This window comes from Acinonyx jubatus, chromosome D3 (genome assembly GCF_027475565.1).
Source record: "Acinonyx jubatus isolate Ajub_Pintada_27869175 chromosome D3, VMU_Ajub_asm_v1.0, whole genome shotgun sequence".
NCBI lineage: Eukaryota > Metazoa > Chordata > Mammalia > Carnivora > Felidae > Acinonyx > Acinonyx jubatus.
In genome coordinates this window covers 84485293-84702871 of record NC_069392.1, presented here as the reverse complement: position 1 = coordinate 84702871, position 217579 = coordinate 84485293, and the positions used below count along the sequence as shown (strand labels likewise).

At 39.1% G+C, this 217579-nt stretch overlaps 1 protein-coding gene and 1 pseudogene across 4 annotated transcripts; one reads left to right on the top strand and one right to left on the bottom strand.

The window, feature by feature from the left end:
* Positions 1-53349: 53349 nt before the first annotated feature.
* On the top strand, positions 53350-213850 carry RTTN (rotatin). Of its 4 annotated transcripts, XM_027069160.2 has the most exons (49): positions 53351-53636; positions 53991-54178; positions 55246-55423; positions 57057-57146; positions 59205-59295; positions 60444-60558; positions 61485-61635; positions 64637-64802; positions 67444-67625; positions 69846-69961; positions 80991-81161; positions 86282-86494; positions 87702-87814; positions 90036-90162; positions 98921-99046; positions 99596-99712; positions 100516-100655; positions 103580-103751; positions 105377-105476; positions 107988-108076; positions 108671-108788; positions 113648-113744; positions 114783-114851; positions 117472-117660; positions 118828-119067; positions 120261-120405; positions 129730-129884; positions 134258-134477; positions 141505-141633; positions 142100-142210; positions 143989-144147; positions 145671-145742; positions 156993-157182; positions 158632-158723; positions 167578-167671; positions 172177-172372; positions 174793-174883; positions 177380-177533; positions 179423-179560; positions 182699-182916; positions 191676-191781; positions 192788-192885; positions 194139-194216; positions 197889-198015; positions 200767-200969; positions 204156-204423; positions 211220-211323; positions 212451-212520; positions 213441-213850. In XM_027069160.2, the coding sequence occupies exons 1-49, from the start codon at positions 53606-53608 to the stop codon at positions 213524-213526; spliced, it is 6693 nt and encodes a 2230-aa protein (XP_026924961.1). In that variant the 5' UTR covers positions 53351-53605; the 3' UTR covers positions 213527-213850. The 4 variants fall into 4 exon arrangements, with proteins under 4 accessions (XP_053061977.1, XP_026924961.1, XP_053061975.1 ...); XM_053206000.1 differs by lacking the exon at positions 212451-212520; XM_053206002.1 differs by lacking the exons at positions 204156-204423; positions 211220-211323; positions 212451-212520; positions 213441-213850 and having other exon boundaries at positions 53350-53636; positions 200752-200879.
* Positions 137444-137992, bottom strand: LOC106982237 (60S ribosomal protein L27a-like; annotated as a pseudogene).
* Positions 213851-217579: the final 3729 nt, after the last annotated feature.

The following is a 217579-nucleotide window of genomic DNA, read 5'->3' as shown; positions in this document are numbered from 1 at the left end:
AGGGTAGGGAGTCAGTTTTGATATTAACTATGTCGGATAGCTGTGAGGATTACATGAAATAATGCACAAAATCCACTTAATTTGGTGCCTGGTCCAGAAGGATTATCATTACTAGGTAATGTATATTTTATGAGACCAGCATTGCACGAAGCGCTTTTAAATATATAATCTCCTCTAATTTTAACCATTATCCATAAGGTCAGTATTTTCATTTCCACATTACAGGTGAGAAAACCGAGACTTCTTGTATGTTAGTAGTAAATAACGTTCCCAAAGTCACACAGCTGCCATGGGGCAGAGCTAAAATTCAGACTTAGGTCTCTCTGACTCCAGAATGTGAGCTCTTAACCACTAGATTAAAATAATAGTGATAATCATATTAGTAATACAGCAACAACGTTAGGGTAGAGTTACTAGTGGCTAAATATTAAAATTAAGATCTATTAACATCTTCGTGCTTGGCTGAATTCCAAATGCTTCTTGGCTATAGACACGTGTTCTCATCCAGCCCTTCCTTTTATCAGCAACCTAATCTCCCTTTGGGGGAAATCTTATCCTGGCTTATCCCCAGCACAGCTGAGAAGCACACTCCGCACTGAGACTGCTGATTAGACTCTAACCCTGGAGGAAGCGATGCAAACGGGGAGGGTGCCTGGGAGGGGAAGGGGGTTGGACACACCCTAGTAGGGTACTGGACCAGATTGTCGCTAGTGCTAGCCCCTGACAGCCTTCTATTTTGCTCCAGACAACCAAATTCTGTTGTTTGCAACTAAAAACGCTGTGTCATTAGATAAAAATACTTGCTAAAAGATGGTGCCGGCCGAGGGTCCTATTGAAGCTGTCCCTTTAGGGGAGCATAGTTCCACCTTTCCTCCTAAAGTTGCAGCTTCTAGAGCCAGAAAGACCTTTATTGGTCATCAACAATACCCTCATTTTATGGAGGAGGAAACAGACTCAGAGGTCATATGACTCGTCCAAGATGACAAAGTTAAAAGCAGCTGAGTCATGACTTGAACTGCATGCCATCTCTTTAAAGTCTGGTTTGAATTTTAGTATTAAATAAACGTCTTCCCTCCTTCCAGAAAGGTGGCGGGGGGGGGGGATGGGAAGAGCCGAGACTTGAGAAAATTGGGTGGAAGCAGGATGGGGTACGCTGGCAGCTTTCCACCCTCCAGGCCCCTGGGGGAAGCTGCCCGAATTAGCAAAACTCCACACCCTCCACTTCCCTTTCCCCTTCCCATCCACTGCCCTCTGCTGCCTCCCACCTTCCTGTCTTTGAGGATCCTGAGCTATCCTCTACTCATACATGTTCCTTCTTTGGTACTTCTGCTGTGTTGAAGAGTGTCCCCCAAAGGTTCGTGTCCTTCCCAGAACCTCAGAATGTGACTTTGTTTGGATATTGTGTCTTTGCAGATGTAGTTAAATTGGTACGATGTACCTTAATCTGATGTCATTGATTTCTTTATGAGAGAAGAGACACGGGGCAGACACGCAGTGAAAGACCCCATAAAGACACACAGGGAGCAAGCACACTAGGAAGGCAGGGGTTGCAGGGATACATCCACAAGCCAAGGAACTGCAAGGATAGCAGGACAGACAGCCACCAGAAGCTAGGAAGAGGCCAGAAAGGATCCTCCCCTAGAGCCTTCAGAGGAAGCATGGCCTTCCCAACACCTTGATTTTGTCCTTCAAGGTCTCAGAATCGTGAGAGAATATATGTCTGTTGTGTTAAGCATCCAGTTTGTGGTATTTTGTGGTTGTAGCCACGGGGAATGAATAGGCCTACTTGCCACGTGATGTGTCCTCTGCTCTCTGGAACTCTCCTTCCAAGTCAAGCACCTGTGTGCAGATTCTCCCAGTTACTAGTGTGACCATAGGACACAGTTTGCCCAGACCAGTACCCAGCTTATGACTGTTCTGCCACAAATGTTTAGAGTGCCATTTGTCGTGTCAAAATCATTCCAACGCAGATAATAAGTTCTGTGTTCACCCTGCCTTCCTCCTGCTAGATAAAATAGTGACTCAGGCACCTGGCGTCAAAGCTCTTTGAGAGCTGAACCCAACCTGCTTCTCCAGCCCCACAGTCCACTTCCTCATATCACACCTCGATAGGCCACACTGGGTAACTGCTTCTCCAGGTAGGCCCCGCCCTATGCCTGAACTCATGCTTTTCTCTGTTCCTAGAATGTTCTTCCATTCCGCCTGCCCGTACTTTCTGATTCTTTGTTGAAAATCTTATCATCAGGCAAGGTTCAGATCTGCCCAGTCACAAGTGATGTCATCCTATTAAGAAACCCTACCTTGGGTTCAACCTCTTTCAGAGTCACCCTTCACACTTTCCCCTAAGTTGCAACAATTCTCTCTCCTCCTTTGAATGCAGATGCTTTGTCCTGTTCATATTTGCACTATGCTACTAATGCCTTGAATGAAGATTTTTCACACAGTAGGGATTTAAGAAATGTTGGATAAATGAATAGGAATATTCCATTTCTCTCTCCATCTATTTGAGAATGGCCCCATGATAAATGGACTTCCAAAACCCTGTTTAAGATCCACTTCTTTGAAGAGTGGCTGGTTTTTCCTTTGGGAAGTGACAAATACTTGCTTTCCTGAAAAATGTCTGTGCAATTTTAATGAGCAGCTAGATTCTGCTAGCCGGGAGCATGCTGAAGTCAAAGGAATGTTACCAGAACAATGAGCTTTGAGGATTTTTGAGACCTGGCAGAAGGTATGGGGACACCTGTTTACTCACAAAGGTGGCTCTCCAGCAAAACGTTGTTCCCATAGAATGAGTCCATGGTACATCCAGCTTAGCTTCACATTATTCTCTGTTTCAGGTCAAACATTCCTATCTGTAGACAGTTTGAAGAAATACCTCACTCTTTCGTACCTACTCCACTTCCAGGATCCAGGGCCCTTCTGACTGCTTAGGAAGCTTTCACGATGTAAAATAACCCTGTGGATTTAGTGCAAAAAAAAAAAAAAATCTAGCAAATACCCATTATTATGAGGAATCGATGGCATGTATTTGCCTCTCCTGGAAATTTAGGAGCTATGTTCTATTGTAGAGAATAACCCAGTATATAATCCTCACCCCCCATTAAGCCAACAATGGAAGAATGTGTTAGAATTCTTCCCTACAGTGGGCAGACAGCCAGAACTCCTATGGCCCAGTTCAAGGTAGTCTTGAACTGCCATTACGGCTTCCCCTCCCAGTGACATTGATAGCTGTGCAGAAACCCATCTCTTAGAGAATCCCTTTTCTATGGCAAGACAGAGTGAGTTGTTTGGTCACTGGATTCAAAAGCTAGGGCCAGCATTTACGGAAAAGTAAATTTATAACTATGTTTATGATTCTAATGCATTAGAAAGTCCTAACACATCATAAAAAAAAAAAAAGGAATACTGTACCTCCTAGGGCGTCAACTAATATTCTATATTAGAATTTTGTTCCTTTAGGTTTCGAGGTATTAAAATACAAATACCTTCTTAGAACCAATAGCACTTTTAGGGGTCATCAGTAATTTATTACCCTGTGACCCATATATTACTATCATATTATTTGATTCTTGCATCATTTTTAACTTTCTATATTTAGGTGTTCCCCAATTTACCTATGCAATTACATTGTAAGAGTTTATTTGTCATTTAGATTATATATTTAACTTACAATTCAATGTTTCTAAGGAAAGATGCAATGTTGTAAATGGTCATTAGATTCCCAGACTATCTCCTCTACCCAACCAAAACAGCTTGTAATGCAATTAAATTATACAACTAGAATGAATATTAAATCTTTCTAGCGATCCAATAGGCTAGATGTCAGGTGAAAGCTATTCTAGTGTATCAGTGGTAGGCTCCTTAGGAACGAATAGCACTTGGGAACCACAGGGTTGAGTGAACATATCGGGTCTTGGCTTCCAGGGGGAAGGACTTTGGAGGGCCCAGAGGGAATCCGAGCCTTGGTTAAGTGAATTGCCTAGACTCAGGGCTGGCTTCCAATCTAAGCAGGGAAACCAAAGCAGAGGTCAGAGAAAAGTCAAAGTTGAAAGGAAAATTTCCCTTTGGAGCTGCCAGTATAAATATTGTGTTAGGTACTGCTGTGGGTTGAATTGTATTCCCCAAAAGATATGCTGAAGTCCTAACCCCCATCCCTGTGAATGCGACTTTATTTGAAAATAGTCTCTGCCGATGTAATCCATTTAAAATGAGCTCATACTGGATAGAGTGGGCCCTATTCCACGGACAGATCCTTGTCTGAGAGAAATCTGGACAAAAACACATGGGGAGAATGCCAGGCAAAGATGAGGGCAGAGAGTGGAGTCCTGCAGTACAATCCAAGGAATGCCCACAATTCTTGATGACCACCAGAAGGTGTGAGAAGCAAGGACGGATTCTGCCCTGGAGCCTTTGGAGGTTGTGTGTCCCTGCCAACACCTTGACTTCAGACTTAAGACCTCCTGAGCTGTGAGAGAACAAATCCCTGCTGTTTTAAGTCACCCCGTTGGCGATACTTTGGTAGAGCAGCCCTAGGAATGATTACAGGAAATTTCCAGTGTTCTCTCATTCAAGAAGGCAGAGGCCGGATCATGTGACTGGTGAGATGCACGGATCCAGACTGCAGCTTCCGCTCGTTCAGGAGTCAACAAATATTTACTGAGCATCTATGTTCCAGGACATATGTTAGGTTCCAGGCTAGTTTTAGGTGCAGGGGATATTTTAGCAAATGTTAATTGAGCATCCACCATATTCTAGGCATAGTTCTTGGTGTGGTGGATAAGGAATGAGGAAGTTAAAGCACCCTTAAAGGGATTAATTTAGTGGGAATGGGGGAAGAGAGAGTAGGGAAGAATTGACACTAAATAAGCAAATGGACAGAAAAGTCTAGATTACAAATGTGCTGCAAAGGAAATAAACAGGATCATGAGACAGATAGTAACTGGGGGAGGGCTTGCCGCTCTTGTAGGAGTCAATCCAAGAGGGCCTCCTTGAGGAAGTCATCTTTGCTCTGAAACTTGAAAGATAAGGTTGAGAAAACAGTGTGAAGACCCAGGCAGGGAAGCCTTCTGGGACAATCTCTGAGGTGTGAGAGAATTTGGCTACTTGAGGAAGAAGGAAGACGGGTAGGGCTAGAGCATGGTGAAGAGTAATGGGTAGGCAGGAAATGAAGGTGGCATGGTTAGGGCGGGAGACATGGGTGGGGGGGTGGTCGCAAATCATGTCAGGCCTTCTAGGTAAGGAGTTTTAGTTTTATTCTAAGAGTGTTGGGTTTACACAGATCTTGGAGAACAGATTTCCACAGGACAGGGTTGGAAAGGAGAGTAGGAGCCCAGGAAAGGGGTGAGTTTGGACTGGGGTAGAGGTCATGAAAGTGAACTGAATGGATTTGGATGACCTCAGGAGTTTAACAGGTGAGTTAAGTAAGTTAAGATCAAGAGCAAGGAGTTTTTGGTGATTGTAAAAAACATCCGAAAGTTCCTTGAGACCCTCCTCCCCTTGAATTTGGGCTATTCTGGCTCCCTTTAAGCAAACAAGCAAAGCGAATTTATTTAATATTAATGCTCATGTACCATGGGGGTCTTCCTAAGGAAATGAAGACCCGAAGAATGGTTCAACCTGAGTGTTTCCATGTATGAAGGAGAGTGGAAAGTGGTGGCAAGATATGGTAAGACAAATAGGTTGACTGAAGAGTAGCAGGGTGTTCAGATTCCTCTTGGTGTCTCTTTATCTTTGGAGATGACAGTTGAGCTCCTTGCCTCGGGATATAGGGAGGACACCCCTGACCTGCCTGAGATGTTAAGTCAGAAAGTCTTTCCCCTGTTTTATGACCTGCTTCGGGCTGGCGAAGCTCAGAAACTCCTTCCTGCAGGTGCCATTTCTCAAATTCCTTCAGCTTCCAAATATTCAGTATGTTAAGGTGCCATATTTGGTGGGGGGGGGGGATGTCCTGAACCCCCTCAGTAAAAGCCTAACTCCTTACCAGACCTTTTCTTTCCTCACTGTTATTTTCCAAAGGATATGAATCCAAAGCATAGAAAGAGAACAACTTCTCTGACCTTTTAAATTATAATCCTGCAGATTAAACTGACAAAAGACAGAAAAACAGGTGAAAAGGCATATGAATTTTTTTTATTGACATTAATATTTTTATGGGCGTAGGGACTTCATGGAAAAGAAGTAAAAACCCAAAGAAGCAGAGTTGGGGGTTTGTGTATGCTATTAAGAAAAGGATGGGGCCCCTGGGTGGCTCAGTCGGTTAAGCGTCCGACTCTTCAGCTCGGGACATGCTCTTACAGTTAGTGGGAACCAGGCCTGCATCGTCCTCCACACTGACAGCACATAGCCTGCTTGGGATTCCCTCTCTCTCTCTCTCTCTCTCTCTGCCCTTCCCCCACTCGTGCTCTCTTTCTCTCAAAATAAACCTTAAAAAGCGGGGGGCAATAAATTGTAGAGAAGTATAGACAGAGAATGAGGGGACTGGGCTCCAGGACAGTAAATTAGGAGAAAAGGACTAGGAAATACATGGTAATCAAGAGTAAGGTTTCTTACACGGACTCATCTCATCTCATTTCCTCTTATCTCCCTGCCTCTCTGATCCTCCTGGGGAGAATAGGATCTCTATTCTCTACCAATAGGACTATACGTCACCTTTATGGGGGGAAATATATGCACTGCTTTTAGGCAGAAAGGAGGAGGGCAAAGAGGTCTTCCTGTGTCTGCCATTTCCAATTACCTTCAGCTCAAAAGCATCCATCAAGACGCCAAAGTGGCATAGTTTGGGGTGGCAAATACTGACCACCTTCAAAAGTTAGGAACTGCTGCATTGGCGACAATTACTTTAGGGTAGTTGTCTTCGAATTTACTATTCGGATACATTCTTGAGAAGGAAACTAGTCACGGGTTACAAAATACCTTACATGTGCTGAAAGATGTGCCTCAGAGAAAATACTTCAAGGGGCAGACACTGGAACTGTAGGTGTTATATCACTTAGCGAACGACCCAAGACAAGCATGCAGAATGTAAGTAGTGATGCATGAGGCTGCCAGTCAAGGGTTAGTATAGAATTTATACCAATCGTAATTTACACAGAAGTAATTTTCCTCTTTTCAATTAACAGCAGAATATTTGAAAACTGTGAGACCTGTGCTGGGAAAAATAGTGGTGATGCAAACATCTTGCTGCATACAGTAAGAACATCCCTTTGGCATGTATAAAACTTCCTATCTCGCGTCCCATCTTAGCAGTGGCTGGTCAAAGGACTTGAGGTCAGAAAGCACTCTCTCTAAAAGAAGAGTAAAAATGTTTGCAGTGAGTGCTTTCCCACCAGGATCCCTTTTAATGGCTCTTGGGTTCAGCATTTTGGTGGAGGTTGGGAACAACAGGTGCTAAGTCCCCTCACCTTATGGTAAGTGCTGATTGATGCTGGACTTGTAAAAGGAGAGGCTCCAAACCTGTTTTGCCTGAATTCGCTTGAATTCACCAACCACCCTAGCTCCCGGTACAAAAGAAGAGGCTGTGTGTCCCGCCCTTCACAGAGAGAGAAAAGGAGATGCTTCCTCCCCCCATTTTAAGCCAAATCATGGCAAGCTTCAAGAAACCCAGAGAGATCACCTATGGTCTTGGTGTTTGTGTTGTCAAGGGCCTGAGGTCAAGTTCACACAGGAAAATGATGAAGAATATGGACTGATTAGAGCTGCTATCACCCAGCAGCAGAACAAAGCCTCACAGCACCCCGGTGGGGGGAGGGGTGCAGGCCAAGGATAAGGGAGCCACCTGTGGGCTTTGTGGACCTGTGGGCCAGAGCTGGGACTCGGTAACAGACAAAGGACCCTGCCCCAGAGGGTGCTAATGAAAAAACATAATTCTTGTGGTAGACTGTTGTAGCAGGGGAGAGAGACCAGCTTCACTCTGAAAACGGTAAAGACAGCTGGTAAGAGGGTCAGTGGATGGAAAATCACTAAGTGGGGGGATTCTTGGTAAGCCATCACCGTCTTGTGAGGAGACCTAAGCAGCCCACAAAGAAGCCTGGGTGGGCGGGAACTGAGGCCTCCCACCAGCCACACGAACCACGTGTGAGTGAGCCATCTTGGAAACCCTAGCCCCAGATCAGCTTTTAAATGACCACAGACTAACCCATGTCTTGCCTTCAGAGTCAGAAGAGACCCCAAGCCAGACCCACCCAACTAAACTGTTTCTGAGTTCTTGGCCAAAGAAATGGAGATGATATGTGTTTGTTTTAAATCTGGGGTAATCTGTTCTGCAGTAGTAGGTAACTAATACGTCCCATTTTACAAATAAGGAAAATGAGGCACAGAGAGCTTAAAAACTTGCTGGTGTCATGCAGCTAAATGTGACAAAATCAGGATTTGAACTCACATCACCTGAGTTAGCACACCTCCTTCACCATTACCCGCTATGCGTCTACCACTTAAGGAGAGTGAGGTGTGATGTTCAGCATGGGGAAGGATGGGACTTCTAGGTGGCCGACAGGTACGTGAATACGCCCACGTATTTTTGTCCACATGTTTATTATTTTTTTAATGTTTGTTTACTGATTTCGAGAGACACAGAGAGAGAGAGCATATGTATATATGTGGGGGGGGGGGCAGAGAAGAGGGAGAGGGAGAACCCCAAGCAGGCTCTGTGCTGTCAGCGCAGAGCCTGATACCAGGCTCGAACTCACAAAGTCTTGAGATCATGACCTGAGCCAAAATCCAGGGTCAGAGGTTACCTGAGGTACCCAGGTACCCCGTCCATGTGTTTAGTATCTAATTTTTCAGAATTTTGAATAGACTCTTTTTTTAAGTTTATTTACTTTGAGAGAGACAGAGACAGCGCAAGTGGGGAGGGATAGAAAGAGAGCAGGGGAGAATCCTAAGCAGGCTTTGCACTGCCAGTGCAGAACCTGACATGGGGCTCAAACCCATGAAACCTGGAGATTGTGACCTGAGCCGAAACCAAGAGATGAACATTAAACTGACTGAGCAAACCAGGCGCCCCCAAAGTACTAGTTTAAAAAAATAATAGCATTTAACATACACTTGTGAAGTTTCAAAATATATAAACTGCTTAATCTTTTAACCTTACATCCTCATGAAAAGAAGCTGCATGTCCTAACCATATCCTTGGTGTGATCTGTCCTTCCGTTTTCCCTTTACCGTTGACATCAGAATAATCACCGTGCTATGTCCATGGTAACTGTATTCTGCAAAGAAGAAACTATGTAATTACATGGAAAAAGGGTGGGGAGAGCAAACCGTTCTCGATGCTATCTCATCCCTAAACTTTCGGTCAAGGGGAGTTGGGAAGGTAGAGTTAACTTTTAACTATAAATTAACGATCACACGATAAATGCTAAGTCAGCCACCTATGCACCTTTTGCCCTCTCCCTTTATTACCCCTTGGTTGTCACCATGAAAAAGTATGACTTCAAGTGAGACCCAGAAATAGAGTAGTCTGTATACCAGTTTAGGAAAAGCCCTTGGCAAAAGAACAATTCTCCGTTGTATAAGGAAGTAAATGAATGTCCATCAATAATCCCTATTTAAATATTACATTTCTGGGGCACCTGGGTGGCTCAGTCAGGTAAGCATCTGACTTCAGCTCACGTCATGATCTCAAGGTTTGAGGGTTCGAGCCCCGCATTAACTAATAATAACTAATCCCGCATTTCGGATTCTCTGTCTCCCTCTCTCTCTCTGCCCCTCCCCCCAAATAAATAAACTTTAATAAATAAATAAATATTACATTTTCATTGGCATATAGTGTATAGTTTATTACAATAGCAAACCAACATGTATTAAAAATAAGCAATTATTTATAATTAACTGCAATCCTTTGTCCTTTGAAACAGTTTTCTAAACAGATCCTCCCTTTAAAATGTTGCTGAGTGTGCGTGAACTCAGGAAAACTGACAACTCCAGGATTTACCTTGGAAAGAGAAAGCAACCAAAGACCTAGGGAGCTATTAAGGAAACATCAGTATGATTCAGATTTCCTTCTGTCATTGATTGTTTTCAGGTTCAGTTTTGTTTGAAAACTGCGGACAATAGCAATCCCAGCAGTCAGCCCTCCCTTCCGCAGTGCTCAGCGGGTCCCTGACAGGTTCTCGCCATAAATATAGTATCTCTCAGCTGAGTCGCTGCTGAAGTATTGAGTGGCTGCGGGATAAACATTTTATTCCCAACAAATGGCTGGGGGGTATTTAAGTCTTTATTTCCAGGTGGTACAGAGAAAGAGGCTTAACTTTCAGATAGGTTGAAGACAGGCCAGCCACACACACATTACAAAAAAGTTGAGGAAGCAGAAAAGGATAGATCTAAATAGAAGATTTTTCCTACCTTGGCCCACAGGTTGTACTAGAGCATGTCTGGGGAAAGGGCCACAATGTGCCTTAACAATTTACTTCTGCTCTGTCGAACTTCCCTTGTTCCGGAATCATTGTGAGCCCCTCAGTGAAGCTCTGCTACCCTTGGGTGGGAGAGGGCTGTCTCGATTTCTCCACAATGCATGCTAGGCTTGCTGGCCTGATGCTGGGGGGGTGGAGAGATTAGGAGCGCAGGGATCCAACAGTTGGTGAAATGTATACACACCAAGAGGAGTGGGGGTCACTGTGAGCATCAGCACTTGCTCTGCAAGTATCCTGGTGCCTGAGGGAGCGCGAGCCAAAACAGCAAGTAAAGCACACCGCGATAGGTAGAAAGACCCTTAGGAACATCTACCTTTTGGGTCACTTAGTAGTAAAACCTTGGATCGCGAGCATGATTTGTCTCGGAAACACGCTTGTAATCCAAAGCACTCGTATATCAAGGCAAATTTCAAGAACCCTGGGCTTAGTGATGATCACGTGCCATGGCTCGTTTATCGAGTAAAAAAAACTTACCAGAAATGTTTGCTCGTCTTGTGGAATCCTCACACAACTTACTTGCAATCCAAGGTTTTTCTGTATTTGCCGGAAATTTGTCACCCTTGGTAATATTTACGCAGTTCTGATTGACTGGTAACTTCTTCAGGAGGGTCAGCAAAAGTCATTTAAGGTATACACTGCTTATGAAAGAGGTCATTTTAGAGTGATGGCTTGTGCCACTTACTCTGTTTTCCATGGAAATTCCTCCTCCACCCTTCCGTGCTCCGTGCCGTGTCCCAAGAGGCTGCCCTCCGTGACGGCTTTGCTGCGGCTTCCTTGCCCCACTGGTGTCCTGGCAGGTCCCGCAAAGTGGGGACACCGCCCGTGAGTGGAGACGCAGAGCAGAGAGAATCCAGGGTGCTCCCTCTGCCGCAGTTTAGACAGAGCCTGCCTCTTCCCGGGGAACTAGGTTCCCTGAGATGCTTCTCAGCCTCTTCTGTCTCCCAGGGGGGCTTGTTACCCCCACTTGCCTCTTCAGGCGACTGTGGGGGGCATTGGCTCCCTGCCGTTGCTGGTTCCTGGGTGTCCTTATTCCTTGGTAGTCCTTAACTCTGTTCACCACTCTGTATACTGTCCCTTTCTTAAACTTTTTTTTTTTGGTTAAACCCTTTGGGTCTGCTTCTGTTTCTGCCAACACTGATTGAAGCAGCACGTCTTTTTTTTTTTTTTTTTTTTTTTTTTTTTTTTTTTTTGCGTACCACGCAAGTGGATGCAATTCAGGTTTGTAGCTTGGAGGAGTTTCATTGGAGCCCACACTTTAGAACCAGGCTGTCATTTCATTTTCTGGATAATCCCTAAGCATACTCCGGTGGCCTGGCAATATGCTAACTTGGCTAGGCAGGACAACATTTCTCAGAATTCCCGTCCCTGTTTATTTCTAGTCGGGGCAGGGGGGTGGGGCGCTGCAAAGACGTTGGAAAAGGGGAAGTGAAATTGCGGTTATAATGTTCTTATGCTCAGGAGAGCAGCGGAGAGGCACAGGTGTGTGGCAGCTCGTTCATTTTGTGTCATTTGCCTGCCGTTCACCTTGTTGGTCTGGACACTACCCAACATCCTCCTCTCTGACGTGTGGGCCAGGTGCGTGTGTAGCTCAGAGGTGAAAAGTGCCAGCTTCCCCTAAAGGACACTGACCAGGTTCCAGTCTGTCTTGTGGGCTCCAGCTCCTGTTTCTGAGTTCCAGCTTCCCTGACGTGTTTCATGGCCTTCCCTTCTCGCCTGTTGCCCTGCAGCCTGAAGACCAAACACCAGAGAGAAAGACTACAACCTTACAGAGCCCACCTAACCAAGTTCCCATGATGGCATATGGTCGAGCCTTATGATATATCCATACTGGTATAATACAGACTATACATAGTGGTGTTGTATATCTCTAGTAAAACCCTGACATATTTATACTCCCATAGTCTTCTCTTCCCTATTTAGCTTCCCTTTTATCTCCCCTACATGTTAAAACACTTTCTGTTACTTTCTTTTTTATTAATGCCATTTCAACTATAATTTCAGAGCCTCATTACCTTCTAAAATATCTTAGAAATAACACTGTGGAATGGTATTCCCTTTGAGACATAATTAACTAATTAATGTCAATCCGGATGCCTGCTTTGAGGCCATTCGCATCGTCACAGAGGCTAAGATTTGGAAATTGAAATGAAATTCAAGTTAGCTATTTTTGTTATTGCTCGAGCTGTTTTATGGTAGTTACTAGGTTTTCTGACAATACTTGAAAAATCATTAACTTATAAGTTGTAAATGACCTGTGCATTTTGCTTATCCATAGTAATGCCATTCTTCTCTCTCTCTCTCTCTCTCTCTCTCTCTCTCTCTCTTGTTCTCTTTGGTTTATGAATGTGTAAAATGGTCAGAAAATAGGTGTTATCTACCCTTCTATTAAACTATGAGTAAACAACCTGCTGTTATTCTAGTGTTTTATCAAGTGGAAGGTAAAGACCTTTTAATAGGCCAGTAAAACTCCCTCCACATGAGCTCATTTCTGATTGTGACTTTCATTGCAAATACAGACAAGTTTCAATATTCTCCTTATAGAATCCTTTTCACATATTTGAAACTCATTATTATGTCACACATGTCCTTTGTGTTGTGTTTGAAACAAAAAGTCCTAATTAGTCTCCTTTTTTTTTTTTTATGTTTTAGAAGTAGCTACATTCCTATTTTCTTTCGTATTTTGGAATTTATTCTGAAAAGTTACAACTCTACCGCAGAGGGTTTACTCATTGTCTGATACCCATCTCATATAGAAAATGTGGCATGACACTAAGTAATAACATTCAGAACAAATTATGTCAGAATTTTCTTTCCTAGGAATGCCTTTGCTTTATGCATCGTGTGAGATTGTGGATTGTACCTGAATATTTTTATATGAGAAAAGAGAAAAAGTTTATTTTCATAAAGATAAGTATGATAAACATAACCAACATATCTAAGAACCACAAGATGTTTCATTTATTTCAAAAAGGAATAGAACAAAAAGTAGAATCTTAATATATATGAGTTTGTGAAATTAACTGCATATAACACAATAAATATTTGAAAATCAGTTATACTTCAAAAGCCTTTTATACTCTCCAACCTGAAAAATATTATTTAACGTAGCCATTAAAATGTGACTTCCCTTAGTATGCAAACTCCCTCTTAAGAGATAAATAAGAACATTCATATTAATAAGATATGCATTATCTTATTTAATTAAATGTCATCCACAATGGAACTCATCAATCTAAAGACCATAATGGACTTGAGTAATGTTACACCATTACAGAAACTAAGCCAAGAATTTCTTCTAATTTTAAAAATCATTTTCTAAATCAAATACATAAATAGGCACAATGTTCATTTTAGCTAAAAGATGTTTATTTTAAAAGTAATTGGCACAGAACCAGGACAATGTTCTATCCTGCTAATTTTATAGTCCTGAAGAGCTCACTACAAGTAAATGAAAAGCATGGTCAGTAATTTCCTGAGCCAGAGCTAAATTTGTAATTAATAGAATTTGTTCCAATGGGGTGAGAGAAAGGGAGAGAAATAAATAAATTCATAAGAAAGTCATCTGAAATTAACATCTAACCTTCCACAGTAAAATGTATTTTTGTATAATTCACTAAGAAATTGATTTCATTTGCGTGATATATAGTCCATAATTCCCTAAAATACAGGCTAGCATAATAAACACAATACCAATACCTGTAGTAATTACCAAGATTTTTAAAAATCACTGAAAAAGAAGCAGATGATAATTTCTGTTTTCAATGTAGAAAGAAGGGGAGGAATAATTTGCCTTATGAATTCTATTCCTTGCTGAATGTGACAATTATTCGATATTTTGGGGGGGAAAGCAGTATTTCAATAGAAGATGAAAATTATCGAGTAATATTTAGATCCAGAATTCCTAGTGAAATTCAAATTTAATTAAAGGCAAAGTACTAATTATCTTTTCAGGAAGATAAAGTAATTAAATTATCCTTTTTTAAAATAGGATTTTTTTTTAGCCCATTTGAAATAAGTGGACTTCAATATTTTCTATTTTTTAACATTGAAATATTATTGTGATAATATTAAACATATTCATTTCCTTGTATTAGATGAGTAGCATTCTAGTCCGTATTAAAGTTATTTATATATTATTCACTTTCAATTCCTGATACCTTAAGCATGCATATTAGCTCTTTAACTGCCTTAATATCTTAAACAGAACAAACATTCCAGTAGTATCTCACTCTCTTGGTTTTCAGCAGCACTAACTCAAGAGAGAAACCTTAGGTGTTGCACTACTGACTGGTTTTCCTACTTGAATTCAAAGACAATGATGGTGTTGTTTTAGGTCTAGGAAAATTTATTGCCAGAAACATATCTTTAGTGTTGTAAGCCTATATAAAAATAGACACTGGACTTCTTCTCACTTGTATTTAATTTTATGAAGTAATGTGATGTCGATTCTACTGCATGAATTTTCACTCTAGAATATAACTGCTGCAATGCTAAAATTTTAATACACACCAATCTATTTTCAGGATTGTCTGCCAGAAAATTACTGATTGATCCCTTTGGTTGGATCCCCTGGTAACTGATTCCTCCTCTCTCTGTTTAGATAGATTTATAGACCTATCAAACATCACATAAAGCCCTAATGTGAGAATGTTATTTAATGAGGCTGCACAGCCAGTGTTACAAGCTAATGATGTTAAAATTTTAAAAGCAGGTTTGGAGAAAAGGACGAACTTCAACATTTTTTTTTCCTTTAGAATATTGCAAACCCTTGAAAAGAATGACTTGTTAAAAATATATATAAAAATTGAACTTACTACAGTGCATCAAAACTATAAATGAAAGGCTTTCTTTTAAAATCAACCACACTTACGGCTGTTCATTATATTTTCATGCCTCTACAAAATTAACTCATGGTCAGAAAGCATGATAGGAATTTGAAAAATTTTAAACAAGCAAGCATTACAACTTAATATTATATCTGAATTTCAAAATAATTCTCCCTAAATGTATTTCATGTTTACTTTTTAAAGAACATCTTCTTTTGTTACATTGATGAATGAGCTGCTTGATATTCTGTAGTTTATGAACTCCTTGGAAAGGAAACTAACATCATGAGGCTATGGCATGGTTTCACTAATGACAAGTGATGTCACACTAACCTTATTTCTTTCTTAGACAGTGTGACTAAAGGGGTAATTAAGGGCCACACTATAGACCCGGAGTATTTGGACTTCAGCAAAGCATTTGACAACGTCCTCATATGATATCTTTGAAGATTCGTTGGAGAAATGTTAGCTTGAGGCAAGGACAGTTTGATAGATGGAACTCTGGATGAATGATTATAATCAAGAAATGTCAAATCGTAATCAAGGACAAGCTTTGTCCTTGGCCCTTTGCTGATCAAATTTGTTAATGACTTGGATAAAAATATGGAGCCCTTTAGATTTATAGCTGGTATACAAAACTGAAAAGAAAATTTGGACAATTGGGTTGAATTTACTAAAATGGCATTAAACACAATAAGTTCTTGATACGAGGTTAAAAAAAAGCCAGACATGTGTGGTTGGAGGAAATTTATCTCAGCAATCTTGGTGAGAATATGAGTCAACAGTAAGATGTGACCTTAGCAAAGCTATGCTGACCTTCAGCTGCATGACTATCACCATAACGTCCAGAGTGAAGAAGGCAGTTGTCTCAATCCACTCAGTAAGACCCCACCTGGGAAACTACGTTTTCTGTGTGCAAATTGGAGCTTATTCCAAAGATAGTGACCAGAAGAGGGAAGGAATTCCCAAGCATGTGATATGAGAAATAGCTAAAGAAATGGGGATGTTTCATTGGGAGACAGGAAGACTGAGGAAATCTAAAATCATGGCTCTAAAACATTGGAAGGATAGACAGGAAAAGAAAGATTAGACTTGTGTGTAATGCAAAGAGGTATCACAGACCATTCTCTGTTTGGAAGAGAAAAGCTCTTTGCGTAGATTGTTAGGATTGTTAGCTTATAAATACAGAAAGATTGAAGGAATTTGAAAATCGCTGCATGGCAACTGCCATTGAAATCATTGACTCAGGCAGGGATGACCAATGGATGCTAAAACCAGGAAGAAAAGGATTGATGAGAATCTGGATGTTCATGTGGTGTCAAAGCATCAACCCCCAGATTGCATTTTGCTATAATGCTTGTTTTGAAGCCACAGTTGAGTTCCAATGTGATTGATACATTAGGGAACAGTTTGAGCATAACACAAATTGAGCATAACACTTGCTTATGCATGTTTTCATTTACCAGACTCACCCTCCTGACACCCACATGCAATCTGCATGTCTTTGTGGGGGAGGGGGGGAGAAAATGCCATATTTATATACTGTTTATGTATTTCTTAAGCATTTAGCATGTGTAAAACTGAATTGCAGCCATGTTTATTTGGTTTCTCCGTGTGTGTGTGCGTGTGTGTGTGTGTGTGTGTGTGTGTGTGTGTGTGTGACCGATGAAGTTTTGGTGATTTGTGCCTCTAACCCTATTTCCCCCATAAACCCTGTGGTTTTTATTTTGTGATTTTGCATAGCCTATGAATTTTAGGAGCACATTTCCTAAGTTATAAATGACTTACTGTATTTCCTAATCACAAAATTTAAAAGTACCCATAGTGGAATTGTCTGGCTATCTCTGCCTTATATGAAATGTCTCTGCCGTAGGTGGAATGCCTTAGAATAATCGAACATTATGTGCTTGTTAGTGGGATGCAACACGAAGTACACACATCACCTATAAAATAGCCAGAAATATGTAAATGGAATCTCATCAAGCCTTTCCACTTAAATGAAATGGAATCTATGTTTATATATGCACGTTCAAGTTTAGCACATAATTTTCTTTGTTTTTTTTAATGTTTTATTTATTTTTGAGAGAGAGAGCAGGGTAGGGGAAGAGAGAGAGGAGGACAGAGGATCCGAAGCAGGTCCTGTGCTGATAGCAGAGAGCCCGATGCAGGGCTCGAACTCACGAACTGTGAGATCATGACCTGAGCCAAAGTCAAGACACTTAACCAACTGAGCCACTCAGGTGCCCCAGCACATAATTTTCAATTAGCACATATATTACATTTGACTTGAAAACACAAAGTAAAATAAAACTAGCTATAAAAAACTTGTAGAAAATTGGGGAAATTTGAAAACACTGGGTATTAAGGAATTATTGTTAATTTTCCTAGGGATGATAATGCTATCATGATTGTACAGGAGAATTTCCTTTTATGGAGCTGCATGCTAAAATTGAAGAAAAATGCCATAATGTGTGCATGTGCTTGTTCATCATGCTAGTCTTTCAAATTTACATGTTAAAATGTTACCAGTAGTTGAAAAGATTAATCAAATAACATGGAAAGTGAATGAGAGAGTTGGAAAGGGGCTGTTATTGAGCATAGTATTTCAGATTAAATACAATTTTTGTGGTCTGCTCCTATTTGGAAGTTCCATGTAAATTTTGGTGTGTCACATACATCCCATTTTGTTTACCAGAAAAAAACATGAGACTAATTACTGTCAAGCCAATTGTAGTGCCTGGTATTAAAAAATATAGCCTCCTTCATTGAATAATGGACTTCAGGAAATTGTATGGGAAGGCAATGAAGTGAAGAAATGATTTATTTACATGCAACCAGCAATGATCGAAAAATGTGTAAAAGTGAGATGGATCTTCTGAGGAATACCAGTAGCACCGGTGTGAAAACAAAATGAGTAAATAGTTTTAGAAATTATTTCTTAAGTAAAACAGATACAAAATGTGTGCATACAGAATACAAAATATTCGTTCTCAGAGAAGAATTGAGAAGTCTCTGTGCCTCCTGGTCTTCTCTCCGGCAGGCCCATGCCTGAGGGCCTTCCCTTCAAATGAGATTCTGTCAGAGAAACTACTGTCACATAAGTTGATCTTAAGTGACAACAATTTCAAGTTTTTCATAAGACAGATTCTTTTTGAACCAGCAAACAAAGACAATGCCATTAGGGAAAAATATCCGTTATGTGGCATATATGGTATAAATCTGATCTTACTCTGCCTTTGGTTTTAGAACTAGACGTAATAAACTGTAGTCATCCCACAGTCACCCATGATTTCATTACAGTTCCTAAGGTCTCAGAGAGCTTTGCTTTTTTCTATACTTTGGCTTGTCTTCAAATTGTTAATCTTTTATGTTTCCTCTCTCTGTTGAGAAGAAAGTAGATTTTATTTACGTAAATCCATGACTTTAAAGGTGAGACGATCTCCCAAACTTGAAAACTGATGAACAAATACAGCAAAATTACAAGACAAATGGTTGCGTTCTAATTTTTCCTTAGAACGAAGCTTTCATATAATTCACTTGAGTCTCATCGAGCTACCAGCCAGAGCAAAATGAATTCACACAGAGAAGAGTGACGAAAGAGGTATGAGGTCAGCTCTAGGTTCTCAACAGTGCTGGTGGTGAATTCGAAGGAAGGTGTGGGAAGGGTGCCTGTGTTCAAAAGGAGAGACCCCAGCTAAGGACTGCTGGGTGCTGGCCGCATCTGGGGCCAGAGTGTTGGAGTGAAGGGGGAGGTGCTTAGGAGACAACATCAAAAAGCCACAGAAACAAGTGCAATTCACCAACGAGCGGGTGGATGATTCTTGCGCACATTGTTTATAGTCAAGATATAGCCATAATTTTTGAGTACCAAATGACTTACCTCTTGCTCCCTAACATCGATACATCCTGATACTCTGACATCTCAGTTATAAATGATAGCTGTCCGTATTTTACAGTTTCTTGATTTCATATTGGAAGCCATCCCTGGGCCATAGATGGCATTAGTCCTTTGTCTCCAGGGTCCCATTGTTGGAATTGTACAGGGGAAAATAAAGAGGTTTATTCCATTCCCCACCCCCACCCCTTCTCCCCATTGGTTATTGCGAAATTGATCGTCGCATACACTTACTGTATACTCTCTCTCCAAATTTCTAAAGCAAAAAAGGAAACTACTCCCCCTCTGCCTTTTTGTGGCTTTTCTTTTTCCTCAAGGGAGACTTTGAAATTTATTTAACTGGATTCCAGCTGGACAAAATTGCTGGTTAGGTAGAGAAGGAAGCATATAATACGATTATGTGTGCCCCACCACTTCCTCGAAATAGTCCTGTGTACCGAACTCCCTTAAGGAGATGTCTTGCTGTTGTATGATCCATAGAGCGTCTTACAATTATACAGGCATTTGTTCCTTTTCCTGTTTCCAATTTTACTGATTAACTTATCTCACAGTGCCATTAAAACCCATATATCATTTTTCACCATTAATCAGTTATTCATGAGTTTTATTCATCTCTGAAGTATGCTCATCAGGCAAAATAGCCTGAATTTGCATTTTAATTGACCAATGTACAGCGGTATCTGATGATACGAATGGTGATCTCTGTTTAAGTAGAAGCTTATGTTCAGTAAGATTAAAATGATCTTTATTTTATAGTTCTCAGATGTGATTTTCATAAATGCACTAGAGTCAAAAGTCAGCATTGCTTGGATGTTAACTGGTTTTACCAGCAGCCGTACCTCCAGGGTTGCCAGATAAAATATAGGAGGCACCATTCCATTTGAATTTCAGGAATACAAGAAATAGTTTTCTGTGTAAGTATGCATGCAATATCTCGGACACATTTATGCTAAAAATATTCATTGTTTATCTAAAATTCAAGTTTAACTGTGTGCTCTGCATTCTTATTTGCTAAATCTGGCAACCCTGAATACATACATATACGCAACTACATACAAAATGAATGCACCTAGACAATTCTCTGTTGTAAACAAAGGTTTCCTTTATTACCATGAGTATGTTTTTAAATATGTTTTTGATAATTATAAAAGTGATTATTCAAATTAATTGAGTTTTACCAAATTTCTTATTTCTTATTTATTTATCTATTTATTTAAGCTTATTTATTTTTAGAGAGAGAGTACAAGCCGGGAGGGGGTGGACAGAGAGAGAGGGAGACAGAGGATCGCAAATGGGCTCTGCGCACACAGCAGCAAGCCTGATGCAGGGCTTGAACTCACGAACTGTGAGATTGTGACCTGAGCCAAAGTCAGATGCTTAACCGACTGAGCCACCCAGGCGCCCCTCTTTTTTTTCTTTTAATGTTTATTTATTTTTGAGAGAGAGAGAGAGAGAGAGAGAGAGAGAGCACAAGCTGGGGAGGGACGGAGAGAGAGAGGGAGACACAGAATCCGAAGCAGGCTCCAGGCTCTGAGCTGTCAGCACAGCCCAACTTGGGGCCCGAACTCACAAACCCTGAGATCGTGACCTGAGCCGAAGTCGGACGCTCAACCGACTGAGCCCCCCAGGCGCCCCACCATGTTGTATTTCATAGCTGGTATCAAAAAGACAAAAATTAACGAGTATTGGTGAGGCTGTGGGGACAAGGGAAACTTGTGCGCGGTTGGTGGGAATGTAAATCAGTGCAGCCGCTCTGGAAAAAACATGGAGTTTCCTCCAAAAATTAAAAATAGAAATACTGTTTTGTCCAGCAATTCTACTGCTGGGTATTTAGCCAACAAAAGACTTTCACTTATTCTCCTCTTTCCTGTGCAAAGAAGACTGTGCCTTCTGTTTCCTACCAAGACTCTGCCTGATATGCTTTGGCCATCCGAGAAATCTGTGGTCCGGAACCCCTCTGGGTCAGTGTATTCAATGAATAAATCTCTAGTCTTTGCCATAGATTAAGGGAGGAAACAAATGTTAAAAAGAGAGTTGCAGAACAATGATGTGAATAATAAGATTAGAGTTCTCCAAAAATGAGTGTGCATACATTCTATTTCCACATACCTCCTACGTGCTTATATCGGCACCCATGATATCTGGAAAAATTGACATTGCTTGTTGACAGTGGTTATCTCTAGGAAATGGTTTGTGGTGAAAAGGAAAGAAACAGGGACTTAATTTTAATTCTTACAATTCTATACTTTTCTTGGCTTTATAATGATTTTCAAAAACAGCTCTCAAGGCAGTTTTTATGGCCAGCTAGACTTGGAACCACTAGCCACAATCTCGTTTCTGTATTCCCCTCTCATCAGAATATTGGAACATTCGCTCTGATACCAATTATAGCAAAGGCTGAATGGCCAGATAAAAAGAAGTCTGCATAAGTCTTCCTGGGTGACATTATGGTAAGGTGGGTGTTGCAAAACGAAATGGTAAACTAGGAATTCATGTGGGTTTTTTTTTCTTTTTTCTTTTTTTTAAAGTAGGCTCCATGCCCAATGTGGGCCTTGACCTCATAACCCTAAGATCAAGAGTCACGTGCTCTGCTGACTGAGCCAGCCAGGTACCCCGGTTTTTTCCTTTTCATTCAATGCATTTTTGGCATAAAAACATCTGAGTACTTGTTTTATAAAATACCCTGGACATCTAACAGATATTGATAATCCTAAGCTATGCAATACAGCTTTAAATTGAATAAATGATTCTGTTTTAAGGGTTGTCCTGTACTTAAAGGATACATATGGAAAACCATGGATATAAATTGGGGTTTTTGGTATCTGTATTTCTCTATCTATCCATCTATATCAAAATATTTGTAAAAGCAAAGAAAAAGAAAAACACTAATTATCTGACCACCTTAACACAATGACTAGTTTAAAAAATATATATATATATGCATATATATATATATTTTTTTTTAATGTTTATATTTGAGAGAGAGAGAGAGAGAGAGAGAGAGAGAGAGAGAGAGAGAGCACGCAAGCACGAACAGGGGAGAGGCAGAGAGAGAGGGAGACACAGAATCCGAAGCAGGCTCCAGTCTCGAAGCTGTCAGCACAGAGCCCGATGCGGGGCTCAAATTCACAAACTGTGAGATCATGACCTGAGCTAAAGTCAGACACTCAACCAACTGAGCCACCCAGGCACCCCAAAAATATTTTTTACATTAGAGTATTAAACAGATTTTCCATGTAAATAAAGTTTCTTAAGTTTTTGTCTGAATTTTATGATTCTGAAATCTAACAAATAAATTTCACTTTTCTACAGACTGCTTTTTTTCCTATAAACTGCAATACATTCAAAAAGTATTTTTCCATTAAATAAAAAAAATATAGTATTATGTTTCTGAGTGTCTGTTGTTACAGTTTCCACCCACTAAAAAAACATTCCATTGCTACTCAAAAAAATGTCACACTTTTTTCCCAAAACATTGTCAGAAATTCCTGTGATAGCCTTTTTTTTTTCTTAAATACTTTGCTAGGGTGAGAGGGAGTGAATATTATGCCATAGACCTTTGCCTTATGCACTGTTGTAATCCTATTTTGAGAAAAATAATTTTGAATAAATAAAGAAATAAGGCAAGTATTTCATTTGTAACCACAGTTAAATCACGGGTAGATCTTTTGTTTCTGGGTATGGGAAAGGTAAATAGCACAGTCCCTCTTACAGTTCTGAGCCAGTCCAGTTTTCCTGTGTGCCCAAGTTAGCAAACAATGTCATTTGTTGATATTCACTGTTAATTACTAGTGTTCACACAAATCCAAGCAATTGTACTATTTGGAATCCCATATTCCTTCAAGCCCAGCCAAGGTTTTGCCTTGCATTGTAATGCTCTACAAATTTATGTAAAGAAATGTATCATTGTTAAACAGAAAAAAAAAAAGCCCTTTTAAAAAGAACTACTTCAAAATTCTCAATAACACTATTTTTTGTTGGTTTCTGGCAACAATCTGAAGATCAGAGTAAGTAATGCATTGATTTGTGAGTTTCCCATTGTTTGTGAATGAAACCTACTCTGATGCTTCTGTTTTTGTAAGCCTGTAAGTTCACATGCACTGTGGGTTCTACCACACCGGAGCTAGTTTTTACTAACAAAGGCACACCTTTGGCAAGTATGCAGGATGCAAGGCCGGTCACTCTTCCCTTGTAATAAAATTTTACTCCCTGAGCATTGATGCTTCTGTTGTTTATATAATTAAATAAAGCTGCAATGGGTAAAAAATAATTTCTTGCTTATTCCAATGAAAGAGTAGTAGTTGAAACCGGCTCTAGATGTTCAAATAGGAATTGTACTGTACCTTCGTTCATTTACCGAACATGCCCTTCAAAGAGATTTTTACCCTAGATTCAATTTCACTTCCTAACAAGTCGGAGTTATTTAAGATGGCCACGTGAACTGGTTTACAAATGGAATCTGCTAACTACCCTCCCCAATTGTTCTTTTAACCCAGAGAGAGAAAGCAGGATGGGTGCTGTGCCCTTGGGGAGGTGACCCCAGGATTCAGGTGGTTCCTGAGCCAACACCACATCCTCTGCTTCAGGCCGGGAGCCAGCCCGCTCCTTCCCCTCTACCATTTTATTATTACATTAAATCCTCCCAATGGTCACTCCCACCCCCAACACACGTAAACATACAGCAGCAGAAGAAAGATAAAGTTATCCCCCGAATATATTTCTCTGTAATTGAGAAATATTCGTGAGACTTTACTGACTCTTGATGAATCTGGTGGGAGTTTCACCAGGATTTGCTTATTAATTAAACTGCTCCCTCATGTCAGGAAGTCATGCTCTTTATCATCCCGCGGGTGTGTTTTACCTTTTCTTTCAACTATTTCTTCCACTCACTTTTGATTGGCAATGGGAATGTGATTTGGTTTCCTCTGCCTATGCTTCCTTTCCATCCCCACTGGACTTAAATGGGATTGTGGTTGAAAGACATTACGTGTTTTTGCCCCTGTGACTTACTGCTCGCATGCTTTAGAGCGAGTATTTGACTGGGGGTTGACTTCCCTGCCTGCTTCTTTCTACACCAGGAGTCACCAACTCCAAAGCCCAAAGGGCCCAGGCAGAGAAGTGATTGAAATTGGCCTGGTGGGGAATCAGTGGCTATGCTGGGTCAGGCTCCTTGTTTACAACCAGCCAGTGGCTTTTCATCCCATTTAAATTTAATTCAAATTCCTTTACTTACCCTAGTCAGTCTGGTTGTCAGATCTGAGCAGAAATCAAATCCAGATAAAGGAAGCAAACAGTTTCAGACACTCAGTGAAGGGATCAGCCTGTCACCCAGATGCCAGATCCACTCAGGATTTGAGTCTGAAGCAAGGCAAAGACAGATAGTTGCAAATGACAAAACTGCAGTAATTTAGCAGCGGCTCTGATGTCCTTTATCCAAGGTAACATAATGCATGGGTTGGGGGAGCACAGTGCCTCAGTAGCAGCGGAATGTCATTCTGGAGCCATTTGTCACAAGAATGAGTTTTATAGAGCATTAGAAGAGGCAACGCAGAGGGGCACCTGGGTGGCTCAGTCAAGCGTCCGACTCTGGGTTTCAGCTCAGGTCGTGGTCTTGCAGTGGTTCGTGAGTTGGAGCCCCACATGGGGCTCTGCACAGAAGCAGGGCATATTTGAGGATGACAGGATGTCCTCATAAGGCCAGCAGGTCATGTTTTCTAGGGTAAGTTGGCTAAAGCTGAGTGGGTGGATTGTGATCGGGCTGTGTTAGATTTCCTTGATAGGTTTCCCATAAATGCAGGCTGACTTAAGTTTACGTGTGAGTCCGTGGATCCCAGTATAGAAATCAGCTTTATCAGTAGGAGCAGTATGGAAAACAGAAGTCGGCAGACAGTGGGAGGAGGCCGTCCCCCACTCAGTGTACTGACATATGCAGTATCTCGTGTCCCTTCTCGAGAAGGAGTGGTGTTGTCAGAGCACTCCAGGTACCCAGGTTGCCTATAAGGGACTGGCGAGTTTGGAGGAGGCAGGGGACTGGCAGACAGGAGGAGGAAAAATCTATTTCTACTTCTACTTATCTTCTTGGTGAAGGCTCTTGGTTTATGTCAGTATACACTGGATTGAGGAGAAAAAGATCACCACCCTTAATATTAGTTTGATGTCCTGTAAGAGCTAGGACCAGGACAAGGTGATAAGTTAGTATTATTTTTTTAAGTTTGTTTATTTTTATTTTTGAGACCGAGACAGCAAGGGTGCACACGTGCACGTGCACGTACTGGGGAGGGGCAGAGAGAGAGGGAGAGAAAGAATTCCACGCAGGCTCAGTGCTGTGGCACAGAGCCTGATGTAAGGCTTGATCCCATGAACTGTAAGATCATGAACAGAGCCGAAATCAAGAGTCAGAAGCTTAAGCGACTGAGCCACCCCGGTGCCCCGGTCATGATTTATTATTAAGTTAAACTCTGAGCATTCTGGTATTCAACTCCAAAAACCAATCAATTAACTAATTGATTGTTGGTTATATCAAGTGTCAGCTGTAATCGTGTTGTCTGAAAGTAACAGAACACTCAGCTCAAAAGTTAAGGGGAAACTTCCAGCAAGCAGTCTGGAGGAAGGGTGGTTCCCTGGGTCATTAAGTCAGAGACTCAGGACATCATGGAGGAAAAAGATTTCCTCCTTCTGCTCTGCCTTCCTCACAGCATTGAGCCATTTCCTGCCTTTCCTCATGGTCACAAGGTGGCTGCAGCAGCTGCAAACATGTGCTCACACAAAATATCCAGAGGCTGGATGGACAGTGAAGAGCACATTCCTTCTGGTATCCTACTTTAGAGTGAGTCCCCTGTAGATCGCCCTCTCGCCTCATTGGCTGGAGTTGCATCCAACATGACCAACCCCTGGTGGAGTGACCAGTGGAGGCTCAGCCAACCCACGACTGGCTTGTCTCCCTGATAACTGAATGCAACCCAAGGAAGGGTAGCAGATGTAGATGGGGAAAGGTGTCTCCCACAGCATTTGCCACCATGGTTTATGCAATTCTACCATTTGGCAAAAGAAAATATCTTTTTTTTTTTTTTTTAAACAGAGATCAGTCCCCATGGATATTCATTAAAATATGTATGGGACACTTATCAGCTAGGCACTTTGGCACGTAGGTCCCGGAGTGGAAAAAATAAGGACAGGCCATTAAATACAGTGATTAAGTATTATTGGACACCATAAATATCCGTGGCACCTTCACATAATGAACTTATTTTATTTTTACCACGTGTCACCGAATTTAGCTTGCTTCAGAAAAGAAGGCAAATGCTTTCCAAGTGAACGATGTCTTTTCTGCAGTAAAATAAAATACCACAGCACAATAGAATTCCCTTCCCAAACTGATAAATACTTCAAGTGGAAAATCTACTTCAATGAAACAAGTGCGGTCATTGAAACTTTGTGAAGATCATTATCTTACTTCAAATACTCAATAGCCATTGAACTCAATACTGTTTTTGAGAGACAACTTTTCAATTAAAAACAATACTTGTTCACTACCTTATTACCCTCTGTGAAGAAATCTGAATGAACCATGAATAGCTTTTCTGAAATGCTGTTAGCTTTTCTGAAAACAGCCACGGAATTTTAGTGACTGTGACTGGGTAATACCGGGGTTTGGTTCTTTAACGTAAGGGACAGCGAGGAAACTAGAGACAAGAGCACAGGGGGACCTGTACAGTAGTCACTACACGTTTCACTCAGAGCTTTGCAAGTCTTATTTTTTTCTTCACTGTTTTCTCTGATTATTTTTTAAACCTAAAAGTAGACTACTTGCAGAGAAAGTAATAAATTAACCACATTGTTAAAAGCAATGCGATTCCGGGGCGCCTGGGTGGCTCAGTTGGTTAAGCCTCCGACTCTTGATCTCAGCTCAGGTCACCATCTCACGGTCCATGGGTTTGAGCCCCACATTGGGTTCTGCACTTACAGCATGGAGCCTACTTGGAATACGCTTTCCCTCTCTCTGCCCTTGCCCCACTTGTGCTCTTGCTCTCACTCTCTCTCTCAAAATAAATAAATAAACTTTAAAAAAATAAAAGCAATGCAGTTCCCATAAATTTATTTTTGTACAATCTTTGTGAAATTTTGAAACATATGGGATAGTTACTACTTGCCTTTATTTGGTTAATAGAGCATGAATTGACCTAGAGTTATCTTCAGTTCAGACAGATACATCATATTTTGCTTTTTTTCACTGGGATCAAGTCTCAAAATTGGAAAGCTGTGTACTTCATAAGCAAATTGTCAACAAAGCAATCTTGACTTATTCCCTAAACATTGGTCTATTTTAAACACATTACTTTGTCTCTCTAGAAGGTATATTGGTAAATAACAAAGCAGAGTATTTACCACATCTTTTCTCATGCGTCACCACTTTTGATTTCCATAATACTGAAAAATCAGAGTGTTCATATCCTTTCCACTCTACAGACGGGTATGGAGGTCCCGAGACGTTGAGTGTCCCAACCATGGAAATGGAGGTCCCGAGATGTTGAGTGTCCCGACCCAGAGATGGCAGAGCTAGATCTTGAATGCAGATCTTTTGACTTTAGTAATCTGTTCTTTTTGAAAAAGTGGATGTGCCTCTGACCAGAAGGCATGTTGACAGAAACCGCAAAAGCAAATACCTGCCTTTCTTTCCTAAATCTGTCAATGATTGCCAGGGAAGAGAACTTTTGGAACAATCCTCCCTACTATTGATAGGAAGATTCTGATCCTTACTTTCTCTGGTAGAGGCATAAAAACTGCCTCAGAGTCTCAAAAAATACCATGGTGGGGGCTTATCCTTAGATTACATAAAATCGAGGACAGATAGTGTTACCAGATACTGGCATGTTTTGATTCCTTTTCCATCTTGGCAATTGCGTTTCATCTGAGACCTGGTATTGACTTTAACTAGACGAATAATGAAAAGCATGCTACTTACGGTGTGGGATTAGAACATTCTCCAGTGTGAAGACAATGAGTCGTTACTTATGAGATATTAATTCTGTTATTTTATGAGATTATGTTAATATTATGTTATTTATGAGAGAGAGCAGTGCTAAATAAGTGAGCACACATTTTCTTTTCCAGTATGCTGTGGAAAGGTGACTCCCATGAGCAGTATCCGTGGACCAATGTTTTGGAATGACCCGTCAGGATGAGGGGTGTGTGGCCTGGTTTCAGCCATAACTCTGCGACCCTGAGGAGTTGCTTCCTGCTGGATCTCAGGTACTCCCTGTAAAATAGAGAAAGCATTGAATCAGGTAGCTTACAAAGGTCTTCTCATTTTACCATTTTAGGCGCTTCCGTTGTCTCAGGAGTCTACGGCAGTCTGCATGGAGCCCCCTTGTGCTTTTTGCTCCCTGCCCCCTCCCCCACGGTTGTTCATAATTTTGCAGCCCACCACTGATTAAAAGAGATAGACTGATTTTTGTACTAACTCCCTTGTTGTTTGGAGGGTTCATCTGTCGGGAGGGTGCTGGGGAAAAGAGAGGCAGTTGAGCATGGTGCCCTTGTCTTAGAGTTCCAGCAGGAAAAAATGAGCAAATGACCAAAAGAGTTGGAGAGCAACAGTGCCTAAGAGACTTCTCTCTCTAGCCTTGGTTGTCTTGCTAAACTTGTAGTAAATCCCCCAAAAACAACTTTTCTCTTGTCATTGTGACATACTTTCATTCACCTACTCGTTTGTTTATTTATCCATTCAACACATCCTACTATGTGTCAGGTACGGTGGCTCACACCAGAGATGTATCAAAAGCTTCTCTGGCATCTAGACCTTCTGGCTCTCTGAATGAGCTTGTGAGCTAACAGTAACCAGCACCTACTGAAACCTTTGCAGAGATCAGGTTGATAGCTGAAGAGGGAATTGGGCCTAGGAATGTTAGCTTTAGAATTAAAAAAAAATTTTTTTAATGTTTACTTATTTTTGAGAGAGAGAGAGAGTGAACAGAGGAGGAACAGAGAGAGAGAGAGGGAGACATAGTATCTGAAGCAGGCTCCAGGCTCCGAGCTCTGAGCTATCAGTATAGACCTTAATGCCCGGCTTGAACTCATGAACGGTGAGATCATGACCTGCGCTGAAGTTGGATGCTTAACCGACTGAGCCACCCGGGTGGCCCTAGCTTTGGAATTTGAACAGCACAGAGGGAACATCGATGGAAAGATCTCTAGCACGTGGCTGGATTGCACACCGTTAGGTGGTTACAGGTACAAATGAATGGAGATCCTGCTGCTGAAGATGCCAGATATGAAGTCAAGAGTTATTTTGGTGTCTCAGGTTTGGCTCAACATCCGGCTTTGAACCAAGAGGTTCTTTTGCTCCTGGAGTTTGAAGGTTTTTTTCAGTTTTAGCTTTGTGTAATGGCCCCTTGAAACTGTGGGAAAATAATTGTTCTAAGGAAAACCAGCTCTTAGGTGCTTCTATGGGAAGAATGACACTGTCATTTATTGGTTGTGTGATCCAAGACAAATGTCATTAGCTTTTTAAAATTTATTTTTACTTTTTTATTTTAGAGAGAGAGAACAAGTCGGGGAGAGGGGCAGAGGGAGAGAGAGAGAGGATCTTAAGCTGAATGTGGAGCCCAACACAGGGCTCGATCCCACCACCCTGGGATCATGACCTGAGCCGAAATCAAGAGTTTGATGCTCAACCGACTGAGTCGCTCACGTGCCCCTCCATTAGCTTTTTAACTCATTCTCCTCATGTGTGAACAACCTCCCCATAAAACTGTGGAGATTAATTGAAGGATTAAGTCAGGGACCTGTCACATTTGGCCACTTTAAGTCATAATTATTACTAAAAAAAAAAAAAAGCATTTTCAAAATGGAGAGTTTTTCTGTGAATTTAATAAGCTTCTTGAAATCCATAAGCTTCTTGAAATCCTAATGCCTCACTACTGAACTGAATGTGTTTTATCTACTCGCAGTGCTGCTATGGTATAGCAACCTGCATATTAATCAGTTACCTAAAAATTGCAAGGTGTTTCTGATCGTAAAAGAAGTAATAATCTTTAAGATATCTAAAATAAACCTTCCCACCTATTGGCACAATCACTGTATATGTTTATGTCTTTAAACTAAAACTTAATTAGCAATAACAAGTTCCTGAAAGTTTACAGCAACCACAATAACCAAAAACTAATTAAAATGAATAGATACAAACCAAGGAGAAGTCTTTTCTCTCTTTTTGTGCCTCAGTTATATCATCAAGTAGATTATCTGTTGAATATGTTCTGGTGGACTCGATCCAGGATACAACCTGACCAAGAAATTCTTGTTTCAGTTTTCTTAGCTGGAAAAATGTTTTAACCTTTTATGTAACCCTGGGCGTATTCTGTAAACAGTGGTTGAACATGTTATTTAAATAGGTAACATATCGTAGACGCTTGCTCATTAAGGTGGGATGGCAGGGACTAAACCAGATGTTACCATTGTGACAAAATTTGTGAATAGTTATATCTCAACTCAGGCCAGTCACTGTGTTCCAAAATTACATCAGAAAGATTAATGCACATGAACAGACAGAAATAAAATTCCAGACTTACTGAATTTAAATTTCATTGGGGTGGGGGCGGTAACTAGTTTTTGTATTTCTTGAAAAAAAAATGTTTTGAAGGAATGGGACAATATATAATACCAAATGGTTAAAATCTGGATATGTGTCTTTCAAAAAATATTTTGATAAATGAAACTACTTTTGTCACTATTAAAACTACATTCTTCACGAACGCAGTCCCTTTTGCCATGGTGAGCAATTCTTGCATATTCTTCTATGATCGCAGGGGTTTTTAAATTATTATTTTAGATAACAGATATACAAAATTAAAGGGAAATATCAGTATTAGTAATATTACTTTGAAAACATTTTATAGTAAGTAGAGTGTGCAGTTAACAGTTCTTTGTGACCAATCCTAATGTTTAGTTTTACTCTAAATTCAGTAATAAGATGATGTAAACCTGCTTAAAATTAAAACAGGGAAGGTGTTACCTCAATGAGTCCTGGGTTTTTCCCCAACTCTATGGTCTCATTTACATAGTGTGATCTATGCTTGTCTATGTCTGTGCAGTGTATAATAAGTCATATAGAATATATTAACATTGCATATTTCTGACTAATTATTAAAACTTCAATATAGTCTTGAATTTCTACTGATATTCAAAAACTACTGAAAATGTAAGTCTGGCGTTAATGATATTGGCATAATTCCCTTGATAGTTAAACTGAGTTTTGTTCTTCAGAAATAACGACACATAGCCAGTTTCATAATAAGCCTTCAGGGGCAACTGGGTGGCTTCAGTCAGTCAGGTCCAACTCTTTTTTTTTTTTTTAATTTTTTTTTTTTATTTGACGTTTATTTATTTTTGAGACAGAGAGAGACAGAGCATGAACGGGGGAGGGTCAGAGAGAGAGGGAGACACAGAATCTGAAACAGGCTCCAGGCTCTGAGCTGTCAGCACAGAGCCCGATGCGGGGCTCGAACTCACAGACTGTGAGATCATGACCTGAGCCGAAGTTGGTCGCCCAACCGACTGAGCCACCCAGGCGCCCCGAGTCAGGTCCAACTCTTGATTTCAGCTCAGGTCATGTTTTCACAGTTTGTGAGTTCAAGCCCCGCATCAGGCTCTGTACTGACAGGGTGGAGCCTGCTTCAGATTCTCTCTCCCTCTCTCTCTGCCCCTCCTCCACTAGCACTCTATCTCCCTCAAAATAAATTAATTAATTAAGATTAAAAAAAAATACTGTACCCTGAATGGAGCTCATTTTTGCTTTTTTTAAAGAAGGTTCTTTCAAGGCCCCTGGGTGGCTCAGTTGGTTAAGCATTCGACTTTGGCTCAGGTTATGATCTTGTGGTCCATGGGTTCGAGCCCTGAGTCGGGCTCTTTTCTGACAGCTCAGAGTCTGGAGCCTGTTTCAGATGCTGTGTCTCCTTCTCTTTCTGCACTTCCCCCACTCACACACACACACTCTCTCTCTAAAAAATAAACATTAAAATTTTTAAAAATTAATAAAATTCTTCCAATTTTTTTTTTTGAAGTGTAGTTGACATACGATATTATATTCCTTTCAGGTTACAACTTAGTGATTTGACATGTACGTACATTACAAAGTGATCACTGCAATAAATCTAGTTACCACCCTGAAAGAGGGTTCCTGGACTCAAGTCCAATGTTGTGCATGTGTTCCCCACCCACCCCCACCCCCAACACCAAGCAATTCTTGGACACCAGCAGTGTGTCCAAGAATTCAACTCGATTCAACTCAATTCTGACACTATCCACTTGGAGATGGCATAAGATTCCACAGGTTTGGGGTTCAGTTGTACAAGACTCCCCCCCCCCGCAGCCCCCCTGTCTGGATGCCAGCCACAGACCCCAGGCCGTTACCTGTGCTTCTGACCAGCCAGCTACAGATTCGAGGCTCCAACAACCTCCTCCTTAGGTTCTTGTAATCTACTAGAGCAGCTCACAGAACTCAGGGGAACATTGTGTTTACCAGTGTATTAAAGACACGAATCAACAGTCAGATGAAGAGATACACGGGTCAGGCACAGGAATGGGTGTGGGGTTTCCATCCTCTCTCCAGGTACACCCCTCTCCCCGTATCTCCACGTGGTCGCCAACCCGGACGCTCTCCAAACCCAGTCCTCTTGGCTTTTTTATGGAGCCTTTATCTCATAGCCACGATTGTTATTGGTTATTGGCTGATTCAGTCTCCAGCGCTTTCCCCTCATCAGAGGTCAGGGGAAGGGACTAGAGGTTCTAACACTCTAATCCCAGAGTTGGTCCTCCTGGCAACTAACCTCCACGCTTGGGTACAATCCAAAAGTTACCTTCCTTAATAATAAGGTCCCCATTTCACCTCTATGGCTCTGGGGCATTTTCAGTAACTGTGAATGAAGATCAACTATATCTGAGAAACCTATTTTGGTCATTTGACTAAATATATATTTCCTATGAATCATATCACACCATCTGTTACCGTACGAAGTTATAATATTATTGACTATATTCTCTATGCTGTACTTTTCATCCCCATGAATTCTTTATAAGTGGAAGTTTGCACCTCTTAATTCTTTTCAGCTATTTCACCCATTACCCCCCCCCCACCCTCTGGCAACCACCAGTTTGTTCTCTGTATGTATGAATCTGTTTCTGTCTTGTTTTGCTTGTTCATTTGTTTTGTTTTTTAGATTCCACATACAAGTGAAATCGAATGGTATTTGTCTTTCTCTGACCTAATTCACTTAGCGTAATATCTCTAGGTGAATGGAGCTTATTTTGAATCATTAAGTATTTCAGTAGAAAGAGTTTTATAGCTATATTTATACCCAATGGGATAGAGATAAAAATTCATATGGCAATTGAAAGTGACCCTTTATAAATTTGTAGAAAATGGGGACACTTACTAGAGGTTTAACACTCAGAAGTATCTTATCATTATATCCTAGCAAAAAACTCTGAATAAGCCTTTTTGAAAGTCTGAAAGAAACGTGGGTTAAAAATAAAACATTCAGGAGGATAAAGTATTGACCATTAACTGATAATTCAGGATAGTTTCCCCCACTCAAAGAGGATATATATGTTACTCCTTTTGGGATCGACTCTTAGACTTTCCCTGCAATAGAATACCAGTTTAAAACCCATAGAAATAAAAATTGGCCCCTGTGCCTTCAGTCCATACGTAGCTCTGATGCCAGTGAGGAATTACTATTCTTCAGTAATAACGACACATAACAAATTATCTAACTACATTGGACGGGGTTGTTGTGCCATCACTAAGTCTTTGGCCTTCAACTCCACACCAGCCTCTCTACCAGGCTATGTGTTGGGAGGTTGGGTCTCTGCAAACCACGTATCTGCTCTGTCAATTGATTCCCTGTGGGTTCTGCCCATAGGGACGGCCAGAGGAAGGCTGCAGGGGTAGGGATGAGGGCTTTTCCTTCCTGGGGGCTTCTTGTCTTCCCCTGAGCTGTGAGCAAACCCCCAGCGATATTTTTTCACTCCAACAACAGCGGCTGATTCCTAGGGCAGGAAGTGAATCCAGTTTGCAATTTTTCTAACCTTTGAAGAACCAGAATCAAAGTACCACCTCGGGACACTTGCTTCCTGAAGTTTTATTATCTCCATGGTGGTTTAGTGTTCCCTGTTTTAGCTTTTCAGATCTTCAAAACATAGTCAACGATTTTTTATATCTAGTGATTGACCCTTTATGTTAAATTGTCTATGTAAAAATAACTTGTGATTTCTGCCTCTCGATGGATACAGTTGTATTAGGAGGCCAAGGATGAAAACAACTTGACTGTAACTGTCAACCAATAGGGCTAGTACTTTACAAAGGGTCACATTGGCTTGGAAGGTCAAATGGCTAAAGTTTATAATATTTTATGAAGATGTAATATATAATGAAATATATGATATGAAAGTACCCTGAAAATGGACTAAATCCAGTAGTTTGTCTCTATCCTTATAATGTGAGTTTGCTGGGGTACCTGGGTGGCTCAGTCAGTTAAGTGTCCGACTCTTGGTTTGGCTCAAGTCAGGATCTCATGGGACGTGAGTTCAAGCCCCACATCGGGCTCTTCGCTGGCAGCAAGGGGCTTCCTTGGGATTCTCTCTCTCTCTCTCTCTCTCTCTCTCCCTCTCTCTCTGCCCCTCCCCCACTCATGCTTCTCTGTCTCTCTAAAATAAATAAATGAACAAAAAATTCTTTTAAAAACGTGAGTTTGCTATATTATTTATGACTATTTGATTCTGACAGAAGACGAGAGAGACACAAAGTATATCAGTTAGGGTTTTCTGCAGAAACAGAGCAGGTAGGAATTGGTTCATGTGGTTTGGAGGCCAAGAAGTCTTACCAACTGCCATCTGTAAACTGGAGACCAGGGAAGCCACTGATAAAATTCAGCCCGAACTCGAAGGTCTGAGTGTAAGTCCCAGTCTGAGTCTGAAAGCCCGACAACCAGAGGCACAGATGTTGATGTCGGAGGAAAAGATGGGTATATCCCAGCGGAGCACAGTGAGTAAATTCACTCTTCCTCTACCTTTTCTATGCTAATCAATTTCTATTCTGGCCCTCAAGGAATTGGACGACACCACCTCATTGGTTAACGGTGGATCTGTTTTGCTGAGTCTACTGATTCCAATGCTAATGTTTTCCAAACACAGCCTTGCAGACACATCCAGATGTACTGTTTTCCCAGCTATCAGGGCGTCCTTTAACCCAGTTAAGTTGACACATAAAATTAACCATCACAGATGGGATGGATGAAACTCATATGTGTTAAGTGTACGTAAGCATACATAAGCTAATAGCATACCCGTTATAGGTAAAACTCATGAGATGTGCTAAAGATAGAAAATGAGCAAAGAAGTTGCTTGAAAAACATGAGCAGAATTCATAAGCTATGTTAAATGTGGATAATACACTAGCAACTTTCAAGACATATTACACATATGATAAATAGGATGAAACGAGCAAAAGTGTTTACAGAAGAAAAATATGAGATGGGCCAAGTCATGAGGTACAGATCATGTCACTTCTAGGTTGACAGCTAATCGTCCCTAAATTGGCTACTCATTTGGACCCATCCTGGCCCCATTGTGCTTGGGTTAAGCAACACGGACAAAACCATGGTTGTTCAGCAGGCCCGCTGGCGATTCACAGCTGAGGCCCTAAGTACTTGCCCCTGGGTTCTAATGGAGGCAGTGCCTGTAACCCACCCCAGGCACTTCCTGCTTAACCTCAACTCTGGTCCTTGTGACTGGAAGAGAGGGGTTGGAGAGAGGAAGGGAGGGAGAGAGAGAGAGACATGAGAATCCCAAGATTCAGGGAGGGTCATCTTTTACCGTGCTTGTTCTCTATGCTATATTGCACTATTCTATCTCCCCCCACACAGTGTCTCACTGTGTGTTTTGAATAAATTAATAAACCACTGACTTATGTGTCTGTGAGCCTCTCTTCAGTGAACTTTCGGATGAACCTTGTTCATTTCCATGGAAAGGGCAGGTGGAATTTTGTGAGGGATTGCGTTGCATGTATAGATCAATTTGGGAGTATTGTCATCTTACGGATATTGAGTTTTCCAATCTGTGACACAGGATGTCTTTCCATTTATTTAGGCCTTAAAAAAAGATTTTTCCAATCGTGTTTTGTAATTTTCAGTGTACAAGTGTTGCATTTATTTTGTGAAGTTGATTCCTAAGCACTTTTTGGTGCTATTGTAAATAATAAACAATTAGCGGAATGTTGTGCAACTATTAAAATGCAATTTAGGAAGTACGGTATGTATAATAACAGACACTATTGTTGGAAGTAAGATCTAATAATCATTGGAAGATGATTTCCATTTAAGGAACAAGATAAGAACACCAAATCGTATGTATTATAACTGTACTGTTACTATGTACCCAAAATAAGCAAATAAACCTGTACACAGAAGTCCTAAAGTAAAATATAATTTTTCTTTTTCCACCTCTTTGTAATTTCAAACACGTCTTTAATGACAATGATTACTTCTATCGTGAAAACTCTATATAATTTTATTTTTTAATTAAAAAAAATTTTAGAGAGAGTGAGTACAAGCAAGGGAGAGGGGAGAAGGAAAAGAGAGAGAGAGAGATTGAGAATCTTAAGTAAGCTTCACGCTCAGTGCAGAACCCAGTGCAGGGCTTGATCCCAGGACCCGGAGCCGAAATCAAGAGTCAGACACTCAAACAACTGAGCCATCCAGGTGCCCCCTGAATATGTAATTAAAAAATCCAATAACCTTGAATTATTTGGGTGGTTAAAATAGCCAGACTGGATTATTTACGATACATCTTCTTTGAGAGTTTATTGTATGTTTATTCTTACAATGCTAAAAATAAAATTGTTATAGTTGATGTCAAATTGACACCAGTTGATCACATAAGACTTTTTGGAGTTTCTCATGCTAAGCAGCTCATGTAACATTCATTATTCTACCGACCAGATCTTTTTTTACCATATAGATTTTTAATTTCTTTTTACTTCCCCATTCACATGTATTGATGCTATACATTATTGTAGATAATCCTTAGTGCAAGAGTCAGTATATGATTAAAAATTATAATAGCAGAAAACTGTACATTTGACATTACAGGAAAACAATTTTTATTTTTTATTGTGTAAATAATTCAAATTCTGGCCCAGCATACAAGCCACTGTCAGAACACTCTAATTCTTTTCTTTTTAACGTTTATTTATTTTTTGAGAGAGAGCATGAGACAGAGCTCGAGAGGGGAAGGGCAGAGAGAGAGGGAGACACAGAATCTGAAGCAGGCTCCAGGCTGTGAGCTGTCAGCACAGAGCCCGATGCAGGGCTCGAACCCATGAATCGTGAGATCATGACCTGAGCTGAAGTTGGACACCGACTGAGCCACCCAGGTGCCCCATGAACACTCTAATTCTTATGCCTCAAACTTTCTGAGAGTTCATTTCATGGATACAAGAAAAAACAAACCAGTGTCTCTTATATTTGCTGTCCACATTGTCTGAAAGAGGCAGATTAAACAAAATTTTTTTTAATGTTTATTTATCTTTGAGAGATAGAGCAGGGGAGGGGCAGAGAGAAAGGAGGACAGAAGATCCAAGGTGAGCTCCATGCTGACAGAAGAGAGCCCGATGTGGGGCTCAAACTCGTGAACCATGAGATCCTGACCTAAGTTGAAGTCAGAAGCTCAACCGACTGAGCCACTCAGGTGCCCCTGAAAGAGACCGCTTTATCTTCATGTATAGAAAAATGAGTTATTGCTGGAATCCTCCACATTCGTAAAGCATGTCTCTCCCCATCACTAAATGGATCTTCTGAGCAGGTACTGCAGAGAGTCTGAGGATCCGGGAGCACCTTTTGAGCTGCTCCCCTCCTCCTCCCAGGAGTCCTGTTTCCCCCTGGCTAATTGGAATAGGTTCTGCCTGACTACTGCTTCATGCTGGGAAGACTATGCCCCACAGTTTAATTAGCTGATAATTCTAATCTACTAATTTAACTAACACTTCTTTTGAGCATTGTGTCCACCTGGCACAACATTTCTGAGACTTAATACAAGGGCGCACGGTTCCGGGCAGTTTGCCTCCGTTTACTGAACCACTATGGCACCTTCATTATTTGATTTAACTCTTCTATTCTCTGGCATTGTGAGGTTTTCAGCCAAACCCACTGATGTGTGCTCATGAGCACCAGTTGTCTACAAATCACCTGCTTTTCTGAGGAAGGATCTTATTACTAAAACACAGCTAGTTCCCGCCAAGAAGAGGGCTTAGATTTCTTTGGCCGGCTTGATGCTTTATCAGACTGCCTGTTTGCTCTCTGTAGTCATTGTGCTAAGCCCAAATTTCTTCCTTCTCTTTTTGTTCTGGGAAGGTCCTGCTGCGAATGACTCTCCAGCCTCCCCGGGGACACTGGACCTTGCTGTGCCCCGCCCTGCAGCTAGATCCTTCTGTGATATGAGTACAATGGTTCTACTTCCTGTCACCATCTCAGGGGCGTCATTTAAACCCAAGGACATCCAAAAAGTTACAGCCTGCACCTGCCCCCCGCCCTCCATGGCTGTCAGAAGATACTGTACCCTTCCTCTGCTTCTATTCTGGTCGCCCTTGTCCCTCCCTTGGTAAAAGACTCCCACTGGAATCAGTAAAGGCAGGACCGGCAAAGCCAAGGGCGCTACAAGCCATCCCTTTGTTCTGAGGACAGCTAGTTCCAAGAAGCGCTCTCTTAAAAATGGAAACACCCTCAAGGGGAAGTCACCTGAAACGCAAAATACCTCTGTGAAAAGGAGAAGCAGATTCTACTGTAACTAACTCTGTGACCTAGGGCTTGAAGCCATCTTTCTACAAGTCTCAGCTTCCTCATCCAAGAAAGGGGAGCTTGGACTGGACCTATTTCTTCAGTTTCTGCAGGTTGAGAGATTGCTTTGTGAATCTGATGAAAGTCACAGACTTTCTCCCTACAATGGTGCACGTGTGCAAATTAAAAACTATATATAGGACTCTGAGAGGCTCAGTTGTTAATCATTTGACTTTGGCTCAGGTCATGATCTCATGGTTCGTGAGTTCAAGACCCCCATCAGGTGAGCTCAAGCCCCTCTTCAGGTGAACATGAGACACATTTTGGGTGAGCCCTGCTTCTCTCTCTGTCTCTCCCCCCACCCTGTCCCTAGTGGGATTCTCTCTCTCTCTCTCTGCCCCTCGCTCATCTGCGCCCTCTCTCTCTCTCTTTCTCAAAAAACTAAAACAAAAATAGATATATAAAATTACAAACAAATTAGGATTGACTCACAGTCTGTAGGCCCACAGCTACTGGGTTAAAATAAGAAATAAACAAGCAAACAAACTAAACCATGAACACCGACTCTAAATTCATTTTGAATTAAAATTTTTTTTAATTTATTGTTGAGAGAGAAAGAGAGAGAGACCGAGAGCGAGTGGGAGATGGGCAAAGAGAGAAGGAGATCCAGAATTCGAAGCAGGCTCCAGGCTCTGAGCCTGCTCTGTCAACACAGAGCTCAATGTGGGGATCAGACTCACAAACCGTGAGATCATGAACTGAGCTGAAGTCAGATGCTTAACTGACTGAGCCACCCAGGCGCCCCCTCTAAGTTCACTTTGAAGTCTTACATTCTGTGATTCCAACCTCCCCATCCAGGTTCCTGACATGACTTGGATGTCCCCTGCACTGATAGGTCCCTCATGCCTCATTTCTGGGTGATGTTGTCACCTGTTTGTTTTATTTGCTAACTGTAGAAGATCACCTTTGGACGAAATCACAAAACTGTGATGAGACACTACAGGACCCTATCATCAGCCATTTCTTCTCACTTTTCAAATTTATCTGTCTTTTTAAAATTTTATTTTTAAAATGGTGGTAAAATATACATTAAAGTTGACCATTTTTAAAAATATGTTTATTATTTTAAGAGGTAAGGGGCAGAGAGAGAGAGAGAGAGAGAGAGAATCCCAAACAGACTCCATGCTCTATGCAGAGCTGACGTGGGGCTCAATCCCACGAACTGTGAGATCATGACTTGAGTGGAAATCAAGTTAGATGCTTAACCAACTGAGCCATCCAGGCGCCCTTTAAAGCTTACCATCTTACCCATTTTTAAATGTAGAGCTTACAGTGACATAGCACATTTACATTGTCGTGCAGGCGTCGTCACTACCCAGCTCCACAATGTTTTCATCTTCCTCAATTGGAACTCTGGACCCATTCGACGGTAATGTCCTCTTGCCCCCACCCCTGGCTACCACCATTCTACTTTCTGTCTTTGTAAATCTGACTGTCTCAGGTGGCTCACGTAAGTGGAATCATAGAGTGTTTGTCCTTGTGTCTGTTTTAGTTTCCTTATACTCTCCTCAGGTTTCAGCCATGGTGTGGCGTGTAGAATTTCATTCCCTTATCAAGGATAAATAATATTTCATTGCATCTATCAGCCACATTTTATCTAATTCATCTATCTGTTGATGGACACTTGGGTTGCTTCTGCATGTTGGGTTTTGAACAACGCTGCAAGGGACAAGTGTGTACAAATGTCTATTTGGGCTCCAGCTTTTTATCTGGGGTATGTGCCGAGAAGCAGGGTTGCTGGATCAAATGGTAATTCAATATTTAATTTTTTGAGGAAAGGCCATACATTTTTTCTACCATTTTATATTCATACCAACTGGCATAAGGGTTCCAATATATATATTTCTGTGCTTCCCCCCTTTCTTCTTCTCTTAAATATTTGCTTAGTCTGTAGTGCTGAAGAGCATAATTTTGTGGTAGGTTTTAGTAGAAAAAGTGGAATAATTGCTTAGCTTTCTGTTATTTATTACTATTATTAATATCACTGCATTCATGTTCTTGAAATTGGAATGAGTCTTAAAAATAAGCATCAAAAGAAACTTGCCCATTGCCAATTATAAAATAAGTCTCATCACCTATGTACCTACCAGTGCAGCCACACTTTGCAGATTCTGTGTATCTATTGGGTTAACTTAATTATTTCCATTGATACGTTTCATGGTGTTGCATGTTAATTGACATTTGGAACGATAATAAATAAATATCTTCCAAAACATTACACCATGACACAACATTGAGACCCAAAGGCAAAAATGTCACAGAAGATTGTTCTCTGACGCGATGCAATGAAAACCAGGAGAAACTGCTAAATCTGCCGAGTGTGAATAGACCCCCCCCCACCCCCAGCAAATTATAAGATTTGCAGACATAAATGACACTTAAAAAATGTAAAGCTCAAAATGTGGAGACAAATGTAAAGCAGAACATAATATAAGTTTCTGTCTTTGGATGCATTTATCAGAAAGCAGGTGGGAATGAAAACATCCCCTGTCCCTTAAGATGACACATGTGTTAGAATAGCTGCCTGGATTCCAACATGGAAGGCACGGGTTGAGGTCCTGCACATCTGGATTGCCTGTCGATACCTTGACCTTTAGTCAGAGCCAAAGAAATTTCTGTCTTTCTTAAGCCACAGCAAGTTTGGACCCTGTTACAGCATCCTAACCAACAGAGACCTACTTCACCCCGCATGAACAACCAGCTTCTCCGTGAACTGGAAACCTAAATTGGAAAGTTTAAGCCGTAACACTAACAAAGGAAAGAAAGGAAAATGTCTTTGGAACTTGAGGGAGAGAAAAGGTTTTAAACAAAATACCAAAGAGTACGATGCATGAGAGAAAAAAAAAAAATGAGAGAGATTTGACTCCACAAAAATTAAGGATTTTTGTTGAATGAAGGACAAAACACAGAAAAAGTGACAGATGAGAAGGTAAGAAGACTTGTTTAAGATGGAAAAGTAGACCACAGGTCAATGTCTACACTATACAAGGAACTCTAGTGAGTCAACAAGAAGGAGGCAACTGTATCCATTTTCTGTATGCTGCTGTATCAGATGACCACAAACTCCCTGGCTTAGAACGACAAAAAATTGTTATTTTACAGTTTTTCCAGATCCAAAGTGTGACAAGGCTATCCCTGGCTAAACTCAAGGTGTCTGCAGGGTTATGCCCTCTCTGCAGACTCTAGAGGAAAATCCCTTTCTTGCCTTTTCCAGCTTTTAGAGCTAACAGCATTCCCTGGTCATCGTCAAAGCCAGTGATAGCAAATGAATCTCATGCTGCCTGTGACCTCCTTTTTTGTCCCCCCCCCACCTTTAAAACCATTTATTTGTTTATTATTTATTTATTTAATGTTTATTTTTGAGAGAGACAGGGTGAACCAGGGAGGGGCAGAGAGAGAGGGGGACAGAGGATCCAAAGCGGGCTCCGTGCTGACAGCAGTAAACCCAATGAGGGGCTCGAACTCACAAACTACAAGATCATGATCTGAGCCGAAGTCAGAGACTCAATCCACTGAGCCACCCAAGCACCCCTTATAGTTACACTGGGCCCACTAAGAAAATCTAGGATAATTTCTCTATGTTAAACTCATCTGATTAACAACCTTAATTCCACCTGCAACTTTAATTCTCCTTTGCCATGTAAAGTAAGATACTCATAGGTTCCAGGGAGCAGGATGCGGACATCTTTGGGGGAACTATTATTCTGCTAACTAGGTACACATCAGAACAAAAGACAAAGGATTTGAATTTGCAGAGGGGGAAACACTTAGGATTAACAAACTATGGTCAGAAACTACCAGTACAATGATCTTAAGTGTCATCTGTTCATTCATTTTTTAATCGGAATATTTACTAAGCAGACAACATGGGCACAACTCCTGTGGAAAAGCACAGATGGAGAGGTCTTCAAGTGGTCAGCCAAAGGTCCCTGTGAGACCCGGTCTTCCCTAGACCTTCTGAAGTGTCCTAAAATACTGTCAGTAAGAAGTGTATTCATTGTAGAGACCTGCTATACGAGAAGACGTTCTTTAGAATTCCAAGACTTTTGTCTTCATTTCAGAGTCAACATGACACAGTGTTTAATCTATCTGATTGCTGTGCAAGGTTACCTTCACAAATTAAGAGAGGGCTCAGAGTATTTTTTAAAGAAATTACCAGTGTTAGCCCTAGACTGCCTTTTTGCCTTAACTGATATCCCACTTTCCCTTAGAGATACTTAACTTTAAAATTGAGTCAGCACTGAAAAAAAAAATCCACACTATCAAAATGCACTCTGTAGAAGTGACTAGAATCAGTATTTTATTTACAGATCCAAGATGCATTCAACATGGCTGTCTCACCAGCCAAGGCAGGGCTGAAAGTCAGGGTCATTTTTGGAACTTCAATTAAATAGATTACATTCAGCAGGGGCACAAATGGAGGCCATTATCATTAAAGTTGAGTTGAGAGAGAGGTTGCAAACTTGGGCACCGCGTGAAGATCACAGGAAAATGTGTGTTTGTGCTAGATCTGTAAAGAGTTGGCTTTTATTTCTTTTCCCTGGAAGTTACACTTGCCAGGAATCATGTATCTGACTATAATAATGAGGTTATATGACTTTACATATTGAAAAGATACCTAAACATAATAACAATATTACTTTGAACTTGCGCTGGACTCTTCATCCAAGAACTTCTCCATCATTAGCTAATCGAATCTCATGGTGTGGAAATGAAAATATCTACTTACCTCACTTTACCAAAGGGAGTGTTTCTGAGAGGTTAAGTGACAGTGAACATTTAAATGGAAGGTAGTAGGGAAATGGGGACAGAAATGTCTTGCTGAATAATGTAGATATCTGGGAATGAAACTCAAAGGTTCACATAAGGGCCATTCATCTAATGGAACACTTTAATTTTTGTTTTAATGTTTATTTTTGAGAGAGACAGAGCATGAGCAGGGGAGGTGCAGAGAAAGAGGGAGACACAGAATCGGAAGCAGGCTCCAGGCTCTGAGCTGTCAGCACAGAGTCCAATGCGGGGCTCGAACTCACGAACTGTGAGATCATGACCTGAGCCGAAGTCAGACGCTCAACCAACTGAACCACCCAGGTGCCCCTAATCGATCACTTTAGAAGGCTACATCTCAATGTCACCAGATATATAGAAAATGCTGCTTTCATAAGTTCTCAGAAAAGGACACTCTTCTAATTCTCCTTACCAAACTATGTTGATGTCTTCACACATTAAGTTCTTTATAAAATAAATTTTTGTTTTCAACTTAATGTCTTCTTATTGCTTATATTTTTGTAACATCTTATTGAAACATAATTCACATGCCATGTAATTTAGCAATTTAAGGTGTACATTTCAATGGTTTTTATTTATTCACAGTTACTTGGAACTGTCACCACAGGTAATTTCAGAACATTTTCATTGTCATCATCTCCAAAAGAAACCCCCACTCCTTAGCTGTGGCTACTCTTTTCCCCCAATGACTACTGAATCTAAGTAAACACTACATCATTTTGCTTCTGTAGATGTGCCTTCTCAGGATATTTCACGTAAGCGAGATCATATAATATGTGGTCTTTTGTGTTGTCTTCTTTCACTGGGCATAATGTTTCCAAGTTTCATCCATGTTATCGGGTGTATCAGTATTTCATTCCCCCCACCTTTTTTTTTTTTTTTTTTTTTTTTAGCTATATAATGTTTCATTTTACGGATATGATTTATCCATTCCATCTACCCATGTTTTATCCACTCATGAATTACAGACATTTTGGTTGCTTCTATCTTTCAGCTCTTGTGAATAAGGCTGTTATGAACATTCATGTACAAGTTTTTGTGAGTACGTGCTTTCATGTTGGGGGCAAGTACCTAGAAGTAGAATTGCTGTTTACCTTTTTGAGGGGCTGTTGACTATTTTCCAAGGTTGCTGCAGCATTATACATTTCTACAGCAGTATAGAGGGGTTCTGGTTTCTCCACATCCTCGCCAAAACTTGTTATTTGCTGACTTTTCCCTAAAATTTCAATTAATTTAGAAAAATTTTTTAATGTGTATTTATTTTTGAGAGAGATAAGGAAAGAGCGCGAGAAGGGAAGGGCCAGAGAGAGAGAGAGGGAGACACAGAATCTGAAGCAGACTCCAGGCTCTGAGCTGTCAGCACAGAGCCCGTTGTGGTGCTCTAACTCATGGACTGTGAGATCATGACCTGAGCTGAAGTTGGACGCCCAACTGACTGAACCACCCAGGCGCCCCTCAATTAATTTTTTTAATTGAGGGGAAATTCACATAACATAAAATTAACATTTTAATTAAACTATACAGTTCAGTAGCATTGAGAATGTTCACAATATTGTGCAACCATCACCCTCATCTAGGTCCAAAACATTGTCATCATCCCCAAAAGAGGACTTTGTACCCATTTATCAGTCACTGCCCGCTCCCCCCTCCCACCATCCTCAGAGGGGATGAATTGTTTCCCAGCCAAATCCACATACTGAAGCTCTCTCAATATGACTATATTTGGAGAGAATACCTTTAAGGAAGTAATTAAGGTTAAATGAGGTCATAGGGTGGAACCCTAATCCCGTAGGACTACTGTCCTTATAAGAAGAGTAAGAGTCACTGGAGAGGCTCTCCCCCCAGGCACATAAAGAGGAAAATCTGTGAGGGGACACAGCTAGAGGGCAGCCATCTCCAAGCCAGAATGAGAGGTCTCACCAGAAACTAAATTTTCTGGTGCTTTGACCTTGAACTCCTTTATTTATTTCATCAGAGTTCAGGATTTATTTATTCCCTCCCAGTTCATCCAGAACTGTGAGGAAATACAGCTCGTTGTCCAAGCCACCCAGCCTGTGGTGTTTTGTTATGGCAGCCTGAGCAAACTCATACCCAGATAAATGGAATCATATCATAGGTGACCTTTTGTGACGCGGTTCTTTCACCTGATACAATGTTTTCTAAGGTTATCCATGGTGCAGCGTGTATAACTACTTCATTTCGTCTTATGGCTAAATAGTATCCAATTGTATTTTTGCATACCCATTTCCTCCATAGTAGGACATTTGAGTTATTTCCACCTTGGCTATTGCAAATAGGTCTGTTATGAACACTCGTGTGCAAGTATTTGCTTGAATACTTGTTTTCAGTTCTTTTGGGTATGTATCTAGGAGGAGAATTTCTGGGTGGTATGTTGATTCTATGTTTAACTTTTTGAGGGACTGCCAGACTGTTTTCCACAGTGGCCGCATCATTTTAGATTCTCAACAGCGGCATGTGAGGCTTCCAATTTCTCCATTTCTTTGCCAACAGTGCCATTTCTCCTCTTTTTGATTTTAGCCATCCTAGAGAGTGTGATGGGGTATCTCATTTTGTTTTTGTTTTTTTTTTTTTTGATTTGCATTTCCTTGACAACTAATGATGTTCACGATCTTTTCATGTCCTGAATTTTTGCTCGTGTTTTTGCTGTCACGTCTGAGAAACCATTACCTAAATCACACCATGAAGATGTATGCCTATGTTTTGTGTTCCTTTTTTTTTTTTTTTTTTTTTTTTCCCCGGAGAATTTTATAGTTTCAGGGCTTGTATTTAGGACGTTGATCCACTTAGAGTTCATTTTGTAGACGGTATGAGGTATGGATCTAAATTCATTCTTTTGCATGTGGATATCCAGTTGTCCCATTTGTGGAAAAACACTAGTCTTTCCTCATCGAATTATCTTGCCACACTGATGGAGAGTCAACTGACCAAAATGTGAGTGATTATTTCTGGGTTGTCAATTGTATTGAGCTTTGTAGTAAGTTTTGAAACTGGGAAGCAGAAGTCCTTCAATTTTGTTTTGGCTAGTCTGTTTCCCTTAATTTCCATATGGATATAAGCCAATAATGTCCATATTCTTTCCATGTGGGTAACCATATCACTTTCTACGAGAATGGTGGCTGCATATTTGACAGAAATTGCTTTAAATCTGTAGTTCAGTTTGGGGGAGTATTGCCATTTTAACAATATAAAATCTTCCAATCATTGACACAGGATGTCTTTCTATTTATTTAGGTCTTTTATTTTTTATTTATTTATTTTTTAAAAGTTTATTTATTTATTTTGAGAGAGAGTGCACGAGCAAAGGAGAGGAGGGGGTGGGGGCGTGGGGGGATATCCCAAGTAGGCTCTGCACTGTCACCACAGAGCCTGATGTGGGGCTGGAACTCACAAACTGTGAGATCATGACCTGAATCGAAATCAAGAGTTGGATGCTCAACTGACCCAGCCACCCAGGTGCCCCATCTATTTATTCAGGTCTTTTAAAATGCTTTTCAATGATACTTTGTAATTTTCCATGTGGATGTCTTATATTTGTTTTAAATTTATTCCTAAGCATTTTATTCTGTTTATTGTTATTGTAATCATTTTCCTAACTTAGTTTTTGGATTTTTTGTTGCTTGCATACACAAATAGAACTTTATTTTGTACACTGATTTTGTATTCTGTAACCTTGTTAAGTCTTTCCTTTGCTCTAATAGTTTCTTTGTGGATTCCTTAGAATTTTCTACATGTAAGGTCATGTCACCTGCAAATAGAAATAGATTTACTCTTCCTTTCTAATCTGGATGTCTTTTATTTCTTTTTCTTGCCAATTACGCTGAATAAAACTTCCAGTATAATGTTGAACAGAAATGGTGATAGACATCCTTGTCTGCTTCTCCACATCTCTAATTAAGACCCCTATTTATAAACATGTGCAAAGAAAGCAGAGTTCAAATCCATGTGCTTTGCTATTTGAAGTGGAACATGAATATACCTTGCTTCAATTCTCCCAGTGTAAAACGGCATAAAATATTTATTACCTTTCTGTTTTGGTATTGGGAAAACGAATTAGAATTTGATGATCCCCTTAAAAATTAAATATTATGTAAATTCATAGGACAAAGTTATGGAGCATCATTAGGAAAATTCACAAGTAGGGGATGAAACTTTTAGCCACGCGTCTCTTTCCTTCTTAAAGATCAGAATTATTAATAAATCATTAATAAAGGATCTTCATTCTTAAGTAAGGCAGACTGGGCTCCAGGTGACTTTCTGGAAGACCCACAGAATGTTTGCCTGCCCTGGGCACCATGAATAACTTCCCTACATCTATTGGTCAGAATCCTTTTGTTTACGAATCCTATTGCTTGCTTTTTTTTTTTTTAAATATGTTCTCGTGATAAATAAATTAATAACCCAATTAATGTAAAAGGAGCTTGTGAAAGTATTTCTCTTTTGGGCCAATAGTTTCTTCCCTCTGCAAAATGAGGAAAATTCCCTTTGTTCTGGAAATTGTGCCTGGCAATGGCTGCACAAGTAGCTGTAAGGCCCTGAGCCCCTCTGTCTGTAAGGCCTCCTATAATGGGCGGCAAGCCTGCTTCTGAGGCCGGGCGCCGACGAAGGGAGCGACCCCGTGGTTACGCTTGCAGCCATAGTGAGATGCCATGCAACGTTGCATTCGATCCCTAGAAAGACAATTATTTCGGTCCATTCAGGCTACTATAACAAAATACCATAGCTTGAATAGGGATGGCTTATAAGCAACAAAAATTTACTTCTCACAGTTTTAGAGGCTGGAAAGCCCAAGATCAAAGTGCTAACAAGTCTGTGTTTGATGGGGACCCAGCTTTCTGGTTCAAAGACAAATCTTTTTTCTGCATCTTCACATGGCAGAGAGGGGAAGGACCTATCTGGAATATCTTATAATTTTTAAAATTCTATTTATTTATTTTGAGAGAGAGAGAGAGAGTGAGTGTAAATGGGGGAGGGGCAGAGAGAGAGAGGAGGGGAAGAGAATGCCAAGCAGGCTCCATGCTGTCAGCACAGAGCTGATACAGGGCTTGATCCCACAAACTGTGAGATCATGATCTGAGCCAAAATTAAGTGTTGGATGATCAACCGACTGAGCCACCCAGGCGCCCCAATGGGTGCTATTTTTAACCCCAATTTCTACTTGTAGAAGCTGAGGTTTAGGGGTTACAGAGGCATCAGGTTTTTCCCCCCTACCAAAGATTCTTTCTGCCCATTTTCTGTTAATCCCACCTATTTCCTTGGTGGAAATCTGCCCAACTCCTTTTAACTCTGTTCCAATTATAATACCCTGCCCTGCAGCTCAGAGTGTGAATAAATAACCTACGAACGGGCAATCTCATAATGTCGATTCTGATGGGGTTCTCACCATGGATTTTACATCCAGATGTTGGCAGAAAAGCTTTCCCTTTCTTCTAGGGTCGCTATATGGGAAGATGGAAGTCTGGACCATGTTCCCCTCTTTCTCTACATTTTGCCAGTTATACAAAAGAATGAGACAAACACACTCAGAGAAGCAAAGCTAAGATATTGAGAAAAAGAATATTAGTGTCTTTTGAGTCTCTAAGGCCAGATCCTTTTCTAGAGTGAGGTAATAAATAACTGATTTTTGCGTACTTCTTTGAGTAAAAGTTTTGTCATTTGCAATCAGGAAAGTTAATTAGCTCACCCATAATTATGCAACTAAGAAGGTTGCAAAGCTGGTTTTAAACCTATGTCTGGGGGCACCTGGGTGGTTCAGTTGGTTAAGCGTCTGACTCTGTTTCAGCTCAGGTTATGATCTCACTATTCTTGAGTTCAAACCCTGCGTCAGGCTCTGTGCTGACAGTGTGGAACCTACTTGGGATTCCCTGTCTCCCTCTCTCTCTCTCTGTTTCCCTACCTTGTGCATGTGCATTCTCTTTCTCTCTCTCTCTCTCTCTCAAAATAAAATAAATAAACATCAAACCTATGTTTGGTTCCAAGGTTTGTGCTCTACATAATACTTTGTTTTAATACCCTGTTTAGCTTATATGAATATGAGGCAGATATTTTAATTTAAATGTTTATTTTTGAGAGAGAGCATGAGTAGGGGAGGGACAGAGGCGGGGTGGGGGACAGAGGATCTGAAGCGGGCCCGTGCTGACAGCAGCAAACCTGATGAGGGGCTTGAACTCATGCACCTTGAGATCATGACCTGAACTGAAGTCAGATGCTCAGCAGACTGAGGCACCCAAGCACCCCCAGATGTTTTAATGTAGTCAGGTAAGAGAAATAAAGGGTAGGAAATGCATATGATCGCAACTGACAGACCCACTGTACATAACCCAAGTATTAGAATTCATGTTCACATTGTGAGGAAAAACAAAAGTGCACAACTTTTCCAAGAAAAAAAAAAAAAAAAGCATTTCTTTTTCTCCTAGCACAAATCACCACAAATAGTATCATGAGCTCTTAGGAGAGTAACTGAATATTTCCTGTGACCTAGGGCATAAATATCTTCACCAAAGCCAAATGATTGGGTAAAGCAGACTGAGGCCATGCCTGCTAGTGATGTATAGGTATGGGTAAAAGGTTGAAGAATGGCTGAGAGTTAAGTGGACCCATGCGCTTCTGGGTCCATGTTTTTTTTTCCATTGTGTTGCATAGCTTGTGATGATAAGCAGATTCCAACATACAAGGTCTCTACTCTTCATCCCTTTCCTGATCCATATATACATTGCCAGCTGGATGACTACCATTTATCATCCGGTAAAATGCCACACGTTTTTATTGTAAGTTAGGATTTAAATAAATGTAACAAACACGGTTGTTAGCACAAGTAGAGAATTACAAATAGCCATACATATAGTTCTCCATACATCCACACAGGCATATATGGTTCATTTTTTCAAGTACTCAGGCATCGTATAGAAAATTTACATCGATGTTCAAAATTATAAAAGCCCAAGTTGCTGATTGAGATAGAGTAATAGTAAAAATTAAACTAAAGTGTATGCACTTTAGTGTATGCAGGAGAGACCTGATTAAAACCTCCTTCTAAATAGATCTTGGGTGAGATTGAAAGTATGAAAATAGCAGTTTCAGAATGGTCAGGAATAACCATAGTTAGAACATTATAAATCTAAATTCATGATATATGATTAAAACTTTTCTTAGATGTAGATTCATGGAATTATCTGCAGCTAAATAAGAATGAAAACAAAGCAATGAAACCTTTGGTTCAAGAAGTTAGAAAAGGAGCCAGAAAACAAACCTAAGAAAGGAGTGACAAAAGCAAGTGATAATAAATAAAAGTACAGTAAATACCTTAGAATCTGGGTATTCTCTTTAACAGAATTAATACATTGAAGATTGATTCTTCGAGGAAAAATTGGCAAACCAGTACTTAGTCTAATAGAAAAATGACACCTAATTGCTTTGAATGTAATAAGCAGGACTTAATGACTTTTGTCTAATTATAAAAACAATATACACTCAACAGTAACAATAAAAATTAGAAAATAAAAGCAACATAAACAAAACCACTTTTGATGGATGGTAACTAGGCATACTGTGGTTGATCATCTTGCAGTGTATACAAATATCAAATCATGTTGTACACCTGAAACTGATATAATGTTATGTGTTCATTATATCTCATTTAAAAAGAGACCATTTTATAGTTTGATCCCCCCTTTTAACTTGAAACATGCTTTTTTTACATTATAGTTTACCCCTGAACAACACGGGCCTTTGGGGCAGTGACTCCTGTTCAGTCAAAAATCCACATATAATTTTTGATTCCGCAAAACTTAACTACCGAGTGTCTAGTGTAGACATGAAGCCTTCCCCATAATAGTTGATTAGCACATATTTTGTAGGTTATACTTAGCATACACTGTATTCTTACAACATAGCAAGCCACAGAAAAGAAAATGTTAAGAAAATCGCGAGGAAGAGAAAATACATCTAGAGTACCGTATTGTATTTATTGAAAAAAATCTGTGGGTAAGTGGACCTGTGCAATTCCAACCCATGTTGATCAAGAGTCAACTGTAATTTATTTTTCTCCCACAGTATTATCACTGACCCTTCCCCACTGACATCCTCCGTTTCTCATCATCTAAGACTTTTCATCTTAGAAATATCTTTCTAAAGTTATTTCCATTATTCTTCTGTACTGTCATATGTATTTTGACTTTGATACTTCAAATCCACAAATCTAAGCTTTCATGCTTGGATAACTACAGAAACTTCTCAGCTGGTATAATTGTTTCCACTTTTTGGTCCCTTTGGCACAGTACCCATCAAAAGCTCTTACCCTAGGGTTGAAGAATGTAGCCACTGTCACCAATCTCAGCCAGGGAGGCTCAGGTATGGGCTAGTGGGGCATCAGTTAAATATCCACACCTCTTTTTCCTCCCACTCTCCAATTTCCTATCGCCGTCTCCCATTCCCGACAGCCACCTGGAAGCCAGAGGGACAAATGGAGAACTAGCATGCTAGTCACCTCCCCGTCCACCTCCCAGAGGTAATTTGGCCGCCTAGAATTTCTCTCTTTCCCTGACCTTGACGGACTCATTCTGAATCCTTGCCTTTGCTTGAACTGTTCTCTCTGGCAGGAATTCCCTTACCCCATTTCTTTGCCTGGCAGACAAATTCCTACTTATTCTTCCAGATCTGGGTCTAACATCACCACTCTCTAACCTACCTACACACCTTGCAGGGGCAGCAAGGTCCTAAGAATGTCACAAGGAAAATTTAGGTCAGGCTCTCAATCTGCCACTTAAGTAGTTGATGTGACTGTGGATGAAGAACTCCTATGAATTTAAGTTCATTTTTTTGCAAAATAGTAATGGGTATATGTACCTTGACATCCCTCTCCTAGGGAAATTGAAAACATTGGTGAGAGAAATGTTCTCTAAAATGCAAATCTCTTTACAAATTTAATCTTGTTGCCGCTCTTACCATTGCTTAGATTTTTTTTTTTTTTTCTTTTCCTATTTGTTCAGACCAATCACAGTGCCATGCCAGCTTTGGTGACATTCAAATATTAATTCACACCCTTACCCCGCCCCCTCCCCATTTTTTTTTTTTTCTTTCTACAGTCCTCTTTTTTCCCTCTTCTGTTCAGTTATGTTCTCCCTGTCCCTCCTCAGGTGTTTATACAGAACTTAGGTGTCCAAGGACACTGCTTGCCTTTGCAGGTACATTTTACAGTTAAAGAGGATACCTGAATTTAGTTACCAACGGCGGGGCGGGGGGTGGGGGGGGGCGTTGGTGGAAGTGCGGGAATCCAAACTCTGTATTGTAAATTGTAAGGCTCCGGGAGCCAAGAATTCAGGTTGGCAGAGCCAGGGCTAGTTTGCAGGGCCTGGTTGGGCTTTGCCAGACCCGTGCCTCCCGCGCCGGAGCCCGCGCTGGGACGCCGGAACCCTCGGCGGGTGGGTGCAGCGGCGGGTCCGGAATTCCGGGAGGGGAGCACAAAGGAGCGAAGACCACAACTCCCGACGTGCACGGCGGCCAAGGCGGGTTCTACTCCCTGCTTGTCTCCTCATTCTTTCCGGTTCTTACGACAGAGACTGCTGTTTAGGAGCCGCGTAGTAGTAATTACAGAGAGACTTTAAGCTTCTGTGGAGGCGCGGGGCCCAGCAGCAGCTCCCTGGATGCTTCCTATTTGTCCCGTGGTTGTCTCCGACCTTGCGGAACCCGCAGCCCGACCGGCCGGGTTTCCATGGGGACACTGATTGTACACGGACGTTGTGGCGCGGCAGTTTAATTCTCCGGCGGCGGCTGATTGAGCGGGACGAGATGGTCTTGACGGGGCTCATCAGGAAACTCGGTAACAGTCTGAGTTGCCCCTCGCCCGCGTCGCCGTCCTGTCGTGGCCACTTGCTAAGGCTGGTTGTGTGACGTTTTGGAGGCCGGGCCACCCTGAGACGGCTCCCTTTCGTCCTGGCCTCGCCAGGGGAGCCCCCGGGGATCCATCTCGGACTGAGTAAACCCAGCGATTCGCGTCCCGAGGGCACCCGAGGCCCGCCTGTTAAAAACAAACCAAAAACAAAAACAAAAAAACTGGTTTATTTCCTTCTTGACCCTGCCCCCGCCCCCAGCATCAACTAAGTTTTAGGGTGAATTCGGGGTGGGGGGGCGTCTCTTCGGAGCTGGGAAATAGCTTTGTGCTGTCCTTCGACAGGTCATCAGCTGGCCGAGATCAGGGAACGCGCTCTCAAGAATATCCTCTGCAAGGTTGAGCACAACTTACTCTGCTGTGAAGATCTAGTTCAGGAGAGGCTGCTTCTTCAACGTTTGCTGGAATGGTTCAATTTCCCGTCTGTTCCAATGAAAGAAGAGGTTCTCAGCCTGTTGAGCAGATTGGTTAAGGTAGGATCATTTTGAAATAAAATCAGACGAGTGAGTGTTGCTGAATTTGTAGCATTTTTGTTTTTACTTTTTATTTTTGGAACAACCAGAGATGGTCGTCTGGGTGTATCACGCTCAGCGTGCTTTTATGTGTAATGTTGAGTCTCACATTGTATCTGTTGTGCTCCGGAATAATAGAACTTCTGGGTTCTGGTGTGTTCTGAATTTTGGAATCATCTTTGGAAGTTGCCATTTGTTATTCTGGTTTTCCCTGTGTTCTGTTATTTACATGTTAAAGATTAGATGTGTCTGAAAGAGAATATGTTTAAAGTTAATGTTACCATGGTTAATGAATACCTCAAGTATCTGAAATTGCGTTTTCCATATCTGATTTTCAGATTTTATGTTCCTCAGCCTGTCTTTTTTTGAAAACTATTTTTTATTAAATTTTTTTTTAGTGTTTACTTATTTTTGAGACAAAGGGACAGCGCAGGTTGGGGAGGGGCAGACGGAGAGGGAGACACAGAATGCGAAGCAGGCTCCAGGCTGTGAGCTGTCAGCACAGAGCCCGACTGGGGCTCAGACTCACAGACCATGAGATCATGACTCGAGCCGAAGGCCGAAGTCGGACACTTAACTGACTGAACCACCCAGGTGCCCCTCAGCCTGTCTTGAGAGCAGTTGTCAGGGTCAGATGTCAAAGGGCAAGTCTAACCTTTTGAAACTGTAAGTCAGTGTGCAGTCATAGGACATTATTACTTTGGCATCTTTTGATGGTTGGAGGTAGGAGAGGATGGGGTGGGAGTCAGTTGAGAGAGGTAATCCATTTAATAAATAAAAGTAGGAGTTGGCAGTGTGCATTTCTAGTGTCAGTGTCTGGGCTTTTCTTTTGTAAGTGTCATCGCATGGTTTACGTATGTCTCTATAAATCTGTGTCCTACTCATGGAAGTTCTTTACTTTTGGGTACATCAATGCAAGGTTTATTTTTTGCAAAAGGAACATCTAGCATACTAAAAATAATTTCCTGGTTTAGTTGCTGTCAGGTAAAGTGTAGAAGTTTTGACATATGTGATTCTTCTTATTTCAGTATCCCCCAGCAGTCAAGCATTTGGTTGACCTTGGTGCAGTTGAATTCTTATCTAAACTTCGTTCTAATGTGGAGCCGAATCTACAGGGTGAAATTGATGGCATTCTGGACGGACTTTTTATTCTTCCTTCAGATGATCCTGCCCTATACTCTGCATCTTACCAAACCAAACAAACTGGTAACTCTTTGGAATCAATCTGGATGCATTCTGCTAAAATAGAAATATATTGGTTCTTGTGGTTAATTCTAAGGAAAGGGATCTTAGGTTAAAAAAAAACAACCCTTCCCTCCTCAACTTATTTTTATTGCATTAATTTACATGAGTTTGACCTTTTCCCCTCCTCTGCTGTTATTCAGAGGAGAATGCATTTGTATTTATTGCTTATTTTGGTCAAGGGGCCTAAAACTTGCCAGTGATTTTTTTTTTTTTTTTTTTTTTTTTTTTGTGGGACAGATTATTTCTTCAACAATAACAACGTTTTTGCTGAACCCTCATTACCATGTGCCAGACATTGTTCTGAATGTTTTATACTTGCATTCTTGGACTGTGTTCCTCACATAGGGGTAGGATGATATATGTCCTAGCTCATGGTTTTGTTATGGGGTCTCCAGTTAAAATGAGCTATACATAGTACACTGTTAAAATCAGAGTCAGACAGACATGAATGTAAATCCCACTTCTTCCAGTAGTTTTGTGACCTTGGCTATAATACTTAATCCCTCTAGGTTTTAGTTTTCTCATCCAAAAACTGGGACAATAAGAAAGAATACCGTATCGAATTGTCATGAAGATTAAATGAGACAGTGCTGTAAAGTGCTCGGCATAGGGCCTGACATGTACTAAGCACAGAATTGTTGGTTGCTCTTGTGATTTAATTCCCAGTAGAGTGCCTTGTACCTGGAAAGCAGTTAAATTGATTTGAAGGAAAAAAAAATGCTCCTGAGATTTATGTGATTGAGTAGTAAAAGTATTTAAAAATGTGTTTTTGCTTGCTTAATCTGTTAGATCATATTTTTCTCTGTATCTGTGCTGTGTCACTACTGCTGAGATCGTCAGTGTTGCTGTTAACGAGAAAATAATAGCCTCTGTTTACTGGGTTCTTGTGTGGTTGCGATTTTTAACAGTGAAAATTTCTGCCTAAGCCAAAACCAATAAAGTAGAATCTTAAACCATGTATTTTCAACCTAGTTCCCCGCAGGGGAGATCAGATGTATGGTCTAGGGCTAATTTTTTGTTATCTGTATTAAGATTAGGAAATACTGGCATGAAAACTTCAAGCACAATTACAAAATTAGTTTTAGTCTTTTCCTTATTCCCATTCTCATTACAACTGTATTGCTGCATGTGCAATCACATGTGACAGAGGATTGATCATCAAAGATGTTGAATGAGTGCTTGACTCCTTTATTTTTGATGACTTTTTCTTTAAAGATATTAATGAAAGTTGAAGTGGTCAGGAACTACATAATTGGAGGAAGAGCGAGGAGGGGGATGGACTAAGAAGCAGAGATGAGCCCTTGAATAAATACTTTGTAACAGATTCTTTATGTACATTGTGCATGTTTTCATCTAAGGAGTAGTATTTGCTGAACCACAAAAGAGGGGAACACCCCTCAATTCAAAACTGACTCAACATTGACATTTTTTTCCTCTATAGGAAGACTATTCAGAGGATAAAAAACCCTGTTATTTTTCCAGTTTTTAAAATGATTAAAAAACTTAAGAGAAAACACTAATATTTGAAAAGAGTAAGTTTCGCTTTTAGCAAATAAGGAATCAATAATACAGTAATATATATTTTTTTTATCAGAATTGCCACAACAACCTGAAATCTTAATAGGATATTTTCCTCAAGACAAAAGTAATTTCCAGCAGACGGAAGTGTCTCCACGACCAATGGGTGTGTATATGTAGAGGGATAGATCCTGTTGACCTGGTAAATCAGAAATTAATGTACTTTTCCTAATGTTGTGGTCAAGCTTGAATGTTTCAGTTTCCTCAAATTAGGATGTAGTGTCTAGGTGGTGAAATTTTACATTATTCTAACTGCATTTGAGCAGCTGTATTTAGGTGGGTGGTGATGGTGGCAGAAATACTCAGTGCTTACTGAACACAAATTCTTTGTTGGGAACTGTGCCGCGCGCTGTGTATGCGTCCTGTTTATTCTCCAGCTCACCAAGTGGTACTGTTCATCCAGTTACTCAAGCCAAAGACTCAGGATCATTTTGGTTTCTTCATTTGTCTTTATCCCAGCGACCAGCTGATAGAAGAACTCTGATTTAGAGTCTCTCTCTCCCTGGAATCTCATCCAGGTCTTTGGATGTCTGGCTGGGTCTCTGCTCACGTGTCGCCTTCTCAGAGAGGCCTTCCTGAGGACCCAAGTGATCACTTTCTACCTATGTTTAGTTTTCTAACAAAGATCGTCTGAAATCACATACTAATTTACCTCTTCTTTGTCTTCCTTGTTATAAGCTTAATGATAGCTCTGAACATTGCTTATCCCCAGTGTGCAAAACAATGCAAAAGCATAGTAGGTGCTCAGTATATATTCTTTGAGTGAACGAATGAATCTTCAGCAGGTCCCGGGGAAATTCATATTGTTAATATCCCCATTTTAATGATGAAGGCACTGAGGCTTGGAAAGGATAAAACCTTTGTTCCAGTTGATGCACTTAGGGAATAATTAAGTGAGCACCTACCTGACATTTTATTGCCTGCATAGTTGAAAAGAAAACGTTGTGTCCAAGGGTGTATCTGTTCATGTCAAGTATTTCATTTAACTCAGTTTGGAAGCCGTCAGTTATTAAAAGCCTTTCATAGAAACTCTGGTTGAATAACAGCATAAGAAAGAACTGAAAACTTGTTTAGCTGTTAAAATACTTTACCTTTTCTTTCTGTGACAGTTTTGTTAGGCTTGTGAGGGAGCTTTGGTTTTGAGATGGTAGTTTCTTTGTGTTTGTGATTTAGAGGCTTCACTGAGTGACAGGGAGAGACATCTGAAGGGAGAGAGTGTATCCAGGGCTGAGAAGGTGGGACCTCCAGTGCAGCTGCTAAAAACGTTAGGGACCATTGAGATGGTAAAATGCTATGTGAGTTGCAGTTTGTGGGTTAATGATAGGGGCTTATTTTGGATCCATTTTTTTGTGTGCAGTAGAGGTCTGTCCTTCCCTCCACCCCCCTCTTACTTTTCTGTGAAAAAGTAAACCCTGCTTGTGTGTTGGCACTTTTGAAAGAAGCAACTGTGCTATATTTGGGAATTTAATAATACTGTTATCTAAATTCAGTGATTCCGTGCTCTTTTCAGAGCATTTGGCGGAAAGACTGTTTGCCACTTGGAAGGGTTTCTGTAGATACTGCATACTGTTTCTCAGCTTTGCCACCTTAATTTGTACAATATAAGATTTATTTAAAACATAATTTCAATGGGGTAGTTTAAAATTGTGTTGGTTTCTCAGATTTCTTTTAATCTGGTTTGAGTGCTGATATTTGATCTTCAACCTTACGGTCTTTAAGTCGTCTTCAAAGAGGCTTAAACATCTAACACCATGAAGGATATTTGAACATGCCTAATTTTTAAATATACTATATGATTATGTCTATTTCATTTTTAAGTTCTACAATTAAAGGCCTCCAAATGCCAGTTCCTTTCATGTTAAATTTATGCTCTGTGTTTTGGTTAGCCACAGGGTACAATAGAAAATGTAATTCAAGTTCTAAATGTCATTCAGTATTGGTTTGTATTTAATGCTCTTCTAATAACAGTTTTGTGTACGATATGAAAACAGCTCTGTTATTTATCCTGTTAGGGAACAAATTTGCAGCTGACCTTGTTTAGTATATTTTAGGTTACTGTAAGATGTAACTTTGAAGACTTGTTTTAAGGGTAAAGCCTTGCTCTTAACATTGGGAGTCTATCAACTTGTCTTTGATCCCTTAAATTTTGCTGTTCCATTAACAGTAAATCAGACTGTGAAGTGTTTGAAGTTTTCTACATTTCCCTGGCTCCCCCTGACTACAACAGATAGACATGTTCTCTCCTCTAATGAAAGGTACGGTGCCTGGCATTGTCAGGCATTTTGGTTCATTGATAGCCATTACATCTGGTTGTTATTATCATACATTTTCACCAGGAAAAAAGATACTAAGTGTCTGTGAAAGGCAGTACTGGGAGTATATGAATGATTTTCACTGTTTCAAAGAGCAATTTAGAAAATTCCTATTTGCTGTTATCAGGCTACACATCTAGTTGTTGTTTTTGTTTGTTTGTTTTTTTCGTGATTGGAGACATGTATACTTCTTGGTGACATATGAGTCATCTCTTATTGACCAGATTGATTGGCCAAAGCTTATGCCCTTGGTTAATAAAAATGGAAAAAATTAAGCATAAATGCAGTCTTTTTTAGTGGACAGTATATTCAGTGGGCAGTAGAAAGACCAATGTGCTAGAATTAGGATGAGATAAGCAGCTACAGGCTGTTAAATGCTTTTTGATGCTGGCACTCCCAAGGCATCAGTAAATTCTCTTGGAATAACATATTGAAGAGGTGGGGTACATGTAGGAAAGGGCAGGGGGTCTGAGTTGGGCCCCCAGGAAGAGACACAGTTTCTAGTACACCCCTTTGGGTGGTGGATGGTGGGCTGGAGCTGGGCTGAGAGGGGGCGTGTGGATTCTGCTATATCCTTAGGGGGTCACATATTGTCTGAGAAGGTGAGGGGTGTCCTCTGTTTGCGGTAGGAGGGGAATCCCAGCTTGACTCACTAGCTTGGGGAAGAGCAGTAATAAATCTAATTTCTAGAATTTAACTCTACATTTCCTGTTATTTTTTCTGTGTTACTTCCTGATTCGTTTAGCGAATTTCATTGCATTCTGTGCCCTTTGACTTCACTGATCTCATTTATAGCATTGTGATTGTCTTGGCATACTGTGGTGGATACTGTGTAGTGCCTGTTGTCGAGGAGGCTCTAGTGGGGGTTAGAAAGTCAACAGGCAATTGCTGTTGCACCGAATATAGGCATATGGAAGAAGGACCTATCCTAGAGTTCTTGATTACGGAGTAGATCTAGGAAGGCTGCCCAGGGAAGTGAAGTCTCAACTGAGACCTGAAGGACTGTTAGTAGAGTCATTACGCTACTGGGTTACTTGGAATCTGGTACAGATAAGCTCTTTTTAAAAGTAAATAATGCTATCTTTTTGTAGCTCTTTAAGAAGTAGTAACCACACGTTAATCTGGAATACCTGTGAACTATTGAAGGATGTTATCATGCAAGATTTTCCTGCTGAAATTTTTCTTCAAAGGCCAAAAATTGTTCAGGTACGAATCCTCTGTAATTGTTGTAGATTTTGAAATAGAGAACTTCTTTACAATGAAACAGATTTTGCAAAGTAGGAGTCCTTGGGAAGGAGTGTGCAGTATTATATTTACAAAATGAAGTGTTTGGTTACTGAAACCACTGTGCTCTTCTTTGGGTAGTGGTAGTTCTTTTGATCAGAGGTGGTCTCTTTTGACACACACAAGTAAGTCCAGTTTGACCACCTTGAATTTACCTTTTATGGGTTGCATAAGGGGAGAATAGACTTTGGAAATTGAAGTTGGTCAGCAGAACCATTCTTCATCTAAGAATAGCATTGTTTTTTGAATATGTAGGATGTCTAAGGCACAGGGCTGCATGCCGGGGAAATAGGGCAATGAGCAATTCAGATAGATTCTGTAGTTTATATGGTAGAGCTTGGGATGTGGGGTCTAGGGTTGTGGCCTATCTGCAGCAGCTAGTGATGCCTCAGCACCCTCGCTCCGTAATCACAGGGCTGAATGGAGGCCCCTGAATGGTAAGTATGAAGACACAGTGTGACAATGACAGTTGTCAGAAGGCAGCAGAGGAGAGGAAAGCTGTTAGCTGCCAAAACGTGGCAAGACGATTTAGCTGTTTGAGATGCTGAAGGCTTGCTGTTATTTTTAAAAACTACTTTGTAACTTACGTCCTGAGTGGGGAGTAATTCATGTTCTCCCAGAATAGGTACTCAACCTACACACTTTAGATGTAACAAACGCGCACTCTTTTTAAATTTTATTGTCTCGCTTTGTCCTATTGCTAAGTCATTTTTGCCTATTTCCGTTTCTTATGTCTTACAAATATTTTACAAGTTATTTTCTTTCCTTTGGTTGTTCATTTAACCTTACTTAAACTCCACACCCACTTTCATTGATCATTTTCATTCATTTCATTCATCATATTTCAGAGCCTTTTATCTCTGTTGAAACTGGCCTTTGGAGGAGACGGAAAGCATCGCCTGGCCTTACAGTCCGTGTCCTGTTTGCAGCAGCTGTGCGTGTATTTAAGAAACAGACTGAACTTTTACCGTGATCCAGGTTTTTTCTCTAGTAAACAAGGTATTTATGTTTATTTATTGATTAGTCACTGGTGGTATTTGCAGATTCTTCTGAGAAGTTTCTATTATTCTTACTGTGTAAATATTCACAGCATAAACTCCTCATTCCTAAATGCAATCAGATAATCACTTGAAAACCAATCGTGTGAGTGAGAGAACCACTCATGATCCTGTCCTTTTTTTTTTTTTTTTTTTTTTTTTGATAAGAACCATTTGCAAGATTTTTTTCTTTTCTCTTAGGCATATACTGATGTTGGGAGCCAGGGGTTAGAATTCTGAGTTCAACTATTTATGTGGGACCTTGGGCATTTTAGAAGTTACTTGTTGTATTAATAGATTGGTTTAAAAAAATAACAATTTATATTTTTTTAATAAATATATTTTTTTAACTTTTGGGTGTATTTTATGTTTATTTATTTATTTTTAAGTAACCTCTCCACCCAACATAGGGCTTGAACTCACAACCTCGAGATCAAAAGTTGCATCCTGTACCAACTGAGCCATCCAGGTGCTCCTGATTTGTATTTTATGAAAACTTTTTATGCGGCTTGTGATGTAGTTAGAGTATTTATAATATGACAGTAGTGCCAGACTTTTAAGGGAAAAAGCACCACCTAATGGCCAACTAGAGCACTCGGCTGGCTTTGTCAAAGCAGTATTTACAGCTTAGAAATTCTGTGCACTTATGCCATATGCATTGAAAGTTGAATACTAAATTACAATGATTTGTCATCATGCTTCACAGTTAATCCCAATTCTGTTCAGAGTTTCGCTGATCCTATGCTACTTGAATACTTATGCTATACATTAGCTTTACTATAGGTCTCAGAGGGTATAGGGTTCCTCATTAACATTCTTGAGATACAGCATTTTGCAAATGACTGATAGCAGAGAGCTTGTGGATACCCCATATTTCATCAGGATAAGAGTTATAATATTGATAAAAGTATTATCTTTGAAGATTTACTCATGTATTAAATTTTTATTTATCACCAACAATATGCTGACTGATATTCTAGTCTCTAGGGGGTATAACACTGAACAAAACAGATAAGGTCCCCACCCTTCTGAGCTCATCCTTGAGAAGGTTGGGGACAGGTAATAAACAAGCAAACAAGTTTGTTTCAGATCAGAAATGCTCAAAGGAAATAGGGTGATGTGACTGAAAATGACAGGGGAAATGAGGCTTACCTGGATAGGATGGGTGGGAAAGGCCCCTCAGAGGAGGTGACCTGAGGGGCGAGAAGGAACCATCCCCTTGAAGAGCTGCAGGAACTGTATTCCTGGTAGGTCAGAGGCCTTGGGAGGTGATATTATGGAGGAACAGAAAAAAGGCAGACATGTGACTGGAATGTAGTAAATGTGGAGTGGGGAGCAGAGAGGGAAATGAAGTGAGAACAGACGTAGCTAGGGGCTGACTGTATTGGGACTCGTAGATCTTGGTAAGGATTTCATATTTTCTTTGAAGTGCGGTGAGAAGCTCTCAGAGAGCTTTTTTTTTCTCCTTCTGAAAATGCCTTTATTTTTCTCAATTCCTTTAAAAAATTATGGTAAAATACGTAGCACAAGCCATTATAACCATTTTAAAATGTGCAATTTTGTTGGCATTATTACATTCACACCCATCACCATCTTATGCACCCATCACCATTTTCTGTTCTCAAATGTTTTTCATCACCCTAAATAGAAGATCTGTGACCATTTAGCCCGATTCCCGTGTCCCCTTCCCTCTGCAGCCCCTGGTAACCTCTCTACATTCTGTTTCTAAAGTTGTCTGTTCTTGGTATCTCATACAAGTGGAATCATACAATATTTGTCCTTTTGGGTCTGGTTTATTTCACTTAGCATGATGCTTCCAAGGTTCTTCTGTATTGTAGCTGTGTCAGAATTTCTTTCCTTTTTCTGTATACACCACATTTGTTTATACATTTATCTGTTGCTGGACCCGGGAGTTGTCCTCATGTTTTGGCTGTTGTGAATAATGTGTCCGTGAACATAGGCATATCTCTTTGAACCCCTGTTTTCAGTTCTGTCGGGTATATACCTAAGAGTGGAATTGCTGGGTCATATGTTAATTTCACCTTTAGCTCTCTGAGGAACCACCAAACTGTTTTCCCCAATAGCTGCCCCATTTTATATCCCCACCATAACCTGTGAGGCTGCCAGTTTCTCTATATGTTGCTAACACTCAGTTATTTTCCCTTTTTAAAATCCTAGTCTTCCTAGTAGATATGAACTGGTATTTCACTGTGGTTCTGGTAAAGACTCCTGACTAATGACTAGGGATTTTCCTAGTGACTTTTTATGCGCTTATTGGCCATTTGTATATCTTCTTTGGAGAAATGTCTTTTAAAGTTCTTTGTCCATTTTTAAATTGGGTGTTTTTTTTTTTTATTGTTGTTTTAGAAGCTCTGTATAATCCTGGTTACTAAATCCTTTTTAGATATATGATTTGCAAATATTTTTTCCCAGTCTGTAAGTTGTCAGTTTCTTTATAATGTCCTTTGATTTTGATGAAGTCCGATTTATCTGTATTTTCTTTGGTTGTACTTTGGTTTCAGATCTAAAGATCCGTTGCCAAATCTAAGATCATGAAGATTTACCTCTATATTTTCTGCTAAGAGCTTTATAATTTCAACTCTCATATTTAGGTTGTTGATCCATTTTGAGCTAATTTTTGCATGTGGTTTGAGGTAGGGTTTCTTGTGGAGTTATGAGCAGGGATGTGCCTAATCTGCTGTTTTGCCTTGGTGGTCCCAAATGTTCCAAGTCAGTAATGCCAGCTAGAAGGCTGCATGTAATCAGGCCAGTTAGAGGTACACCTAATGTTAGATGCAAATGCTAAGGGAATACTTGCAGAAAAGGTTGACCTTTACTTTTACCCCAAGAGAAGCATTTCTACTATTTTAACTTTGTTACTGTTTTTTGAAAGAATGATGTAAATTATTCATAATCATAATTTGTCTCTACTGAGGGATAATTTTTTTCTTTTTTCCTCTCAGATACAGTTTCCCAAAATTCTTCTTTGTCTTATTGTCATGAAGCTAGAGTTATTCATCATTCCCAGAATCCTTCTCCAGGAAGCAGTAGCCCCCGGCCTTCTGTGGTTGGACGCACAGGTCAGCGACCCAGGGGAGACGGTCAGGATTGGGACGCAGTGTCTTCCAGGTGACTGTTGAAAAGCCCAGTTAACTTGTGTGTGTGTATTTTACTTTGAGAGGGAGATTAACGTTTTTCTCTGTCTTCTCTCTTGGAAAATTACCACAGGTATTGGCCTTGTGTTAAACCAGTGGTTTTCATACTTTTTTGACCATGACCCGTAGTACGAAATAAAATTACATGCAACTCAATACTCAGTATACAGACGTATGCTCTATAAGTATGTGCATGTGTGTATGTTTCCCTGTGTGTGTGTCTGTGTGTGTGTCCCTGCCAAAACAAGATGTTCACAAAATAGTACTTTGATTCCATATGCTACATAGTGAGCTATATTTTCTCTTCCTTTCTATTTCATTAGAAAAAGAATGAGGATTCTGACCCATTTAATTGTTTTTATTAGCCGTAGATGAAATGTGATCTAGTTTAAAAGCATAGCTTTAAAGGATAGGTACATTTTGGTAAGATTTAATTTTTTTAAATGTTTTATTCATTTTGAGAGAGAGGGCACACGTGTGTGAGAGGGAGAGGGAGGAGGAGGCGGGAGAAGGAGAGAGGGAGAATGTAAAACAGGCTTCACGCTCAGAGCAGAGCCCATCGTGGGGCTCAATCCCTTGTGTCTGATCCAGACCTGAGCCAGAATCAAGAGTCGGACGCTTAACTGACTGAGCCACCCAGGTGCCTCTTTGGTAATATTTTAAACCCATATTTGTGACTCTAACCTTAAGTTTTAAAAGATATTTGAAAGTTTATTTACTTATTTTGAGAGCAAGAAGAGTGAGCAGGGGAGGGGCAGAGAGAGAGGGAGAGACAAAGAATATCCCAAGCAGGTTCCACACCATCAGCACGGAGCCTGACGTGGGGCTCGAACTCATGAACCACGAGATCATGAGCTGAGCTGGAACCAAGAGTTGGGCATTTAACCGTCTGAGCCACCCAGGTGCCCCTCTAATCATAATTTGGGTGTATCAGTATTTACTATTAAAGGGAATGATTGGAGACTATAAAGGAAAGTTCCTTTAAAGTGCACAATTTATGGTATTTTACTCATTTGTGTAAATACAGATTTCTACACATCAGCTTTGCTTAAAGGGGCTGGCGTGGTGTTTGTGTGTTAGCTCATTCTTATGCCACAAGCATCTTATAAACATGTTAGTCTCTTTGGTGTCGTTCTAATAAATGCTCAGTGAGATGAACGCTTGTCTGTTAGCGTCATTATTTTCTCACGATGCTGCTGCCACCAACTGACACTGACTGATGCTGGCTGCGTGCTTGGTGTTACGCCGAGTGCCGTACGTGCTTCATGGCCTTCCGTTGTCCTCCCGGTCCTATGATAGCATTGGTATCATCATCCTTGTACAGGAAAGCCTGGTTCGGAGGTGCAGGGAGCCTTACCCCAGCTCATACAGTTGGTGAGAGGGCAGGGGTGTAGACAGTATGATCTGAGAGCCTGTGCTCCTGACCCTTCCGTAGGAGCTGGTGTTGGTCAGGCACGGCTTTTCTCGTTACTCTTCCAGAGCCTGTCTGCCTCATTCTCTAAGCTGTATCTAGTGTGCTATATCTAATGCTTCTGAATTTTCGCTCCTGAGTGAACACCTTCCTCAAGGGGCCTTTGAGACTTAGAGAGAAGCCCACCCCATTTCGTATTTTGGGATGTTGAAATTGAACAAATGACAAAACATAGATTTTGGGAGTTTTACGTGCTCAACAGCATTAGTGTATCTGTGGTTCAGCTTCGATTGTGGATAACATTAAAAGTCAAAAATTTGAGGTCCGTGGTAATTGTGAGGTTCAGGCCTTTCTATAGCACTTTATCGGGGTGCCTGGGTGGCTCAGTCGGTTGGGCGGCCGACTTCAGCTCAGGTCATGATCTCGCGGTCCGTGAGTTCGAGCCCCGCATCGGGCTCTGTGCTGACAGCTCAGAGCCTGGAGCCTGTTTCAGATTCTGTGTCTCCCTCTCTCTGACCCTCCCCCGTTCATGCTTTGTCTCTCTCTGCTCAAAAATAAATAAACGTTAAAAAAAAAAAATTAAAAAAAAAATATAGCACTTTATCCCCACGCCATCACTTTACATCTAAGGTAGGAATTTTTAATGAAGAAAGCCAAGAAAGGTGGGATGTTCTGCTCTTTGGTACATTTTCAAAATCATTACGTGATGTTGAGTGCACTAAATGAAGTCATTCATTTCTCCTCATATTTTTCTGGCATTTTCTAGCATTCTCCGGTTGTGAACATTGGCTCACTTAGAACATTTGGTGAAAATCACAGAAAATCTAGGAAACTATGTAAATGATTCAGTTTTGCCTCTATAAGTTGATTACAGAAGAACTTTGCTCTGAATTGGCTTGCTCTTCTGTAGAAATGAACAGGTTCTTAGTGCTCATGTTGACTGCTACTACAGGAATTCTGAGACCATCCCTTTTGAAAAGCAATATATATAAATGCGGTTTTGGTTTCGTTTATGATTTGAGCCATCTTTATGGAGTTTAGTCTCATAAATTTGTCAAGGTTTCACAGATCTGAGCACAGTTGTTGCGTGAGGCAGTATGGTTATGTCCAGCGTGGGGCTTTTAATGTGCCAGACAGCAGATAGGCGCTACAGCTCTTTGTGGCCGTTTCCATACTCAAGGACTGTCGCTTGTTTACTTTCCAGTGGGAGCGGGAGTCATGCTCGTGTCAACTCCAGGGTATCTGTGCCTTCACCTGTGGACGTGGTGCACATAGACCTGCCGGAGCTGGAGACCGAAGATGCGCTGGAGCTGCAGTTCCTCCAGCTCAGTCTTCCCCAGTTCTGTGTCTCTGTTCTGGAATCAGCAGTTCCTCTCTTACGAACAGGTTAGTTGTTTTCAAAGTCACAGTTCTTTTTGTATGATTGGTGTTTGTTTTGTCCGTTTTCTGGGACTCTTAGTTTTCTTCCTTTCCTCTTCTGTGTTGGGACCTTTAGAACTTGTATTTACGAATCTTTTGGGACACAAATCCTTAAGAACTTAGTAAGGCCTTTATTGTCTTCTAAGTAAATGTGGATGCCCTTCCATTCGTGGCTTTTCATTGCCCAGGCTTCCACCTCCGTATGGCTGAACGTAAGCACTGAAAGGACAGTGTGGCTGGGTTCAGTTAGAGAAGGTGGGCGAGCATGAATAGATCAGGACAAAAAGATCTTCGGCTTTTGCCCTTTGGACACTTTTTGAGTTGCTCTCAGTTATTCAGTCTTCCCACTCAGTTCGTAGTAAGCCGTGAAACATGTGAAAAATAGAAATAAACCCCAGAGTAGATTCTTACCTTTGTAGTCATTTCTTTTTCTAAAGACCCCACACCCCAAAGCCCCCAAACATTCTGGAGTTGCTTTTTCTCTCAAATGTGCTGGGTAGATTTGCAAAGATGTACTGAAGTATGCATTGTAATGTAGTTGTAATTCTAGTAAAGGGTGATGAGAACGGTAACAGCGTGGCTGCTGTCCCATGGAGTCTGGTCCTGACAGTGGTTCCCGCGGGACTTCCTGCCTCGCTCAGCCATCACGTTCGGCCTCGCGTGCGTCACCGCACGTGCTCCTCTCACAGCCATTTTATCTTTCCATAAGTGCTAGTTACTACTTTGTCTCTATTTTACAAATGAGAAACCTGTGGTTTAGAGTGGTTTCGAAGCCGATCCAAAGGCAAGCAGCTAAAACAGAGGCTTGAACCCAACATCCACGCTCTTAAGACCTTAGCATATTGCGAGCAGTAGTGATTTTTTATTCTGTAACTATACATTTTTTGTAGTTGATAACCTTGTTGAGATATGAATACAAGATAAACAAGATTTGCCTTTTTTGCTTTGTAATGGCTCAATAAAAAATCTGTCCCGTTTGAATGGTTCTTTAAGCTCTGTGGCTTATTTTTGCCTGCTTGAAGGTGGTGGTGAGGGAAGCAGGATGTAGGGCTGTATTTGGGAAGCATTAAACATTTTTTTATCCTGTGGAAAACCATATACCCTAACTTACCATAGACTGAATAACTGCTTCCAGGAGTTAGAAGGACACAGTAATTCACGTACTCGTAATGTGAAATGAAGGAGGAGCGGAACTTTGGCATCATAAAGTGTACACGTTTGTCTGCGTGGTAGACTGAGAAGAGTAGTTTTAGATGTAATGATTTTGCATTTAACCTTTTCTTAATTTGCTGTAAAAAGTCACATTGATAATTATAAAGCTATATCTTGGTACATAAAATTTTCTAAATGTCCTCTTGCCCTTTTGTGATAAATTATTGCGTTATTTGTAATTATTCAATATCATAAGAGATTTCCAAGAGAACTTGCTGCAGCTGTTCTAAAGAAACAGTTAATCTGGACCCTTATGATCTGGTAGTTTGTTTTACTTCTTTCATTGGAAATTGACCTCTGGTATATGGGGCGGGAAAGTCTTGATTGAATATTCACCTCACTTGTGATTTTGAATAGTCAACTCCTATGATACTCTGTGGAGAAAAGAGATTGCGACAGCACAGTTTCTTTTGGAATATTTTTAGAGTTTTAAGTCAGTATAGGCTTGAGAACCTATTTCAGGTGGAATGTTTTGAAGTTTCTTCAACAAACACCATCATGGACATTTATTCCTTTAGTTGGTCCAGTCCAAGCTCAGCTTCCCAGGCAACTCAGGTGTGGTGTAATACTTCTGACAAGGCTGGAGTCTTCTAGCGCTAAATAGAATAACAGAATGCATTTTCTAAACCTCACCTGGTGCTTTGTCACCTATTACATGTAACACGGAAGGTCTTGGAATTAGAAACATTTTAATCTAAGGGCATTTTTAGTTGGATTTGCTACTTTCTTTTGGAATATCTTTCTTAGTTATGAGCGCACTTGATGTGTTGTGGTTAAATAGTATTGTGAATGGAACAGAAGTGTTAATGGTGATTGTAGATTCTGACATTCCTATTCATGTCCTTCAATGATTCTGAAGTCACCAAAAAAATTAAACGAGTTTGGGGCATGGCTAACGAGAGGATTGAGCAGTATGATATCTAGATGTTCATTTGAAAGTTAACTTTTTTTCTTCTCTCCTATTTATATTCCTAGGTAGTAGACAAATGATAATAAGAGTTCTGGAATTGCTTGCAGAGGATGTGATACTTATTGGTGAAGCAATTTCAGCAGATATCTGGGATGACAGCAGCCTCTTTGCTATAGATATGGTGAGAATCAGTATTTTCTTTGGGATATGATAAATAGTATCTTATTTTGTTTTAGTCTTTCTAAGCTGGTTTTATTTTCTCATTAGTCTTTGAGAGCTTTCAGATACAGTATGTTTCAGGCTTATTTTGTGCATTCTGCAGTAGGCCATTTCTCTAGAAAATCTGATTACTGTCATAAATTAATTAGTTTTTTGATTCCGGTTACTCGTAATGGGGGAATGTATATCAAGATCAAAAGCAGGCCAATGGGGTACTTACAGCTACTGTGATATCATTTTTTTGTTTAGTAATTGAACTAGGAATATGTATTTAAAAAATATAAGTTCAGATTGCTATTTCTCGGATTTTAAACTTGTATGTCTTTGCTTATACTTGTATTGTTGCTCATAGAAAGTCTTAGTTCTTAGCAATAGCAACATAACTGCTTGTTAGCTTTAACCTTCAGCATATACCAAGTAGTTTCAGAATAGCAATGTTAGTATCACTGTGGTCAGTAACTGATAAAGTTCAAGATTTCTTTGCGGTTCTTTTTGACTTAGACTAAATCTCATTAAGAATATACAGAAAAACAATTGTGCCTTGAAGTCACTTCGAAGAATTTTCTGTTTCCAATTTATTGTACAGTTAGATTTGTTTTCATTTGTTTTTACTTTTGGGAATTGTTTTCTCCTCACCAACACGTAACTCAGGTGTTTCCCTGCCATCTTGTTTTCTGGTTTATTGTTTCTGTTTTTATTTTAGTTTTTACAAATGTAAGCAAGTTTGCTCTTCCCACTTCTTACATAAATGATACAGTGTCATATATGGTTTTACACCTTATTTTTATAACTTAAAAATACATCCTGTGTGCACAGAATCATAGGTATGGAGAGTTTTCCATGTCCACATGTGGAGGTATTCATCATTCTTTTTCATAGGCTGCACGTGTTTCAGTGTGTGTTTATTCACCCAGTCTCCTATTGATGGACACAATTTCTAATATAAATTATGTGATATGAATAATGTGCATATGTCATTTTATATAAATTATGCGATATGCATAATGTGCATATGTCATTTCATACATGTACAAGTGTGTTTCTAGGGTAGATTTCTTTAAGTAGGATCGCTCTATCAAAAAGGTTGTCGGAGAGAGTGGATATGGGACGGGCAAAGTGGGTACAGGCTTCTAATTATGGAATATCTAAGTCATGGTGATGAAAGGTACAGCACGGGGGATACGATCAGTGATCCTGTAATAGCATGTATGGTGATGGATGGTAGCTACACTTGTGAGCATAGCATCAGGCACAGAGTTGGGGAGTCACTGTATTGTACACCTGAAAACTAAATGTAACATTGTATGTCAACTATACTTCAATTAAAAAAGTAAATGAATTTTAAATTGTAGATATTTTTGCATTCTCCTCTTCAGCTATACCACTGCATTCACTCTCCAGCAGTTTATTAGAAAGTGTTTTCTCCTATACACTCAGCAACAGGGTTTATGGTCAGACCTCAGATTTTTGCCATTCTGCTAATTGATACATGAAATGTCAGTGTAGGATTAGTTTGTTCTTCTCTACTAGTAAAGTGGAGCATCTTTTTGTAACTTTGAGGGTCATTTTCATTTCTTTTTCTGTGAACATTCCTAGCATTTATCCACTTTTCTCTCGGGTCATTGGTCTTTTGTTCTTTTAACTGACTTCCATGAGCTCTTTATATATTAAGAACATTGGCTTTCCAAGACAGGTTGCAATATTTTTCCTTCTGTTTTTTTTTTTTTTTTTTGACTTTGCAAATGATGCTTTTGACGGTGCAAAAGCTTTATTCATTTGTTTATTTAAAAAATTTTGTTTTTAGTGTTTTATTTATTTTTGAGACAGAGACAGAACATGAGCAAGGGAGGGGCAGAGAGAGAGGGAGACAGAATCCAAAGCAGGCTTCAGGCTCTGAGATGTCAGCATAGAGCCTGACGCAGGACTCAAACTCATGAACCACGGGATCATGACTTGAGCTGAGGTCAGATGCCCAACCAGCTGAGCCACCCAGGCACCCCTCATTTGTTTATTTTTATATAGCTGTCTTTATCAGGTTATTTTTGAAAAATTGGTTCTGGATTTTGAATCATGGTTAGATTTTCTCCACACCTTGGGGAAAATGTGCTATATCTATTTCTTGAAGTCCACATTTTTGTCTTTCAAAAGTATTTTTCTCATATAGATTTTACACATTTCTTAGTATTTATTCATATATATGTGTGTGAATGTATATTTACATGGGTGTTTAACATCTTTATTGAAGTATAATTGACATATAGTAAACTGCACATGTTTTTTAAAGTTAAAAAAAATTTTTTTAAATGTTTATTTCTCTTTGATAGAGGGAGACAGAGCACAAGTGGGGAGGGGCAGAGAGAGAGGGAGACACAGAATCTGAAGCAGACTCCAGGCTCTGAACTGTCAGCACAGAGCCCGACATGGGGCTTTAGCCCACAAACTGTGAGATCATGACCTGAGCCAAAGTTGGATGCTTAACTGATTGAGCCACCCAGGTGCCCCTGAAAGAAGTGTTTTGATTAGGCATGACTGATCAACATGTGTACAGGAACCTCAAAACCGTTATATTACAGCATTATTTTCATAAATCTGTAAACTACCAGAGAAATCTCCATGTAATTGGAAACCATACCCTTTTGTACATTTCAGTATATCACAAGTCATTTTTCATTTTATATATTCAGTTTTAAAATTATCATCTGATTTCTTTGAAGGACTGATATTCTATCTTTTCTATTAGAGCAAAATTTATTCATCAGAAAAATATACATTGTTTCCTATAGTTGCCAATTTTTTTCTCTTTATGTTATTTTGACTAAGATCTTTGTTTTATTAAACTTTGTTATAGGCTACCTGATCCTTGTAAATCGGGATTAGAACATAAAAAACAAACAAAATACTGTTTTTACTTAATACCAATACCCATGTGTGTAAATCTTAGACCTTGAAGCACACACACACACATAATACACACACATCTCTTGAAAAGAAAAACACATATTTTACAAAGGTTTAATAACATTGTTTCAGGCACTTCAATTTACCCATAAAATAGGGATGATAGTTCTTAATTTTTCTTTAGTTCTTAGGGTTATCATACTATTTGGTAGTACTTTTAGAAGATTTTCACATATTGAAGGTTTTCAACAAGTGATTTTTTTTTTCTTTGAAGTGTGAAGAATGTTTTATCAGTTGCTTCTTAAATTAACTTAAAGTTTCTTGGCCAGAGCATTTATCTGTAAAAGTTAGTCATTCACTTTTAACTTTTGGCTGCTGATGTTTTATGATTCAATGAATTATTTTTACTTTAAAGGTTAAATCTGTTGTAGAAGTGCCAATTGGTATGATAGAAATGTTAAATAAAACAGTACTGCTTAAACTTATATCTAATTTACTTTACTGGTTTAAGAGAATAAATGCCTCCTAGGAAAAGAATCTTATTCCTTTGGGTATATGTTAATAGAAGCAGACAATAGAATTTCGTAATGTCCCTACTTTTACCAAGTTTAAAATGGAAGGTAGGAACAGTATTTTTGTTGAGTCATTAAAGGAACGAGATAATATATGTGTTGCTACCAATTCAGAAAGTAAATATCCGAGGATATCTAACCAAATCTTTAGACCTCTCCAAACAGTGCTGATAGCAGTCTGGTACTCCATACCTCAGTTATGTAGGCACAACTGTGGGCATAGTCAAAGGAACCTGCCCACCCCCCGCATTGAATGCTCTTATTTCCCTTGAAGTAAATAAAAGACAAACATATTTTTACTGAACTTGTTATATTTTGTTAAGATAAAAAATGCTTTTTTTTTATGTTTATTTTTGAGAGAGAGAGAGAGAGAGAGCATGAGCAGGGGAGGGGTAGAGAGAGAGGGAGTCACAGAATCCGAAGCAGGCCCCAGGCTCTGAGCTCTGAGCTGTCAGCATTGAGCCCAAGGTGGGGCCTAAACTCACAGGCGGTGAGTTCATGATGTGAGCCAAAGTCAGATGCATAACCGACTAAGTTACCCAAGCCCACCTAAAAAATTTATTGTTAAGTACTTATAAAGGTTAGGTTGACCTAAAGAATGTGATTCCTTCTTTGCTTCCCTTTGAATGCAAGTCTGTTTTATCTTCATTCACATGGTAAATTCCATTCAAGGAGTGAGAATCTTTACCTCATGCCATATAACCCCAGACTCCTGGGGCTGTCTTCTGTTCATGTTTTGCCTTTCTCCTCTCTGTGGCTCCTGTCATTGCAATGTCATGAAAAACAGTCTTTTCTCCTTATTTATGACTCATTGCGTCCACATTGTCATCTGACCTGCTGGTAACAGTTGTTCAGGCTTGTTGAAGACTTGCTGGTTGGAGTTTAAGTGGGGCCGAAAGCATCGTGAACACAGCTAGAGAGAAGGGCTTTGTGCCCAGTAAGGGCTCACTAAGGGTGAGTGAACCAGACTGTGAATTTATAATTGGGTGAGTGGAATCTCTAAGTAGCATATGCCTTCCTGCTGCTGCCACCAGTCCAGAGACCGTGATTTTAGTTCACCAGACATTTCTTGATTGCCTATTAGATGCTAGGCACTGGGGGTGGAAGATGAATAAGAGGCTGTTCTTTTCACTCTTATGGGAGATAGATACTTCTGTTGTGACACTCGTAAAACAGAGGTAAGCCTAGAGGGATAATAGTCCTACAAAGATAGTTTAAGGATAGCGCTTACTCCGTCGTGGTCATTGTTTAAGCACTCTGTGTTTATGAAGCCACTTAATCTTCAGGACCCTCTAAGGTGGATAATACATGTTATAGATGAGAAAATGGAAGCTGATTCTTTTTCAAGGTCACTTTAGGATTCTGTGTTTTCCATCATGTTTTATTGCCAAGGATACCACGACACCAGTCCCAACTTAGAATCTCAGGGAGAGCCTTTTTGTAGATCATGACTGAACTGAGTCTGAAATTGTAAGATTTGGGTCAGCAAATAAAGGTAGGGCTTTTATCTGGCAGAGAGGAGGGGAATGAGAGGGAGGAAGGCATAGTGCTCACTGGTGGTGAGGGGGAGGACTGGTGAGGGCAAGCAAGCAAGACAGCATAAAACTCAAGGTGGAAGATACGGGAGAGACGCTGGTCGGCTACAGAGTCTGCTCTTAGAGGGCTTTCTACTTGATGCTGAGTGTTTTGGCCTCCCTTCCGAAGGCAGGATGAGCTTGCTCTTCTGCGGGAGAATGCTTGCTGAGGTTCGCGCGTGCCACGGTGGGTGGGCGAGGTGGTGGGGCCTGTGGTGGGCTGTGGTGACGGGTGCGGTGGTGGGCGCGTGGTGGGCCGCCGTGGAAGGCAAGTGTGGAGGAAGAGGCCGGAAGCATTGTGGGGGACAGCCCCACCCGGGTGCTCGCTTCAGATGCTTCACAGTATCTACCACTTATTTTACAGTGTGTGGATACCCAGTGCAGAAATTGTGTTTACAATATAAATTCTGTCTTACGGAGACTATTTGGAATATTTTGCTAATCTGATTTAATTCTGTACCTTCTTTTCGTAATAACAATGAATATCCTCTGAAAACTGGCCTCCCTTCCCCTCCATCAACTACTTCATAGCCTTTTGAACATTTTTAGCCCAACAAATTAAAACTGTGGACTAGTTTCTGTTGTTTTTTAATCCTTTCTTTTCTTAAAACGTTACCACCCTGCCTTTTATTTTGCTTAGAAGAAATGCTGGGAATAGTGAAAATTGCAAGCCTGATTCTTTTTTTTTTCTTTTTTCCTTTTTAAATTTAAATCCAAGTTAGTTAACATATAGTGTAATAATGATTTCAGGAATAGAATTTAGTGATTCATCACTACATATGACACCCAGTGCTCATCCCAACAAGTGTCCTCCTTGATGCCCATCACCCATTTAGCCCATCCCCCCACCCACCTCCCTCCATCAACTCTTCAGTTTTTTTCTCTGTATTTAAGAATCTTTTATGGTTTGTCTCCCTCTCTGATTTTAATCATATCTTTGCCTTTCTTCCTTTATGTTCATCTGTTTTGTTTCTTCCTTTTTTTTTTTTTTTTTAAATGTTTATTTCTGAGAGCGAGAGAGACAGACAAAGTATGAGCAGGGGAGGGACAGAGAGAGAGGGCAACACGGAATCCGAAAGTCTTCATGCTCCAACGTGGGGCTTGAACTCATGAACTTCAAGATCATGACCTGAGCCTAAGTTGGACTTAACCCACTGAGCCACCCAGGCACCCCCATTTGTTTTGTTTCTTAAATTCCACATGTGAGTGAGATCATATAATATTTGTCTTTCTCTGACTGACTTATTGCGTTTAGCATAAACACTTTATGCAAATGGCATCCACTTTGTTGCAAATGGCAAGGTTTTATTCTTTTGTTGTTGTATTAAATTTTTTTTTAACGTTTATTTATTTTTGAGAGATAGAGACGGAGCATGAGTCGGGGAGGGGCACAGAGAGAGGGAGACGCAGAATCCAAAGCAGGCTCTAGGCTCTGACCTGACAGCACAGAGCCTGACGTGAGGCTCTAAACCACAAACTGTGAGATAATACCTGAGCCCAAGTTGGATGCTTAATTGACTGAGCCTCCCAGGTGCCCCAAGATTTCATTCTTTTTGATCACCAAGTATTATTCCATTGTATGTATGTATGTATATATATATATATACATATATATATATATATGTATATATATATATATATACACACACATACACCACACTTTCTTTATCCATTCATCAGTCTATAGGCATTTGGACTCTTTCCATACTTTGGCTATTGTTGATAGTGCTGCTATAAACATTGGGGTGCATGTGCCCCTTCGAATAAGCATTCCTGTGTCCTTTGGATAAATGCCTAGTAGTACAGTTGCTGGGTTGTAGGGTAGTTCTATTTTTAATTTTTTTGAGGAATCTCCATACTGTTTTCCAGAGTGGCTGCATCAGTTTGCATTCCCACCAACAGAGCACAATGGTTCCTCTTTGCATCCTCGCTAACATCTGTTGTTGCCTGAATTGTTAATTTTAGCCATTCTGACAGGTGTGAGGTGGTATCTCATGGTGGTTTTGATTTGTATTTCCCTGATGATGAGTGATGTTGGGCATCTTTTTATGTGTCTGTTACTCATCTGGATGTCTTCTTTGGAGAAGTGTCTATTCATGCCTTTTGCCCATTTCTTCACTGGATTATTTGTTTTTTGGATGTTGAGTTTGGTAAGTTCTTTATAGATTTGGATACTAATCCTTTATCCGATATGTCATTTGCAAATATCTTCTCCCATTCTGTCGGTTGCCTTTCAGTTTTGCTGATTATCTCCTTTGCTGTGCAGAAGCTTTTAATTTTGATGAGATCCCAATATTTCATTTTTGCTTTTATTTCCGTTGCCTCTGGAGACATGTCAAGTAAGAAGTTGCTGTGGCAGAGGTCAAAGAGGTTGTTGCCTGATTTCTCCTCGAGGATTTTGATGGCTTCCTGTCTTACGTTTAGGTCTTTCATCCATTTTGAGTTTATTTTTGTGTATGGTGTAAGGAAGTGTCCAGGTTCATACTTCTGCATGTTGCTGTCCAGTTTTCCTAGCATCATTTGCTGAAGATACCATCTTTTTTTCCATTGGATATTCTTTCATGCTTTGTCAAAGATCAGTTGGCCATACATTTGTGGGTCCATTTCTGGGTTCTCTGTTCTGTTTCATTGATCTGTGGGTCTGTTTTGGTGCCAGTACCATACTGTCTTGATGATTATAGCTTTGTAATATAGCATGAAGTCTGGAATTGTGATGGCTGCAGCTTTAGTTTTCTTTTTCAGGATTGCTTTGGCTATTCGGGGTCTTTTCTGGTTCCATACAAATTTTAGAGTTGTTTGTTCTAGCTCTGTGAAGAATGCTGGTGTTATTTTGATAGGGATTGCACAAGCCTGATTATTGTAGTACTTTCTTTTTATACTATTTTGAGAAGCACTCAATTCATCTTTGGACTTATTAAGGTTATTTGAAACAGTTTCACAAGAACATAGACTTTTTAGAAAAAGCTCTATAATACTGAGATCTTCAATTAATGTTCATGAATTTAAATTACAAATTGTCCAAGTTAATGTTGAATAACATATATTGTTTGTAGGTATATAAAAGCAGTATTTTAATGGAGAAGTGCTAGGTGGGAGAATTGTCTGTCAACATTAATACTGTTACTGTGTTTCTAGTTTGTTTTCTTTGGGCTGGTAGTTATTACTATAATGGCCTCTGGTTTAAATTTTATTGATTTTTAGTTTTTTATTTTCTTGGGATTAGAGAAGATAGCCTTAAATATATACTGAATTTTTCATTGTGGGAGAATAAATAGTTTTTGCCAGTGTTTCTTGGAAACGTGAGGAGTTGTAGTCTTTGAAATGATCAAAGTTTATATCTACTTATTTATAAATTAAGTTAAAAGTGACTGGGCTAAAACCTGTTAAACCATCTTTGTTTCAGTAACAGATTTTGCTTGATATTGTTTGTTTTTCAGACCACAAAGACTCAATTCATATTGGGTCTTTACTCTTAATTATTCATTTCATCAAGAGAAAATAACCCCCTTTATCCAATTTTTTTTGCCCCTAATTATTCATTATTCATACTTCATAGATTTTGCTCATATTTTACTACACATTTAATTTTTAACCTTTTATGTGCAAAGATAAAGATGTCCTTTTATTTTTATTTTTTATTTAAAAAATTTTTTTAAGATGTCTTTTTTTAAATATGTGTCAATTATTAATTTTGTTTTTTTCCTTCAACATGAAATCTTATTTGATTTATAGGAAAATTTAAACACTTTTTTTGAGTGAGTGACAGAGAGAGAGAGAGAGAGAGACAGACAGACAGAGACAGAGACAGAGACAGGATGAGCAGAGGAGGGAGAGAAGGGGAGAGAAAGAATGTTAAGCAGGCTCCATGCTCGTTGTGGAGCCTGACACAAGGTTTGATCCTACTACCCTGGGATCACGACCTGAGCTGAAATCAAGAACTGGACCCTTACCTGACTGAGCCACCCAGGCGCCCCCATTTTAATCCTTTTTGAGTGTATAATTCAGTGGCATTACATACATTTACATTGTTGTACAATCATTACCATTTTCTATCGCCAAAAGTTTTCTGTTATCTCAAACGGAAACTCTGTTCCCACTAAACAATAACTCCTTTTCCCCCTTTCCCCGGGCCCCTGGTAACTTCTATCCTGCGTTTTTCTTTATGAATTTGACTGTTGTAGACACCTCGCATAAGTGTAATGAATCATTCAATATTAGTCTTTCTGTATCTGGCTTATTTTACTTAGCATGATGTTTTTCAAGGCTCATTCATGTGTCATGTGCCAGAATTTCATTCCTTTTTAAGGCTGAATGACATTTCACTGTACATGCAGACAGCATACCACATTTTATCTGTTCGTATGTTGATTGACACTTTTCCAACTTTTGGCTGTTGTGAACAATGTTTCTGTGAACATTAATGTATAAGTATGTGTTTGAGTCCCTGCTTTCGATTCTTGTAGGTCTGTTACCCAGAAATGAAACTGCAAGATCATATAGTGATTCTGTGTTTAATTTTTGAGGAACTGCCATATTGTTTCCATAGTAATGGCGCCATTTTACCTCCTTTCCAGCAAGTCACAGAGGTTCCAGTTTCTCTGCATCACCAACACTTAATATTTGTCTTTTTGTTTTGTTTTGTTTCAAGTTTTTATTTAAATTTTAGATAGTTAACATATAGTGTAATACTGGTTTCAGGAGTAGAATTTAATGATTCATCACTTACATGTAACACCCAGTCCTCACCCAACAAGTGCCTTCCCATTTAACCCATCCCCCCCTTCAGCAACCCTCAGTTTGTTCTCTATTGTGAAAAGTCTCTTATGGTTTGCCTCCCTCTCTCTCTCTCTTTTTTTTTCCTTCCCCTGTGTTCATTTGTTTTGTTTCTTAAATTCCACATGTGAGTGAAATCACATGGTGTTTGCTTTTCTCTGGCTGACTTACTTACCTTTGCGTAACACACTCCAGCTCCACTCATGTTAATAGCCATCCTAATGGGGGTGAAGCAGGATCTCACTGTAGCTTTGATCTTTTATATAATTTTTTTAGGCCTCATACCTTTTAGTTTGCTTCCAGTATATTCATCCTTGAATGAAAAAATTTCTGGCATCCATTTTTATCCTTAGTTTACAGAGTATTTCCTGTTTTTGTTTTCATATATCCTCAGTGGAAAGGTGAGAGTGAGGTCTCCAGTGCTCTTTTGTTCTGTCTTAGTGATGCTGTCCTTTTACCAGCTAGTTTATGGGGGAATGTCAGCACATAGAAGATGTATTTTGGTCTCTATCATTATTGATTTGCAAGTTAGCTTTCTCTTTGTAGTTTATGTATGTCTTTCAATTTAAAGGATATAACTTCTAGTTAAGTAGTAACTTACCTAGAAGTTTCTGATGGCAGAACATTTGCCTTGAAACAGCCTTTTTTACGTGAAGAGAGAACTCATAGGATTTGCTGTTTAATTGTTTTGTAATTATATGACTTTCCCTGTCACATTTCTTTAGTAATTTTAGGATCAGTTTGAGGGCAGGGATGTCTCTTGTAGTCATGCATTTCCCCCCCACTATACCTGCCACTGTGTTAAGTGTACAGTAGGCCTAATAAATACTTTGTGAGAGATTTACATGCTGATTTTGAACTTGTAACAATTAAGTATTAGAAACTAGGAGGAATTTATGCTTCATTAAACTTTTTTATTTATTTTTATTCATTATTACAATTCATATTAAATATGTAAATATTGTTAGTTTAGAAAAGTTTAGGTGTGCCTATTATGCACTGGTAGTATTTTAAATTATTTCAGCAGGTATTGATTATTCTTATAGGGAGGAAGAAGTTTTTGTTTGGGTTTGTTTTGTTATTTGTCATACTATTGTAAATTATTCTCCATGAAATTTTCCATACTGGCTCCTGAAATTGGTTGTTCTCCCATCTCGTGTTTAAATGTCTGCAGAAAGAGAAGCTGCTCATGGTGCTGGCGTCCCTGGGAGATGCCATGTGCTACCATAAAAGTGGTGCCAGTTCAGACCAGCCGGAGGCAGTGCTGGTGCATCACCGGATGGCCTTTGTGAGCACCTCTCTGTTCGCGGTCCGAGTCCTGCAGGCGCTTCTCCCTGTTGAAAAGGTGAGGGTGGCAGTGTTTGTTCCTTGTGGTTTATGGAATGTTACAAGGAAGTGTTCAGTCGTAAATTTCCTGTGCTCATTTCATGATTTCTAATGATATTAGAAAGGTAGTAATTGAGAAAGACCAACATGTTTGAACAGTTTTGACAAGTCACTTGATAGAAAAAAAATTACTTCTAAAAAAAAATTCCTTTTTAGGTAACTTCTTAAAATTGTGGTGTAACATGTTTAGAAAAGTACGCCGTTCAGTGCATTTTTACAATGCCCTGTATTAAAGTGTTTAAAAAGTGACCACCACCCCAGAACATGAAATACAATGTTACCAGCATTTCAGAAGTCCCTTCCCATCAGTTACCTCTCATTCCTTTCTCCAAGCGGAACTTTCTTTCTGACTTTTGTCACTATCAATCAGTTTGTCTGTTTTTCAACATTACGTGAATGGAATTATAAGGTATGTACTCGCTCAAGACTTTTTTTTTTGAGATTCATCACTTTTGTTGCTTGTAGCAGTTGTTTGTTATATAACTGTATGTTAAAGATGATTTTAGTAGGTGTACATATTTCTTTTAAATCATTTCATGACCGGTTTTTTAAAGTTTATTTGTTTTGAGAGAGAGAGAAAGAGAGTAGGGGAGGGGCAGAGAGAGAGGGAGACAAAGAATCTGAAGCAGGTTCCAGGCTCTGAGCTGTCAGCACAGAACCCAATGCCGGGCTCAAACTCACAAACCCTTAGATCATAACCTGAGCCAAAGTCAGACGCTTAACCAACTGAGCCACCCAGGCGCCCCATGACTGTATTTTTAAATAGAGGTTATATCTCTGAATTTGAATGTTAGTTGTAAAACATCTCAAAATATTCATGCACACATATTTTATAGTGTACTTACTGCAAAAAGAAAGGTGTGGCATGTTTTAGTGAAGGTATAGGAGAAATTACTGCAACTAAAGAACTGTTTCCTGTGCCTTTTGATGTCCTTTGTTATAGACATTTGCCCTTTTGTTTTCTAGAATTCTGCATAGTATATAAACTCCCATATTTTTCATAATACTTACATATGCAATATATTACCAAGTCATCTGGAAAAATAAGAACAAAACATTAAATTTTAAATTTAGTATTTTGCTTTAGGAAAAAGAGCATCACTCTATTAATTTTAATTTTTACCTTTTATTCATTAGTCATTATGTTTCTAAAGAAATTTTCTGTTTTGAAGAAATTTGCCAATGTCTAAGCATTATGAATTGAAGAATTCCAGTCATATAAGACTATAATTGCATTTAACATATGGATGTCTCACTTTATGTAATAATATATAGCTGAAAAGTTAGTAGTGCTACATTAACTTGTTACTAAGTATTACAAATGATCAATTTATCTATAGTATTGATGTAAAACATCAATTATACCATATAATTTTATTTATTGCTTTTTGACTATAGATTTTTTTTCATCTCTGTACTTATTTGGATAGGAATCAATTAAAGTAGAAATCAAAAATGTTTTATTTTGAGTTACTTCAGTTTTAGAATAATATAAAGCCTCTGTGTGTGTGTTAGTTTTTGAAGTTAGTTCTTTTTTTATTTATTAGTTTTTGTTTTTGAAGGCAAGTCACTATCTGTCAATTTGGTACCTTTCTTAAATACATAAATTGGCATTTCATTAGAATAGTAAATCAGGCCATGGAGGAGACTGTGATTAAGGTATTCGTTTATAGATGGTTATAATTGCTTTCATTAATAAAATAAGAACTTTAAAATGAGATGCAGACAAAAATCCTATTCCATTGCTGTTAAATTCCTTTCGGTTCATGATTATGCTGCCCTCTGCCTATTGCTGGCTCACCAATAATTGAAATGGAGGTTGGATTCTGAAACTTTCAACCTGGAAAGTGGTTTTTAAATATTTGAGTTACCACCTGCCAAATATGTAAATTGGAAGTTGGAAAATGATAATGTGAATCTTTGTAGAGATTTCTTGGATTTGAAATTTGGACAAGATGACCTTGAAGGCCTTTTTGAAATGGATAATAATTGGTTTGAAAAGATTTTGAAAAATACCTATCAACAGGTTAAAACGATGAATTGGTAATCTTACGAAAAATGATCTGGTTGGATAAATCGATTTGGTAAAAATTAAGAGCTAAAAATACTGGCCCTGTGCTCGAAGCAGCATCCAGAGCATCGTAGGAAACTCTGGCTCTTTCTAAGCCAGCAGCCTGGGGATGCAGAAGAATTTATACCATAAGCCTTTGATTTTCTCACTGAGATATATATATCCCTAATAATTTGCTAAAGCTCATAGATTCAGAGCAGCACTTCTTAAAGTGTAATGTGCAAACAGATCACCTAGAGATCTCGTTAATGACATCTTGCATATTCTGATCCATTAGTTCTGCAGTTCTCACAAGCCCTTGGATGAGGCTGTGCCTGCTCTGAGTGGGAAGGTTCAGAGAAAGCAATGTTATATCCCTCCTATCCCCCCACCCCACCCGACTCCAGCCTTCGAGATAGTATTGTTGATTCTTTTTATCTAATAGTGGTGATGGATTTGCCCTGAAGTGGCTTCACTTTTAGTTCTGACTGCCAGGTGAATAATGCTGGTAAATGTAGGATGGCGGTCTTCAGTCTGTTGACTGTGATCAGTCCGCTGGACTATGCCAGGATTCAACCTGAGATTGGAGCATGGTGCTTTGAGTTGCTGAGATGAAGTTTCATGTGTAGGTATGGAGAGTGAAGATGTCAGAATTTCTTAGTGATGGGGTGAAAAGAAAGAAAGGAAATTAGTATTGATTACATGAGTGAGATCTGCTAAACATCTGCTTGGTGCTGAATTCTCACATCAGCTGTTCTTACTTTTCTGACTAGAGTCAGAGAAAGCTCTTTTTAAACTAGAACACAGCACCTTTGGAGTTAGATCCGTGAGGCTTTAATATCTTAGTGCAGTGCCCAACTCCCAGTCTCCTTTGCTAATTCTTCTTTCTCTCTAACCTTTGAAAGGAATAGAAACCCAGGACTGACCCATTTGTGGTCTTTAAACAGCATCTGTTTGCCGACACCTCCTCGACTCATAGTTCCAGACCACATGTGTCACCTGAAGCGCAAACTCGTAGATTCAGCATCCTTTTTGACGTCTTCACTTGGGTGATGATCGATGTTTCCAACATCACGTGTCTCAACCCTAATTCCTCACTTCTCTGGTCTTTCTACGGCCTTGCCTCTCTGGGTGGATAGCACCTTCGTTCTTCTGGTTGATCGTTGATCAGGCAGAACACTTAAGAGTCATCCTTGATTCCTGTCTTTCACGTACACCTGGATCCAGTCCCTCCACAAAATTTCTCATTTCTTCCTTGACATCTGTCTGGAGTCTGAACCCTTCTTGCTGTTCGCACCGTTGTTACCTGAGTTCGAGGCACCTTTCTTGCCTAGGTTGTTGCAGCAGCTTGCTCATCTGTCTCTCACTTCCACCCTTGCCCTTTTCCGTCTGTTCCTGTAGGCTGCTCTCGATACTTGCTTGAAATTCCCCAGTGCTTCCCCAGGGGCAAGTCTTAAGATGACCCAGAGCCCTGCCTGATGTGTTCACCAGTGCCCTCAACCCCATCCCTCAGTGGTAACTGCACTGGCCTCCTTGTCTCTGGGCCTTTGTACTTGGAGTTCACTCTTCTATGGGTGCTTTTCTGCCAGAGATTCAAATGCCACCCTATCAGAGAGGCCTTCCCTGCTGCTCTAGAGTGTAGCACTTGCCCCCCAGGTTGCTGTTCCTCTCCATCTTTCCCATCTCTTGTTGTTGTTGTTTTTTGCCTTAGCACTTGCTGGCCACACCTGCTATCTTATGAAATGTATCGATTTACTCTGCCTTCTCCACTGGAATGTTCCCTTCCTGAGGGTGGAGGTTCTGTTTGTTTCCTGCTGTGCCTCCAGGGTCTGGAATGACTCCTGGCATACTGTAGGGGAACATAGTAGGGGCCCAGCAAGTATTTGCTGAGTGAGCAAACCATAGGTGAGCAGATAATCTAGTTTGCCTCTCTTTTTCCCCCCTAAGAGAGTTCTTCACAGAATCATGAAATTTCTCTTGATTTTCTAGTAGCTGCTGTCTTAATAGTTAGGGCTTTATTTCATGATTACATAGAACTAAAAATTTGATTCCTATAGTTTCTGATATTTATTTGGCAACTTTATTTGATTTTAGAAGCATCATTTAGCTGATTTAGCCCTTAATGTTAGATTTTCAGGCAGTTAATAATTATTCTTAAAATAGGATATGCATGAAATAAATGGTGACCAAGCCTGCCCTTTAATAAAGACAGCATTTCAGCCAAAGTAATAGGCTATGCCAAAAGATTTTCTCCAAACATTGAATTTTGAATCCTTTTTGTTTCCTTCATTCATAGAATCCTATCACCAAACTAGAATCATTAAAAAACAGAACCCAAAGAAACAGTTCTTTCAATTTTAAATCAATTGTTTTAAGGTTACGAAATGTATAATATTTCATTTGGGCATGTTAATTTTATACTAATTAAGGGTCACTCCTCTCTGAGTGTTTTAGAACTATGTAATTATTGTTGAATTTCTCCTCTGAAATATGAACTAAACAAAAAATCACTTTCTGTTCAAATCAATCTATAGTTGTGTTTGATTTAGTGTTACTCAATTCAATATGTAGTTAATAAGCCCTGGGTTATGTGTTCAGCTTCAGTGGAAAAGTGCTCTTGTTTTCAGGACTTTATTGCATTATTCTGCAGATTTATGTGCACAGCATGAAATACTTAGATCAGAAAGCCTCCTGCCTTCAGTTTAGTAGCAGAGATATAAACAAGGTTCACGGCCTGGGGGGTGGGGAGAGTGACTCTGGTTGTTGGTTTGGGGAAGAAGGAACTATCCTGTGTGCCAGGCTTTTGGAAAGAGTTGAAATTTGGACTTGAGTTGTTTTGAGCAGAGAAAAATTACATTGAACGAGACATAGAAGTGAATGGTGTGTTAAGGAATAGAATTTTCTTCGGAGAAGCATAGACTTTGTGATAGACAATGATATAAATAAAAAGTTGAGCTAGCTATATTAAAATCATAGTCTACCATATTTTTCTAAAACAATTTTTAACTTTTTTTTTTTTATTCGTTAAGGCAAGCCACTTTTTACCAGAGCCTTTGTCAGCAGCATTATTTTTAGTTTCTTTGGACATGCCTATTTCTTTGGAATATCCAAATATTCACGAAGCTGTTGTGGCATATTTGGAACAGCTGAATTCTGAAAACTACAGTATTTATAAACGAACTGCGGAGGCTGTTTATTCAATCGAATGTACCTGTAACTTCCTGTCTGATGTTGGGAAGGAGGTAAAAAGTTCTGTTAATGTCTTTTAAATATTCTTTTGATAAAATATTTAGAAAACATAACCTATACTTTCAAACTGATGGACATATAACAATTGAATATTGGAGGTGAGATACTTTATTATTGAGCGTTCATTTTTCAGATCAAGGTAAGTATATGATTTGTGTAAAGGTAAAATAAAGACTTGAGAATAATGATTGGTGTGTATTGATGAGACCCATTGGTTTTTGAAAAGGCAGTAATTATTATCAATGTCTTAATATTGAATAGAGAGTTCCTTTTTGAAGTGACTTACTATGTGTGAACAGTGACAATTGACATAAACAACTATAAGGGCCATTTTAGTGCTTTCTGTAGACATATTTTTCCTTTAATATTTCATAGACTTATTACATACACAAAGAGCCTGATTTTTTATTAAATACAATAATGAGGTAGATTGTAAGGTAGAATGACTTTAGGTGCAGTGTTATAGCAAAGATTATGTATTGTTATTTATCCCTTTTAGAGATACTTTTAGGATATTTAGTATGTTGTCAGTAAAGGGGTTTATGAGTCTTAAAATAGACACTGACTATAATAGTTGTTTACTGTTTGGAAAGTACCAAAATGGGTCCTGAAGATCTAAAAAATTAGGAAATAAATTTTTATTCCTTTTGTTTCCTACAGTGGAAGCTAGCTCAACCTCTTAGTTCTAATTTTCCTTTATTTACCTGTTATTTTTTCCTTTTGTTTTGCCATATCTCACTGCTGCTGGCTTCTTGTTTCTTCCGTGATAGAAGTTCAGATTGTCAAATTATTTCCGTGATATTCTGCATGGTCAGTTAATCATGATGTGTTGGTTGTCCTTTATGTTTGTAGAAGTGGTCAGCATGTAGAAGGGAGAGTGGATCATAAAATACACAAGTCCTGCTTTGAGTCTACAGTTAGTAGGCTGATAGGGCTACAAACTGTCAAAGAATGTGGCCACTCGATTGTAACTTTAAGCCTACTTGGAAGTGAAAAATAGTCTCTTGTGGCATTTAGCTAGGAATTTTCCCCCCTAAGCTGACATTTTTAGTTTGCTTGTTAGGAAAGTGGACTTAAGCAAATGTGAACAGTCTCAGGGTCTTTGAATGATCTAATTTCTTGAAGTTGCTTAGTTAGCTGTTGAGAATTCTACTGTACATGAACTTGACATTTACTGTTCCCTTCTGCTGTTTTTTTTAGGGAGAGAAGAATCTCTTAGAATTAGTGGAGCTGGCAGACCAAGCCTTGCGAAGCTTTTCCTATCATCAGCATTTCCCCCTAATAAAGGAAATCATCTGCATGTGTTCAAAGATGTAATACTCACTTTCTTGATATGATTATGTTATTATAGGATATATTGTGTGTGTGTGTGCACTTAGGAACAATGAAAACAGAACTGGCCTTAATTTTTACTGTTTTTTAATTAAAATTGTTTTTATGTATGTTTGACCTCTGAACTGTATATGTATAGCTACATTAGGGCAGTTAACTATTTTATAGGGTAAACTTTAAAAATACCATGCCTATAATCAAAATGAATTATCCCTGGATTTTTATACATTTGTTTTGGTGTCCATCCAAGCCAGGTATTCAAGCATATTTGTTTATTTGTCTCTAAAGTTTTGATTAATAACTTAAAATGAGGGTTTTTAAATGTAAGTTTCATTGCTTCTTACTGTTTTCCTATATGGATTTTTAGAATGCGTCATGCACTGTTTAATTTATTTTGAAGACATTGGAGCAGATTCCTGTTTAGAATTTAGGGTCTTCATTGCTTTTGGAAGGAGTAAATTCCATGATGATAAATATTGATTATCCATGATGATAAATATTGATTAAGTATGGGATTTATTTATTTATTACCTCACATAGTAACTATGTGTGTGTGTGTGTGTGTGTGTGTGGTAAGAACATTTAAGATCTGTTTTCTTAACAAGTATCAAGGATACAATACAGTATTATTAACTCTAGTCCTCATAGAGTACATTAGGTCTCCAGAATGTATTCATTCTGAATAACTGAAACTTTGTACCTTTTGAACAACATCTCCCTATTTCTCCTATTCCTCAGTCCCTGGTCACCACCATTCTACTCTCTGCTTCTATGAGTTTGACTTCTTTAGATTACACACGTAAATGAGATTATGCCATGTATTTGCCTTTTCTGTACCTGGCTTAAGTTACTTAGCCTAATGGACTCCTGCTTCATCTGTGTTGTCACAAACGATAGGATTTCCTTTTTTTTTTTTTTAAGGTTGAATAATGTTCCATTGTATATATACACCACATTTTCTTTACTTGTGTATCCATTAATGGACACTTGAGTTGTTTCCATATATGGTTACCCTTGAACGATACAGGTTTGAACTGTGAGGGTAATGCAGATTTTTTTCTTTTTTCTTTTTTTTTAAATGTTTTATTTATTCTTGAGAGAGAGAGAGAGAGAGAGAGAGAGAGAGAGAGAGAGAGACAGAGCATGAGTGAGGAAGGGGCAGAGAGAGAGGGAGACACAGAATCCGAAGCAGACTCCAGGCTCCGAGCTGTGAGCACAGAGCCTGACGTGGGGCTCGGACTCACAAGCTGTGAGATCATGACCTGAGCCGAAGTCGGATGCTTAGCCAACTGAGCCACCCAGGCGCCCCAGATTTTCTTCAATAAATATGTGTATACTACTGTAAATGTCTTTTCCCTTATGATTGTTCAAACTTTTTTTCCTCTAGCTTACTTTATTATAATAGAGTACAATGTATAATGCATATAACGTACAAAATACGTATTATTGGCTGTTAAAATTATTGGGAAGGTTTCTGGTCAACAGTAAGCTATTAGTAGTTACGTTTTTGGGGAGTCAGAAGTTATACATGGATTTTTAACTGCATAGAGGTTGGTGCCCCTAACCCTTGTGTTGTTCAGAGGTCGACTGTATTGGCTGTTATGAGTAATACCTAGGATGAACATGGGAGAACAGATATTTCTTTGCGATACTGATTTCATTTCCTTTGGAATCATAATGAAAAGTGGGATTGATGGATCATATAGTAGTTCTATTTTTAATTTTGAGGAAACACTGTACTGTTTTCCATAATGGCTGTATCAGTTTACATTCCAAATATGGGTTTTTAAAGACTTGTATGGGTACTTTAAAAAAAAATATTTTTTGATATTTATTTTTGAGAGAGAGAAAGACAGAACATGAGCAGAGGAGGAGCAGAGAGAGGGAGACACAATCTGAAGCAGACTCTGAGGTGTCAGCACAGGGCCTGATGTGGGGCTTGAACTCACGAACCGTGAGATCACAACCTGAGCTGAAGTCGGACGCTTAGCCAATTGAGCCACCCAGGCACCCCTTGGGTACTTTTTAAGAGAATATTTTCTGCCTTGAAACAAGTGCTTGGATAGATATTAATATTGGGTTAGTTAAATAAGATCCCACTTGGAGGAACTGGAGTAGGAAGAAACCCTTTCCAATATTCTTTTCAATCTCTTTAGTAACTCGCTTACCTTAGATGTCTTGGATGTTTTACCTTTTTACCAGCTGGAAATCTGCACAGGCCAGTCCATTACTTCAAGGAGAAAGTCAGAAGGTGTTTCTTCGAATGTTATCTCACCCATTACTGCAAGTGAAAGTTGAAACTTACAACTGCTGTTTGGAAATTATTAAGGTGGGTTTTTTGGGTTTTGTTTTGTTTTGTTTTTGGTGGGGAGAGCAAATAGTGGGTTTTCTTCCTTCCTTCCTTCCTTTCTTTCTTTCTTTCTTTCTTTTTCTTTTTTAAATACCATTTTATTTTTCTTTTAAAGTAGGCTCCATGCCCAATGTGAGGCTTGAACTTATAACCCTGATATCAAGAGTCGCATGTTCTATCTGCTGAGCCAGCTGGGCGCCATTGGGTTCTCTTACTAAAAATCTAAAATTAGGGAGGTGCCTGGATGGCTCAGTTGGTTAAACATCCGGCTTCAGCTCAGATCATGGTCTCGCAGTTTGTGAGTTTGAGCCCAGCGCCGGGCTCTGTGCTGACAGCTCAGAGCCTGGAGGCAGCTTCAGATTCTGTGTCTCCTTCTGTCTCTGCTCCTCCTCTGTTTGCACTCTGTGTCTCTCTGAAAAATAAATAAACATTAAAAAAAGGCCAAAACTCTAAAATTAGGGACGCCTGGGTGGCTCAGCCGCTTAATCCTCCAACTCTTGATTTTGGCTCCAGTCATGATCTTACAGTTTTTGAGTTTGAACCCCACACTGTGCTCCACACTGACAGTGTGGAGCCTTCTTGGGATTCTCAATCTTTCTCCCTCTCTCTGCCCCTCCCCCACTCTCTTTTTCTCTCTCTTCTCTGTCAAAAATGAATTAAAAAACTAAACAACTCTGTAGAAAAAGTATTTGATAAAATACAGCATCCTTTCTTGATAAAAACCCTCAAGAAAGTAGGGATAGAAAGATTGTACCTCAAGATCATAAAGGCCATTTATGAAAGACCTACCACTAATATCATCCTCAATGGGGAAAAACCGAGAGCTTTCCCCTTAAGGTCGGGAACATGACAAAGATGTTCCCTCTCACCACTGTTATTCAAGTGGTGGTGAATAGGGCTGGAAGCCCTAGCCTCAGCAATCAGATAACACAAAGAAATAAAAGGCATCCATATTGGCAAGGAGAAAGTCAACCTTTAGCTCTGCAGACGACCTGATACTCTGTGTGGAAAACCCAAAGACTTCACTAAAAAACTGCTAGAACTGATACATGAATTCAGCAAAGTCGCAGGATATAAAATCAATGCATAGAAATTGGTTGCATTTCTATACACCAATGAAGCAGCACAAAGAGAAATCAAGGAATTGATCCCATTTACAATTGTACCAAAACCCATAAAATACCTAGGAATAAACCAAGCCAAAGAGGTGAAAAATCTATACATTGAAACTCTAGAAAGCTTATGAAAGAAATTGAAGAAGACACACACAAAAAAATGGAAAAATATTCCATGCTCCTGGATTGGAAGAACAAATATTGTTAAAATGTCGATACTACCCAAAGCAATCTACATATTCGGTGTAATCCCTATTAAAATAACACCAGCATTCTTCACAGAGCTAGAACAAACAATCCTAAAATTTGTCTGGAACCAGAAGAGACCCCAAATAGCCAAAGCATTCCTGAAAAAGAAAACCAAAGCTGTAGGCATCACAATTCCAGACTTCAAAGATGTAATCATCAAGACAGTATGATAATGGCACAAAAACAGATCAATGGAACAGAATAGAGAATCCAGAAATGGACCCACAAATGTATGACCAACTAATCTTTGACAAAGCAGGAAAGAATATCCAATGGAAAAAAGATGGTCTCCTCAGCAAATGGTGTCGGGAAAACTGGACAGCGACATGCAGAATGAACTTGGGCCGCTTTCTGATACCATACACAAAAATAAAGTCAAAATGGATGAAAGACTTAAATGTAAGGAAACCAACAAAATCCTGGAGGAGAAAACAAGCTACTTTGACCCCTTTGACCTTGGCCGCAGCAACTTCTTAACATGTCTCTGGAGGCAAGGGAAATAAAAGCAAAAATGAAATATTGGGACCTTGTCAAGTTTAAAAGCACAGCGAAGGAAACAATCAGCAAAACTAGAAGGCAACCAATGGAATGGAATTTGCAAATGATATATCAGATAAAGGGTTAGTATCCAAAATCTATAAAGAACTTATTAAACTCAACACCCAAAAAACAATCCAGTGAAGAAATGGGCAAAAGCATATATAGACACTTTTCCAAAGAAGAAATCCAGATGGCTAATAGACATATGAAAAGATGCTCAACATCACTCATCATCAGGGAAATATGAATCAAAACCACCATTAGATACCATCCTACAGTCATCAGAATGGCTGAAATTAACCACTCAGGCAACAACAGATATTGGTGAGGATGCAGAGAAAAAGGATCTCTTTTGCACTGCTGGTGGGAATGCAAACTGGTGCAGCCTCTCTGGAAAACAGTAGAGGTTCTTCAAAATATTAAAAATAGAACTACCCTATGACCCAGCAATTGCACTACTAGGTAGTTACACAAGGGATACAGGTGTGCTGTTTGAAAGGGCACATGCACCCCAATGTTTATAGCAGCACTGTTGACAATAGCCAAAGTATGGAAAGAGCCCAAATGTCCATCAATGGGTGAATGGATAAAGAAGATGTGGTATATATGTACAATGGAGTATTGTCAATCAAAAAGAATGAAATCTTGCCATTTGCAACTATGTGGATGGAACTGGAGGGTATTATGCTAAGCAAAATTAGAGAAAGATAAGTATCATATGACTTCACTCATATGAGGAATTTAAGATACTAAACAGATGTACATAAGGAAAGGGAAGCAAAAATAATATGAAAACAGAGTGGGACAAAACATAAGAGATTCTTAAATATAGAAAAGAAACAGGGTTGCTGGAGAGGTTGTGGGAGGGAGGATGGGCTAAATGGGTAAGGGGCATTAAGGAATTTACTCCTGAACTCATTGTTGCACTATATGCTACCTAACTTGGATGTAAATTAAACAGTAAATAAATTAATTAAAAAGACATTTATGTTGTGTTAATGATGGAAGTATTGTAAGAAAATGGTTTCTATCATGTGTTCAAAAGTGATTTCTATGCTTAGGAAAAAATTTAGGTTATTTGGCTTAAATGTTTTAGTGTTAGCTATAGTACTATTTTTCTTTTGAAGAAAATACTTTCATTTTTAAGTTATAAAATATTTCAGCATAGAGTAGTACATAAAATATTAACTATTTCAATATTGCAAGGAACGTTGTACATAGATCAGTACTGAAAGATACATGTTACTGTGTACTCTTGAAAATGTACTTTTATATTCATCATTCTTTTAAATACTAACTGGATAAACAAATGTTTACATTTTGCCAGTTTTGCTTCTAACCCTCTTTTATTCAGAGAAATAAAAATATTAGTTATAACTGAAGCTTCTTTCCTTTTTCCTCTTCTTTCATCCACCAAGACAACCACTCTTACATAATTGGTGTTTGTCCATATATATATTTGTACTATGTATGTATGTCTTTATAAATAATGTATGCAATTGTTTTTTCTGCTTAAAAAAGTATATAATTTCATAGTGTACGTATATTTTTGCTGCCTTATGGCTTTCATTTAATGGTAGGACTCAGATCTTACCAATTCATTCTTCTTAACTGCTCTTTAGATTGAAAACACTTTTTATTGATACATATTTAGGTTCAGTCTACTTTTTACTGAAATATTTTTTTCAGTATTTTCATTGACAGTCTGTAACTGTTAGTACATGTGTTTGAAAATGCCTTGATTTTACCTTATTCCTGAATGACAGTTTAGGTGGATAGAGAACTGTATAGGTCTATTACTGTTTTTCCATAGCACTTTGCCAATAGTGCTTTGTTTGGCTTCTATCATTGTTGAGAAGTCTGCTATCAGTTAAATTATAATTTTCTTTTTTTGTTGTTTACTTGTTTTTAAGATCTTTTCCTTGTCTCCGGTGTTCTACAGTTTCATTACAGTGTGTCTTTGTGTACATTTTTTATTTATCTTGTTTATCACTCTTTAGCCAAAAGACTCATATCTACCTTCATTTCTGGATAATTCTTAATCACTGCTGTTTCCTTATCCTTACTGTTCTCTCCAAGTAGAACTCTCATTAGATCTAGGTAGACCTCATTTTACTCTTTGTGTCTTTTAAGTCCTCTTTCCCATTTTCTGTGTCTTGTTTTGATTTGGTTGGCTGGGATTCCTCAGTGCAGTCATTCAGGATGCTAATTCTTTCCTCACCCATGTCTAATTTGCTTTTTAAAATTTGTAGTAAAATATACATGACACAAAATTTACCATTTAATCATTTATAAGTGTACAGTTAAGAGTCATCAAGTACATTCACATTGTTGTGCAACTGTCATCATTACCCATCTCCAAAACTTAACTTCCCAAATTGAAAGTCTGTACCCATTAAACAATAACTCCCCACTCTCCCTCCCCCCGGCTCCTGGTAGCCAACATTCTGCTTTCTGTCTGAATGAGACTGCACTAGGTACCTCATATAAGTGGAATCAGTGTTTGCCTTTTTGTGTCTGTTTTTTGTTTTTGTTTTTTTGAACTTAGCATGATGTCTTCAAGGTTCATTTATGTTACAGCATATATCAGAATTGCATTCCTTTTTAAAGGCTATATAATACTCTGTTGCATGTAAATACCACATTTGTTGACATGCCACCCTCTGTTCAAGGAGATTTGGGTTGTTTCCCTCTTTTGGCTATTGTGAACAGTGCTTCTTTGAACATGGGCATACAGATATCTGTTTGAGTCCCTGCTTTTATTTCTTTTGAGTGTATATCCAGAAGTAGAATTACCGGATCATATGGTAGTTCTATTTTTAATTTTTTGAGGACCTGCCATGCTGTTTTCCATTGTGGCTGCACCATTATACCTCCCTACCAGTAGTGCATAACGCTTCCAGTTTCTCTGCATGGTCCCCAACAGTTGTTATTTTTCTGTTTTTTTCTTTTTTAAAATATATATGTATTTTTTAAAGTTTATTTATTTTGAGAGAGAGAAAGCATGCATGTGCGTGTGGGCGAGGGGCAGAGAGAGAGGAAGAGGAAATCCCAGGCAGGCTCCACGCTCAGTGTGTGAAGCCGGACACAGGGCTTGATCCTATGAACCGAGAGATCATAACACAAGCCAAAATCAAGAGTCCAAGGTTTGGATGCTTAACTGACTGAGCCACCCAAGCAAGTGCCCTTGTTTTTTCTTTCTTATAAATAACATCCATCTTTAACTCATCATTGTTGCTTTTAATTTATTCATCGTTTTAGATTTTGCTTATTCCATTTTTCATTACTATACTTTTTTAAAAATATTTTTTAATGTTTATTTATTTTTGAGAGATACAGTACAAGCAGGTGAGGGGCAGAGAAGGAGGGGGACAGAGGACCCGAAGCAGCCATTACACTGATAGCACAGAGTCTCATGGGGGGCTTGAACTCAGGAACCGTAAGATCATGACCTGAGCTGAAGTTGGAGGCTCAACTAACTGAACCACCCAGGCACCCCTCTTTGCTTCTTTTTTTTAACTCATTCTTTTCATAATAGTCTTTCATTTTCTTCTTTTGTTTCTTTGAAAATTTTAAACATACTAATTTTATAATCTTATTTACATCATCTATTACATCGAATGCTTTCATTTATTATGGCTATTGGATCTCTTTTATGTTGTTGTTTTCAGCCAACCGGTGATGTGATTTTTGATTGTAAGGTTATCTTTGGCAGGTAGTTTATACTTGGGGAATCTTACATTCTGTAGACAGTGGTTTTATAATTACTTCTGCCTTGTTTCCATGGATTTGACAGAGTTGATAAGTACCATAGCCTGGAGGGGCTTGTTAGGAAGTTATATCTTCATTTAATACGTTGAAATACTCATCAAAAGAACCAGTTGAGAGGGAAAGGTAGAGGGTGACCAGTGGCTAATTAGGAGAAGCTAGTGCCTTTGAAAGTTGAAGGCATTGGGATCTAGAATATTGATAGCTAACTGAACTTAGGTGGGCTTAGGTGTAGCAGCAAGTTGAATTGTATATTCTCTTTGAGATTGAGAGTAAGTGGTATTTGCAATGTGTTTGAAATGACTGATATGAGTAGAAGTTTGATATAATCAAATAGAAGGATTTGGGGGTTGCAATGAGAGCCCAGTTGATTGTCTTAATAATCTTGTAAGTGAAACGAATCTTCTTTGCATAGTTATCTTTGGCTAGCTGTTTGTGGTTCTGGAGAATGTGAACATCTGGATCAATGGAGCATTGTGGTTTTTCCTTGAGGATGGGAGGGAAGGCCTTTGGTGAAAGTAAGCTGAGTAGCTGAAGTGATAGCCCATAGAATCAGAGGAAGTAAAGGCCAGAGGGAAGGAAGTAGTCAGGATTATACACTGGAGGTCACGGGAAATAGTATGTTACAACGTGTTAAGCAAGGTAGAAACCTGTGTTTGTGATTTTAGAAGGAAAACAAGTAAAAGGTAAGTTGAAGTGTTCTGAGATATCGGGCAGGTAATGTTATTGAGATGAGGAGGTCAAGAAGCTGAGCTCCATATGCGTGGGATAGTTCTTACACTCAGAAATTTAGAATAGAATTGGCTTTGATGTTCAGATATTTGAAATGGACTTTAAATAATTCCTTGAAATGCCTTGCCAACCATTATAAAGCTTTGAATTTTATTCTAAATACAGTGAGAAGCTATGAATGATTTTATGCAGGAAATTGATTCGATCTGATTACCTTTTTAAAAAAGATCACTCTTCCTATTGTGTGGAGAATCAATTGTCAGGGATCAAGAGTGGAAGCCAAAAGGCCAATTCCACTGTAGTGGCCCCAGTGAGATACAATGATGTGGAGATGCTGGGAAGAAAATGAATTCAGGATACATAATGGATGTAGAGCTAGTTGGTCTACTGGTAGTGGGAGTAGGGTATAGAAAGCATCAAGGAGGAGTTCTGGGGTTTGGGATTTAGTAATTGGATTGATCATATTGTCCCCAGTGTTGGGATTGTGGGTTGGATAGAATTATTTTGAATGTGTTAAATTTGAGATGCCTTTTTACATGTAAGTGGAGATGGTAAGTAGATGGTTGAATATAATAATAATAATAATGCCAGTTATATGATGGTGGCAATAATAGTGATAACAACTAACATTTATTCTGTATATCAGGTACTTTTATAAATGTATTCCCTACTTTAATCTTCATAACACTATAAGGTATGTATTCTCTCTTGAAAAAACAGAGATGCTATGAACTTGTCCAAGGTCTAGAAGTAGTAAAACTGGACTTTGAACCCGGACAATCTGACTCCTAAACTTTATTCTTAAGCTTTGCACCAAACTGTCTCTGGAGTGTGAAGCCCAGACTAGCTGTAAAATTTTGAGTCATCAGCACAGAGATGGTGCTGAAAGCCACAAGGCCAAGTTGGGTCATCTGGTGAGAGACTGGGGAGAGGCCATCTAGGGTCTAACCAGATGGAAGGTGGGCACAGCAGGAGCCAGCAACAGAAATATAGAAGTGTCTGAGAGGAGAGGGGAGTATGGTATCCTGGGCGGAGTCAAATGACAACAGAGATGAACGCATTGGGTTCAGTGTCACGAAGTTGACAGGAGGCTTCTGTGGGGTGATGGGGCCTGAGGTCCCGCTGGTGTGGGTGGAGGACAACCTGGGAGTGAGCACGTAGAGGCCTAGGACTTGTGCTGTGTTGCGATGGAGAGCTGGAAGATGGACTGGTAGCAGCAGGGGCATATTAGATCCGGGGACCCTTAGAGCATGTGACAGAGTCACAGGACTAACCCTGGAAGAAGAGGAAGTAAAGGTGCTGGAGAAGAAGACACAGGTGCAGGAACTGTGCAGGAACACAGGTACAGGAACAGGTGTTAGGAGGACAGCTAGGATGCAGGTTACGGGCAGGATTGGTCTTGGATGGGATTCTAGTGCTTTTTTGTTTGGCATAAAGACCAGTGTAGGTAAGTTGATGTGTATTTAGTGATGAGAGAAGAAGGGTGTTTCATTAAGGATCGTGTCTTACTCCCATTAAGAAACTGAAGGTCAGAGAGTTTAAGTGTTTTGAGGAAGTAAGTGACAGAGCTTTTCTTAAACCATAAGCCAAGGCTATGCTCTTTCAAAAGCTCAGAATATACAGTTGCTGTCTGGCATGAAATTAAAATCTAAAGAGAAAAAATATGTATAAATACGTGTGTGTATATGTATGTATGTGTATGTATAACTTTTTGACCTCTGAATTATTGGTAGTGGTTAGGAAGTAGAATTTTGCAGAGCAAAGAAAATTTCATTTCTGAGAGTCAATGTGGATTTTATGTTTACCTTTTTATATTGTATTTAAATTCTGTTAATATTTCAGGGAGCTTTTTCCCCCTCTGCCATCTTAGGCAGTCCCTAAGAAAGTAGTGTTCTCTAGCTCCGATTGAGGAAAGAATTTGTGATAATGAGTCTGAGAGACAGTACGCAGTCAGTACTTGTATTCAGTGATGTATTATCAATATATTGATGATAAATATCCTGCATATATGTTGTCCTCCCTTTCCCCCAAAACTTCAAGTCTTTTCATTTGAATTTTGTTTTTCTTCCTCAAACCTCAGTAAGCAAAATATAAACACCCTGGGATAAGTTTGTTATGTTATTTTTTTATGTTTATCATTATGAAAACTGCTTGTTGGCAGAGAGTAACATAACACGCGTATCATGTAGACTCAAAAGCTCAGGCAAGAGAACTTTTTTTCATTCTCTATTAGGTAAAAGAAAAGTTTCAATGAAGTGAAAAAGTGTCAACAGAAGAAAGAGGAGTCCTTTGGAGAATTAGTGTCACTGAATTTTTTTAAAACTATTTTACAGGAATGTTTAGGTGTCCATAATGTCACTAAACCTGTGTCTTCACTTTGTAATGGAATTCATTTTCTACTTCACCCGAAAGTTCTGTATGAAATCTCTGCATTTGGCATTCAGGAACCCAAAAATGAGGTATGGCCATGTTAAGAGTAAATGCAAAAGACAAATATAATTATACTCGGTTAAATGAAGATAATATTGTAATATAAGTAGATAGTGTGATGAGAAGCTGAGAAGAAACTTGCTTTTGATGTATGGGTTTAGTTGAAGTGTTATTTACATAAAAAGAAATGTTAAGGAAAATGTGAGAATCAAAATACAGGACATACTTGTTCTCAAAGAATTCAGATGAAGCTGTTTATGTTTTTCATGTAGGCTACAACTGTACAGTAGTTATGGCAAGCAGGTTGTATTATGAGGGAACATTGTATTGAATGGAAAAATATACCTTAAATGTAAAACAAAAACAACAAAAAACACAAAACCACAAGGAAATCCTTATCGTTAGGGAGGAAGACTGGTTGAGACCAGAATGTAAGGTGAAGCTGTGGAATGTGAACATTTGAAGGAAGGGAGGTTAATTGGAGCACCTTCCCAGATTTTGCACAGAGTTACGGGCACATACGGTGACTTAGAACCTCACTTCGTCGGGTTCTTTGATCGTGTCGTCTCGTCGGGCAGGTGAACGCCGCTGCCAAGGCCATTCTGATGTATCTGCTGCAGGGAAGACTGATGATGACAGCGGTGACCTGGAGCAAGTTTATTGAGTCTCTGTGTCCTGTCATTCCCGTGCTGCAGGTACTCGGAGCGATTCCCCACTTCCCGTCCCGTTTGTCTGGCGTCGAGTGTGACTGACGGAAGCACGTGCACACAGCGGAGCTGTCACGTGGCGAGGGAGATGGGGGGGTGGGGCGAGCAGGGCGCGGTGGTAGCTCCTTTGCGCGCGTGCACTTCACGTACCCGGCCGGGGCGGGGGGTGAGAAGCGAGGAGCAGGCGTGTGGCACTGACCGAAGCCCGGAACGCGGCCTTCCGTGGAGGCTTTCGGGCAAGGCTCGCGAGGCTTTTGAAGCACATGGTATGTAACGAAACTTGCCTGGTGAATTCCATCCCTGTACGTACGGGACTTCGATTAACAGGTTCTGGGGAACAGGCTTTTCCGGCACTCGCGCTGGGTGATGGAGGGAGAGGAGCGAGGGGATTGGAGTCCCCACACCCCGGAGTTCCCCTCCCCCCCCCACGCCACCCCGCTGTCTGTGGGTGGGAAAGTGGATGGGCAGCGCCGTTCTGGGAACGGGCCTTGCGGAGAGGGGGCCCTTCGTGTCTGCCTCCTCTGCGGGAGGTGCCACAGTCAGGGCTTTGGAAAATAGAAGAATTGGCGGGCGTCGGGGGAGCTGGCATATTTTCCTGAAGTTCCGCAGTGTTATTTTTAAGCGCAGCTTTATGTAAGCCTCTCACCTCATTCTGCCAAGTGACCCTTCGGCCGAACTGAAAGAAGTCCGGGGGCTGCTCGACGGGCCTACGCAGTTCTTCTTTCCAAGTTAAAAAGTCGAGCGGCATGTGTCCAGCAAACGGTCACTTCCCTTTCTCCGAAATCCGTTAGGGCTACGCGGACACCGAAGAGCCTCTGGGAAAATGCGTCCTCCTCCTGAGCAGAGCGAGCCCCGAGGCGGACGAGGGGGCTCTTCCCGGCACCACGCACCTGAGGGCCCTGCTGCGGCTCCTGCTCGTGAAGAAGCCGCCGTGAGTACAGCCATGCGCTCCCGGACTGCGCCTGCGCCGAGAGCGGGGACGGCGGGGGGCGCGGGGGGGGGGGCCCTTGGTGTTGCGTCCTTCTGACGCAGGGTAGAACCAACGAAGGTAAAGGGAATGGAAGCTGCGTTCCCCGAGCGTCCGCAGAGGCAGCCAGCCTCACTGTGGGACCGGTCCGGGTTCCGGCGCCGCCAAGTGCCGTTGCTGGCGCTGTGGGCTGACGGTGAGCCGCGGGGACGCGCGCGTGGTGTCTCCTCAGGAACCGGCACCCTCCTTTGCTCCGCGGTCGGGCGTTGTGAAAAGCAGGCCTTGGTCAAAGGATAGCGGGCCGGTTGACCGAACACCAGAGTACGCAGGCGTTTGTCCTGGTCTTTGGGAAGCTGGAAAGGTGTTCTTTTCTCCACCAGTAGTGTTAAGTGCCGTTGAAACCAAACGAGAAGAAGAAAAATGCACTGTCGTCTCGCCCTCTCTGTCAGTGCCCCGTGGATCTTTCTGTTGCTGTTTAGGTAACAGGGGTTGGGTTTTCCCTCACTGAGAAGAGGTCAAGGCTTACGGAGTCGGTTGAAAGGCTGGGAGGGCCAGATGTCCTTTTGACGGTGGATGATTTTGCTTCACTCAAACCTCACGTCCCGATAATACAGGAGCTTATTTGTGAGCAGATGATCACACTGAAAACGCCGGAAGTAGGTGGCTATCGTCTAACACGCTCAGACAACGCAGGGAGGGAAATCAAGAGAAGAGACAGTAGCACCTTACAGCCTAGACATAAAGTTCGGTAGAGTTAAGTGATGCAGGCAGAGGGGGAGTTGAGCTGTGCTCCTCAGGACTGGCCTCCACAGGGCTGGGGTGCCTTTATTAAGGTGCTGCTGTAGTACGCCACACCCCCAGATTTGGTGGTTTCACACAACAGAAGTTTGTTTCCCGTGCACCTTCGGAGGCCCCTAGTCCCCGGGTAAACAAAGACTGACTTAATCAGGCAGGACATTCCCAGCACTTAGAAATCCCCTCCTCGGAGCCCACCGCCAGCCCAGACCGCTCTCCCAGTAAGGTAATTCTCTGTCACTCGGACCTCAAAACAGTTTGAACTACATACTTGTTCTCATCTGGTCAATTCTACCCTGTCCCACCAGCCCCTAAACTCCACGTAGGCCGGAACCCTGTCCACCAGCTGGTCTTTATGTCCTTGGAACTTCATAGAGTACTTTGGACATAAATCCGCTCAAAACCTATTTGTTGGAAGGAAATAAATGGAATAACTGGACTCTGGCGCCACATGCTAAACCTAAAAAGACGCTAAATTTACGTACTAGAGGAGATGCATACATATATGCTTTCCACATTCCACTCCAGCCTTCTCACTGGGAGTTGTGCCTGTCCCTAAACTGACAGCCCCAGAGTTTAATACAGATGGCATTGGCCTGGGGCGAAGGCAGCAAAGGAAGAGCTTCATGTAGGTATCTAGCTGTTCTAACAGCGTATGGTATAGGGCGAAGGTTTGCCTGACTTCCCACGCCATCTTGGAGTAAATATTAGTACTCTGAAGATGGTATCTATTAATAATATTACTGTAAGTTTCTGCTTTCTGTTAAATTTGGCAAGTACTTATTGATGTCAACTGTGTGCCTAAGAACTGTGGCAGTTCGTGGGAACGTGACCGCGCACAGCGTGAGCACGGCACTGCCCATACAGAATTGGATGTGCAATTGGGGGGAGAGCATTTACCAGTTACACTTTATTATTAGTTGTAATGATGCAAGATGAATGTTACGATATAGGAACTTCAGATATAGGAACTGTGACGGGACCACACACAGCAAGGTGACCCAGCCTTGGCCGCAGTAGGGAGGTCTCCCCGAATACGCAGGTCTTAACTCTTGTTTTATAAGCTATACTTAAAACCTGGAACTTGGAACTTGGATTACTCGCTTACAACCTGCCCAGTTTTTATATAGTTCAGGAACCTGTCAGAGTAGTGATAGATACCCGGTTGTCTCACTGTCTCTCAACTCAGTGTCCTTTGTCTACCTGATGGTGTTTTGTTTTTCCATTTTATTGTCTAATGGCATGAGATATCTAGTCTTTTCTTGAAATCTCCCACCTGGCCACTGAAATGACCTTAATTCTAATCCATTCCAGATAAAACAGAATTTTGATGGGAATCACAAATATTTACATTTTCTTATTTTTTTTTAAGTTTATTTATTTTGACAGAGAGGGAAGGGGCAGAGAGAGGGAGAGAGGGTGAGAGAGAATCTCAAGTGGGCTCCACGCTCCTAGCACAGAGCTTCACATGGGGCTCAGTCTCACAACCCGAACCATGAGATCGTGACCTGAGCTGAGGTCAAGAATTGATCGCTTAACCGACTGAGCCACCCAGGCACCCCTGCGTTTCCTTATTTGAGAAGAATCTGTTTAACCCGTAATATAAGAACGTTTTCATATATTGTTAAGACATCACATTTTAGTTATTAATGTGATTACTTTCCTGGAGGTTTGACCTAATGTTTGTACTCTGTTCATGAGTCTGTGATAATTTTTGATTTTGAGCTAGATCACTGGACTTGGAATCAGGAGTTAGGGTTGTAATTTGCAGGTTAATGTATTGCAGTTGACTATGGTGTTGATAATGGACTGTGAAGTTGACAGTCTCAGTGAGTCTGTCTCTTCATTTGTAACTGTAACTTTATTGATTCCTTACTTCTGATGTTTACTTATAAATACAAAATTGAAAAAATAATTGTGGTTGTACACCAAAAGTTTTAATAGAAAAGTAAAGTACCATTGTTAGTAATGTCAGTATAAGCATGGCTAATTATTGTGTTGATATATACAATAATGCTTTGTGATTGTAGGCTTTTAAAATTTATAGGCATTGTATATTACAAAACGTTGATTGGAACCCTTTGTTTCTTTAGGGTCCGTTCACTAGCATTAAAGCTTTTAGCGTGCCATCTTACAAGGGAGGACGGGGCTGATGTAAAGCGCCCTTCAATAGATGCCAGACTTCTCTCCAGAGTTACTAATTTATTTATCGTGAAGAAACCTATTGAACTCAAATTGGATGACAGAAAAGAACTGATTATTAAGGTGAATATAACTTTTGAGTTTCTTATTTTGTGCTTACTTGCTATATTTGTATATCACATATTTTATGTTACATTCTTCAGTTGGTTTATGCATCTGAGAACAGGTGCTAGCTACCTTCAAGTGTGGTTATTCATGGTAGTTTGAAGTTGTCTTCTGCTTTATCTGGCTTCTGGATACATTTATTTATTGAATAAATATTTCTTGGATTTCTTCAGTGCCTACTACATGCCTGGCTTTATATCCTTTTCATTTAATATATATGCTGGAAATGCAAATTAATTAGAATAATAATTTAAATATAATCTAAGGTTAACGCAGTGGAAAGAAATTCTGTGGTGACTCTTAAAAACAAATGCTACTGACGTAAAAAACTATCGGAAATTCTTCTTGTTCTTATGTTCAAAAATAGCCTCTAAGCCAAAAGGAGACCATTCCCATGACAAAGGTTATCAGCCTCTTCATTGCAAGAGGAAAAAAGTAATACGGGCGGCAAAGGGACTTCTTAAATGTCATAGTAGTTCTGGGATTTTGTTGTTGACCTCTTTTCTAAATCTTTGGCTCTTTCTGTACCTCCAGAGGTGTAGCGCCCAACTCCCCATCATTAGCCAAGACTGTACCCACGCCGTCCGGGACCAGTGCAGGAGTAGATGAAGGAAGCTGTTCGTTATCATCATTGATTCATTCCTGTGCTTGATAGCTTCTCTCGTGGCTTCAAGTATACAGTCTATCAGTTTTTATTTAAGTTTAGGCTAGCCCCCCAGAGCCTGTGGTAGTACTGTACAGCCCCAGGTAATACAGTGGAGTTTTTAAATGGGGAAGCACATACAGTGTTCTTCTAACCTAAGCATCTGGGGCCAGGTGACAGCCCTCGCAGGAGGATCGTCGCCTCGACCTGCCTTGACCCCACACCAGGTCCTGCCGGGGACTCCCTGAGCACTAACCACTGGTAGTTGCTCCTGTGCCGTGTGTGTGATACGGAGGGTGGTGGGGAGTAGGGGTTCTAGCACTGTCTTTGTGAGTCCCTGGTAGGGCGAGGAGATAGCAGTGGGTGGTGAATGGAGTGTCGTCTTTGTCCCTTCCCCTCCCCACTCACTGTTGGGTTTGCCACCTCAGACCTTGTCCTGGTACAGAGTGACTAGTGTTGGGAGTGGCTGTGTTGGGATGCTGGGCAGCAAGCCCTAGAGGGCCATGTGCTTAGGGTGTGTAAGAGGCAGGAAAGGTAGGGGGCCAGGGTCTTCTAGCCGGTGGCTTTTGGGAGCCACACAGAAGTCCCCAGTCACATGTCTGGGATCACTCTTCTCAGGTTGCTACCTATGGAAATGTCACATAGCTTGCATGTTTTCTGTGAAGTTCTTAAGGTGGCTAATGGGTTGTGAATGACTTCCTGGCAAAAACCTACCTTAGGAAGAGAGGCTTAGTTGACATGACGGCTCTTTGTTTTAGAACTTAAGTTTTCCCTGACATAGCGCATCATTGCTGCAAATTTACATCATGTGAATATATCACTTAGGTAAAGTTGATTTTGAAGCTTTTGTTCTTATGGTATAAATTATAAAATTTTATTGGACAATTTGAAGTAGATGAAAACAAATTCTTTCTTTTTTTTTCTTTTTTTTGGTTTTCAGTTGGAGACTGTTGAAAAGGTATATGAAATCTTTACCTCAGATGATATCGATCTTGTCTTGAGAAAGTCAGCCGCAGAACAGTTAGCTGTGATTATGCAAGGTAATGTCTTTTAAGGAAGATGATTGCTGTACTGCTGATAGTTGACTTGAAATAGCTAAGTAAGTGCAGTGGTATCAGGGGTTGCAAACTGCAGTTTTGGGGGCCAGATGCAGGCTACGGTCTTTTTTTTTTTTTTTTTTTTCCTCATAGCCCTTAAGAATGGTTTTTACTTTTTTTTGTTTTCACTGATTTAATTTTTTTTGAGAGAGTGAGAGCGTGTGTGCATGAGCAGGGAGGGGCAGAGAGGGAGACAGAGAATCCCAAGCAGGCTCTGTGCTGTTAGCACAGAGCCCATTGTGGGGCTTGAACCTGTAAACTGTGAGGTCATGACCTGAGCCAAAATGAAGAGTTGGATGCTCAATTGACTGAGCTACCCAGGCACCCTGGTTTTTACATTTTTAAATAGTTATTAGAAAAAAGAAACAAAAAGAATATGTGACAAAGACAATATGTGACCAGCAACATCTACCATATTTTCTAGTTCTTTCAGAGACAGTTTGCTGATCCCTGGTCTACAGTACCATTATTTAACCTGTAGAATGTCATATGATAGAATTTTCTTCCTTCTAAGATATTGATATAATTCTAATAGTGAATCAAATGTTCCTTTCTCAATTTACCTAGTACACGATGTTTTCAGTTTGTTCTGTCTTGGGTAGAGAAATCAATCAAACAGTACTTTGTGGGTGGATAAAATAAAAATAGTGCACTGTAGCTATGTGTTTTCTTTAAAGGTTTATTTTAAAAAACAGCTAGTAAAATATACTGTTAACTTTATTTGTAGTGTTATTCCATAGGCTTCCATTCTTCCGGTTTTTTATTTTTTCCTGTATGTGATGTATATAATTATCTTTAATATTTGAGACAAATGATAATTTTTGAGACAGATGATAAGTTTGCACTTACATAAAAAGATTGTTTCTGACTCGCAACATGGGATGTGCTTAATTAATGTTCCTGCCATGACATTAGTGGAAACTGGGATGAGAGAGTAAGTTGAAAAAGCATATCCAGCAGATTTGTGGCTTTAATAACAATGATATAGACTACAGAAAATAAGGCTGTAGAAAATGTGGACAGCCTTAACTAAGAAGATCAAAAATCTCTTGTAGAGAGTGTTCTTTCAGTATTGTTAGCATTCCAAAAATAAAACTTATAATTTTGGTGTACACTGTATTGGTGAGTATTGGGAACTTTTTTTTTTTTTAAGTGGCAGCTAAAGGTAGTTATAGTCACAGCTACTAGTTCAGTATCAATATGGGTACAGTATTTATGTTTTTCTCATTGCATATATGTATATTCTCAATGAGAGTATAGGAGAACATGATTTGTCTTGAGAGATGTTAAATACTTATAAGTAATGTATAAGCAAGTAGAGCTTTTGTTGCTAGTGATAATTCTTTGTGTGTGTGTGTGTGTGTGTGTGTGTGTGTGTTTGCACAGGTGTTACTCTGTTTAGGCTGCTCTAATAGAATACCACAGACTGGGTAGCTTATGAACAACAGAAATTTATTTCTGACAGCTCTGGGGGCTGAAAGTGCAAGATCAAGGTGCCAGCAGATTCATTGTCTGGTGAGAGCCACCTTCTTGGTCCATAGGTAGCCGTCTTTTCCCTCTGTCCTCATAGGGAGCAGAGGCAAGGAAGCTCCCTGAGGCCTCTTTGACAAGGGCACTCATGCCATTCTTCAGTGCTCCACCATTCATGACCTAATTGCCTCCCAAAGGCCCCAATTTCTAATATCTCACTGGAGATTAGGTTTCAACGTAAGAATTTGGGGGGAACATAAACAGTACATAGCAGTGAACGTGCACACACACACACACACACACACACACACACACAGACGCAGTATGTATGTTATTAAAAAAGAGTTAATGTTTTTCAGAAATACATACAGTATGTAACAATCCCTTACCCTTTATATTTGCTATTGGCAGTTTGAGATTAGAAGTCTGAGTTTGTATTTATTTACTTTTATTTTTTTAAGTCATCTCAGCACCCAGTGTGGGGCTCAAACTCAGGACTCCCAAGATCAAGAGTTGCCTGACTGAGTCCACCAGGCACCCCTGAAATCTGAGTGTTTATTAATAGAAAATGACCATGTTGCAAGCTATTAACATCACTTGTGGATAATTCTAAACATTTTGAGGTGATGGATTTGGAAAACAGAAGAATTGTCAATGAAACAATATGAAGAAAATAATTTGTCATGTACAAATAAAAGGATTCATTTATATACCGAAAATTCTAGTAGTTTTTAGGGTCTGAACTTATTTTTGTAATAGTTTTTGATTTCTACATTGTAGAAGTACGTAGGATGTACTTGTTCCTTAAAAGTTTTCAAATAGTTCAGGTGTATATAGAGTAGAAGTTTAAAGTTTCATTCTCTGAAATTCAACACCATGTGTAACTATTTTTAACAGTTTGAGTTTTGGATATCTGTTCTGTATTTTTAAAACTTGAGAAAATAATTTTTAACTCCTAGTAATTTCTTTTTTTGGGGTTTACAGATATTAAAATGCATGCTGTGGTGAAAAAGTTATGCTTAATTGACAAGATAATTGAATATTTAAATGAATGTGTATGTCAGGATGGTGAGGTAAGACTGATATGTATGTATACATATTTTTACAGATTGGTATTTTTATTAATCAGATCTGAAGCTACATTCATCTGTATTTGGATAAGTACTTGAAAATTAAATCCTGATTAATACCAAGTACCTTGTTTAGGTTTTTATTTCTAAGACTGGGATCTCTATAAAGGAAAACTAATCTTAACTTTTTTAAAGATATGTAAGCAGAGGTATATAGAAAGCTTATTTTCAGTGGAAAATAATTATTAAATTTTTTTTTTATAGTTTATTATTTTGAGAGAGCGAGCATGAGTGGGGGAAGGGCACAGAGAGAGGTGGAGAGAGAGAGGATCCCAAGCAGGCTCCGTTTTGTCAGCATGGAGCCTGATGTGGGGCTCGAACTGACGAACGAGGAGATCATGACCTGAGCTGAAGTCAGAGACTTAAGTGACTGAACCACGCAGGCACCCCGGAAAATAATTCTTAATATTTATTTGCATTTATGTTTGACACAATTTTGATGAAAAAGCATAAAATTTAGAGCAAGATTATAGTTTATTTTATCTCACCTTAGAATTGTTGATAATAAAATAACTGTGTTTTTTCCCTCCTGGCCAGGTTGTAGAGTGCTTGATCCAGCCGTGCCTCACGCTTTTGAGGAAGGTTCTTTGTGCTGACCCGGTCATGCGTGTGGCCCTCTCACAACAGTCTTCTCTCTTAACCCTGTTATTCAGAGGTGACTAAAATAAGTTCTGCTAATAATGAGATCAGTCTTAAGCTTTAAGTGTTATTCTTTAAATGTAGGTAACATTTAGTTTCCATCTTGCTAACAGAATAACAACGTTTTTTAGTGAATAAGCTGCTAAAAATACTCCTCACAATGGAAAATGTTTCTTTTGTGGAAATTTCCTTGTACTCTTGTCACTGATTAGGTCTCAGAACTGAGAAAGGCTGAAGCCTCTGATTGTTCTTTGCACATTGATGTGGCTTTCATTTGGTGCTCACTTACTTGTTATCTATAGAGAGAGCTCTAGCTGCCGTCATTCCTGCCTTGTTCCAGTTCCTGTTCCCACAGTGTTAGTTTGCTTGTGCCTTTCCATCCTGACCTCCAGCGTGGCATCTGATGATGTCAATAAACTGACATTAAGAGTATACACCCAGGCCATGTGGAGTGGCAACCAGACCATCCTGAATGACTCTGAGCATGAATTTATTATATTTTATAAAGTATGATTTTTTTTAAACCCATTTTAATGTGTTTAAGTTGAAAAATTCCATGTAGTTTTGTTCTCTTTTTCTTCCTCCTGACCATTCTCAATAGAAAGCTTGGTAGCATTTTGTGCTATTTTCTTTCTTAGAAGTTCAGGCTACTGCTTTTAAATAATTCTAAAAGAGGCATCTTGATCAAATGTCTCAATATGCTTAACCTTGTTAATTATTGTAATATTTATGTTCAAAGTATTATTTGAATATAGATAAGATTGTAGTCATTTTATTTTAGCATTTTCTTTTCTTCTAATGGCTTCTGCTTTCCAAGTGAAGGGGACACAGTTTATTTAATAATAGCATTGATCAAGGTCCAAACCAGGTGAAATTCTAAGTAGACTCAGAGTGTCTAGGCTCATACAGTCTTGAATAGTGTATACAATTTCACAAGTTTTACATAGATTGCTCTGAGGAAGAGCAGTAATTGTGGATCTTGAGTTTTCTTTAATCGTGTTATCTTCCTATTAACCTTATTCAGTAAAATTTAGTCCCTAGTTCACCTTTTCTTTTTTTTTCTTTTCAAACTTAATTCTTATTTTTATTTACTTTTTCATCTATAATTGTGATATAAATTATTCAAGCATTCATGCACACTTACTAGATTCAAATACACTCTTCAAGGCAACATCATCTGTACCCTTTTAGTATTAACAATTATTCTATTTCATTGATGTTTGTGAGAACTACTTCAGTGAGTCTCAAAATGAATTACAACATCTCTTATAAATGGGTTTAGTTTCAGGGCAGAATTAGTTTTTTAACCAAGTACTCAACCAGGAAAATTCATTCCTCAGCAAACGTTTATCGAGTATATACTATGCGCGAGATACAATACTAGGCCTTGGGGATATGTTGATGAGTTTGGTAATTGGCCCTCTTGGAGCCTGTGGTGTAGTTGGAGACTTTGACAAATGCACAATACAGTGTAATACCACCTGTCATAGTAGAATTCCTGGTGCCAGAGGGAAGTGTTCCTGAGTTGATTGAGTGGTGGGAAAACATTGGAGAATGCTTCCAGGAAACGTGGATCTAAGTTGGAATTTCAGAAATGAATAGGAGTCCAATTAGAGAGGGCTGCTTTCCAGATAAAGGGAGCCATGGTTAGGTATGAGAGAGAATGGTGTATTTGAAATGGTGGTTGGTCAGGAATGACTGGATTTTGGAGGCACGAAGGGAAAATGAGATGAGGCACAGAGGGCAGTTCATGCAGGGCCTGGTAGGTCACAGTAGACAGCACTGAGAAGCCATTTAAGATTATTAAATGGAGAAGTATGTGTTTTAGAAAGATTATTCTATCTATAGAATAGATTAGATAGAATAGATAGATATAGATAGAATAGATTCTATTTATAGAATAGATTATTCTATCTATAGAATATTCTATCTATAGAATAGATGGAAAGGGAATAATAAATAATCTTTCAGACACATTGCTTTTAATTATAAACTTTATGTCTTGACAGAATCCTGTCTTGAATTTCAGAGTTAGAAGTTAATTTAGAACTCCTTTATTACACCATCTTACCGTGAGGAAATTGAGATCTAGAGTGATTTATCGACTTGGCCAAGGTCCTAACTAGATAATGGTGGAGGCAAGAGAAGAACCAACACTTCCTTACCTTTGCTGTTTTGTTTTTGTTTTAAATATACGCAGCTTATACATCCTTATTGTAAAAGTTCAAATAGTATGGAACAGTACAAACTAAAATGCTAGAAGTTTCTAAAATTTTCTTTCAGTTTCCCCAAAGAAGAATATGCTAGGTATCGTTTGGCATATACCATTTGGAATGATCTTTTCTATACACCCATGTTGTATTTTTTTTTTATTTTTATTTTTTAACGTTTATTTATGTTTGAGACAGAGAGAGAGACAGAGCATGAACGGGGGAGGATCAGAGAGAGGGAGACACAGACTCTGAAACAGGCTCCAGGCTCTGAGCGGTCAGCACAGAGCCCGACGCGGGGCTCGAACTCACGGACCGCGAGATCATGACCTGAGCCGAAGTCGGCCGCTTAACCGACTGAGCCACCCAGGCGCCCCCATGTTGTATTTTTATGATATACTTAAGTATTGTGTTGCTTTTTTTCGAGTGAAAGTGTATCTTGAATATCTTTCCGTGTTATTACATGTGAGACTGCCTTCTTAAAAACAAAACCAAAAAACTACACAGTGTTTCACAGTTTCAGTTTGCCCTATTAATATTAATATTTCTCCTGAATTTTTAACTATAACAGTAATCATATTTTATGATCATCTTCTGCATACTCTGTAATTGGAACTGCTGGGTCAAAGAGATTTTACAGGATATGGTTCAGTTCCCCTCCAGATCATTCCCACCGGTGGTGTTTAAAAGTGCCTGTTTTCCTCACAACCGTGCTTAACATCGAATATGTCTCATTTAAAAAATCTCTTTAATCTTATTGGCAAAAGTAATATCTCACTATTATTTTTTTGCTGTTCTTTTTTTTAACTTTTAGGGTCGGTGATTATCTTTTTGTGTATTTATTATATATCAAATTTCTTATTCTGTAAATTCCCTATTTTTCTGTTGTATTTAATTTCCTTTTAGTGACTGGTAGAGTTTCCCTTCTATAACAAATAGAAACTGGGCACCTGGGTGGCTCAGTTGGTCAAGTGTCCGACTTCGGCTCAGGTCACGATCTCACAGTTCGTGATCACAGTTCGTGAGTTCGAGCCCCACATTGGGCTGTGTGCTGACAGCCTGGAGCCTGGAGCCTGCTTGGGATTCTGTGTCTCCCTCTCTCTCTGCCCCTCCCCCGCTCACATTCTCTCTCTCTCTCTCTCTCTCTCTCTCTCTCTCTCTCTCTCTCAAATAAACATTAAAAATTTAAACGAACAAAAAACAAATAGAAACCTTGTGCCTGATTTTATGTTAAGATTTTCTTCTAAGGTTTCTATCCTTTTGATGTATTTATTATTCTGTCTTCAGCCCTAAATATTTTATGAATGTATATAAAGCTTTTCTGTTATAGCAACTGAGCTTTTCATCATGCTCTATAAGGAGAGACTTCTCCACTTCCAAATTCATAATGCTAAATAGGCTTTTATTTTTTCTGTTAACATGTTTATAGTGTTTAAAAAATGTAGATCTTTATCTAGAATTGATTTTGATATATAGTGTAAGATAGAGATCTAAATGTATTTTTTTCGTATTGTAGGTAGTTGTATTGCAATAATTTCTTATGTTTTTGGAAATATGATAGCTCATCCTATCCCCACTGTTATGGAGTGTATACTTTATCATAAATTAAATTCTTACATGTATTTCTGTTTCTGTTCATTGCTAGTTTGTTTTAAACATTTATTTATTTTGAGAGGGAGACAGAGTGTGACTGGGGGAGGAGCAGAGAGAGGGGGAGACACAGAATCTGAAGCAGGTTCCAGGCTCCGAGCCCCATGCGGGGCTCGAACTCACAGACCGCGAGATCATGACCCGAGCTGAAGTCGGGCGCTCCACCGAGGGAGCCACCCAGGCGCCCCAGTTAGTTGCTGTTTTTAGTCATGTCAATTACATGTTGCTATTTTCTTTTTCTTATAGTTAGGAAAAATGTCTTCTTTTGCAACTGATGTTTTGTTGCTACTTTCCTGGATTTGCTAGCTCTGTATTGTTGTTATTCCTGTATGATCGGTACCACCACCATACCAGTTGATTAGAATTTCATAGTTGTCAAGCACTGAGAAATCTTAACATTGAGAATGTTACAGCAGTGGAAACTGAGGCTTATTAATGCTAAAGGATTTGACCAGGACTCTTCAATTATGTCGTGGTGCTATCCTTATGTCTTGTTAGCTCAGAACAGTTTCCTTTACCATTATCTTGTTGTAATAAATAAGACACACAGATTAAAACAACACCAACACAAAGACAAAGACAGTGTTTTGAAGTCGAATGTAAGTTCTATGATTATATGTTTGTAGAAAGGGCAGAAATGATCAAATAAGGAGATCTTTGAATGAGCAGGCTTTAGCTGGAGATAGAAGACTTGGCAAACCTTCCTAGAAGCTAGATCAGTTTGCTTCTTTGAGTAACTGAAAGTTACTCACACACAGTATGGAGTGAGTGGATCTGCAAGTGTGGTTCCTGGACCAGCCATGTGTGGGATTCACGGGCTCTAGCCCAAACCTGCAGAAGCAGAAACTCTGTTTTAACAAGCCCTCCAGATGATCCACATATGTTAGTGTATCTGGGTTAATGTTGCGTTTCTCAGAATGACATCTCTTCCCTTTGAGTTAAGATATTTTAAATTTGAAGTTCATTTTTCTAGAGGTAAAAATATTACATGAAGTTAATGCATCTTTATTTTTAGTTTCCCTGATATTTCATGAAGATCGTACTGTTGTGACTGAAGTCGGAGCATTATTTTGTCTTCTCTTATTTGATGAAGTATCAAGAATGGATATGTGGTGAGCTATAAGAATTTTAAAAGTTTTTTTACTCTTTTTTAAAAATTTTATTTAAAATGTTTATTTATTTTTGAGAGAGAGACAGAGCGTGAGCAAGGAGGGGCAGAGAGAGGGAGACACAGAATCCAAGGCAGGCTCCAGGCTCTGAACCGTCAGCACAGAGCCCGACGTGGGGCTCAAACTCATGAACTGTGAGATCATGATCTTAGCCGAAGTCGGACGCTTAACGGACTGAGCCACCTAGGCGCCCTAAAAGTTTTTTACTCAATTTTAAAGTTTCTGATGCAGTCATAGCAATGCATGGAAATTTCTGAATTATGAAGCTTATGCTTCCCATTTTGGTTTGAGCAAGCAGTATCAAAAAGCCCATTGGCTCAAGCATAAGAGACTCTTAAAAAATGAGAACAAACTGAGGGCTGATAGGGGGTAGGAGGGAGGGGAGGGTGGATGATGGGTATCGAAGAGGGCATCTTTTGGGATGAGCACTGGGTGTTGTATGGAAACCAGTTTGACAGTAAATTTCATATATTTAAAACAACAACAACAACAAAAAAAGCCCATTGGCTCAAAAAGTCCCCTGAACTCTTATTTTTTAACTACTGACCATAAAATTTAAAAACTACTGCAGTGATTTTTGCCAATACCTTTTTTAGTGTATACTTTCAATTTCATGTGTTTTTTCTTTAGTATTTTATTAAAAAGCTTTTGGGAAGATGTTAAGATGATAATATATCTGATTAGCACTGACCTTGAGCAGGAACAAGTGGGAGGGGCTCAGATTGACCTGCCAGTGCAGTGCCCACGTTACATGAATCATTTATTGTACGACTTCCTGAAGAAAAGCATCATTTACTCTTCAGAAGCAAATCCAGGTGGTAGCAAACAGGGACTAACTCTACAAATGATAGAACCAGTTGCAAGTCTTGATTGGAGTTTCGTCGAGGAGGAAATTATATTTGTCAGATGAAACCATGGTTTACTCAGTTGTTTCTTTCCTTTTGTGTGTGTGTGTGTGTGTGTGTGTGTTTAATGAACTAGGTCTATTAATCCTTCTGATAAACCTTCTTCACCACCAGTCTTCAGTTTGCCTGTTTCAGTTTTTAGAAGGTAAGTGATTTATTTTTTTAATTTTTTTGAAGGTAAAATGTTACAGAAAGGGAAACCAAAATCTATAAGTTGTCACGGTTTTCATCTGGTATTTAAATCACATGATTTGTAGTGTTTTAATGTTCCCTTACAGTGGTGCTTTGGAGAGTTCAGTAAACACACGTTCTCATCACCAGCACTCCAAATCTGGATGTGGTTCAGATGTTCAGAGAGGTTGAAAGGACTATCCAGTGAACAAATGTGCTTACTCTCCAGTCTAGATTCAGCAGTTGTTAACACACAGGCTTAGTTGCTTTTCTGTCTCCCTCAGTGTGTTTATTTATTTATATGTAATTTTTCCTCTGATGCATTTGAAAATAAGTTTCAGACATAATTTTACTTCCTTTCTAATTATTCCACCATGTACCTCCTTAAATTAAGAGCATTCTTCTACGTAACCACTATATTATACATAATCACATCTAAGAAAATTAAAAAATAATTCTGTGACATGATCCAATTTCTCCAAAATGGTAGTTACCTCTTAGAGGAGGGCAAAGAGAGTAATTGACAGACAAGAAAAGGGAACAAAGAGACTTTTTAAAGGGATGGAAATGTTCTGAGTGGTGGCCATACAAATGAATACAAATGGAAGAATTCATCAAGCTATATATATATGACTGAAAATCTGTGTATTTTAAAGATAAGTAAATATGTCTTAATAAAACTATGATTAATTTAAAAATAACATTCCATAGTTTGGTAGATATTATTACCTATAGTATAATCACTTTCACTGCTGTATGATATTCTACTGTTAATTTGCCACAACTTATTCATTCTCCGGTCAGAAGGCATTTGGATTGATTCTGGGTTTTTGTTCCTGTATCCACTCCTGTAAACATGTATGTTTCCTGGGATAGTACACAAGAGTTCTTTTTAGATATATTCTTAAAAGAGTCAAATTCCTTGTTTGTAGACATCACCCACTCTTTATGGTCTTTAGATTTGGCTAAGTCATCAAACTGAGAGTTGTACAGTAGGTCATGCTTGGAATGAGATTGCATGTGTCGTTGCCGGGACCTGTCTTGGCTTAGAAGACCTGTGTGCTAATAGGAGATACGGTGTCTAGTTAAGTGTGCCGTAGGCATAATTTCCAGGGCCCCACGAGACGTGTCACTTGCAAGAGCCACAGCACTCAGGGGTGCTCAGAGGTCTGGCTTCCCATTATGCATTCATAGTTTATTCCCATACTTCCCAGCCCAAGTGTGGGAATCACTTTTACTATAAGCAAAAAAAGCAGCTTAGTAATATTATTGACATTCCATATCTATTTGGTTATCTTAGCTCAAGATAAAATTCATCCATAGAGAAGAAGAAAGGGTTTTCTTATGCCTTTACTCACAGTAATTTTGTTGTTTTAAAACGTGTTGCCCCTCTGGTAGATGTGGTTTTTCAAACTGGTTGTGATGCATTAATTACTTGTGCCTTTTATTCCTTTCTTCCTTCTGTGTTCTTTAGGCTTAATTTGCAGTTTGTTTTCTAACTTACTAAAGAAGTCCCCATTGGTTGATTGCCTTGCCTTTTTTTGTTCGGTGCAAGTCCTTTCAATTGAGCTCTGTGCCCTTCTGGCAGGCCCTATGAGTCTGTTAGTGTTTTCTTGCATTCTGGCACAGAGAGATGTCCAAGAATCACCTTTCATTTCCCTCTCTCAGACCTGGTGTTAGCCATTTGTCTAAGGAATCTTGGTTACTTTTGTGGAAAATTTCAATTTTTCACAAATATTTTCTTAGATTATTCAGCCTCATTTGTACGTAGAACTCACTCTTAGCTTGTTTTTTGAGAAGTATGAAATGAAAAAGCACAGTAAAGGTTCCCCTTAGAAATCTTACCCAATTGTATTTATCTAATGTTAGTCACAACTCTGTGAATTAGGGGTTTGGTATATGTATTTTAGGAAAACTATTTTTTAACATCTGAACATGCTAGTCCTTGCTGTCCTGTTAAATGCTGTTAAATTAGCTTGGACTGGTTTAAGACATCTTGCTATTGAGTCTGTTCTTATATCTAAAATATTTCTGGGTCCTCTTGGTGACACATAGTGATTGGGTTTATTGGTAATACAGCTACGTTCTCAAGTGAAAATATTAAGTTGTGATTTTTGTCATTCAGTGACTGCTGTGAACATAAGGCAATTCATTTAGCCTCTTTAAAACTCATTTTGATCATCTGTAAAATGGGTGTCACTGCCATGCCATGTAACTGAACGAATGATAAATAATATACAGTGTTTGGTATAAAGTAGACACTCATGTTCTAGCTGCAGCATTTTGTGTGGCTCACTGTAGCCACAGGCCTTGACTTGAGAGGGCATTAGTTATCTCTGCAAACAACTCTCATACAACACAGAATCAGGTAAGTCTTCAGGAGAGACTTTGGAAGGTGTTTTTGGGAATTTAGAGTATGGCAAAAGAATAATTGGAATACTATAGACCGCATGCTAACTGTTCAAACTAGGGGCCGTGAGAGCGAGCTCCGTATTATTGGGAGACATAGAGGGAGCCGGCATTTGTTAGCTTACCTGTGTTAGTAGTGTTTAAGAATTTCAAAGTTTGTAACTGTTTGTATACATTTTCTTTAGGTATCATCTACCAGTGCATGTAGTTGGCCACCATGCTGTGAGTCCTTACTCCATAGTTTTGCCATTATCTGCTGATTGTTTGGCCTTGAAGCCGGTCTCAGACATGCTGAGAATAGCTTGGAACTTGTCCTGGTATCATGGGAGTGAAAATCTTTTGAAGCAAATGAATTCCGAACCTAAAATCAAAGAGTAAGCTGTTACATTTAGTTGAAAAAGCATTCGTTTTTAATTAAATAAAAAAATTTTTTTAATGTTTGTTTATTTTTGAGAAAGAGAGAGAGAGTGAGCTAGAAATACAGAGTGCGAGCCAGGGAGGGGCACGGAGAGAAGGAGACACAGAGTCCCAAGCAGGCTCCAGGCTCTGAGCTGTCAGCATAGAGCCTGACGCAGGACTCAAACTCAAGAACCGTGAGATCGTGACCTGAACCGAAGTCAGACACTTAACTGACTGAGCCACCCCCAGGCATCCCCATATTTAACTAATTACAAGTAACTAGTTAGGTTTTCTTTTTCTTTTAGGGCAAGTGGCTTTTTTACTTACTATCATCTGATTCTGCTTTTTCACTGAAGATTGTAATTTTTACTCTGTTTTAAAGATTACATGTGTTCATTACTTTTTAAAAACCATCACACAAGGAAATTTAAAAAGTACGTGCTCTGTGCTGTTTTAGAGATTATAGAAAGTTTGGTTAATTAATGGATATAAGTCACTAGGAAAAGTCCTCTGGTTTAGAGTAAAAGTTCAGTATGTATATGTATAAATGTTGTTACCATTATTGTGATGAAGATTACTTTGAATATCCTGATATTCTGATCTGTCAGGACTTTCTTATTTGCATGAAAATTATATTTCTGTAAGCAGGAAAATGTCAATAGAAACAGGATGCTAGTGTAAAACTCTAATATTGACAGATATATATCAGATTTTCTTTTGGCTATGAGTCAGCCTTTAAAATGGAGATAATATAGGGGCGCCTGGGTGTCTTCGTCAGTTAGGTGTCCGACTTTGGCTTGGGTCATGATCTCACGGTCCATGAGTTCCAGCCCCACGTCGGGCACTGTTCTGATCCTGGAGCTTGCTTTGGATTCTGTGTCTCCAGCTTGGATCCTGGAGCTTGCTTTGGATTCTGTGTCTCCATCTCTCTCTCTCTCTCTCTCTCTCTCTCTCTCTCTGCTCTTTCTCTGCTCGCACTCTGTGTCTCTCAGAAATAAATAAAACATTAAAAAAAAAAACTTAAAAAAAAAGTAAAATGAAGATAATATGGAATTTTTTTGGAGAGAGTTTATAATAAACATAAATGTGAGCTTTTACTTAAATAGCCTTATGTTGCTCTTCCTCTGTTTCTGTTTATTTAGGTGTTCAGACACGTTGAAACTATCCACAGAGGATACCCTTGCTCTGAAGGTGACGCACACAGCTAGTGGCCTGAGGGACTGTCTCCATTCCGTGGTCGAGGCTGCAGCCCACAGGGAAGTGAGGGCTGCCATCACGAGAATGAGTTTTTATCTTCTGAATGACAGATTGTCTTTAAAGAGCGGCACCGGCCCCTGTGGGCTGACCTTGAAGTCCTTGGCCTGGCACACTACACTGAACAGGTCAGTGCATACAGCTCAAGGCTGCCAGTTTTGAAGGCCGGGAATGAGTTGTTTTTGGGTTTATCTCCACATCTTTGAAGATAAGAGCACACATTCTTCTCGTTACTATCATTAGAGATATGTTTTCTCTGTAAGAAAGACTCTGTGATTTTTATTATCTGTAATAAATGTCTAACAGTAGCAAAAGAGAAAAATTTCCTGAATCACTGCCTTTTGGAACTAATAATAAACAACACAGTTTTTATATCCTATCATAGAACATTTTGCCATCTTACAAAAGTAGACGATTAGGATAGACCTGGATGAACAAAGTGAATGTTCTGTTCACATTGTAAAAGAGCCGAGACATCAGTGATTGATTAATAGGTTTGGGACACCTGCCGTGGGCTGTTTTGTTTTGTTTTGCTTTTGTTTTGTTCTTAAGAAAATTACCTCATTTTTCTTTTTACTCTGAATTTCATGAAGTTGATTGCCATGTGGCGATCCTTTAGTAGTTATTGGGAAGGCTCTAGCTTATAAATTTAACATGTTTAACTGGTAGCAGATGGCTGCATTTGAAACAAGTAAGACTGACAAGCAGCCATTGCCAGCAGTTTTACATTTTAATCTTCTTGTGGATTTAGTCTCAGATGTATAACTTTCTATTAAACATAACGTGCCATTTGCAAAATGCGAGGTTAAATGAATTTCCGAAATGTGAACTCGAAATGTATCTCTCACAATTCAGAGGTCTAATTCGCCTTTTCCAGTGGGGTGCTGGGATCAGCCAGTACCTCTGTGAGAGAGCTGGCAGCTGAATTTCAGGATTCTTGTAAGTTAGTTGTTAAAACACAGCCATTCTTAAAAACGAAATTGTATAAATTTACAGTTAAATGTATTATAAGAAGAGTGGAGGTGATGTCATCACTTTCTGATTATTTTACAACCTTTTGCCGATACTTGTGGTTATGCAGTTGTTCCTATCTGTTGTATCTGTGCTGTGGAAATGCCGTGTGCTGGTGTGCTGGTGTGCGTCTCTCCACAAAGGTGTGATGTGTTGGTGGCTTGCATTCAGCCACGGGGAAAGATTTCCACTCTGGGAATTGGCGAACACAGCAAATCATCCCATTCCTTACCTGGTTGTTAAGTATTTGTCAGCACACCACTTACTGTAAAGAGCTAGAAACCATGAAAATTGTCTGTTTGTATTGTAGGTTTCTACAAGTGCTTCCTGCTTGCACTGAAGATGAGAAACTGCTAATAGACATCATACATTTTTTAAATAAGTTATTGAAGGAACAAAGGAAAAACTCATCAGTAGAACTTCTAAACTGGCTTCTAGAATTACTTCTTAGACATGTAAGTATTTTTAAGGAATTGAATTTTAGGTTTCACAAATGATTTATTTGTAAAAATTAGTAATGCTATGTAACCAAAAAGTGTGATTTTTTTTTTATAGCCCATGTTTTTAGTAAAGTATTTCCTTAAAACTTTGGAGTAGGGAAGATTTTCTCCAAGAAGAGACATAATTTTGAACTTATAAAGAAGGAAATCTGTAAATATGACTGCATAAAAATGACATGGCAGTGAATAAGACAGAAACCCTGTCCTTATGGAACACATTCTAGTAGAGTGGAGTGGACAGAAAACAAAGATATTCTGCAGGGGCAACAGTAAGTGTGGTGAGGAAACATAAAATAGGATAAGAGGGCAGAGGTAGGCAGGAGTGAAGATGTTCCATTAGATCTGACGGTCAGAGAAGGCTCCCCCTGTGACTAACATTTGGCCAGAGCACTGAGTTAACTGTCACAGTCAGCCATATAGGTATCTCAAGGAAGAGCATTCTGGCAAGAGAGGAAAAGAAATGCAAAGGCACTTAGTTGTCAGGGCCATGTTTGAAAGGCAACCAGAGGTCAATGTGGCTGCAACAGGATGAATGAAGAATGGTGGTAGGAGATGAGATCAGAAGGATATTCAGACTCAAGCTCAAATAGAGCTTGGTAGGCTGAGGAGCTTAACCTAAATGAACAAGGAAGCTGGTGGTGGATTTTGAGTGGAAGAGTAACATGATGTGATTTAAATTTGAGAAGATCATAGTAGCAGCTGTCTCCAGAACCGTAGGTGGCATGATGGAAGCTGGGAGGCTGACACTAACCCAGAGAAGGGATGGTAGCGGCTTAGAGTGGTAACGGGGCCATTGGTGGAGAGGGCACTGACACTCGCTCGCTCGCTCTCTCATACACACACACACACACACACACACACACACACACACACACCTGTAGGACTGTGACTAAATGTGGAAATTATGGTCATGGAGTGCTATTTAAATATTATAAAAGATGAAAAGCAGAAGTAACTAACAAAAGCTAGGAGATGAAAGGGGTAGATCAGGTAGGAGCATAAAATAAGTCCAAAATATCATAAACAAGGTTCTATATATACATGACTCTTTGATGGGATTTTGTATTGTGTTCTTTGATATACCTGTGTTATCTGAAGAACTACATTTTAAAATTATTGCAAGTTTTTTTTTTTTTTTAATGTTTATTTAGGGGCGCCTGGGTGGCTCAGTCGGTGGAGTGACCAACTTCAGCTCAGGTCATGATCTCACAGTTTGTGAGTTTGAGCCCTGCATCGGTCTCTGTGCTGACAGCTCAGAGCCTGGAGCCTGCTTCTGATTCTGTGTCTCCCTCTCTTTCTGCCCCTCTCCCACTCATGCTTTGTCTATCTCTGTCTCAGAGATAAATAAACATAAAAAAAACAATAAAAATGTTTATTTATTTTAAGAGAGAGAAAGAGTGAGTGAGCATGAGCGGGGTAGGGGCAGAGAGAGAATGAGAGAGAGAATCCTAAGCAGGCTCTGCACTGTCAACCCAGAGTCCCATGCAGGGCTCCATCCCACAAACTGTGAGATCATGACCCGAACTGAAATCAAGAGTTGGATGCTCAACCAACTAAGCCACCCAGGTGCCCCACAAAGTTTTCTTTAATAAACTTTATTTTTAGTATTTTTGTTTGGCCATTTTTTCTTTCAGATTACCTTTATTTTCAATTTGTGTAACTTATGACAGAACAGTTGTCCAGTGGGAGGGCATTAGTTTTGTTGGCTTCTGTATGAATGGCAAGAAATACTTTAAACACAGTTAAAAAGACATGATAAACAGAAAGATATTTCTAATACAAATGAGAGATGACGGACTAATTCCAGCATCTTAAAGTGCTTAATTGATAAGTGAACCTTAATAATATGATTGAACTCCCAGAGAACATAGACTTACAAATTTTGCTCCCCTGTTGTGTTCTCGAGGATGATTTCAGAGCACCATATTTATTGTACTTTTATATTCTTTAATCGCTTAATTGTTAAAAATATTAAAGTATTTGGAGGCAGTTATTTTATGACCATTTTTAATAAAGCAAAACAGTAAAACCTTATGTCATTATAGTTCCTCTTTCAGCTTTTAGGCATGCTTAAATATTTTAGAGATTGGATATTAAAATATTATTAGAAGAATCTCTATGAAGCTTTTCCTCTAAGGTTTTTTATAAATTGATTTTTGATCTATAAATTTTTTATAACTTCATAATCTTTTTACACTTTTTAAAGGAGAATAACTTCTAAAACAATCTCCTCCTTAGGTTGAAGTTCTTATATTCTGGGAGTTAGGATTGCTTTGGGTTGTGAAAATAGTAGTTATGGTGGGCTTGGGTTTAGCTTCTTTTCCCGAAACTCTGTGCAGTAATTAACGTTTGTTTACTAGACTGTGTACATGGTATGTACAGTGGAAAAATCACTATTCATGCCTATTAAAATATATTTACTAAATTAACTGTAACTAGAGAGTTAAAACTTAATATTTAGGGGTACCTGGGTGGCTCGTTGGTGAAGTGGCTGACTTTGGGGCTCTCAGGTCATGATCTCATGGTTCGTGGGTTCAAGCCCTGTGTCGGGCTCTGTGCTGACAGCTCAGAGCCTGGAACCTGCTTCGGATTCTGCCTCTCCCTCTCTCTCTGCCCCTCCCCCACTTGTGCTCTGTCAAAAATAAGTAAGCAAAGTGTGAGCAAAATGGACTTAAGAATCCACTATCAAGACAGCTTGCTCTCTGTCATGCTACAAGGATTAAATTATTAAGTGTTATGTAAAGACGAATGTTCAGAATAAGAGAAGCCTGAAAATGGAAAGTCAAATGCCTTTTAAAGTTTTTCATTTAAAGTGGGTAAAGTAAGTGAGAGATGATTTAAGGTGAGTAAAGTAGCATTTCCAAAGGAATTGTTTTGAATGTATGGACATAACATGAAGAGGTATGCAAAAGCAGTGGCAGAAATTGGTAACATCAGGCAGAATACTTGAGGACTTGATCAGGCAGAAGGATGTGAACAGGAAGTATAAAGAAAATCAGCTAATTAACTGAGGATGATTGAGAACCTTTCTCTTGTGAAAAATCGTCTGTGTGTTTTATCAGAACATTTATTTATTACAAACATTTTAGGCACTTTAGGAATTTATGACATTACTAATTTACATTTTAATGTAATGATAATTTGGTTAATGTATAAAATAACCTAGAAGTGCTGAGTTTGAATACTTTTCTTTTCAGAATGCATTTCTTTTATGAATTTAAATCCAAGTTAGTTAACAGATAGTGTAAGAATGGTTTTAGGAATATAATTTAGTGATTAATCACTTACATCTAACACCTGGTGCTCATCCCAACAAGTGTCCTCAATGCCCGTCATCCATTTAGACCATCCCCCGACCCACCTCCCCTCCAGCAGCCCTGAGTTTGTTCTCTGTAATTAAGAGTCTCTTATGGTTTGTCACCCTCTGTTTTCATCTTACTTTTGCTTCCCTTCCCCTATGTTCATCTGTTTTGTTTCTTAAATTCCACATATGAGTGAAATCATATGATATTTGTCTTTCTCTTATTTTGCTTAGCATAATACACTCTAGTTCCATCCAATTGTTGCAAATCACAAGATTTCATTCTTTTTGATCGCGGAGTAATTAAATTTATATTTTTTGAAAGTTTAATTTTATAGAGAGAGAGAGCAGAATGCACTTTTTTGATGGAAGTTCATAAAAGTGGAGCCATAATTCTTTAGCGGGGAGGCTATCAGTGCTATACAGCATATGGCTGTCTTTGTTGGCTAACTTTCACAGGCTCATGTGCGCTCAGACTTCATGGAGGACATTGCACATCTCATTGTTGTAGGCTGCTGATGGATGGTAAAGTGGATGTGATGAGCGGTAAAGAAAATGAACCATCCTTGTAGAAGCCGTTGCTTTTTGGAGGTCACAGTGACAAAGTTATGACCCACGTAGGTGGTTTAAAATTAGGATTGAACACTGATGTCTAAAGACAAAACCTTCAGGTGTGATTAAGCACTTGAGATCAGTAGGCATCAGTAGAGACTTCTTTTTATTGTACATGAAAAACAGTAATTCATCCTATATTTTAGAAGTAATGTTGCTGAGGTTTACTGAATCTTAATATTAACATGTAAATCAAAGATGTGTTCTAAAGGGAAAAAGTCTCGGCAATTGCAAGCAGAAACAAATTATTAACAGATTGAGGTTTTAGGGAAGAACCTTAGTTTTAACATCCTTTATGCATTCTGTACAATATATTAACCTACTAGTCAGTAGTTTCTACTTAATTTTTATTTGTATATCAGGATTAATAATTCCTGATAGTAAAATTATATTTTACCAAGATGGAATTTGCATTAAAAACAGCTTGTTGGGGCATGTGGGATGGCTCAGTCAGTTGAGTGCCTGACTTCAGCTCAGGTCACCATCTCATGGTTCTTGAGTTTGAGCCCCACGTCGGGCTCTGTGGTGACGTTCAGAGCCTGGAGCCTGCTTCAGATCCTGCATCTCCCTCTCTTTCTACCCCTTCCCCACTTGTCCTCTGTCTGTTTGTCTGTCTTTCTCTCTCTCTCTCTCTCTCAAAAATAAATAAATATTAGGGTGCCTGAGTGGCTCAGTTGCTTGAGCGTCCAACTTAGGCTCAGGTCATGATCTCGTGGTTGTGAGTTCGAGCCCCGTATCGGGCTCTGTGCTGACAGCTCAGGGCCTGGAGCCTGCTTCGGAGTCTGTGTCTCCCCCTGTCTCTCCTCTTCCCGTGTTCATACTCTGTCTCTCTCTCTCTCAAAAATAAACAAATATTAAAAAGAATAAAAAATTTAAAAAATACTTAAAAAAACCCAGCTTTTATCATCCTCAATGGGGCAAAACTGAGAGCTTTCCCCCTGAGATCAGGAACATGACAGGGATGTCCACTCTCACCGCTGTTGTGTAACATAGTGTTGGAAGTTCTAGCATCAGCAGTCAGACAATAAAAGGGAATCAAAGGCATCAAAATTGGCAAAGATGAAGTCAATCTTTCACTTTTTGCAGATGACATGATATTATTCATGGAAAACCCGATAGACTCCATCAAAAGTCTGCTAGAACTGATACATGAATTCAGCAAAGTTGCAGGATACAAAATCAATGTACAGAAATCAGTTGCATTCTTATACACTAATAATGAAACAACAGAAAGACAAATAAAGAAACTGATCCCATTCACAATTGCACCAAGAAGCATAAAATACATAGGAATAAATCTAACCAAAGATGTAAAAGATCTGTAGGCTGAAAACTATAGAAACCTTTTGAAGGAAATTAAAGAAGATACAAGGAAATGGAAAAACATTCCATGCTGATGGATTGGAAGAATAAATATTATTAAAATGGCAATACTACCCAAAGCTATCTACACATTCAATGCAATCCCAATCAAAATTGCACCAGCATTCTTCTCCAAGCTAGAACAAACAATCCTAAAATTTGTATGGAACCACAAAAGACTCTGAATAGCCAAAGTAATATTGAAGAAGACCAAAGTGGGAGGCATCACAATCCCCGACTTTAGCCTCTAGTGCAAAGCTGTCATCACCAAGACAGCATGGTATTGGCACAAAAACAGACACATAGACCAATGGAATAGAATAGAGACTCCAGAACTGGACTTACAAATGTATGGCCAACTAATCTTTGACAAAGCAGGAAAGAATATCCAATGGAAAAAAGACAGTCTCTTTAACAAACGGTGCTGGAAGAACTGGACAGCAACATGCAGAAGGATGAAACTAGACCACTTTCTTACACCATTCACAAAAATAAACTCCAAAAGGATGAAGGACCTGAATGTGAGACAGGAAACCATCAAAACCCTAGAGGAGAAAGCAGGAAAAAACCTCTCTGACCTCAGCCGCAGCAATTTCCTACTTGACACATCCCCAAAGGCAAGGGAATTAAAAGCAAAAATGAACTATTGGGACCTCATGAAGATAAAAAGCTTCTGCACTGCAAAGTAAACAACCAACAAAACTAAAAGGCAACCAATGGAATGGGAAAAGATATTTGCAAATATATATCAGACAAAGGGTTAGTATCCAAAATCTATAAAGAGCCCACCAAACTCCACACCCGAAAAACAAATAAGCCAGTGAAGAAATGGGCAGAAAACATGAATAGACACTTCTCTAAAGAAGACATCCAGATGGCCAACCAGCACATGGAAAGATGCTCAACGTCACTCCTCATCAGGGAAATACAAATCAAAACCACATTGAGATACCATCTCACGCCAGTCAGAGTGGCCAAAATGAACAAATCAGGAGACTATAGATGCTGGCGAGGATGTGGAGAAACGGGAACCCTCTTGCACTGTTGGTGGGAATGCAAGCTGGTGCAGCTGCTCTGGAAAACAGTGTGGAGGTTCCTCAAAAAATTAAAAATAGATCTACCCTATGACCCAGCAATAGCACTGCTAGGAATTTACCCAAGGGATACAGGAGTGCTGATGCATAGGGGCACTTGTACCCCAATGTTTATAGCAGCACTTTCAACAATAGCCAAATTATGGAAAGAGCCTAAATGTCCATCAACTGATGAATGGATAAAGAAATTGTGGTTTATATATACAATAGAGTACTACGTGGCAATGAGAAAGAATGAAATATGGCCCTTTGCAGCAACGTGGATGGAACTGGAAAGTGTTATGCTAAGTGAAATAAGTCACAGAGAAAGACAGATACCATATGGTTTCACTCTTATGTGGATCCTGAGAAACTTAACGGAAGACTATGAGGGAGGAGAAGGGGAAAAAAAAGTCAGAGAGGGAGGGAGCCAAACCATAAGAGACTCTTAAAAACTGAGAATAAACTGAGGGTTGATGGGGGTGGGAGGGCGGGGAGGGTGGGTGATGGACATTGAGGAGGGCACCTTTTGGGATGAGCCCTGGGTGTTGTATGGAAACCAGTTTGACAATAAATTTCATATTAAAAAAACAAAATAAAACACTTTGATATTATGGAAATTAAAATTTACTGTGTCAAAAAAACCAAAACAAAACCCAGGTTTGTTCATCTTGTCAGTATTTATCAGAGTTGGAGGAAAGGTGGGTGTAATTCAGCCTTTGGTTATTTGGAGCTAAGAATACTATAGTATATATATTTATTTTTATGACTTACTAAATGTGTATCTTGATTGTTTTATTCCTGTATAAAATGTAGAAGTTATAGTTATGTTTTATGTAATTTTATTTGATTCAAATGAGGCACTTCTTGTTCAGGATGAAAGGAAAAGATGAAAAGACAAATGCTCTTTAGGTGTGGAACATAGTAAAGTAAGTTAAAAGAAAACATCTGTTACCAATACTTTCTAAAGTCCCACAGGTATATTATTTAAAAAAAAATGTTTATTTATTTTGAGAGAGAGAGCATGAGCTGGGGAGGGGCAGAGAGAGAAGGAGACAGAGAGAATCCCAAGCTCAGTGTGGACCTCAACGTAGGGCTTGATCCCACGACCGTGACACAATCTAGAGTTAGACGCTTAACTGACCGAGCCACCCAGGCACCCCTCACAGTCATATTATTTATAATTCTGTGTACTTGATTGAAGTATATGGTATATAGTATGTAATATAAACAACTTAGAATTTTCTTCCCATTTAAAAAAATTTTTTTCCCCAAAAAGAATGCAGTTATTTTTTGAGTTCTTTAGGTGAAGGATTGCATAACAATACCAATTACATTTTATCTCTTCTTTTATGTTGTAATATGCAGTATTAATGTGATGTAATACAGGGGACAGGATATTAGCCATATTTGAAGTTAGATGATTCTCAGGCTGAATCCTTGCTTTGTTCATTTGTATGACTTTGGACAAGTTACATAACCTCTTTATAAATCTGTTTGCCCATCTGTAAAATAAGAAAATGCTCATCTTCTAGCCTAATCGAAAAATTAAATGGAGGAATCTTGTTTTCTTTGATGAATAACTATTCCAGCTGTCTTTAATGCTGTTGGTTAATGTAACATTTTCTATTCTTAGTATTATTAAAAATAATCCTGTTACGTTTCTTTAGTTACATTTTTTCAAAGTTGGGAAACAAGAAAAAATTTAAATAATACTAGTTTTATTTCTCAGCCTATCAAATCGGCAAAGATGACAGCAGTAATAATACTCAGCATTGGCTTGAATGCTGTGATCTTCTCCCACCCCGCATCGTCATGTCTATTGGTGCATGTTTTGTAGAGACAATTTGGCAATATATGTTGAAAACATTAAAACTGTTAAAACTATTTTGATTTAGTAATATCATAGCTTGGAATTCATACACCAGATACAATCTGAGTTGAACACCCTGCTGCACATCTCCATGAAATTAAAAATCACTGATGATTTAGTAGTTGGTGTGGAAATCCTTATGATTGAAAAATAATCAGATATTAAAATATTGTGTTTGAAGAAATACTGATAACATTATGTTTATTATTTTTTTATTTTTATTTAAAAAAATTTAAATATTTATTTTTGAGAGAGAGAGGCAGCCAGAGCACGAGGGGGAGAGGGCACATAGAGAGGGAGACACAGACTCTGAAGCAGGCTCCAGGCTCTGAGCTGTCAGCACAGAGCCTGATGTGGGGCTTGAACTCACTGTGAGATCATGACCTGAGCTGAAGTCGGAAGCTTACCCAACTGAGCCACCAAGGTGCCCCTGTTTTTTAATTATTTTTTTAATGTTTGTTTATTTTTGAGAGACAGAGTATGAGTGGGGGAGGGGCACAGAGAGAGAGGGAGACACAGAATCCAAAGCAGGCTCCGGGCTCTGAGCTGTCCTGACTTGGGGCTCAAACCCACGAACCGCGAGATCATGACCTGAGCCGAAGTCAGATGCTTAACAGACTGAGCGCCCCAGGTTCCCCAACATTATGTTTAAAAAGGGGTTATTATAGCGGATTTTTTCACTTGGTCTCAGTTTTGTTAAAAATACAGAATTAGAATTCTGTTTATGTTTATTCTCCCACAATGAGGATAGTATACACCAGTCTACTCATAGCAGCTATCTCTGTGAAGTGTGATCATGGGGTTTTTGTTTTTCTCATTGTGCTTCTTTATATTTTCCTCAGTTTTCTGTAATAGATGTGCTGTTCTTCTTTTGAGATAACATATGAAGCACCTTTTGAGTTTAGAGCATCTCTACTAATGCACTAGAGACCCGTACCTACAGGTTAGGTAATATAACTCTTAGGTAATCCAGAATGTGATTTGCAACAAAAATCTTTATAGGAACAACATACAGCTCAATTAGAGAGTAAACATATTTTTTTAATATTATTGTTTAGAGTCCAAACCCACTGTTAGACCTGCTGGTTCTGACGGAGTCACAGGCACGAGAGGAAACAGATGACATCCGGACTGCTGTCAGGCAACAAGTACAGAAAGAACTGATTGCTCTTTTCAATACCTTGCTGCTCAGTTTCATGGCAGTTACTGACAGGTACCATTTGTGTTGTTGAAGGTTCGGGGACATTCATGTAGAAACTAGTTTCGTTTTGATTTCCAAAGAGTCTTACTTGTTTACTGGTTTCAAATTGAGGAAGCAAGACTTCAGTAGTAATCAGTTGTGGTCTGTTTGTTTTCATTTCAATGAAGTCTCTTGTATAGCCTGATTATAATTTCATACACACACACACACATACACACACACTCACTCTCTCTCTCTCTCTCTCTCTCTCTCTCTCACACACACACACATACACACACAGTATTTTACTGTCTCTTGGTCCTCTCTTAATTCTCTATACATGTATCTGAGCAATCATACCCATTTCTGTGACTTTATGACTTTTTTTTTAACTACATAGATGATTTTCCAATGTGTGTCTATAATTCTGACTTAAAATTTTTTTAATTAGATAAAATTTACTATCTTAACCATTTTAAAGTATACAATTGAATCGTTTTGGTATGTGTACAATGTTGTTCAACTGTCACCATTTAATTCTTTCTTTTCATTACTCTGAAAAGAAACTTTGTACCCTTACCCAAGCCTGTGGCAACCAAGCACTAATTTTTGTCTCTCTGGGAATTTACTTATTCTGTACATTTTATATGAATGGAATCAGACATATATGATCTTTTGTGTCTGATTTCGCATCACGCTTTCAAGCTCCATCCATATTCTAGCACATATCAGTGCTCATTGCTTCCTATGACTGAACAGTAGTCCATGTACAGATAGACCACATTTTGTTTATCCATTCATCTGGTGGTGGACATTTGAGTTGTTTCTACTTTTGAGTATTGTGAATAATGCAGCTTTGAACATTTACATACACGTTTTTGTGTGAACGCATGTTTTTAGTTCCCCCGTATACACCTATGACTGGACTTGCTGGCTCATGTGGTTACTCTGGGATTATTTTCTTGAAGAAGTGCCGAACTCTTTTCCGTAGCAGCTACACCATTTTACATTCCCACTAGCAATGTATAAGTCTTCTAATTTCTCTATGTCCTCTGTAACACTTCTTCTTATGGCCATCCTAGTGGTAGAAACTGGAATCATTTTGGTTTTGATTTTATTTCCCTCATGAAAAATTATGCTCAGCATCCTTTCCTGTGCTTGCTGGTTATTTGTATATCTTCTTTGGAAAAATGTGTATTCAAGTCTTTTGCCTATTTTTGCATTGGGTTGTTTGTTTTTTTGTTGTTGAGCTGTCTTTTTATATATTCTAGACATCAATATCGTATCGAATATGGGGCGCCGGGGTGGCTCAGTCGGCTAAGGGTCCGACTTTGGCTCAGGTCATGATCTCACAATTCGTGGGTTTGAGCCCTGCATCAGGCTCTGTGCTGACAGCTCAGAGCCTAGAGCCTGGAACCTGCTTCACATTCTGGTCTCCTCTCTGTTCCTCCCCTGCTCACGCTCTGTTTCTCTCTCTCTCTCTCAATAATAAATAAAAATTAAAAAAATCTTTTTAAAATATCGTATCGAATATGATTTGCAAATTTTTCTCCCATTCTGTAGGTTATATTTTCACTTTTTGGGTAGTGTCCTTTGATGTTTAAAAGTTTTCTATTTGATGAGGTCTTCTTATGCTGCGATCCCAAGTCTCTGCTGGAGGGAAAGACCTGATCCCCCACACATATTATCATTTGAAACAAACCAAAGTGTCAAATACCCCTAATTCAGTTCAACACCTGACTAGATCTGAAAGCCATTTCTATGAGAAACTATTACGTAATTTTCCCTCAATAACTTTTTTTTTAAACATTTTTAAGTAATCTTTATACACAATGTGGGTCTGAAACTCACAACCCTGAGATCAAGAGTCAAATACTCTACCAACTGAGCCAGCCAGGTGCCCCTCAGTAACTCTTGGACGCAAAGGTTTGACATACAATCACAAATGAGGAGAACTATAAAGAAGTAGGAAAATGTCTCCTGTAGTTCAGAGAAAAATATCATTAGAAATAGACCCACAGATGTCAACTATTACAGGAACTTTATTCTTATAAGTTATTATAATATATATTATAATATTATAATATATCATAATTATATAATTTATATTATAAATAATATATAATATAGTAAATGTAATTATAATATATATAATATAAATTATTACTACAAATAATATTTTATGTTTTAAAGTTTATTTTGAGAGGGAGAGGATGAGTGGGGGGAGGGGCAAGGAGGGAAGGAGACAGAATCTCAAGCAGGCTGTCAGCACAGAGCCTGACATGGGGCTTGAACTCAGGAACCATGAGATCATGACTTGAGCCGAAATCAAGTTGGATACTTAACTGACTCAACTACCCAGGCACCCCTAAGTAATATTTTAAATATAAATATAATATATATTAGATGAAAATATGCGTAATATTGGTAAAACTATGGAGAATATCGATAGCAGAGAAATGGAGACTACAGTTTTTCAAGTAAAAAATTCATCTCATGGGCTTAATAGTGGGCTAGACACAGTATAAAAGCGGATTAGTAAATTTAGAATACAAGTCAATAAAAATTTCACTAGAGAGGGTCACCTAGGAGCCTTCTGAGGTGATGAGAATGTTTTATATGTTGTTATGCTTGGTGGTTGCATGATTATATACATACATAAATCATGTCGTGTATCTATAAGATTCGTGAGTTTTACTACGTACATTGATACCTTATTAAAGTGCTGAAGACAAAAACAGTGAATCCATTGATGGTAGATTCTGTGCAGCTAGACCTGTAATGTGTATAGAATCTCCTGGGGGACTTGTTAAAATATTATCAGCAGCTCAGGAATATACATATTAGGTAAGCACCATAGGTAGTCCTTGGGCTAGACTTTGAGAAACAGCGCTGTGGACTCTTCTTGGATGTTGAGAGGAACTTGCATGGTTATGAGACAAACTGGGTGTGGAGCTTGGGGAATGTTCACAGGGACTAGGAGAGGGAACTGGTGGCGGTTGAACTGGGATTGGTTAGATATCTGCAGAGGCACTATTTCCTTTGGTAGTTTTCTTTTGCAAGCGTTAAGGTAAGAGGGGCAGAAAATGAGAATGACTGGTATGTTAATTTAAAGAACAGAAGAACATTTTTTAATACTGTTGATTAGATTATAGTTGATTCTTGCACAGCCCAGGTTTGAACTATGTGGGTCTATTTTTACCTGGATTTTTTTGAATAAATACAGTATAGTACTTTTATGATTTTCTTGATAATATTTTCCTTTACTGGGACAACTGGCTGGCTCAGTCAGTAGAGCATGAAGCTCTTGATCTCAGGGTTTTGAGTTCAGGCCCCACATTGGGCATAGAGCTTACTTAAAAAAAAAAAAAATAATAATAATGTTTTCTTTCCGCTAGCTTGCCTTTTTGTAAGAATACAGAGTATTATAACAGAAAACATACAAAATGTGTGTTAATTGACTGTTTTATGTTATCAGTAAGGCTTCTGGTCAACAGTTTGCTGTTAGTTGAGTTTTTGGAGAGTCACAAAGTATATGAGGATTTTTGACGGCACATGGGGTTAGTGCCTCTAACTGTACTTTGTTGTTGGTCAGCTGTACTTTGTTGTTGACCTGTGGGAAATATGAATTTATACAAATAACTTTTAGGCTTTGTTGCAAGTTATATGTGTTTCTAAAACTTTAAAAGCAGTTGGATGTCAGGTGTAGAAGAATTGTGATCTTTAAAAATCATTCAACTATACTCATAATACTGTAATTCAACTACACATACGATACTGTAGTACTGTAATATTAAAAACATAGTAGTCATCAGTTTTGGAGTCTAAAAATCTGTATAACTGAGGAAATTTCAGACTTTATTCAAGCTTTGTTACACGCTGATACTTCCCCCAGGAATTTCATCTTTGGATCCATGCCTATCTATTAGTTTCAGGGATTTTGTTTCCTAAAAAAAAAAATGTTCTCTTGATTGTTTCATGTAAATTATGTGTCAAACTCATTAAAACCTTTTATTTTAGCTTTCTGGGGAAAACAATTTCAGCTAATTAAAAATTCAATTTTTGAATGATTCCAGATGATTAAAAGTATAGGTTTAATATATGCCAATTTAACTCATTTAAAGTATGCATTTAATTTTCCATTCTAATTTTTGGTTTTATTTTTGGGTACCAATACCAATATCACTTATCTCTTTTTCAGTGTAATTGTTACTGGTCTTTCACCTCATATTTTAACTATGTTTTCCTTGAAAAGCCTTGTTTTGAGACCGCCATTTCTCTTGGTGCGTATTTTTCTAACTAACATACTAAGTTGTTAGTAACTCTCTGCCATCAGTAAGTTAACCCATTAGCCCATCACACTTGTTCTCTTGTTGATTTTTTTCTTCCTTGCTTTACATACACAGGAAATGCTTGGAACTTCTTCACGTTTTCCAGACACAGCTGGCTCTGAGACTGCTCCAGAGCCTGAGAGTCACTGATGCCCCTCACTTCTATGGCCTGCCTTCCCTCGAGAGGACCTTACGAGGGATGGCTCACCTCACGGCATCTCCGGGATGGAGCTCACACTCTCCTCTCACAAAGCCATTTGAAATTTGTGTCAAGTACTTGTCAGGTCTTCTTGAAGTAAGTAAAAATAACCAGTGACTATAACTAAATAGTAACAACCCCAAAGAATAGCTATTTACTATTTATTGATCGTTCCCTTTGTGCCAGGCATGGTATTTTTTTTTATTTAAAAAAATTATTTTTTATGTTTTTTCATTTTTGAAGGACAAAGAGAGACAGAGCACAAGCAGGGGTGGGGCGGAGAGAGAGGGGGACACAGAATCTGAAGCAGGCTCCAGGCTTTCAGCACAGAGCCTCGAACTCACGAACTGTGAGATCATGACCTGAGCCGAAGTCAGATGCTCAACCAACTGAGCCACCCAGGCGCCCCTATGCCGGGCACAGTGTTAGGTGCATTCTGTGTATCAGTATATTTAATGTAGATTATTCTGCAGTATTCCTATGACTCATTATAATGTGTTAAGTGTTTTAATGATTTTTATTAATAAATATGTAAGATCACTTTTAGAGTACACTCATTTTCAAGAAGAATAAACTAAGGCTTACATTTAAGTCCCCTCATTAGGTAATATATTCACTTATGTTGTCTATCCTTTTTATCTGTGAAACACAGCACATATGTGGAGATTACACAGAACATACATAGCTCAGGCATCACATAGTGAACCTGCCTGATCCAGGCATTGCCAGCACCCAGGGAACATTTGCCATCCCCCTTTTTGAGCTCTTCTCTCCTGAAAGGTAGTTGTTACTTTGAGTTTATGGTAATCATTCTTTACTTTTCTTGGTAATCTTACCACTTAATTATGCGTACATGTTTGCAACAATTCCTGATTTTTTAAGTTTTGTAAAATGGAATCATATGACTGCTTTCTGTCATCAGTATGCATCTGAGACTTGTTCATCCTGCTTCCTGTAGGTAGAGTTAGTTTACTTGTCCAGTGTTCACTATGCTACAGTGTTGAAAGATATTTTGGTTTTTTTATTTTAATGGAGAGCCATTTTGGATCCTGCTTCAATGAATATTCTTGTCTCTCAGTGAAAATGAATTTTTGATAGTTGATTTTCTAACTATTGTTGAATGTGTAGAAGTGTACTCAGTTTTTATATATGAGCCATCTACCCAGCAATCCTTGTTTCCAAACTCAAAGGAAAGACCTTTAATTTTTCACCTCTCACTGTGCTGTTTATGGTAGTTTTTTTCAATTAAGTAAAGAAAAGTAAGTTTCCTTTTAGTCTTGCTTTACCAAGGTGTTTTTTTTTTTAATAACAAATGTACAGTGCTTTTTCTGTATCTTTTAAGATAAACATGATTTTTTTTCCCCCTGTATTCCATTAAGGTGATGGATTAGATTGATTCATTTAAAAATTTTAAACATCCTTGCACTTCTGGGAGAATTTCAACTTAGGTTGTGATGTACTATTCCTTTTATATATTAACAGATTTAGTTTGTTAATGTTTTTAGAATTCTACCAATTTTCTTATGCAGAAAATGGTTTTATAATGACTGCATCTGTCTTCTTTCTCAGGAAACTTTTGTCAGGTTTTAATATCAAAATTAATCCATCTTTATATGTATAAATTATTTTTATGTAACTCTTATTTCCTTTTGAAATAGTTGATTGGAATTGGTGGTATTTAATGCTTAAATGTCTAGTAGAATTTGATGATGAAGCAATTCAGACCTGGAGTTTTCTTTTGGGAAAGATTGTAAATTTTTTAATTTAATTTAATTCAAAAGATTGAATTTTTTAAATCTAGAATTTTGAGATTTTTAATTTTTGGTGTCAGTAAGTTATGTTTTTCTAGTATTTTATCTAAAGTTTTGAATTCCTAGCCCTAAGATTATTCATCAAATCATCTTATTCTTTAAATGTCTGTCAGATCTAGAGGGAGGTCCCATTTCATTCGAGGTATTAAACTATTCTTTCCTCTAGTTCTCTTGATTGGTCTTACTGTGTGTTTGTATGTTTTATTATTATCATTCTTTTCAAAGAATGAACGGTGGACTTTGTTGATCCTCCCTTTAATGTTTTCCCCCATTTCATTAATTTCTCTTTAAGCTTATTTCTTTCTCCTTTTGTTTTAATTTATGGCTTTTTTGTGATAGTCTTATTTCACTGATTTTTTAAAAATGTATTCTCAAGTATTTTTAGCTCTAATTACCTTCTAGGCATGGCCTTAACATTATCTCACACGTTCTGATATGCCCCATTTTCATCATTTGGGTCAGTATAGTTTTAGTATGATGTCATAAATATAGCAATGACGTAGTTCTACATAGTCCTGTTAGAGAAGAGCTTCCCCAGGGTTCCCTGCCAGCCTTGCATTTTATGCACGCCGTCCACAGAGGCAAGGCCTAATCACAGCTTATCTAAGTCTTGCAGAGCTTCCTCTGATCCTTCTGGAACATGAGAACATGGGAGGCTTGTGAGGAACTGCTACAAGACTGTTTCTTACTTGCTTCACTCTTCCTGGGATGTCTGTCACGAGCCTGTTTCTTACTACCTCCTGGGTTCTGATGAGTGAGGCTTTCTGCCTCAGTTCCCTTGCAGGATAGCTGCAGGCTGTAAGCAGCTCGGCTGCAGCGGGGCCGGGGCTCTTCCGCAGAGTGCCCTGCTGTCTGCATTGCTGTCATCTGGCCCCCCTGTGTCAGTGTCACCCTGCGAAAGAGACTGGGAGCTGGCGCTTTGGCTACTGTTGCTTTTGTTTTTAACGTTAAGTAATAACCTGTCTGAATCTAAAAATGACTCATTGTTTCCTTATTGACCAAATCTGTCAGCATTGCTTGTCTTAAAAGGTTCGGTGATAGTCAAGGTCGAATGATAGTCAGAGGTTGGGCTCTTTAACTGTATTAGGACGTCAGCAAAGCCTCTTCGAGGAGGCAGTGTTAGATTTTCAGAGATGAATGGTTGATATCATGGGCATTCTAGACATGGGATGCTTCAACCAACTTGTATCCATAACTTCCTATTCTTTTTTTTTTTTTGGAACGCACTTGCCAGTATTTAATGAACCTTCTTCCATGTGGCTTCAGGCCTTCACGCTGACAGGCTGTTTGGGGAGCTTGCCCTTCCCCCAGACTTTGCAGTAGCCCCATTGCACCACATCGGTTATGGGAGCAGCTCCCGTCTTGTTTTTGGCAGCATTTGCCTGTGTCTGTTCACTGACCAACGTCCAGGGTTTATCGAGGTTGACAGTTGGGCAGAAGCTCTGGCTCCTCTTTAAGTGGTAATGCCTCGTGCCAACCGAATGATATTTGTTGATATGGATCCTGTGGAGATGCCACCAGCACTCCCCTGGTCTCCGGGGTGCTTCCGGTGCTTGCTGATGCAACCGTGGCCGTGGCTCACGTGGCCCCGAAGTTTCTGGGTCTTCTCCAGTCTGGATGGCACATCAGCAGCCATTCCTCTTTATGCTGTGTGCTCCCACCTGCAGTCACACAGTCTGCCTGCCACCAGATACTCCTTTAAAAGCTGAAACCTTACAACCCAAAGCTCTCTATCAAGTGCATAAGGAGTTTTGTAATCTTGCATTTTGAATCTTACATCAGTTTTAGTTTTCCCCCCACATCTCTGAAGTTTCAGTTTTATTTGGCCCATTTCACTAAATAAAACTTATTTTATTTTATTTATTTATTTTTAACGTTTATTTATTTTTGAGACAGAGAGAGACAGAGCATGAACAGGGGAGGGGCGGAGAGAGAGGGAGACACAGACTCGGAAACAGGCTCCAGGCTCTGAGCTGTCAGCCCAGAGCCTGACGCGGGGCTCGAACTCACGGACCGTGAGATCATGACCTGAGCCGAAGTCGGACGCTTAACCGACCGAGCCACCCAGGCGCCCCAATAAAACTTATTTTAAAAGTCTATTTCTTCATATAATTTCTTCTCTTTTCAGATGGCAGTCTGTATACAGAGTTTAAGATCTCTCTTACTCATTTACCTTCCTTTAGGAAGTCTTTTCTTATCTTCCAGACATACACAGGGAAGAGTGACTGGCCTCTTCCTAGGTTGTATACCTGTAACAGTTTATATATGCCATTATTATGGTGCTTAAGACATTGTATCTCTGTTTTGTTTTACGCGTTGATCTGTTGTTAGACTGTAAGCTTGTGGGAATCACCTTTGTATCATTTCCACTAACCCATAGCGTCCCATTATCCTAACATAGTGATTGGCACATATTGTTGAAATAACAACTAATTTAATTTATATGTATCTTACATGTGGTTTTAAATTAGAATACAGTTTGAGTAATATTGAAATGTGATTTAAATGAATATAAATTATGTGTGTTTAATTTTTGTGCTTTCATCATTAAATCATGCTTTAGGTGATGTTTGTATATTCAGCTGTAAACCATGCTTCAGATGATATTAACTAGAATTTATCTCAAAAGTATATCTTATTTTGTTAAAAAGATTTCAAAATCCTAAATACTCTTATATGTACTATAAAATTGAATATGAATTTGAGTGTAGCTGTTTTAATTGAATAAACTTTTTTTCTGGAATAATTATAAATACTAAAAAAGTACACATGGTCAGTGTATGATGAGTTATTCTAACCTTCAAGGTGTCATAACACACAATTTATACATTCATACAGAAATGGATGAATTTTTAGAACAGTTATGTTAGCTTAAAGACCTTATTGTAGTATTTTTTAAAAAGTCAGATCCTCTAATGCATTTAAAATATAATTCAGTATACAAGTACCTAATTTATAGCATTGTGTGTAATGTGATTTGTATATACTCCATTTATAAACCTTTTGGAACTCATCTCCTCTATGAAGTGACTTACCTGTTTCCAATCAGGGATATATGTGAGGGTTGACTACAGCAGTGACTGAAGAAGTTAGGTGTTAACATTGTTTATATTTGGAAACTATCGGGAGTGCTTTTGTTTTTGAAACTGTGTAAGATTCAGATCACACGTTGTGTTTCAAATACCAGGAATTAAAAGGAGCTTTCTATGGTATTGGAGAACAAAAGGGTTTCTTAGTTCTAGGTGAGAAATTGAGGCAAATGTATTAGCTAAGGAGTAGATAAAAAAGTACAATCCCTGTTTTAGAATGTTCCACAGTTAAGAAAAACTTGGTTAGCAAATCTTGATTTGGTATAAACAGAGGAGTATACTTCATGCTTTACACGTCTTGGGAAGAAAATCTTTTTGTCTTCACATTAAGTGACAGGAAAATAATATGAAGAAATCTGTCACTTGGTAGACATTGTGGCAGAGTCCCATTAAATCTTACTTGGGACCTTTTGCATAGTTAAATAATTAGTAAACATTTAGATTTATTTTCCTACTAAAGAATCAAGTAAGGCTTATGTGAATAGACATTGAAACAAAGTCATTGTTGGTCCAAATGATTTACTTTATAGTTTCTCACTAAAGCGGACTCCTTTTCAGAAGGGAGCTGTATTTCTAGTATAGGTATTTTGTTTTGCATAGTGAAAATAGAATGGGAATATTTGCTTTTCGTGGTTGAGAAATGAGGCTTTTAAACTAAGCATGATACATTATGATAAGTGCATAAACTGTGATAATTAAATTCTTAAAACCAGACAGAGTATAATTCCACAGATATGACCAAAAGGTCAGATTGAAAGGAAATAATCCCTAAATTCTTGGCTTGTCACTTACCAACTGGGTATGAAACCATCATACTGTAGCTGTCTCCAGTGACTTAGCGGAAGACAAGAAGGGCTTGAATCATTCAAGTGTCTTATTCTTAAGATAGTCCCTTAAAGTTTTAAACTTTTAATTATGAAAACTTTCAAACATACACACATGAGTGTGTAGTAGAGCAAAGCCCGTCACCTATAATTTCAGCTCCTGGACAATCTTGGGTTATTTTTCAGACATCATGTATAATTATTTGGTTTATGAAAATTCTGATGTAACATACAAATCCCATATTATCTATGAATAAATTGCTTCTGTTAAATAAGCTATACCTATCATGATTTATTATTTGTGCCATCTTTTTTAAAAAAAAAATTTTTAGTGTTTATTCATTTTTGGAAAGACAGAGAGAGAGTGCGAGTGGGGGAGGGGCAGAGAGAGAGGGAGACACAGAATCCGAAGCAGGCTCCAGACCCTGAGCTGTCAGCACAGAGCCTGACGCAGGGCTCGAACTCACAGACTGTGAGATCATGACCTGAGCCAAAGTCAGATGCTTAACCAACCGAGCCACCCAGGCACCTCAATTTGTGCCATCTTTTTGAAATAATCTGCTGCATGAACTGAAAAGTAGTCTCTATTTTAAGACAAAATGACTTACTTTAAAGGATTCTGTGATGGATAAAAGCATCCAGAGTCCTTGGGTGAATGAACTGAAATACTTGACGTTGTATTGGTCAGATAATAGGTAGTTTCGATTGTTTTGACTCAAAACAGATTTTTCCTTTATAGTATGTTGGCACTTAAATATAGTTAGCATTCCTTTTCTTACTAAAATTTTGTGAATTATAAGTGGTCTTTTGTCACTTTGAATATGTGTCTTAAATGTTTATTTATTTATTTTTTTTTTAAGAGAGAGAGAGAGAGACAGAAAAAGTGTGCGTGCATAGTTGGGGAGGGGCAGAGAGAAACAGAGGGAGACAGACTGCTTCAGACAGAGCAGGGCCTATTGTGGGGCTCAGACCTACAAATTGTGAGATAATGAATTGAGCTGAAATCAAGAGTCAGGTGCTTAACTGACTGAGCCACCCAGTTGCCCCCTAAGTGTATTTTTTAAATAAGATGTTGTAAACTCTTTTACTTAAAGGATACTGTATCATTTGGAAAATGCATGAGCATATTCTAAATTACAAAAGTCTTCTAGGAGGATACTACAAATCTTTGTACAAGTTCCAAAGGGAGAAAATTTTAAAGTAAGAATATTTATTTTAATTGTAGTAACACAAAACCTAAAGTATACCATCTTAACTATTTTTAAATGTATAAACTAAGAATGTTGTATATACTTTATGTGGTTAAGATTCAAATCAGACAAGTTAGTAGAGAGTTATGTATTTGTTTTTATATACCACTCAGAGCAAAGTCACCATAATATTGTTTGTGCTTTTTCAGGTCATTACTTCTTTTTACGTGGAGCGTGGAGGAAATGCGATGTCCTTTATGGGAAAAGGGGTCACCAAGAGCACAATTCTTTGCTTGCTTCACTTATCCCACGAGATGATGGCCCAAGCCCAGAGCTCGGTGAGAGCATCAGAAGCCGCCTGTCTTCTCAACAGTTTCTAGACAAGGAATGTGCTGTGTCTCACACGTTTCAAGCCTATATGAAAATATCTCATTTGATTTTTCTTCTTAGGAGACAGAAATGACTTCTGACTGAGATGTTTCTTAGAAGTTGTGTATTACACAAATCTGAATTTTATTTGAAATACATTTTGATTGAAATCTGGCTCTAGAGAACTACATTTTGTCTAAATCATGGGGGAGGTAGTTGTTTTGAAGACAAGTTGTTTTGTTTAACTTTTTAAGTAGAAACTGAGATTTTTGTTTGCCTTGTTTTGGTTAAATACTAAATTAAAGCCAAGTCTTAAGTACATTTTAACTTTGTTTTGAGTAAAAAAATTTTTAAATGTAAAAATTACTTTAAACATTTTCTGTTGTATTCCTAGAGCCTTACCTAATGTGTCTCTGTTCCTTTTGTTCGTTCTAGGAGTGGATGTCACTCTGGTTCTTGCCTCTGGGGAGTCACAGCGAAGACCAGGCCCCTACTCAGCAAGGATTGGCTTGGTTGATTCCATTATGGGTTGATCGAGACCCAGAAGTCAGTGTGAAGGAAAATGGAGTCCATTATGTGTAGATTAAAAACAAGTGAAACAAACAAATATATACATATACATATATATGTATACATATATGTATATGTATATATTTGTGTTTTCCAAAATGAGATTATTTTAGTGACTGTACCTTCAGCTGTTTACTCTGTCCTAGTCAGTTTGGGCTGCCGTAACAAAATACCATAAACGAGGTGGCTCAGAAAACAAATGTATTTTCTTATAGTTCTGGAGGCTAGAAATCTGAGATTAGGTGTCAATAATGTTGGGTTCTGGTGAGGGCTCTCCTTTCTGGCTTACAGACAGCTGCCTTCTCACCGTGTGCTCATGTGACCTTCCTCCTCTTATGAGGCCACCAATCCTATCGGATTAGGACCCCACCTTATGACCTCAGTTAACTTTAATTACATCCTAAAAGCTCTGTCATCAGGTTTAGGTATATTAGGGGTTAGGGCTTCAACATAGGAATTTAGAGGGGATACAGTTCAGTTAGTTCATAGCAGACCCTCTTCAATCACACTCATTAGAGTACAGATTAAAAATAGAAAAAAAAAAGGATTATAGAAACTTTCACTTTTAGAGAGAACAGTGAAAAATTATTGGAGAAGCCCAGCCATTTTCAAAGAATTTAGAAGGATAGCTGCCAAGTGATATTTGTGTGTCATTTAATAGAACAGTACGATTATGGCGCAAAATTTTATGTTATTAATAAATTTTCCAGTTGTAGCCATTTGTCCACTTACCTCTTTTTTAAAACCACTTTATTAGGTATGATTGACATGGAAAATCTGTACATATTTAATATGTACAAATTCATGAATTTGGAGATAAGTGTATACTTCTGAAATCATTACTACAATTGTACTGTAAACATATCCTTCACCTACAGAAGTTACTTCTTGTCCTCTTATTTATTTTTGTGATTAGAACACTGACCATAAGATCTAGCCTCCTAGCAAATTTTTAAGTATCTGATACAGTACTCTTAACTATGGGCACCGTCCATTAACTTCAAACAAGAAATGATTATATTCTGTTACAATAAAAACCTTGGTTTTTAGAAACATTATTTGGTCTGAACATACAGGTTCTATTCTTTATATACATCAGACTTGTTTGCTTGACCATGTGATGACTACATTGTTTTTTGCTATCCTGTAGCTTCCAGTGAAACTGTTTTAGAATAAGAATTCAGAAGTCAACCAAAATGCATAGCTCACACAGCAGTGGTACTGTGGCAAACATATTACAGCACATTAATCTTATTTGAAACATTTTTCTTTTACAGTAATTTTGGGGAAAATACTAAATGCTTTAGGGAAAGACAGTTCAGTTATTTCTTTTTGCAAAGAAGTTTCAAAAAGGTTAAAGCCATTTATTTGGAAGAAGCACTAATAGGGATGGAGAAGAAAATAATAGATAACCTCTTTAAAAATGAGGAATAAACAGGAATCATGTTCATAAAAAATGTGTAAGCACTCTGTGCTCTCCTAGAAAGAGGCTTGTGAGCTATAATTTTTATTCTTATTTGTACCTGGTTTTGACTTTCTGTGACATTTGCTTTTATTGAACTTTTCTATATTGCTTGTTTGATGGAATAGGATTTTTATTCATTCATAAATTTATAGGACACTGTTTTCTATAAGTGTCTTATAATTTAGGATCGTCAAGACAGTGTCATAAAAGCATGATATTTTACGTACCAGAGAAATTAAGAGTTCATGTTAAGGAATTGGGTTCTTTGGTTTGACTTTTCTTTGAACAGGTGAGGTTCACTTCACTGGGATTAGGATCGGCACTGACCACCCTTGAAACAGGTTGTGTGGCCTTGGCAAACAGCTGTCAGAACATTTCTGGTGGGCTCTGGGGGACTGTGGTGAACATTCTTCTGGACCAGTCGGAATGCAGTGTGGTGCGCAGGGAGGTATGCCTGTCCGCCTAGCACCTTGTCCCCATTCAGCCTTAGAAACTCGAGGTCGTATGGTCTTTGTAAACCACACTCTCTTGGGAATGACTTATCATTGGTGTCCTCTATGTTGTGGACTGATTGCTGGCCATTATCTTTCGTACCTGCAAATAAAACCTCAAATAAAATACTAGTAGAGAATAAAAAAGATACTAATTCACAGTAAATACTGGAGTCCTTTATTTTGAGAAGACCAAAGTAGAATTTGGTATATTTTTATATGAATTCTTTTATATTATCATACATTAAAAGGTAGTTCATGGGAAAAAAGTTACTTTCATATTACCTCAGGGCATGAATCTCTAATATCTATAGATAGAGCTTTACTTAAGATGAATGGCTGTCAGATAACTCTGTAGTAGTTATCATATATGAGAGGAAAAGTAAACCCTTTTTTAATTCTTTCTAAATAATTTGTGGCTTCATTTTATTGCCGCTTTTATTGAAATGATTGATGCAATCTTTTTTAATGTTTATTTATGTTGAGAGAGAGAGAGAGCATGCACAAAGGGAGCTTGAGCGGGGGAGGGGCAGAGGGAGGGGGAAAGAATCCCAAGCAGGTTCTGAGCTGTTACGGCAGAGCCCAATATGGGGCTCAGTTTCATAAACCTGAGATCATGACCTGAGCTGAAATCAAGAGTCGGGCGCTCAACCAGCTGAGCCACCCACGTGCCCCTCGATGCAAATATTTTTAAAAACAGTGATGCAAGAGTGATCTGAGGCTTATGAAGAAAACAGCAGCTCCAGGGCCCACCATTTGCCAGTTCCCAGTTCCAAAATCCAAATGCTATAGTTTTCTTGCTGTTTTTAAGTAGTAATGCTTAATCTCGTAGCTTCCTCTTGATTCACCAACTTTAAAGATATCTATTGACTTCAAGTAAAGATGGTCTCAAATTTCACTCTCTTTGGATCCCCTCTGTTACCCCCGTTATTCACCCCTCATACCACAATCTTTCACTGTATACATAATCAGTGTTCATGTTAGTACCATTATTTAATTTGACCATCTTAAGGACCTAGAAGGTAAAGTTGGACATTTGTGGTTTGTGTTTCTAGTTGGGACTTTTTTATTGAGAACAGCTTGTATGAGAGGGATAGTCGGGGGGGGAGGGGGGGAAGGGAAGGATGTGTGTATGTGTTTGTGTGTCTGTGTGTGTGTGTGTGTGTGTGTGTGTGTAAGGAAATAATAGAAGTGTGAAAGTGTATTTCTTAACTGCTACCAGAACAGTTTATATTTTATAGATCATTTTTTTTGGAAAAATAAAATTCTGAAATAGGAAAAAATATATTTCCTGATGAAATAATTTCCTTCACTGTTAGGTCATCATATAACAAGAAACGGGCTTGGCAAATTCTCATAATGATGTCTCAGTATATGCAGTTGCCCAGTGATACGGTTTTTATTATTAAATTCGATATATTGGTTATTTCAGAGATGACAGCAAGATGGCAGTATTGACATTTTCTTTTTTTTATTTTAGGCTGCATTTATTCTTCAGAATCTCCTTGTAATTCCAATGCCTTCAGTAATTTTAAAGGATTATACTTGGCAGGTGGGTAACTTTAAGCAGTTATCAAGCTGGTAGATATTTGAGATTAATTGATGATTAAATTTCAGCATATATATACATATATACACATATATTGTCACTGATGAAACTTTATGGCAACAGGACCTCTTAAAAGAGAATTTGGAAGGGGTGCCTGGGTGGCCCAGTCAGTTGAGTGTCTGACTCTTGATTTCGGCTCAGGTCATGATCTTACGGTTTGTGGGATCGAGCCCCATTTAGAGTGTGGAGCCTGCTTTGGATCCTCTTTCTCCCTGTCTCTCTGCTCCTCCCCTGCTCATGCTGTCTCGCTTTCTTTCTCAAAATAAATAAATGAACTTAAAAAAAAATGTAGAATTTTTTTTTGTGCTTGATCAGATTTACAAATCCTTTTCCATAACGTTAAAAATAATTTTGAGCAGAAATAATAGATGACATGTTTACCATGTACAGAAACATTAATAGCTAATATAGAGCTTATTATGCAGTCTTCTAGGAGCTTAACATTATTTAACTTAATATTTAACTTGTGTAATTGACTTGTGGGCCACTAATATCCTCATTTTGTAGATTAAGAAGCTTTCACACAGAGGGTTTAAATAACTTGCCCTGAATCACACCTTTGCTTTGAGTCTAGCTGGTCTCATACCCACCCAGTATACACCTCTGTAATTTAATAGTTATACACAAAATTATTTATACTTAGGTATGTGTTACTGTTAACATTTTTTTTTTAACCTTTTCTGGGTTAGTGCAGTTAAGGTCATAATTTGTCTTTCTTTGGTTCTTACTGGATTAATTTTTTGTTTCATGTTCTGAATGTTGAGTCTAGTAGTACCTAGCTTTTTTGCAGCCTGCTGCTTTTTAGATGATTTGGAGGATAGAAGAACAGTGTCACTGGGGAGGTAAGATGTGCTGTTTCTCTGTGTGTTTGTTAATCACACTATTGTACCTCACTCTCCAGGATCCTAGACAAATCTGAGGTTTCTTTTGAAATTTTTGTTAGAACATATCTTTGGAGGAATTGCTGAATCCACTTGAGCCTTTGTGAAGACAGCTTTTCAGGCAGTGATGTGAAGTGTGGATCCAGGTGGTTGTTAAGGCCCACATCTCATTAAACTCTTGGAAGTTTCACTTTTCCACACTTGACACACCCAGCTTAACTCTGCCAGTTATGGAGGATCCCACGCCACTTTCCCACTTGTTCTTGTAATTTGTTTAACACTGCCTTCTCATCCTGGTTGCTTATTCACCATCTGCCTCGTAATAAAACCATAGGAGACAAAACTGGAAAGAATACACAGGATTAATATTTATGTTACTGGTGTAGTAGTTTTGATGCTTGTTATCCAATAACTAGATTTTAAGAGGTGTTGTTCTTGGCTCAAATGCAAATCACCACTAGTCCCGTTGTTAAACGAGTGACACTTGTGTATTATAAGCTTGGTAATGTAATGCCATCAAATTTTTTATTATTGAAATAGCTATAATATAAAAGCTCGAGTAATACTACTTCTGGGTCCTATTGGAGCTCATGGGACATTTTATTATACTACGGAAGCATGTGTAGATGTTCACATTTTTCTCATACAAGTTAAATAGGGCACAGTTCCTTTGTCTTGCTAGTGACCATGCTTACTACATGGTTTTGTTATTCTCCATGTTTTTATCACAGAATTAATTTTCTACTACAAAGTTGAAAATAGTGCTTAGAATGAGCTTTTGGGCTCTTCTGCCAGAATCTGAAATTCTGAGAGCTGCTCCAATCCAAAATAGTATTTGATAATGAAACTTTTGCTAGTCTTTAGCAAAATTAGGAAAATAAGTCTAATTTTTTTGTGTTTGTAATAAACTTAGATTTTCTTCATGTTCTTGGTTATTATTTTTGGTTTCTAAGTGTCCTCATTTAGCATTATGATTGGTTGGTAGCCTCATATTTGTCCCCCAACATTTTAAAAGTTTAGTGGTACTTTATTTATTAAAAAAATTTTTTTTAATGTTTATTTAAAAAAAAATTTTTTTTTTAACATTTATTTATTTTGGGGACAGAGAGAGACAGAGCATGAACGGGGGAGGGGCAGAGAGAGAGGGAGACACAGAATCTGAACCAGGCTCCAGGCTCTGAGCGGTCAGCACAGAGCCCGACGTGGGGCTCAAACTCATAGACCGCGAGATCGTGACCTGAGCTGAAGTTGGACACTTAACCGACTGAGCCACCCAGGCGCCCCTAATGTTTATTTATTTTTGAGAGAGAGACAGAGTGTGAGTGGGGGAGGGACAGAGAGGGGGGAACATAGAATCTGAACCAGGCTCCAGGCTCTGAGCGGTCAGCACAGAGCCCGATGCGGGTCTCGAACTCGAACAGAGAGATCGTGACCTGAGCTGAAGTTGGATGTGTAACCAACAGAGCCACCCAGGCGCCCCTAGCGGTACTTTAAATTCCACCGTGAAAACAGCTGTTCCAAGAAGGGAGAAAAATAGTTTTCAGATACTTCAATGGAATTTTATAATCTTCAAGAGGTTTGACCTTTGCCAGTTTATTACATCCGGAAAGAAAGTGCTACATATCTAGTATTCTGAAATTAAAACTGTCTTTGGTAGAATGATGAATAATGATCTTATTCCAAAAACTGTTTCATTTGCTTATCTTAATATGCATTTCACAGTATTTTGGGGATAGAGCAGGAAGTAGCACCAGTATCTAGAAGCTTTGTAAATACTGTATTTTGGTTGAGATAGATATTTGATTAATTATGTTTTACAAAGAGAATTACTTTTACTGCTTTGCACTTTGTTTTGATGCCTCAAGTCTGATCTGATGGCCTCTGTACTGTTGTTCCACTCGGCATTCTACAGTGTTCTTTTTGTGATTTCTACCCATTTCCAAATTCTTTCCCTGCACCCCCAGAATAAATTCCCATTTCATGTCACTGTCTGGGATTGTTGTACTTCAGAGTAGTGATGATTCACATATATAAATTATGTAACTGGTTGGTTTTTCTTCTATTGTTTTGTACTAGAAAGCTTAGAGCCTTCCTATCAAATGTGGCTTATCTGGTACATACATTTTTTTTACTTTATTCTTGGTTATGTTATTTTCTTTTTTTTTCTTTTTTTGTTTTTTAATTTTAATTTTAATTTTTTTAGATTTAAAAAAAAAATTTTTAATGTTTATTTATTTATGAGACAGACAGAGTGTGAGCGGGGCAGGAGCAGAGAGAAAGGGAGACAGAATCCGGAGCAGGTTCCAGGCTCTGAGCAAGCTGTCAACACAGAGCCTGATGCAGGGTTTGAACTCACAAACCGCGAGATCGTGACCTGAGCTGAAGTTGGATGCTTAACCAACTGAGCCACCCAGGCGCCTCCAGTTCTGTTATTTTCATACCTTTGTTTTTCTTTCTTTCAACCCCGCTATAGTTTCACTATCATGTTATAATCTATCTTTCCCTGTAATAGGCTTTAAATCTTTTCTGGAACAAGGGGAAGCATGAGTCACTTAAAACATTTTAATTTTAAAAAATATTAAAAATACATTTAGTAACCTGTATAATCCAATTTATTTTATTTATTATTTTTTTATAATTTTTTTTAACGTTTATTTGTTTTTGAGAGAGAGAGAGAGAGAGGGACAGTGTCTGACCGGGGGAGGGGCAGAGAGAGAGGAAGACACAGAATCTGAAGCAGGCTCCAGGCTCTTGAGCTGTCAGCACGGAAGTTGACATGTGGCTCAAACTTAGTGAGCCATGAGATCATGACCGGAGCTGAAGTCGGATGCTTAACATACTGAGCCACCCAGGCACCTCTGTATAATACATTTTAATCTTCTTTTAATCAGAAAGACACTAGCATTTAATACCTATGTGAATAATTTAGGTTCTTTTTCATATATTTCCTTTACTGCCAGGCCTAATTTCTTGCCTTATTTCTATGTAGAATGTATGTGACCTTATTTTTAATGTATTTTTAAAATGTTTCTCTCAGCCCCTGCCAGACATGATAGCTCTTTGTCAGCCTTTGCTAGCGCATGATGATATTGCCAAGTAAAGTTAAAAATCAGGTCTTAAGTTTTGTAGCCTGACTCCCCACTTACTTTTTTGCATGGGTGTAGAAATGTAGTGGATGTGGGCGGTCACCGGGAGTAGGGGAGATAAAGAGCCTGAGTCTTTCTGCTGCTTCCCTCAGCACCTCCGTTAGGGCCTGAAACCCGGGCTCCTGCTGCAGTGAGAACCCAGGTTCTGGTATGTCAGTCCTGCTGTATCACAGATCTTTTCTGTTCAAGGCACTGTTCTTAAGAGTGATGCTTATAAGTATTTGTCTTTCCTTCTTCAAGGCTACAGCCTCCTCGGGCAGAGGAAACACAAATCACTGTGCACGAGGCCCTAAACTGTCATGCTCCCTGTTCTCCGATGTCTTGTAAACTCTGCAGTCTGACTTGGTGTTAGTGCTCTTGCTTGTGGAAAATTGTGTTTCTAGGTTTAGTTTGAGGACCATTGGCACAAATCCATATCCCTGCAACACTAACAACCTGAATGGAACTTTGGAGTTACTTATAACAAATTTATTGGTTAGATAGGGATTATCTATGAAGTTTGTTTGCGTTCATTTCTGTAAACATTTGTTGAGTACCTAAATTTTGGAGATTCACAGGTGATCAGATTTACTTCTCTGGGGCTTATGGCATATGGGAGAAGACAAACATATCCGGGGAACATTGGTAGAATATTTTATGTAGGATCATGGTAGCATATGCATAAGTTTTGTAATATTAAAGTTGTTCTTTCCACTTGAAAATGGTATGACACATTTGAATGTAAAGGTGATTTCATGCACTTACATACAATGAGTTGTCAGTTTGTGGTGCAAGTACACTTGTTTGTGATTTGGTTCCTTTCCATATTAGGGATAGGACTTTGAGCTGTCCACATATGTTTTAGTTTTTTAACTTTATTTGGAAACAAAAATCACCTTATATAAAAGTTGCAGAAATGGTACCTTGTACCCAGATTCCCCTTATGTTCTAATTATACCAGATTTGCCTTAATTCTACCTGCTGGTATTTTTTTTCTGAACTGTTAAGAGGTGCAGGCATAATGCTTCTTTTTCTCCTAAACACTTGTGTGAATTTCCTAAAAATGAAGACATTCTCTTATAAAATCATAATAATTATCAAAATTAGGTAATTATTCAAATTTTTCCAGTTGTCCCACTGTTGTCCTTTACAACACCCCAGTCAGGATCTAGGACCTGGTTGGGGAATACGTGTTGCATATAGTTGTCATGTCTACTTAGTTTCTTTTAGCTAAAATCGTTCCTAAATCTTTAACATTTATGACCGTAGCATTTTTGAAGAGTTTAGGCTATTTAATTTTTATAATATTCTTTAATTCAGTTTATCTGTCCTCAGGATTAGATTCAGGTTATACATTTTTTGACAGAAAAGCCACAGAAGTGACGTGTTCTTGTTAGTGTGTTGTCTCAGGAGACAAGATAAACTCTTTGCCCCATTACTGGTGATACTGACTTTGCTTGTTTGGTCAAGGTAGAGTCTACTTGTTTCCTTCATGTGGAGTTACATTTTTTTTTTTTTTTTAATTTTTTTTGAAGGGAGATATGCTGAGATTGTGTCAATACCTATTTCTCATCAACTTTTCTTCTACTAGTTTTAACTTGATTTGTGATTCTTGTCTAAAGCAATTATTATAGAATGGTTGCCAAATGATGACTTTCTAATTATGTCATTCTTTCTTTTTGTCTGTCATTTATTATATTTTAATGTAAGAAAGAGCTTTCTTTTCTGCCCCATTTATTTATTTATTTACACCAGTATGGACTCAAAGATTCTTAGATTGTTTTATGAGTTATAATCTGTTTCTGTCGTTATTTATTTAGATAGTCAAATTGTTCCAGATTTGACTAGGAGGAGACCCTTCATGAAGAATCTTTTGTCCTTTTAATGTGTTTTCATCAGTCTTTGAGCACTTCTTTCCTTTCTGGTATAGCAAGATGTTCCAGAATTTCCCGGCCCCAGCCTGGAATCAGACGTTTGATCAGAGAGCCCTGATTTCTTTTAATGGAGAATGGTATTTAGAAGTGAGATCAGGGTTCTACGTCTGTTCACTGTTCCTGGGCAGGAGGAAGGAGTCGTTACTTCCGTGTGCTTACAGTGAACGTAGCAGGAAACGGTCTGCGCGTGTGTTTGTGTGTGTGTTCTAGAGAGATAGTCGACTCATTAATAGTTACAGTTTTTATCATTTTCATATTTGATGTGTTAATTATCAGTGCGTATTTTTCATCTCTTAATGTGTTCATCAGGAATCATCATAAAGTATTGATTTTGCAAAACAATAAATACTTGATGTCAGAGAAGCAGTATCATTTTATTTATATTCATGTGTTATCTGTAGTTAAGGATTTTGTATGTAATTATGGTCATTTTTTCCAATTTCTGAATTACATTATAGCAGTTTTCTTTAATTGTTACATATCAAAATGATTTGTCATCTTGAAAATATTCTCTATTCTTTTTTTTTTTTTTTTCCTTAAAGATTTTATTTTAAGTAATCTCTATACCCAGTTTGGGGCTTGAACCCACAACTCCCATATTAATAAGAGTTGCATGCTCCACAGACTGAGCCAGCCAGGTGTCCCTGCTCTCTGCTCTTCTTAAATGTAATTTTCAGTTTGCTTCTAGTTCCTTTTGAATCATAGCTAAATGGGTATATTAGTACTGTGACACTAGGACTAAAATACTTGTTTTTAAATTAATATTCTAGCTTATTGCATCCTTGAGAACAATGTTTTCAAACTAATTGGAATTTCTATGACATAATTAATTTGCTTTTCTCTTTGCAAACTTATTTATAATGGCACCTGGTGATTTGAAGAGTTTTCTTTTTTTGCATACTGTCCTTCTCAGCTGTTCCTGGCAGTTTTGCAGGTGATCTGGCAGCCCCAGCACTCACCTGAGGCAAGTCTGGTAAGGATATAGACATCCTGAGACAGAGCAGTTAGACCATGCTGATTTCCCCACTGTGCCAGAAGCCAGCCCCATCAATTACTGATGGATCTGTGGAGCAGAGCCTTGTGTGTGCATGAAAAGCTTCATTGTTCTGGCCCTTGTACCATTAGTCATCTGTGGAAAGCCTGAGTCAGACCATCTTTTGTGCATATGCTGGGCTTGGCTTTAGTACCCTGAGTACAGCTCTGTTGCTAACATGCCATTGCCACTAGGAAGCTTTGGCATGTGGAGAAAGGGGTTTCAGGCTTAATGATTGGTTAAAATAAATCAAGTTTAAAAAATAATGGTGTAATATGTATGTATTCGAGATCATTTGGTCGTCTTTGAGGACTTGAAAATATTTTGAATGAATTGTTTGAAGTTTTAGAAAAAAAATTTTAAAGTAATAAATACATACAGTTAAAGCACCTAATAGAGCTTTTAATGAACTTTACTGCCTCTTTTCATTCACAGAGACAGCTTTACCTCCTACTGATTTTAATACCTTCACATCTCTAAATAGTAGTTTGCAATAATGTTTGTTCCTTTACTGTGTTGATACACAGGATTTAGCTCATTTAAACAGTGTCCTGCCAATTTAGTTTATTACTGTTCTTAGTTTCTCCACTGCCGTTTCTGGTCTTGTGACCTATGGATCATGTCTCTCTCCCTCCATTTAGAAGGTGAGGAAGTTGTGGGTAAGATGTTCCGTAAGCCGATCTTTGTCAGCTTTAGTTCTACTTTGACTCTGCGAATCTTGATTATGTTTACATTCTCTTCTGCAGTCTTCATTTATCTAGGAGTTGATTCTAACAATTGTAAACTAGTAATTTACTACAGAGCCATTTACTGGGGTGCCATAACTCCTCTGATCCTCAGAGGAAACATTTTCTGATATTCATATGTATGTATATATATAGGTTTGAGTGTGTGTATAATTTAAAAAAGTGATTTGGGTGATTTTTTTCCCCCCTTGGAGTTTTTATCTTTAATTTTTTTTTTTTTTTGAATTGTGAGTCTAAATCATATTTCATGTTTTTCTAAACTCTTGATCATCCTTTCTCTTCAGTTAGGATCATTTTTCCTAGAAATCATCTTCAAAATAATTATACTCCTACCTAAAAACAAGTGCATGAGCAATAAACTTAATGAGTTCTTGCATATTTGAAAATGCATTTAAATTGCACTTGATAGTTTGGGTAGTTACCATATATTAGGTTGAAATCATTCCTCATAAGAATTTTGCTTCACTGTCTTCTAACTTCCCCTCTGCTGATGAGAAGTTGGATCCCCATGTGGCTCTTTTACCTCTTTACGGCCAAGTTTTTCTTTTATCATCTCCTCTTTATCTTTGATGTCCTAGAATTTTATGGTTTTATATCTTTTTCATTGCTCTTGCTGTAGTGCTCATTAAACTCCTTAATCTGAAGATATAGATGTTCTATATCTTTTGGTTCTGACATATTTTTTCATGTTTATTTCTTTTAAAAATGACTTTTCTGTTTTCTTTGTTCTATCTTTCCACATGTCATATGAGTCCCATATTAGGTCTCTTTATATCTTATATTTTTATCTCTTAGTCTTTATTTTCTAGGATATTAATTTTTTCATTCAAATCAGAATTAACTTCTACAATCTTGGTAGGTTGAAAACTTTTCACTGATTTATAGGCAAAGAAAAAAATCAGGTTCTAAAACCTTGTTAAGTAGATGGAATTTTAAATTATGTCTCTTATTATGACTTGTTATCATTACTTTCTAAATATTTTTTTTAATATATTTGTAAGGCCTAGAGAAAAAGCACATTAAAAATTTTTTTTTAATGTTTTATTTATTTTTAAGACAAGAGAGACAGAGCATGAGTGGGGATGGGGCAGAGAGAGAGGGAGACACAGAATCCGAAGCAGGCTCCAGGCTCTGAGCTGTCAGCACAGAGCCCGACGCGGGGCTCGAACTCACGAACTGTGAGATCATGACCTGAGCCGAAGTAGGTCGCTCAACCGACTGAGCCACCCAGGGGCCCCAAGAAAAAGCACATTTTAAAAATAAAGATCTTCCTTGGCTTGCAATGGGGTTATGTCCTGATAAACATTGTTCAATTAAAAACATTGGAAGCTGAAAATGCATTTAATAAACATCACAGCTTAGCCTAGTCTACCTTAAATGTGCTCAGAACACTTACATTAGCCTGCAGTTGGGCAAAAAATCATCTAACTCAAAGCCCATTTGATAATCAGGGGTTGAATATCTCATGTAATTTATTGAATAGTGTACTCAGAGTGAAAAATAGAACGGTCGTGTGGGTACAGGATGGTCGTATCATTCACTTAACCCTTGTGACTGCTGGCTGACCAGGAGCAGCAGCTTCCTGTTGCTGCCCAGTCATGAGAGTATCGTGGTGCATATCGCTAGGCCAGGAAGAGCTCAGACTTCAAAGTTTGAAGTATGGTTTATATTGAGCACTCATCGCTTTGGCACCCTTGTGAAGTAGAACAATCGTAGGTTGAACCATTGTAAGTTGGAGACTATCTGTGCACTAATTGAAGGATAAATGTCATGCTCACGATTCTTTATCACTATGATAATTATACATATTTATATAATAACTACTACAGTTCTATATCACTCACGTATGATTTCTCACTTTGAAAATACTTGTAACTGAAGAAAAGGTGGATTTTAGGAAGACAGCAGGTTTGTAACACCCTTCCTTCTAGCAGATGGTATAACCATCAGCCTCCATAGAATGAAGAATCAGCAGACTTAGTAGGAGCTCTTGAAGGGCTTGTTTTTGAGATTTATATAGTTTATATTCCTTCACCTATTTTTGTTAAACCTTTATGAATTTTGGACTGTGGTATAACTTATCCAGGAAGCAATTCTATAGGTATGATTTTTGCAAAAGTGGAAATTTTATATAATCTGTGTAATAAAATTTAAAAATTGTTCTGGGCATCATTATGAAATATATTTAGAAAAATAGTATTTGTCCTACTTTGTTTAATAATTTCATTTTATTGATTTATTAAGGTTTGTTAAGTAGTTATAGCAAAGCTAGTAAACTTAGCTGAATTATAGTTCTCATCTTGGTTGTTAATTCCTTCTCTGAATTATTATAATGAGGGCTTTAATTTGTGATGTTAATCAACTATTGCGAATCTCTTCTGTATTTGACATGTTTTGTACATTTAAGAATGTTATAAGTTGTGGGCACCTGGGTGGCTCAGTCGGTTAGGTGTCCGACTCTTGATTTCAGCTCATGTCATGATCTCATAATGTGTGAGATCAAGCCCTGTGTTGGGCTCTGCCGTGGTAGCGCGGAACCTGCTTGAGATTCTCTGTCTCTCCCTCTCTCTGCTCCTCCCCCGCTTGTGTGCGCATGGGCAATATCTGTCTCTCTCTCTCTCAAATAAATAAACTTTAAAAATGGTATAGGTTGCTTAAAAGAGAAAGTTTGAAGCTGTGGATGTTAAGATTGGCTTTGTGGTTGGGATGAATTATTTCATCCTAGCTAATTAAATAAGATAATGCATGAAAAGGCCATATTGCCTGAAATGTATACCATGATAGGATTATTTGCACACTTGAAGTGAATCCTGACTGCTTGATTTTTGCCATTGGATATTCCAGGAAAAGTAGTGAGTGGTAGAGCAAAAAATTATTTGGAAAAAAGTGCAGAGAGATTAAAATTGTATAATGGCCCATTCTTCTCAGCCTACTCCTGATGGAAAGCGTGTGTGTGTGTACCTGTGTGTTTCCCTTGGTGTGGTAAATTCAATGAGAAGTAATATGGCAAGCAAGTTTTATCATGGGTAGTGATGAGTCTGTTTCATTTTTATCTGGCACATTGATAGGTGCAAAAAATAATTTGGAACGTAATTATTGGACACATTATTTCAGATATTCGCACAATTATTTTATACTGTGTAGGTTGAAAAATACTGTTTTCATTGTATTTGTGGCTCAAGAATGTAATTACTTGATTAAAACTACCATTTCAGAGCAATGTTTTAAACTAAATGGTTATCTCTCAGGAGGTGGAATAGATCAGCCTTCTGCCTTGAAAGGATTTTTGGTCAGCAAAAACTTAAGAGTACTATGTAATAATTAGCCCTAGGTCATGCTGTTTTGAGTGCGGGAGGACAGAGGCAAGTGTAAGGACCCACATGATTCGTTGAGGAGAATGTGGGGCATGTAGCAGGTCTTCCTGAAGAAATTATGTTATAAATCAGTGTCTCCTTTTCTCTCCCTTTCCTACAGGGCCCCTGTGTCCACGATGAGGATTCTGGCGTATCGCTCGTAGGAAAACCTGCCCTTCAGGCTCTTTTATATCACTGTCATTTTTATGAACATTTGAATCAGATGGTAAAACACTGTTACCTGGGACGGTATACTTTTGATTTGAAATTTTCTGCTCTTGATGGAACTTCAGAAGGCAGTGATTTAAATGGTAAGTACATTATATTTTTATTTTTACAAAAGCTAACTTTTTAAAAACTGTTGAAAATCTATGTGTTTGGTATTTGAAAAATAATACTGAAAATATTTAAAAAGTAATGAAAAGTACACGTTGACCTCTGGTCCCACTGTGCAGAGATTACATTTGTTGATGTTGCGGTGTATTTTCTTCCAGTCTTCTCTCTCTCTAGCTTCTGCTTATTTTACATGATTGTGTTCACATCTTATGTACATTTCTGTGTTTCCTCCTTTCACCAGACATTGCCTAAGCATTTTCCTGTGTTATAAATTCTTCATGGAAACCATTTTTGGTATCTTATTAATGTTTTATAAGTTACTTCATGCCCTTCAGTTAAGTTTTATGGTGTTTTTTTTTCTCTGTTAGATGTTTTAAACTTTTTGGAAGGTGGTTCTTCCCAGGCAATCAACTATGAGACCTTTTCATACTAAATTTTCTTACATGTTTTGCTACTACATCAAAAAGCTATTTGTTTTTGGTTTGGTACTCATTTATCAAAATATCTTATTGAAACCTTTTTATTTCTATTTTTAGATTCTTTTGGATTTCCTAAGATCTTAGCACATATAAATAATTTTGTCTCATAATAGTAAATAATGGAATGATTTTTAAAAATAAGTTGTATTTATTTTAAAATGAATTTTTAATAGAATTGTTAAAAATCTTGACATAATTTCACATTTACAGACAAGGTGCAAGAATAGTACAAGCGTTCCCAAATGTGAACATTTTACTATATTTGTTCCCCTACGCCAAGTGTATGTATATGTGTATATGTACATAAATAAAATTCATTTATTTATATACTTATATACATGCATACATATATATTTTCTGAACTATTTAAGAGTGAATTTCAGAAATAGTTCCTTTACCCCCAAATACTTAAGTCTGAATTTCTAGTTGGCTTTCCTGCTCAGTTCAGGAATTAAGAGGAAAATGATATTTAATGAAGTTTTTGAACATTTTAAATAGATATCCCTATTAGGAAAGTGACACATTTCATTGTTTGGATTTCCCGGGATCACTGTTCCTCAAAGCTTAGTCCTGGAACCATTGTCATTGCGGTCTTTTTGAGCTTGTTACAAATGCAGAATTAGGGCTCCCACCCCAAATTGCGGGAATGGAATCTCTGGCAATAGAAAATTGCTTTGATAGTAGCTCTTTATGATCCTTAGGCACATTAAAGTTTGGGAGCTGGTGCTCTTGCTAAATTGTATTAGATTAAGCTAAGCAAAGTCCACTAATGGTCATTAAAATTCTTGTGAAACAAGTTTTTTATATAAACTAAGAATAATAAAAATTAGGCAAACTTTTTTTCTTGGTTCTTGATTGGCTTCCTGCAACAAGTATTCTTTCTGTTAAATTGCTCCAGTAAGGAGGAGAGATGTATTCATGTTGACAGTTTTCTTGTTGTCACAGGTTTAGATGATTCATTCAAGTTTTGGAGGGCTCCATCTAGGTTGTCCAGCCAAGATCAAGATCCAAGTTCTCTCTCCACCGTGGAAACAATGGTACTTTGAAAGAATGCATTAGTGCTTCAAACTATTTTTTTAATGTTTATTTATTTTTAAAGAGAGAGAGTGAGTGGGGGGAGAGGGTCAGAGAGAGAGGGCGAGGGAGAGGGAGAGAGAATCCCAAGCAGGCTCCACGCCGTCAGTACAGAGCCCAGTGTGGGGCTCAGTCCCACGAACCGTGAGATCATGGCCTGAGCTGAAATCAAGAGTCAGACGCTCAACTGACTGAGCCACTCAGGCCCCACAAGAATGCATTAGTGCTTCATTTTGAACCTCTGGAAGTTTGAATTTACATAGTGGATGGACAGGATCAGACTGTATTCAGAATATAAGGTCATGATTAAAATAGCTGTGATTTATTTGAACTGCTGTCTGTGCAGAGTTAGGGACTGATGTACTTCTATAGCTGCACTGAATGTCCTTTTAGATGAATTTACAACCTTTTTTTGTACCTTATTTAAAAGAACCGGAAGCATGAAAGTTTAAAAGTGTTTATCAGTAGTAATATAATAGATCCTATATGATCATAAAACTTGATTACTCTGCAGTTTTGCTTAAGGACAAAGCAATTTGGAGAAAGTGGACCCATTCAAATGATTCCAGTTTGGTACTGGAGATTTTATTTTATTTTTTTATTATTATCTTTAAATGTTTATTTTGAGGCGAGGGTCACATGTGTGTGCGAGTGGGACAGGGGCAGAGAGAGGGAGAGAGAGAATCCCAAACAGGTTCTGTGCTGTCAGTGCAGAGCCTGATGCAGGGCTTGATCTCATGAACTGCAAGATCAGGACTTGAGCCCAAATCGAGAGTTGGATACTTAATCGACTAAGCCACCCAGGCACCCTGGTACTGGAGATTTTAAACACATTTCTAAATACTTGCATCAGGTAGAAGCTTGTTTTGATTATCTGCAATACCTGAAATTTATGCCTGCCTGCCTTCTTTCTCCTTTTCATTCATAAGTTACTTTGTTCTAAAGAGTTTGAGACACACTAAGTATTCCTAAATATGACTGAGACTAGGTTTCACTTGTTTTACAAGCGTACAAAATCACTTACTGTCAAGTGGAAAACATTACATGAAATCATAAAGTGTTTTTGGAACAATTACTGCATCATAAACCCTAATAAGAAGACAGGACCTTGGCTTTCCTGCTTGCAGGAGCAAAAGTAATATGAGAATAATAAATAATTACCAGGCAGTAATAAAGTTCATCTCATAATTAAGATCCACCTCCTATGGTTTCCCAACACTGGTACTTTTTGTGACAGTTTTAGGAGTCATCCTTTTCCCTGGACCCAGAAGAGTTTGTGGTTAGTGCTGAGCTGAAGCTTTATTTGGAAAAGTGGAGTAATCACCCCAGGTCCACTAGATGTCATGCTTTCCTTTCCATGCTAGAAATAGTATGTCTTTGTCTCCACAAGAGAAATAATATAATTAAATGCAAAAAGGAGCTGTATTAATTAGTTATTTAGTTCCCAGAACGGCAGCATTAGTATGTGCTTAAAAGTGATTCCTTGGTTCCTGTGTTTATTAAAGGGGCTATCTGTAATTTGTACATTGTTCAGTTCTTTGCTTATAGTAGGTACTCAGTAAATAGTAATTGCTCTCATTAATTTTGAGTCATCCTAGCTGTTTTGTAGATACCAAGTTGTATTTATCCTATGCAAGAGGATTTAAGTACTTTTGCATTTTTCTATTTTATGAGATAATAATAATGTATAATAGTAAATAAAATATATAATAATAAAAACATATTTATATAATATATACTAGAAACTTTAATCATAACAAATCTTATAGATCGGGAAACTAGATTTTCTGAGAAAATTTTGGAAATATATTTATTGTAATCATTATTAAAATAGAAGCACTTCTGTTAACATAAAAGTCTGTAACTTGCTTGTGTTCAGGCATTACGTATTCTTTTAGAAAAAAATACCAATGAACTCTTTTTTTTTTTTTTTTAAGGAATTCTCATTATAGTTCTATGTAAGATTTATTTTGTATAGTTTCTTAAAAGACAGTTATCTGTTGGAATTTTTACAGTCAACTCTTTTTTTCTTCTTTTGGATTCCAAGTAGAAGAGCTTTGGTATTGGTGACTTTTACTCACCAAATTGGCTTTTACTCACAGAAATAGTCTCATTACCCCAATTCTGCTAATTGTCATCTTTTTCTTGCCATGCCAGAGATATTGTATGTCTTTCTTCCAACAGGAAAAAAAATCTGGAGAATTTATTCATTTTTCCAGTATTACTTTAAACCTAAGCTGTCATACCCAGACCAACTAATACTTTCTTAAGTATAAGAATATGGTGAGGTATATCAGTTCAGTGGACTGAAATCTTGCCAATAAGTGTATCTGGTTATTCTTATCATCATTTTGTGTATTTCCCAGATACGGCAAGAGATGCAGTTTGTTTATTGGTTGGTGTTTTCATTTTGTCTTTCTAAGGAAAGCACTGTCTTTTGCTTTGTGTGCTGTTGCTGGGCCATTATCCGTTCTGTGCAGTTAATGCCACGTTAGAGACCTTAATAACCATTTTAAAGTATTGAAGGTCATTCTTACTATTGCTATTTTACAAAAGGAAAGATTAAAGCGTACAGTGAATAAGTGTCTTGTTCAAGGCTCCAGTGCTGGTAACTGATAGAGAACTATTTGAGTCCAGAAGTGTGTTTGGCTCTAGAGTTCAGTTGTTGGCCGTGATGTTACACTCCTTCAGGACAAAGCCATGTGCTAGGTGCCATGATAGATGTTGTAGTCAGGGTGCAGTGAGGTTACATTAGAGGGAATGATGAAATATAAAGTGATACTGTATAAGAAGTGGCAATTGAAATGGGCTTTAAAGGATTAATCTTTTTTAGATGTATGCACACATTTGTGGGGAGCTGAAAAGATATTCAGATGTGTCTTAAGATTCAGTACCCAGTTACAGGGGTTGAAAGTGTAGTTGAGAACGTGAAGCATACTGAGAAGACGGCGTGCCACATATGTCGTACTGAAAGCATTAGATATTCAGAAGAGGCATGGTTTGTTTGGAGTGTGGAACAAAGGCCAAAGTTTAATTACCAGGTAGGGGTTAGCTGAGAGAGCTGAACCTGTGTTTGGTTTGAAGAGGTAAGATATCATAGCTGTAGAGATACAGTTATAGAGCTATTTCAGCTGAGTCAAATGCATGAAACATTACAGTCGACATTAGAGAAATATGTATTGGCATTTGTGTGATGTAGTTTCAAGTTTTTTTATAGAATGAAGAGTAGACCAAGGACAGTTAAAGCAGGGATATATCCAAGAGGCTTTTAGGAAGAAAAATAGTTTTGATGTAGGAATAGTGATAGAGTGTGGGCATATGGTAACCCCAGGAAAAACCTGGGGAGACTGTAGTTTGCATGATGGTAGAGAGAAAGAGAATGATATACTTTGTTTAAATAAATTTCAACCACCTGTGGGTCTAAGAACCCATATATTTTAGTTAGAAAGAAAATATAAGTGAGATTCTAGTTTCTCAGGTATTAGTGATACAGGCCACTGGGCTGTAGTATAAGGAAAATGAACACTTTTTTTTCGTATAAAAATTTAGTATTGATTCTTTAAGTAAAACTTAGGTATTGGTTGTTAAAAAGCAAATCCCCCCACATTAGTTTTTCCTACTATGATTATTTTGTATGTGACATTAGCATGAATACGATAGCTGGTGAAAATAGAATATTCCATTATGTGTGCCTAGTGTGTACTAGTTTATAACTAATTATTCTTTTAAACATTATTAGAAAGAGCAAATAGTATTTATTTTATATGTTTTTCTGTATTTTGTATTCACTATCATACGTCTGAAGTTATCCAAACTAAGTTACTATAGAGGTATAGCCATTAATGTCAAGTGAAAGTGTTTAAAGAAATTGGCAAAAACATTTTGAGATAGATTTCAGCAATTTTATTAACCAGGTAACTGTAACTGAGGTAAGTAAAATAGGTTTGGGTCTTATATTTGTGCTAAAATATATTTTCTTAATTTTGGTAGAACTGATTATTTCATATAATAAGGTTTGATGGAAGTAGAGAGTCAACTTTTGGCCTTTAGAGCTCAGAAACAACACCCTCTAGTTTGCTGTTTGCTGAAGTGCTACAAATGGTGTTAAACCATTTGAGAGCGGTAGTGTTTCCCAAGTGAAGAAGTAAGGTCTTCGAGAATTTAAGTATTTGGCGTAGGGTCACAAAGCTAATGGAGAGTGGACTAAGACAAGCTCTAGGCAACTTGTTCTCTTAAATTATATACAGTAGGGCGTAGGGACTGGGACTGTGCCCTGGGGTTCAGTCTCTGCATGTGGGTGATCTTACAGATAGACAGGAGAGAATCTTATATCATCTTATGCTCGTTCTTTCGGGGATATTTTTCTGAGCTTTCTTTTTCTATGTTGTACACACTCCATTTGAATCATGGATCTATGTAGTCAGAGTGATTTAAACTTCTGGTTGTAATTTGGTTCGAATTAATGATTACAAATTGTGAAGCATGCCAAAGCTTTCCCGCTCTTGGGCATAAAGAGAAAGGTATCATTTATAAAAGTGAGCACAGGAACCCTAGTGTTCCTTGGAAACCTTTCATACTTTATATTTTGCCATGTTTGAAAAATGTGAGTAGATTTGTACCCTCTCTTTTTCATCTCACAAATCCTTTCTTCCTTTGTTCTCTTTTAATTTTTTAAAAATCAAATAACTTATTTAGGCACCAATACTACATTTGATGAAAGAAGATGGAAAGTATTATAAAATCACTTGACAAATAAAATATTCAAGTCCTAAATTAGCTTTCAAAAATATTTGAAGTATCCAGTGAACTCTTTCATTTCTGAAAGGTAGAATACAAAGAAAACAGTTCTGAACATTGATGCATTTTGTTTATATGACAGAAATTGTCTTTTTTTAAATTAAAAACAATTTTTTTAATGTTTATTTATTATTGAGAGACAGAGAGACGCAGAGCATGAGCAGGAGAGGGGCCGAGAGATGGAGAGACGCAAAATCTGAAGCAGGCTCCAGGCTCCGAGCTGTCAGCACAGAGCCCGACACGGGGCTCGAACTCACAAACCGTAAGATCATGACCTGAGCCAAAGTCAGACGCCCAACTGACTGAGCCACCCAGGCGCCCCAAATTGTCTTTTTTTTTTTTAACCCAAATTCTACTTTGATATGGTAAATGACTTTGCTATTTTCTGCTACTTCAAAGGGACTCTTAAAATTGTAACTGCCTATTTTACAATGAGGCATGATTTAGAAAACTTCTTTAGCTCTCAAATCTGTTTCTAAACACATTGAAGAAAAGGCTGTTATCTTTTTTAGTTTTTATAAGCAAAATTTGATTCCGTTTTAGGACAGTGGCTTTAAGTAACATCAATTTGTCTGCCCTAACAGGCTTTTATTGCCTCTTATATACCAGCAAGGTGATAAAGATCCAAGTATATGTACTTCAATTCAAGAAAACCCAGTTTTATTTGTCTTATCAAAGGAATGTAAATTGAAAATCTCAGGATGTGTCATGTGGGAGACGAGAAAGAGGAAAAAAATGTCTAGATTGCGACTTTGTTCTGAAGCCCTTTTAATGAAAAGAGCAAGTGACAGAAGAATTAACCAGACCTACTATTGTAAGGACAGCCCTGGGCTCCCACTGTGGGCTTTCTGGCTCCTAAGAGGTAGAGACCAAATGAGAACGTGAGTTCTCTGCTGTGGGGGAAGGAGTGGCTAAGCCTGCTCAGTTTGCTGGAAAAGTAAGCCAACCCCTCCTCCATGGAAACGGCGTGGGGAGAAAGAAGCATACCCTCGCAGACAAGATTGGTCAGCATTTTGGAGGTTTGTCTGAGAGCTTCTTCTGACTTGAGTGTATTTGTGATGTCATAAACGTAGTCCTCAACTGAGAATCCTAATGAGAGTGTGCCCTCGGGCCCTTACTCGAGGTCCTTATCTCTAAATGAGGACCTGGACTAGATCAGGCCTTTTCTACCTGTAGCACTGCAGGCTCATGTGAACCTCCTCCACCTTCCAGAGGCTAAGACTTGAATTTTGCAAGATAACAAGTCAGATATTCACAAGTTACTTGCAAGATGACAAGTCAGATATTTACATATTATTACATATAACCAAATAAATGTCCGTTAGAGATTATTTTCAAACAAGCAAGGATTTGAGTATAGAACCAGAGCAATTCAGTTTAATACCTTTTTGTCTTGTTAAAATAATAATGTGCTAATATAGCAAATTCAAAAAATATAGATGTTAGTAGATAATACAAATCACCCATAATTAAATTTTAAAGCACAATATATTACTGTATAAAGAAGTCCTTGTGTTTTCTCAACCATACGGGGTAGGTTATAATATAACTATTAGGCAGATGCTTTCTAAAATCATATTTTCTGAATTTGTATGTCACTTCCTTGGACTATATTAAGGAAAATCACAACTTTTATTACTGTCTGACCTTTGGTCACAAACTGTGACTTTGCTTTCTTCTAACGAGCCCTTAGAAACCTTCTTTTCCTGCTCTGAATGCTACCTCTGGCTTTGTCAGTGCTGAGGGCTGCTTGCGTGTCCTTTGAAAGGATGTTAATTGAAAAGGTAAAGGATTCTAGCATCATTGTTCTCTTCAATTTTATTATATAAACAAAGGAGCTTGTGGTAGGTGCCATATATTATTAGCTCCCGCGTGCTTTGTGATACAATCTCAGTTATGATTGTTGTCCTCACAGACTGTAAAAGTTATTTGGATGTTTGTTGACGGGATGTTTTTTTCCACATTTCTTAGAGCCAGTTGTAGTAAATACCATTTTTAGAAAAATAAATTTTAGGTGTTTCCTATTATCTGGACCTAATATTATATAAAATAAGGTATTTAATACATGATCATTTAGGAGTGATTTATTTAGACTGAAATTTGTCCGGATTTGTTTTTTGGATGACTTTACATGCTGGGCTTACATTTATTGGCCACAGCTTTCTGTTGTTATTGTAATGTTACACTTGAAGTGATGAGAGATGATTAAAGTCTTAAGTTGAAAGGGGGATTTTAAAAACTGGATATAAGTTCCATCAATCATTTTCTTCAAATTTATATTCTCTTTACTAACAGAAAATAAAATATAACCTTGGTTTATTTTTGTTATTAAATTTTTTATTAAAAAACAACCCTAGGGGCACCTGGGTGGCTTAGTCGGTTGAGTGTCTGACTTCAGTTCAGGTCATGATCTCACGGTTTGTGGGTTCGAGCCCCACGTCAGGCTCTGTGCTGACAGCTCAGAGCCTGGAGCCTGCTTTGGATTCTGTGTCTCCTTCTCTCTGCCCCTCCCCTGCTTGTGCTCTGTCTCTCTCTGTCTCTCAATAACAAATAAAGTTAAAAATAAATAGATAAATAACGCTGCTTTATTTTAGTATTAAAAACAAAAACCTGGCGAGGGGGGTGGTTCCTGGGTGGCTCATTTGGCTAAGTGTCCAACTATTGATTTCAGCTCAGGTCATGATCTCGTGGTTTGTGGGTTCAAGCCCTGCATCAGGCTCTGTGCTGACATTGTGGAGTCTACTTGGGATTCTCTTTCTTTCCCTCTCTCTCTGCCCCTCCCCCACTCACTCTCTTAAAATACATAAACTTAAAGAAAAAAACAACCTTGGTTTTTGCTTTGACTCTATCATATCATGTCTAAGGCATCCTACTTTGCATGTTAAATGCACAGTTAGTGTATGAGTACTGAGGTGTATGGTATCTGAGTTTGAGATAGGGTTGATTCATGAGATCTGTTGACATTGTACCGACATGCTTGCTCTATGCATGCACTGACCTGCAGCTTGTCTAGGTGTGTGGAGTAAATTGATGGTAAGAGAAGGAATGATCTGACCTCTGCAGCTAAGATGTTTTCCACATAGAAGGTGCCAGATACATCAGTTTGAGCTTTTTCAGTTCTAGGAGGCCACACAGTCTGCTCATCTGCAGATCTGTAGGTGAAATTGTGTTTGCCTTCTACACAGTTTGTGTTATGTTTAATGTTTTAAAAAAAATACTGTATTCTGGGCACCTGGGTGGCTCAGTCAGTCGGTTGAGCATCCAACTCCTGATTTTGGCTCAGGTCATGATCTCATGGTTCATGGGTTCAAGCCCCACATCAGGCTGTGGAGCTCCAGGCTGCCAGCACAGAGCCTGCTTGGTAGTCTCATTCTCTCTCTCTCTCTTTCTCTGCTCCTCTCCTACTTGCATACATGTGCTCATGCGCACTCTCTCTCTCTCTCAAAATAAATAAACTTAAAAAAATAAAAAGTACTGTGTTCTGAAACACTGTGTCCACATATAACCTGAAACTGTTCTTTTGTGAAATGGGAAAAGGTAAAGAAGAATCGTTTAGTATTTCTGCTGATTTTTTTCATTGGCACTATTAAAATTTGTGTGTGCCGTTGGATACTTATAAAAAAACCCTCTTATTATGAATCAAGTAGGACAAAATATCTCAAAGACGCAATGAATTATGCAAAAGTTAAAGAAAGGAGTGTGGTTTAGCCTTTTAACATTTGGATGATAAGAGGGAGTAGGCCTTATCCAGACCTTAAAATCCTAAATGGGCTTCAAATCAAAACTCTGCTCCTTTGACTTGCTGCTTTACATAAATTCCAGCAGGTCCTAAAAGAAGTTGAAAGTACCCTTCAAAAAACTTACAACTCTTAAAATATGAAATGTTTTCCAGTTATATTAACTAGTTGTCATAACCTTCTTGTTTAAGGATTTGTATGTACATATTGGTTCTGTTTCGCTTTCCATGTGTTAACATTAGCTAGTGTTAAGAATAAAATCATTTTCTTTGCTGCTCCATAGGTGGCATCTTCATCGGGAAGCACTGAATTTCCACCATTTGGGCCCTCCACAGCGCCTCTCCCCGAAGCCTCACACGACCAGTTTGTGGCTCAAGGTACCCTTTTAGGAAGAATTCTACTTTCTTTCTTTTTTTTTTTTTTTTTTTATTTTTTTTCATGTTTATTTATTTTTGAGGGAGAGACAGAGCACGAGTCGGGGAGGGCCAGAGAGAGAGGGAGACACAGAATCCGAAGCCGGCTCCAGGCTCCGAGCTGTCAGCACAGCCCAACTTGGGGCCCAAACTCACAAACCCTGAGATCATGACCTGAGCCGAAGTCGTATGCCCAACCGACTGAGCCACCCAGGCACCCAGACATTCTACTTTCAAAAAGAAAAATGGCAAGTTGGTCCAGATATTTTGAAAGTAAATATCTGTAAGAACAAAATTAGGGGCGCCTGGGTGCCTCAGTCGGTTAAGTGTCCGACTTCGGCTCGGGTCATGATCTTGCAGTCCGTGAGTTTCAATAAATCAGAAATTTGACAAAACAAATACTCTAATAAATGGAATTTAGTCATCAAATAAATAGTCAATTGCCCTATGGTTCCGTATTAGTTAAGCATAGATATTTCATGTTTGAATTTGGGAATTCATAAATGTTAGTTAACTTCATTTTTCTCCCCCTTTTAGGGAAAACACTTCAATTTACCCCAGTAGTCCACTTGAAAGTGGAGAGAATCTGGTCATAAATATTTTCAAAGGGTATGCTTCCATTTTAAAGCACACAAAACATGTTGAGTCTTTATTAGAAATGCTTGATGAATAGCCTGGGATTCATTTTTATTAATGGCAATATATAAATTCTCTTCTTTGTATTAGGGATTGCTTCCAACTCTATTATGCTTCAAACTTTGTATATTTGGGAGATTACAACTTAGCTTTTATTTATTCCGGAGAACATACAGGCCTTATTGTAGCATTAAATTCTTCACCTGGAAGGAATGTGCTGCTGCCTGAAAAGAAGGTACTTTACACCCTGAAGTATAAGCATCCACAGAGAAAAGGCTTTAGAAAACTTGAGAAATAATTGCTTAATTAAGACTTTACTCAGAGTTTTCATTATAATATCTGTTCCCTAACTTCCTAAACAACATCCCATTTTGTTTTTTAGTAATTTACGTTAACAATATAAAAGAGTGTTTAATTGTAGAAAGTACTCATTTGATCTTAAGAATAAAAGGAGCAAACCACATGGTTTAAATTGTTAAGAGCCCAGAGCATGAAATCAAATTTGAGAATAATTCAAATAATCATACACTCACCCATTTAATAAGTGTGGAGTTCATTGGTTTTTGCACAGAGCTGTGCAAGCATCACCACAGTCAATTTGAGGACATTTTCATCCTCTAAAAAGAAAACTTTCCATTGTCAATCACTCCTCATCTGTTTTCGATTTTTTTCCAGGCCTAGTGCATCACTAATCTACTTTCCCTCCTTATGGGAAATTTCATAAAAATGGAATCATACAGGGCACCTGGGTGGCTCAGTCAGTTGAGCGTCCAGCTTCAGCTCAGGTCATGATCTTGCAGTTTCATTGGTTCAAGCCCCGCGTTGGGCTCTGTGCTGACAGCTCAGAGCCTGGAGCCTGCTTCAGGTTCTGTGTCTCTGTCTCTCTCTGCCCCTCCCCCACTTGCCCCTCCCCCACTGTCTCTCTCTTTCAAAAATAAATAAACAGGGGTGCCTGGGTGGCTCAGTCGGTTGAGTGTCCGACTTCGGCTTAGGTCATGATCTTACAGTCTGTGAGTTCGGGCCCTGCATCCGGCTCTGTGCGGACAGCTCGGAGCCTGGAGCCTGTTTCAGATTCTGTGACTCCCTCTCTCTCTGCCCCTCCCTGCTCACGCTCTGTCTCTCTCTGTCTCTCAAAAAATAAATAAACTTAAAAAAAAATGGAATCATACACTATGTATTTTTTTGTGACTAGCTTTTTGCAACTAGATAATATTCTCAAAGTTAACCCATATTGTATTATGTGCTGGTACGTACTCTCTATGTATTGCTAAAGATATTCCGTGGTATGGTTATACCACTTGCATTTACCCATTCATCAGTTGATGAACATTTGGATTTTTCTACTTTTTGGCTCTTATGAGTAACTCTGCCGTGAGCATTCATGTACAGGTTTTGGTGTGGACATATAGTTGTGTGGGGTTTTTCTGTTTTGTTTTTTTGTCGCATTATTCTTGATTTGGATTTATTTTATTTTCAAAGACTGTGTTTAGAATGTATATTCACGCACAGTTTTACTGGTTCAGCCAATCACTTAAGTATGTATATTTGACAAAAAAACTTTCTTATCCTTTTTGTTGAATATGCCAATGAACAGTGCTGCAAAGCATTGAACATATGTTGTCAGTGAGCCATAAGACTAGAGCAATTATTTTGTTGTTGTTAGACGTCTTCCTGAATTCCATCTCTTTAAAATAGTGTTAAGGTAAAATGTGATTTTCTTTTACATTTACTTACTTACTTACTTACTTACTTATTTATTTATTTATTTTAGTGTTAATATGATTTTAGTTCCCTCAGCTGGAATATGTAGCAGGATTTGCCAGTGAAGCTGGTTAGTCCTTTTATTTGTTGTTTTGCTGCTGCTTAATTAACCAGGGAATGAATGTGCCTCAAAATGATTTAGGACAGGATGAAAAGAATTTTCTGTAAATGTATGTTAGGGTCACTTCAGACATGTGAGTTTTCATTTTTAAATTGAGTTTCTAAACTTTTGTAAAAAAAAAATACACATATATCTTATATTTAAAAAAAAAAGTCTCTTATGATCAGTAAGCCTACATTTGATGTACAAAGGTGAAAGGAACCGTTAAAAATGTTAGTGTATTTGAGCACTATTAATATAAGTAAGTAGGATAATTTTCTCTAGATAAGTAGAAAAGTTTTATTTAAATATATTGGATAAGTTTGAATTCCTGAACTGCCCTGCCCTGCCTTCCCCTTTTATTGGTATTCTTCTATAAACTTAACCTAAAAATGCTGCAAACATGTAACACATATCTTGTGAATATTTACATTTTTCCCTTAAAACCACTGGAACGGTTTCTGTGGGATTACCTACATCTAATTTTCCCGATTTTATTTCGTTTAAAGTATCAAATCTTTCTTGATGCTCCATTGTCCCAAAGTTCTATATTCCTAATTCCACCCCAAAGGAATTAGTTAATTACACAGGAAAATGAAACTTTACAGTGGAGAAACCTGGTAGACAGCATTTGATCAAATAGTTAAAGTTAATACCACCAATAATGGCACAGATAGAAATCATGTTTTCCTGGTAGGATGCACCGAAGATCTAACCACGAGGAACCATCAAACATCAGACATTCTACAAAGTAACCGGCCTGTGCTCTTTGCAGAATGTCTGAGCCCTGAAAGAGCACGTCTGAGGAGATCTTCCAGTTTAGAACCCGAAGAGACATGACAGCTAAATGCCAAGTGTGGTCCTGACTTGGATCCAAACAAGAACTCTTGAGCTCTAAAGGACATTAGTGAAACAATATGCAAACTTGGAGAAGGTCTATAGACTAGAGAATATTACTGCATCAGTGTTAATTTCCTGGTTAACTGTACTGTGATTATAGAAGAGAAAAGTCTCTGTTTAGGAAATGAATTTAGGGCTGAGAGGGCAGGGCATCTGCAGCTTACAAACAGTTCATAATAAGAGAGGTATGTAGGTAGATAAAATGTGGTAAAATAGTAATACGTAGGGATCTGGGTGAAGGTATATGGGAATTCTTTGTACTCTGTACTTTCTGTAAATCTGAATTTGTTAAAAATAAAGTGTTCCTTTAAAAAAGAAATAAGAAGTGAGGGTTATGAGGGAAATCTTGATGTAGGTTAACAAACATAGCTTTCTTGGTAACAGTCCTTTGCTGAGTTTTCTGGGAAAGGTCCACAATCTCATATCCTCAGTTCTAAAATCCAGAATCTCTGAAAACTTAAGTGTTCTCAAAACTTACTTGGTATAAAACTTGCCCATACCTGAATTACAGTTGCTGCAAAACCTGACCAGTACTGGTTTGAGGTTGTATTTGTTCCTTTCTTCATCCAGCTTACTGTGATTGTACAAGTGTTACACTAGAGAAATAGTTACTTCATTACGTGGTATTGCCCAAATTCTCATTGGAGGTTAGTTAATGTATGGTAGGTACATGCATCTTATTATTTTCCTGAAATCTAAAATATTTTGAATTCTGAAGCACTTCTGGCCCCTGGAGTTTTAGAAAAAGGGTCGGGGACCATCTATTTGTTCCTCAATGTCTGAGTGCTTGAGGGCACGAGGGCACAAAACCATGCTCTGCCCATCTCGTCTTGGCTCTTACACTGTCATCCAAGGCAGACGTACACACACACACACACACACACACACACAGTGGAGAAGTTGGATATCTGCTTCCTTGACCTCAGGTTTGTGATGAGCCGGGCCCTGGGGAGCTCCCCAGTTGTCTCTCTTTGGCCCTCTTAGGGGCTTTCCTCCGGTGATCAGAACTTGCGAATGTTGTACATGAACACAAAGGAAACAAAACTGTGCTAATTTTTATGCTTATCCTCAGTAATCGGTCAGCATGAAACCACGTCGGCACGGCTTCCTCGCGACGCGTCCCTTCCTGCCGCTCTGCCCAGGCAGCATGTGGTGACGCCGCCTCTCCTCGCGGCGGTGTGCAGCCTCCTGGACGGCCTCCTGGCGACTGCGCCGGGAGACACTGCACGCGCTTTTCGGCAGGCCCGTCTCGTGGAGCTTCTCTGTAGGTAAGAGAGGCCGGGCAGCAGAGACGAGTTGGTGCAGGACTCCTTGCGTGCCGGGAAGGTATCTCTGTCTTCTTTTTGGCTCACTAGACTGCGGGGTTTTGCTTTTGCCAGAATTGTCCTGACGGTTTCAATTTAGATCTGTTAAAGTACTCGTACGGGTTTGTTACGCTGACTGTTACTCCCACCGTCGTGATTTTTTTTTGTAATTCAGAGGTTCTGAACCTGATTTGTCTTGCACCATACTCAAGAACTGTGGTGCAGTCCCTTGGTCATTCTAAATGGAAGTGAAGGGCTTTGGGGATTCACCTCTGTAGGGCTATGTCAGAATAAGGGCCATGGGTTGAAAATCGTTGTTTAAATTCATTTGGAGTTTTTTCATTACTGGGGATTAAACTCTTTATTACATAACACTCTGATAAAATTTAGAAGATCATGATTTCGTTCTTTCATTTAGCTAATGTGAATGAGCTTCTGGCTGGACCTTTGCATTATCGTGTTGGTTATATGTATAGTGAGAAAGGCTGTAGATACTGAATCAGTCCCACTTAGGGTCTTCTCACAGGGCATTCCCTCCCTAGTGTTGCAGTCTGGGGGAAGTTACTATTAATCTCATTAATAACATCTGGTTATTGGGGTTAGCATGAGGATCAAGTGATGACGTCTAGGATACTTTTTTTTTCCCCCTCTCTCTCTCTTTTTTTTAATATGAAATTTATTGTCAAGTTGGTTTCCATACAACACCCAGTGCTCATCTCAACAGGTGCCCTCCTCAATACCCATCACCCACCCTCCCCTCCCTCCCACCCCCCATCAACCCTCAGTTTGTTCTCAGTTTTTAGGAGTCTCTTATGCTTTGGCTCTCTCCCACTCGAACCTCTTTTTTTTCCCTTCCCCTCCCCCATGGTCTTCTGTTAAGTTTCTCAGGATCCACGTAAGAGTGAAAACATATGGTATCTGTCTTTCTCTGTGACTTATTTCACTTAGCATAACACTCTCCAGTTCCATCCACGTTGCTACAAAGTGCCATATTTCATTCTTTCTCATTGCCACGTAGTACTCTATTGTATATATAAACCACAATTTCTTTATCCATTCATCAGTTGATGGACATTTAGGCTCTTTCCATAATTTGGCTATTGTTGAGAGTGCTGCTATAAACATTGGGGTACAAGTACCCCTATGCATCAGCACTCCTGTTAGGATACTCTCTTTATAGTAACTGTTCCTTTGCTTTCTTCCCATCTGGATTATTATAGCCAGTGGATTATTACTACCTCCTGTTGACCCCGTAGTCATTTGCATTGCTCTTCTTGAGAACTTTCACTGTCTGAGATATCGTCCTCCTCTTTGCCAAATTGCAGTACTTTCTCTTTCATTTTGGGATATTAAGAAAACTCCAAAAAGAAAGAAGTATCCTTGTTTCACTTCACTTGCCATTACTCATTTACCACTCAGATAATCCGTGAGGTGTGAGTTTGTTCACAGTTACTCATCATCTTTCCACCGTGATAACCTGCTAGACTTGGAAAAGGGAACTGCCTGTTGATTAACTTTCTTCTTGGATGTTTTTCTGCCTTAAGAATGATCAAAATGGAACTTTAGGAATACTCTTGCTTCTCAAGAAGAGCCTGTTGTGAAATTGAGGCCACAGAGTTATTAAAGAATCTTTTATGGCAAAGCCTTAATCATATTCTGTACCTTTTCTTTATTCAGGACTTGAAAACTTTTTCCTGCTTTTTTTTTTTTTTTTTTGCATTATTTTGTTTTTTACTTTGTAAATCAAAACTTATTTCCTAGCAAGTATTTTTCCTGTTTTAAACAGGAAACTAACCACCAAGTTTTTTCTCTTGTTTGCTTCCCTTTTAGAAGGGCTTCTTTATATTTTATTCTGCTTTTCATTAGACATTTTTTCTTCAGAATTCTGTTTCCCATGTTTATTAGATAGGATCTTTTCCTGTGTTCTAAAATAATTATAGGATACCTTTTTATATACATTTATTGTCTTTATGAAAATCTGTTCTCTTTGTTTTTACTTTTCTTTTTATTTGAGTAGACACAAAATGTTACTTTCATTTCAGGTGTACGTCTTAATTACTTAACAAGTTTATGCATTATGCTGTGTTCAGCACGGGCATAGCTACCATCTGTCCTGTTCCATCGCTGTCACAGTATCATTCCCCGTGTTCCCTATGCTGTGCCTCTTATTCCCGTAACTTTCTCGTTCCATGGCTGGAGGCCTGTGCCTCCCTGTCCCTGTCACCCATTTTGCCTCACCCCCCACCTACCTTCCCTCTGACAGCCATTGTTTTCTGTAAAGATCCTTTCTCTTTAATTCTGTTCAAGGTTACATTCAAACTTCAAATACTGATTTATTAATTTTTAATAAGCAGCATACTACTCATCTTTTCTGCTCTTTGCAGCATCGCAGATGCCACCCTCCTAGAGAGCTGTGTCCAGGAGCTCAAGGCGCCACTGCCTTTGTCCCCTCCCGCTGAGCACATGCAGGCTCAGGTAAGTGTCTCATGTCTCCTTCTCGCCTCATGTCTGTTTGTGCGTTTGTTTTAAGTGCCAGAAACATAAATTCTGCTAAGGATATACTAACCATAGGAGAAGGATGAAGATCTTTCAGGATAGACATGGTGTAATGAGGTTATTTGAAATAGGTTACTTAACATTTTAATCTGAGACATCTTTGGATGGCAGAAAAGGGAAGTGAGGTTTAAAGATCTATATTCTCTTCCTAATTCCATTATTAATCAGCTGTAGATGTTTATTCACAGATCTGGATATCTTTGAGCACCATATTAAAAAAAGAAGACATTATATAGACCACCTTCCCATTCTGTGATTTTAGAAGATGTCTAATGTCTATCATTTGCACCTAAACTGAAGTTGTTAAAATAGATAGTGACTAAATTCTATGTATTTTCAAAACCCAACCTAATAAAAATAAATTTATTTTTGTTTTTTTACAGATATTTACTATTTTTAAGTTCTTGATTATAGCTCGAGTCTGTATGTAAAGTATGCTTAATAACTCCTTGTGTAGTTGTTGCTAGTAGAAATGTTACCCTAACTCACAGTTTAAGAAGGGCTACAAGATTTGCTTTGCGGTGCTGTCTTTGGGGTTTCTGACCACGGCAGGCCCCCTCTTATAAGGCTGGGTAACACATCATCTTCAAAATACTTGTCCCAATGCAGTCTGAGCCTTTGCATAAGGCTCCCTCCTCCAGTTCACTGTCCAGCTGACAAATCTTTATTGAGGGTCTACCATGTACCAGGGTCTTGCCTGTGCAAATAAAATAAAGATTCTTCCTCTCAAGTTGGGAGAGCAGATCATGAGCAAATCCATATACACATCTTTCTGAGAAGAACAGCTAACAAAGGCGCCAGGAAATGCTTTCAGAGCTAGGAGGGTAGGGCTTTTCCACTTAGGGTGGTCAGGGAGGGCCTTTCAGACAGTGACATGTAACCTGGGTTAAGTGAGGACACTGCCAGATCCCTGAGATCGGGGTTGGTTTGTTCTATCCAACAAATAGCAAGGAGGCCAGAGTGGCCAGAGCAAATCTGTGGGGGGTCATGAGGCCAGAGGCTGCAGTGAGCTCCATGAAGGCAGGGCTATGACTGTTTTTAGGCATCAGTTGTGTACCCAGTGCTGAGCACAGTGCCTGTCCCATGGAAGGTGCTTGTTCGGTACTTGTGTAGGCCAAATGCTTCTTAGCTGTTTGTCCTCACACAAGATTCCTCATTTGTTCCAGAAAAGTTCTGGAACCTCTTCTCTGCCAGATTGTGTTCTAGGTGCCAGTGACAGATGTGTGAACAAAGAAAACACACACGCCTGTCCATATGAATTCTGTCCTTGGTGCAGAAGACAGTAAGCAGTAAATAAAATGTGAACTGTTTTATCAGCTGGTGACAAATGGTATGGGGCAGGGGTGGCGCCTGGGTGGCTCAGCCAGTTGAGCATCTGACTCTTGATTTCAACTCAGGTCATGATTCCAGAGTCATGGAATTGAGCCCTGCGTCTGGCTCTGCTCTGAGTGTAGAGCCTGCTTGGGATTCATATTCTCTCTCTCTGCCTCTCTGTCTCTCTATCTCTCTGTCTCTCTGTCTCTCTCCCCCTCCCTCCCTCCCCTCGACCGCTTGCTTGCTTGCATGTTCTCTCTCTCGAGCATTCTCTCTCTCTCTCTAAAACAGAAGAAAACAACCCCCCCCACACACAAATGGTATGGGAAAAATGAGTGTGAGGAAAAGGTGTGCGGCAGGGGAGAGGGTGCTGTGTTTGGTAGGGTGGTCAGAAGACACCTCGCAAGGGTGAGATCTGAGCTGAGAGCCGAGGCGCTGAGGAAGCGGGCCGAGTGTGTGGGCTTGTAAGAGGCCTCAGTGATTCCGTGGTTCCCTCTCTGATGTTTCTCGTTTGCTCTCACTTTCCATGGCTTATCTGTTTATGGTAACACTTCATACATTAGATGTCAGACTTATTGTAACTGCAATCAATAGTGTTCAGTACAAAGGCATCAAAAAAGACTCCATAACAATAAGGAAATTAAATGTTACAAACTTGCATTTTACATGATAGGAGATGTGTTGAAGAATGTTTTGTCATCTTTCTTTCTTTATGCAATCATAGGCTTTATGACTTTGGAATGCCCCTTCCTACTTCTTCCAGAATATTGATTCCACAGTTTAGCTACTTAAAAACTATAAAGGCTCTCTTTCTTTAAAAAGAGTTTGAAATTTGGCTTTGAAAATACTGCCTTGTTTGGTATTATCATACTTGACAGTGTTAATGTGATCATTAATGGTATGTTTATAATATGAGAAAATCATGCTGTCTGCTATATATTCATTTTAGATCTTTAAAAATTATGATTAATATTTTGTTAGTTTTTTATGTAACTTATCGTACAAAGAAAGTGACTTACAATGCATACAAGACAGAAATATCACTGAGCTAGGCTTTTCATATGATATGTTTTGTTTTACTTTATCTCTTTTTTCAAATAGGTATCCTCTCTCCTAGAATACCTGTCGTCTTTGTCCAGGCTTCTGCAGTCATGTTTACTGGTAGATCCTGACCTTGTGATTCAGGAAGAGCTTCTGAAACCTCTTACCACAAACATCATCAGGGTCCTCACCATATGCATCAAAGATGTGTTAGGTAAGCTTTATTTTTTTCACGTTTAGTATGGAAGTAAAGCATATTGAGGGACAAAAAAGAATCTTACTCTGCACCAGGTACTCACTTCAAGGTTGAATTTTATGTCGTATTTTGCCGATATTTTGGAAGGCTTTTTTTTATAACGTGTTTTATAGTTTGGGTGTTTTAAGTGGTTCCAGGGGGCCATTTGAGGCAAGTATGTAGTATAATGAAGGACTGTACCCTGTGCTGTCGGTTTAAATGAGGGCAAAGTTCTTAATGTAATGTTAGCAAGTACAGTGAGTTTTAGATATTCATTATTCTTACAAGCTATGGATACAGCCACATGACCTACTTATAACTTATCTGCAATAACAACTATAAGTATCGCATATAATAAAAATTTTGGTAAGGTCCTAAATTATTGAAAAATATACTCTGATGAAAAGTTGAATATAGTACTTAATAGAAGAGAAAATTAAAACAGTATAGGACTTTATCAGAAATAAAATATGGTAATTATTTAAAAGATTTTATAATGAAGTAATTGATAATTTGACTATTGCCAAATGGCTCTTTGCCTATTAATTCATTCTTATTTAGGTTTTTGAATTTTATGGATTTGTTTGGTTTTAGGTAAGTGAAATGTTTTATGATGCCAGCAAATCTAGTCCTCAGTGTCCAATTAGTGTTCAAATATCCAGGTGTAAGAGGAATAATAATTCCTTACTTGGAAATTTTATAAGTGGCAGTGGTATCCTAACTAAGCAAATCAGGGTAGACTGTGCATTCCCTATGAGGGCAATATCACCCTCCAAGAAGTGAAAGGGTGGGGGAAAAAATCTTAATTACGATGGTCTGTGGCCCTTCAGAGCTCAGTTAGTTCAACCCAATAAAGTCATATTTTTTAGTATTTAATTTCTCTTATTGGGTGTTCTTGGGTATGACTTGGGAAGCATTGGTGTTTAGCTCGTGGAAGATAAACAGGAAATATGCAATATCAGTGCTAAAAACTATAGTGCATAGATGGTTGTGACTAGAGGACTTTTGATTCAACACTTGATCCCAAAGTCATGTGGTAAGAGGTGGCAAAGTCATGTGGCAGGATGTCCCAGAGTCATGTGGTGAGATGTCCCAAAGTCATGTGGCAGGAGGTGGCAAAGTCATGTGGCAGGATGTCCCAAAGTCCTATCATGTCTTGGTTGTCATTGGCTGACTGGTGGATGTTTTTTTAATTGATTCTATTGCTTTTGTGTCTGACTTGGGCTTTGAGAATTAAATAAAAATAGTATATGTTTTATTAAGCTTGCTACTGCTCTCTAGCCTCCGTTTGCCACGTAGAGAGGGGAAAAGCTGTCCTTAGGATAGAAGTGAATTGCTCCATTCTCAGCCATAGGCAAAGCTGCAGAATCCTCTTCTGTGTTGTTTTTTTTGAAGGGCAGTACTCTTGGTTCTTCAAAGACATTCTCCTTGCTTTTCTGCCATGACCTTGGCACATTGTGCTTTCTTCCTCCACCCTGCACAAAGGGGAGAAAGACAACAGGAGAAACTTTACTTTTATAAAAGTGGCACAGACAATGCCATGCTTTTACAATATGCACGATATGTGGTTCTGAATTTAAGGCATACTATTCAGTTTGTCATACCTTCTGATTTGTTGTTGAATAGATGTTAATGAGAGGAAGATGTGTGAGTGTGTATTTATTTGTCTTTATGTAGGGGGTAGATGAGAGAAAGCTTTAGGAAACAATGAAAAACTAATGGAAATAAATGTTGGATCATGCTGAATTACATTTATCTTCATATGACACATGCATGACTTTTACTTGAAGTATGATGAAGTATCTGGTGAGCTTTGTATTTTCTATTCTTTTTGTTAATAGCTTGAAATGTTTTCATTAATATTATAGATGTAGAGTTGGTATCAGCTTTTTATCACACATGGACGCATTTATTTAACCTTCTGGCCGTACTCCTGAGGAAAGCCGCTCTTGCCTCTCTCCCGGCTATGACAGTGGTTCTGGCCAAGCACTGGGCAGCAGTGATCGGTAAGAAGATGCACTCATGAGGCTGGGGGTCTTTCTGCTACTAAAAATTAACATAATTATTGGTTACAGTTTCTATATGTGTATTCTCTAAAATTAAGTAATTATAAAAAACTAATTAATTATATTTGAAAGAGAAACCAGGTATTTACTTTGAGAAATCTACTGTGTTCTTGAAGCACCTCCAAAATGCATTTTTGAAAAGTTGAAACCCAGTTGAAAAAACTATAAAAACAAGGTAAGAAAAGCCTGTGGTGTTATGAAGAGACGTGTGATATGACATGATTATAAAACAATGAGACAGATTCTCATGTGTTGGTGTAGAAACCAGTCTCTTTCCTGACATATTTACACTGTAAGTGGGTAAATCGACACCTAAATACTGTATATATGATAACATGGAAACTTATAATAAGTATAGTGCCTTGTCTGAAGATGTAAGGATTTTCTTAGAGTACAGAAATGCTAAGAGTGTAGTTATAGGTATTTATTTTTATAAGATGTTCTTCATATAATTGTTGCCTACTAGCATAAACAAATTATTTATTTATTTATTTTAAAATGTTTATTTACTTTTTTTGAGAGAGAGCACAGCAGGGGAGGGGCAGAGAGTGGGGGGCAGAGGATCCGAAGCAGGCTCTGCGCTGACACTGGAGAGCCCGATGTGGGGCTTGAACTCATGAACTGCGAGATCACGACCTGAACCAAAGTCTGATGCTCAACCAACTGAATCACCCAGGTGCCCCAAACAAATTAGTGTTTAATGTTTATTTATTTGTTTTGACAGAGAGAGAAAGAGCAGGGGAGGAACAGAGAGAACCTCAAGTAGGCTTCATGCTGTCAGTGCAGAGCCCAATATAGGGTTCAGTCTCACAAACTGTGAGTTCCTGACCAGAGCAGAAATCTAAAGTTGGATGCTTAACCAACTGAGCCACCCAGATGCTCCGACAAATTATTCTTTTAAATAACTACTAATTTTTGATGTAGTCTCTTAAATTTTAGCATAGCAAGAAGACCTTTTTTTTTAACATAAATGCTTATAAATAACATTTATGTTACTTTTTAAAAATAACTAGTTTAAATGTATTCAAAATTGAGTTCTATTTTAAGTTTCCATGTTATCACCAATTTTTTTTTTCATATTTTACTTTCTCATTTGGTCGTTTTATAAATTTAGATGAATGATACATTTTGTGACCAGAGTGGTAGTTTTGAAGTAATATTTACAGGGAAATACATGTTCAATCAGAAACAGAATTGTTAGTTGTTTGGACATAGGAGTTCTGAGTTTACCCTAATAGGAATAGCGTCCATTTAGAAATTGTTATTTTGTTAAGAGAGATTAAAACTGAAAGAGATTGTGTAATTGAGATTTTCCTACAGCCGTAGTGGGGAAATTAGTTTACCCCCTGATTCACTCATAATACAAAGCAAGGTCCTACTCATGTAGCATACCTACGCCAAGTGGTCAGATCTGGGCCGCCGCTCGCTCTGATAAAGATTTTATTGGAACACAGTCATACTTATTGCCTGTGGCTGCTTATATACTTACGTGTTGCCTGTGGCTGCTTTCCTGCTACAGTGGTAGTGTTGAAGAGCTGTGACAAAGGCGTATGACCTGTAAAGCATAAAATACTCATTTCCTCTCCAGCCCTTTGCCTTCAGCCCTGCTTGAACACTGTTCACCTGACACGGTTTTCCTGGTGATAAAATAAGGACATATTAAATTAAAAATCTATCTACAAAACACGTGCATGGTAATATGGTGCTAATCAGAAATACTGCTAAACAGCTAGGTTTGATAGTAGTAATGTTTATGGAAACTTAACTAATAAAAATGATCATTGCTAGTGCTTGTCATGGTGTTTTTCCTTGTTTTTAGTTTCCATCCCATGTGCTCATAAATATTTAAAACATCTCATGATCACTTTGTAACTTATGTTATCTATAACAGTCTTTTCTCAAACTCAAACAATATTTAGACATCATTTAAATGAACATAATTCTCATAAAGTGACACACTAAAATATTTTTCTTATGTTACTTAAGAGAATAAGAATTTCTTTAAGCCTGAATCTAGGTAGAAATTCTTACAGTTATAACTCTTATAAAGGTATAAATTCCAAATAATAGAAAAGTAAAACGTAACAAAATTATAAACCCGTGATACTCAGATTAATAAAATAAATATAACACATCAGATGTTCCTTTGATTAAATCAGTGCTCACAGGAGGAAATTAATGACTGATTCAGCATAGATTCTTTTGAGTTGGCTTGCCTATTCTTTCTAATCTGTGTTATGTTTGCAAATTTGTTCATAACCACTCTTGTTCTCTATTTAAGTTTATTTATTTTTGACAGAGAGGGAGAGAGAGAGAGAGAGAGAGAGAGAGCAAGTGTGAGCTAGGGAGGGGCAGAGAGAGAGAGGGAGACACAAAATCCGAAGCAGGCTCCAGGCTCTGAGCAGTCAGCACAGAGCCTGACACGGGGCTTGAACTCACGAACCGTGAGATCATGACCTGGGCTGAAGTCGGACGCTTAACCGACTGAGTCCCCAAGGCACCCCTCTTGTTCTCTATTGTGAACTGCCATGAAACCTTTGTTTCTACATCATGTCAACACTGCATAGTCTTGTTTTAAGTACTATTTAGCATCAACTTGTTTGAAAACAGAAACATAACTACACAGTGATCTAGATAATTCAGAGTACAGTTACATTAATTTTTTTAGGGTAGCCCTGAAATAAAAATTAAAATGTTAAAAATTCTAGAAACTTTGTGGATCTCAGTAGACCCCAGAGGGATCAATATTCATATATATGTGATCCTCTTATTTTGGGACTTAGCAAATACTGTGTATATGTCCATTCGTGCACGTGCGCGCACACACACACACACACACACCTTCATACGAAAAACAACCCATATAAAAAGAATGAAATGAAAATTAAATATATCCCTTGATTGTGTTGTCTTAATATTGACTATTTTTAAACAAACACTAGAGTTATTCTCATGATCCTTATAACTACTGATAACTTTACTTCATTAGAAATAAAAAGGCTATAAACTTAATTACTCAGATCTGATTCACTTCTTTAATTTTGAAGTTGTTTTCAAACATTTGCATATCTCTTTTAGATATGTTGTGCACTTGTGTGGGTTTGTCTATAACCTGCCCCACCCTGTGTACTGCCAGCCTGCAGTTCCTTTCTGTCCTCTTGACTGAAGAAGCAAAGAGGTGTCTCCAGGATAAGGATAAAACAAATTTATGCCACAGTCCATCAATCGCTTCACTCCTTGACAAAACTCAGGAAAATCAGAAATCTCTAGAACGACTTAATGAAGTAATTCTTAAGGTATGTGATTTCTTGGTCTTTCAAAACTTTTAGTGTTTCAGTAAATTGACTTTCAGTCTTTGTCTTGTACAAATCTTTTTCAATCATTTGAATTAAAAAGTGATTAATGTTCATTTTGACCATTTAAATAAAGGTATATGAAGTCAAATTAACAATCTCCTCTGTGTTCCTGGCCCTCTGATGTTGGTGGCTAGGTTCTTTAATGAAAATGATATACAAATTCAAAATGAAATAGTAGAAATCTAAATCCAGCAGTTCACCAAAATAGTGTGCCATGCCATGACTAAATATTATTATTACATTTATATTATTTATATTTATAATAAATATTATTTATTCATTGTAATAAATAATATATAAATGATCAATAATAAATATTTATTATAAATAAAATTTATACTTATAATTTATAATATATTTCAGCAATGCAGGTATAATTCATAATGTTTTGCCGTTTTAAAGACACGTCTATGTCTCTGAAAATATGACATTTGATTTATATAAGTGAATTACATATATTTAAGGTAGTTTGTATATAGAGGTAGGTGGACTTAATTGGCACATTTGTGAGAAAATGCCACCTTTCTAAACTATGCTGCCTTTGTTATAAACTTACTTTCTGCACTCCTAAAACATGAACCAAGAATTTCGTTCATTGGAAAACACTCTAAAATCAGTAAAGTATGATTTTATAAATAGATTAACAAAAAAACTTTGAAGTGTTTCCTAAGTTGCATAGTTGTTTTTACAAATAGGAAATTGCTAGATTTTTCAGTATTAAGAATCCCTCTTTTTAATAGTCATATGGTTTTATGATTTTCAACTTCTTGCTGAAAGGTAGAAAAGAAGTAGACTTTTGCCTTGAAGGATTTGCTTCCATTTCCCAGTCAGCCTGCCACATTTTATAAAGACAGAAGATTGCTCTAGTCTGCCGATTTGTTGCCGTCCCTTTGCTTCTTAGAATTAGGGGGTTTTGCCCCTTTTCTGCCTGTGGGAGTTATGGATGTACAGATCTTGCTGGAATGGCCACTTTTGGGTTTTGGGCAGCAGCCTCCGTTATGTGGGAGCACTGGAGACAAGGCTGATAGAGGCAAGGACGGCTCCGGTCCAGCTCGAACCTGCCCCAAGCTTAGGGCTATTGGCAGACTCTTGTCTCCGTCTCCTTTGCCCAAGGGACTACAGTTACGTTCAGAGCACAGATAAGGAGCCTGATAAAGGTCCCACAACATTTTCTCCCATCTCCAGCAGCTCCTTGGGAAGCTGAGATTCTAGGGGGAAGAGAGCCCCACAGCATTGCTCGAAGTCACTTACTCTTAGGAGGCCCCAGCTTCTCTGTAGCTACTGCCTCCTTGCTCCACTCAGCTCAGAACCCAAGCTGGATGGCTGTGTGCCAGTTATCTCATTCCCCATCAAAGCAACAGGCTTTATCTGATTTTGCATTTGAAAGCCTATTGTAAGAGGAAACTCAAATTCACACTTTTTCAGTGGTCGCCCAGCCCCACTTCAAAAGCACTATTAATCTCCTAACTTTGGCTTTGGTGGGGCACCTTTCTCCTGGGCTCTTGTGGACACACTTTCCCCTCAAGGAATGTAAGGACCTGTGGAGCCCTGCATCCGTTTCTTTCCCTCAGTGAGGGCAGTGCACCTCCCCCGCCCCCTGCCCAGGCCCGGAATGCCCTGTCTCTCTGGGAGTCTTGAACGCAGCCATGACCATGGGTCCTGCAGCCAATCCTGGACCAGGTGAAATTGAAAGACCTCCAGCTAGGCCAAACCAAATGTATTTTACTTCCCAGCTGTTTTTCTTGCTTGTTGCTGGTGCGGTTTCAAGAAATCATGATTAGGCTTGTGATAAATATGGGTCCATGTTGGTTGATGAACCAGATTAAAATAAATGTATGTAGTAAAAATTCTGTGCCACAGGAATTTTCTAAATTTACCTTGCCCTTATTTTTCCTTAATATTTTGTAATACTGTTCATTGTAAAAGTTATCATTTATAATCTTTTGCTGTTACCTTCTTGGCCAAAGAAAATGAGGTACCCTAGAGCCACAGGGCATCTCAATGATTTTCCTAACGACTAGCCAATTTTCCTCTCCATTTCTTCCAAATTACAAAAGACACAAAGTATTCTATGTGGATATGGATACTTTAACCAATTATAATAACTATTTTTCCTAATAAATCATACTCTTCTTGTTCATATAAACAGTAGAATATGAATACATGACATTTGTTAGAAGGACACAAGCAAGTTCAAGACAAAGAAAGTAAAGAAAGGAAGTGCCTGACGTGAGATGGGACATTTATTAACGAGCTTTATTAAACTACAAACACTATGTTTTCTTTGCTCTGCCCTATATAAAGATATGTGAATTAAAATGTTATTAAAATGTGAGTTACGAAACAGCAACACATAATGATAAATTACATGTTTTTTAATATACGTGAATGTAGGCTATGGGTTGTGGCAGGTTTTATACAAAGGAAAGTAAACTGCACTCTTTAAATTATCGGAAGAAATAGTATACTAAAATCGTGACCTTCGAAAGTTTATTTCGATTACCTGTAAAATCTTACTCAAAAATATTAGATGTGTGACCTTAAGCACATCACTTAACCTCTTGTGATTCAGTTCTTAAAATGCCAATGCAAAAGGAGAGAATTGTATTAAGCTTTAGCTGGTGCTAAAACTCTCCATCCTCCTCATACATTATTATGTTGTAATTTCAATTAAAATGTTTTGGCAGAGAATCTTTAAAACAGCTGCTTTATCGCACTCTCCCACAGAGGATACATGTTAAAAGTTTGCATTTGGTATTTTTATCTTAAATAATGTACAAGTTTATTTTTTCATAATTCCAATTTGAGGAGGTTTGAGGGTTTGAACATGCTCTGAGAAACTATTATGTCTTTTGACATATATGTCTTACAATACAAATGTTTTGACCATGGAGACCATATTATCTTTTGACCGTAACGTATTGAACAAATACGACTTAATGGTGATTTTGCCTTACCTAGTGAGATACTCAGCATGTTTCATTTGCAAATAAATGTGGATCACAAGATTAATACAAATGCTATAATAATAGATTTTGCTCATAATTGAGATATTGAATTAATTGTGCTCCTTGTATTTGGTCTGATATCTAAGGGTAGTAATGGAAGGAAACAAAAAAGTCTTATTTCACATTTTTAGGAGATATATTTTGCACTAGTGTTTAGTGAGTGGTGAAGTTCAAGAGTAAATCTGTTGGAGAGAAGAGCTTATCTATTTGAGATACTGCTGTGTCAGTCAAGGAGTATTCTCTATAATTTAAAAAACCTGTTCTTTATATCAATGCTTTTTGGAAAGAAAGCAAAAAGTCTTGACCTGGAATACCTAGATCACTTAATGTATAGAAGGAATTAGATCTAAAAAGAGCATAAAATTGGGGAGGGGCAGGGGCGACTGGGTGGCTCAGTCGGTTGAGCGTCCGACTTCGGCTCAGGTCATGATCTCGCGGTTCGTGAGTTCAAGCCCCGCGTCAGGCTCTGTGCTGACAGCTCAGAGCCTGGAGCCTGTTTCAGATTCTGTGTCTCCCTCTCTCTCTCTCTCTCTCTGACCCTCCCCTGTTAATGCTCTGTCTTTCTCTGTCTCAAAAATAAATAAACATTAAAAAAAAAAATTAAAAAAAAATAAATTGGGGAGGGGCAGAGAGAGGGAGACACAGAATTGGAAGCAGGCTCCAGGCTCTGAGCTGTCAGCACAGAGTCCAATGTCAGGCTTGAACTCAAGAACCACAAGATGGTGACCTGAGCTGAAGTCGAATGCTTAACTGACTGAGCCACCCAGGCACCGCAAAAGAGCATAAAATTTAAGTAAATTACGTTGAGTCCTGATTTTCTTTCTTTCTGTGGTTGACAAAAAGACAAACTGTTTCTTGCTCTGTATCCTCCTCCTCTTTTGTGTGTCTGCATCATCCAGTAGCTGGTGTCCGTCCCTTCAGCTATCTGACATGTAATCTTAGCCTCCCCTTTCTTGTCTCCAGGGCTTCTCGTGCTTTGAGCCCCGTGCTCCTGCTCTGTGCACAGATGCTCAGAAGGACTTCTCAGTCTGAAATAAGTGCTACATGGAAAATTATAGAAATTAAATCCTCTACTCTGACCTTTGGTGTATGTTGAAAAGTATGTGGATTTACTATAGGTTAGACCTGCTTGTTTTTTGTTTGTTGTTAGTTTTTGGCTTTCATATCTGTTTTTCTGTGTACACATTTTAAAGTGCCTAACAGGTTTACAAGTTTTATATGCAAAGTAAAAGACGTCTTCCTTCATTTTCCTCTTCTTAGAGGCAACTATTCATACCTCGTTTAGCTGATTGTTTAATAGTTTCCCTTCCGTGTCTCTGAATAACATGCTTTATTTGTCTATCTTGGTTATTCCATTGTGGACATTATCTGTTGACTTCCTGCTTTGGAAAATGAGACTTGAGTTCCCTTTCCAGGCCCCACCCACCTACCTGGCCGCAGTGGACTCCCTTCTCATTTCCCTGCCATCCTGTATCTTCACGGTGGCTAGAGATGAGGCAGCATGGGGTGGTACATCTGTGAAAATGCTGTGCACGGTTGAACTGTGTTGCAGACAATGTCTCCCTTTCTCTGCCTGCACAGCTTCCTTTTTTCTTAGAGGTAAATTGTATTATTTTTAAATTTGCTGAGTTTTCTGTTATCACTGATTAGCTCCATGCTCTTTGCCAGCAATCGAATGTCCTCTCAGTATATTCAGAAATGTCAGAACTTCGTTAGCTTCGTGTTCTAGAAGCGGTCACTCCCAATTCCTTCTGACCTGCTTGGTGTGCAGTGAGATCCTGGGGTCTCCATTCGCCTTCCTCCTGGGGAATTCCTGCAGTCTCGTGTCTCCCGTGTTCTCCTTTCCTGCTTCACTCCTTCTTTGGATAGTCTGTTCTCTCGTCGCTTCCAGAACGAAGGTGCATAAGCAGCTTTTTCGAGGTCTAGACATCTGAGTCTTTTTCGACCCTTACATTAAATTCATACTTCAGTGAGAACTGTACATTGGAAGTCCTTCACTTCAGAATTGAGAAGGCCTTGTCTCTCCCCTTTAACTTCTCATGTTACTGTAGAAAAGTCTGAAGCCATTATGATTTCTGGTTTCTCTCTCCTGGGAGTGTTAAGAATCTTTTTTTGGTCTTCAGCATTCTGCATTTTCCTGATGAAGTTTCGGGGGGGAGGGATCTATTCAATCTAATTTAATCTAATTTAATATAATTGTGCTGGTCTCTCTTGAAGTTCTTTCCATCTGACATCCCATCTACTTCGTGTCTTCTATATGTTTGGGACTCCTAAGTTTTCTTCTTCCTACATGGTCTCTTTTCTTCTCTTTTTTACTCTTTATTTTGATTTCTGGTTTCTGGTTAGGGGATTTTCTCTGGTACATGGTAATGTTGGTTGTCTGCTGCATTTAAAACTGGGGGACTTAAAGTAGACTGGAAGCCCTGGGCATCTGAGTGGAGCCTGTCAACTGCAGGCTGTACTGTGTAAGGCGATTGGGCCGGGGCCCTTTGTGGCCTGCCTTCTTGAACTTGTCAGATTCCCTAAGAATCTCTCATCTCCTGCCTGGAGCTGAAAAGCCAACTGCCAAATGTTTTGTGGCAAAGTGGAAGGAAGAGAGCTGAGGTCTTAGAAATTAATTTGCATGTATCACTTAATCCTTCCTGTTTTCAGTGTAATACCCTCACTTGGAAATATGCCTCATTTCTGTCAGTTTAGAACCCTTGTTCTTCTTCTTTTTTTTCATGTTTATTTTTGAGAGAGAGAGAGAGATAGAGAGACAATGAGCAGGAGAGGGGCAGAGAAAGAGGAAGACATCGAATCTGAAGCAGGTTCCAGGCTCCGAGCTGTCCGCACAGAGCCTGACCCAGGGCTCGAACCCACAAACTGCGAGATCTTGACCTGAGCCAAAGTCGGACACTGAACCGACTGCACCACCCAGGTGCCCCAGTTTAGAACCCTTCTAATTCATCCTGTCCAGAGACCAAGTCTCCGGTTTCTTATAAGGGGTGGGGAGGAAGAGTGGCTTGGCTGTGCAGAGATTGGCGGGTGGTGGGCAGAATCTGTTCATTGAGCTGCTTCTCAGAGTTTTTTCAAACAGTCCTTCTTTGCTCTCACTTCCAGGAGTACCTGCTGCTCAATTCTCTCAGCTGTTGGCAATTCATTCTATGGACAGGGGTGGTATTCTGTGTTCTCAAGCCTGCTGATGCATTTGCCATTCATCTTTCTGCTTGCTAGTTTCCAGACTTGTCATGTGAGTGAGTGAGCCAGTGAGCAAGTAAGTGTGTGAGTGTCTGAGTGTCTGTCTGTCTGTCTGTCTGTCTTGGTGTTTAATCCCACTTCTATCATTTTGATGAGATTTCATGCGGGAATAAAAGACACATCTATATGAACCACTGGTTCCCTAGAACTCTAACTTCCTTTTTCTCCCTCAAATCTGCACAGAGTAGATGAATCATATATTTCAATGAGATCAGTTTGGTTTTTCTCAAAACATTAACACATGAAAGTGCAATAAGGCCATGTATACGAGAGCAGCTTTCTTATTAATGGTGAAGATTAAGCTTATAGACAAATTATGATTCTCATAATTAACTATAATGATTATACTCCAAACAAATTCATTATCCTAAATAATTTGCTGCCTTTTTCCTCACCTTCTTCATGACTGTGAAATGTGATCTTTGCCAAGCATCCCTGGGCCTGGGCATTTAGTATCTAACTTGCTGGCCAAATAGGGACCTGCCTGGTTGGAGGCAGCAGCCTACGTGCTGAAACCACTATTTAAGATGGAATCACTCCGCCCATGGTGGTGGGGCTGGAAGGGCCCCCACACTCTGCAGGCTCCTCTAGGGTCACATTGCCAAGTACAGGTCAATCAGGAAGAGTGAAGCTGTGTCTGTGTATTTCTATAGTTTATGTAAGATTGTATCATTTTGAGTTTAATACTGGACCATTGAAAATTACTGGTAGAAGGAAAAATTATGAATTTGAATTATATCTAATATTTATAAATCATATGAGGAACTTCTAGATTCTTCACCTGGAATTTATGAACTCTTTGAAACTGTAATTAAAATTTATGTGAATATCCACATGACACTCTTACTACAAAAGATCTCACCTGAATGTTCTCAAGCCTTTAGAGCTGCAGCACCCAGTAAATGGGAAATATAGAGCGGAGAAGACAAGTTCACATCACAAGCAGACAGACCCAGGATGTGGCGCGTTCTAGAGGATGACTGGTCTGGTTTACTCAACAACTCAGCAACAGAAGGGGAATGGAATGGAAACCCTGGTGGATGGGTCGGGAGGTGTGAGAAAGACAAGTGCCTAGATTTAGGAGATGCGCAGATGTGGCGACAGGGCTTTTATTCAGTCCTGATTCCAGTAAACCAACTGTGAGGAGACATTTTTGAGACGAAAGAGAAAATGTGAATTTGGACTGGATATTAGGTTGATACCAACAAATTATTGTTAAATATGTTAGGCGTGATGATGTTAGGCTTTCTGGTTATGTATATTGGAATATGACAGTATATGATATTTAGTATTTACTAGAAATTGTTCAGCCAAAAATTTCCAAAAAGTATGGGCGTTTGGTATTTCATTTCCTTTACTCTTGTACATATTTGAGATTTTTGATAATGAAAACAAATTTTTTTCTGAGAGAGAGTGAGCAAGTGTGAGTGGGGGATGGGCAGAGGGAGGGAGGGAGAGAGAGAGAGGGAGAGAGGGAGGGAGAAAATCCCAAGTAGGCTCCACATTCAGCACAGAGCCCTGACAGGGGGCTCAATTCCACGACTGGGAGATCATGACCTGAGCTGAGATCAAGGGTCAAATTGCTCAAATGACTGAGCCACTCAGGCACCCCAATAATGAAAAAAATTTTAATTCAAAATTATCAAATGTATAAGGGAAATATATCAAAATATTAGTATTTTTTAAATTACAAGTGATTTTTAAAATTTACATAAGTTAAAAAAAATTTAAATATTTTTTTGAAAAGCATGTAATGTGACAGATAAATGTTACTGTAGAAATGAAAGATGGAAAGGGGCGCCTGGGTGGCTCATTTGGTTAAGCGGCCGACTTCGGCTCAGGTCATGATCTCACGGTCTGTGAGTTCGAGCCCCGCGTCGGGCTCTGTGCTGACAGCTCACAGCCTGGAGCCTGTTTCAGATTCTGTGTTTCCCTCTCTCTGACCCTCCCCTGTTCATGCTCTGTCTCTCCCTGTCTCAAAAATAAATAAATGTTAAAAAAAAAAAAAAATGAAAGATGGAAAGAACCAAATCACCTGAGGTACAGTGGTACAATAGGAAATTGAAGGAGGGGAGTGTGTCTGAAGAAGAAAGGAATTTGATGGCAGGTCTCCTCTTCAGCAGTTTTTTGAGGACCCTTTTTAACAAGTTAACATGTATGCATGTGCACTCCCTGGTGAATTTGATGAAGCGCATGAACATGCTATGTGTTCATACTAAGTACAATTTTTCCTTCACATCGTGGTCTTTTCCATATTGTAAATTTCATCTGCAGTCCTTGTCACACAGAGCATTCTCAGTCTCAAATCTTAATGATTTATCAAGTTCCAGTGAATTTCATGGAGTAGTTGAAACCTAGCAATTCCTTTTAAATAGGCCACATCTTTTATTCACAACAGTTTTGCTCCAGATTAAGTTTTTCTTCAAGGCAGTTTGATATATATTTTCGCAGTGCTATGAAGGAAAACCCTCCAAGGATGTCCTGAAAAGAGTTGCTGCAAATGCACTGATGTCACTTCTGGCTGTCAGCAGGAGAGCTCAGACACATGCTTTGAAAGGTGAGACACACAACATATCAGCCTTTATGGCATGTTATCAATTCATTTATTTTACTCCTTGTTCATTATAATTTTCTTTGGATTCAAAGTGTAAAAAATTTATAATCTCAGTCTTACTAAAAAGAGTTGTTTTTTTTTTCCCAGACAGAAACACAGTGAACACGTATTACTTTTAAAATAGAAAGATGATATATGTAGATTATTTTTTGAGTAATGATTCTTACCCTAAAGAATATGTAAATAGTAGAGGAGCTTTAAAAGTAACACATTACTCAGTGTCACAATAATTAAATACTAGTAACCACCAGCACATATTGCGTACTTGAAAAAAACACATAGTTTTTGATAGTAGTAACAGCAGTGTTAGACTGTTGGGTATTTTCACATAAGTTTCCCTTGGAGAGTTTTGTGATTTCTCATCTGTGATCCGAGAATACAGGTCTTCGAGTTAAAGAGACTAACAGCAACATCGAGTCCAGTCATTTCTTTTTTTTTTTTTTTTTAATTTTTTTTTTTTTAACGTGTATTTATTTTTGAGACAGAGACAGAGCATGAACAGGGGAGGAGCAGAGAGAGAGGGAAACACAGTATCTGAAACAGGCTCCAGGCTCTGAGCTGTCAGCACAGAGCCCCATGTGGGGCTCGAACTCACGGACCGTGAGATCATGACCTGAGCCGAAGTCGGACGCTTAACCGACCAAGCCACCCAGGCGCCCCGAGTCCAGTCATTTCAATGGTGATTTGCTACTAAAGCAAATTATGCATACCTCAAAACATAAAGTCGATTTTAGGAGTATTGTAGTATAAATTGAAAACATTGAAATTATTCAGCATTTTAGTTCTCTTTCATTTCCTCTGACTTATTAACCCCTCACTGAAAATACCAAAGTGAAGTTGGTCAGAAATATAAAATGTTCTATTTTATTTTGGAGAATTTGATATATGTGGTTTCAGCTTACTTGGCAATGGAACATCTTTTTTGATTGTCTCGGATTTTATCTCTCAGCTGATCTAATAGACAGCTGCATGGAGCAGATGAAGCACATCAGTGCACAGCTGAACCTCGATTCTCTCAGGCCCGGGAAAGCAGCGCTGAAGAAACAGGTAACTGTGGGTCCCGGATGTCCGGGATGGATGGAATGGCACAGAGACCATCACTCCAGTGTCCTGTGCTTATTAATAACACCACTCTTGGGTGGAAATGGGTATCCAATTTGGAAGAAGGGTGTAGTTAGATAGATTAATGGGATTTTTACGTTAGCGACTTTGGGCTTGTGTGTGTGTGTGTGTGTGTGTGTATAACTTAATTTTCACTTGAAGATCTTAAAATGAGATTTAGATATTACATGTTTTTGTTACTATAAACGTTTTGGAATGTGCATGATATTTTGCCAGATAAGTTTTTTTATGCTACAAATGAAGATATTTCTCTCAAAGCAAGCCTAGGTTCACTGGGAATGACATATAACTTACTAAGTTTTTCTGTATGCCAGGCCCTGTTCTATAAGCATGTCATATTTGTTATGTTGTGAGCACTCAGGCCAACACAGTCACATAATTACGAACTGATAAAACCAATAGTTGCCCTATATCTGGGCGGTTTTGAAGCTGTACTCTTGATCTCTCTTTATTTTCTTCCGTGACTTTTGAATGTCTCGAGTGTTGAGTCTGTCTGACTCATGTTCAAACTGCATGTCATGGAAGCTCAAAATAACAGTTTTTATATAATAGTGATGATAATAATAAATGATTAATAATTAATAAAACAAACAAAAAGATCTGCCATACAGGCTTATTCAGAAGATGAATGAGTGTGTATTTATAAATTTATAACTATAAATATTTATGTATATAGCTAAGACCATTATAGGAGCAATCTGTGTAATAACTGCTTTCTGTTGCATTTTGTAGGAAACCAAGAAAGAGTCTTATTTAATAATTGTATTGATGAGGGGGGCTACATGTTTGTCAGTTTCTTTTCTTGCCTCTTTTCCTTTTTCCTCTCCAGGCAAAGGCTCTTTACTTCATCATTGAGAAAGTCAGCCAACACCTGATATGATTGAAAACCAGTCAGTACCTGCTTCACTTTATTGAGATGAAACATGGAGCCTATTATATATCTCAGTTCCTCCATGCTTGATAGAACAGAAATAGCTTTTTTGTGGCGGATGCACTTCTTGAGATATGGTCATCTTTCAGAGATCATTAGCTTGTCAGTGCCCTCAAAGTTATGGTGGTCAGGTGCAGTGAGAGCACACGGGCATTGTAATGTGACCCAAAGGGGAAGGCATTACTCTGTGTAAAAAGTGGAATATGCCATTGTGTTCACATTTTTAAACCGCTTTTTGTTTAAACAGGAGGACGGTTTTATTAAAGAGTTAAGCATTGCCATGCAGCTCCTAAGAAACTGTCTTTATCAAAATGAAGAATGTAAAGTAAGTAGAGCGATATTTCAAAATTTCAATAGTGATGCTGACATTAAATTAAAGTTTCGTTTTTATATGAGATAATATAGGAAGAAACATGAAAAACTCTTCAAATGTTTTTAGATGCATTTGATTGGTCCTTAAACTCCTTGTTAATTCTCAGAAATAGATGCACCTTATTCTTCAACATTGATGGCATTTCATGTTCATATCAGTATTTTAACTTTATCACTGAAAACTTCAAGCAGCTAAAGCAAATGAGTGTCTTTCTCTACGGTGGCACATTTCAGTTGTTTTTTTACTAAGATGGAATGCATGTTTGTGTACGTCCAATAAGGCAGAGTTCTAAGAAAATTTTAAGTGTATTTATTTTGAGAGAGAGAGAGTGAGCAGGAGAGGGGCAGAGAGAGAAGGGGACAGAGGATCCAAAACAGGCTCTGCGTTGACAGTGGAGAGCCCAATGTGGGGCTTGAACTCGTGAGCTATGAGATCATGACCTGCGCTGAAGTCGGACACTTAACCGACCGAGCCCCCAAGGCGCCCCAAGGCAGAGTTCTTTCAAAGACAGTTGTCAGGCAGCTCTCCAGGAAATAAGTGGAGGTGTCTGTATCCATAAGGAAAGAGGAAAAGTGTGTCTCTCGTTTGGGTAGAAAATACTGCTGTTGCTGGGCCCGGCCCTGTTCACCTGGGGGAGCTTCACGGCCAGCCCTTCTGGCTTCTTGTGCCCAGTGACTCCACCCCTCTGTCTGGGAACCATCGAGATGTGCTGCTGTGTCTGTGAGCATTGGTGCTGTCACTTAGAACACCACGGTAGGAACTGTTAGGCAGGTTATGGTGTCTTGGGTGCTTTGATTTGCTTTGTCATAGTGATACAACACTGGTTTTCACAGAGAAATACTGTGGGAAATGAATAAGAGAAAGGTAAATTACAGGAGTTTCATTTTTTAAAAAACGTTCTTTTTTGCTTTTACTTGTGATAAAACTAGAAAAAACTTATCTGGAAAAAGAATATTTTGAACATATTCTTTAAGCTGTGTTAATTTGTTAAAGACACATTGCTAGCAATTTACATTTCAGAACAACTTGAGAATTGTTTATACATTTCACTAAAATTCTCAATATATGAACTCTTTACTCAAAATGGAGGTGTCATTTACTAAATTTGTGATCCATTATGCTAAATAATGTGCTTGCAGCTGGATGTAGTTGATATTAATCCGTGACACCTTACCCTGGTAATACTCTGGAACCCCTTCCAGGTCAGCTCTGCTTATATAGATTTATGAGGTACTAGCTGGGTACTGAAATACAGTGTTCACATGTGTATCACATTAGCCATCTATGAAAAGTGTAATCTCTCAATAACTCAAAGCATTTTTACATTTCCAAGTTGTTTAATAAGGAATAAATCCAAAAAAGAGCATATAGATTGCTCTTTGAGTATAAATACAGTCCTGTGGGGTAAAGATTCTTAATTTCTTTTCCTGTTCCAACTTCCTGAGGAGTATCACATGCTCTCAGTACTAACCGTTGGGTATGCTTTGGGAATTCACCAAGTCACCCATGGCTGCCTCACCCCATTGTCTGTATACGTGGGACATTTGGGGTTTCCATACTGGGAAGATCATGGTGGCTGGAAGGTAAATGAACTGTGGGGAAGGTTAGAGGTCGGAGACTGTAGTAGTCAGACAGGAGGTGATGAGCCCCGAATTGGGGCCGATGCAGAAGGGAAGGAGGGTGGGGAGACACTGAAGAGGAAAGAGAAATATAGAGTGATTTCCAGGCTCTACTTTAATGCAAGTGCGCATAATAGAGCAGACTGTAGGCATGAGCGATTGTAATGTTCAGGTTCACACATGTTAATATAAAGGGTCTTTGGGACATCCAGGTGGAAAATGGCTGGTAATCAGTAGATTACAAGGGTCTGGGGCTCTGAGCAGGATATAGGTGGGGGATATTAGGAGTTACCAGTGTAAACTGTTGAAATTTCCCAAGAGAGTATATACAAAAGCCTAGGTCATATCTGTAGAAACTAAACATGGAAAACAACTGGGATGGGAGTGCTGGAGAGCATTTGGAGATGTTCCAGGACAGAGAGGCTACATGGAAATGAATTAAGAGTACATCTTTAATAGATGCCACAGTGCTGAGGGTGGTCTTGGTAGCACTGTCAGGACAGAAAATAAATTGAACTAAGCTGAAGATTAAATAAGAGATGGGAAGTGAAAGCAATAAGAACCTTGGTCTTGAAAAGCAGCATTAATAATTTAGGACATACAGCGTTAAAGGAAGTTAGTCTAGACTGTTTGTTTCTCCTAACATGTAAACTGCTTGAATATAAACAGAAGTGAGCAAACTGGGGACTAGTTGTTAAAGAGACAGGAAGAAGAGGACTGACTGATGGATGAAGGTCCCTGAGGAGGTGGGGAGGCTGTGTTTCAGAAGACAGATGGACTTCCTGACCACCAGCAAGGGAACACCTACTCCGCACTTCCGGGCAGGGAGGATGAGTAGATGAATATACAGATAAACTAGGTGGACAGAATGGTAGAGACGGAGCTTATACAGACAGAGCTTATTTCTGTCTTCATAATCGTGGGGCTGTGTTCCAAGCTTATGAAGAGTGGGGTGAATAACTACACTGGGAATGACTTCAAAGCTTATGGAGAGGGTTGAACACTGGTAATAACTTCCCACTCTCTTCTGCCATTGATGCTGCATAAAATTGTATAGGGTGTGTGTATTTAATATAAATACCTACATGTGTGCACATAAGGTCTATGAATTGCCTAGTAATTCCTGTTCATTTAAAAAATTGCTCATTACTGCAGACAGATTTTTTTTAAATTATATTTATTTTTGAGAGAGAGAGAGAACACGAGTAGAGGAGGGGCAGAGAGAGATGGAGACAGAATCTGAAGCAGCTCCAGGCTCCAAGCTGTCAGCACAGAGCCCGATGCGGGGCTGGAACTCACCAACCGTGAGATTATGACCCGGGCCGGAGTTGGACGCCTAACAGACTGAGCCACTCCAGCGCCCCACTGCAAATAGATTTTATACATAATACCGTCCTAGGGGTAACTGATCTTTGTAATAAAGACTATGAATTACATAAGAATTTGTTGATTGACATAGTATTTTGGCTTTTACTATATTCCAATTATTTATAAATAGTACTCTACTTCTGATGTGTCCACACTTACCAACGTATACACACACACATAAACACAGAGGAGAGAGAAGGTGGAGGGGAGAACTCAGAACTGATCAGAGTGTTTTCTTAACCAGGAAATCCCGTTTCTTAATCATTTTAGAGTACTTATGAGAGTTTATTCAATGTAGTGAGATATCATTGTCCTGTTTAATTTACATGTTTAGGAGCTGTTTTGGTGTTTTTTTGCTTGTTGGTTTCTAACATTTCTTAGCTAAGTTGTATATTGTGGTCACCCCAGTGTTAAAGGCACTTCCTGAGACTGGTCAGGCTCATGGTCAGGGCAGTCCTGGGCAAGGTGCTAAATCTGTCTGCAGGATTCTTGTGCCAGCTTGCCCTAACCGGAACAAAGATAAATTCAGTTTTTGTCTCCTTATATATTGGTAACAGGTTTTTTTTTTTTATTTGATTTTAATTTTGTATTTTCATATGTGCACACTAATACTGCCTGTATTTCTTTCTCACAATAGGAAGCAGCTCTTGAAGCTCATCTGGTCCCTGTCCTGCACTCACTCTGGCCTTGGCTTTTGATGGATGATTCGTTGATGCAAATTGCCCTGCAGCTACTTTGTGTCTACACCGCAAATTTTCCAAATGGTAAATAGATCCCAATTCTGCCTTTCAGTAATAAACTAAAATACTAATTTTATGTAATGCTGTGAAAATGAACTGAAAAACAAATACACAGTTTGAAGTGTTTCTCCTGCTTACAGAGGGCATGTTGGTGAGAGGGAAACTTTCTTATGGGTGTTACAAGATACTTTAGTATGTGTTTGTGCAGCCAGGAGGACTCCTTAGGCAGCCCAGGGAATAGAGAGGGAGAAACCGACCTGGTTATATGGCAGTGGGAAATTGAATTTCCTAGGGAAATCGAGAGAGTGAAAATTAACGATGTAAGACCTTAAGAACCAGATAAAGGTTAAAACTTTCATGGACTCTAGAGTAGGAGCTGGTGTGATGAAAGGCGACTCTAGACACAGTTGGCCTCGTAATAGCTGATGCCATTGGGACACCTCTTGTCACTCCCACAACACATGTCTTACTGAGAAGCTGCTGAGGGCCGTGCAATGTTAGAGGCCGACAGCTAAGAGTGAGTGAAGGCAAGCGTGGAGGTGATGGAAAAGGAGATGGAGAGGAGAAAGCATGAAGTTAGCCATTCGAGCTGAGGGAAAGCAGGCCTGCCCGGGAGGTGGAGTAGGACTGCTGGCAGCAGTCACGTCCCCTTGGAAAGTCAGGGTCATGCCCTTGGGGTCCAGTCACTACGTGTGTGTGCTGTCTTCCAGCCACCATCCAGCAGCTCAGCAGCTGGTTCTTCAGTTGTCAAAAGATGCACAGAGAAAGGACGGGAACTCAAAACAGCTCAGAGTCCATCTGCTCACTCCCATGTGCTTACGGTAGTTTACTCCTTGACAGTGGGACGTGGGCCTCTGGCCAGCAGGGCCCCGTGACATCAGCAGACCTTCAAGTTCGTAACTCCTGAACTTTCATTGTGGGGCATGGAGTGCACGGCAGCACAGGTGGTTTTGTTTTCGCTCTGCCTCCAACTTCCTCGTCCGCACTTCTGCTTGGACAGTCTCCTCTCGCTGAGTCCCTCAGCCACCACTGCTGGTGGCTCGGCCCGTGCAGCAGAGCTGTCTCCTGTGCCGTGTGGGCACCTTCTCCTTCTCCACCCACCTTCCCTACTTAGTTTAGGGCTTAGGGAAGTAAGGAGGGAAAAAAAAAAACGATTGCTAAATATTGAGTAAAAGAAACATTTTAAATCTTTTGAAACTATATGTCACTTTTTACTTAAAATTGTTGTAAATATGAGATTGTGGTTAGGTTACTAAATGGGAGAAGAAACTTTTTATTTTCCTATCTAGTTTGTTTTCAAGCAAAACTCCGTCATTTAGTGGATCTAGTGGAAACCTTGCTATTTGGATACTGCGATTTGGTGTGAATACAGGCAAGACCACTATATTTATTTGTGTTTACTTGCCTTTTATGACTTGACTTTGCAGAATGTATTTGATTCTCATCTAGTGATACTTAAGCTAGCCTCCTTGCATGGACTGTCATAACTTAATTACACTTAGATTTATGTTACAATGCAGTAAAATGAATTTCTAATTCGTATATGGTTGGTTTCCTCCCTTGATAAATCCCATACGGTTGTTTAATTTACTGAGAGAACACTAGATTCTGGAAAACCACTTGACGCTTCTGGCTCTTGCTGCTTGTGAGCTGTGTGTTTCTCAACTAGCCACTGGCTTCTCTGAGCCTTTATCTAGCATACATGGCTGGTACCAAACGTCCTGTGGACACACCCCAGGATTATCGCATCCCTCCTTTTCTTTTTTCTTGTGTAAAATGAAGGCATTGGACCAGCTTACCCCCATTTCTAAAATTCTCTTCTTCTGCACAGGTCTTTATTTAGATGTATTTTTAAGGAACTATTTAAAAACCTCTTATGCATATTTATTCTTAAAAAATGAATCTAGGCACACCTGGGTGGCTCAGTTGGTTGTGCGTCTGACTCTTGATTTTGACTCAGGTCATGATCTCACAGTTCGTTGGATCAAGCCCTGCGTCGGGCTCTGCGCTGACAGTACAAAGCCTGGTTGGGATTCCCTCTTTTCTCTGTCTCTGTCTGTCTCTCTCTCTCCCTCTCTCAAAACAAACAAACAAACATTAAGAAAAAATAAACCTAGTGTTTTAAAATGCCTTTTTGAGGGGTGCCGGGGTGGCTCGGTCGGTTGAGTGTCTGACTTTGGATCAGGTCATGAGCTCACAGTCTGTAGGTTTGAGCCCTGCATCGGCCTCTGTACTGACAGCTTGGAGCCCAGAGCCTGCTTTGGATTCTGTGTCTCCCTCTCTCTCTGCCCCTCCCCTGCTCATGCTCTCTCTCTCTCTCAAAAATGGATAAACGTTAAAAAAAATTTAGATCATTAGACCCTCAGTGAGGACAGCAAATCCATCAGGCTGTATGTAGATGTCAACACTAGCCTTCCCTGCTGATTTGCAGTTCATAGGTTAGTGGATAAGTCATTGAGTAGGCAGATATGCTTCACTACTTAGGTTTTTCTTTTTGTTTTCTTTTTAAGTTTATTTATTTATTTTGTTAGTGAGAGTGCATGCGTGCAAGCAGGGGAAGGGCACAGAGAGAGGGGAGAGAGAGAATCCCAAGCAGGCTTCATGCTGTTAGTGTGGAACCTGACCCGGGGCTCAAACTCATGAACCGTGAGATCATGACCTGAGCCAAAATCAAGAGTCAGACGCTTGAATGACTGAGCCATCCAGATGCCCAGGTTTTTTAACTGAATAGTGAAACTAAGAGGACGGACGCTATGATAGGCTATGTTTTTTAAGGTTGCAGTTCGCTTTGTTGGTCAAGTTGTGGGCCGTATGCAGTTCAAGCTGCCTATAGAGGAGCGCCTGGCACCTCTCTGATGGGGTGTATCCTGAAGTTGGCTTCCCAGATGCCTCTTGAGAACACTGCAGTTCAGCACATGGTTTTTATGTTTCTTTCGAACCTGGCCTTGTCTCATGACTGTAAAGGAGTAATTCAGAAAGTAAGTACTTAATTTGTCCTTCATATCTTAAAAAAGAGTAGAATAATCCTTCTAATCAAGAACATTTATGAAAAATCTAGAACTCAGTTTCTAGGATTAAATTATTATGATTTCAAGACATTGTGTTTTAAAAGACTGTGAAAGGATTAAGGGGTTCACTATGTTTAAAGCCAATTGATAGATGACACATGGAGAGGACAGGCTAGAGGATGATCATTACACTTCCTTTCAGTTTATCTTCTTACTTTTGGATCATATTTTACCTCTCTCAAAAATGAGGGGTTTAGAATTAGAAAGACAGCTGTCTTACATTTATTTGAGATTATACAAGTCATGTCCAGTCTTTACATAGACCAAATGGAACAGTAGCGATCTCAGTTCAGTTTACATAGTCAGAACAACGTGTGAAATGACAGCCATCTTGCCCTGCTTAGACCGCTGTTATCAGTCCTCTGGGACTCCAGTGCCAAAACTTGACTTCTTATCACTGATTTTTAACCTAGGGTACTTTGCAAGGGATTGAATGAGTTAAACAAATTGTAATACCCATGTTCAGTGAGATTATATTTAGATATGTATGACCAGAATCCCTAATTTGGAAGATCCTGTACATTGTGAATATGATCATGTCTATTATTTACGAGTAGTACTTTGAGTGTTTTTGTTCCCTTTATACGGAGGCCAAGACAAATTATGAAAGTTGACAGTATTCATGAGAATTGAATCTCCGTTTCCTCTCCTGTGTCAGCCCCCCACCCCCACCCCCTCCAGAAAAAACCCACATTGACTGCAACCTCCAAATAAATAGCAGTTTTACTAAGGAACAGTCTTTTCAGTGGTGTGTTGGAGCTAACGCAGGCTGACTCATGAGTATCATTGCTGATTTTCAGGAATTCTGTGACCCAGTTGACATCACGGTGCTATCTTGAAATCAGCCATGGTGGGAGGGCTCACACTGTATAAATTGGCAAAAGGTGCAATCAGGGACCCACTATCCCACCAGAACCACAGGTGGATATACACATCACGCTGCACTGGATGTCTGTAGCCCCGTCCCTACACGTGTGAGAGCATGGGCCGGGGGCAGTGCTTTCCCCCGCTCCCCTCTGGAGCACACGGGTGGAGTAGAACAGGAGCTCCCGAACAAGTTGTCAGTCTCGGGTTTGACATGTGACTTTGAGCAGGAGACCTTCTCTCTTTAAGCTTCGGTTGCTTCATTTGAAAACTTACTGGGTTAAACAACACGATCTCTAAGGTGTCCTCCACTCTCAATGCATGACCCTGTTCCTGTACTCAAGCATATATTGATATATATTTCATGTGACTCTGTTTCAGGTGCAGCTCAGTCAAGTTGTTTTTCCTCTGCTCTAGTTAGGAAACCCCCGAGCCTTCCTCTGCTCCTCTGTTAAAAGAGCCCTGGGTATTTAACAGTTCTACCTGTCCGTTACCCTGCTATGGGCATTAGAAGACGTAACCAGCACTTTTGTACAACAAGACTCTAAAGTGTCTGGTTTCTCTCCACCATGTTTCTCTACATTCCACATGGTATAGGAAATTGTCTAAAAGCATCTTTAGCTCCAGCAAAGGGAAGGAATGCCCATAGTATGTTTATACTTGAAAGCACTGCCATATGTTTTATCACTAGTGTCTACTCCAGATCTCCAATATCATGGTAGAATGTAGCTGAACAGGAAAGGCAAGGGATAAATCTAGAAGGCGTCAATTTGGACTGAGCAATGAGAAGTAGGTGTGAGTGACAGTGCAGTGCAAAGTGGGCATGTGGTTTCACAGTTTACTTGTTGCTTGGGTAATGTTGTTAATATTTCTGTAGCTAATTTCATTTATTTTTTTTTTGTAAGTTTTTACTAAATTCCAGTTGGTTAACATACACAATTAATAATATTAGTTTCAGGTGCACAATATAGTGAGTCAGCATTTCTATATCCTTTCATTTTTAGACTCAGAGTCCTTTTATGTAACAGTATTAAATGTGTTTAATAGATTCAAGCCAACATCTTGATTTAGGTGCAGAAGAACCCAGGAATAGGCCAGAATAGATTATTAAGCAGGAGGGAGATGAGAGATAGCCTGGTATTCCGGGCAGTTAAGAAAGTTAAGTGATCACACTTCTGTTCTCCGGTCAAAATATCCAACTGATATTTTTGATACCCCTCTATAAGTTTACTAGGGTGGCATGTAGCCATGAGAAATCATCTGTAATGATAAGCAGTGGGGGTAAAGTGAATATATGATATCCATGTAGATTATTTTATTTTATTGTACTTTTTAGAGAGTGTGAGCAGGGGGCAAGGCAGAGGGAGAGAGAGAGAGAGAGGAAGGGAGGGAGGGAGGGAATGAATGTCAAGCAGGCTCCATGGTCAGTGTGGAGCCCGATGGAGGGCTTGATCCCACGACCCTGGGATTATGACCTGAGTCGACATTAAGAGTTGGACGCTCAGTTGCGCTTTAAAAATTTTTTTAATGTTTGTTTGTTTGTTTATTTTAAGAGACAAAGAAAGAGCATGCAAGCGAGGGGGGAGCAGAGAGAGAGGGAGAGAGAGAGAATCCCAAGCAGGCTCTGCACTGTCAGTGCAGAGTGCACATGGGGCTCAATCCCATGAAGTATGAGATCATAACCTGAGCTGAAATCAAGAGCTGGATGCTTAACCTGCTGAGCCAACTAGGCTCCCCCAGATTTTTTTTTTTTTATTTTTAAGCACACTTGTAGCTATAAAGATTCTGGTCTGCTCAGTACTACTAGAGTTGTTAACTGGTATCCAAGACTGACTTGGGTTTTGTTTTCTTTTTCCTCCCCATAGGATAGTTTTTAATGAGTAGCAAAATTGCCAGAAGGCAGGCAGAGAGAGAGAACTCAGGAGGCCTGAAATAATCCCCAACTGGAATTATCCATCCTAAATAATTAAGAGTTGACTATATGTAGTTAGTTTATCCATCGTCAGGAAAGAATTAGTAAGAATTAAAAATTTGAGCACTATTTTGTTTTCCTTAATTTTTTCACTTATACCTGGAAACAGTTTAGATGGGAGTATTTGGAAGTTGTTAGGAGGAAGGAGAAATTAAAGTTGGGAAAAGAAGAGCAGAAGGCTAGTTAATTGGTCTCCAAGGGACAAAGAAAATAATGAAAAGAGTCAAGAAGAAAATAATATTCTCTCTGTTTATCCACAGAGTAACTTCTTACAGAACTTTCTGTCTCTAACATTGCCAAAAGGAGGAAATAAACATCTCAGTAATCTGACCATTCTTTGGTTGAAGTTACTCTTGAATATCTCACTTGGAGAAGATGGCCAACAAATGATCCTGAGGCTGGATGGCTGTTTGGACTTGCTTACAGAGATGAGCAAATACAAGCATAAGAGCAGCCCGTGTATACCTCTCCTTATTTTTCATAATATTTGCTTCAGTCCTGCCAATAAGCCCAAGATCCTGGCTAATGGTGAGTATTCACGTCACACACACACACACACACACACACACACACACACACACACACCCATTTATACATGTGGTCATTCCTACAGTATTCCATTTAGAGTAAAACACAAAATGTTTTATAAGTAATCTGCCAACTATTTATTAAGCGCCACTGTGTTCAAGGCAGTGTGGGAGGCAGAGGCCGTTGGAACGAATCAGGTGTGACCCCTGTCCTCAGGGATGAACCAGACATGGCTCCAGCCCTCCAGTGGCTGCCAGGAGTCTTCCCGGGGTTACCGAGTCTTGCTGTTGGTGGCTGCACTGGATCCTGGAGGTGGTAGGGAGGAGGAGCCTGGCATGGGCGCTCTCTGGCCTCACCCTGACTTCTCCCATCTCTGTTCTCCTGGCTCCCCTGGGTCTTTGAGCAGATGCTGCGGTGTCAGTGAAGCCTCTTCAGACCAACCGGCCAACGTGATAACCCCCACATCCTTCTTCCTGCCTCCCGTCCTTCTCTCTCTCTCACTCTCTCCTCTCCCTCCCTGTTGACATTACCACCAGGTGAGATACTATATGTTTTTGGCATATATCTGTTCATTCCTAGTCTGCCCACACTAGAACATTAGCTCCTAGGAGGTCAAGAGGTTTCTGTCTTTTTTCTTCACTTGGCATCTAGAATTGTGCCTGTCACTGGTGAGCATTCAGTGAATATTCAGTGATTGAGAGAGCTCTTGAATAGGCAGGAGAGTTCAGGATCCAAGACCAAATGGTGAAATTAGCCTTACAGAGACCCGATTCTCTGAGATGTAGGACAGGTGGAGGTAAGGATTTAGAATAATTTTGAAACAGAAAGAGGGAAATGGAAAGGTCTGTTTCTGCAGCCATGTGCTGTTTCTGTGAGTAGAGTGTGACGTTTATAGGGAGGGAGTTTTATAAGGAGGCATCGCATTGTTTGGGGGAAATAAAAAGAGGCGAGCTCTAGAAATCAGTTTATAAACACACATGAAGTGCCTGGAACCATTTATGGAGCGTAGTGGCTGCTCCAGATGGGCTAATTGTGTTTTCCTCTCATGTTCTGTACTTAGTGTTTTCTTAGAGGTGTTTTCCTGTGACATGTGGAGTTTCTAAGTGAGTGTCAGTGATTCTGCTTATGTTCTCCCGTGTGTGCTGGTGCTTCTCTTTTTCTGATAATTATTGGATAGCTGGAAATATAGGGAAAGATTTTAGAAGCTCAGTCAGCTTTTAACGTAGTGAGATGAACTGTGGATCTGAGCTCTGCTTTTCCATAACTCCTCTACGGATGCTGTGCTGGCCACCGTGGGCTTGTGCCTCAGCCCTTTGTTTGGTAGAGAGGGATAATGATAGGCCCTGCCACATAGGGCAGTGAGGTAGCTACGTGAGGGATCTTTTCCCATGCCTGCTCTCATCTGTTAGTTTTTCTTTCTCAGGAAGTTTTTTCTTTGGGGACTACTCACTGCAATTTTCTTACTAAGAGAGTTGGAAAAAGGACAGCTTAAGGGAACTCAAGGAGAAGTCTGCATTTCCCCTCTGGATTTATTTTTAGCTTTTCTTTGTAACAGTGATGCTCTCTCTTCTTCCTTAGCTTAAAGCACATGGGCAAACTTTTGGTAAGAAGGAGCTTCCTCAGCCCCACAGACATGAGATCGGGGCCTCCAAGGCAGGGATAAGAGGCAGCAACTGTGCAGTTTTTGTATGGATCTTTGGAGGCATGTCACAGGCCTTTTCCACTTGGGGATCCAGAGGGAGGGCTTAGCAGAGGCACCTAGCTTAAAAATCTACCATGTAAGACTGCATAATTCTGATAATTAGTGCCCAAACCTCTGGTTTTGATGGTCAGGAATAGAGTAGGTTGTGAGGCTTGGAAAAATAGAGCCAGAGTATTCCTTGTTTCTATAAATGTCAGGCAAGGTCTGCTCTGAAAACAACAAAAATATGCTAGATAAAATATATCAAAATTTACCTTAAAATCGAAGAACTGAAAAGATAGTGGGAAACTCCCAGGCCCATTTTGATTGAAAGTCTGTGCCTCCAGAGACACAAAATATATACATGAAATGTGCATTTTTTGTCTCGAGGACATTTGCCAACATTGTATGCTTGGCTTTTGTTCAGGCATGCCAAGGAGTCAGGGAAATACAGTTGAGAGTATCCACGACAGGGGGAGTTTGGGGCCATCTTGGCTGTATTGTGTAAACCCCAAAGACCTAGCCTCTTAAGAGAAAGACGAATCAAAATTAAATTGGTCCCCCAACCCACATCCAGGTGATTATAAAGAAAAGAAGAACAAGTGTGAGAATGGGCACCACAGACTGCTCCCCACAGCTCTGCACCCCACAGATGCATAGACTGAGTGGCCTGTGACCTGGTCTGAGCCGAACCTTGATCGACAGTGCTTCTGGGTGCTTAGCAGAAGCAATCTGCCACTCTGATGGATGGAGGACAAGTGCACACTAAGCCTCAGAGAACCTCCACAGCTAATTTTTCAGAAGTATTAACTAGTATACAGTTAAATGTGACCAATCCCATCGGGAAACATGGCAACATGAGGAAGAACCAGCAGGGAGAAATATACCAACTTATCTGCCTAGGCTTCAGATATTATAATTATAAAACACAGATTTAAAGATAAATTTAGTTATACCATATTTAGAAAAATAAGTGACAAACTTGGGAGTGTTTGCAGGCGATAGGAAAGTGAAAAATTGAAAGATTTGAAATAATAGCCAAACAAATTCTATAAATATTTATGTACCCAACATGGGAGCATCCAAATACATAAAGCACCTACTAACAAACATAAGGAAATAATCGATAGTAACACAGTTGTAGTAGGGGACCTTAACACCCCACTTACATGAATGGACAGATCATCCGAACAGAACTTCAACAAGCAGACAGTGGCTCTGAATGACACAGCAGATCAGATGGATCTAACAGGTATATTCAGAACATTCCATCCTAAAACAGCAGAATATACATTCTTCTCAAGTGTCCGTGGAACATTCTCCAGAACAAATCCTATATCAGGCCACAGAACAAGTCTTAACAAATTCAGAAAGTTTGAAGTCCTACTATACATCATTTTTGACCACAGCACTATTAAACTAGAAATCAGCCACAAGGAAAACTCTGGAGATTTACATGGAAGGTAAATCATGTGCTACTAAACAATGACTGGATCAACCAGGAGATCAAAGAGGAAAGCAAAAAATACATGGAGACATATGAAAATGAAAACACCACAGTCCAAAATCTTTGGGATGCAGCGAAAGCTGTTCTAAAAGGGACGATTAGAGCAATGCAGGCCTACCTCAAGAAAAATCTCATGTAAACAACCTAACCTTATAGCTAAAGGAGCTAGAAAAAGAACAAACAAAACCCCAAACCAGTAGTAGGAAGGAAGTAATAGAGACCAGAGCAGAAATCAATGAAATAGAAACCAAAACAGCAATAGAACCGAACAATGAAGTCCAGGAGCTGATTCTTTGAAAAGATCAGCACAAATGTGCTAAACCTTTAGCCAAATTCATTAAAAAAAAAAAAAAAAAAAATGAAAGAGGGATTCAAATAGAATCAAAAATAGGATTAATAACAACTGATACCACAGAAATACAAAGAATTTTAATATTATGAAACATTATATGGCAACAGATTGGACAACCTGGAAGAAATGGACAGATTCTTAGCAACATAGAACCTCCCCCAACTGAATCAGTTAGAAATAGAAAGTTTGAACAGACTGATTACCAGTAATGAAACTGAATGAGTTATTAAGAACTCCCAGTAAACAATAATCCAGGACCAGATGGCTTCAAAGGTGAATTCTACCAAACATTTAAATAAGAGTTATACCTATTCTACCAAACATTTAAATAAGAGTTATACCTATTCTCAAACTATTCTCTGAGGCCAGCATTACCTTGATACCCAAACCAGATAAAGATACTACAAATAAAGAGAACTATAGGCCAGTATCTTTGATGAACATAGATGCAAAAATCCTCAACATAGTATTAGCAAACCAAATCCAAGAACACGTTAAAAAAAATCATTCACCAAGATAAAGTAGGATTCATTCCATTCCCATGTGTCAACTATGATTCAGTATGTGCAAATCAATCAGTGTGATATCACAGCAGTAAAAGAAAGGATAAATGCCTTACAGTCATTTCAATAGATGAAGAAAAAGTATTTGACAAAGTATAACATCCATTCATGATAAAAACCTTCAACAAAGTAGGTTTACAGGGAACGTACTTCAATATGATAAAGGCCATATATGAAGAACCCACAGATAACATCATGCACAGTGGTGAAAAACAGAGCTTTTCCCCTAAGATTAGGAACAAGACAAGGATGTGCCCTCTCTACCACTTTTATTCAACATAGCACTAGAATTCCTAGCCACAGACAAGAAAAAGAAAAAGCGTACAGATGGGAAAGGAAGTGAAAGTGTCACTCTTTGCAGTTGACATTATGATATATATAGAAAAGACCATCAAAAAGACTACTGGAACTGATAAATGAATTCAGTAAGGTCGCAGGATACAAAATCAATATACAGAAACTGTTGTGTTTCTATACACTAATAATGAAGTAACAGAAAGAGACACTAAGAAAACAAGCCCACTTACAGTTGTGCCAAAAAAGAATACCTAGGAATAAAAACCAAGGAGGTGAAAGTCCTATGCTCTGAAAACTATAAAGATGGCATCCCTAAATATGTAATTAAATCAATTATACTAAGAAGAAAAGTAGTAAGTAAAACTCATTTCCTACTTATCTAGCTACATTTTACTGTTATCTTTTCTCTTGGGGTTATTTATATGTGTATGTAGGTGCTCACTTCATATCTATTTTAATGTGCCTTTTTTGTAATCGTGTTATATTTCACAATGAAATGTATTTTTAAAAATTTATCCTGTTGCATCATCAGTGGGGGCATCACATTAATTGATCTATGTATGTACTTTATTAAAAATGCTTAAGAGGGGTGCCTGGGTGGCTCAGTCGGTTAAGCTTCAGACTTCAGCTGAGGTCATGATCTCAGTTTGTGGGTTCGAGCCCCACGTTGGGCTCTGTGCTGACAGCTCACAGCCTGGAGCCAATTTCAGATTCTGTGTCTCCCTCTCTGTCTGCCCCTCCCCACTCTCATGCTCTCCTCTTTCTCTGTCTCAAAAAAATGAATAAACATTAAAAAATTTTTTGAAAAAAATGCTTAAGAGATAGTAACTGGTAGAAGGAGTTATTATAAACTTCTTTACATCAGGGGTTATATGCTAAATTTAGTACACTGTATTAAAACATTTGATGGTAGGGGCGCCTGGGTGGCTCCGTCGGTTAAGCGGCTGACTTCGGCTCAGGTCATGATCTCGCACTCCGTGAGTTTGAGCCCCGCTTCGGGCTCTGTGCTGTCAGCTCAGAGCCTGGAGCCTGTTTCAGATTCTGTGTCTCCCTCTCTCTGACCCTCCCCCGTTCATGCTCTGTCTCTGTCTCAAAAATAAATAAACGTTAAAAAAAAAAATAAAAAAAAAAAATTGATGATACTCAGAGAAACACATGGGAATCACCCTTTCATTGGATGATGTGCCGTAAGAGTACGAGCTGTCACCTACAACCGCACATAATGAGTTTCATCGGGTAACTATTTATATAGGCTAATTATGGGGAAGTTATGGGAAAAGCCAGGGAAGCCAGGGAATGCGGAGGAGGTGGGTGGTAAGGAGTAGGGGCTGGTTGGCAGAAAGTTCAGCACTCTGTGTACCTTCCACACTGTCTCTTGATGGTACAGAATTCACTTTATGGAGCTTTTTTTTTTTTCTGTAAAAGATTTAAAATTTAAAAAATAAATAAATGAAATAAAAAAATAAAAACTAAATAGAATCACCTAAACAGCATTTTTGTTGCTTTAGTTACAGAATCGTTCTTTAAAAAATTTTTTTAACGTTTTATTTATTTTTGAGAGAGAAAGGGGGGGGGCGCAGAGAGGGAGACACAGAATCTGAAACAGGCTCTAGGCTCTGAGCTTAAAAATGGAACATGCTTTTAAACATAGATTTTAGAGGAAAAATAATTTGATACAATAAAATATATAAAAGTTAGTAATAAGATAGGTTCATATACTTTTCTGAAACACCCTGACAAATCTCCTTGGGACTGGACTTCTCTGTGTCTTCCCTTAAAATGAGTAGTATGCTGCAGATAACTTGTAAGTCTTGATTTCACACTCTGCCTAGCTATGCAAAAAGGGGACACATCTTGTGTGTTGATATGCCTTTAAATCACTTTTTCCTCTGACACATAAATACACAAAAGCATTTCTCTAAAATGTTTAGTCCTTTTTTAAAAGGCTTAACTAATTTGGTATTTCTTGATTATTGTTTTATATAGTAACCCATGCTGTTGATGTTTGTATAATGGTCTGTATAATTTATCATAAGAGCAAATCTGTTTTCTTGCACACCAAAATGTGAGCTATAATTGAACAGCTCATTTATACAACTCTTTGTATAATTACTTACTTCTGCACTATTGTTGTTTAAATGAACGTGCCTTTGTTGAATTAGGGCCAAAAGAATTAGGCTGCCATGACTGTTCTGTGCCCGTCATGAAGATAGTTTGTTGTGAGGTTGTCCTCCCACGTATGGTTCACCAGATTGTTTTTGCCACAGTCTAGTGATACCAACTTTGTGTGTATTCTGATGGGGGCAAAGGGAGTATCTGACTAGTCCAAGATCAGAATGCATTGTGATGTCTGGGACTGAACTTTTGTTTTTTTCCCCCAATGTGTTTATTATTAGAAAAAGTCATTGGTGTGCTAGCTGCCTGTCTGGAAAGCGAGAATCAACATGCACAGAGGATTGGAGCAGCTGCGCTTTGGGCTCTGATTCACAGTTATCAAAAGGTCAGTTTTTAAAGTCATTGTTCTAGCCAGGGGCAAATCCAAGCCTCTGAGAGTGCAGCCAGGGGCGCCAGGGGAGTATCAGCTAGATTTTAAACAACAACAACAACAACAACAACAAAACGAACTCAAGGACCTTATTGTCTTGTGCATTTATACAATTAGTGAGCCATCAGTTGAAATCATTGTCATTTAATTAACAGGATGTCTCATTTCAGAAGGCTGTCTGTCTCTTTTGGGTGAATTCTCCCTGTTGGTATAACTTGATTTGGCATATTAATGTAATGTTAGTGTAGATCATTTCTGTTAAAAGACGTATTTGGGAAAAATATATCCTGAAATAAAACCAAATAACGAAGTTTTATCCAGCTGTGTGATTCCTCTTTGTCTAGCTTGTGTCGCCGCTGAGTTTTGAGAGGACCCGATTCCTGGAAGGCTGCAGCACAGGGCCGGCCGCAAGGGAGCGATAGCAGGTGCAGCCTCGCACTTGCCCTCTCTGGCCTTTGGTCTTCTCTTTCATTGCAGACATCTCGTTCCTGAGAGAAGTGCCCTTGGGTATCTAGCCGTTAAATAGTGGCCAGTGACAGACAGCATTCCCATAGACACCGTCCCCGAATGGTGCCCTCTCAGCTGATAGTCCCTTGTCTGTGCTGCCTGCTCTCCCTGCTGGCTGACAGCACACAAGGCGAAAGGCTGTGCTGTCGCTTTCACCGTGTGTCCCCAAGGCTTAGCACGGGGTTTGGCACTTTATGGTCACTGAGTAAATATTTGTTGACCACCTGGTACCGTTTGATATATTTTAATCTGAAATCTGGGGCTTGAGGGAATATGAAATATTGAAACCAAGACTGAGTCTTCCTTTAAGACTTGAGATTAGGAGAGAAGGGGTAAAGGGCAGGGCAGGGGACAAAGAACTTGGAGCAGCAGAGAAGAGTCGAGTTAGAGAGGGAAGGATGTGGGCGAAGACCCAGGGGGATGTGCTTCTGTCTAATCCCCTGACCACATTGTCGTGCTTCATGATAATCTGCTCAGTGCTTGCGGTCAGCAGTGGTGGCTTTAGTACTGTAGTGTCCTGACCCTTGGCGTGTGGGAAGAAGTCTGATTCATGGGTTGCTCTGTGTTATCTCCAGGCAAAAACAACTTTGAAAAACCCATCAATAAAAAGAAGAGTGGATGAAGCATATTCGTTAGCAAAGAAAAGTAAGTTTTATTATGAAAGAGATGACAGTTAACCTTGGAAGCTATTCAGTGAATTCTGTGATTAGTGAAATACTTGGATAGTTCACAGCGAAAAGACAGTTTTCAACACTGGTCCATGCTTTTCATTACGTCACCTTTTAAATAATAAGATGTTTTGATAGATGAAGGTTTGAGATACAGTAATTTCTTAAAACATGTCTGTGATCTTTCTCCAACTCCTTTTCTTTTTCTTGCACTAAACGTCCTTTGCCAGTGGCTACCGCTGTGCTGCAGTGTGTTCTTAGGTGATAAGAGCTGGGCCCAATTAGAATTGACCTTGAACAGAAAACTTTGATCTAACATCGGGGAGTTGAATTACAGTCTTCCGAGAATAGATCCCGTTGCCCTTGTATCCTCTCAGCCCTGTGATGTGATCATGATATGAGGCAGGGTTTTCTTTTCACAGTTCGTTTCTCATTTTAAGTGACACAGGTTTTCAATGAGCGTTATTCTTTGAACACTTTTTTATGCTAAGGCACTGTACTGTGTCCTCCTTGTACTGTACGGAGTCTTTTAGTTATTAGTTTGTGTTAGTTATTTTGTTACTAATTAGTTAGTAATGAATTTTTTTGTAGTCTGATTCTTTATAAGTGGTTTATAGTTTTTTTGGTTGGTTTCTTGCTGTGACCATGAGTTTCTAGAGGTACCGAATAATTGAGTTATGTCAGAGTTTAGGCATTAGGAGGGATGGGGCAAAAAAAAGAGCAAGGCGTTCATTCGGTATTATAGGTAATGGCAGCCATTATGGAAGTACCTTGTTTTTTTGTTTATGCTTTTTGGCTAAAGTGTAAGTAAAAAATAAGTATGAATTCTGGCTGCTCTTAAGTGTAGTACTGAGTTTAATAAACTTACTCTTCCATACTCTTCTTTTTCTCTTTCAGCATTCTCAAACTCAGAAGAAACCCCGCTAAATGCCTATTATATGAAATGTCTCGAAAACCTCGTTCAGCTTCTTAATTCTTCCTGAGCACCGTGAAGGAGCCCGGAGGCTGACGGCCGCCCCAGGTGAGCCCACCTTGAAGCAGACTCCGTGTAGCAACTCTTAGCTAGAGACACGCTGAGTCTCTGCAGGGTGCTGTGCCTTCCTTCCGGATGAGGAGCAGAACGGAAGACGTCCTCGTTCTGCCCCTTTGTACTGGCTCCGTGAGAAAGAGCAGCCGACAAGAAGATGATAAAAAAAGAGGCACAGGAACTTTTGGGAACATAAACATCTTTACCTTTTTTTGTGCAATTTGCTTTGTAAAAATCCTACTTAACAGTTATTTAATAAAATATTTTTAGAAACTGAAAATTGACTAATAATTGCTGCTTGCAGACTTTGATCAGTATCATGGATATGAATTGCGGTAATTGGAGGAATTACTAATTCTGATTTCCTTTTTTTCCTTAATTTATTACATGGAATCTGACTCTTGTCAATACAGATCCTTGTTTCACAAACTTTTATTTTGCCCAGGGCATATACATTGGTGGAGAGATATTTGCGTGTAAACATCTATGATTTTGTGAGTAGCTTCTTTATGCAATTTTTAGTGATATTAACTCCTTTGTATATGATTTGTTAACCTGTTATATTTTATTATTTTCACCTCTCAGCTTCTGAAATGTTGTGTAATAATGAGGGAAGAAATAGAACTTATGATCAGATGGGGCCTGTGTTCAAATTCTAGCTCAGCCCAAAACATCATGAAGAGTTAAGACTTAATAAAATCTAGCAGGAACAAGTTCTGTCAGGCATTCATGATGTAACCTTAACTGGCATGTGGTTCTGAACTGAGAACTTAAATTAGAATCAATTCAAGTATGGATCACTTTTGGCAGTTTTCCCAACACTTTTGAAAGTAAGAAAATTGTGTCTAAGAAAAGAAGAACAAATATATATGTGTATGTATACACGCACACACATAGTTATATACACTCTATTTTCGGGAAAGTTTGAATTGTTAACAGAAAAATCACTTTTTTTTTTTAGAGAAAAAGAGCAAGCAGGGGAGAGGGGCAAAGGGACAGAAAGAATCTTGAGCAGGCTCCATGCTCCGCACAGAGCCCGACACAGGGTTCGATCCCACGACCTTGGGATTGTGACCTGAGCTGAAATCAAGAATTAGACACTCAACTGACTGAGCCACACGGGTGCCCCCCAAAATAACAGTTTTAAAGTGCTTTAGCAAATTGCCATCATCACTAAAATAAGTCAGAAGATGTTATTTAAGCTAGAAGCATGAGCACAGAATAGTTGTTAAATATTGAAATAGAAGCAGAAAAAGTTGTTAAGTGTCTGAAAATTATTGATTAGAACAACAGATCTAGGAAGTTCAGAAGTTTCTGGGCTGCGTAAGTTAACTCAAAGAAATGGACATGCCAGTATTCTGAAAAATTCACCCGATTCTGAGAGCAGGAATTGGGAATTATTTCCACCTTTCCTTCTGGTTTCTTACATTCTGTGCCATTTTCTTGTTATTACCTTGTAAGCCCCCACTGATGAATAATGAGATGGATTTCTTTGTAACTTCCGTTTAAAGGGCTCTTTCTATGTCACAGGGCGCTATTCTTAGAACGTTTATTATTTAATCTGTCTTCCTCTAAATTACTGTTATCCCTATGTTAGAGGTGAATAAATGGAGGCTGAGTGTGGCTAGGTAGTTTGTCTGTGGCTGCCTGTCTAGCTATGCTGTGCTGCTGCTTTTTTTTTTTTCCCTCATTGGAATTCCTGTCTTTGTATTTGGATCTTATAGCTAACAACTGTTTTTTCTACAAAAATCAGATCTCTCCAAGGAAATAATCATTTCCTTTATGGTTCATTGATTGATTGACATATCAGGGTATCCTTTGCCTCATATCTTTGGAATCAGGAAGAGTTGTAATTGATTATTTTCTCTAGCAGTTCAAGGTAATACCATGGCGTGGTGGGGGGGGGGGGTGGGATTTGTAGCCCAGTAGCTCAAACCAGTGGGGGATGTTACCTGCTGAAGCCCAGGAGGACTGTCACCCAGAAAAGGACCAGAGGTAATGGCTTCAGGAAAAGTTGCACTGCCATCTGTTGGTGTCCAGGGACCTGAGCCTCAGGGGCATGTAGTGTTCCTGATCCTGACGGCAGCCCTTCCCTTCTGTGTCTCTTCAGATTGTGTCTAGCCAGCCAGTGGGGAAACTGGTAAGCAGAAGGTTCCTAAGGTCACCGGCCCACTATTTCAGCAGCTGTCTTGGCGCTAACTTGGGGAGCCCTGAGCATCGGAATCCCCTAAGCTTGTTGAAATGCGGATTCCGGGACCCACTGAAGCGGAGTCTCAGGCCAACGTCCAGGAGTATTGTTAGTGACGTCCCCAGGTGATCTTTACACTGACCACAGTTTGAGAACCAACAATTAATCCCCTTCTTTTATAGAAAACTGCCTAGAACTTGAAAAGGATTGGACATTAGTCAGCTACTTACTAATGAAATAGGACTTGAGTTTGGGTGTCTTGAATGCTAGTCAAGTGTTTTTTCTATCACCCATCTCTGGTTTAGGCAAAGATTCAGCAAATAGGTGTCGGGGACCAGTTCATGCCTCGTGGTCTCCAAATTTCCCATCTCCTGGCCTTTTTGGTTGGTTGGGTTAGTATTGCTGGTGTGCTGTGAATGCACACGAAGCCTGTACCGTTTCCACCATGATGCGCAGACATTGATACAGAGGCTCTGAATTTAGGACCTTGAGCAGATGGTGGGAGGAGGCAGCCTTCCGTTTTGAAAACAGGAAAAAGTAGAATGCTTAGGAGACCTAGATGGAGCCTTTCCTACTCTTCCTAAAATCACTTTCAAAAATGAGTAACTGGCTGTATTTTTCTTTGTTCTATAAAGAATGGAGTGAAAAATAGAACTGCCCAGTTAACTGCAGGTTGTCAACTTCCCTTTGTACTATTAAGTGCACTCATCATCTGTAGTAATCTTACATCATTAGTCTTTGGGGCTGCACCTTGTCTCTCCCCATTTCCTGAGATCTGCTGCTTGACTCATGATGTTCCTCAAATTTGGCAGCCTGATGGGTAGGAACAATGATCAGCGTTCCTGCTCTTGCCATAGCCAGGCATGCATACAAGCTCTCTTACGGAATGAGACAGCATAACCACGTGGTTAAGGGACCTGGGCTCCGGAGCCACGCGGCCCTGGTGTCAGCTGTGGCTTCATCCGTACACGGCGATGGCGGCCCTGGAGCAGCCTCGGGGCCATTTCTGCTGCTGTAAGCGGGGATGAGGACACCTGCCCTGTAAAGTTGGGGAGAGGTTCGAGTGCCCAGCATAGTACCTGGTACATAGTTGATTGTCCCTTGGATGTTGTTAGTGATTAATTATTCTCGTATAGTTCTCACAAACTTGGCTCTTTCTCATTAAAACATTAAATCCTTTGTGCCCTTGCAACCCTTCTATTTCTTTGGGGGTGGGATAGGCTGGGAGACGAGTTATGTTGTCAAAGTTGAGGTTTCAGCATTCCAAAAGGATTGTCAGTTTCTGGTGGGGACGTGTTCACAGTCCTGAGGTTGCTGAGCTCATCAAGTTATCACAGAGAGCCTGAGTTTTGGAAAGCATGGTGTAGAGGTGTTAGGCGCAGCTAGATAGACTTGGTACATTTTATCCTGCTTGTCAGGTTGTTCGGATTGACCGTGAGTTGGTGAAATATTGCTCCTTCCCAATTTGACTAAAAAATGCAAGAAATAAAAACATAGCATCCAAAAGAAAACCTCAGCTTAAAGAATCCATCAGTTTGAGGGTAGCCATTTTCCTCCATCAGTCTGTTGCTGACCTGCTGCAGTCCAGAGAGTCAACGGGATCGGACGATTAAATGCTATTGTTCCTGTGAATGGGCAACTTAGAGTTTATTCTTCCTGTTAAAAACTATTCCTCATGGGAAATTCCTTATAAAATTTTAAATAGTAAGTCAGCTAGGACTGGGTCAGAGGATGCTGGGCCCCAAAGCTCAGGATGTACGAAAGACTATGCCAAGACCCCAGGATTCTGAGCTTTGGCAGCAAGATGTGATGAGCTCAGCG

Coding starts and splice junctions, on each gene's coding strand:
- RTTN (XM_027069160.2), top strand. CDS start 53,606: ATGGTCTTGACGGGGCTCATCAGGAAACTCG. Junction 55,424..57,056: donor TTACCAAACCAAACAAACTG/GTAACTCTTTGG, acceptor TTTTTTTATCAG/AATTGCCACAACAACCTGAA. Junction 117,661..118,827: donor TCCGAACCTAAAATCAAAGA/GTAAGCTGTTAC, acceptor CTGTTTATTTAG/GTGTTCAGACACGTTGAAAC.